Raw genomic sequence first — 254,813 nt, forward strand, 5'->3', positions numbered from 1 at the left:
GCAGGCAGCTAACGGAGGGCAGCGCTAGGCAGCCCTGAAAAGAGCTTTTTGAAGATAGAAGACTTCAAGGGCCACAGCACAGGCACATAGAAGTGCTATATGTCATACTGACATATCGTGCTGCGGCTCCCTCACCTCCCCCAGCGGCGCTGTATACTCCCACGCCCTGGTTGCCGGGTACTTACAGCGGACAGTGGCGTAAGTTCGTCACAGTCGTCCGGAGGCAAGATAAATATTGGTGCCCCCCTATTTCCTATATTAAGATAAATATATGTATGTATGTGTGCGTGTGTGTATATATATATATATATATATATATATATGTGCGTGTGTGTGTGTGTGTGTGTGTGTGTGTGTGTGTGTGTGTGTGTGTGTGTGTGTGTGTGGAACCCATGACCTGTTATACTAACAGCAGACACTTTACTGATGGAGTTATTTGCTCCTGTAGAGGAAGCATGAGAATGCTAACTATATGAAGTTACGTGTAATTGGCAGAGAAGTATATTCATATAGGCCCTCATTCCGAGTTGTTCGCTCGCAAGCTGCTTTTAGCAGCATTGCACACGCTAAGCCGCCGCCTACTGGGAGTGAATCTTAGCTTAGCAAAATTGCGAACGAAAGATTCTCAAAATTGCGAATAGAAATTTCTAACCAGTTTCTGAGTAGCTCGAGACTTACTCTGCCACTGCGATCAGTTCAGTCAGTTTCGTTCCTGGTTTGACGTCACAAACACACCCAGCGTTCGCCCAGACACTCCCCCGTTTCTCCAGCCACTCCCGCGTTTTTCCCAGAAACGGCAGCGTTTTTTCACACACTCCCATAAAACGGCCAGTTTCCGCCCAGAAACATCCACTTCCTGTCAATCACACAACGATCACCAGAACGAAGAAAAAACCTTGTAATGCCGTGAGTAAAATACCAAACTTCTTAGCAAATTTACTTGGCGCAGTCGCAGTGCGAACATTGCGCATGCGCAAATAGCGGAAAATCGCTGCGATGCGAAGAAAATTACTGAGCGAACAACTCGGAATGAGGGCCATAGTTAGAATTCTCATATTTCCTATACAGGAGCAAACAGCTTCATCAGTAAGGCATCTGCTTCCAGTGTATTAGGTTGTGGTTTCTAATCCTGGGTGTGACACTTGTAAAATGTGTATATTCAGTATAATAAAGTGGGTGTGATTTGTAAGGTGCAGGGACCAGTGAGGAAGTCGGCCACAGAAAAGACAGCGGCAGCTATCAATTTACTTAATTCAATGGTGTCACAGAATGGGAGGAGAGGTGCCCCCCTTCAGAGCAGGAGCCCGGCGGCAGATGACTCCGTTGCCTCCCAGAGTTCTGCCTCTGACAGCGGAGGACTGCGGTCACTTCAAGGCACACACTCGCCGCTGCTCTCCTGGATCGCGTGGCCGTATCTTCGGAGGAGGTAAGAGGGTCCCCCAGGTGGGACCCACTGAAATCGCGATCTGGTCCGGTCTCCGGAGATGGACCGCGCACGCTGGGACCCCACTAGACCACCAGGGCAAGGGGCACAGGTCGGATTTCTTAAAATCCGTTTCAAATAGGCCCTGCAGTACCCGGTGGTGAAGTCCAGCAAGGGGATAAGGCTCTGACCTGTAGCCCGTCCCCCAGCCCCAGGCGCCATTTACTGCAAATGTTCCCACCCTGGAGCTGCATCTCTCTCTCCCTCACTCCCTGTTTGGGCGCCATTACACACAAGCTGAGCTGATTCTGGGACTGCTGGGCAATGTCTCCTCTGTAAAGCTGCCTGCTTCTTCAGCGCTGTGTATTAACAGGACACTTAAGTATTCTACATGTCATTTAGACAGTATTAGTTAAGAACAAGTGCATAACTTCAGGGATATTTAGTACATGTACTCTGTGATATACATCCAGTCTATACTGTGCATTGTTATATCTGTATATATACATAGCTTTACTTCAGTGATGTGCGGTGAGGTCACTGGCTGTCGGGACAATGGCAGCAAACACCCCCCACCCACCCACACACCTCCCGCCAGGGCGGAAAAAAAACAAGTGTAGCCCCCCACACATCACTAAAGCCAGCACCAGGCAGAACCAGCCAGGGCAGGTAATGCCATTGCAGGGGAGACACTCAGTGTGGGGTCCCCCCTGCCAAATCATTGGGGGTAATTCCAAGTTGATCGCAGCAGGATTTTTGATAGCAATTGGGCAAAACCATGTGCACTGCAGAGGAGGCAGATATAACATGTGCAGAAAGAGTTAGATTTGGGTGGGTTATTTTAATTCTGTGCAGGGTAAATACTGGCTGCTTTATTTTTACACTGCAAATTAGATTGCAGATTGAACTCCCCACACCCAAATCTAACTCTCTCTGCACATGTTATATCTGCCTCCCCTGCAGTGCACATGGTTTTGCCCAACTGCTAAAAAAATTCCTGCTGCGATCAACTTGGAATTACCCCCATTAATCACCCCCCCCAAGCCAGTCAGCCCAGGACTGGAATTCCTCGGAAAGTGGGGACCCCAAAAAATAAAAATGGGCTCCCCCCTCCTGAGCAACAACCAGCACTGGGCTGATAGCCCAGTGCTATGCCCCGCACCCCTGGTGGCGGTGGGTGCGGGGTTCATTGTATGTTAATATTGTTCTTTACAGATGGCCTACAGGTCCCAGCAAACCTGCCCCAAGCTGCCCTAAGCTCTTTTGCAAGCCGCCGCCCATCCAGGACTTCCGCAGTCTTCTTTCTTCAGGAGCTCTTCACAGCTCCTCCTCCGCCGTCCGACTGATGCGCCGCTGTCAGTGCCGGCCTCCTTCCCCCGCAGAAATGCAAAAGCATCGCACAGCAGCGATGCTTTTGCATTTGAGGAGTAACTCCCACCAGCGTAGCTCCTGCGGCTGGCCGGGAGAACCTCTTCGCTGCCCAGGTCGCAGCAGCTGTGTGTGACGTCACGCAGCCGCCGCGGCCCGCCTCCCCCAACGGTTCGGCCACACCTGCGTTGGCCAGACCGCGCCCCCTAAACAGCAGCTTAACGCCGCCGTCCAGCCCCCTCCCGCCCAGCGACCACCTCTGCCTGTCAATCAGGCAGAGGCGATCGCTAGGCAATAATGGCCTTCAGCCATCTGGCATGCACCGGTGCATTGCGGCGCATGCACAGTTCCGAACCGATCACTGCGCTGCAATAAACTGCAGCGAGCGATCGGGTCGGAATGACCCCCTCTATTCCCTGTATCTCACACATATTGCTATCCATATATTCTGTACCCTGAAGGGGGCTAAGTGCATCAGGGTTCTCATATGATATAGTGTCTCACAGGATATACTACTTTGGTATTTTTCTCTGTGTGTTTCAGTCACCATATACCTCTTAAATTCTTTGTTTGTGCTCTGCTTTGCAGTCACAATAAACAGGTTTTTTTGTCAGGTACTTTGTCTGCTTTCATTGTACTATTATGCCCTAGGGTTACGCTTACAAATTATGTCTGCTAAACAGGGCGGTAGGTCCATGGGTGATCCTGCACCATGCAGTGCTGACGCCACGGATTGCTCGGAAGACCACCTTGCAGCTGAGGGTCAGTCAGTCTGCAGCACCGGGGGCACACCAAGACCCACCTTGGCTGCCTTTTCTAATTTACTGACTACGCTAGTAACTAGACTTGTGCCCCCTGTGGGACCTCCTGTGTCATTACAGCCACATATTGTCCCTGCAGTTAATCCGCCATGGGCTCATAATCTGTCCACTCAGTTACAGCAATTAAAACAGTCTTTGGCTAAACAAAAACCTAACCAAGGGGTCCTCTAAGTGGGCCATTACCTCCTCACAATCGACGCATGTTTCGGATACTTCATCCGATGAAGATGGCGCATATACTGACCCATCAGACACTGATGCAGATGCTTCTGATGGGGAATCTATTACACAGGTGGATGTTCCTGACCTCCTGGAGGCTATCAGACTGATTCTTCAAATTGATGATGAGGCAGAACCTCCAGATACCTCTAAGAAACCTGATAAGTTCAAGCATCAGAAGATTACTAAATTAGTTTTACCCCATTCTGACCATTTGGTTGACATACGTCAGGAATCCTGGGAAGAAATTATCCCTGTCTAAGAAGATGTTAGCTCGTTATCCCCTCGCTGCAGAGTTAAGTAAAAATTGGGAAACACCTCCGCTGGTGGACTCATAGGTCGCACGCCTGGTGGTGTCATCTGCTCTGCCCGTCACTACCGTCACCTCTCTAAAGGAACCGATGGATAAGCGCATGGAGGGTTGCTTGATGTCTATTTACACTCTTGCAGGAGCTGTGCATAGGCCCACTATTGCGGTTTCTTGGGCTGCAAAAGCTATTGAAGCATGAGTTCAGAAAGTTGAAGCGGAACTACCATCTGATTTTCCTGATAATGCCAGACAGTGTCTTTCATATATTATTACAGTTTCTCATTATATTCAGGAGGCGGCATCTGATGCTGGTGGCCTGGTGGCCAAAGCGTCTACTACGTCCATTCTGGCTCGCAAGATTCTCTGGTTGTGGTCCTGGTCTGTAGATCTGGACTCTAAAAAGACCTTGGAGGTGATCTCCTTTAAGGGAAACATCCTTTTTGGGGAAGATCTCAACAAGATTGTTGCTGACTTAGCATCCGCTAAGACTGCCTGTCTGCCTAGTACTACTCATTCGGCTCCGAAGGCTAAAGGTACTTTGTTTGCTCCTTTGGACCTCCAAGTAAAGCAAAGGGTCAGGCGTACCCGAAACAAGCTCGCAATTCCAAATCCACTAAGCCCAAACCTAAATGTTCCTGGGCTACCCATCAGCCTGCTTCCAAAACAGACAAGCCTGCTGCATGATGGGGCGGGCCTCCACCTGGGGGACCCCAGGGCGGGAGGCCGACTTCTGCGGTTTGCTCAGGTATGGTTACAGACCACTTCAGATGCCTGGGTAAAGGAAGTCATCACTCACGGATACGCCATCTATTTCAAGAAACATCCCCCTCGCCAGTTTTGCTCAACAAACATCCCTTTGGATCCGGTAAAAGCAAAAACTCTCCATCTGGTGGTACAATCCTTCCTGAACTCAGAGAGACAGGGGGTACTATTCAACTTTGTTCCTAGTTCTGATACCGAATGGGTCTTCACGGCCCATTCTCAACCTCAAGTCTTTGAACAAATTTGTGAAGGTATCTGAATTCCGTATGGAAACTCTTCGCTCTGTTGTTCTGGTCTTGGAGCCCATGGATTATAAGGTATCCCTGGACATACAGGATGCTTACCTGCATATACCTATTGCCATGTCGCATCAGCAATACCTGCGGTTTGCTATTGGCAACCTACATTTTCAATTCCAGGCATTACCTTTTGGTCTGACCATGGCTCCGAGAATCTTCACCAAGGTCATGACGCTCATGACAGCTATGCTCCGCCGTCAGGGTATCAGGATCCTGCGGTATCTGGACAACTTATTCATCCTGGTGAACCCTCTGGAGGTTCTCCTCCGTCATCTGGAAGTGACGGTCCAATTCCTGCAAGCCCATGGGTAGCTCATCAACTGGAAGAAATCCTCACTGGTACCTGCTCAGATCAGCGCATGGTGCACCGGGGGCATTATTGCCAATGGTTGTTCTTGTCTCCAGAGAAAGTCCTGAAACTTCAGGACAAGATAAGATGCTTCCTATCTCGCCCATGTGTGTTGATACATTCGGCAATGCAAGTACTAGGGCTCATGGTGTTGGCTTTCGACATGGTGGAGTGTGCTCAATTTCATTCCTACCCTTTGCAGAGGTTAATCCTTTCCAAATGGGACGGCCTGCCTCACCGGATCAGGACTCACATGATCTCCTTGACTCCGGAGGTTCGCCTGTCACTGACCTGATGGCTACAGGACCAGCAATTGAGCAGGGGTCATCCCTTCTGGATCTCCAACTGGGTCCTTCTAACGACAGACGCAAGTCTGAGGGGTTGGTGCGCGGTGTTCAAGCAACACTCTCTTCAGGGTTGATGGACTAGGGAGGAATCTCTTCTCCCGATAAACATTCTGGAGTTGCAGGCAGTGTTCAATGCTCTGAAACTGGCCCTGCCTCTGGTACAGAACAGGCCTGTTCAAGTACAGTCGGACAACGCAACCATGGTGGCGTACATAAATCATCAAGGTGGCACTCGAAGCCACATGGCAGTGATGGAAGTGTCAAAGATTTTTCTATGGGCGGAACGCCATCTGCCAGCCATATCGGCAGTGTTCATTCTGGGGTCCTCAACTGGGAAGCGGACTTCCTCAGTCATCAGGACGTACACGCCAGAGAGTGGAGCCTTCATCCAGAAGTATTTCAACTCCTAGTGGACAAGTGGGGACTACCAGATGTAGACCTGATGGCGTCTCGATACAATCACAATGTTCCGGTCTTCGGAGCAAGGGATCCTCAAGCATCGTTTTGTGGACGCCCTGGCAATTCCATGGAGCTTTCGGATGCCATACGTGTTCCCTCCAGTGTCACTCCTGCCCAGGGTAATAAGGAAGTTCAAGCAGGAAGGAGGATTACTACTTCTAATCGCTCCAGCGTGGCCCAGATGGCATTGGTTCTCAGACCTGCAGGGTCTCTCAATAGAGCGTCCTCTTCTACTTCCACAACGCCCAGACCTCCTCGTTCAGGGCCCTTGTGTCTAACAGGATCTGGCTTGACTGGCTTTGATGGCGTGGCTCTTGAAGCTTCAGTTCTGAGGGCCAAGGGATTTTCTGAGGTGGTCATTCAAATGATGTTGAAAGCCCATAAACCGGCTTCGGCTCGGATTTATTATAGGATCTGGAATTCTTACTTCACCTGGTGTGCGGCTAAGAATTAGGATGCATACAAGTTCAGTACTGCCAAACTTTTGGTTTTTCTGCAACAGGGCCTGGACTTAGGCCTTCGTCTGGCCTAATTAGATTTATTCAGAGCGCTGCTGTCCCAAATGAAATTAACACCAATAATGCTTAAAAAACTTTATATAAAATATTTATTATACATTACATTACACACGGCCGGTGTTGCACAATACACTAATACATCAGTAAAATCTTTCATGCAGTCAATGACCAAAAATAAACAATTCCACTGATTCATTCAATACTTCTTGAGTGAGAAAGTTACACAGCATTGTGACTAGTGCAATCGGGTCACTACATTTATTTCATCCATAACTTATTGACTTTTTGTTGGATAAGCATTGGAAATTAAGTCTGAACATTCAGCGTGTGGATACACGATTTTAATCACCTGTGTAGAAGGAGGATTGATACTTTCTTTCACTATTGCAGTGTCTCTGGAATATTGACACATTTATTTTGAATATGGAGACAGCAACAAGTGTTGCAAAAATAGAAGTATTGAATGAATCAGTGGAATTGTTTATTTTTGGTCATTGACTGCATGAAAGATTTTACTGATGTATTAGTGTATTGTGCAACACCGGCCGTGTGTAATGTAATGTATAATAAATATTTTATATAAAGTTTTTTAAGCATTATTGGTGTTAATTTCATTTGGGACAGCAGCGCTCTGAATAAATCTAGTTAGTTTTGCATCTCTTTAAGGGGTTGAGTGGCCCCTGGTCGGAGCAGCAACTGTCCCGGAGTGAAATTACAAAGTGTCTCACCGAGAGATTAAGTCAGCGCCTGGATCAGTTTTTCCTATCACTTTGTGATAGGTCAAACATAATTATATATTTTTTCTTCATCTGGCCTCCCTCAAGGTTCATATTTCGGCCTTGTCGGTATGGTTTCAGAGAAAAATTGCATCTCTGCCTGACGTTCATACTTTCACTCAGGGTGTTTTATGGATTCAACCTCCCTATGTTCCTCCTGTGGCTCCTTGGGATTTGTCGGTTGTTCTGGATGCCCTACAAGAGTCACCATTTGAACCTCTTGAGTGTGTGGACCTTAAGTGGCTTACTCTTAAGGTATTGTTTTTGCTGGCTATTGCCTCTGCTAGACGGATTTCAGACTTGGGTACTTATCCTGTCGGTCACCTTTTATGATTTTTCACTGCGACCGGGCGGTTCTTAGAACCCACCCTGGTTATCTGCCTAAGGTGGTGTCAGCTTTCCACCTTAACAAAGAGATTGTGGTTCTGGCCTTTACCTCTCCTGGTTTATCCTCCAAAGAGCGGTCTTTGGATGTGGTACGGGCTCTACATATTTATGTGAAGAGAACAGCTTCATTTAGGAGATCTGATTCTCTTTGTTCTTTTTGTTTTTTACAAATGCGGCTGGCCTGCTAATAAGCAGACCTTGGCCAGATGGATTAGAATGGTGATTGCACATGCTTATGTATAGGCTGGACTTCCAGCTCCTGCTACCATCAAAGCCTATTCTACTCTGTCTGTTGGACCTTCTTGAGCGGCCCGCCGTGGTGCGACCCTTGAACAATTGTGCAAGGCAGCTACGTGGTCCTCAGTGAACACGTTCATAAGGTTCTATGCCTTCGATACTTCCGCCTCCTTTGGATGCCGGGTTCTTGTGCCCGCTACAGTGCAACCCCTCCAGTGAGGAACTGCTTTAGGACATCCCCGATGTAATTCCCTGTGGAATCACAGTGTACCTGGCTGCAGAAAAGGTGATTTATGGTAAGAACTTACCTTTGTTAAATCTCTTTCTGCGAGGTACACTGGATTCCACAGGGCGCCCACCCTGACGCACTTAGCTTCTTTGGGTTTGTATGGCATTAGCCGCTGGTACCTTCTCCTGACGTGAGAATGTAAGTGTATGTAGCTACTAACTGTTGTCGTCTCTCTTATCTGCTACTGCATTGGACTGGTTAACAAAACTGAGCTCCAGTGCCTGGAGGCGGGGATATAGAGGATGCGGCGCTATGCATCCTGGGAACAGTCAAAGCTTTTAGCCTGTTGGTGCCTCGAATCAAGATCCAACTCAACACCCCAATGTAATTCTTTGCCGAGTCCAGTGTACCTCGCAGAAAGAGATTTAACAAAGGTAAGTTCTTACCATAAATTTCCTTTTAACAATTGGTGGCCAGATCAAGCTTTCTGCTCAAAGTGGGTGTTTGGTAGGTATTGCAGTATATCTTGCACTGAATGCTACACCATTCAAATATTTGTAAATACATTTATTGGCATATGCAGGGAGGGATGTGTGGGTCAGGGGGCAAGGGTCTTTGGGCAGGGATGGAGGGGGCCGGCAAAGATATCAGTGTACAGGGCTCCAAGATTTCTGTTGCCGGCCCTGCATATCATACCGTGTATACATAGCTTACGATGCAGATGCGCGGTCCAGAGGGATCGGCATCGCAAGAAAAAATAGACTGTGCAGGCAGCTCAACATTGACTATATTGGCTGGGCCGGGCTTCGGCCCCCATCCAATAGTCAATGTCGGGCTGTACACCGCATCGCGCCGTGTGTACACAGCCTTAGGCTTACAAATAAGGAATGTTGTTGCAGAGTTGGACTTTTTGAAAGAATTTTAAATAACTTGTATCTCTTGAACTCTGAATTCTGATTTATGAGTGATTAATGTAACTTTGTTTATTAACCCCTTCAGGCACAAATGTTTAATGTTAGAGATATATAATTGAAATATTTTTTTAATATAGATTTTATTGAAAAAAATTTAAGTTAACAAAAAAGCTGTTTTATATATTGACCAATTTAGTTATGAATATATATTCAAACTTCAAAAAGTTTTGCAATTAAAAATAAGTGTTATGTAAACGTACAAATATGTGCCAGTGTAATTATTGCATGATTACTCATGATTTTAAGGTTCTAAAAGTCTTACAGATGTTGATGTTGGTTATACTGGCTTCATTTGCCAAGCTTCGGACAGGGTACAGTTCTCAAGCGTGGATGGTAAAATATGAAAAAGTTCTAAAAATGAAAAGCTCGTGTTGACCATATGCTGTGTCGATCATTGTCATGTCGATCTTTTGACCATGTCAACCTAATGCATGTGGATCATCAGTGGTCAACCTATTGACTGTCGCCCTCTTTATTGTCAACCTAAAGACCAGATACACTAGGATATACTATATGCTTTTGTTCATTCTATTTATAATAATGTTAATTAAACATGCATAAACAGTGTGATAAAAATATTGATCCAAAACTTGGCTATGAGAAATAATCAACCTACTATAACAATCAAATTGATGTAGAGTGTTTGTCATTTGTTTAATCTATTTATTATTGTAGTAAACAAATAGAGAACTTACTCAATTGAAGACAAAACATTACAGAAAAACATCTAGCATACAAGGAACAAAATACATATTACTGGCTGTACAGCAAAATTAAGCAGAACATTCGCAATGACGATGGGGCATATGTGTCAAAGCTTGGAGAGAGATACAGAGATTAACTATTTAACTGTAATTTTTCAAACAACTTTACAGCCTGTTAAGTGACAGAAGCTGATTGGTTGGTACTTTATCTCTCTCCAAACTTGTAAACATATTGTGAAGAGTGAAGCGTAGAGCTATGGCGCATGGTATTGGTGCCAATGATGGTGTGGTTTGCAAGGTACCACCAGATATCCCCTGCCAATTGGACACCAAAAGCTCTCAGAAGAAGGTCGCCGGATTTTCTGTTAGGATATTTAATCCATGGGACCCAGAAAGCCAGGGCGTCTAGAGCTACTAGTTAGCGCTTTTTCAAGGCTGGTGTACAGTACATAGTTTAGTAGGAGGCATATTTATAGTGGTTTCCTCAATTGTGTGCATTGCCATGACTTCTAGTAAGCTCTGGACTTCCGATTGGCGCCCATTTGGAATTTGACAGCCATGTGCATCAAATCGGACGGATGGGTCCTGGACCGGAAGTGGATGTCCATAAGGTGCCAGACCAAGGGAGTTGTTCTTAACATCCTGTGTCTAACAGTAAAGTTCCTTTCCTGTTTATGATAGATAATTTCTTGTGGTGCGGACTTTCCTCATGGCAAGGCATATAAAAAAATAAAACAATGAATTATCAGAAAATATACTTTAATCCAGTAAAAAATTAAATTAATGTTTACATATACATTTATAGTATAAGAAATATGGATAATACATCAAAGGAAAACATTTTTTTTTTCCTTTGAGTAATGTCTGAAAGCGTGAAGAAAAATCTCTAAATATACAATTAATATATTTGTAAGCAAAAATGTTTTTATATGTAGGCAACATCTGGTTTCAGGTAATATATGTAAAAAGAGATGGCATATCAGGGGCTTCATCTACATGAAATAGCATAACAGAGTTCTCCTAGGAGAAACTCACAGTATTCCAGGCAAAGGTCAGTTGTATTGGGTAAACCAGGGCTCCCATATCGCATGGCACTTTGCAACTGTATCATGGAGGTGGGCGGTTAATGTACTCCATGGAAGCAATGTAAATTTTGTTAACTAAAATTCTGACTTAAAGTATTCGTAGACTACAGTTTATGTCTGGACTAAAATTAGAGATGAGCAGGTTCGGTTCACAGAGAACTGATCCCCCCCCCCCCCCCCCCCGAACATCCCGTTCCGAGCCCAAGGTCCGAGTCTGGCTCGGGTCTTCTCACCAGACTTGAAGACAAAAACCAGGCAAAATGTCATCATCCCGCTGTCGGATTCTTGCGGGTTTTGGATTCCATATAAACAGCTGTGCTTCTCCGCCATTTTCGCTCTGGACTTGGAGAGTGAGGGAGACAGACCTCTGTCTCTCTGTGGGTGGTGGCGTCGGGTGAGGTTGGTATGTAGGGGTGCTGCTAGAGTCACTGTGGTGTCCCTGTGCTGTTAGGGGTGCTGTCCTGTCTGACTGGTGTTTCTGTTTCATGTGCTGTTATGGGTGCTGCAGCTGTACATGGGTGTAGCTGTCCTACTGTATGCTGTAAAATATAGTGGTGCTGCTGTTAAAATAACATTATAATGGCCCTGTATGCTGTTAAAAGTCAGGGGTGCAGTTGTTGAAAATTTAAAACACACTGTTCCTGTATGCTGTAAAATATAGTGATGCTGCTATGAAAATAACATTATACTGGCCCTGTATGCTGTAAAAATTCAGGGAGCAGTTGTTAAAAATTAAAAGCACACTGCTCCTGTATGTTGTAAAAAAATATAGGGGTGCTGCTGTTAAAATAACATTACACTGGCCCTGTATGCTGTAAAAATTCAGGGGTGTAGTTGTTAAAAATTAAAAGCACACTGCTCCTGTATGCTGTAAAATATAGGGATGCTACTGTTAATATAACATTACAGTGGCCCTGTATGCTGTAAAAATTCAGGGGTGCAGTGAAAATAAATGTACACTGGCCCTGTCTTGTATGCTGTAATAATTCTAAGGTGCAGTGAAAATCAGTGTACACTGATCCTGTCTTGTATACTATAATAATTCTATGGTGCAGTGAAAATAAATGTACACTGGCACTGTCTTCTATGCTGTAATAATTCTAGGGTGCAGTGAAAATCAGTGTACACTGGCCCTGTCTTGTATGTTGTAATTATTCTAGGGTGCAGTGAAAATCAATGTACACTGGCCCTGTCTTGTATGCTGTAATTATTCTAGGTTGCAGTGAAAATCAATATACACTGGTCCTGTCTTGTATGCTGTAAAAATTCAGGGGTGCAGTGAAAATATATGTACACTGGCCCTGTATGCTGTAAAAATTCAGGGGTGCTGTTGTCAGTATTCTGAAATGCAGATATGCAAATATGTTGGAAAGTACCTTTGTGGCCACATTATTTACAGCAAAAATCAGAAGACACTGGGTATATAGAATGTTTTTACTTGTGAATAAATCTTATATGCATTTTAATTGAGATTAGTGTTAATGGAAGCCTTAGCTGATGAATGAGAGACCACTACTCGTCCATCCAGACAGATCCTGTGCTTAACGTTTTTATACAACATCTGAATGATGTTCCATATGCTTCATATATACTGATATTTGTTGTAAGTGTAGCGCTGGTTATAGTGCATTTGACACTTCCCACCTCTTCTTACATCTCCCCCATGGAGTCCAGTGCCTAAGCTCAGAAAGAGGTGCTGGCTTTGCGATTGAGAACCTAAGCAGGCTCTTATGAAGCTGAGGAGTAAGGCCAGGATGTGGGCCATACTGCCACTAGTCCCTAGGTGTATATCTGGTCTAACCTTTGTTCTGGGTACTACAGATAAAGCAATGTAGGGTCCCTCTATGTTATAGGTTGAAGAACTCGTACATGGGGGAGGAGGTGTTTGGAGATTTCCATTTATGCAATGCTGTACTCTTGGGTTCAGGGACAGCATTAGCAAAGGCAGCCTTATTCTACACACTAGTCACTGCTGAGGTGTCCAAAAGACAGAAGTGGTGCTTCTTTCACCTCTGCAACACAGGAAATAGTGATAGGGTCAACAGGAAAATTGCCAGTTTATCTAATTCCTGTGGCTCCTGCACCACTAGGCACATAAGCAAAGGCAGATAATGCCTCACAGCTGAGAGAAAAAGGCTAACATCCTAGAGAAGCCTCCTATTCTTTGCCCACCACCCGCAACGTCAACAAAAAGGACTAAGGTATGAAATGTAATAATTTCAAGGGAGTTCAGTATGATTTGCCAATGGACGGGATTCCGGCAGTCGGTATACTGACAGAGGCATCTCATCCATTAGAATCCCAACAGACACCCATTAATCTCCCTAACCCTCTCCTTTTCCCTACCCTAACCCTCCCTTGTGGCTGCCTAACCCTCCCCGGTGGTGCCTAACTCTACCTCTCCCCGCTTGGTGCAGAACCCTAACCCTCCTTTCCTCTCAGACTAAACCTAGGTCTTCCTGCTTGATGCCTAACCCTAACCTCCACCTCCAAGTGCCTAACCCTCCCTCCCCAGTCCTTATCCCCAACCTTCCCTTCCCCCTAACCCCCCTTTCTCCTGCCTAAACCTAGCCCCCCCCCCTCTCCCCCGCAGCAGGATGCCAGGGATGCCAGCTGTCGGTAATGTGATGCCGGCATCCTGAGCAACGTTGGTATGGAGATGCCGACATTGCGTCCTCCCTCATGATTCCAGCGTTGGTGTATTGACCGCCGGGAACCCATCCGTTGAGAAGCTAACTGCTTCCCTTTCAAGGGATACAAAGGCACAATTTAATTTTGCCTATCAGGCTAAACTTTAGCTATGCCAGTTCTTTATCCTGTAGTGCTACTGCTTCCTTCTAAACAGGGCTACGTCTAGATGGAGCAACAACAGAAAGGGAGGTTTATGGAGGCAAAACCTCCTTAAGGCTGCAGAACCTCATGCCTAAATGAGACTCAGTACTTGGAGCTGCAATAAGCAACTTAGTTTACAGTAGCTCCAAACATCATAAAAAATAGCTGGTAGCACTAGCACAGATGTTATTCACTCTGCAAATTCTATAAGAGATAATTCTGTGGAAATCAAAATTTACTCTCAATGTAAACCAATTACCAGAACTCGTTATTTAAAGATTTGCGGACAATTATATATACACTGCTTATATATATATATATATATATATATATATATATATATATATAAAAAAAACAAATAGATGCGGGGGCGCACGGGTAACGTTCAGTGGGCACTAAGAGTGCACGTGAATCTGTGATTTTAAAAGAATAAATATATATATAACGTAAAAAATATATATAACTAACCCAATTAATGGGTGGCCGCAACCTTAAACAATGTGATATGTGCTTGGATGGCACATAAAGGATAAGTATGAAACTAGTGAAGATAAGGGCGCCTATTTAGTGTTTCTTTAAAGATTTGATATGAAGTGAATCAAGTGATAATGTATGGACATCATTTATCTGGTATATACACTTTCTTCGGTCTCATGACCAGTGCACATATGTAAAAAGAAATAAAACAGAAATATCATAGCGCGTACAGTTTTAAAGCATATTTCACCATACAAAATAGAAGTAGTTGTATCTAAAAAACCTCCTAATGATAAGCAAATCCTCAATGTTAAAAATCCACCAGCGGGGATTATTGGGGTTTTTCACAAAATTTTAATACAACATATAACATAGAAGGTATAAAATAGTAAAAATGCAAGCGTACAGAAGATAACAAGATTCGAGCTTATCAATCTGTATGTACAATCAGGTACATCCTGTTTTCCATAAAAATCCAATATTGGTAAAAATGCAAACGTACAGGAAATCTGAGTTAAAAAAGCTTATCTGTCCATAAGGAGGTCTCAGGTACAGCAGTCCCAACGCGTTTCGTCAGCAGTATGACTTCATCATGGGGATATAGTCAGTAGTGAACAGGTATCCTATTTATACCTGTGAGCAGTGTGAGGATCTGTCACATGGTCCAACAAGTAGTGACCTCACTTCCTGTCAAGGATAGTGAGAATATTCCAAGAGATTTGCAAGAAGGATATATAAATGAAATAAAAACAGTCTTGAAACATTTATATTCATTCATGAGACTTTTAAACTGTTTTAATAATAGGTAATGTTTGTCAGGGAAATAAGAGTCGTAAAAGACGGCGTGGAACGCACGCTGGAACGCACGCTGGAACGCAAAGGCGCTTCCGGGTCCGGAAAAGGAAGTTAAAACGTAACTTCCGGTAACGGGAATCACTTATATTAAATGTGGATTTAGGCTTAACAAAGTGCCCGCTGCGATCAGCCGCCGTAGGTACTGGGCGCGCTGATCGCTGATGGGCTAGCAAGAGGCCGTGCTGTATAGCACTGGAGTGACGGGCATGGTGATGCGGCGGTCGATGATGTCATTTCGTTGGTCACGTGATGCGTCATCGGACTGGTGGAACGCACACGTGACTGCTTATCTGGACCGCATCTGCATCAATTAGATGCAGTTAATGCCTCACTATCAAAACAGTTTATAAAAGAAACATGATTCAAAACAGAACACATTCATATAGCATATGTCATTCAAGTATTCTTATTAGACAAAGGATTTAATCAAAAATAAACATATTTGATGTAAAAAGAAGGTTTTCGTAGGACAGTTTCTGGCTCTTTCATGGATATGCAAAATCTTCAAACATGATAATTTCATAAATAAATTTGTAATCTTCAAAATAGTGATCTTCAAAAATGATGAACTGGACTGATGATGAGGTAAAGGGCAGGTTTTTTGTATAGAGCGGAAAAATAGTCATTATAGGGCAAGATAAATTCTTCTTCCCTGAGAATCATAGAAAAAAACAGCGTCCTTAAAAGAATTTTATTTAGCTGTATAGAAAATACGTGATAGCAAAGTGACTTTGTGTGGCATGCATAATGTGAAAAGTTCCTTAACCAGTGTAAAATGTTGCGCAGTTTAAAAAACATGAGTATGGGGCGGAAAGTTTTTATAAAAAAGGTGCTATTTCAAAAGTCTCATTGAATCCGAGGGGTGACATAGTTTGAAGTTCATAAATCCAGTACATTTCTCTTCTGGAAAGTCTATTTAGTATGTCACCACCTCTTTCTCCTGGTTTTAGGAGTTCAATAGCCTTGAAGGTTAAATCTTCTGGATTCGAGTTGTGTTTTTCCTTAAAATGTCTTGAGACTGCATGGTTTTCTACCTTATTTTTTATTATGTTGCGGACATGTTCCTGTAGGCGGATCTTGAGAACTCGTTTGGTTTTGCCCACATATTTTAGGCCGCAACTACATTCCAAAAGATAAATAACCATAGAGGAGTTACAGTTCATAAAATCTTTAATAGTATATTCTTTAGTGTTGTTGTGGTTAGAAAAAACTCTTCTGATGGGGTGTACATATCTACACATGTTGCAATTTCCGCACTTGTAGTTGCCTTTACATTTCGGTATTGAATTTCTATTTTCTAACTGTTCTTTTTTGAGAAGACTCGGTGCCAGGATATCTTTCAAACTTCTGGTTTTTCTGAAGACGATTTTTGGTTGAGGTGGGATAATGTCTTTGAGGACGGGATCAAGTAGGAGGAGATTCCAATGTTTCTTTATGGAGTTCCTGATAGTTTGTTCTTGACAGTTGTATGTGGTGATGAAGGGGACAAAGTTCAGAGAATCCTCTGTGTTTTTGTTGTTAGGAATTAGTTCGGTAGTTCCACGTGTTTTCTCCAGAGCTTTTCTGATGGTACTTTCTGGGTATTCTCGGTCTTTAAATCTTCCCGCATACAAATCAAGTTGTCTATCTTGTTCTTCTTGATTGCTGCAATTGCGTTTGATGCGATGAAACTGCGAGTATGGAATGTTGCGTTTCCAGTTCTTCGCATGGCAGCTTTTATAGTGTAAGTAGCTGTTGGTATCTACATCTTTAATGAAATTGCAGGTACTGATTTGTTGATTGGTACTTGAGAGGGTTAAATCCAGGAAATCAATTTTCATTTTGTCAAGGTGATATGTGAATTTAAGATTGTAATCATTGTTGGAGATCTGATTGAAGAACACCAAAAACTCTTCCTCTTTTCCTTCCCAGATAATGAGGATGTCATCTATGTATCTTTTGAAGAGTATCAATTGTTCTGTATACATGTTGTTAGAATAGATGTGTTCCTCTTCCCAGCTTCCCATCAACAAATTCGCGAAGCTGGGCGCGAAGATCGTCCCCATTGCTGTCCCGCACGTCTGTATATAGAAGTTGTCCTGAAATTTGAAGTAATTATGGCGAAGAATGAAATTGATGAACTCACAGATGGCCTCCTTGTGTAGTGGGGATATGTTGGCATCTCTGTCCAGATATTTCCGACAGGCTTCTATGCCTTTTTCATGTACGATACAAGTGTATAAACTTTGTACATCTATAGTTATCCAGATGTAAGTTTCTTTCCATTGTATATTGGACGTAATCCTCAACACATCATTAGTGTCTTTCAGATAAGATGGTAACTGTGTCACGTACTTCTGGAGAAATATATCTATGTATTCTGACAAGTGTGCTGTTAATGAATCAATTCCGGCTATAATTGGTCTGCCCGGCGGATTTTCAAGTGATTTATGGATTTTTGGTAAGAAATAGAATATCGGTATCACTGGATTTGATGTCATCAAATATTGAAACTCTTCTTTTTCCAAAGTGTTGTTGTGAAGGTATTGTACGAGTAGAATCCTCAGCTCTTCTATAAAAGGGTTGGTTGGGTCGTTTGGAAGCTTTCTATATGAAGAAGCATCATTCAAAAGGCGAAGAGCCTCCTTCACATAGGCATCCCGATCCATTAACACGAGTCCCCCTCCTTTGTCTGCTTGTTTGATGATTACATCCTTATTATCTTGAAGGAGTTTCAACGCTTCTTTTTCATTGTTCTTGAGATTTGATATTTTTGTCTTCTCGATCTCTCCTTCACAAAGATCTTTTTTCACCAATTCGTAAAATACGTTAATGTAGTTACCCTTTGATTCTAGGGGGTAGAATTTGGATTTCTTTTTTAGACCTGATTTAGATGGTTGAGCCACAAACGTCTCAGTGTTCTTCTTGGCAAAATGTCTTTTCAATGTCAATGATCTTACAAATTTATTGAGATCGATGAATGTTTCAAATTTATTCATATGATTGGAAGGTGCGAATTTGAGTCCTTTACTAAGAAGAGAAATTTCCGCTTTACTTAATTGATGTTTTGATAGGTTAAAAATGCCTCTCTCCTTTGGGTCTATAGAAACCTCTTTTTGGAGGTGTTTTGTCCTGCCGCTGCCTCTGGTTCCTCTTCTTCTTGGTAATTTCTTTTTGTGGAGGGTTGGGCCTTGAACCTCTCTCTGAAAAAAATCCTCCTTGTTGATTGTGAGTTGTCTACAACTGGATCCGGTGACAAAAAATCAGAGTCGCTGTTCGATTCGAGGCGTTGTAGTGCCGAGAATCTATTTCCTAGAGTCACGGTTTTTATATATGGAGAGGCATGGTTGGCCATTGTTTTTTGTCGTCCTGTGTTATTTTTCTTTTGTATGGGGTTGTCTTCCATCTTTTCTTCCTCTGGTCTTGGAACACTGGAATACGGTACGTATTCCTATCTTGAAACCTGCTCCAATTGTTCACTTTGTTTTGTAGGTAGTCTTCTTTGTCCCTAAGGTACTTCTTTTGTTTTCCCTTGATGACCTCCTCCTCTATGCGTTCTATTTTCCTGGTGAGTGTGAGGTCGTTCGCTTTGAATACCTCTTTGTCTTGGTGTCTAGATAATCAAGAATTTCTGAAGAAATGGGATGAAATACTCCACAACTGCTCTATAGATCTGATGCGACTGATAATCTCGGAAAAAAAGGTCACCCTCATTAAGATAGAGGATGACAATAAGAAGAAGGAACAGATACTTGTACAACACCAAGACAAAGAGGTATTCAAAGCGAACGACCTCACACTCACCAGGAAAATAGAACGCATAGAGGAGGAGGTCATCAAGGGAAAACAAAAGAAGTACCTTAGGGACAAAGAAGACTACCTGCAAAATAAAGTGAACAATTGGAGCAGGATTCAAGATAGGAATACGTACCGTATTCCAGTGTTCCAAGACCAGAGGAAGAAAAGATGGAAGACAACCCCATACCAAAAGAAAAATAACACAGGACGACAAAGAACAATGGCCAACCATGCCTCTCCATACATAAAAACCGTGACTCTAGGAAATAGATTCTCGGCACTACAACGCCTCGAATCGAACAGCGATTCTGATTTTTTGTCACCGGATCCAGTTGTAGACAACTCACAATCAACAAGGAGGACTTTTTTCAGAGAGAGGTTCAAGGCCCAACCCTCCACAAAAAGAAATTACCAAGAAGAAGAGGAACCAGAGGCAGCGGCAGGACAAAACACCTCCAAAAAGAGGTTTCTATAGACCCAAAGGAGAGAGGCATTTTTAACCTATCAAAACATCAATTAAGTAAAGCGGAAATTTCTCTTCTTAGTAAAGGACTCAAATTCGCACCTTCCAATCATATGAATAAATTTGAAACATTCATCGATCTCAATAAATTTGTAAGATCATTGACATTGAAAAGACATTTTGCCAAGAAGAACACTGAGACGTTTGTGGCTCAACCATCTAAATCAGGTCTAAAAATGAAATCCAAATTCTACCCCCTAGAATCAAAGGGTAACTACATTAACGTATTTTACGAATTGGTGAAAAAAGATCTTTGTGAAGGAGAGATCGAGAAGACAAAAATATCAAATCTCAAGAACAATGAAAAAGAAGCGTTGAAACTCCTTCAAGATAATAAGGATGTAATCATCAAACAAGCAGACAAAGGAGGGGGACTCGTGTTAATGGATCGGGATGCCTATGTGAAGGAGGCTCTTCGCCTTTTGAATGATGCTTCTTCATATAGAAAGCTTCCAAACGACCCAACCAACCCTTTTATAGAAGAGCTGAGGATTCTACTCGTACAATACCTTCACAACAACACTTTGGAAAAAGAAGAGTTTCAATATTTGATGACATCAAATCCAGTGATACCGATATTCTATTTCTTACCAAAAATCCATAAATCACTTGAAAATCCGCCGGGCAGACCAATTATAGCCGGAAATGATTCATTAACAGCACACTTGTCAGAATACATAGATATATTTCTCCAGAAGTACGTGACACAGTTACCATCTTATCTGAAAGACACTAATGATGTGTTGAGGATTACGTCCAATATACAATGGAAAGAAACTTACATCTGGATAACTATAGATGTACAAAGTTTATACACTTGTATCGTACATGAAAAAGGCATAGAAGCCTGTCGGAAATATCTGGACAGAGATGCCAACATATCCCCAATACACAAGGAGGCCATCTGTGAGTTCATCAATTTCATTCTTCGCCATAATTACTTCAAATTTCAGGACAACTTCTATATACAGACGTGCGGGACAGCAATGGGGACGATCTTCGCGCCCAGCTTCGCGAATTTGTTGATGGGAAGCTGGGAAGAGGAACACATCTATTCTAACAACATGAATACAGAACAATTGATACTCTTCAAAAGATACATAGATGACATCCTCATTATCTGGGAAGGAAAAGAGGAAGAGTTTTTGGTGTTCTTCAATCAGATCTCCAACAATGATTACAATTTTAAATTCACATATCACCTTGACAAAATGAAAATTGATTTCCTGGATTTAACCCTCTCAAGTACCAATCAACAAATCAGTACCTGCAATTTCATTAAAGATGTAGATACCAACAGCTACTTACACTATAAAAGCTGCCATGCGAAGAACTGGAAACGCAACATTCCATACTCGCAGTTTCATCGCATCAAACGCAATTGCAGCAATCAAGAAGAACAAGATAGACAACTTGATTTGTATGCGGGAAGATTTAAAGACCGAGAATACCCAGAAAGTACCATCAGAAAAGCTCTGGAGAAAACACGTGGAACTACCGAACTAATTCCTAACAACAAAAACACAGAGGATTCTCTGAACTTTGTCCCCTTCATCACCACATACAACTGTCAAGAACAAACTATCAGGAACTCCATAAAGAAACATTGGAATCTCCTCCTACTTGATCCCGTCCTCAAAGACATTATCCCACCTCAACCAAAAATCGTCTTCAGTAAAACCAGAAGTTTGAAAGATATCCTGGCACCGAGTCTTCTCAAAAAAGAACAGTTAGAAAATAGAAATTCAATACCGAAATGTAAAGGCAACTACAAGTGCGGAAATTGCAACATGTGTAGATATGTACACCCCATCAGAAGAGTTTTTTCTAACCACAACAACACTAAAGAATATACTATTAAAGATTTTATGAACTGTAACTCCTCTATGGTTATTTATCTTTTGGAATGTAGTTGCGGCCTAAAATATGTGGGCAAAACCAAACGAGTTCTCAAGATCCGCCTACAGGAACATGTCCGCAACATAATAAAAAATAAGGTAGAAAACCATGCAGTCTCAAGACATTTTAAGGAAAAACACAACTCGAATCCAGAAGATTTAACCTTCAAGGCTATTGAACTCTTAAAACCAGGAGAAAGAGGTGGTGACATACTAAATAGACTTTCCAGAAGAGAAATGTACTGGATTTATGAACTTCAAACTATGTCACCCCTCGGATTCAATGAGACTTTTGAAATAGCACCTTTTTTATAAAAACTTTCCGCCCCATACTCATGTTTTTTAAACTGCGCAACATTTTACACTGGTTAAGGAACTTTTCACACTATGCATGCCACACAAAGTCACTTTGCTATCACGTATTTTCTATACAACTAAATAAAATTCTTTTAAGGACGCTGTTTTTTTCTATGATTCTCAGGGAAGAAGAATTTATCTTGCCCTATAATGACTATTTTTCCGCTCTATACAAAAAACCTGCCCTTTACCTCATCATCAGTCCAGTTCATCATTTTTGAAGATCACTATTTTGAAGATTACAAATTTATTTATGAAATTATCATGTTTGAAGATTTTGCATATCCATGAAAGAGCCAGAAACTGTCCTACGAAAACCTTCTTTTTACATCAAATATGTTTATTTTTGATTAAATCCTTTGTCTAATAAGAATACTTGAATGACATATGCTATATGAATGTGTTCTGTTTTGAATCATGTTTCTTTTATAAACTGTTTTGATAGTGAGGCATTAACTGCATCTAATTGATGCAGATGCGGTCCAGATAAGCAGTCACGTGTGCGTTCCACCAGTCCGATGACGCATCACGTGACCAACAAAATGACATCATCGACCGCCGCATCACCATGCCCGTCACTCCAGTGCTATACAGCACGGCCTCTTGCTAGCCCATCAGCGATCAGCGCGCCCAGTACCTACAGCGGCTGATCGCAGCGGGCACTTTGTTAAGCCTAAATCCACATTTAATATAAGTGATTCCCGTTACCGGAAGTTACGTTTTAACTTCCTTTTCCGGACCCGGAAGCGCCTTTGCGTTCCAGCGTGCGTTCCACGCCGTCTTTTACGACTCTTATTTCCCTGACAAACATTACCTATTATTAAAACAGTTTAAAAGTCTCATGAATGAATATAAATGTTTCAAGACTGTTTTTATTTCATTTATATATCCTTCTTGCAAATCTCTTGGAATATTCTCACTATCCTTGACAGGAAGTGAGGTCACTACTTGTTGGACCATGTGACAGATCCTCACACTGCTCACAGGTATAAATAGGATACCTGTTCACTACTGACTATATCCCCATGATGAAGTCATACTGCTGACGAAACGCGTTGGGACTGCTGTACCTGAGACCTCCTTATGGACAGATAAGCTTTTTTAACTCAGATTTCCTGTACGTTTGCATTTTTACCAATATTGGATTTTTATGGAAAACAGGATGTACCTGATTGTACATACAGATTGATAAGCTCGAATCTTGTTATCTTCTGTACGCTTGCATTTTTACTATTTTATACCTTCTATGTTATATGTTGTATTAAAATTTTGTGAAAAACCCCAATAATCCCCGCTGGTGGATTTTTAACATTGAGGATTTGCTTATCCTTAGGAGGTTTTTTAGATACAACTACTTTTATTTTGTATGGTGAAATATGCTTTAAAACTGTACGCGCTATGATATTTCTGTTTTATTTCTTTTTACATATGTGCACTGGTCATGAGACCGAAGAAAGTGTATATACCAGATAAGTGATGTCCATACATTATCACTTGATTCACTTCATGTCAATTCTTTAAAGAAACACTAAATAGGCGCCCTTATCTTCACTAGTTTCATATATATATATATATATATATATATATTGTATACACACACATATATACATACTGTATATACTGAAAATTCCCCCACCTTCACAGTGCAGCAGTTAGTGTGACTAACCATTTTTTAGGGTGTTCCACATAGGACAATTTGGGAAATGTGAAAAATTATAACAGAACAAATAATTGAGACATTCAGGTTAAACACAAATGATTAGGTGGACTTCACAGTGAACACTTAGGGCCCGATTCAATTCGCCATGCTAATTTTTGCAGCTACAGTAATTGAATCCGGCCCTTAAGGCCAAATGTGAAATGCAGCGTATTTTCTGTGGAACAGTTTTGTAATTGTCACTTATCTCTAGTTACAGCACAGTAAAGAGAAAATCCTGTGATGGACTAAACTTTATGAAGACAGTTTCTGGAAAATAAGTGAAACGGTCAAACTAAATTTTGTCCAGTTTGTTGATCCACTGGGGTGTTGGAAGATGTGTCTCTACTTATTTAGGAGTAAAGCTGTAAATTAGACCTTACTTTTAACATAACAAAGGTTTATATAAGATGTGATTTTCCTTTCTAATTAAACCCTTAGCATAGCTGGTGTACAGTCCAGTAACACTGCAAATGATTTACATAATAAACCAAGGCTGAGATAGTTGTGAAATAATAGTATGATGTCTGTTATCAATGCAGTAGTCGTCATCACACTACAATGCTCTAAAAAATAAGATTTTACTCACCGGTAAATCTATTTCTCGTAGTCCGTAGTCAGAGCCGGTTCAAGGGCGCTCTGCGACCCGGGCAGGAAAAGGGGCGTGGCCTAATACAGGGGCGTGGTCAGTTACGCCCCCTGTACATTGCTAGCGCTGCTTGAATGCTGAGCGGTGCGCGATGATGTCATCGTGCACCGCTCAGCAAAGTTACTCTCCACGAAGGGAAACTAGATGCATAGCGTCTAGTTCCATTCACAGGAGGCGGACGGGGACGGCAGCGGGCAGCGGGCAGCGGAGGCGGACGGGGGACACAGCGGGCAGCATTGGCGGATCTTGCCACGGTGCGGTGCCCTTCGGATGGCGCCAGCACCCTCCGGAAGGCGGCGCCCCGGGCAAAAGTCCTGCTTGCCCGTGGCAAGATCCGCTACTGTCCGTAGTGGATGCTGGGACTCCGTAAGGACCATGGGGAATAGCGGCTCCGCAGGAGACTGGGCACAACTAAAGAAAGCTTTAGGACTACCTGGTGTGCACTGGCTCCTCCCACTATGACCCTCCTCCAGACCTCAGTTAGGATACTGTGCCCGGAAGAGCTGACACAATAAGGAAGGATTTTGAATCCCGGGTAAGACTCATACCAGCCACACCAATCACACCATATAACTCGTGATACTATACCCAGTTAACAGTATGAAATATAACTGAGCCTCTCAACAGATGGCTCAACAATAACCCTTTAGTTAAGCAATAACTATAAACAAGTATTGCAGACAATCCGCACTTGGGATGGGCGCCCAGCATCCACTACAGACTACGAGAAATAGATTTATCGGTGAGTAAAATCTTATTTTCTCTGACATCCTAAGTGGATGCTGGGACTCCGTAAGGACCATGGGGATTATACCAAAGCTCCCAAACGGGCGGGAGAGTGCGGATGACTCTGCAGCACCGAATGAGCAAACTCTAGGTCCTCCTCAGCCAGTGTATCAAACTTGTAGACTCTTGCAAAAATGTTTGAACCCGACCAAGTAACAGCTCGGCAAAGTTGTAAAGCCGAGACCCCTCGGGCAGCCGCCCAAGAAGAGCCCACTTTCCTCGTGGAATGGGCTTTTACAGAATTAGGGTGCGGCAGTCCAGCAGCAGCATGTGCAAGTTGAATCGTGCTACAGATCCAGCGAGCAATAGTCTGCTTAGAAGCAGGAGCACCCAGCTTGTTGGGTGCATACAGGATAAATAGCGAGTCAGTTTTCCTGACTCCAGCCGTCCTGGAAACATATACTTTTCAGGGCCCTGACTACGTCCAGTAACTTGGAATCCTCCAAGTCCCAAGTAGCCGCAGGCACCACAATAGGTTGGTTCACATGAAAAACTGATACCACCTTAGGAAGGAATTGGGAACGAGTCCTCAATTCCGCCTTATCCATATAAAATACAGATAAGGGCTTTTGTATGACAAAGCCGCCAATTCTGATACACGCCTGGCCGACGCCAAGGCCCACAGCATGACCACTTTCCACGTGAGGTATTGTAGCTCCACGGATTTAAGTGGCTCAACCCAATGCGACTTCAGGAAATCCAACACCACGTTGAGATCCCACGGTGCCACTTGAGGCACAAACGGGGGCTGACAATGCAGCACTCCCTTAACAAAAGTCTGAACTTCAGGCAGTGAAGCCAGTTCTATTTTGGAAGAAAATCGATAGAGCCGAAATCTGTACCTTAATGGAACCCAATTTTAGGCCCATAGTCACCTCTGACTGTAGGAAGTGCAGAAATCGACCTAGCTGAAATTTCTCCTTTGGGGCCTTCCTGGCCTCACAGCACGCAACATATTTCCGCCATATGCGGTGATAATGGTTTGCGTTCACTTCTGTCCTAGCTTTAAATAGCGTAGGGATAACTTCCTCCGGAATGCCCTTTTCCTTCAGGATCCGGCGTTCAACCGCCAGGCCGTCAAACGCAGCCGCGGTACGTTTCGGAACAGACAGGCCCCCTGCTGCAGCAGGTCCTGTCTGAGCGGCAGAGGCCATGGGTCCTCTGAGATCATTTCTTGGAGTTCTGGGTACCAAGCTCTTCTTGGCCAACCCGGAACAATGAGTATAGTTCTTACTCCTCTCCTTCTTATTATACTCATTACCCTGGGTAAGAGAGGCAGAGAAGGGAACACATACACCGACTGGTACACCCACGGTATTACCAGAGTGTCCACAGCTATCGCCTGAGGGTCCCTTGACCTGGCGCAATATCTTTGTAGCTGGTTGTTGAGGCGGGACGCCATTATGTCCACCTGTGGCCTTTCCCAACGGTGTACAATCACTTGGAAGACTTCTGGATGAAGTCCCCACTCTCCCGGGTGGAGGTCGTGTCTTCTGAGAAAGTCTGCTTCTCAGTTGTCCACTCCGGGAATGAACACTGCTGACAGTGCTAACAAACACATGATTTTCCGCCCATCGGAGAATCCTTGTGGCCTCTGCCATCGCCATCCTGCTTCTTGTGCCGCCCTGTCGGTTTACATGAGCGACCGCCGTGATGTTGTCTTACTGGATCAGCACCGGCCGGTGTTGAAGCAGGGGTCTAGCCTGACTTAGGGCATTGTAAATGGCCCTTAGTTCCAGAATATTTATGTGTAGGGAAGTCTCCTGACTTTTCCATAGCCTTGGAAGTTTCTTCCCTGTGTGACTGCCCCCCAGCCTCGAAGGCTGGCATCCGTGGTCACCAGGACCCAGTCCTGTATGCCGAATCTGCGGCCCCCTAGAAGATGAGCACTCTGCAGCCACCACAACAGCGACACCCTGGCCCTTGGAGACAGGGTTATTCGCCGATGCATCTGAAGATGCGACCCAGACCACTTGTCCCACAGATCCCACTGGAAGATCCTTGCATGGGAACTGGCGAATGGAATTTCTTCGTAAGAAGCTACCATCTTTCCCAGGGCTCGCGTGCATTGATGCACCGACACCTGTATTTGTATTAGGAGGTCTCTGTCTAGAGACGACAACTCCTTGGACTTCTCCTCCGGGAGAAACCCTTTTTATCCTGTTCTGTGTCCAGAACCATACCCAGGAACAGTAGACGCGTCGTAGGAACCAGCTGCGACTTTGGGATATTCAGAAACCAGCCGTGCTGTTGTAGCACTTCCCGAGATAGTGCTACTCCGACGAACAACTGCTCCCTGGACCTCGCCTTTATAAGGAGATCGTCCAAGTACGGAATAATTATTTCGGCCATTACCTTGGTAAATACCTCGGTGCCGGGGACAGACCAACGGCAACGTCTGGAATTGGTAATGACAATCCTGTACCACAATTTTGAGGTACTCCTGGTGAAGAGGGTAAATAGGGACATGCAGGTAAGCATCCTTGATGTCCAGTGATACCATGAAATTCTCCAGGCTTGCAATAATCGCCCTGAGCGATTCCATTTTGAACTTGAACCTTCGTATATAAGTGTTCAAGGATTTCAATTTTATAATGGGTCTCACCGAACCGTCTGGTTTCGGTACCACAACATTTTGGAATAGTAACCCCGGCCTTGTTGAAGGAGGGGTACCTTGATTTCACATGCTGGAAGTACAGCTTGTGAATTGCCGCCAGTACTACCTTTCTCCGAGGGCAGCAGGCAAGGCTGATGTGAGGTAACGGCGAGGGGGAGTCGCCTCGAACTCCAGCCTGTATCCCTGTGATACTACTTGCAGAACCTAGGGATCCACCTGTGGGCAAGCCCACTGGTCCCTGAAGTTCCCGAGACGCGCCCCCACCGCACCTGTCTCCACCTGTGGAGCCCCAGCGTCATGCGGTGGACTCAGAGGAAGCGGGGGAAGATTTTTGATCCTGGGAACTGGCTGTCTGGTGCAGCTTTTTCCTTCTTCCCTTACCTCTGTGCAGAAAGGAAGCGCCTTTGACCCGCTTGCTTTTCTGAAGCCGAAAGGACTGTACCTGAAAATACGGTGCTTTCTTAGGCTGTGAGGAAACCTGAGGTAAAAAAAATTCTTCCCAGCTGTTGCTGTGGATACGAGGTCCCAGAGACCATCCCCAAACAATTACTCACCCTTATAAGGCAGAATCTCCATGTGCCTTTTAAAGGCAGCATCACCTGTCCACTGCCGGGTTTCTAATACCCTCCTGGCAGAATGGACATTGCATTCATTCTGGATGCCAGCCGGCAAATATCCCTCTGTGCATCCTTCATAAATAAGACGACGTCTTTAATATGCTCTATGTTAGCAAAATATTATCCCTGTCTAGGGTATTAATATTATCTGACAGGGTATCAGACCACGCTGCAGCAGCACTATTTATGCTGAGGCAATTGCAGGTCTCAGTATAGAACCTGAGTGTGTATATACAGACTTCAGGATAGCCTCCTGCTTTTTATCAGCAGGCTCCTTCAAGGTGGCCGTATCCTAAGACGGCAGTGCCACCTTTTTTGACAAACGTGTGAGCGCCTTATCCACCCTAGGGGATATCTCCCAACGTTACCTATCCTCTGGCGGGAAAGGGTACGCCATCAGTAACTTTTTAGAAATTACCAGTTTCTTATCGGGGGAACCCACGCTTCTATACACACTTCATTCATTCATCTGATGGGGGAACAAAACACTGGCTGCTTTTTCTCCCCAAAAATAAAACCCCTTTTATGTGGTACTTGGGTTAATGTCAGAAATGTGTAACACATTTTTCATTGCCGAGATCATGTAACGGATGTTCCTAGTGGATTGTGTATATATCTCAACCTCGTCGACACTGGAGTCAGACTCCGTGTCGACATCTGTGTCTGCCATCTGAGGTAACGGGCGTTTTTTGAGCCCCTGATGGCCTTTGAGACGCCTGGGCAGGCGCGGGCTGAGAAGCCGGCTGTCCCACAGCTGTTACGTCATCCAGCCTTTTATGTAAGGAGTTGACATTGTCGGTTAATACCTTCCACCTATCCATCCACTCTGGTGTCGGCCCCACAGGGGGAGACATCCCATTTATCGGCCTCTGCTCCGCCTCCACGTAACCTTCCTCATCCAACATGTCGACACAGCCATACCGACACACCGCACACACACAGGGAATGCTCTGACTGAGGACAGGACCCCACAAAGTCCTTTGGGGAGACAGAGAGAGAGTATGCCAGCACACACCAGAGCGCTATATAATGCAGGGATTAACACTATAACTGAGTGATTTTTCCCCCAATAGCTGCTTGTATACATATATTGCGCCTAAATTTAGTGCCCCCCCTCTCTTTTTAACCCTTTGAGCCTGAAAACTACAGGGGAGAGCCTGGGGAGCTGTCTTCCAGCTGCACTGTAAAGAAAAAATGGCGCCAGTGTGCTGAGGGAGATAGCCCCGCCCCTTTTTTGGCTGACTTTTCTCCCGCTTTTTTATGGATTCTGGCAGGGGTAATTTATCACATATATAGCCCTGGGGCTACATATTGTGATGATTTGCCAGCCAAGGTGTCTTATATTGCCCTCAGGGCGCCCCTCCCCCAGCGCCCTGCACCCATCAGTGACCGGAGTGTGAGGTGTGCATGAGGAGCAATGGCGCACAGCTGCAGTGTTGTGCGCTACCTTGTTGAAGACAGAAGTCTTCTGCCGCCGATTTTCCGGAACACTTCTTGCTTCTGGCTCTGTAAGGGGGCCGGCGGCGCGGCTCCGGGAACGAACACCAAGGTCGGGTCCTGCGGTCGATCCCTCTGGAGCTAATGGTGTCCAGTAGCCTAAGAAGCCCAAACTACCACCTGTTAGGTAGGTTCGCTTCTTCTCCCCTTAGTCCCTCGCTGCAGTGAGTCTGTTGCCAGCAGATCTCACTGTAAAATAAAAAACCTAAATATACTTTCTTTCTAGGAGCTCAGGAGAGCCCCTAGTGTGCATCCAGCTCAGCCGGGCACAAGATTCCAACTGAGGTCTGGAGGAGGGTCATAGTGGGAGGAGCCAGTGCACACCAGGTAGTCCTAAAGCTTTCTTTAGTTGTGCCCAGTCTCCTGCGGAGCCGCTATTCCCCATGGTCCTTACGGAGTCCCAGCATCCACTTAGGACGTCAGAGAAAATGTTGATACTTTATTGTGAATTTACTGGAGGTAGCTTTCTCCGTCTACAGTGACGTTACCTCCATTACTCAAGCTTGATTTAGACCAAAATGATCAAAATATTGATTCATTGGTAAATTTGGAAATCCATGTATCATTTTCCTTTTCTGAACTTGTGATACATTGGCACCTTATGTGTTTTTTGCTATGTAATTGTCTTATAAATATAGTAAATTATTGTTCAATCAACTCCTTTAAAGAAAAGTTTATAATTACCACAGTGAAAAAAATAAGAATTTACTTACCGATAATTCTATTTCTCATAGTCCGTAGTGGATGCTGGGGACTCCGTAAGGACCATGGGGAATAGCGGCTCCGCAGGAGACTGGGCACATCTAAAGAAAGCTTTAGGACTATCTGGTGTGCACTGGCTCCTCCCCCTATGACCCTCCTCCAAGCCTCAGTTAGGATACTGTGCCCGGACGAGCGTACACAATAAGGAAGGATTTTGAATCCCGGGTAAGACTCATACCAGCCACACCAATCACACCGTATAACCTGTGATCTGAACCCAGTTAACAGCATGATAACAGAGGAGCCTCTGAAAGATGGCTCACAACAATAATAACCCGATTTTTGTAACAATAACTATGTACAAGTATTGCAGACAATCCGCACTTGGGATGGGCGCCCAGCATCCACTACGGACTATGAGAAATAGAATTATCGGTAAGTAAATTCTTATTTTCTCTAACGTCCTAAGTGGATGCTGGGGACTCCGTAAGGACCATGGGGATTATACCAAAGCTCCCAAACGGGCGGGAGAGTGCGGATGACTCTGCAGCACCAAATGAGAGAACTCCAGGTCCTCCTCAGCCAGGATATCAATTTTGTAGAATTTTACAAACGTATTTGCTCCTGACCAAGTAGCTGCTCGGCAAAGTTGTAAAGCCGAGACCCCTCGGGCAGCCGCCCAAGATGAGCCCACCTTCCTTGTGGAGTGGGCATTTACAGATTTTTGGCTGTGGCAGGCCTGCCACAGAATGTGCAAGCTGAATTGTACTACAAATCCAACGAGCAATAGTCTGCTTAGAAGCAGGAGCACCCAGCTTGTTGGGTGCATACAGAATAAACAGCGAGTCAGATTTCCTGACTCCAGCCGTCCTGGAAACATATATTTTCAGGGCACTGACAACGTCTAGCAACTTGGAGGCCTCCAAGTCCCTAGTAGCCGCAGGCACCACCAATAGGTTGGTTCAGGTGAAACGCTGAAACCACCTTGGGGAGAAACTGAGGACGAGTCCTCAATTCCGCCCTGTCCGAATGGAAAATCAGATAAGGGCTTTTTCAGGATAAAGCCGCCAATTCTGACACGCGCCTGGCCCAGGCCAGGGCCAACAGCATGACCACTTTTCATGTGAGATATTTTAACTCCACAGATTTAAGTGGTTCAAACCAATGTGACTTTTGGAACCCAAAACTACATTGAGATCCCAAAGTGCCACTGGAGGCACAAAAGGAGGCTGTATATGCAGTACCCCTTTTACAAACGTCTGAACTTCAGGGACTGAAGCTAGTTCTTTTTGGAAGAAAATTGACAGGGCCTAAATTTGAACCTTAATGGACCCCAATTTCAGGCCCATAGACACTCCTGTTTGCAGGAAATGTAGGAATCGACCAAGTTGAATTTCCTCCGTCGGGCCTTACTGGCCTCGCACCACGCAACATATTTTCGCCAATTGCGGTGATAATGTTTTTGCGGTTACATCCTTCCTGGCTTTGATCAGGATAGGGATGACTTCATCCGGAATGCCTTTTTTCCTTCAGGATCCGGCGTTCAACCGCCATGCCGTCAAACGCAGCCGCGGTAAGTCTTGGAACAGACAGGGTCCTTGCTGGAGCAGGTCCCTTCTTAGAGGTAGAGGCCACGGATCCTCCGTGAGCATCTCTTGAAGTTCCGGTTACCAAGTCCTTCTTGGCCAATCCGGAAGCACGAATATAGTGCTTACTCCTCTCCATCTTATCAATCTCAGTACCTTGGGTATGAGAGGCAGAGGAGGGAACACATACCCTGACTGGTACACCCACGGTGTTACCAGAGCGTTTACAGCTTATTGCCTGAGGGTCCCTGGACCTGGCGCAATACCTGTTGAGTTTTTAATCATGTGGAAGACTTCTGGGTGAAGTCCCCACTCTCCCGGGTGGAGGTCGTGCTGAGGAAGTCTGCTTCCCAGTTGTCCACTCCCGGAATGAATACTGCTGACAGTGCTATCACATGATTTTCCGCCCAGCGAAGAATCCTTGCAGCTTCTGCCATTGCCCTCCTGCTTCTTGTGCCACCCTGTCTGTTTACGTGGGTGACTGCCGTGATGTTGTCCGACTGGATCAACACCGGCTGACCTTGAAGCAGAGGTCTTGCTAAGCTTAGAGCATTGTAAATGTCCCTTAGCTTCAGGATATTTATGTGAAGTGATGTCTCCAGGCTTGACCATAAGCCCTTGATATTCCTTCCCTGTGTGACTGCTCCCCAGCCTCGCAGGCTGGCATCCGTGGTCACCCGGACCCAGTCCTGAATGCCTAATCTGCGGCCCTCTAGAAGATGAGCACTCTGCAACCACCACAGGAGGGACACCCTTGTCCTTGGTGACAGGGTTATCCGCTGATGCATCTGAAGATGCGACCCGGACCATTTGTCCAGCAGGTCCCACTGTAAAGTTCTTGCGTGGAATCTGCCGAATGGGATTGCTTCGTAGGAAGCCACCATTTTACCCAGGACCCTTGTGCATTGATGCACTGAGACTTGGCTCGGTTTTAGGAGGTTCCTGACTAGCTCGGATAACTCCCTGTCTTTCTCCTCCGGGAGAAACACCTTTTTCTGGACTGTGTCCAGGATCATCCCTAGGAACAGAAGACACGTCGTCGGAACCAGGTGCGATTTTGGAATATTGAGAATCCAATCGTGCTGCCGCCTCACTACCTGAGATAGTGCTACACTGACCTCCAACTGTTCCCTGGATCTTACCCTTATCAGGGAATTGTCCAAGTAAGGGATAACTAAAATTCACTTCCTTCGAAGGAATATCATCATTTCGGCCATTACCTTGGTAAAGACCCGGGGTGCCGTGTGCCATCCATACGGCAGCGTCTGAACTGATAGTGACAGTTCTGTACCATAAACCTGAGGTACCCTTGGTGAGAAGGGTAAATTTTGACATGAAGGTAAGCATCCTTGATGTCCCGAGACATCATGTAATCCCCTTCTTCCAGGTTCGCAATCACTGCTCTGAGTGACTCAATCTTGAATTTGAACCTCTGTACGTAAGTGTTCAAAGATTTTAGATTTAGAATCGGTCTCACCAGCCGTCCGGCTTCGGTACCACAACAGTGTGGAATAATACCCCGTTCCTTGCAGGAGGGGTATCTTGATTATCACCTGCTGGGAATACAGCTTGTGAATGGCTTCCAAAACTGTCTCCCTGTCAGAAGGAGACATCGGTAAAGCCGACTTTAGGAAACGGCGAGGGGGAGACGTCTCAAATTCTAATTTGTACCCCTGAGATATCACCTGAAGGATCCAGGGGTCTACTTGCGAGTGAGCCCACTGCGCGCTGAAATTCATTGAGACGGGCCCCCCACCGTGCCTGATTCTGCTTGTAAAGCCCCAGCGTATACTGAGGGCTTGGCAGAGGCGGGAGAGGGTTTCTGTTCCTGGGAACTGGCTGATTTCTGCAGCCTTTTTCCTCTCCCTCTGTCACGGGGCAGAAATGAGGAACCTTTTGCCCGCTTGTCCACGAAAAGACTGCGCCTGATAATACGGCGTCTTCTCATGTTGAGAGGCGACCTGGGGTACAAACGTGGAATTCCCAGCTGTTGCCGTGGCCACCAGGTCTGAAAGACCGACCCCAAATAACTCCTCCCTTAATAAAGCAATACTTCCAAATGCCGTTTGGAATACGCATCACCTGACCACTGACGTGTCCATAACCCTCTACTGGTAGAAATGGACAACGCGCTTAGACTTGATGCCAGTCGGCAAATATTCCGCTGTGCATCACGCATATATAGAAATGCATCTTTTAAATGCTCTATAGGCAAAAATATACTGTCCCTATCTAGGGTATCAATATTTTCAGTCAGGGAATCCGACCACGCCAACCCAGCACTGCACATCCAGGCTGAGGCGATTGCTGGTCGCAGTATAACACCAGTATGTGTGTAAATACCTTTTAGGATACCCTCCTGCTTTCTATCAGCAGGATCCTTAAGGGCGGCCATCTCAGGCGAAGGTAGAGCCCTTACAAGCGTGTGAGCGCTTTATCCACCCTAGGGGGTGTTTCCCAACGCACCCTAACCTCTGGCGGGAAAGGATATAATGCCAATAACATTTTAGAAATTATCAGTTGTTATCGGGGGAAACCCACGCATCATCACACACCTCATTTAATTTCTCAGATTCAGGAAAACTACAGGTAGTTTTTCCTCACCGAACATAATACCCCTTTTTTGGTGGTACTCGTATTATCAGAAATGTGTAAAACATTTTTCATTGCCTCAATCATGTAACGTGTGGCCCTACTGGAAGTCACATTCGTCTCTTCACCGTCGACACTGGAGTCAGTATCCGTGTCGGCGTCTATATCTGCCATCTGAGGTAACGGGCGCTTTAGAGCCCCTGACGGCCTAAGAGACGTCTGGACAGGCACAAGCTGAGTAGCCGGCTGTCTCATGTCAACCACTGTCTTTTATACAGAGCTGACACTGTCACGTAATTCCTTCCAACAGTTCATCCACTCAGGTGTCGACCCCCTAGGGGGTGACATCACTATTACAGGCAATCTGCTCCGTCTCCACATCATTTTTCTCCTCATACATGTCGACACAAAAGTACCGACATACAGCACACACACAGGGAATGCTCTGATAGAGGACAGGACCCCACTAGCCCTTTGGGGAGACAGAGGGAGAGTTTGCCAGCACACACCAGAGCGCTATAAAATACAGGGATAACCTTATATAAGTGTTTTTCCCCTTATAGCTGCTGTATAGTTAATACTGCGCCTAATTAGTGCCCCCTCTCTTTTTTAACCCTTTCTGTAGTGTAGTGACTGCAGGGGAGAGCCAGGGAGCTTCCCTCCAACGGAGCTGTGAGGGAAAATGGCGCCAGTGTGCTGAGGAGATAGGCTCCGCCCCTTTTTCACTGACTTTTCTCCTGCTTTTTTATGGATTCTGGCAGGGGTTAAATGCATCCATATAGCCCAGGAGCTATATGTGATGCATTTTTTTTGCCATCCAAGGTGTTTTTATTGCGTCTTAGGGCGCCCCCCCCCAGCGCCCTGCACCCTCAGTGACCGAAGTGTGAAGTGTGCTGAGAGCAATGGCGCACAGCTGCAGTGCTGTGCGCTACCTTGTTGAAGACAGGACGTCTTCTGCCGCCGATTTTCCGGACCTCTTCTGCCTTCTGGCTCTGTAAGGGGGCCGGCGGCGCGGCTCTGGGACCCATCCAAGCTGGGCCTGTGATCGTCCCTCTGGAGCTAATGTCCAGTAGCCTAAGAAGCCCAATCCACTCTGCACGCAGGTGAGTTCGCTTCTTCTCCCCTTAGTCCCTCGATGCAGTGAGCCTGTTGCCAGCAGGTCTCACTGAAAATAAAAAACCTAAACTAAAACTTTCACTAAGAAGCTCAGGAGAGCCCCTAGTGTGCACCCTTCTCGTTCGGGCACAGAGATCTAACTGAGGCTTGGAGGAGGGTCATAGGGGGAGGAGCCAGTGCACACCAGATAGTCCTAAAGCTTTCTTTAGATGTGCCCAGTCTCCTGCGGAGCCGCTATTCCCCATGGTCCTTACGGAGTCCCCAGCATCCACTTAGGACGTTAGAGAAACTTACTATGAACTTACATGTCAATTTAGCCACAACAAAGAGACTGCCATTTTGTGGTCTCAACCACTATTCATGAGATTGCAGCCTATCAACTCACTTCATGAAGAATGCATTCTCAAGAAAAAAAAATCAGCCCTCAAAAAAAATGTCTGCCTCCATTGTGTTTAGATAATAATAGCACAGGAACCATGGTAACAAGGGCAGTTTAAGACAGGAGGAGGACCGTGTGCAGTCTCCTCCATCTGAGCCCTGGGTTGGGTACGTGATCCCGGCGGTCAGAATCCCGGCGGTCAAAATACAGACGCCGGAATCCAGTCCTTTAGAATGCTGGCAGGGGGGCGAGCGGACCAAAGTCCCTTGCGGGCTCACTATGCTCGCCACAGGTTCTATTCCCACTCCATGGGTGTCGTGGACACCCAGGAGTGGGAATAGCTGTGGCTGCGCTGCCGGCATTATGGCGGTCGGGATTCTGGCGTCAGAATTTTGACTGCCGGGATTGCGACCACTGGGGTTCCAACTATATAAATCTTGGTGCTGGAATCGTTGGATTATTTTAGAATATGAATAAAAGAAGGCACTCTGGGACAGTTGCAATAAACTAAGGGGGTAATTCAGACCTGATCGTAGCAGCAAATTTGTTAACAGTTGGGCAAAACCATGGGGGTAATTCAGACCTGATCGCACGCTAGCTTTTTTTAGCTGTGCTGCGATCAGGTCAGAACTGCGCATGCATATGCACCGCAGGCTGAAGTGATTACAGCGGCTAAGTAAGTCCTGGGCTACTCGGAAACTGCAAAAGATCTCTTTGTACTGCTCGGCTGCACATGCATTTGCACACTTGCACAGCTATAATACACTCCCCTGTAGGCAGTGACTATCTGATCGCTGTGCTGCAAAAAACTGCTAGCGAGCGAACAGGTCTGAATTAGGCCCCATGTGCACTGCAAGTGGGGCAGATGTAACATTTGCAGATAGAGTTAGATTTGGGTGGGTTATATTGTTTCTGTTCAGAGTAAATACTGCCTGCTTTATTTTTACACTGCAATTTAGATTTCAGTTTGAACACACGCCACCCAAATCTAACTCTCTGCACATGTTATATCTGCCCCCCTGCTGTGCACATGGTTTTGCCCAACTACTAACAAATTTGCTGCTGCGATCAACTCTGAATTACCCCCTAAGTGTGTTGATTGTGCAAACTAGAAATATTTCAGATGAATAGGATCTTTTTCTAAGCTTGTATATGACATCCCTGATGAAGTTGTTCTGACGAAACACACTGAATGGCCTCCCACGTTGAGTCTGATGTTCTTTGAATTGCATTGCCATCGAGAGGAACTTTTTTGGTAAACAGACAACCACCTACCATCAGCTGGTTCTGCAGTCTATCGGATGAGCAATTATTGTTCTCTTTCATTTAACCAGATGTTTATGATGTCCTCTTTGGAATAAAAAAGTTTTTTAAATGATAATGCACCAGATGTTGTACAAATTGCTTTAAATATCCTGAGGAGGGCAATAGGTATAGTATTTTATAATCACAGATGTATTTCACAAGCAAAACAAAGTTCACTGGAGTTTATGTCTAATGATATAAAAGACACTACATACTTTTCCATACTCTTCATAATGATGCTAATAGCAAGAGCAGAGGTGTATTGTGTAGCCATGGTGACTGGAATATGTGCATGCTACGGTCCTCCCACCACCACCACCACCACCATACATTGTGCCAGGGAGGGAACAGGTTCAGCATGAGGAGCATATTAAAGGAAAATAAAAATAAGCAGAGGTAGTTTCGGAATGGAATATGAAGGGCCCATAAAAAATGTATTTTGTTTATACACCACTGTAGCTCACCAGCGCTGTGCTGCTCATCCTGTTAAACCACTGTTTTCAAACCTCCCACTGCCTGGCGTGCGTAAGCCAAGTAGCAAAATATTTGAAATTAGCAGTTAAGAGGAAGCAGCAGTGCAGCAGGGATAGTGTTGTCTATGTAACTGAAAATAGAAAAAAAGTTTCATTTAAGTTTTAAAAACCTAAATTCAATTTCTGTTATGGGTAGGGGCAGTAGCACAAAAGAGTAGGGCAGATGGAGACAAGTGCACACACAAAATTGGTGATAATGGGATAAAAACAAAGGGGAGGGGGAGACAGTGGGGGACAGGGACAGACAAACTAGGGGGGCAGGGAGCCAGACAGGCATGTAGTGAACGAACTGTGAAAAAGTCAGGTGGGGGCTGGGAAGAAAAAGTTCAAGATAGATGGGACCATGACAGTTATTTAGACTGTTTTTCTAATACTAAAGATGTTAAACATCAATCTCTGACAATGAAAAAGCCCCCTAACAGTGGGGACAACATATGCTTAACAAAGCTGTATGAAAACTAACATCTAACACCTGCATGAATATGAGAACTGGACTTTGTCTGACTTTACTAAACGGCATGCAATGTTAGAAGGATATAACTATAATCTTTACAGCATAGTTGCCTACCCTCCCTCATACTGCAGGAGACTCCCTGAAATAGCAGCAATCTCCCTCACTCCCTGAATAGTCCTGATTACACCTTACCCCCATTATGCAGATATTACATTCTTGGGGGGGAAATAAATCAGAGATACATACATTCAAATGGGATCATCAGTGCCATTTCCCTGCAATGGTTATAAGGCACAATGGGGGTCATTCCGACCCGATTGCTCGCTGCAGTTTCTCGCAGCCCAGCGATCGGGTTGGAACTGCGCATGCAGAGGTGGTCACTGGGCGGGAGGGGAGCATTAAGCCTCTGTTTAGAGGGCCAGACCATTGGGGGGGGCCGCGGCGGCCGCGTGACGTCACACGCAGCCGCTGAGGGCCGGGGAGCGACGAGTAGCTCCCGGCCAGCACGCTAAAGCTGCGCTGGTCGGGAGTTACTCTTGAAGTGCAAAGGCATCGCCGCTGTGCGATGCCTTTGCACTTCTGGGGGGGGGGGGGGGCGGCACTGACATGCGGGGCGGACTACCCCTGTGCTGGGCATCCCCCCGCATGTCAGTGTGAATGATCGTAGCTGTGCTAAATTTATCACAGCTTCGATCAACTCGGAATGACCCCCAATTGATCCTTATGACCACTTACAGTATATGGAACCTCTTGTAAAACTCAATACACGAACAAATATTGCAAAATATCATTGTCTTTTCTTCAAAAAATAGATCTTACTAACTTTGGGGCTCATTTACATTTGGATATAAGTCATTTTCATGACACGCCTCTCCGATGTAGTAGCACGCGCCCGCACTGATAGGTGTTACTTTCACATTCTCCCTGAAATGCGTTTTCAAAAGTAAGGCAAGTATGGGTTACAGTAATCAGTCAGTGTCAATTTTTTTAAATAATTGATCTTTTTATGTGATTTATAATATGATTCTTTTTTGTGTGTAATAAACTGTTTTAAAAAGATTTATTGCAGTGGTTCTTTTCTATGATATACTTTTTGCCTCTCATAACTTGGTACAGAATAAAAGATACAGTCATACTGACTTATGTGAGATAGTGTGCAAATTATCCCAGCCAATAGAAGAAGGCAGAAGAAGACTCATTAAAAGTATAGGCTACACACTGCCCGATCCGTCGGGGACTGACGTCATGAACTGGGCAGGCATTTGCACATGAGTTCAGCTGCTAGTCACTGCCAGCTGCTAACCGCCCGTACACACACACCGATGTGCCAATACTGTATATCTAACAATGTATTGACTTCGGCTGTGCAGCAGCGCTGACGTGATGTCTGTGAACGACGGCGCTCACAGACATATCGCTCATACACACTAGGGCGTCAGACCCGCGTTATATTGGCCGTTCAAAAGAACGCCCGATGTATCAGCCAGTGTGTACGCACCTTGACAGCGGGACTGACCCTGGAGGCCACCCTGCCTCTCGATCCACTCCTGATGGCTAGTTAATGTATGCTGAATGCACTCTCTGCTATGTTCTGCCGAGGATTGGGAAAAGTTTCTAATAGTCAGCAGGGACCTGTTGGGTTAAAAGAAAACAAGAATGCAACCTACAGTATATGGCATCCCGGTCCCTGGTGCATGAGCTTGACCTGCTACATTCCTCAGCCAGAGGAGGAGATTGGATACAGCACCACAATCTACATAGGTTATATATGATGTATTATAGAAGTTCTACATTAATTCGGTTGGCCCCATATGATCGACAGACACAAGATCTAATGCCTAATTATGGCAATTGGTCGACAGACACAAGGTCTAATTGCCTAAGTAAACTGAATTGCTTAATTATGGTAATAGTGTATGGCCAAAGCTGTAGCCTTGTGGATGCCAGGGACTAGCCAAGGAAATGACAGTGGGACTGGCCCGGGAGGCCACCCTGCCTCTTGTCCCATTCCTGATGGCTGGTTAATGTATGCTGAAAGCACTCTCTAATGCAGATGTGTCCACATACACCTTTTCTATTTTCCTCAATTGGCCACGCCATGCATAGCACTGCTAAGCTTTATTCTACAAGTAGCAAGTGGATGAATTTTTACATTTTTGTTTGCTATACTATAATATGTATAAAGTAGCATATTAAAGAAAAACCACAAAGCATGGCTAAATCTTGGAGTATATGGCATGCCAGGCCGTGCCATACATGACATGATATTGGAAAGGTGTATGTGGACACATCTGTATGTTCTGCTGAGGATTGGGAAAAGTTTCCCAATAGTCAGCAGGGACCTCTTGGGTTAAAATAAAAAATGAATGCAACCTACAGTAGATGGCATTCCTGTCTCTGGGACACAAGATTGCCTACTACACTCCTCAGTCAGAGGGAGAACCTGGATACAGCACCAGATCTCTGACTTTCTACACAATCTACAGTATATGGGTTATATTGAATGTGCTATAGAAGCTCTACATTCTTTAGGTTGACCCCATATGGTCGACAGACACAAGGTTGACATGGATAAAAGGACGACATGTAAAAAAGGTTGACATATGAAAGGTTGACACTGGAAAAGGTGGACAAGGACAAACGGTTGACAGGGTCAAAAGGTCAACATGACAATGGTCGACACAAAAAAAGGTCCGACACACTTTTTTTGGGCATTTTGGGGATTTGTGTAGATAGTTTTGTCATCTGGGACCACTATATGTAGCAACACTATTTGTAGCAACAGGTTCCCTCGCAGTTTCACTCGCCACAAGGTTATGATTTGTGACATGGATAGTCAAGGAAGGAACAAGTCCAAAAACATGAAAAAAGACATGTATCGACCATATGTGTATTGACAATTATCATGTCTACCATATGAAGATGTTGACCATTTGAACCTGACAACTTTTTCCAGTGTCGACCTTTCATTTGTCGACCTTTGACCATGTCGACCTTGTGCCTGTCAACCAGGGCCGGTGCTAGGGTGTTCGGTGCCCCCCTGCAAACTAGAAATTTGCGCCCTCTCATGCTTTACAAAAGGACAGCGCACGCCTATGGACCGCACCAAAACAGGTGTGTGGTCTTACAAGGAAGAGGAATGGCCACACAATAGTATCACCATTTAAAATTCTGCCACACAGTGGCACAATCTTATTCACATTACACCACATGTAGTAGTGATGCTTATACATAATGCACCCAGTTGTGGTACCACTTATACACATAAGGCCCGCAGTAGTGGCGCCACTTATAAGTAATGCCCCAGTAGTAACGCCGCTTATACATAATGCTCCCAGTAGTGACACCGCTTATACACATGACGCCTCCTGTAGCAGTGCCACTTATACACACAACGCCCTCTGTCGCAGTGATGCTTACACACACAACGCACCCTGTAGCAGTGACGCTTAAACATGTAACACTCCCTGTAGTAGTGATTGCTTACACATATAATGCTCCTTGTGGCAGTGACGGTTAGACATGTAACGCTCCCTGTAGCAGTGATGCTTAGACATGTAATGCTCCCGTAGCAGTGACGCTGAAACATATAATGCCCCCCTGTAGCAGTGATGCTTAAACATCTAACGCCCCCTTGTAGCAGTGATGCTTAAACATCTAACGCCCCCTTGTAGCAGTGATGCTTAAACATATAACGACCCCCTGTAACAGTGACGCTTAAACATATAACGACCCCCTGTAGCAGTGACGCTTAGACATATAACACCCCCTGTGGCAGCGATGCTTAAACATGTAACGCCCACTGTAGCAGTGACGCTTACATATATAACACCCCCTGTAGCAGTGATGCTTACACATATAATGCCCTGTAGCAGTGATGCTTACACATATAATGCCCCTGTAGCAGTGACGCTTAAACATATAAATGACTCCCTGTAGCAGTGACGCTTACACATATAATGCCCCTGCAGCAGGGATGCTTAGAAATATAACGCCCCCCATAGCAGTGACGCTTAGACATGTAACGCCCCCCTGTAGCGACGCTTAAACATATACCGTCCACTGTAGCAGTGATGCTTACACATATAATGCCCCCCCTGTAGCAGTGACGCTTACACATATAACACCCCTGTAGCAGTGACGCTTACAGATATAACGCTCCCCTGTAGCAGTGATGCTTACACATATAACGCCCCCCTGTAGCCGTGACGCTTACACATATAACGCCCCCAGTAGCAGTGACGCTTACACATGTAACGCCCACCTGTAGCAGTCACGCTTACATGTATAACACCCCCCTGTAGCAGTGACGCTTACACATATAATGCCCCCCTGTAGCAGTGACGCTGACACATATAACGCCCACCTGTAGCAGTGACGCTTACACATATAACACCCCCGCAGCAGTGACACTTTATGCCCACACAGTCAAACGTACACATACAGATAAACACACACATTCACATATATGCACACACACACATGCATACACAGATACTTACTCACAAACTTTCTCTCAGTCACCAACTCTTTCCATCCACGCTTACCTAAGGAAGTCTGTCTGCTGGAACAGCTCATTATCTCCTGTGTTGTAGCAGGCTGCCTGCAGTCTGGTCCCATGTAGCTCCGGCCCTCCATCCCGTGTAGCCCCGCCCCTTTTAGGTCCCGCTGTTCTGCACACTGACTGACTGTCACATGCGGGGAAGAGGGAACTTTAAGCTGCCGGCGCTGCTGCCTGTCCTACAGTGTGACAGTCACAGCAGCCGGCAGCAGCAGGGGGGACAGGCCGGTGCAGCAGCTGGGATGCAAAGCAGGGAGGGTGCTTCTCCTGGCTGGTGCCTACCTTCTTTGCATCACTTTGCTGAGCGGGTAGCGCTGGGCCTGCTGTCAACCATATATGGGGTAGACCTAATGACTGTCAACCTATAGTCTGGATCCCGGTTATATTATGGCCATTTTCATTATAAAGTGCAATATGTCTTCTGTCAGTCACTAAAGGTTCTAGTTAAAAAATACAAAAAATGACATGACCGTTAGCAGTGCCGGCGCAACCTGCTCAGCAAGCTCTGCAAAGCAGGGAGGAGCCGGGCTGGAGAGGTGCTCTTCCTGCTCTTCTACCCTGCTGCTGTTGCTGCTGGCTGCTGCTGCGCCTGTCAAACTGTATGACAGGCAGCAACATTGGCAGCAGAGGGGTGTGTAAGATCTGATGCATTCTGGAGCACTATTCTACTATTCTTAGAGAGCAACATGGGAAGTCTCTGCAATTCACTCACTCATTGTGGTGCCAAGCCACTCCCCCCTAATCTCAGCAAAAGGGTCAGAAGAGCATGTTCTGAGCTTTGATTGGGGGAGCTCAGCACATGCTGATTAGAAGAGCCCCTGATTGAAGGAGATTGTCACACACTCCTCTGACCCCTGTAACCTTGAGTATCTCACAGCATGGCCTTCGTCTGTGAATATTCAGACTGCCTACTCTGTCTACACAGTTCCTGCTCCTGTCTCAACTATCTCTGTCACATTCTCTATGCAGTTTCTGTCTTTCTCTGTCTTATACATGTTTCATTCTGCTTCTCTATATTCTGTGTCCAGCATCTGTCTCCTTTCCTGTCTATGCCGAGCATATATATGGCTGTCCCACCCTATGTCTGCCCAGCATCTGCCCCCTCTACCCATCATCTGTCTCCCCCCCTTTCTTCCCAGCATGTAGTTTTGTTCCCATATCTCTGCCCAGCATCTCACTATCCTACCATTTATCTATACAGCATCTGTCTTCTACCCTCTCTCTCTGCCCAGCATATTGCTGTCTACTTCCTCTATTTGTCTAATTTTATCCCATCTGTCATATCTATACTCCATCCTTCTTCCACCGTTTTCCAACAACATCCACTTTTACCTTCTTCCCCACACAACTCACTGTTCCTCTTACATTTCACCTTCTCCCTGCCTACCCTTTCTTATTCCTCTTCTGCTCTCTTCACACCTTACACACTCCTTACACCACAACTACTGTGGGCATTATGTGTATAAGGGACAATACTACTGTGAACTTTATGTGTAAAGGGCACTACAGTGGGCACTATGTATTTAAGTGGCACTACTGTGGGTGTTATGTATAAGGGGCCCTTCTACTGTGGGCATTATGTGTAAGGAGAACTTCTACTGTGGACATTATGTGTATTAGGAGCACTACTTTTGCTTTGTGTATAATGGGCACTACTATGGGCTTTGTGTATAGGGGCACTACTCTGAGGCGTAACATCTATAAGGGGTACTAGTGTGTAGAATAACATGAATAAGGAGCACTACTGAGTGACGTAACATGAATAAGGGGCACTGCCATGTGTTGTAACGTGAATAAGGGACACTACTATGTGGTGTAATATGTATTAGGAGCATTACATGTGGTGTTATTTGAATAAGGTTGTGCTACTGTGTGGTGTAATTGAATTGGGGGTACTATTGTGTGGCCAAGACCCTTCCTTGTCAGACGACAACCCTTAAATGCGGCACACGCCTTCGGTGCATGCTGTCCCTTTAATAAATATGGGAGGAAAGGTGCAAATTAATAGTTTGCAGAGAGGCTTCGAACACCCTAGCACCAGCCCTGACTGTAAGCTAACTTTCCAAGAGTCACCAGACCTCACTGTTTAACCAATTCCCATATGTTCTCTAAGCTTGGTACTCTATAAAAGAAACAAAGTAAGAAACAAAGTAACATCTTTCCATCTAAGGCCAAAATGTAAGCTCTGTGGACCAGGAACTTCCTATTCTATTTTTTTCTGATGTCTTCATTCTCTCCTATTGTCTGATGCCTCCCCCCACACATTTTGTACTGCTGTGAGTAGTCCGACCCTTTTCAAACACACACATTCATTTTTATCTACAATGAAAAAAATTACACAAAGCCCCTGACAAACAGTATTAGTTTCATTAGATGACTGCACTCCTCTGTTTATGTAGTCTAAATCATGCAGCTTATTTGTATCTTGAACTGCATAATTAGTAAACAAACAGCTGTGCAATGCTTTCAATGATCATAAACTGTTTTTATTTGGCATTTTAAAATTCCATTGTCTTTAGAATATAGCTACCGACATTCTCTGCAGTTTGTCCTTTTATTCAGCTCAGATAGTACTTGTTAGAAGAGATTAGAACATGTTAAAGATTAATTCTTAAAGCATCTTCGAGCTTTCTCTTCCAACAAAGGAAACATCAATTATCGGCTCACTTATAAACTTTGGCCCTTTTCTTGAATACTTTTTGGCCTTTATAAAACTTAGATTTCTTCCCCTTGAGTGTTTGTTCAAAGGAAAGATTTTTCCGCCTCCAGGGGTTGTTAAACTGATTGCAATACCACGTATTTAGAGCAGTTCACTGGGAATTAGACTGTATTGTTGCTGTCAGCCTTAAAAAATAGCTGTCAGATAGTATTAGGACTGAAATACACTTTATAAGAAATAATGACCAGATGCCAATCAATTCTTCACCACCGGCGTTATGGAGAACAAATCAAGTGTGCAATAATTTTCATGTTATAAAACAAAAAAATGGATTTAAAAATTAATCTATTTAGTTTATGTTGTAATTTCATTTTATTTCTATATTGTTATGATTTCTAAAATAGACATCATATTTTTATTGGACATATCATGAAATAATAAACTAGTGGTATATCAAAACAAAGAGAAATTCCAAGGATTTTGCAGAACATTGCTGTAAGTGCTAATATGTCAATTTAAATTTAAAGAGAATAGATGTTTGTTTGACACATTAAATATTACAATATATTTCATTTACTCTATCTATAAAACAGAGAGCATTATTTTCTAGTGTAACTGCAGATGGATATTGATGGTAAAATCTTACTTTTGGTTATATTCTTTGGACATATTGAAAAGAATATGTAATTATACTGTACATCACATTTTTCATCACTTCACCTCAAGAAGCCAGTATAGCCTTGTTGGGTTTGAAAACAAAAGCATGTACCATAGGGAAGAATACAATCATTTGTTTCCTATGCCAAAAGAAAAAAATAATATAGATTCTGTCTGACCTACTACTGTGGCCTCTGGTGTATTGCGTTTGACTTTGCTATAGTATCTCTTTATTCCATTTTTGGAATGGTGAGAACACCTGCAGTGGGAGGGATTTGAATTTAGTATTAGTAGAGATTATTTAACTATCAAGAGACAAGCAGCCTGTATCCAAATTAAATTCAGTAGTCTTGCAATGATTCCTTGAAGGGATCACTGGTCCTGGTAGGTGAAAAAATCGTATCAGGTTCAATACGCCCGTGTAAATACTGTATGTCCTTACTAGAGATGTTTGGTTTTGGTTTTTCCAAAACAGCCCTCAATGTTTTGGTTTTGGTTTCCAGTTTTGGCAAAACCACTCTCACATGTTTTTGTTGTGGTTTTGTATATGGAGTTTTAAAAAAATGCTAAACAGCAAGAAACAGTAAATTTGGGCCTGTTTTTGTCCCTAAAGTATTATTAACATCAATAACATTAATTTTAAGTAATTTCCAGTCAATTTTTAACCACCTCACAGCTCACAATATTGTTGACCAATATGGGCCAAAGGCTGGTTGGCTAACTGAAGCAACAGAGCAGCTGCACAAACATATGGCAGTTACTTTAAGAATATAACACATCTATGAAACATTGCGACACAGCAATGTAATTAAAAAAATTAGAAAATTAAATAAATTTAAAATCACAACAGTCTGTTTTGCAGCAACTTAGAAGAGAAAAGGGCATAAAAGAAAATAAGATTTTACTCACCGGTAAATCTATTTCTCGTAGTCCGTAGTGGATGCTGGGGACTCCGTAAGGACCATGGGGAATAGCGGCTCCGCAGGAGACTGGGCACAGCTAAGAAAGAATTAGGACTACCTGGTGTGCACTGGCTCCTCCCACTATGACCCTCCTCCAGACTTCAGTAAGGATACTGTGCCCGGAAGAGCTGACACAATAAGGAAAGGATTTTGAATCCCGGGTAAGACTCATACCAGCCACACCAATCACACCGTATAACTCGTGATATTATACCCAGTTAACAGTATGAACATAACAGAGCCTCTCAACAGATGGCTCAACCATAACCCTTTTAGTTAACAATAACTATATACAAGTATTGCAGACAGTCCGCACTTGGGACGGGCGCCCAGCATCCACTACGGACTACGAGAAATAGATTTACCGGTGAGTAAAATCTTATTTTCTCTAACGTCCTAGTGGATGCTGGGGACTCCGTAAGGACCATGGGGATTATACCAAAGCTCCCAAACGGGCGGGGGAGTGCGGATGACTCTGCAGCACCGAATGAGAGAACTCAAGGTCCTCCTCAGCCAGGGTATCAATTTTGTAGAATTTTGCAAACGTGTTTGCCCCTGACCAAGTAGCAGCTCGGCAAAGTTGTAAAGCCGAGACCCCTCGGGCAGCCGCCCAAGAAGAGCCCACTTTCCTCGTGGAATGGGCTTTTACAGATTTAGGCTGCGGCAGGCCAGCCACAGAATGCGCAAGCTGAATTGTGCTACAAATCCAGCGAGCAATAGTCTGCTTTGAAGCAGGAGCACCCATCTTGTTTGGTGCATACAGGATAAACAGCGAGTCAGTCTTCCTGACTCCAGCCGTCCTGGAAACATAAATTTTCAAGGCCCTGACTACGTCCAGTAACTTGGAGTCCTCCAAGTCGCTAGTAGCCGCAGGCACCACGATAGGTTGGTTCAAGTAAAAAGCTGATACCACCTTAGGAAGAAACTGGGGACTAGTCCTCAATTCTGCCCTATCCATATGGAAAATCCAATAGGGGCTTTTGCATGACAAAGCCGCCAATTTTGCCACCCGCCTTGCCGAAGCCAAGGCCAAAAGCATGACCACTTTCCACGTGAGATATTTTAAATTCACGGTTTTGAGTGGCTCAAACCAATGTGACTTTTGGAAACCCAACACCACGTTGAGGTCCCACGGTGCCACTGGAGGCACAAAAGGAGGCTGAATATGCAGCACTCCCTTGACAAATGTCTGAACTTCAGGCAGTGAAGCCAGTTCCATTATGGAAGAAAATCGATAGAGCCGAAATCTGGACTTTAATGGAACCCAATTGTAGGCCCATAGCACCTCTGACTGTAGGAAGTGCAGAAATCGACCTAGCTGAAATTTCTCCTTTGGGGCCTTCCTGGCCTCACAGTACGCAACATATTTCCGCCATATGCGGTGATAATGGTTAGCGTTCACTTCTTTCCTAGCTTTAAATAGCGTACGGATAACTTCCTCCGGAATTCCCTTTTCCTTCAGGATACGGCGTTCAACCGCCATGCCGTCAACGCAGCCGCGGAACGTCTTGAAACAGACAGGCACCCTGCTGCAGCAGGTCCTGTCTGAGCGGCAGAGGCCATAGGTCCTCTGAGATCATTTATTGGAGTTCTGGTTACCAAGCTCTTCTTGGCCAACCCGGAACAATGAGTATAGTTCTTACTCCTCTCCTTCTTATTATTCTCATTACCCTGGGTAAGAGAGGCAGAGAAGGGAACACATACACCGACTGGTACACCCACGGTGTTACCAGAGCGTCCACAGCTATCGCCTGAGGGTCCTTGACCTGGCGCAATATCTTTGTAACTTTTAGTTGAGGCGGGACGCCATCATGTCCACCTGTGGCCTTTCCCAACGGTGTACAATCATTTGGAAGACTTCTGGATGAAGTCCCCACTCTCCCGGGTGGAGGTCGTGTCTTCTGAGAAAGTCTGCTTCTCAGTTGTCTACTCCGGGAATGAACACTGCTGACAGTGCTAACACATGATTTTCCGCCCATCGGAGAATCCTTGTGGCTTCTGCCATCGCCATCCTGCTTCTTGTGCCGCCCTGTCGTGTACATGAGCGACCGCCGTGAATTTGTCTGACTGGATCAGCACCGGCCGGTGTTGAAGCAGGGGTCTAGCCTGACTTAGGGCATTGTAAATGGCCCTTAGTTCCAGAATATTTATGTGTAGGGAAGTCTCCTGACTTTTCCATAGCCTTGGAAGTTTCTTCCCTGTGTGACTGCCCCCCAGCCTCGAAGGCTGGCATCCGTGGTCACCAGGACCCAGTCCTGTATGCCGAATCTGCGGCCCCCTAGAAGATGAGCACTCTGCAGCCACCACAACAACGACACCCTGGCCCTTGGAGACAGGGTTATCCGCCGATGCATCTGAAGATGCGACCCGGACCACATGTCCAACAGATCCCACTGGAAAATCCTTGAATGGGACCTGGCGAATGGAATTTCTTCGTAAGAAGCTACCATCCTTCCCAGGGCTCGCGTGCATTGATGCACCGACACCTGTATACGTATTAGGAGGTCTCTGTCTAGAGACGACAACTCCTTGGACTTCTCCTTCGGGAGAAAACCTTTTTATCCTGTTCTGTGTCCAGAACCATACTCAGGAACAGTAGACGCGTCGTAGGAACCAGCTGCGACTTTGAAATATTCAGAATTCCGCCGTGCTGTTGTAGCACTTCCCGAGATAGTGCTACTCCGCCGAACAACTGCTCCCTGGACCTCGCCTTTATAAGGAGATCGTCCAAGTACGGGATAATTATTTCGGCCATTACCTTGGTAAATACCTCGGTGCCGGGGACAGACCAACGGCAACGTCTGGAATTGGTAATGACAATCCTGTACCACAAATTTGAGGTACTCCTGGTGAAAAGGGTAAATAGGGACATGCAGGTAAGCATCCTTGATGTCCAGTGATACCCTCCAGGCTTGCAATAATCGCCCTGAGCGATTCCATTTCGAACTTGAACCTTCGTATATAAGTGTTCAAGGCTTTCAATTTTAGAATGGGTCTCACCGAACCGTCTGGTTTCGGTACCACAACATTTTGGAATAGTAACCCCGGCCTTGTTGAAGGAGGGGTACCTAGATTTCACCTGCTGGAAGTGCAGCTTGTGAATTGCCGCCAGTACTACCTTTCTCCGAGGGCAGCAGGCAAGGCTGAGGTGAGGTAACGGCGAGGGGGAGTCGCCTCGATCTCCAGCCTGTATCCCTGTGATACTATTTGCAGAACCTAGGGATCCACCTGTGGGCAAACCCACTGGTCCATGAAGTTCCCGAGACGCGCCCCTACCGCACCTGTCTCCATGTGCCTTTTATAGGCAGCATCACCTGTCCACTGCCGGGTTTCTAATACCCTCCTGGCAGAATGGACATTGCATTATTTCTGGATGCCAGCCGGCAAATATCCCTCTGTGCATCCTTTATATATAAGACAACGTCTTTAATATGCTCTATGTTAGCAAACTATTTTCCCTGTCTTAGAGTATTAATATTATCTGACAGGGTATCAGACCACGCTGCAGCAGCACTATTTATGCTGAGGCGATTGCAGGTCTCAGTATATAACCTGAGTGTGTATATACAGACTTCAGGATAGTCTCCTGCTTTTTATCAGCAGGCTCCTTCAAGGTGGCCGTACCCTAAGACGGCAGTGCCACCTTTTTTGACAAACGTGTGAGCGCCTTATCCACCCTAAGGGATATCTCCCAACGTGACCTATCCTCTGGCGGGAAAGGGTACGCCATCAGTAACTTTATAGAAATTACCAGTTTCTTATTGGGGGAACCCACGCTACTTTACACACTTCATTCATTCATCTGATGGGGGAACAAAACACTGGCTGTTTTTTCTCCCCAAAAATAAAACCCCTTTTATGTGGTACTTGGGTTCATGTCAGAAATGCGTAACACATTTTTTATTGCCGAGATCATGTAACGGATTTTCCTAGTGGATTGTGTATATGTCTCAATCTTGTCAACACTGGAGTCAGACTCCGTGTCGACATCTGTGTCTGCCATCTGAGGTAACGGGCGCTTTTTTGAGCCCCTGATGGCCTTTGAGACGCCTGGGCAGGCGCGGGCTGAGAAGCTGGCTGTCCCACAGCTGTTTTACGTCATCCAGCCTTGTACGGAGTTGATATTGTCGTTTAATACCTTCCACCTATCCATCCACTCTGGTGTCGGCCCCACAGGGGACGACATCCCATTTATCGGCCTCTGCTCCACCTCCACGTAACCTTCCTCATCCCACATGTCGACACAGCCGTACCGACACACAGCACACACACAGGGAATGCTCTGACTGAGGACAGGACCCCACAAAGTCCTTTGGGGAGACAGAGAGAGAGTATGCCAGCACACACCAGAGCGCTATATAATGCAGGGAATAACACTATAACTGAGTGATTTTTCCCCCAATAGCTGCTTGTATAAACAATATTGCACCTAAATTTAGTGCCCCCCCTCTCTTTTTAACCCTTTGAGCCTGAAAACTACAGGGGAGAGCCTGGGGAGCTGTCTTCCAGCTACACTGTGAAGAGAAAATGGCGCCAGTGTGTTGAGGGAGATAGCTCCGCCCCTTTTTCGCGGACTTTTCTCCCGCTTTTTTATGGATTCTGGCAGGGGTATTTATCACATATATAGCCTCTGGGGCTATATATTGTGATATATTTGCCAGCCAAGGTGTATTTATTGCTTCTCAGGTCGCCCCCCCCCCCAGCGCCCTGCACCCTCAGTGACCGGAGTGTGAAGTGTGTATGAGGAGCAATGGCGCACAGCTGCAGTGCTGTGCGCTACCTTGGTGAAGACTGATGTCTTCTGCCGCCGATGATCCGGATTTCTTCTTGCTTCTGGCTCTGTAAGGGGGCCGGTGGCGCGGCTCCGGGACCGAACACCAATGGCCGGTTCCATGCGGTCGATCCCTCTGGAGCTAATGGTGTCCAGTAGCCTAAGAAGCCCAAGCTACCACCAGTTAGGTAGGTTCGCTTCTTCTCCCCTTAGTCCCTCGCTGCAGTGAGTCTGTTGCCAGCAGATCTCACTGTAAAATAAAAAAACCTAACATATACTTTCTTTCTAGGAGCTCAGGAGAGCCCCTAGTGTGCATCCAGCTCGGCCGGGCACAGGATTCTAACTGAAGTCTGGAGGAGGGTCATAGTGGGAGGAGCCAGTGCACACCAGGTAGTCCTAATTCTTTCTTAGCTGTGCCCAGTCTCCTGCTGAGCCGCTATTCCCCATGGTCCTTACGGAGTCCCCAGCATCCACTAGGACGTTAGAGAAAACAATGTTAATAGCCAAGGATTACTGATAAGGATTTAATTTATTGAATAATTTCATTGATTAATTTAGAATAAAAGAAAATCACATCTGTTTTGCAGCAACTGAGAAGAGAAAAGCCCATAAAATGTACACAGTTAATAGCCAAGGATTAATGACAATGGTTGAAACGGATTAATTTATTAATTTAATTGATTAATTTAGAATAAAATAAAATCACAATCTGTTTCACAGCCACTGAGAAGTAAAAAGCCCATAAAAGATTACAATGTTAACAGCCAAGGATTCCTGATAAGGTTTGAAAGTCCCCTCCTCATTCATAATTGTGTAACACACCCATGTAGTACATTTTATGAGGTGCACCAGAGAGTCTGAGTATGAGGGATAATGCCATATTTTTTTCTCCGAAATCTAGTCCACAAGTGGAGCAAGATGTAATTGTCCGATGGCCCTAATGACCACCCTTATGTTGTATATTAAAAAGGAGATGCAGTTTCACAAACCAAGCACTTTAGTTACAGGGACTGCTTCTTTTGTGGTGAAGTGCTTGGTTTATTTGGGCCCGAACAAAACAATTTGTGAAAGGAATACCTCTGATAATTAATGAGGAGGTTGATGATGATGGTGTTGGCAGTGGAGATTGCATGAGCTGGTCCAAAATGATGGTAGCTGATACTGGACTGCTTGTTATTAGTTTACAGGATTTTATTTACCCCTACACTCACCTCAGGTATTTATGAACACATAGTTTGTTATTAAGCCTTAGTGTTTTTCTGTTTTTTTGGGCACTGATTTGTTTTAAATGTGATACGTCTACTAGACTCAGAGTGAGGTGTTGCATCCTCGTTATCATATTATGTTACACAAGAAGATGCCTGACTGCATTTGGCCACAGATTGCACAATAGGCATTCTACTAGCACATGAAATAGTGATAGCACTAGCAAAATTACCACAAAGGCTGTGACCTGAGCCTTTCCTTGCCAATGCCTGTAGTGTATGGTATGTTGGCAATTTCAATTTTTTTGGCAGTACATTTAGAGGTGATGTTTGCTTTAACATTGTGAAATATTGTTTAGATTTCAGGTGCCCTTTCTTAAACTTTGTGACCATTGGATCACCTTTAGTAGATGTTGAAGTACAATCATGACTGGCAGCATCGGCAGCACTAGTAGTGGGTTACTGCTCCTGCTCTTCTATGGACTGATCTATATTGACTCACAATGCTCCTAGAAATGGCACCCCAATGAAATTATTTTTTAACACAACAGTTTTATTTTATTTTTACAAAGTGCTTGAACACACAATTTTATTATTTTTATTTTGTTTAACACGGTGCTTGAACACATAGAACTGCATTTTTTTTGTGCCTCAGAGCCCACAATCCCACACACTCTCCCTCTGATCACTGCCACTTGTGTGTGATATGTCCTGTCTGTGGGGTTTATGGGGTTATTTTGCAGTGTGATGTGTCCTGTGTGTGGTTCAGAGCCAACAATCCCACACCTTTCTCTCTGGTGTCTTATGAGAAATGGCACCCAAATCACGAGGGAGGGACTTTATGCACACCAAACCTCACCTATCTAGTCTTTACGAGTGGTGCTTTCTACCTTTACACTTAATGGGGGCTTCAATTGCCTAGCTACTGCTGGAGGAACACGGTACACCACAAACTGATAATCTACTTTAAATCACCCTAAACTATGCCACACAGTTATACTCCCATAACATGCCCTTAGGCAGTGCATCTCTGTGAGTCTGAATAGCTACTGCCCAGGACCACCCCAATACATTTCCAACATGTTTCGTGGACTGTGCATTTCAATAGCTACTGCACATCTGTGCGCACACACTGTGGGTTGCATGTGCAGTGTGACTTAGATGAATGCGCAGTTAAAAAATGATTCCACTTTCACAGTGAGCTGAGAATCCGGGCTATTGCTGGTACAAACCTGCCACATAGGTGTTGGCTCGGTGCAAAAGGGTCGACCCGGGTCCGTGACCCGTGTTGCAACCAGTATTATTCCCATATCCATGTCATACATGACCTGGGTTATGCCTGAAAGGCTGTTCTTGGCAGGCTCAGGAGCGCTTGTAGATTACGTCATCTCCAAGTGTCCTGTGTGAACTGTTATGACCCGGGACCATGTGGCAGTGTTAAAGGGGTAACTATAATTGAAGCTCCGACTCCAACCCAAGTTCAGAATCCTGGGTCAGACATGGGTTGAAGCCTGAGCTTCAGTTTGAAAGGGGAATAACATTCCCTGTTTATACAGTATAGAGATTACAGTGTTTATGGAGTGTCTATAATATATATATATGATGAGTGCAGTTTCTGTGATTTATATTTAAACTATGTGGTCACAAACCACATGCACCCCAGATACATACCTAGAGCCGGCTCTAGGCATAGCCAAACTAGGCAAATGCCTAGGGCATCTGCAATGTCTAGGGGCACAAGCAGCTTATGCTGTTTAAAATGATATGCAGCATGCCTATATGCTGTGAGCGACTGCGGCTGTATCTGCATACGAAATGCTATGTTACAGTGTATTCCTGGAAATCTCTGTAACGTAGCATTTCATATGCAGATACAGCCACAGTCGCATACAGAATATAGGCATGCTGCATATCATTTCAAACAGAATAAGCTGCTTGTGCATCCTAGCCACATAGCAACACTAATAAGATGCATTTAAAGCAAAAAAAAAAAAAAAAAGGCCCCTGACATTAGGGGTGATGGTCATGGGAAAGTTAAACCTACAGATGGAGCCATCTTTATCTTGGCCTTTAATAGGATTAATTGAGCCAGGGCAGTCAGATTTAATCCCCTGCTGTAATGACTTAATCCCCTGATGTATTGTTCTCTGTATTGTATTGCAGCTGAGAACAATAGATGAAGGGTTTATGCTAATAAACCATGGTGTGCCTAGGCGCAGCAGAGAAGCCAAGATACACGTGGCTCCATCTGTATTAAAGGCCAAGATAAAGATGGCTCCATCTGTAACACACATAATCAAATAAATACATTACCATCACCAATCAAAACGACCAGCCTCTCCCGCCCGCACACCCAGGACCCGGCCGCCACAACCCCGCCACGGCGACTGCCGGAAACAGAAGTGATGAGGCCCTCCCCAGCCGGCGCCGGGAGATCACCATGGGAACACAGCACCGCTCCCCGTGCACAGCAAAACACATGTAACCAAGGTTACCCACCGTGTAAACAGTATCACGATCAAACGGATTGTCCTGACATAATGTGGGTATATAATATAAGACCCACAGGCTCATAAATTAATACAAAGCTTACACTAAGAACGGTGCTGTCTCCTCACAAACACAATATAATACTGTAACTTACACAAAAATAATACATATACAGGTTGAGTATCCCATATCCAAATATTCAGAAATACGGAATATTCCGAAATACGGAATTTTTTGAGTGAGTGTGAGATAGTGAAACTTTTGTTTTCTGATGGCTCAATGTACACAAACTTTGTTTAATACACACAGTTATTAAAAATATTGTAATATATGACCTTCAGGCTGTGTGTATAAGGTGTATATGAAACATAAATGAATTGTGTGAATGTACACACACTTTGTTTAATGCACAAAGTTGTTAAAAATATTGGCTAAAATTACCTTCAGCCTGTGTGTATAAGGTGTATATGAAACATAAATGCCTTATGTGCTTAGATTTAGGTCCCATCGCCATGATATATCATTATGGTATGCAATTATTCCAAAATATGGAAAAATCTGATATCCAAAATACCTCCGGTCCGAAGTATTTTGGATAAAGGATACTCAACCTGTATTACTAAAACTCATGCTGTATTAGGACTTGACTAAAGGACACTGGATGCATCATCTAATAGCCACAGATTACGAAATCTAGTAGACATACCTAGAGGGATGCATTATAAACTGAAAATCAGAATACCAGATACTGATGTTTAATTATATAACACTTAGTGAAGAAGTAGCTACATCCATGGAACCCAGAATACTAAATACATAACATACTGTAGCTAACACCATCATTACAGGCCATCCAGCATACCACATGCCACAAACTATGACATTAGAACTCATATATTACCTTTAGTACACTTGCTAACAAGTACATAGAATAGAAACACAAAAAGCAGAATCACAAAAAAACAATTAATCCCCATGGATTCATTCAAACCCTTCGGAGCCAAAGTGTCTAGACGGAATATCCAATAGGCCTCCAGCTGTAATAGCCTCCTATGTCTGTTCCCCCTTCTTAACATTAGGGATACATGATCAATGATCTTATAATGAATAGTTGGCCACACCATGTCCCATAGCTGCAAAATATTGAACCACTGGTTGCTCGCTCTGTCCAGTGGAGAGCGCTGACCTAATGGCCATCCTATGCTGCGCCATTCTCTCCTTAAACTGACACGTGGTCTTACCCACGTATTGAAGCCCACAAGGGCAAAATAACACATAAAAAACAAACCTAGACGAGCATGTGAGTTTAAACCTTTTGCCTGATTGGGCATGAGCAATAGTATCCCCCATCTGGAGGTACCCACACATTGTACATCCCAGACAACGATAACATCCATTCTTACGGTCAAAAAATTTTGTTTCCTTATTTGCTCAAACCCAGTGATATCTGTCCTAACAACGATATCCTTAATATTCCTACTCCTGGAATGACCCGCTAATAAACGGGTACCATATAAACTGGTAAGACCCGGATCGGAACCCACCAGAGGCCACCAGGCTTTAACTTGTTTCTTAACCTCATTACTTTGTGTATTATATTCTGTGATCCAAGGAATAGTGTTAAGAGATACCTTTTTGTTTTTATCTGCCAACAAGGACTGTCGTGTATGGGCAAGTGCTTTAGCCTTGGCTTTTTTTAAGATCTCTAAGGGGGTAGCCTTTTTCTAAGAACCTATCGGTCATGATGTCTAATTGTTTTAATGTATCCACAGGGTCACTAGTAGTCCTGCATACCCTTAAAAATTGTGAATATGGCAAACCGCTGACTGTGGACCTGGGATGGAAAGTATTAAATCTCAACAAACTATTCCTGTCCATAGGCTTAGTGTACAAAGTGGTCTGTATTTGATGTTGTACAATTGAAATATTGATATCCAAATAATTAATGTCAGTAGTACTAGTGGTATATGTAAGTTTAATAGGGCTAGAGGATTCATTATGATTATCCACTAGTGCTGTAAACACCTGTATGTCACCATCCCAAAAAAACATGAGGTCATCAATATAATGATAGTACAAAAATATACCATCAGCAATATTGGTGTTCTCAAAAAAGAGGTCCCATACCACCTCCCACATGTAGGCATTGGCGAACAATGGATCAACCGCTGATCCCATGGCACAACCGGTTTTTTTTACGAAGTGTGAACATTAATAACGTAAGAAAAAACTCTATAGCAGGACCTGTATACAATGGGTTATTGACTAATAAATGTCTCACAGCCTCCACCCCTGCCTGATGCAGAATACAGGTGTAGAGGCTGGAGACATCAAGAGTAACCATGGTGACATTTGTGGGTACCCTTTGCAGATCGGCTAGATGTCTGAGTAGTGTAGTGGAATCTTTAAGATAAGAAAATGTGTTTTGAATACATGGTTGTATAAACGTATCCAAATAAATCGACACAGGCTCACACAGAGAATCCTTCACAGACACTATAGGTCTGCCAGGCGGTCGCTGCGGATCCTTGTGGATTTTAGGTATTGTATAAAATACCGGTATCTTAGGAAATTCAGTTTTTAGTTTACTATATACCTCTCTAGAAATCACACCATCTCTAACCGCCTGATCCAAAATACAGTCTAATTCACTCTTATACACATCAGTTGGCTCTTGATCTAATAAACAATATGTATCACCATCATTAAGGAGCTGCAAACACTCATTACAGTAATCATCAGTGTCAACCACAACAATCGAACCCCCCTTATCAGCACCACATATAATGATATCCTGCCTGGTTCCTAATGTTTTCAATGCTAACCACTCTTCCCTAGTCAAATTAGGGTGGCTCTTACTACAAAACACAATAGTACTGAAAGTACTCATACAGCGCTAAAAATGAATGAATCTATGCAGACAGGTGGAAAGGATCAATCAACAATTTAATGAATAAAAATAGGTATCATAGTACCTGAAATGACAATTAATAGGCACTAATGCACATAGAGAACAATTAAAAAGCAATGGTTCATTTAAAAAGCCAAATGGAATCAGCAACAGGACAAGAATTTTTCTAATATCCAGTGGTTGGTGGACCTCAGTTTTCCTTTAACCATGAAAGGTGTACGTCTCTCCACAAATAGTTACCAATCCTGGGGGTACAAATGCAGACTTCCCTGGTGATATCTCAACAAATGAAGATCTCAGCACATCAGTAAAGGGAATGGGTTAGTAATACAAGGTACTGTGCAAAGAAAACGGAGAGCACACACATAAATGTATATTTTGATAATCTTTATAAAAAGTATAATATCCACATACATTCAAGTTTAGGCACCACTCAGCCACAAATAAAACCGTCAGTCCTTCAATCTGTTAGGCCAACCTCTCACACCGGCTCCAGACCCAGCGGGTGATGTCACAATACCCATGTCATCTAGCCACGCCCATGAAGGGCCCACCGAGGTAATAACGTTTTAGGGCACAAACTGTGATGATGGAGGATAGCGCTCTTGCACCGTATGGATGTGGTCAGCCCCCTTAAAGGTTTGGCTAACCCTTACAGAATGCATGGTCTAGGCTCCTTGATAATATATATAGTTAACAATGCACAGTAGAAAATACACCATAGTCCTGTACAGTGTAAGGTAACATTTTTACAATGTAAAGTATAATTAAAGTCCACATTCTGGAACCTGGGTGGGACCCCAGACAGTGGGGCCCACCAATAATTTTCCAGTACAACCCTGTGTATAGTGTTTGTGTATGTATATATATATAAAATTATATATATATATATATATATATATATATATATATATTACTAAATTGCTGCATTGCACTGGTTTTACACATAATGCAAAAAAAATGTACAATGCCCTTTGCAAATCTGATAGACAGAACTTTTGTTTCAATGCCATTTATCGAATGAACAATTTTGCAAAGGCTATATTCATCCGACAAGTGTTTAATAGGAACACAGTTAACATCATGAGAAATGATGCACAAGAGAATATTGTACTGTACATCATAATTGCCATTGTTGGCGAGTCATTGTAACAAGTGGGAGGTAGTCTCTTATATACAAAATTATGATACAGAAATCAACAGGTACCTTCAGCGCTTACACAGGAAAATAAGAACGAGAAAAACAAAATAAAAAAGAGCCCTTTACACCTATCTCTCCCATGTGGTTTCATAAATACTGTGTGGCAGACTCTTGTTCTCTCTGTTAAATTATGTGGTGATGTTTGAAATTAACACCATCCTTGAATGCTATACATTTTTTGTGACATCCTGTGCTACAATTCAATATGTGTTATCTAGGGAGCAAGACTACATCTGTTACCTAAATATGAATACAAATGAAAAATGAATAGTGAACAACTTTTCTCTAAATGAAACCATTTTTAGTAAAATTGCTTACAATGTATTACCAACCCCTTAAGCTATACCTTGATCTATTTATGTGGGAAATGAAATTAAAGTCTGAAAAGTGTGAGCTCCCAGCAGAACCACTTCCCTCTACTTCAGTGTAATGATACGCTTGTCAAAAACAGTCACAATTTGTGTTTTGTGTCCTTGCGGTACAGGTCTCTGAGCATGTCATAATGGTAAATAATACATTGATGCAAAATGGGAAAATCTAGCCTACCTCTTAAATAAGGGAAAATGTTCTAGTTTTTTACTAAGAACTTTTTCTGTTTGTGAGTTCCTTTCAGGGCTGGATTAAGGGAGGAACAACAGGGGCGGTTGTCTCGGGATCCTACACATTAGGAGCCCCCACACACTGATTTTTCTATTGGAGCAGTTTCCCTCTGGTGGCACAGCAGTTCATTAGCAGCGGCTGACGAGAAGCTCCTGCATTTACAGTCAGTCTCGTGGGATGATGAAGTGAAATCCCTTGAGACACTGAGTGTCAGCTGCCTGCGTCTGCTGCTCCATCACGCTGTCCCTGCCCTGGCTGCTGCTTTGTGACGTCCAGGTAATGAAAGTGTATGTGTCACCGCGGGCTAGGGGTGGGGGGTGTTTGGCAGCAATTTTAGTAGTGGGGGCCCCCACATCTTCCTTGTCCCTGGGCCCCCACCAGCCCTGGATCCCTTTACCAGAAGGGAACAAGATAATTTTGCATCCAACGTAAAGACATCAAACTTTGTCCACCGCTCTATATGACTTTTCATGGACACTTAGGAAAGATGTATCAAACCTTTGAGATAGATAAAATGGGGAAGTTGACCATAGCAACCATCAGCTTCTAGCTGTCATTTTGTAGACTGTGCAAGGTAAATAACAGAAGGTGGTTGGTTGTATTTGGTAACTTCTCTATTTTATTTCTCTCCAAGTCTCGATACATCAAACTCATAGAGTAATCACCTGGTTGCTGTTTTAGAATGCATGGAGCCTAGTTGTCAATTCTTCTTAGAAACCAAAAACTAAAAAAGGGGGATGACCAAGCGTTGGATTTTTCCTTTGTATCCAAACCAGTATACACAGGTAAATGGCTACAAAAAGGTCATGAGTTGAGGAAAGATCCTTTATACCTAGGTTCACCTTGACCAGGTGGGATAAAGCTTTGAAAGGTTTATTTATCCTCAGGTGCATATTTCAAGACCTCATATATCATCCAAGCCACTCCAGTAGAGAAATCCTCTAAAATAAGCGAGACAAGAATAGCTTCTCGTAGTCTTTAAAAGTTTCAAAACATTTATTTGTTCCATACACAAGAATGTTATGATTCCAGCACTCTGGTCAGAGGAGATCTTATGGCAAGGACCGGAGCACTGGAACGGAATGCTGGGGAAGGGAGCAGGACAGGAAAATAGCCCCTGGCGCCCTAACTCTGTTGTCTCACCCGTGTTGTCAGAAATCCCCTGCGAGACTATGGTTTCTTGAGCCCTTGGCAGCCGCGTTTGAAGGGCGGATTATGTCTGCCCAACTTCGATGCCCCCCGGTCTTAATGAGAGACAAAGGGAAACCCGAGACAGGGTGATAACAAGAGGCCCTCTAACTAAACAACCAGGCCAGGGGCTAAGCAAACTCAAAACTATAATATGTGCGGAGAAACCGCCAGGGAAAAGGACAACCAAAATATCCACTTGTCCAATTCTCCTACCCGGCACTGCCAAGTACCAGAGAGGACTTGTGGAAGCAGAACCCTCCGCAAATGCTCCAAACACAAAATATAAAAGGTAAAGCGGCTGAGCCGCAACACACGGCAGAGCCGCAACTCACGAACACCACTGGATATAAAACGGTGATCAGTCAGGACTCCAGGGAACCAAACGACCTCTTGGGATGAGATGACAACTCCCGAATACCGGACTTCTGAGGACTGGAATGACCGGATACAGCAGGACTGGAAACAGACTCTCAGCAAACAAAGGCAGCATGCAGGAAGCTATTACCGGCGTCTGTGAGAAGCCCTGGGAGTGTATTTAACAAGGAGTCCTCCAATCAGCTGCTAAAGGCTGATTAGAATAAATGCCGTGCAGCTGCCTTGCTGCACGGCCAGAGAGCAGGTGAATATCTTAATTTCCTAAAGCCTAGCAACGGGGAACGCGGTCCGCCAGTGGCGTCCCCGTTGCTAGGGTCCGTGCGGCTCAGCGCGCCCGGCGTCTAGCGTTGCTAGGGAGCCGGCGGCTGTACGCGCACGGCGTCTCTAGTTGCTAGGCGCCGGGCCGCGCAGACAAGCGGACCCCGGCGCCTAACAGTACCCCCCCCCCTTGAGGAGGGGTCAAGGAACCCCTAAAGCCAGGTTTCTGAGGAAATTCCCGAAAAAATGCCCTCTTGAGCCTCGGGGCATGAAGATCCTTATCCAGGACCCAAGACCTTTCCTCCGGACCATAGCCTTTCCAGTGAACTAGAAAATACAGCCGACCCCGGGACAATTTGGAATCGAGAACCTTCTCTACCAAGAACTCCTGTTGTCCCTTGTCCCTGTACATCCACTGGAGATCTACCCTGAGAGATCTTCCGAGGAAATCTACTGGAAGAAACGTATTGTTTCAACAGGGAACAATGAAACGTATTTCCAATCCTGAGAGATCTTGGTAAACGTAACCGAAAGGCAACTGGGTTGACTCTTTTAATAATAAGAAATGGCCCAATAAATTTGGGTCCCAGTCTGGCCGAGGGTTGTCGAAGCCTGATGTTGCGAGTCGACAACCACACCCTATCTCCCACCTTAAAAGTGCAAGGACGTCGGAGCCTGTCAGAAAATTTCTTCTCTCGAAAGGCCGCTTTTCTGAGAGCAAGGTGCACCTTTTTCCAAATGGCTCTGAGATGGGAGGTTAAGGTTAGCGAGGAGACTGAGGAATGATGAAAAAAAGAATTAGCTCTGGGGTGAAAACCAAAAACTGAAAAGAATGGAGACTCTTTAGTGGAGGAATGACAAGAATTATTGTAAGCAAATTCAGCCAACGGAAGAAACTCGGACCAATCATTCTGGAGTTTGGCTGAATACAAGCGCAAATATTGTTTCAATGATTGGTTAACTCGTTCGGTTTGCCCGTTGGATTGTGGGTGGTAACCGGATGTTAACGACAATTTCATCTTCAATGAGGCACAAAAACATTTCCAGAATTGTGCGATGAATTGTGGACCCCGATCAGAAACAATATCAGTAGGCAACCCATGAAGCCTGAATACATGGCGGAGAAACAAAACTGCCAACCCTTGGGCAGAAGGCAATCGGGGAAGAGCAATAAAATGAGCCATTTTACTAAAACGGTCCACTACCACCCATATGACTCGGAATCCGGCTGAAAGGGGAAGGTCAACCACAAAATCCATGGAAATATGAGACCACAGCCTGAGAGGAACATTTAAGGGCATAAGTTGCCCGATGGGCAAGGAACGGGGAACCTTATGCTGTGCACAAACCTGACATGAATAAACAAATTCCTTGACGTCTTTAGAAAGACCAGGCCACCATACTGAGCGAGAGACTAACTCCAATGTCTTAGAGACTCCTGGATGCCCTGAAACTTTGTTATCATGGAATTCCGTTAAAACAGTAGCTCTCAAAAACTCAGGGACGTAAAGACGACCAGCAGGAGTAATTCTAGGAGCTTGGTGTTGAAGCTGTTTTAACTGGGTAAATAAATCTTGTGTGAGGCCCGCCCAGATGACCGAAGATGGAAGTATGGGGGTAACAGGATTGTTATTGTGAACCGGAAGAAAGCTACGTGACAGGGCATCAGCCTTAGTATTCTTGGAACCAGGCCTGAAAGTGATTATAAATTTGAAACGCGTAAAAAATAATGCCCAACGTGCCTGCCGGGCATTAAGCCGCTTAGCCGATTCAATGTATTGCAGGTTCTTATGGTCAGTCAATACCGAAACAGTATGTTTTGCTCCCTCCAGCCAATGCCTCCACTCCCCGAAAGCCCACTTTACCGCCAGTAACTCCCGATTACCAACGTCATAGTTGGATTCAGCGGAGGAGAATTTCCTGGACATAAAGGCACAAGGATGTAACTCCAGAGACTCCGGATCCTTTTGAGAAAGGATAGCCCCCACTCCAACCTCCGAGGCATCAACCTCCACCACAAAGGGCAATTCCGGATTAGGATGTCTGAGGACTGGAGCCGAGACAAAGGCTTGTTTCAAGGCCCGGAAGGACAACTCAGCTTCACGCGACCAGTTGGTAGGATCCGCTCCTTTCTTTGTCAGAGCTACAATGGGAGCAACCAGGTCAGAAAAAGAATGAATGAACCTCCTATAATAATTCGCAAACCCTAAAAAGCGCTGAATTGCTTTTAAATTGGTGGGTTGCGCCCAACTAAGGATGGCCTGGAGTTTCTTTGGTTCCATGGAAAATCCCTGAGGGGAAATTATGTACCCTAAAAAATATACTTCCGTGACATGAAACTCACACTTCTCCAGCTTGGCATATAAATGATTCTCACGTAACTTTTGAAGAACCAGACGCACCTGGGTAACATGTTGTTCCATTGATTCAGAAAAAATCAGGATGTCGTCTAAGTAAACGACCACGAATTTCCCTAGGAAGTCACGAAGCACATCGTTAATGAGGTCTTGAAAAACTGCCGGAGCATTGGACAGGCCGAACGGCATCACCAGGTATTCGTAGTGACCCGACTGAGTACTGAAGGCCGTTTTCCACTCATCTCCAGATTTAATTCGGATGAGGTTGTACGCTCCTCTAAGGTCAATTTTAGAAAAAATCACAGCAGAACGTAACTGATCAAAGAGTACAGAAATCAACGGCAAAGGATAGGTGTTTTTAACTGAGATCTTATTCAGGGCTCTAAAATCAATGCAAGGTCTAAGCGAGCCATCCTTTTTCTCCACAAAGAAGAAGCCTGCACTTAAAGGAGATTTTGATGGTCTAATAAATCCTTTCTCAAGGCTCTCCTTTACATAATCATTCATAGCCGCAGTTTCTGGCCCGGATAATGCATATAATCTTCCCTTTGGCAATGCGGCACTAGGAATTAACTCAATAGCTCAATCATAAGGCCGATGGGGAGGCAGAATGTCCGCATTGCCTTTGGAGAAAACATTACCAAACTCCTGGTATTCCACCGGAATGAGTTCTGGAATGATAGCTGCTACTCTGACTGGAAACGTGATACATTACTTATCACAAAAAGTACCCCATTGTGAAATCTCCCCCGACCGCCAATCAATGGTGGGATTATGAAAGGCCAGCCAAGGGTGACCCAGAACAACTGGAACTGCTGGGCAATGTGTAAGAAAGAACTCGATTTTCTCGGAATGTAGAGCTCCTACTGTAAGTAGTACAGGGGGTGTACGGAGAGAAATAATCCCATTAGACAGCGGACTCCCATCTAAGCCATGCATGGTGACACACCTACCCAAAGGTAACTGAGGAATGCCTAAGGCCTTAGCCTAAGTTAAATCCATAAAGTTTCCTGCAGCTCCACTGTCAACAAAAGCCGACACCGAAGAACTGAGGCTGCCAAAGGAAACTTTAACTGGGACTAAAAGGGAGTTATTCGAGGAGATAAGCTGCAGACCTAGGTGAACCCCCTCACAATTCACCTGGTCAAAGCGTTTCCCGACTTGTTCGGACAATTACGAGCAAAATGTCCCTTACCCCCACAGTACAGACAAAGACCAGAATTTTGCCTTCTGGCTCTTTCTTCAGGAGACAGCCGGGAGAGACCCATCTGCATGGGCTCCTCTACGTCTTCAGGAATGGAATATACACACGGACTTGACCTTACAGGTGCTCCTTTTTCAGCCCTCCGCTCTCTGAGACGACGATCAATCTTAATAGAAAGCTCCATGAGTTTATCGAGAGTCTCAGGAGCGGGGTACTGAAGGAGACTGTCTTTTATAGACTCTGATAAGCCGAGGCGAAACTGACTGCGCAGGGCTGGGTCATTCCAGCCACAGTCGTTCGACCAACGGCGAAACTCCGTACAATAAACCTCCGCAGGATTTCTACCCTGTCTGAGAGCGCGCAACTGACTTTCAGCGGACGCCTCTCTATCAGGGTCATCATACAAGAGCCCTAAAGACTCAAAAAAAGCGTCAACTGACAACAATGCCGGATCCTCTGCTCTTAAACCAAATGCCCAGGTCTGAGGACCCCCCTGGAGCAAAGAAATAATAATCCCGACCCGCTGAGATTCAGTACCCGCGGAAGTCGGTCTTAAACGAAAATAAAGTTTACAGGATTCTTTAAAATTAAAAAACTCTTTTCTATCACCAGAAAAACGGTCAGGCAAATGCATCTTTGGTTCAGGGACTACCCTTGGGGAAGCTCGCAAAAGATCTTCCTGCGACTTCACCCGAAGAGAAAGATCCTGAACCATCTGAGTAAGTTCTTGAATCTGGCTGACTAAGAGCTGACCAGGATTTGGCCCTAAACCTGTTGGATTCATGAGGCCGATAAACTCTCACAAAACTGAATGAGAAAAAATTAAACCCCGTTTAATTTTAAGTTTTGGTATGGCCGGTAATAATGTTATGATTCCAGCACTCTGGTCAGAGGAGATCTTATGGCAAGGACCGGAGCACTGGAACGGAATGCTGGGGAAGGGAGCAGGACAGGAAAATCGCCCCTGGCGCCCTAACTCTGTTGTCTCACCCGTGTTGTCAGAAATCCCCTGCGAGACTATGGTTTCTTGAGCCCTTGGCAGCCGCGTTTGAAGGGCGGATTATGTCTGCCCAACTTCGATGCCCCCCGGTCTTAATGAGAGACAAAGGGAAACCCAAGACAGGGTGATAACAAGAGGCCCTCTAACTAAACAACCAGGCCAGGGGCTAAGCAAACTCAAAACTATAATATGTGCGGAGAAACCGCCAGGGAAAAGGACAACCAAAATATCCACTTGTCCAATTCTCCTACCCGGCACCGCCGAGTACCAGAGAGGACTTGTGGAAGCGGAGCCCTCCGCAAATGCTCCAAACACAAAATATAAAAGGTAAAGCGGCTGAGCCGCAACACACGGCAGAGCCGCAACTCACGAACACCACTGGATATAAAACGGTGATCAGTCAGGACTCCAGGGAACCAAACGACCTCTTGGGATGAGATGACAACTCCCGAATACCGGACTTCTGAGGACTGGAATGACCGGATACAGCAGGACTGGAAACAGACTCTCAGCAAACAAAGGCAGCATGCAGGAAGCTATTACCGGCGTCTGTGAGAAGCCCTGGGAGTGTATTTAACAAGGAGTCCTCCAATCAGCTGCTAAAGGCTGATTAGAATAAATGCCGTGCAGCTGCCTTGCTGCACGGCCAGAGAGCAGGTGAATATCTTAATTTCCTAAAGCATAGCAACGGGGAACGCGGTCCGCCAGTGGCGTCCCCATTGCTAGGGTCCGTGCGGCTCAGCGCGCCCGGCGTCTAGCGTTGCTAGGGAGCCGGCGGCTGTACGCGCACGGCGTCTCTAGTTGCTAGGCGCCGGGCCGCGCAGACAAGCGGACCCCGGCGCCTAACAAAGTATGCACATATAACAGTATATAATTAAAAGTATAGCATAGAATGGTATAGATTACTGCGTACTGCATGTGACCTTTTGAGAAAGGCACACTTTAAGGCATGAGGGTGATAGATGCAAATTCCTAGGTATGTCTCCTCCTCCTTCTAGTGTGTAACCTCTTAGGTATCCTGGGGTAGCAGCAGGCTGACTCCTCCACCAATGATTAATGTAGAAGTCTTTCTGCTGCTGGCACGGTCTACTTCCGGGGTATTTGAAACGCAAACGAAAGTGCAATTTGTAACGCACTTCCCGCATCCATCTTTGGCCGTCCGGAAACAGGAAGTTGTCATTGGAACGCATGCCTCCGGATCTCATGCATTCCACCACAATTTTTGGCGTATTATAAAGATGGAAAATGCGAAGAAGAAAAAATTATATATATATATATATATATATATATATATATATAAAACAAAAGTATCTACAGGGGCGCCTACAGTTACTATCACTTTTGTTACAAACTGATTATCCTTAGTATAAACAATTTCTTAGTACAACCAAAGTAACCATTCATTGAATTTATTTTGAACAAATGTCTTAAAGGCATTACAACTTTAAAATTGTTAGATTTTCTAATCCATACAGTACATTAACACATTGCTTTATTTTAAGCAAAGAATATGCGTGATATGCAAGTTGCTATATCTGAAGTTAACAGAAACCTTTGGCCTTAATAAGGCATACTGTCAACTAAAAAAAAGCAATGTGTGCATTTCATATATGGTGCGCATTTTCTCTCTTGCCAAGTCCCCATACAAATAATTGCTTCTCCATTTTGGTGGTCACAGCTTTAATTTCACAGAAAGACATCAGGTCTTTCATATTGCAACTATGTATCTTTGTTACGTTCACTGTACTTGGTACTCCAGAGTCAGGGTGGATGAGCCCCAAGTACAGGAACGTGATGCTGTAATAAGGGCAAAGTTCAGCAGCAACCCCTAGGAACCCTGACTCCGTTGTCTCACCCGCGTGGTCAGTCTATGCCTGCGAGACTGTTTGCTTGGGCCCACGGCAGCCGCGTTTGAAGGGCGGATTATGTCTGCCCAACTCCGATGCTCTCTGGTCTTAGTTGGAGACAAGGCATAAATTGAGACGGGGCGAGAACAAGGGGAACCTCTAACTAAACAGAACACCGAGTAGGGGCTACTACAGAACTCTAACAAAAAGTATGTGCGGCGCGGCCGCCAAGACAAAAGGCAACAAAAGGCAATGCTGTCCACACGCCTACACGACACCATCGTATACCAGCGAGGACAGCTAACACGGAGACCTCCGCAGAAAACACCAGAGCCAATACAAAGAGAATGATACGGCCAAGACCGTAAGGCACGGCAAAGCCACTACTCACAACACTGGTGTAGATACACAGAGGTGGATGGGAACCCAGAGGCCGCAGGCACTGGCTCACAGGACTGGAAAGCTGGAAGAATACCAATAACCGGCTTCCGGACACCAGGACTCAGGACCACTGGATAAAAGGTTGACAGGATCTCAGGATACCAGACAGGAATACTCCAGAGCAGGAAGCAGCTCACAAGAAGCTGACAGGTTCTCACTGAAGGTAGGAATGCAGGTGGAGAGTAGTAAACTCCAGATTTTGCCAGAACTGAGTATGCAGGATTCCACTATCAAACAGGGCCTGGACACCGATACAATATTGGACATGAAAATAACCAGGAACATACAGGGATCTTAACAAACGTCTATCACCAGCACTAGACTGCAGAGGTAGCTGGGTAATAAGGGAACACGCCCAAATCAGGATGGCTGGAAGCCAGGCACAAGGTAATTGCACAAATACCTGCAGGTGAGTCTAAACACATAGAAAACAGGCTGCAGTTACACAGACTCACCACCGGCGGCCAACAAAAGTCTTCTTAAACAAAACAAAAGGAAATCCTGTCATGCGAACAGAACTATAATACAAAACACATAAACAGAAAGCAAACAGAAATGAACCACTGCTTGTGGTTCATAACAATCTTTTTAAAATGCAGGGAGACATTATGAGTATCAAGACCTTTTAAAATATTCCTTTGGTGTTCTGCTAATCTAACTTTGAGCAAATAGCTGGTTTTCCCTACATATTGCTACCCGCAGGAGCACTCTAACAGGTACAGTAAATACAGTTTTTGGTGTGGCAGGTAACAAAAGCTCTAACAGGAAATCTTTTTCCTGTAATGTTGGATTTATATGTAACCCTTTATTAGTGACACTTTTTTCTGATTTGCACAAACTACATGAACCACATCTTAGAGACTATTGTCTTAGAAGGATATGGATCTGAATGGACACTCTGAACTAGCTTATTCTCTGCCAGTCATTATACAAAAAATGGTTGGTCCCTGACCAGATATTTTATGTCAGGATATTGGAGTAGGACACTCCAGTGCTTTTTCAGAATATTATCTATTTGTTTAAAATGACTATTGTATTTAGTAATGAATCTGATGCCCTGGGTTTTTTCTTTATGTTCTTTATCAACTTTTTTTATTAAAGAAAGTATTTCTCTCTGTCTCTTTAATGTTATACCCATACATCTTCCACTTTCTTTTCTACATATCCTTTTCTATATATTCTACTGTTTCTTTACAATATCTGACTGTATGTCATAACGTACAACATTGGTACAATTCCACCTGATGCACTGGAATTGGCCCATAGAGATGCTTCTCAACCACTTGATATGGTAAATTTACTCTCATAATTTATATATGAATTACAGTCTGTGGGCTTCATAAAGTTTTTAGTTTAAATCTTCCTCTCCTTTATGAAGATGGTCAGATCCAATAAATTGACAGCTGAATCACTGATATTAAATGTAAGGGTTATATTATGTGTATTGCTATTAAGGTATGTGCAGAAAGAATCCAAAGTTTCTCTATTGCCTCTCCAGATGAAAAAAATATCATCTATATAATGGACCCAGGATACCAGACCGTCCCCGAGCAAAAGCCCCACCCACACCAAAGTGGCCTCCCAATGGGTCATGAAGAATTTGGCATAGCTCAGGGCTAGTCTGGTACCCATAGCAGTTCTTTTTGGTGGTAATGGTTCATGCAGACCTAACATTCCCTTTCTTCAGCTTCCCTGCCTAGTGAGAGATGAAGAGCTGTGGGATCTGTGACACAAGTCACCTATGTATGTGTAAGCTATTTTTATGCTATATCCTAGACAAATGTATTCTATTATTAACCATAATATTATTCCATACCTACTACCAATGTGTGTGAGAAGAGCCTCAGTGCTATCATCACAGGGTTGATTTTTTCAAGGGTGGTGCTGACAGGGGTCTCATTTTTATGTCCTGCATTGCTATGTGCATATTAGGGGGCACTACTATAGTAAGTATATGATAAAGTAACATAATGATTTAGTGTTAGTAATATTAGGGGCCAGGGTTCACCTTGATGTGGTGGCTGGGCTCAAGTTTGGCCAAATATGTACTAAGAACCTCAGATACTCCATGTTATTTTCAGAGTTTATAATACTTGTTTTGACTATCAGTGTTCTTAGTGCTTAGAGTATGCACCAGCATATTTTTTTGCATGGAAATGCAAGTCTCAGCATGACAGCACCCCTTATTATGTGTAGAAGTATGGTGTGCAGTCCTAGCCCCCCATTTACCCTGCATTTGTGTATATAATGTACACTTGAAAATTGAGACTCATTCTGATTGATACCATCACCTCTCCCATCTGCCTTTAAATGTTTTTAATCAGCAAAGGTTAGGGTTACCAACTTTTTATTTTCCAATTTCCATAGCAGGGGACATGACCAGAGGAAGTGTCTAAAACCACAATAATATCACAACCATATTATCTGTCAGATTTGAGGCAATTATCTGAAAATTCCAGTAAAGCCCCCATTGTGCCCCTTTATATGCCTCAAAGCTCCCTCTTGTCCCTATTTTCCAGCCCAAAGTCCCCTCATGTTCCTTTCCATGATATGCCTCAGAGTCACCCACATGGAGAAAATAGCTATTTTATTTTATTTTAATACTATTGATATTTTAAGAACATTAAGGCTGGCTACTCTAGTGCTGGTTAGACTTTTTTTTTGAGGGGGGAGCATTTTTTATGATATATATTGTATCTACTTTAAAAATCATGGCCTACTACATACAGTAACTTTTTGATCATCAACACAGAAAAAAAATCAATGACTTATGGCGAGGTGTTTTTTTTCAGTTAGCGGGTTTCTGTTATTGTTTTATCAATTCATATTTTATTACATTCGATAATTTGAAAATCATCTGGAAAATCACCGAAAATCGTTAGTTTTCTATTACATTCCTCCACTAATCATAGAGAGGAGAACCTAGTATTGTCATAACTAGGTTCACTGTTTTTTTACTAGACTTAGTAAAAAAAAATATAGGGTAAACATAGAAACATAGATTTTAATGGCAGATAAGAACTACTTGGCCCATCCAGTCTGCCCTAAGCACATGCACATGTACACACTTACACACTACGGTTAATTTTTTATTTTATTTTTGTCAGGAGCCAATTAACCTGCCAGTATATTTTTGGATTGTGGGAGGAAACCGGAATATCTGGAGGAAACCCTCGCAAGCATCGGGAAAATAAACTCCACACAATTAGCGCCATGGTGGCAAGCGAACCCATGACCTCAGTGCTGTGAAGTAGTAATGCTAACCATTACACCATCCATACTAAAACTAGAGATGTGCGGTTCAGTTTTTAAGATAGCCAACTCACAGGAATTTAGGAGCTCCGAGTCGAACAGAGTCCTGATTCTGAGCTTTTCTCAATTCTGAACTTGAATTTAAAATCCAAATCTCGGGTTTTGGATTGCTTATAAGTCTCTTCCTCATATTTTTCAGGTGCCAATTCACATTGGAGAGTGTAGTCAATGTTGTCAGAAAAGACTGGAAATTAATGTTATTTTTGTTAATACTGTAGGAATAGATATATGTCCAAATTACATATTAGCTGTATTTATGAATTTTCAATTTTCAAGAAATCCAAAACCAAATCCGAGTCTGTACCAAAACACTTGAGAGTGGTTTTGTAAAAACTGAAAAACAGAACCCAAATACTGAGGGTGGTTTTGGTAGAAATTGTAGAAATAATCTGCAAACTGCAACCAACCCTAGCACTAAAAATTGCAAATGAATAGCAGAAATGGAATCAGTTAAAATACCACCGTACAGGATCCTGACGATCACAACATCGGCACCGGAATACCGGCGAGGTAGGTGATTCTCCCTCTATGGGTGCTTGTACAGTACATCGATTTGCATAATAATACAGTATAATGCATTACTACTGTATGTGACTGATTGCTATACTTTTTTTGTTGTATATATTTTGCTGAAATTATATGGTATATCACTAATATCCTATGTTTGATTATGTGATGTTTATATTCTACAATAGATAGTATTTATAGCCAACATGATACCAGTGTACCAAATAAAAATGAAATGGACAGCATGTGCTTCTCTGCCATGGTTTTGGGACAAGAAAAAAACTCTTCAGTTCTGAACTAATTGCTTTTAATAGATTGGGGGTAAATAAAAGAGATTGACCTACCCTAATATTTACAGCCAACCAAACTACCAAAACAGTACCAAACATTACTTTTTCAATATCCTGTTTCATTGACTGCAAAAGGTTACAACTATGCAACTTCTCTAGGGTCCGTATAGATCCTGATGCCCACTACACACAGCTACACAGCTGGGCTTGCGTCCCTGACTTTGGGCTTACCCACAACATGAGCTTTCCCCATTAAATTATGCTAGCACAAGAAGGGTTTCGCCATATTTTGCGGACAATCACAACGTCGAGAGTCGGCATGTACATGTCGTCATGTAGTTGACCCGTTCAGAAAATTTGACAGTGAAAATGTCAACTGGTACATAATGTCGACACTCAAATTTCAGCCTAACCCTGACCTCAAGCCTAAACTTTCTATTGTCAATATTTTGACTGTACCAACATTTCATATTCAGCATTTGAATTTTGTCGATATTTCATGTGACGACATTTTGATAGTGAAGTTATTTTGCTGGTGTCATGTTGAGTGTTTTTATTGAATTCACACAACAATGACAGACAATAAAGAACAGTCCAAAATAGTTCTACAGACAGTAAGTAAAATTGGTTACAGAATATCAGTAAATATCCAAATATGATGAAACACATGTGCAAACAACACCTTTTCTTATATTCTCTAAAGATTATGGATATCAAAAATTTCAGATTAGATTGCATCAATAAAAAAAAAACATATGACAATGAAAGAGGTTGTATCACTTGTAATTTCCAAATAAGATAAAGAAATCAAAACCATATAGATGAATTTGTTGTTTGTTTATTTTTTAAATTAACATAAGGGGAGGTAGAGGAAAAAAGGTTACAGAGGAAAAGAGGATGTGGGGAGGAAAGGGGGGCGGTGAGTAGGAAATTGCCATATAGATCTGTTTTCTAATTTGCCATGTAATATTATAATATGCCGTAAGTGAACTAGGTAATTAGGAATTAGGTAATAAGGACCGGGTGGTATTGTTGAGCACCTTCATAACACGAGTGGCAGTCAGTATCCGGACTGTAGATCTAAAAAGGTCTACAGTCAATAGGTCTAGATGCACTTGGTTGACAGTGTCAAATGATCGACAGGGACAAAAAGTCAACAAGTAAAAGGTTGACAGTTCAACAGGTCGACAGGGTCAAAAGGTCAACAGGGTCAAAAGGTTGACTTGACAATAAATGACACACATATAGTAGACACGAGTTTTTTAAAACTTTTTTTAAATTTTTCAACTTTTTCATACTTTACCATTCACGTGGACTACGATTGGGATTAGTAATCTGTGCCGAGCGCAGCGAAGCACGGCAAGTGAAGCATGCGATGGGATGCAGTACACTAATGGGGCTTGTTTGTGGCAGAAAAGTAACAAAACACCCCCAAAAAATAAAAAAATTGTGTCTACCTTTTTTGTGTTGACCATTTCCATGTCGACCTTTTGACACTGTCAACATTTTGACCCTGTTGACCTTTCGTACTGTCTACCTATTCTATGTCAACCTTTTGACCCTGTTGACCTAATGCATGTCTACCTTTAGTGGTAGACCTGTTGACTGTAGACCTTTTTAGTGTAAATCTAATAATCTAAACCCTGGCAGTCTCAGCTAGAAGGTATTCCAAGTTTATTTCCCATTTTGCATGAAATTTGCTAACCCCTTTTTCAATATTAAACAATTCAGTGCGCCTATCAAAATAGAGGAAAATAAGTAATTCTAGCATCAGTTATTTCAGTGATGGTGGAATTTTTGAATTCCATTTGTATTGGATCAATTTTCTGGCCAAAGTAGTCATTACTGTCAAAAAGGGTAACACATTAGTAGGGATAATAGAGGTGGCAGAGGGCCAATACTCTGCAGTGGATGACAGAGGGAGAGAAAGGCAGGTAGGATACCAAGCACAACACTGTCTCATCTATCTGAATCATCATCACATTCAGGTGGGACAGAAAAGCCCCAGCATTAGGCACTCCCAGAATTTCCACAGGAAGTACTGCAGTGACCAGTGGTAAACACTATTGCTGGCCGCCACAGTTAGTAAGTGGATGGAGCCTAGAGTGGCCTCTCTGTACTACAGTGTTCTGTCAGCTGTCAATTAACTGTACACTGACAGGACAAAGCAGCGAGATACAGGTCTGTGAGCTCATGCTGCTGCAAGGTTGGGGCTGTGGGACTGGCAGTGGGGATCCCGGAGGTCAGCATACTAACCCCGGGATCCTGACTGCAGAATGTTGGTGGGGGGGGGGGGGGGAAGCGAGCGCAACAGTGCCCCTTTTGGGCTTGCTGCACTCGCCACAAAGCGGGCTCGGTGGCTCACTGCGCTCGCCACAGGAATAGTCCCTGTTAGTCGGCATGCCTACTATCCTGCATTTGATCGTTCAGGCTCCCGGCAACGGCATGGTGACTGCCGGGATCCCGAGTGGGGGTCACATGACCGCATCCCCTGCTGCATCCTTGCTAACAGTTTCCACAGCACATGCTGCTCCTATAGGTTACAATATTACAGTTTTACACTGAAATATTACAAAATTGGTAATACAGTTCAACATACAATCTTCACCCATACAAAGTCTAATGGACATTTTTCCTGACAGTCCTTAGTTTTAAGCATCTACATTTTCAGTGGCTACATTTCCAATTAAAAGATATTCTACCGTTTATATCTAAAACAAATTGTAGTACACATTCCACTCAATATTTTTTAAAGGTAAATGCAATTTCCATGCACATTATTATTATTATTATTATTATTATTATTATTATTATTATTATTATTATCATTTAGTATATTAGAAAGTTTATGATTTATGACTTTGTTCACCAGCTACTGCATAACCTTTTTTGGTGTCCAGTGGAAGACAGGGCTGGGTCAGAGTGCTACTTCTCACAGCTGCTCCCACAGCTCAATGTGTGAGGAAGCAGTCAGTGCTGTGTGAGTGACTGTAAAGAGCAGCCGCCGACCCCTTTCTCCACTAGGATGCCAAAGCATACTTACTGACTTTGGAAAGCTTAGCTCCAGAGGGTATGTATGTGAGAGGTACCTGTAGAAGGTCCAGGTGCATGGATGGGAGGAATGGTGCTGCTAATGACATCATAGTTCCACTGCCTCTTTGATATAAAGTAGGGGGGTGCGCCGGGCCATTTTCGGGATTTGTGTTTTGGTTTTGGATCTGTATCTCCTTTGTGTTTTGGATATGTATTGGTTTTGCCAAAACCGTCATTGCGAGTTTTGGTTTTAGTTTGAATCTGTTTTGGTTTTTTTAAATCATAAAAACGGCTGAAATAACATGGGGGGTAATTCAGATCTGATCATAAATGTGCTAAATTTAGAACATCTACGATCAGTTACTCTGACATGTGGGGGGGGACTCCCAGCACAGGGCTAGTCCACCCCGCATGTCAGGCACTACCCCCCTGCACAGGTGCAAAAGCATCGCACGGCAGCGATGCCTTTGCACCTGATGAGTAGCTCCCTGCCAGTGCAGCTCGTGCAAGCTGGCAGGCCGCTAGTAGCCGCATCCTGGGTTGCAGCGGCTAAACACATGCCTGCATTGTCCGGACCGCGGCCCACCAACTGCATTCTAATGCCATTTCCACACCCCCTCCCACCCCGCGACCGCCTCTGCCTGTCAATCAGGCAGAGGCGTCGCAGCCCTGAGATGCTTTTAGCATCTCACTGGGCTCCCGAGGTGTACACGCGCAGTGCGCCTGCTGCGCGAGCGCACTCCACAAAAGGATTCAGACTGCAATCGCTGCCACTGAAGCAATTCAGTCTGAATTAGCCCATAATTTGGGGGTGTTTTTGTTCCTGCATTATTTTTAAGCTCAATAACATTCATTTCGACTCATTTCCAGTCTATTTTGAATGCCTCACAGCTCACAGTATTATTTTCATCCAGTTTAGACCAAAAGGTTGCAACGATGTAGCCGGATGAATAAGCTAAACGACAGAAGTTAGCGGCACAAACACCTGGCCCATCTAAGAGTGGTGTACAAAGAAAAAAGAAAGACTCTATGTTGGGGCACAATTGATGGATATGAAATATGTTAAAACGTAACTTTTATTATGGTTAATCATAAAAGAAGAATGGACACAGACTTACATACAAAAAACAGTCACCTTAGATGCCCCATGTTGACACCAAGCAAATTGCTAAGTGTACATAACCAATTCCAATAGGCCTCTGGGGAAAAATATTAAAATCAAAGATATGTATAATATCTTCATATATCAGGAGTGTAATATCGTTATGGAGGAAAATTATTTTCAATGATGGTAGATATATTCCTTGATAATGGCTCCCTTGGTATTTGTAATGGTTGTGCTATTGAAGCTTCTTTCTCTGGTAGGTGGTCTTGCAAAATTGTAGTTCTAATTGGTAGAATGGGTATAGAGGTAAGGCCAATGTTTTCTTCACCACTTCTGCTGTTTGTTGATGATTGGAGCTACTGCACATGATATTCCAAGATAGTCTCCTGACCTTGTACTGATCAGGCCTGTCACTGTATGCTTCCAAGATCAGACGCATTTGGGCATAGCCAGTGAAGTACGGCAGTAGTAATATGATTCAAACAAATGAGAGAGCATGTGGTTTCAGCATTTATACCAAGTTGAGAACTTCTGCTGTCCCGCTGATCTGCCCCAAGCCCCTGTTACAGTTGCATTGCAGGGAACTTCATATCTGGCAGTGGATGAGAGGGTTCTTGAAACAAAAGAAAGTGGAGAGAGAGAGTGTACCTCAACTTCTGCTGTTCACCATCATATAGAATTGTAGTGGACGGTGAATGAGAGAGAGGGCGTACAGTGGGGAAAAGGAGGTGGTGAGCTGAGACTCCCCAAAATTACCATGAATAAATGTCTATCATTGACAGTATTAGACCTCTGCTCTCCCAAGTCATTGTGAAAACCGATAAATAACCTTTCATAGTGAGTGATGGTTTGTCAAGTAATTTTGGATATGTAAAAGATTGCAAGAAGGTTATGAATTTGTTTCATTCATTGGCGGTACATGCGATACATTCGTTGATAATCCACATGGAAAAGGTACAGTACCACTTAATTTCCTGCAATGTTTGTGCAATAAACATGGTCGGAAAGAGAGGGAGGTTTTGAGTGAAATTCAAACATGGTCAGAAGTTGTAATCAAACCTTCAGACAAGGGAGGTAATAAAGTCTTACAGCCAACAAACATGTACATTGCCGAAGCAATGCATCAACTGGATGATATATTTTGTTATAAATGCATAATATTTAATCCCACGGACAATTTCAGGATTGCATTTAGCAGAATCCTAGACCAAGCACATGCCATGGGTACAATATCAAAACAAGAATTGGAGTACCTATCAACAGCGAAACCCAGAGCCCCAACACTATACCTACTTCCCAAAGTACACAAAAACATTAACCCACCACCAGGCCACCCCATTGTATTTGGAAAGGGGGGACTTTTGGAAAAACCCAGCACTTTTCCTGATTTACATCTTTGCCACCATGTCCTAACCCTGCCCTCATACCTCCAAGACACCACAGATGTCCTTCAGAAATTACATGATATAAGACTCAATGAAGACCATCTGTTAGTCACCTTAGATGTGAAGTCATTATACACCAGCATCAACCATCAAACTGGTATCCAAGCGGTAAAATATTTTTTGGACATGGAGGGCAACAATGATTTCCACAATCTACTGATCGAACTTCTTGAATTTGTCCTGACACGCAACTACTTCACCTTTAATGACCGCTTCTATCTACAAACCTGTGGTACTGCAATGGGGGCAGCATGTGCCCCAACCTATGCCAACATGTATCTTGGTTGGTGGGAGCAAGAAATAGTGATGAGCCCCACCAACGAGAAATATTCCCAACATGTTGTGGCATGGTGGCGCTATATAGATGACATCATCCTGATATGGGAAGGAGATCAAAAACTGTTACTAGCATTTATTGAAGAACTTAAATGACATTAACTTGAAGCTCACGCATCACATCAGTAACACCTCCGTCTCCTTTCTGGACCTCATCATCTACAAGACACCTGATGGATCAATACCGACAGATTTGTATCGCAAAGAAACAGCGACTAATTTCCCCCCACAGTGGAGAATATCCCAAAGGAGAATTCTTATGGCTCAAAATAAATTGTTCAGATCCCACAACCTTCCAATAGAAAAACACAGAATTGACTACAAGATTAAGGGAAAGAGGATATAGCCACCGCTCCACAAAAAAGCAAAATGGCACACCTCCCGAACTCCAAGAGAAACCTTAATTTTCCCACATAATAACAATCAACAATCAGCAAGAAGGGATAGAGAAGATACGAATACAGTGAGATTTATCGGCACCTTCTGCAGGGAGTGGAGAGAAATACAGCATTCCATCCAAAGACACTGGCCAGTTCTTCTCCTTGATAAAGATCTAGCTGATGAATTGGGTGAAAAGGTGTCCATAAACTGGAGACGTTCAAAGAATCCTAGGGATAAACTAACCCGCAGTCACTTCACTGCTAATCCAAAGAAAAAACAGACAAGAGGATCTTTTTTCCTGTGGGTCCTGCAAAGCGTGTCAACATGTGACAAAAACATACAAATTATCAGATCGATACGGTGAAGAAAGGATAATTGAACAATTCATCAATTGTAATGCTATTGGGGTAGTCTATTGTTTCTCCTGCAGTTGTAACATGAAGTATGTTGGAATTACCATGAGAGCCTTAAAACAACGTATCTTAGAACACATGGGATCAGTGAGAAATGCCTCAGCAGACTTAAAAAAATAAGGAAACTTACATCTGTGGCACGCCACTTTCATAGGCACCATCAGAGCAACCCATTGGAACTACAATCCTTCGGTCTGGAAAAAATTAATTTGCGTATCAGAGGTGGTGACCTAATGCAAGAATTCCTCAAACGCGAATCCGAATGTACTTTCAGACTGGATTGCCTTGCACTAAGAGGGATGAATGAGCACATCAATTATGGAGTGTTCATCTAGCCCATCCAGTCCTCAAACAGAGGACATGCAATCATAACATAACTCCTCCCAATGTAGATTTAAACAACAGACCCTTACAAATGAGACCTTAAGTTAATCTCTTTCTAATTTATAAATTATCAACTATCTTATTTAACTATTCACTTACCTGGTTGCATTATGCTGATCCTTTTAACTCACCTACATGTTAAACAACTTACCCTCACATTTACCCCATATTGACCATTATCTCAACACCCCCCCCCCCCGCTTCTGCAATCACACATCACACCCCCACACTATATCCACATCACATCACGACCCGTTTACTCCAATTGCACAACATTAAACAATCGCCAGTTCCTACCTCATACACTACATACCTCACATTGCCCCATCCCACATAATGCAATTAGTTACCCAACTTAGATCCACACTATTGCACTTTGCATCAATTGATTTTAGTCACACCACTTTATGTGTCACATTTTTCCTGCTCATATATCCAATAAGGGCTTGCAACTTATCACAATTACACAGAGTCACATCACTCTGATACCTAATAATATTCAATATTTATACATTGCATGTTTTTTTGTTTCAACCTTTAACATAGCACACCTCATTTTGCCACAACTTTATTAATAATAGTATATTTTACTTTATTAATATTAGTACATTATTAATAAAGTTTATTCTAAACAACTAGAGTAAGCTGTAAGTCTGCTAAACTCAGTGCTATGTTAATCACTTACATTACTGTACAAACAACCAGTAGCTACCAAGGGACCGGTGCATAGCGTTGAGATCAACGAGGCCCCGGTTGCCGAGCAACCAAACACATCCCCCTACACGATGAAGCAACCACATCAATGACGCGGAGATTCACTTGACCCTCATCACTTAGCAATGGGGAGACACATCTGGCAACCAGTGCAAGGAGGCGCACTTGGCTACCCCGCAATATGGCATATTTCAGAGCTCTGTGACGCGCTCTGACCAGACAGAAGTTGCTGCCCGGCAACGGAGGATACATCCGGTAACCAGCGCACTGTGACACGCTGGTTACTCAGAAACATGATGCATCTCAGAGTGCTATGATGCACTCGGACACAGGAAGTGCACATAAATGTGCAAACGAGCCACCTGTCCTCTTCAATTACAGGTAATTGCCATCGCCCCTCCCACCCATACTGGCTATAAATAAGGGAACCAGTCTCAGAATCAGTACACAGTGAACAAGCCACACAGTGGTGAAACTGCCCATCTGTGAACTAGTGGAGCCAGACAGTGCACGGTCTGGTCCACACCTGCTCTCTTGGTATCGTATAGCCCATTGTGGCTTTCTTTATTATAGAAACCTCTCATATACTGGCTTACTACTCTATTTTAGCAATATATTCCTTTGGTGTAAATTTCTTCAGCCTACATGGAACCTATATTTACCATTAATGTGCCTCATGCCTAACTGCACTATGTGGTATACAATTAGATGTTTTCCTTTTTCATGTGGGTTACTAATGAATGTATTATACTTATAACCTAACTAGTACTCAGATTAATGTGTTGCAAATTGTATTGCACAACCTTTGCAGGAAATTAAGCGGTACCTTTTCCATGTGGGTTATCAATGAATGTATCGCATATTGTACCGCCAATGAATGAAACATATTCATAACCTTCTTGCAATCTTTTACATATCCAAAATTACTTGATAAACCAGCACTCACTATGAAAGGTTACTTATTGGTTTTCACAATTTCTTTGAGAGCAGAGGTCTAATACTGTCAATGATAGACATTTATTCATAGTAATTTTGGGGAGTCTCAGCTCACCACCTCCTTTCCCCTCTGTACCCCCTCTCTATCATTCACCGTCCACTATAATCCTATATGACGGTGAACAGCAGAAGTTGGGGTACACTCTCTCTCTCTCTACTTTCTTTTGTTTCGTGAACCCTCTCATCCACTGTCAGATATCAAGTTCCCTGCAATGCAACCGTAATAGGGGGCTTGGGGCAGATCAGCGGGACAGCAGAAGTTCCCAACTTGGTATAAATGCTGAAACCACATGCTCTCTCATTTGTTTGAATCATATTACTACTGCCATTCTTCACTGGCTATGCCCAAATCCGTCTGATCTTGGAAGCAAAGCAGAGACAGGCCTGATCAGTACAAGGTCAGGTGACTATCTTGGAATATCAGGTGCAGTAGCTCCAATCATCAACAAACAGCAGAAGTGGTGAAGAAAACATTGGCCTTACCTCTATACCCATTCTACCAATTAGAACTACAATCTTTGCAAGACCACCTACCAGAGAAAGAAGCTTCAATAGCACAACCATTACAAATACAAAGGGAGCCATTATCAAGGAGTATATCTACCATCATTGAAAATAATTTTCCTCCATAACGATATTACACTCCTGATATACTAAGATATTATATATATCTTTGATTTTAATATTTTTCACCAGAGGTGTATGTATACTTAGCAATTTGCTTGGTGTTAACATGGGGAATGACAATCCCTTATACTAATACCATTCAACCCCACCTAAGGTGACCATTCTTCTTTTATGATTAACCATAATAAAAGTTTAGTTTTAACATATTTCATATCCATCAAGTGTGCCCCAACATAGAGTCTTTCTTTTTTCTTTGTACACTATAATTGATACCACTGACTCTGGGAGCACCACCAACTTTTACATCAAGAACCCCTATCAGGAATCCTTCTACTGTTACACAATGTTGGTCCACTCGCGAGGGTATATATACAACTCCTTGCGATTTTAAATCCAGTGCGGTGCTGACCCCTAACTAGTCTTCATCTAAGAGTGGCACTGCAGTGGCAGACAGGATAACTATGCAAAAAAAATGCTCCAAAGAGCACATAAAGCAAAGAAATAAGGTGCAAGATGGAATTGTCTTTGGGCCCTTCCACCCTCCCTAATGTTGTATATTAAACAGGACATTCAAAGTTTAACAAACCAATCATTTCAGCGACAGGGACTGTCACTTGTGGCTAAAATTATTGGTTTGTTTGGACCCCCACAAAACAAGCTGGCAATGGGCAGTGCACAAACTGGCTTTAGTACTTTAAATAGGAATGATGTCATCATCAGCATCCGATTCCTCACCCCCATCAGTGTGTACATCCTCTTCTTCACAGACTATTAATTCATCCCCGCTGGAATCCACCATCACAGGTCCCTCTGTACTTTTTGGAGGTAAGTGTAGGTAAAGGTGTTTCTCGTTGAATTTGTAATTCATTTTTATGACCATCATCTTTTCCACATTTTGGGGAAGTGACCTCCTATGCCGATCGCTGACAAGGTTCCCGGCTGTGCTAAAAACTCTTTCTGAGTACACACTGGAGGGTGGGCAACTTAAGTAAAACAAAGCCAGTGTGTGCAAGGGCCTCCAAATTGCCTCTTTATCCTGCCAGTATTGAAAGGGACTGTCTGACATGCCTATTTGGATGCAACCACTGAAATAGTCATCAACCATTCTTTCAATGCTGACAGCATCATATGCAGTGACAATAAACATGTCAGTAATTGTAGATAGCTCCTCCAGTCCGGACCAGATGTCAAAACTTGTTCCTGACTGATCTGCATCACCGCCAGTGGGTCTTTTAGGAAAATATAGTTTTTTCCTCAAAGCCGCAGTTGACAGAGAAAATGAAGGAGGAGATGTTGCCATGTCGCGTTCCGCTTGAGCTTTTCTCATCAACAGCTCTTTGCATCTCTGCAGATTTGTGTCCACTGGAAAGATAGACACAACGTATGACTTAAACCTAGGATCAAGTACGATCGCCAAAATATAGTAATCTGATTTCAAGAGATTGACTACCCTTGAATCCTGGCAAAATGAATGAAGGGCTTCATCTACAAGTCTGACATGCTTAGCGGAATCGCTCCGTTTCAGCTCCTCCTTCACTTTCTCCAGCCACTTTTGCAAAAGCCTATTGAGGGGAATGACCTGACTCAAGCTGGCAGTGTACAAAATAACCTTGCACAATACAGAAATTATCACCCACTGCGCTTGACACAGGTGCATTCCTGCTCCTTTCCCTTTGTCATAGGTGGACGTGTAGGCTTGAATGGCCTTTTGATGCTCCTTCATCCGCTGAAGCATACAAAGGTTAGAATTCCATCTTGTTACTACTTGCATCAGATGACCGCAGGGCTAATGCTGGTGCTCCAGTCTTCGACATGCAGTTGCTGAATCTCAAAAATGTCCAAAAAATTTTCGGGCCTCCGACAGCATCTCCTGAACACACCTGTCATTTAAAAAAAAAAATCTGCATCACCAAATTAATTGTGTGAGAAAACATGTGACGTGTTGGATTTTGCACAGATGTAATGCTTTCACAATATTGGTGAAATTGGGGCTAATTCAGACCTGATCATTTTCACACAGCAGCGATCAGGTCTGAACTGCGCATGCACCGGTGCCGCAGTGCACCGGCGCATGCCAGACAGCCGACAGCTGTCTTAGCCCTGCAATCGCCTCTGCCTGATTGACAGGCAGTGCACTAATGGCAGATACTGGATGAACATCTAACACAAGCATAGTTGTTATGGCCTCAGTAATCTGCTTTGCAACTGGGTGACTGCTGTCATACTTCATCTTCCTTGCAAAGGATTGTTGAACAGTTAATTGTTTTGTTAAACTACAAGTAGTCTTCCTGGTCCCCTTCTGGGATGAAGATCGACTCCCAGCAGCAACAGAAGCAGCAGTAGGCATAGCACTCAGGGATCCTCTGGAGGAATTGGATACAGGACTTCTTCCGATCCTGATTAAGGAGGAAATTGACGATGATGGTGTTGGTGGTAGGGATTGCAGGTGCTTGGATCCAACAGAGAAAAGAGAGCTATGTGTTGATGGACTGTTATGTTCTTAGCCGAAGTTTCTGAATGTGTAAACAATTTGTGATGTATGCGTTGAAAGTGGCGTAACAGAGAGGAGGTTCCTAGGTGGCTATGGTCCCTACCTCTACTTACAACTGCTTTACAAAGGCTACAGATGGCTAGACAGTAATTGTTCTGGTGTGGGGAGAAATAATACCACACAGAAGAGGTGGATTTTTATTGTCTTCTGCCCAGGCATGTCAATGTGCTTTTTCATACCATGGGCAACAACTGCCTCCACTGGAGTCTTATTTAAATAAACCACATCCCCATCATCAATATCCTCATCGTCAACATTCTCATTAGTGCCAACTACACCAATATCCTCCTCATCCTGGTGTACTTCTACAGTGACATACTCAATCTCAATGTCAGCACATTGACTGGCGCTGCTCCTCCCAATACTTGCAGAGGGTGTGCAAATGGATGAAGGAGCCTACTGTTCCCGTACAGTATTGGAAAGGTCAGGCTTATACATCGCAACCGCAGATACACTTCGACTCTCCTTAACTCTTCTACAGGGAGGAGGGCTTACATGATCACTGTGAGATACAGAACCCCCAGTCATAAACATAGGCCAAGGTCTTAGCTTTTCCTTGACACTTTGTGTAGTGAATGGCATAATGCCATTTTTACATTTCTCATCAGCTAACTTTACTTTATTAATTTATCACTGTAAAATATTGCTTCTTTGATTTTACATGCCCTCTACATCATTGGGCATTGGTCTTAGCAGATGACGTTGACAGACTTGCATTGTCAATGTCATGACTAGTGGCAGCAGCTTCAACACTATTAGTAGGAAGTGGTTCCTGATCTTTCAATTGTTTGTCCTCCATTTCTATCAACACGAAGGTGGGTACAGCAACAATGTTGCACAAATGAGTCAGAAATATATATAATTAATTACACACTGCAGTTGACTTCACCGACAGCGTCGCACAAATGAGTCAGAAATATTTAGAAGTATTTTTTATATTACACACTGACGGCTACAGTGTCACACAAATGAGTCAGGAATATATATAATAATTACACACTGCGGTTGACTTCACCAACAACGTTGCACAAAAGAGTCCGAAATATGTAGAAGTATTTTTTATATCACACACCGGCGGTTACAGTGTTGCACAAATGAATCAGAAATATATATAATAATTACACACTGCAGTTGACTTCGCCAGCAGCATCGCACAATGGGGGTCATTCTGACCTGATTGCATTCTGCAGTTTATCGCAGCGTCGCGATCAGGTCAGAAGTGCGCATGCGCCGGCGCATGCCCGACGGCCAAAGGCAGTTGCTGCGCTATGATTGCCTCTGCCTTATTGACAGGCAGAGGCGGTCGCTGAGGGGGTGTGTGGAATGGTGTCATTTGGCTGCCGTTTCGTGGGCGTGGTCCGGCCAACGCAGGCGTGGCCAGACCTTGTGGGGAGCGGGCCGCAGCAGCTGCGTTACATCACATGCATCCGCTGCAGGCCGGGGAGCGATGAGTAGCTCCCGGCCAGCACACTAAAGCTGCGCTGGCCGGGAGCTACCCCTAAAGTGCAAAAGCATCACCGCTGTGCGATGCTTTTGCACTACTGCGGGGGAAGGCCGGCACTGACATACGGGGCGAGATAGCCCTGTGCCGGGTGTCCCCCCGTATGTCTATGGATATGATCGTAGCCCTGCAAAATTTTGCAGGGCTACGATCAACTTCGAATGACCCCCAATACGTGTATGAGTAGGAAATAATATACTGCAGTCTGACCAGCAGTGTCACAGTACTTATGAAAACAAAATAAAAATTGTATAGTACATTGAGGTTCAGCACAAACAACAAAAATATATATATACTATAATTATAATTTTAGGCTTTTTGTTTTTAGGTTTTATTATTTTAATTTTACACTGGGCCACAGCCCCTGGATGGATGGACAGATCACCCCTTTCAGATACAGCAGGCAGAGAGAGCACCCCTTTTTCAGATACAGCAGACAGAAAGAGCACCCCTTTCAGATACAGCAGGCAGAGAACACCCCTTTCAGATACAGAAGATGGAGCACCCCTTTTTCAGATACAGCAGACAGAAAGAGCACACCTTTCTGATACAGCAGGCAGAGAACACCCATTTTTCAGATACAGAAGATGGAGCACCCCTATTTCAGATACAGCAGACAGACAGAGCACCCCTTTAAGATACAGCAGGCAGAGAGAGCACCTCATTTTCAGATACAGCAGAGAGTGCACCCCTTTCTTAGATACAGCAAAGAGAGCACACCTTTTTTCAGATACAGCAGAAAGAGATAGCATCCCTTTTTCAGATACAGTAGACAGAGAGAACACCCCTCTTTCAGATACAGCAGACAGTGAGAGCACCCCTTTCAGATACAGCAGACAGAGCACCTCTTTCAGATACAGTTGACAGACAGAGCACCCCTTTCAGATACAACAGACAGGGCACCCCTTTCAGATACAACAGACAGAGCACCCGCCCTACGCCATGCCAACACAGTACTGGAGACAGATACAGTACGTCCGTCCAGTACACTCTCTACAGCTGGAGTGAAGATGGCGCTGATGGACGGGACTTATATAGAATCCAAAACCTGCGGGAATCTAACAGCGTGAAGATGACGTTCGGCCTCTCTTTGGGATCCGAGTCCAGCTCAGATCGCAATGTTCGGTGGGTTCAGTTCCTGGGGAACCGAACCCGTTCATCCCTAATATAAATATAAAAGGGACACATTTTGTGACATAGATAGGGTTTGTGATGCACAATGTGTTACATATGTATTTTGGGCACTAGAATGCATAGCACAGAGGTCACAAGAATGTCCTCTGTATTGTATATAGGTCAGAAGACTGCTAGCTGCATTGTATATCCGTGACTAGGCTGCTCTCTGTATTGTATATTAGTCACTTGAATGGGCTCTGTATTGAATATCAGTCAGATGCTCTCTGTATTGAATATAAGTAATTGAGATGTTCTCTGTATTGTATCACTAGATTTTCTCTGTAGTGTTTTGAGGTCAATGCACAGTGTTTTGAGGTCACAATTATTTTTCTGTATTGTATAAAGGTCACAGTTTTTAATGCATAGCAGGTACTCGAACGGACTCTGTAGATGAAACAGGGTAATGACAACACCTGTAGCAAAGTTAGGGGCGGTTCCCACAATGCCATTGTTATCTGAGTTTGTCATTATAATAATGTGATCCTTGTGTGCATCAGCATGTTTTGCCCCTTTATAAATGTCCTTTTCTAGGTTTGGGGTTTGAAAACAGGCCACAAACCTAGGCAACAAAATCCAGACTGTGTCAAAACTATAGCAGCCAATATTGACCACATCACATGGATATTTTTTGTCATAAGTCAATTACCCTACCAATATGATTTTTTTTTATTGTGGGAGGAAACCCACACAAGCATGGAGAAAATCATACAAACTCCACATAGTGTCTGGTTGGTATTGAACCCATGGACCATGCTTCCAAAAGTCTCTTGAGTGTAGGGAAGCCAATACCGCCCCATTTTTGTAAACCCAGTACTCGAAATTGAAAAAATCTCAATACTGTGATTGTCGGGATGAAATACCCCTCCTGCCCTCTCTGCTATCCATCTCTCCTCCTATCTTCTATGCTATCCATCTCCCCCTATCCTATATGCTATCCTTCCCCCCTGTGTGATGCCTGACATCCTTCCAACCCCCCACTTTCCTATTCTCACATTCCTACACCCTGGCATCCCTCTTTCCCCCTCCACTTTCACTTACTTTAGTCCCTTAGCAATGGTCAGACGGAACTTCTCTTGTCAGCGGATGTGTTGTCCGGTCCTCTAGCAGGCTCAGCTGCAGTAGAAGAGCTGGAATCCTGTGATGAGTCTGCTTTCAGTCACTGATTGGCTGTGAGCGTGCCGTACAGTGATGATGTCACTGCACAATTCGCTCCCAGCCACAGAGGCAGTGCCGTAACTAGGTGTGTGCTCAGTGTGCCTGGCACACAGCACACTTGCTGTGGGAGTGTAGAGATGTGCCCGGTGGGCACATCAGAGGTGCTGTCCCTGGCTGTGGACAGCGCTGGGGCAGCTTGCCTGTCCCCAGCGCTGGGTGTGCGGCGGCGGGTGTCTGGTGCAGGGATCGGATGTTTCCCTGCACCAGGCTGTCGGCGGCGGCGGGTAGCGGCACGGCGGCGGCGCTTTAAACTTGGCGTCGTTCTGGCCGCCAATCAGAAGCGCCGCCCGCGGCTTTTCGAATCCGGCGCCGTCCGCGAGCCAATCGCGGCTCGCGGGGCGCCGGCCAATCAGAAGCGGGCGCGGCGAGCCAATCGGCGCTCACCGCGTCACAGGCCCCGCCCCCGGCGTCTGACGTCAGATGCCGGGCGTGGGCCGAAGGAGAAGACCGCGCGCGGGAGCGCGGAGCAAGCAGAGGACGCCGGGCGGGAGCCGAGGACGGAGGGCGCGTGGAAGAGCGCTGAAGAGCTCCGGTGGGCGCGGAAGAGGCCAGAAGACTCCAGGCTCTGGGAAGAAGATGTCCAGCGGCGGCTGGACGCGGCGAGGCGACGGCGGCGCCGCTGGCCAGGACATAAGAGTGAAGGGGAGCGCCGGAGAGGCCACCAGGGGTGGGAAGGAAGAGAGCTGACGAAGCTCCCCCCTGGTGCCTCTTCCACCGGGTCAGGTAGGCCCTAATCAGGTGCCCCTGTACCCTCTCTCTCCTCCCTAGGCCACCAGGGTGTCGAGCATTAGGCCCGTGGGCAGAGTCAGGCCCTCCCGGCCTGTGGGCAATCAGTCGGGCCCTCCCGGCCCGTGGGCACAATCAGGCCCTTCCTGCCTGCGGGCACCTTTAGTCGGGCCCTCCAGGTCCGTGGCCACGCGCAGTCGGGGTTTCACCCGGCCCGTGGCCCTGCTAAAGGTTTGGGGGGGTCACCATCAGGTTGGTGGTTTGGGCGTTAGGCCCAAGCCACCCAAATGGCGCAGTAGGCGGGCATTAGGCCCGAGCAGCAATCCAGGCAATAGGCCTGTGGGGGCATTAGAGGGCATTAGGCCCTAGTCCAGTTGGCGGCCACTAGGAACATAAGGTGACCCTGGGCACTAGGTCCAGGTCACCCAACGGGCAACAAGTTAGGCGGACGCTAGGCCCGTGGGTGAAGTCAGGCCTCCGGCCTGTGCGCAGTCAGGGGCGCTAGGCCCAGTGAGTAAGTGCCCCCAAGGTGAATAAAGGTGGCACTTGGCACTAGGCCCGGGCCACCCTATGGTGTTTAGGTGGGCAGGCTGTGTGGCGCCCACCCCCTTCCAGCGGTAGGTAGGGATTTAAAGGGACAGCACCGTGGGATCTTGTAATCCGATATTGTGATGTATGTTGTTACCGTGCAGGGCAAAGTGTCTGTTTGTTTTAAGTTTGTGCATAGTTGTGTTGCACCACCCACACGAGCTAGTTTGAGGGCTCTGTTTATGTAGCTAGTGTAGCGGACGCACACTAGGGTAGTTCTTGGCCCTGCACGGCTGTTTTCTCTTTACCTCCTTACAGGGACCTGTAAGTGGAGAAGATCGGAGTGTAAGACTTGTAACGGTGAGTAGCATCTGTGTGCGTTTGTCCCTTGTCTGTCTCCGAGCACTGGAATCGTGATTACTCACGGACGTGAGAATCCCCTTCATCACACTACGCGCGAGAGTGCGAGTTTGTGAAATCTGGGTGGCTGAGGCTTTGTGCCAGTGATGACCTTTCACCCAACCGGTGAAGGTCGCTGTCACCCCTGGGGTATCCCCTTTTCCGGTGGAAGAAGGGTTGATACCCCCCTTAAGGTAAACTATTTTCTCCTCAGCTCGGTCATCGGTCAGCTCCGAGAGGGAATCGTCGTGTCCGGATCCGACTGAAGATTGCCAGGTCCGTTGAAGGTTCCGGTACCTGAAGGTGAGAGACAGCGGCGCCTGGTGAGTACCGAAGCTACACCTGCATGGCAGCAGGCACCACCACACGCACCGCCGCACCTCTTACATTTTGGCGTAGTCGGCAGGATCAAGGATACAGGATCACGGACACGATGTGGAACGCCACCAAGAAGACCTCCCTGCGGACGGCTCTGGAACAGACTCACCCCCGGACGTGTGCGGACCAGAGCGACTGGGTGACGGTGTCTGGGGCAGACCTCCTGAAGATGGTGCAGAGGTCGGTCCAGCGTGAAAAGGAAGAGCGCCGGGAGAAGGGGCGCAAGAAGGCCGCTGTGACGCCCTGCAAGAAATGTCGGCAAACGGGGCACTTTGCCGACGAGTGTACTTGGCGAGAGATGTCCCCAAAGAAGGTGGTCCAGGAAGCGGACCGAAGACGTCAGAAGGGCCAAGCGAAGAAGGAGTCTTGGTGTTTGCTCTGCGGAAACTACGGGCATGAGCATATCCGTTGTCCCTGGGATGAAGAGTGGAGTCAAGACGAGGTTGATTTCCAGTGTGAAAGCTGTGGAGATCCCCGACATGGACTCCCGGAGTGTCCATGGCCTGAAGACAGGGCGGACTACAAGGCCACAGTGAAGCAGATGACGGAGTCTCGTCAGCAACTTCGGAACCGGGTGGCTGCAGAGCCTGTGTGTGCGCTCTGCGAGGCGAGAGGACATGCGCTTCCCGATTGTCCGTGGAATGAAGACCAGATGATTGCGGATGGTCGTGCCCAGAGATGGGAGGAGGAAACCAGGGAAATGGAGCGGAAGACCCTGCTTGAAGTTAGTTCGCAGGTGCCCATTTCCTCTGAGCCGGAACCAACGGGTGAAGATTCCCCAGTGAAGGAGGTGGACAAGGAACCCGTCTTGGAGGAGGTGGCAGTGGCCCTCCCTTGTTGGAAGTGTCGGCGACCAGGACATGCGGCCAGTGAGTGCCCCTGGGAAGATGCCGCGGACCTACTCTGTCCCAAGAAAGTGACCCCAGTACGGCAGAATCCTTTCCCGCATAAAGCGGAGGTGGACGACTGGGAGGTGAAGAGACCACGCTGCGAAGAAAAGCGTGAGGACCCACTGACGGAGACGTCCGGAATCTCCCCGCGATGGAACCGTCCAGGACGTGCGGAACAGGTGTGTCCTGGGTACATAGAGATGCCAGCGGAAGAGGAGTACGCTGAGGAAGTAAAGATGCCAGCGGAAGCGAAGGAGTACGCTGAGGAAGTAAAGATGCCAGCGGAAGCGAAGGAGTATGCTGAGGAAGCAGAGGTGCCAGCGGAAGAGACTAAGTACGCTGAGGAGTAAAATAATACCCCAGTCCAGATATCGGAGGAGGACTCGGACTATGGTGAGCTGTCCGCCGACGAATCCCTCCAAGAACAGATGGAGGACGACTCTGGCATCGGAAGCGCCGACGAGAGTGACTGGCAGGATCGGGTGGAGTCGTGCTCCCAGTTGAATGCCCTCCGTGAAGAGGAGGAGGTAGTCCTGGAGCAAGAATACCTGCCGGAAGTGCCGAAATGGACGGACGTACGGGGAGAGGATCGTGATGCCGTGGGAGGACCCGTTCCAGAGGAAGACAAAGGACCTTTGGAGATGCCCCACGAGGAGATGCGACAGATGGTGGTTGTTGCCCGGGAGGAAACGGATGCCCCGGAGGATTCCGCTGTTGGGTGGTGGTCGGTACCACACCCTGAAGACAGGGACGATGCCACAGACGACATGGGAGGTCAAGAGTGGGTGACTGTTGTCCCCGTGGAGGAAGATTCCCCTTGGTGGCCAACGTCGAGCGACCGTGAGGAGATGCCACTCCCCCAGAGGATCCGCCGATGGAGGTCAGGAGATAAAAAGAGGAACCCGGAGCAGCAGGTGGAAGGATGTGGGTTCACGGTCTGTCCGGGCTGGACCCTCGCACACAACCTCGCCGGAGGGACCTCGGAATTCCCTGACCCGCGGACGAGGGACATCGTGAGGAACTTTGTAGGGACTACAAAGGAAAAAGGGGGGGAAATGTAAAGATGTGCCCGGTGGGCACATCAGAGGTGCTGTCCCTGGCTGTGGACAGCGTTGGGGCAGCTTGTCTGTCCCCAGCGCTGGGTGTGCGGCGGCGGGTGTCTGGTGCAGGGATCGGATGTTTCCCTGCACCAGGCTGTCGGCGGCGGCGGGTAGCGGCGTAGCGGCGCGGCCGTGCTTTAAACTTGGCGTCGTTCTGGCCGCCAATCAGAAGCGCCGCCCGTGGCTTTTCGAATCCGGCGCCGTCCGCGAGCCACCGGCCAATCAGAAGCGGGCGCGGCGAGCAAATCGGCGCTCACCGCGTCACAGGCCCCGCCGTCTGTCGTCAGATGCCGGGCGGGGGCCGAAGGAGAAGACCGCGCGCGGGAGCGCGGAGCAAGCAGAGGACGCCGGGCGGGAGCCGAGGACGGAGGGCGCGTGGAAGAGCGCTGAAGAGCTCCGGTGGCCGCGGAAGAGGCCAGAAGACTCCAGGCTCTGGGAAGAAGATGTCCAGCGGCGGCTGGACGCGGCGAGGCGACGGCGGCGCCGCTGGCCAGGACATAAGAGTGAAGGGGAGCGCCGGAGAGGCCACCAGGGGTGGGAAGGAAGAGAGCTGACAAAGCTCCCCCCTGGTGCCTCTTCCACCGGGTCAGGTAGGCCCTAATCAGGTGCCCCTGTACCCTCTCTCTCCTCCCTAGGCCACCAGGGTGTCGAGCATTAGGCCCGTGGGCAGAGTCAGGCCCTCCCGGCCTGTGGGCAATCAGTCGGGCCCTCCCGGCCCGTGGGCACAATCAGGCCCTTCCGGCCTGCGGGCACCTTTAGTCGGGCCCTCCAGGTCCGTGGCCACGCGCAGTCGGGGTTCCACCCGGCCCGTGGCCCTGCTAAAGGTTTGGGGGGGTCACCATCAGGTTGGTGGTTTGGGCGTTAGGCCCAAGCCACCCAAATGGCGCAGTAGGCGGGCATTAGGCCCGAGCAGCAATCCAGGCAATAGGCCTGTGGGGGCATTAGAGGGCATTAGGCCCTAGTCCAGTTGGCGGCCACTAGGAACATAAGGTGACCCTGGGCACTAGGCCCAGGTCACCCAACGGGCAACAAGTTAGGCGGGCGCTAGGCCCGTGGGTGAAGTCAGGCCTCCGGCCTGTGCGCAGTCAGGGGCGCTAGGCCCAGTGAGTAAGTGCCCCCAAGGTGAATAAAGGTGGCACTTGGCACTAGGCCCGGGCCACCCTGAGGTGTTTAGGTGGGCAGGCTGTGTGGCGCCCACCCCCTTCCAGCGGTAGGTAGGGATTTAAAGGGACAGCACCGTGGGATCTTGTAATCCGATATTGTGATGTATGTTGTTACCGTGCAGGGCAAAGTGTCTGTTTGTTTTAAGTTTGTGCATAGTTGTGTTGCACCACCCACACGAGCTAGTTTGAGGGCTCTGTTTATGTAGCTAGTGTAGCGGACGCACACTAGGGTAGTTCTTGGCCCTGCACGGCTGTTTTCTCTTTACCTCCTTACAGGGACCTGTAAGTGGAGAAGATCAGAGTGTAAGACTTGTAACGGTGAGTAGCATCTGTGTGCGTTTGTCCCTTGTCTGTCTCCGAGCACCGGAATCGTGATTACTCACGGACGTGAGAATCCCCTTCATCACACTACGCGCGAGAGTGCGAGTTTGTGAAATCTGGGTGGCTGAGGCTTTGTGCCAGTGATGACCTTTCACCCAACCGGTGAAGGTCGCTGTCACCCCTGGGGTATCCCCTTTTCCGGTGGAAGAAGGGTTGATACCCCCCTTAAGGTAAACTATTTTCTCCTCAGCTCGGTCGTCGGTCAGCTCCGAGAGGGAATCGTCGTGTCCGGATCCGACTGAAGATTGCCAGGTCCGTTGAAGGTTCCGGTACCTGAAGGTGAGAGAGAGCGGCGCCTGGTGAGTACCGAAGCTACACCTGCATGGCAGCAGGCACCACCACACGCACCGCCGCACCTCTTACATTTTGGCGTAGTCGGCAGGATCAAGGATACAGGATCACGGACACGATGTGGAACGCCACCAAGAAGACCTCCCTGCGGACGGCTCTGGAACAGACTCACCCCCGGACGTGTGCGGACCAGAGCGACTGGGTGACGGTGTCTGGGGCAGACCTCCTGAAGATGGTGCAGAGGTCGGTCCAGCGTGAAAAGGAAGAGCGCCGGGAGAAGGGGCGCAAGAAGGCCGCTGTGACGCCCTGCAAGAAATGTCGGCAAACGGGGCACTTTGCCGACGAGTGTACTTGGCGAGAGATGTCCCCAAATAAGGTGGTCCAGGAAGCGGACCGAAGACGTCAGAAGGGCCAAGCGAAGAAGGAGTCTTGGTGTTTGCTCTGCGGAAACTACGGGCATGAGCATAACCGTTGTCCCTGGGATGAACAGTGGAGTCAAGACGAGGTTGATTTCCAGTGTGAAAGCTGTGGAGATCCCCGACATGGACTCCCGGAGTGTCCATGGACTGAAGACAGGGCGGACTACAAGGCCACAGTGAAGCAGATGACGGAGTCTCGTCAGCAACTTCGGAACCGGGTGGCTGCAGAGCCTGTGTGTGCACTCTACGAGGCGAGAGGACATGCGCTTCCCGATTGTCCGTGGAATGAAGACCGGATGATTGCGGATGGTCGTGCCCAGAGATGGGAGGAGGAAACCAGGGAAATGGAGCGGAAGACCCTGCTTGAAGTTAGTTCGCAGGTGCCCATTTCCTCTGAGCCGGAACCAACGGGTGAAGATTCCCCAGTGAAGGAGGTGGACAAGGAAACCGTCTTGGAGGAGGTGGCAGTGGCCCTCCCTTGTTGGAAGTGTCGGCGACCAGGACATGCGGCCAGTGAGTGCCCCTGGGAAGATGCCGCGGACCTACTCTATCCCAAGAAAGTGACCCCAGTACGGCAGAATCCTTTCCCGCATAAAGCGGAGGTGGACGACTGGGAGGTGAAGAGACCACGCTGCGAAGAAAAGCGTGAGGACCCACTGACGGAGACGTCCGGAATCTCCCCGCGATGGAACCGTCCAGGACGTGCGGAACAGGTGTGTCCTGGGTACATAGAGATGCCAGCGGAAGAGGAGTACGCTGAGGAAGTAAAGATGCCAGCGGAAGCGAAGGAGTACGCTGAGGAAGTAAAGATGCCAGCGGAAGCGAAGGAGTATGCTGAAGAAACAGAGGTGCCAGCGGAAGAGACTAAGTACGCTGAGGAGTAAAATAATACCCCAGTCCAGATATCGGAGGAGGACTCGGACTATGGTGAGCTGTCCGCCGACGAATCCCTCCAAGAACAGATGGAGGACGACTCTGGCATCGGAAGCGCCGACGAGAGTGACTGGCAGGATCGGGTGGAGTCGTGCTCCCAGTTGAATGCCCTCCGTGAAGAGGAGGAGGTAGTCCTGGAGCAAGAATACCTGCCGGAAGTGCCGAAATGGACGGACGTACGGGGAGAGGATCGTGATGCCGTGGGAGGACCCGTTCCAGAGGAAGACATGGGACCTTTGGAGATGCCCCACGAGGAGATGCGACAGATGGTGGTTGTTGCCCGGGATGAAACGGATGCCCCGGAGGATTCCGTTGTTGGGTGGTGGTCGGTACCACACCCTGAAGACAGGGACGATGCCACAGACGACATGGGAGGTCAAGAGTGGGTGACTGTTGTCCCCGTGGAGGAAGATTCCCCTTGGTGGCCAACGTCGAGCGACCGTGAGGAGATGCCACTCCCCCAGAGGATCCGCCGATGGAGGTCAGGAGATAAAAAGAGGAACCCGGAGCAGCAGGTGGAAGGATGTGGGTTCACGGTCTGTCCGGGCTGGACCCTCGCACACAACCTCGCCGGAGGGACCTCGGAATTCCCTGACCCGCGGACGAGGGACATCGTGAGGAACTTTGTAGGGACTACAAAGGAAAAAGGGGGGGGGGAATGTAGAGATGTGCCCGGTGGGCACATCAGAGGTGCTGTCCCTGGCTGTGGACAGCGCTGGGGCAGCTTGTCTGTCCCCAGCGCTGGGTGTGCGGCGGCGGGTGTCTGGTGCAGGGATCGGATGTTTCCCTGCACCAGGCTGTCGGCGGCGGCGGGTAGCGGCGTAGCAGCGCGGCGGCGCTTTAAACTTGGCGTCGTTCTGGCCACCAATCAGAAGCGCCGCCCGCGGCTTTTCGAATCCGGCGCCGTCCGCGAGCCACCGGCCAATCAGAAGTGGGCGCGGCGAGCCAATCGGCGCTCGCCGCGTCACAGGCCCCCGCCGTCTGTCATCAGATGCCGGGCGGGGGCCGAAGGAGAAGACCGCACGCGGGAGCGCGGAGCAAGCAGAGGACGCCGGGCGGGAGCCGAGGACGGAGGGCGCGTGGAAGAGCGCTGAAGAGCTCCGGTGGGCGCGGAAGAGGCCAGAAGACTCCAGGCTCTGGGAAGAAGATGTCCAGCGGCGGCTGGAAGCGGCGAGGCGACGGCGGCGCCGCTGGCCAGGACGGGCCAGCGGCCGAAGAGTGAAGGGGAGCGCCGGAGAGGCCACCAGGGGTGGGAAGGAAGAGAGCTGACGAAGCTCCCCCCTGGTGCCTCTCCCACCGGGTCAGGTAGGCCCTAATCAGGTGCCCCTGTACCCTCTCTCTCCTCCCTAGGCCACCAGGGTGTCGGGCATTAGGCCCGTGGGCAGAGTCAGGCCCTCCCGGCCTGTGGGCAATCAGTCGGGCCCTCCCGGCCCGTGGGCACAATCAGGCCCTTCCGGCCTGCGGGCACCTTTAGTCGGGCCCTCCAGGTCCGTGGCCACGCGCAGTCGGGTTTCCACCCGGCCCGTGGCCCTGCTAAAGGTTTGGGGGGGTCACCATCAGGTTGGTGGTTTGGGCGTTAGGCCCAAGCCACCCAAATGGCGCAGTAGGCGGGCATTAGGCCCGAGCAGCAATCCAGGCAATAGGCATTAGAGGGCATTAGGCCCTAGTCCAGTTGGCGGCCACTAGGAACATAAGGTGACCCTGGGCACTAGGTCCAGGTCACCCAACGGGCAACAAGTTAGGCGGGCGCTAGGCCCGTGGGTGAAGTCAGGCCTCCGGCCTGTGCGCAGTCAGGGGCGCTAGGCCCAGTGAGTAAGTGCCCCCAAGGTGCTAGTGCTGGCAGCGGTGGTGAGGGGAGGGAGAGACGCTGCGCTCTCCTCCCCTCACATTTAGGGTTGACGGGGGCGAGTGGGGCATGATGCCCTGGACGCCGGCGGCGCCCCCCTCTCCTGGGCCTGCCAAGGCGCCCAGGGCACGTGCCCCACTCGCCCTACCCTAGATACGCCTCTGTTCACTAGCTCACCACAGGTGATGGCAATCATACATTACCAGGAAAGTCCAGGAACAGAGCATTTTCTCCCCCATGGAGAGGGTCAGGTAGGCAAGTATGCTATAGAGGACAGGGTGTGTGTGTGTGTGTGTGTGTGTGTGTGTGTGTGTGTGTGTGTGTGTGTGTGTGTGTGTGTGTGTGTGGTAACAGGCTGTGTGTGTGTAGTCAGTGACTGGGGGGAAGGGGGTAACAGGGTGTGTGTGTGTGTGTGTGTGTGTGTGTGTGTGTGTGTGTGTGTGTGTGTGTGTGTGTGTGTGTGTGTGTGTGTGTGTGTGTCCGTGTGTGTGTGTGTGTGTGTGTGTGGTGCCTGGGGGTAACAAGCTGTGTGTGTGTGTGTGTGTGTGTGTGTGTGTGTGTGTGTGTGGTGACTGGGGCGGTAACAGGCTGTGTGAGTGTGTGTGTGTGTGTGTGTGGTGACTGTAAGGGACAGGCTATGTGTGTGTGTGTGTGTGTGTGTGCATGGTGACTGGGGGGGTAACAGGCTGTGTCTATGTGGTGACTGAGGGGTAACAGGGTGTGTGTGTGTGTGTGTGTGTGTGTGTGTGTGTGTGTGTGTGTGTGTGTGTGTGTGTGTGTGTGTGTGTGTGGTGATTGGAGACGCCAGGCTGTGTGTGTATGTTTTTAATGAGGGGAACAGGCTGTGTGTGTGTGTGTGGTGACTGGAGGCACACGGGAACGTCGTTTCTGCCACTTTTTTTTTTCTTTAAACAGGGACCTGCGGTATCCGTTCACATGGTCGACCATGTTATGGTCGACAGTCATTAGGTCGACCACTATTGGTCGACATTGACATGGTCGACATGGACACATGGTCGACACCTGAAAATGGTCGACACATGAAAGGTCGACATATGAAAAAGTCGACATGATTTTTTTTTACTTTTTTTCTTCTGGGGAACTTTTCCATACTTTACGATCCACATGGATTACGATTGGAACGGTAAAGTGTGCCGAGCGAAGCGGTAGCGGAGCGAAGGCACCATGACCGAAGCATGGCGAGCGAAGCGAGCCATGCGAGGGGACGCGGTGCACTAATTGGGGTTCCCAGTCACTTTACGCAAAAAACAACACCAAAAAAAGTTAAAAAACTCATGTCGACCTTTTCATATGTCGACCTTTCATGTGTCGACCATTTTCATGTGTCGACCATGTGTCCATGTCGACCATGTCAATGTCGACCAATAGTGATCGACCTAATGACTGTCGACCATTACATGGTCGACCATTCATACCGGAACCGGACCTGCGGCAGTGTGGTGTAATGAAGGGGCATGCAGCAGCACTGTCAGCGCAGTACTAGCAGGAGGAGGCGGTCCTGCCAATCCAGCCCCTTCTCTTACCTTTTCTTCCTCTCTCCACAGCTGTTGCCCAACGTCATGATCCCACAAAAATCAGAAGAGCAGACCTGCTGCTGCCGGCGCTGAAAGGAGGACCCGTTGCTACTGACACTGATGAGAAGGGGGACCCGCCGCTGCCCGAGGTACACAGTGCCGCTTGTACTTAAGGGGACAACGACACACAGTGACACATATCGGGGGTAGGGGGACAGAGCGAGGTATACAGTGCCACATGTATCCCCCCTCTCACTCTACCCTGACACCCTCTCTCTCTCTCTCTCTCTCCTCCTTTCTCTCTAGTGGTCTCTCTCTCCCCTCAGCCCCCTCTCTCTCTCACCCCCACACTGTCTCCCCGCTCTTTCTCTTGCCCCCCTTTTCCTCTTTCAACCCTCACCCCCTCTCACTGAACCTTATCTCTCATTCTCCCTGTCTCACCTCTCTTTTTCTCTCTCTCTCCCTGCCTCTCTCTCTCTCTCTCTCTCTCTCAACTCTCTAACTCTGTCTCACTTCTCTTTCTTTATTTCTCTCTCTCGAACCCTTTCTCCCCATCTCTCTTTCTTTCTTTTGCACTCTCTTCTTCATTCTCTTTCCCTCTATTATCTCCCTCACTCTCTCTCATCTCCCTCACTCTGCTCCCCCACTTTATCAACCCTCTCTTTCACTACCCCTCTCTTTCTTTTTTCTCTCTCTCCTCCTCTCTATCTTTCTCTCCCTCCCTCATGCCTCTCTCTCTCTACTCTCACACTGCTTTCTCTTCCCTGCTGTCTATCTCACTCTCTCTCCCCCCTTTCTCTCTCTCCTCTCTCTTTCACTCTCACCCCCACTCTGTCTCACCTCTTTCTTTTTTGCCCCTCCCTCTCTCAAACTCCCTGCCCACCGTATCTCTCTCTTAACCCTCTCACCCCCTTCTTTCTTTCTTTCTTTCTTTCTTTCTTTCTTTCTTCTCTCTTTCTCCCCTGTTCTCCCTCTCTCTTCCACCTGACCCCTTTCTCAGACCCCCGCCTGTCTCACCTCTTTCTTTCTTTCTTTCTTTCTTTCTTTCTTTCTTTCTTTCTTTCTTTCTTTCTTTCTTTCTTTCCTCTGTCTCCCCCGCCTATCTCCCCCAGCTCCCTCTCTCTCACCCCCTCTCACCTCTTTCTTCCTCCCCTTCTTTTGCTCTTTCTTTCATGCTTTCTCTTTCTCTCACGCCTTATCTCTCTCTGCCCTGCTCTCTCTTCCCCCACCCCCTCTCCCTCTTTCAACCCTTTCTCTCGCCCCGTCTCACCTTTTTCTCTCTTTCTTTCTCTCTCTCTTTCCCTGCTCCCCCTATACCCTCTCTCTCAACCCTCTCTCACTCCCCCTCTTTCGATCTCTCACCTCCTCTCTCTCCCTCTTTCCTCTCTCTCACCCTGCTTTCTCTACTCTGCTGTCTGTCTCTCTCTCTCTTTCTACCCCCTCTCTTTCTCTCCCCCCACTCTCTTTCTCACTCTTTCACCCTGCTGTTTCTCTATCACTCTCTACCCCTTTCCGAGAGGTAATGGGTGTTGCTGGCTGCTGCTGTGATCTGTATTGCTGGGTGAAGGGTGCCAGGTCAGATGCAGAACTAGCGTCGATGCACCAGCCAAAATCTTGCCTAGGGCATCAAACTGGTTAGTGCTGGCTCTGTTTGGGTGAGAGCAGCCGTCTTCGCTCTGCGGTAATGGCACACTGACAGTAGTAGATATTGGTGCTTTTCCATCACCTGAACACACACACACATACATTTATGCTGTCTAAGTCTACACCACACACACTCTCACACTGTGTCTAAGGCTACACCACACACACTGTGTCTAAGACTACACCACACCAGGGTCATAACTACGTGTGTGCAAAGTGTGCTTTGCACATAGCGCACTTTAGCTGAGGGTGCATAGTGCACATTGACCCCAATTGGCAGCCCTATTTGTGTTGCAGCGCTGTTTGCTGAAGACAGCGCTGCAGAGATCGTAGGTGGAAGAAGAAGTGGTGCCAGGACCGTGCGAAGGTCGTGCTCACCTCAAGAGGATCAGAGCATCCATGGAGCTGCCGTCCCCAACTGCCATCCAAGCAGAAAGGAACCACCAGCAGTGGGAGTTTGGGAGCCAGTGAGTGGAGTCTGCACTTTCCAGAATACAGCCGGCGCGTTGGAGTGGCAGCAGCGTTGAGGACCCAGGAGCTAACTGCATCTAAGCTGGAGAAGACCCCATATCTGCTTCCGGAGTTACTCTGGAGTGCCTGAGCGGGAGAAAGTCATACAGGAGGAGACCGCGGGAAGGATCAAGCCGCTCAGGAGCCGTGGCAGAGGGGTACAAAATAGTGGAGGAGTCCCCCTTTTTCTTGTGGCCACAGAAGACCTGGCAGTGGAGACCAAGGGCGTGCAGGCACCACAAAAGACAACCCCCACCGGCTTCAAGACCCGTGAGGACCCGCGGAAGAACCCCAACAGTGAGTACTCGGTCTGAAGAACCCCTTACAGAGGACCCTGTAGAGAGGGCGACAGGAGCACTCCGGTGGGAGTCGGAACCGGAGGAGTCGAGCCAGCTGCCAGATAGGAACTGCAAGGACCCTCTGCAAGCCAGGATCAACGCGGTGCAGTGTTATACATCCCGGGCCTGCTCAGGAATTCGGAGGTGGCAGAAGAGCCGCAATGCAGAGTGTCGAGAAACGTTGTTTTTTGTTTTCTGATGCCCTTCCACTGCATACTCTGTCCTGTAAGGCTAGGCCAACCCAGGGGATGGGGAGGGGGGGGGGGGCGCCGATGCTGTTTCTTGCACACAGCGCTGAAATGTCTAGTTACGGCACTGCACAGAGGTAAGTATTATGCCATTGCTCTGAATCAACAGTGTTTTTCAGCTTGAATTGCATCATCCCTCCGATACTTTCCCTCAATAAGCAGGCAATTGTGGGTTAGAGTGGGGGGTGCCGGAGGGTGACAGCAAGAATCAAGAGATTTGCCCACTTTTCCAGGTGGCCAGAAGTGCCACCTGCTTTTAAGGAGCCTCCCGGCCACTGTCTCCTTGCACCCAGTCCCTGGAACCCTTCCTTGTCCCTATTTTTTACATCTATCGGCTTGAGACATTTCTCCTTGTTTCCTAGTATATAGTGATCCTATCACTATTTACTAAATTGTATGGAGTTTGCTGGCTCTTTATTGTATATTGCTTTCATTAACACTGAAACAATAACAATGTTGTGGTATGTGAAAAAGATACAAAAACAAGGAATAATAAACATCACATTCCAAAACAAATAATATTTATATATATTTAATTATAGTTATGACATCACCATGCGCTGTATTACATTGTGGATTTGCAAACAAATTTTAAATATGGTCTTACGACGATAACCCATACAGATGAATAAAAGGAAATGCTGCAGTAAGGAAAACATGGGTTGTTGCTGCCCTCTGCTGGACTTTTTTAGTTATGAATGTGAGATTTTGGGTCTGATTCTGAGTTGGGAGCAAAACAAACAAGTAACTTTGCACTTGCTGCAGGGTTAGGGCTGGGCTAAGGCTAAGGGTACAAATACACTTTTGTGACATGAGCTATTACTTTTTAAAACCATGGGATACTTTGTTACATTTAACACAACAATTTTCCATCATCTGAAGCCTGGCATCACTGGCATCACTACTCTACTGTGATATTCTGTTCTTTCCAATATCTAAAGCTCAGTTGATCGCAGCAGGATTTTTTTTAGCAGTTGGGCAAAACCATGTGCACTGCAGGGGAGGCAGATATAACATGTGCAGAGAGAGTTAGATTTGGGTGTGGTGTGTTCAATCTGCAATCTAATTTGCAGTGTAAAAATAAAGCAGCCAGTATTTACCCTGCACGGAAATGAAATAACCCACCCAAATCTAACTCTCTCTGCACATTATATCTGCCTCCCCTGCAGTGCACATGGTTTTGCCCAACTGCTAAAAAAAAATCCTGCTGCGATCAACTTGGAATTACCCCCCATGTGTCTCCCTGCTTGCCTCCATTCCCCTCTTTACATAACACTGCCCATGTCAGATGCAGTCATGCCCTCACTAATAATCACAAGATTGGACGGTCTGCGCAAGATCAACTTACTTGTTAGTTTTTCTAAATGTAACACATCATATTGGTTACATAGTGTAGTAACTAGCCACATACAGTATTATACTGGTTACATAGGGGTATATTCAATTAGCAGCGATAACGGACTTTTCGCGTGAAAAGTAGAGATGAGCGCCGGAAATTTTTCGGGTTTTGTGTTTTGGTTTTGGGTTCGGTTCCGCGGCCGTGTTTTGGGTTCGACCGCGTTTTGGCAAAACCTCACCGAATTTTTTTTGTCGGATTCGGGTGTGTTTTGGATTCGGGTGTTTTTTTCCAAAAAACCAAAAAAACAGCTTAAATCATAGAATTTGGCGGTCATTTTGATCCCAAAGTATTATTAACCTCAAAAACCATAATTTCCACTCATTTTCAGTCTATTCTGAATACCTCACACCTCACAATATTATTTTTAGTCCTAAAATTTGCACCGAGGTCGCTGTGTGAGTAAGATAAGCGACCCTAGTGGCCGACACAAACACCGGGCCCATCTAGGAGTGGCACTGCAGTGTCACGCAGGATGGCCCTTCCAAAAAACCCTCCCCAAACAGCACATGACGCAAAGAAAAAAAGAGGCGCAATGAGGTAGCTGTGTGAGTAAGATTAGCGACCCTAGTGGCCGACACAAACACCGGGCCCATCTAGGAGTGGCACTGCAGTGTCACGCAGGATGTCCCTTCCAAAAAACCCTCCCCAAACAGCACATGACGCAAAGAAAAAAAGAGGCGCAATGAGGTAGCTGTGTGAGTAAGATAAGCGACCCTAGTGGCCAACACAAACACCAGGCCCATCTAGGAGTGTCACTGCAGTGTCACGCAGGATGTCCCTTCCAAAAAACCCTCCCCAAACAGCACATGACGCAAAGAAAAAAAGAGGCGCAATGAGGTAGCTGTGTGAGTAAGATAAGCGACCCTAGTGGCCGACACAAACACCGGGCCCATCTAGGAGTGGCACTGCAGTGTCACGCAGGATGTCCCTTCCAAAAAACCCTCCCCAAACAGCACATGACGCAAAGAAAAAGAAAAGAAAAAAGAGGTGCAAGATGGAATTGTCCTTGGGCCCTCCCACCCACCCTTATGTTGTATAAACAAAACAGGACATGCACACTTTAACCAACCCATCATTTCAGTGACAGGGTCTGCCACACGACTGTGACTGATATGACGGGTTGGTTTGGACCCCCCCCAAAAAAGAAGCAATTAATCTCTCCTTGCACAAACTGGCTCTACAGAGGCAAGATGTCCACCTCATCATCACCCTCCGATATATCACCGTGTACATCCCCCTCCTCACAGATTATCAATTCGTCCCCACTGGAATCCACCATCTCAGCTCCCTGTGTACTTTGTGGAGGCAATTGCTGCTGGTCAATGTCTCCGCGGAGGAATTGATTATAATTCATTTTAATGAACATCATCTTCTCCACATTTTCTGGATGTAACCTCGTACGCCGATTGCTGACAAGGTGAGCGGCGGCACTAAACACTCTTTCGGAGTACACACTTGTGGGAGGGCAACTTAGGTAGAATAAAGCCAGTTTGTGCAAGGGCCTCCAAATTGCCTTTTTCCTGCCAGTATAAGTACGGACTGTGTGACGTGCCTACTTGGATGCGGTCACTCATATAATCCTCCACCATTCTATCAATGTTGAGAGAATCATATGCAGTGACAGTAGACGACATGTCCGTAATCGTTGTCAGGTCCTTCAGTCCGGACCAGATGTCAGCATCAGCAGTCGCTCCAGACTGCCCTGCATCACCGCCAGCGGGTGGGCTCGGAATTCTGAGCCTTTTCCTCGCACCCCCAGTTGCGGGAGAATGTGAAGGAGGAGATGTTGACAGGTCGCGTTCCGCTTGACTTGACAATTTTGTCACCAGCAGGTCTTTCAACCCCAGCAGACTTGTGTCTGCCGGAAAGAGAGATCCAAGGTAGGCTTTAAATCTAGGATCGAGCACGGTGGCCAAAATGTAGTGCTCTGATTTCAACAGATTGACCACCCGTGAATCCTTGTTAAGCGAATTAAGGGCTCCATCCACAAGTCCCACATGCCTAGCGGAATCGCTCCGTGTTAGCTCCTCCTTCAATGTCTCCAGCTTCTTCTGCAAAAGCCTGATGAGGGGAATGACCTGACTCAGGCTGGCAGTGTCTGAACTGACTTCACGTGTGGCAAGTTCAAAGGGCATCAGAACCTTGCACAACGTTGAAATCATTCTCCACTGCGCTTGAGACAGGTGCATTCCACCTACTATATCGTGCTCAATTGTATAGGCTTGAATGGCCTTTTGCTGCTCCTCCAACCTCTGAAGCATATAGAGGGTTGAATTCCACCTCGTTACCACTTCTTGCTTCAGATGATGGCAGGGCAGGTTCAGTAGTTTTTGGTGGTGCTCCAGTCTTCTGTACGTGGTGCCTGTACGCCGAAAGTGTCCCGCAATTCTTCTGGCCACCGACAGCATCTCTTGCACGCCCCTGTCGTTTTTTAAAAAATTCTGCACCACCAAATTCAAGGTATGTGCAAAACATGGGACGTGCTGGAATTTGCCCATATTTAATGCACACACAATATTGCTGGCGTTGTCCGATGCCACAAATCCACAGGAGAGTCCAATTGGGGTAAGCCATTCCGCGATGATCTTCCTCAGTTGCCGTAAGAGGTTTTCAGCTGTGTGCGTATTCTGGAAAGCGGTGATACAAAGCGTAGCCTGCCTAGGAAAGAGTTGGCGTTTGCGAGATGCTGCTACAGGTGCCGCCGCTGCTGTTCTTGCGGCGGGAGTCCATACATCTACCCAGTGGGCTGTCACAGTCATATAGTCCTGACCCTGCCCTGCTCCACTTGTCCACATGTCCGTGGTTAAGTGGACATTGGGTACAACTGCATTTTTTAGGACACTGGTGAGTCTTTTTCTGACGTCCGTGTACATTCTCGGTATCGCCTGCCTAGAGAAGTGGAACCTAGATGGTATTTGGTAACGGGGGCACACTGCCTCAATAAATTGTCTAGTTCCCTGTGAACTAACGGCGGATACCGGACGCACGTCTAACACCAACATAGTTGTCAAGGCCTCAGTTATCCGCTTTGCAGCAGGATGACTGCTGTGATATTTCATCTTCCTCGCAAAGGACTGTTGAACAGTCAATTGCTTACTGGAAGTAGTACAAGTGGGCTTACGACTTCCCCTCTGGGATGACCATCGACTCCCAGCAGCAACAACAGCAGCGCCAGCAGCAGTAGGCGTTACACGCAAGGATGCATCGGAGGAATCCCAGGCAGGAGAGGACTCGTCAGAATTGCCAGTGACATTGCCTGCAGGACTATTGGCATTCCTGGGGAAGGAGGAAATTGACACTGAGGGAGTTGGTGGGGTGGTTTGCGTGAGCTTGGTTACAAGAGGAAGGGATTTACTGGTCAGTGGACTGCTTCCGCTGTCACCCAAAGTTTTTGAACTTGTCACTGACTTATTATGAATGCGCTGCAGGTGACGTATAAGGGAGGATGTTCCGAGGTGGTTAACGTCCTTACCCCTACTTATTACAGCTTGACAAAGGGAACACACGGCTTGACACCTGTTGTCCGCATTTCTGGTGAAATACTTCCACACCGAAGAGCTGATTTTTTTGGTATTTTCACCAGGCATGTCAACGGCCATATTCCTACCACGGACAACAGGTGTCTCCCCGGGTGCCTGACTTAAACAAACCACCTCACCATCAGAATCCTCCTGGTCAATTTCCTCCCCAGCGCCAGCAACACCCATATCCTCCTCATCCTGGTGTACTTCAACACTGACATCTTCAATCTGACTATCAGGAACTGGACTGCGGGTGCTCCTTCCATCACTTGCAGGGGGCGTGCAAATGGTGGAAGGCGCATGCTCTTCACGTCCAGTGTTGGGAAGGTCAGGCATCGCAACCGACACAATTGGAGTCGGACTCTCCTTGTGGATTTGGGATTTCGAAGAACGCACAGTTCTTTGCGGTGCTACTGCTTTTGCCAGCTTTAGTCTTTTCATTTTTCTAGCGAGAGGCTGAGTGCTTCCATCCTCATGTGAAGCTGAACCACTAGCCATGAACATAGGCCAGGGCCTCAGCCGTTCCTTGCCACTCCGTGTGGTAAATGGCATATTGGCAAGTTTACGCTTCTCCTCCGACAATTTTATTTTAGGTTTTGGAGTCCTTTTTTTACTGATATTTGGTGTTTTGGATTTGACATGCTCTGTACTATGACATTGGGCATCGGCCTTGGCAGACGACGTTGCTGGCATTTCATCGTCTCGGCCATGACTAGTGGCAGCAGCTTCAGCACGAGGTGGAAGTGGATCTTGATCTTTCCCTAATTTTGGAACCTCAACATTTTTGTTCTCCATATTTTAATAGGCACAACTAAAAGGCACCTCAGGTAAACAATGGAGATGGATGGATTGGATACTAGTATACAATTATGGACGGGCTGCCGAGTGCCGACACAGAGGTAGCCACAGCCGTGAACTACCGCACTGTACTGTGTCTGCTGCTAATATATAGACTGGTTGATAAAGAGATAGTATACTCGTAACTAGTATGTATGTATAAAGAAAGAAAAAAAAACCACGGTTAGGTGGTATATACAATTATGGACGGGCTGCCGAGTGCCGACACAGAGGTAGCCACAGCCGTGAACTACCGCACTGTACTGTGTCTGCTGCTAATATATAGACTGGTTGATAAAGAGATAGTATACTCGTAACTAGTATGTATGTTTAAAGAAAGAAAAAAAAACAACGGTTAGGTGGTATATACAATTATGGACGGGCTGCCGAGTGCCGACACAGAGGTAGCCACAGCCGTGAACTACCGCACTGTACTGTGTCTGCTGCTAATATAGACTGGTTGATAAAGAGATAGTATACTCGTAACTAGTATGTATGTATAAAGAAAGAAAGAAAAACCACGGTTAGGTGGTATATACAATTATGGACGGGCTGCCGAGTGCCGACACAGAGGTAGCCACAGCCGTGAACTACCGCACTGTACTGTGTCTGCTGCTAATATATAGACTGGTTGATAAAGAGATAGTATACTCGTAACTAGTATGTATGTATAAAGAAAGAAAAAAAAACCACGGTTAGGTGGTATATACAATTATGGACGGGCTGCCGAGTGCCGACACAGAGGTAGCCACAGCCGTGAACTACCGCACTGTACTGTGTCTGCTGCTAATATAGACTGGTTGATAAAGAGATAGTATACTCGTAACTAGTATGACTATAAAGAAAGAAAAAAAAACCACGGTTAGGTGGTATATACAATTATGGACGGGCTGCCGAGTGCCGACACAGAGGTAGCCACAGCCGTGAACTACCGCACTGTACTGTGTCTGCTGCTAATATATAGACTGGTTGATAAAGAGATAGTATACTCGTAACTAGTATGTATGTATAAAGAAAGAAAAAAAAACCACGGTTAGGTGGTATATACAATTATGGACGGGCTGCCGAGTGCCGACACAGAGGTAGCCACAGCCGTGAACTACCGCACTGTACTGTGTCTGCTGCTAATATAGACTGGTTGATAAAGAGATAGTATACTCGTAACTAGTATGACTATAAAGAAAGAAAAAAAAACCACGGTTAGGTGGTATATACAATTATGGACGGGCTGCCGAGTGCCGACACAGAGGTAGCCACAGCCGTGAACTACCGCACTGTACTGTGTCTGCTGCTAATATATAGACTGGTTGATAAAGAGATAGTATACTCGTAACTAGTATGTATGTATAAAGAAAGAAAAAAAACCACGGTTAGGTGGTATATACAATTATGGACGGGCTGCCGAGTGCCGACACAGAGGTAGCCACAGCCGTGAACTACCGCACTGTACTGTGTCTGCTGCTAATATAGACTGGTTGATAAAGAGATAGTATACTCGTAACTAGTATGTATGTATAAAGAAAGAAAAAAAAACCACGGTTAGGTGGTATATACAATTATGGACGGGCTGCCGAGTGCCGACACAGAGGTAGCCACAGCCGTGAACTACCGCACTGTACTGTGTCTGCTGCTAATATATAGACTGGTTGATAAAGAGATAGTATACTCGTAACTAGTATGTATGTATAAAGAAAGAAAAAAAAACCACGGTTAGGTGGTATATACAATTATGGACGGGCTGCCGAGTGCCGACACAGAGGTAGCCACAGCCGTGAACTACCGCACTGTACTGTGTCTGCTGCTAATATATAGACTGGTTGATAAAGAGATAGTATACTCGTAACTAGTATGTATGTATAAAGAAAGAAAGAAAAACCACGGTTAGGTGGTATATACAATTATGGACGGGCTGCCGAGTGCCGACACAGAGGTAGCCACAGCCGTGAACTACCGCACTGTACTGTGTCTGCTGCTAATATAGACTGGTTGATAAAGAGATAGTATACTCGTAACTAGTATGTATGTATAAAGAAAGAAAAAAAAACCACGGTTAGGTGGTATATACAATTATGGACGGGCTGCCGAGTGCCGACACAGAGGTAGCCACAGCCGTGAACTACCGCACTGTACTGTGTCTGCTGCTAATATAGACTGGTTGATAAAGAGATAGTATACTCGTAACTAGTATGACTATAAAGAAAGAAAGAAAAACCACGGTTAGGTGGTATATACAATTATGGACGGGCTGCCGAGTGCCGACACAGAGGTAGCCACAGCCGTGAACTACCGCACTGTACTGTGTCTGCTGCTAATATAGACTGGTTGATAAAGAGATAGTATACTACTAATATTATATATACTGGTGGTCAGGTCACTGGTCACTAGTCACACTGGCAGTGGCACTCCTGCAGCAAAAGTGTGCACTGTTTAATTTTAATATAATATTATGTACTCCTGGCTCCTGCTATAACCTATAACTGGCACTGCAGTGCTCCCCAGTCTCCCCCACAATTATAAGCTGTGTGAGCTGAGCACAGTCAGATATATATATACATTGATGCAGCACACTGGGCTGAGCAGTGCACACAGATATGGTATGTGACTGAGTCACTGTGTGTATCGTTTTTTTCAGGCAGAGAACGGATATATTAAATAAAACAAACAACTGCACTGTCTGGTGGTCACTGTGGTCGTCAGTCACTAAACTCTGCACTCTCTTCTACAGTATCACAGCCTCAGGTCAATCTCTCTCTCTCTCTCTCAACCCTAATCTAAATGGAGAGGACGCCAGCCACGTCCTCTCCCTATCAATCTCAATGCACGTGTGAAAATGGCGGCGACGCGCGGCTCCTTATATAGAATCCGAGTCTCGCGAGAATCCGACAGCGTCATGATGACGTTCGGGCGCGCTCGGGTTAACCGAGCAAGGCGGGAGGATCCGAGTCTGCTCGGACCCGTGAAAAAAACATGAAGTTCGTGCGGGTTCGGATTCAGAGAAACCGAACCCGCTCATCTCTAGTGAAAAGTCCGGTTTTCGCGCGAAAAACCGGACTTTTTCCGCGAAATGCAATTACAGCCTATTTCCTGGAAAATTTATCGGTGATCATTTTTTCACTAATTTCACTTCACCTACTCTGAAGCAGGTGAAAAGTTGGGAAAAGTCACTATTTTAAGGTAAAAATGTTTGGATATGGTACAGAACTCCTGGGACACCCCCCTTAATGTCTAATTAGGCACGTTGAGGTTTTTAATTATTTTTAATTGGCCAATAATGACATGTCATTTTTGGGGTGAAAAAGTACAAAGTGATGGAAATTGGGGTTCAAAGTATGGGACAGGTATATTGGGGTGCTTTATGAGTGGGACAGGTGTTTTTAGGCTTGCAGATGGGAGTAATCGGTCTGTTTCCCCTTTTTTTTTTAAAGTACCCTAAAATGACCCAAATATATACTTATACCCATTTTCATGTACCCCAAATTTAATGAGAGCATTTATTTTGCTCAAAGAAATTGCTTTCTATCATTTTTTTGCATTTTTTTTTTAAATGCATATAACAGCCATTTCACACAATTTAAGTCCCCAAAAACTCTCTAATGTGATCTCTAATACACTTTTCTTCTGTTTTCCTATGTTAGTTTAGCATTTTTTGGGGTACAGGCTGATTTCCCCATTTTCACCTGCACTTTTCACTGCAAGAATTTTCAGGTGAAACCCGTTTGGAATTAAATAGGTAGAAAAATGGAGCGTTTTCGCAGCAATTTTTGCCCGATTGTCGCGTAAAATTTTCGGGTGAAAAATTGCAGCGAATTTGCGGATAATTGAATACCCTAGATAGTGTAGTAACTGGCCACATACAGTATTATGCTGGATACATAGTGTAGTAACTGGCCACATACAGTATTATACTGGTTACATAGTGTAGTAACTGGACAAACATAATACTGGTTACATAGTGTAGCAACTAGAGATGGGCACTTTTTGTGTTTTGGTTTTGGCTGTAATTCCCCGCTCGTGTTTTGGTTTTGGCTTGGTTTTGTCAAAACTACCCTTTTGTGTTTTGGTTTTGGATCTGGATGATTTTTTGAAAAAAACATAAAAACAGCTAAAATCACAGAATTTGCTCCTACAGTATTATTAACCCCTATAACATTAATTTTCACTCATTTCCAGTCTATTCTGAACACCTCACACCTCACAATATTGTTTTTAGGCCAAAAGGTTGCACCGAGGTGGCTGGATGACTAAGCTAAGCGACACAAGTGTGCGGCACAAACACCTGGCCCATCTAGGAGTGGCCCTTCAGTGTCAGAAAGGATGGCACTTTAAAAAACTAGGCCCCAAACAGCACATCATGCAAAGAAGAAAAAGAGGTGCAATGAGGTAGCTGTATGACTAAGATAAGCGACACAAGTGTGTGGCACAAACAACATGGGATGTGCTGGAATTTGTCCAGATGTAATACATGCACAATATTGGTGGCACAGGATAGCATACCCCTAAACCAAACACACACACACACACACACACACACACTTTTATTTGAAGCTATTATAATAATATTCAGCACAGGCGAGCGAACCCCTACACCTCACAGGGCAAACCCTGTCAAAATTATTTGGATTAAATATTAATAATCCCTTTATTTAAAGTAAATAATATACAGCACAGGACAGCACCACTGAATTTATACGGCAGCACCACTGGACTGGATTTATACGGAATTATATGGATTTATATGGAATTATGCAGCAGGATCACTGGAATTATACAGCAGGATTACTGGAATTATACGGCAGGATCACTGTAATTATATGGCAGGATTACTGTAATTATATGGCAGGATCACTGTAATTATACGGCAGGATTACTGGAATTATATGGGAGGATTACTGGAATTATACGGCAGGATCACTGGAATTATACGGCAGGATTACTGGAATTATATGGCAGGATCACTGAAATTATATGGCAGGATTACTGGAATTATACGTCAGGATTACTGGAATTATATGGTAGGATCACTGCAATTATACAGCAGGATTACTGGAATTATACGGCAGGATTACTGGAATTATACAGCAGGATTACTGGAATTATACGGCAGGATTACTGGAATTATACGGCAGGATCACTGGATTTATACAGCAGTAACGCTGGACATATACGGCAGGATCACTGGATTTATACGGCAGTACCGCTGGACATATATGGCATTACCGCTGGACATATACGGCAGTACCACTGGACATATACAGCAGCACAGGGACACCGCCACTGAACTGATGCAGGACAACACAGCACCACTGCAATGGACTGGAATTATACAGCAGCACTGGACATATGGCAGCAGAGGACACCACCACTGTGACTGGACTGATGCAGCACAAGACACCACCACTGGACTGATGCAGGACAACACAGCACCACTGCAATGACTGGATTTATATAGCAGCACTGGACATATGGCAGCAGAGGACACCACCACTGTGACTGGTCACTGGACTGACTGATGCACAGGACACTACCACTAGTCTGATGCAGGACAACACAGCAACACTGTAAGGGACTTATTATACAGCAGCACTGGACATATGGCAGCAGAGGACACCACTGTGACTGGTCACTGGACTGACTGATGCACAGGACACTACCACTGGTCTGATGCAGGACAACACAGCAACACTGTAAGGGACTGGATTTATACAGCAGCACTGGACATATGGCAGCAGAGGACACCACTGTGACTGGTCACTGGACTGACTGATGCACAGGACACTACCACTGGTCTGATGCAGGACAACACAGCAACACTGTAAGGCACTTATTATACTGCAGCACTGGACATATGGCAACAGAGGACACCACCACTGTGACTGAACTGATGCAGCACAACACACCACCACTGAACTGATGCAGCACAACACACCACCACTGGACAGCACTGGACATATGGCAGCAGAGGACACAACCACAGTGGCTGGACAGAGGCAGCATAAGACACAGACACTGAGGACACTGAAAGAACGGAGACACGTCCTCTCTCTACACTCTCCAATGCTGGAGTGAAAATGGCAGCAACGCGCGGGTCCTTATAAGGAATCCAAACCCAGTAAGAATCAGACAGTGGTATGATGACGTTTTGCCTCGTTCTGGTTTCCGAGTCAGGCGGGAAAACCTGAGCCTGACTCGGTTCCGGGCTCATGTAGTTGTAGTAACTGGCCACACATCATGCTGGTTACATAGTGTAGTAACTGGCCACATATCATACTGGTTACATAGTGTAGTAACTGGCCACATATCATACTGGTTACATAGTGTAGTAACTGGCCACACATCATACTGGTTACATAGTGTAGTAACTGGCCACATATCATACTGGTTACATAGTGTAGTAACTGGCCACACATCATACTGGTTACATAGTGTAGTAACTGGCCACATATCATACTGGTTACATAGTGTAGTAACTGGCCACATATCATACTGGTTACATAGTGTAGTAACTGGCCACACATCATACTGGTTACATAGTGTAGTAACTGGCCACATATCATACTGGTTACATAGTGTAGTAACTGGCCACATATCATACTGGTTACATAGTGTAGTAACTGGCCACATATCATACTGGTTACATAGTGTAGTAACTGGCCACGCATCATATTGGTTACATAGTGTAATAACTGGCCACATATCATACTGGTTACATAGTGTAGTAACTGGCCACACATCATACTGGTTACATAGTGTAGTAACTGGCCACATATCATACTGGTTACATAGTGTAGTAACTGGCCACACATCATACTGGTTACATAGTGTAGTAACTGGCCACACATCATACTGGTTACAGTGGGGGTCATTCCGAGTTGTTCGCTCGCAAGCGGATTTTAGCAGATTTGCTCAAGCTAAGGCGCCGCCTACTGGGAGTGAATCTTAGCATCTTAAAATTGCGAACGACGTATTCACAATATTGCGATTACACACCTCGTAGCAGTTTCTGAGTAGCTTCAGACTTACTCGGCATCTGCGATCATTTCACTGCTTATCGTTCCTGGTTTGACGTCACAAACACACCCAGCGTTCGCCCAGACACTCCCCCGTTTCTCCAGCCACTCCTGCGTTTTTTCCGGAAACGGTAGCGTTTTTTCCCACACGCCCATAAAACGGCCTGTTTCCGCCCAGTAACACCCATTTCCTGTCAATCACATTACGATCGCCAGAACGATGAAAAAGCCGTGAGTAAAAATCCTAACTGCATAGCAAATTTACTTGGCGCAGTCGCAGTGCGGACATTGCGCATGCGCATTAAGCGGAAAATCGCTGCGATGCGAAGATTTTTACCGAGCGAACAACTCGGAATGACCCCCATAGTGTAGTAACTGGCCACGCATCATACTGGTTACATAGTGTAGTAACTGGCCACCTATCATACTGGTTACATAGTGTAGTAACTGGCCACACATCATACTGGTTACATAGTGTAGTAACTGGCCACGCATCATACTGGTTACATAGTGTAGTAACTGGCCACATATCATACTGGTTACATAGTGTAGTAACTGGCCACATATCATACTGGTTACATAGTGTAGTAACTGGCCACATATCATACTGGTTACATAGTGTAGTAACTGGCCACGCATCATACTGGTTACATAGTGTAGTAACTGGCCACATATCATACTGGTTACATAGTGTAGTAACTGGCCACATATCATACTGGTTACATAGTGTAGTAACTGGCCACATATCATACTGGTTACATAGTGTAGTAACTGGCCACACATCATACTGGTTACATAGTGTAGTAACTGGCCACGCATCATACTGGTTACATAGTGTAGTAACTGGCCACACATCATACTGGTTACATAGTGTAGTAACTGGCCACGCATCATACTGGTTACATAGTGTAGTAACTGGCCACATATCATACTGGTTACATAGGCCCTCATTCCGAGTTGTTCGCTCGGTAAATTTCATCGCATCGCAGCGATTTTCCGCTTAATGCGCATGCGCAATGTCCGCACTGCGACTGCGCCAAGTAAATTTGCTATGCAGTTAGGATTTTTACTCACGGCTTTTTCATCGTTCTGGCGATCGTAATGTGATTGACAGGAAATGGGTGTTACTGGGCGGAAACAGGCCGTTTTATGGGCGTGTGGGAAAAAACGCTACCGTTTCCGGAAAAAACGCAGGAGTGGCTGGAGAAACGTGGGAGTGTCTGGGCGAACGCTGGGTGTGTTTGTGACGTCAAACCAGGAACGACAAGCACTGAACTGATCGCAGATGCCGAGTAGGTCTGAAGCTACTCTGAAACTGCTAAGAAGTTTGTAATCGCAAAATTGCGAATACGTCGTTCGCAATTTTAAGATGCTAAGATTCACTCCCAGTAGGCGGCGGCTTAGCGTGAGCAACTCTGCTAAAATCGCCTTGCGAGCGAACAACTCGGAATGAGGGCCATAGTGTAGTAACTGGCCACGCATCATACTGGTTACATAGTGTAGTAACTGGCCACCTATCATACTGGTTACATAGTGTAGTAACTGGCCACCTATCATACTGGTTACATAGTGTAGTAACTGGCCACATATCATACTGGTTACATAGTGTAGTAACTGGCCACCTATCATACTGGTTACATAGTGTAGTAACTGGCCACGCATCATACTGGTTACATAGTGTAGTAACTGGCCACGCATCATATTGGTTACATAGTGTAATAACTGGCCACACATCATACTGGTTACATGGTGTAGTAACTGGCCACGCATCATACTGGTTACATAGTGTAATAACTGGCCACACATCATACTGGTTACATAGTGTAGTAACTGGCCACATATCATACTGGTTACATAGTGTAGTAACTGGCCACATATCATACAGGATTATATAGTGTAATAACTGGCCAAACACAATACTGGTTACATTGGGGGTCATTCCGAGTTGTTCGCTCGCAAGCGGATTTTAGCAGATTTGCTCATGCTAAGCCGCCGCCTACTGGGAGTGAATCTTAGCATCTTAAAATTGAGAACGATGTATTCGCAATATTGCGATTACACACCTCGTAGCAGTTTCTGAGTAGCTCCAGACTTACTCGGCTTCTGCAATCAGTTCAGTGCTTGTCGTTCCTGGTTTGACGTCACAAACACACCCAGCGTTCGCCCAGACACTCCCCCGTTTCTCCGGCCACTCCTGCGTTTTTTCCGGAAACGGTAGCGTTTTTTCCCACACGCCCATAAAACGGCCTGTTTCCGCCCAGTAACACCCATTTCCTGTCAATCACATTACGATCGCCAGAACGATGAAAATGCCGTGAGTAAAATTCCTAAGTGCATAGCAAATTTACTTGGCGCAGTCGCAGTGCGGACATTGCGCATGCGCATTAAGCGGAAAATCGCTGCGATGCGAAGATTTTTACCGAGCGAACAACTCGGAATGACCCCCATAGTGTAGTAACTGGCCACACATCATACTGGTTACATAGTGTAGTAACTGGCCACATATCATACTGCTTACATAGTGTAGTAACTGGCCAAACACAATACTGGTTAGATAGTGTAGTGACTGGCCAAACACAATACTGGTTACATAGTGTAATAACTGCCCACACATTATACTGGTTACATAGTGTAGTAACTGGCCACATATTATACTGGTTATGTAGTGTAGTAACTGGCCACATATCATACTGGTTACATAGTATAGTAACTGAACACACATTACACTAGTTACATAGTATAGTAAGTGGCAGGGCCGTTATTAACGCTCCAGGGGACCTAGGTTACTTAAGTCAAGGGGGCCTCCAGACACACATGTATATATATATATATATATATATATATTTTTTTTTTTTTTTTAATACATCCCCACACACAGCAAATGTATGCACAACACACACACTCAGCATACATATATACTCAGCATACATATATATATATATATATACAAACACACAACACAGTCACACACAGCATTACCTACACACACAGCATACATACGTATACACAACACACGTCATACATACAGTCACACACAGCATACCTTAACACACACAGCATGCATACACACACACAGCAAACATACCATCACACCCAGCATACCTACAAACACACACAGCATACATACACACAACATACACACAGTAGCCCACAGCTTTAGTACAAACACACACATAGCATGCATACATACACTCAACATACCTACACACATTCACTCACACACTCAGGCCCTCATTCCGAGTTGTTCGCTCGGTATTTTTCATCGCATCGCAGTGAAAATCCGCTTAGTACGCATGCGCAATGTTCGCACTGCGACTGCGCCAAGTAACTTTACTATGAAGAAAGTATTTTTACTCACGGCTTTTTCTTCGCTCCGGCGATCGTAATGTGATTGACAGGAAATGGGTGTTACTGGGCGGATACACGGCGTTTCAGGGGCGTGTGGCTGAAAACGCTACCGTTTCCGGAAAAAACGCAGGAGTGGCCGGGGAAACGGTGGGAGTGCCTGGGCGAACGCTGGGTGTGTTTGTGACGTCAACCAGGAACGACAAGCACTGAAATGATCGCACAGGCAGAGTAAGTCTGGAGCTACTCTGAAACTGCTAACTCGTTTGTAATCGCAATATTGCGCGTACGTCGGTCGCAATTTTAAGAAGCTAAGATTCACTCCCAGTAGGCGGCGGCTTAGCGTGTGTAACTCTGCTACATTCGCCTTGCGAGCGAACAACTCGGAATGAGGGCCTCACTCCATACACAAACACATATAGTATACGCACACACAATGAAGCACTAACCAAGAGAGGAGAGGAGGAGGAGGAGGAGGAGGAGGAGATCCATGTGAGTCGAGAAGCTGCTGCTGCTGCTGCACCTGGTAAGCAGCTCCCTCGGCTGTGTGTGACTTTGCAACAATGTTTCCAAAGCAGAGAGCTCTGGTGATCAGAGCTCTCTGTGAGGAGAGCAGCCGCTAGCCGGGCATCTGCTTCAGTCATGCCTGCGATGCAGAGATGGAGACAAGGCTGTCTCCATCTCTGAAAAACTAATTTTGGTCTTGCAAGGGGGGCCCCTGAGATTTGGGGGGCCCAGTGTAATGTACCACCTGGGCCTCCCCCTTAATCCGGCTCTGGCAACTGGCCACACATCATTCTGGTTAAAAAGGGCCTAATTCAGAGTTGATCGCTTACTAGCTGTTTTTTGCAGTCCTGTGTTCGCATAGTCGCCGCCCACCAAGGAGTTTATTTTAGCTGTGCAAGTGTGCGATCGCATGTGCAGCCAAGCGATACAAAAAGATTTTGTGCAGTTTCTGAGTAGCCCAGGACTCACTGAGCCGCTGCGATCACTTCAGCCTTTCCGGGATCGGAATTGACGTCAGACACCCGCCCTGCAAATGCTTGGGAACGCCTGCATTTTTCCAAACACTCCCAGAAAACAGTCAGTTGCCACCCACAAATGCCTTCTTCCTGTCGATCACCTTGCGATCGCCTACGCAAATGGATTCTTCGCACAGAACTGGAACACCCACGGAGTTACCAGGGCATCCACCGCCACTGCTTGTGGGTCACTTGACCTGGAACAGTACCTCCGAAGCTTCTTGTTGAGGTGAGAGGCTGCCATGCCTTTCTGAGGTAAATCCCATCGGCTTGTGACCTCTATGAATACCTCCAGATGGAGGCCCCATACTCCTGAAAGGAGATTGTGTATGCTGAGGAAGTCCGCTTCCCAGTTGTCCACTCCCGGAATGAAGATTGCTAACAGCGCCACCGCACAATTTTCTGCCCAGAGGAGAATTCTTGTTACCTCTGACATTGCAGCTCTGCTCTTCGTTCCACCCTATCGGTTTATGTAGGACACCGCCGTTACATTATCCGACTGTACCTGAATGGCCTGATTCCAGACTTGACCACTTTCCTTAGAAGTATTCCCCTTGGGTGACCGCACCCCAACCTTTGAGACTTGCATCCGTGGTTAGAAAGATCCAATTCTGAATCCCAAACCTGCAGACCTCGAGAAGGTGAAAAGTTCACAGCCACCAGAGGAATGAAATCCTGGCTTTCAGCGACAGGTGTATTCGCTGGTGCATGTGAAGATGAGATCCCGACCATTTGATCAGGAGATCCAGTTGTAAAGACCGTGCAAGGAATCTTCCTTACTGTCGAGCCTCGTAGGAGGCAACCATCTTCCCCAGAAGTTGAATGCACTGATGAACCGATAACTGGGCTGGCTTCAGGACATCCCGGACCATTGATTGGATCACCAACGCTTTCTCCACTGGTAGAAACGCCCTCTGCACTCCCGTGCCAAGAATCATCCCCAGGAAGGAGCTCCTCCTTGTCGGCTCCAAATGTGAAATTGGAAGCTTCAGAATCCACCCAAGATCCCGGGACATTTGAGAGAGAAACACTCTGTAACAACATTTCCCTGGAGGATGTTAAGGTCATCCAGATATGGAATTATGCTTGTGGAGCAGGAGCAGAATTGCTGTCATGGCCTTGATGAACACCCCCAGTGTTGCATAGAGGCCAAGTGCAGTGTTTGGAACTGGAAGTGAGATAGTTGTAGTGTAACCTTAGATAGGTCTAGAGAGGCAGACAGATTGAAATGTGAAGGTACGCACCCCTGATATCCTGGGATACCAGGAATTCCCCTATATCTCGACCAGAGATCACTGCTCACAGACTTACTCCTGAATTGCACACCCACCAGTAGGGGTCCAATGACCTTATGTTTGAATAGTAACCCCTGTTATGTAAATGAGGTGGAACCGGAATAATGACCTGTTAGAATAGCTTCCAGCAGTATTGTACTTTCAGCCTGAGACGCTAGTAAGCCTGATTTGAACAATCTGTGAGGCGGGAGTACTAGAAACTCCAGTCTGTACCCCTGGGCAGACTAACGTTTCCCAGGGGAGTAGGCAGGATATCGCCTAGATGTTTTACTGAAATCTTTTTTGTCTCTCTCTCCCACCTGCTGGATCCCCAGGCAGGGAGGTCCACCGTCAAAATGAAGGTTTTGAGAATACCGAAACCAAAATCCGTTCTTATGAACCTGGAGATGCAAGTTTTCTGGAATTTCCCCAACGTCCTAAAAAGGAAGTGGAGGAACCCTTGGAAGGGATTGCAGTATAGGTGTAGGATCTAATTTCTTGGTCTATGCAACTGCGGAAGGAAGATATGGCAACTTACCCGCAGGTGGCTTGGATATTCACGTATCCCGAGCATCCGATTCCCAACAGGGCCTCACCTGTGAAGGGCTGACTCACCATACCTTTCTTGGATTCTGGTGTAGCCACCGTCCCCTGCGTATCAAAACTGCCAGAGCAGTGGCCCTGCAGGCCAATCTTCTTCATGGCGTCCAGCCGTGAAGCCTGTAGAATCCTGTATGTGACATAGAAACAAGTACGTCCCTCCTACATATAGAATCTAAATCATCAAGTAAAGAGCCTAACCACGTTACAATATCTCCAGAGATCTACGCAATAGTGGGTCTCTGAGTCACACCTGCAGCAGTTTATAGTATTAGAGAGTAGTCTCAATCTGCGATCAGCCTTTATGGAGGTTGTACCAGGTACAGGTAACCCAACCTTTGATAATTTAGACACTCTTTAGGGATGTGGATAATAACTCAGGGTGTACTCAGGTTTTCCCAAAGAAGTAGTTTAACGCCCTAAACGGTGGGAAGGCATTTATTACATATATATATATATATATATATATATATATAAAATATTCCTCATCCCTAATAGCCTCAAACATATGTTGCCCCCCTCATATGTCATGCAGTATATGGGCAAGTGTACGCTTGTTAGGGTACGTATATGAGGCGCGAGGCACATCTGTGGGATTTTAATCCCCAGACTACTCAAAAACTGAGGCTTCTTCCCAATATGGCATACCTCCCAACTGTCCCGATTTTCGCGGGACAGTCCCGTTTTTTGGGGACTGTCCCGCTGTCCCACCCGCGGGCCACAGTGTCCCGCGGTGGGGGGGTCAGTTGGGAGGCTCTGTCAATCGCTGCTCTGCTTAGCAGAGCAGCGGTGAATAGACGCTGTGCGCATGCGCACAGCGTCTATTCAGTGGAGTCAGAGGGAGAGGGAGCATGCCAGCGGCTCACAGAGCGCTGGGCATGCCCCCTCAGTGACGAAAACGGGGGCGTGGCTCGCGATCGCGGGTCCTCCCGTGAAGCCACGCCCCCTTTTCACAGGCCACACCCCTTTTTCGGGAGCGCGCGGCTTCGCCGCGCAAGTGTCCCGCTCCACAGTACAGTAAAGTTGGGAGGTATGATATGGGATATATTTAAAATAATATAAATCAAAGTACACCTTATGGAGGCCACCCCAGGGGAACTGCCACAGAAGTCTGAGAATCTGTACAATTTTGAGCATGGTATAGACTTCCCAGGAGAAGATATACATTCTGCAGTACAGGACAAAGTCCCTTAAATATGGTAAATTGGTTTATACACACACAGGAAAATGTCCCCACAGAATACCTTCAGAGAGTCACAGAGAATAAGGAACCAGCCACACAGCGCCCCAGTAGGCAGTTAATATGACAAAACGTCCGGCGCTGACTGTGTAACATTAACAGGATAAACAGTTCATAAATTTACACTTCCACCCTGTCTATAACCCTGGTACCTCAGAGGATAGCTGGAGTTATGTGGAGGGCAACGCTCCCTGTCAGCGTTCTGAGGCTTTTGCAGGGAGAAAATGGCGCTGGTGAGTGCTGGATCCACTCTGAGGAGAAGTCCCGCCCCCTGTAATGGCGCGTCTTCCCACACTTAGAGATTATACTGGCCTGAGGTAATTTCTGCAGCAAACAGTGTGTTAGACCTTGTAAGCGATACATGACTAGTGTAGGGTATTGCGCTGGCCCAGGGCGCCCCTCACAGCGCCGCACTACAAGTATCACTGAGCCCTCCAGAGCGCAGCCTGTCAGAGCTGCACTCCTACCCTTGTGCCGCCATTTCCCGACGGTGACCCGCTTACCGGGACACTGGCGTCATACTCATCACTAGAGATGAGCGGGTTCGGTTTCTCTGAATCCGAACCCGCCCGAACTTCATGTTTTTTTTCACGGGTCCGAGCGACTCGGATCTTCCCGCCTTGCTCGGTTAACCCGAGCGCGCCCGAACGTCATCATGACGCTGTCGGATTCTCGCGAGGCTCGGATTCTATCGCGAGACTCGGATTCTATATAAGGAGCCGCGCGTCGCCGCCATTTTCACACGTGCATTGAGATTGATAGGGAGAGGACGTGGCTGGCGTCCTCTCCATTTAGATTATAAGAGACTGAGAGAGATTTACTGGAGCTGACTAGGAGGAGTACTGTTACTGTAGAAGTGTAGAGACTGAGTGGAGAGAGTTTACTAGTGAGGACAGTGCAGTTTACTTTATAATCCGTTCTCTGCCTGAAAAAAGCGATACACAGCACACAGTGACTCAGTCACATACCATATCTGTGTGCACTGCTCAGGCTCAGGCCAGTGTGCTGCATCATCTATTATCTATATATAATATTATATATATCTGTCTGACTGCTCAGCTCACACAGCTTATAATTGTGGGGGAGACTGGGGAGCACTACTGCAGTGCCAGTTATAGGTTATAGCAGGAGCCAGGAGTACATAATATATTATATAGTGAGTGACCACCAGACACACAGTGCAGTTTATTTAATATATCCGTTCTCTGCCTGAAAAAAGCGATACACACAGTGACTCAGTCAGTCACATACCATATCTGTGTGCACTGCTCAGGCTCAGGCCAGTGTGCTGCATCATCTATATATATTATATATCTGTCTGACTGCTCAGCTCACACAGCTTATAATTGTGGGGGAGACTGGGGAGCACTACTGCAGTGCCAGTTATAGGTTATAGCAGGAGCCAGGAGTACATAATATTATATTAAAATTAAACAGTGCACACTTTTGCTGCAGGAGTGCCACTGCCAGTGTGACTAGTGACCAGTGACCTGACCACCAGTATATATAATATTAGTAGTATACTATCTCTTTATCAACCAGTCTATATTAGCAGCAGACACAGTACAGTGCGGTAGTTCACGGCTGTGGCTACCTCTGTGTCGGCACTCGGCAGCCCGTCCATAATTGTATATACCACCTAACCGTGGTTTTTTTTTCTTTCTTTATACATACATACTAGTTACGAGTATACTATCTCTTTATCAACCAGTCTATATATTAGCAGCAGACACAGTACAGTGCGGTAGTTCACGGCTGTGGCTACCTCTGTGTCGGCACTCGGCAGCCCGTCCATAATTGTATATACCACCTAACCGTGGTTTTTCTTTCTTTCTTTATACATACATACTAGTTACGAGTATACTATCTCTTTATCAACCAGTCTATATATTAGCAGCAGACACAGTACAGTGCGGTAGTTCACGGCTGTGGCTACCTCTGTGTCGGCACTCGGCAGCCCGTCCATAATTGTATATACCACCTAACCGTGGTTTTTTTTTCTTTCTTTATACATACATACTAGTTACGAGTATACTATCTCTTTATCAACCAGTCTATATATTAGCAGCAGACACAGTACAGTGCGGTAGTTCACGGCTGTGGCTACCTCTGTGTCGGCACTCGGCAGCCCGTCCATAATTGTATATACCACCTAACCGTGGTTTTTTTTTCTTTCTTTATACATACATACTAGTTACGAGTATACTATCTCTTTATCAACCAGTCTATATATTAGCAGCAGACACAGTACAGTGCGGTAGTTCACGGCTGTGGCTACCTCTGTGTCGGCACTCGGCAGCCCGTCCATAATTGTATACTAGTATCCAATCCATCCATCTCCATTGTTTACCTGAGGTGCCTTTTAGTTGTGCCTATTAAAATATGGAGAACAAAAATGTTGAGGTTCCAAAATTAGGGAAAGATCAAGATCCACTTCCACCTCGTGCTGAAGCTGCTGCCACTAGTCATGGCCGAGACGATGAAATGCCAGCAACGTCGTCTGCCAAGGCCGATGCCCAATGTCATAGTACAGAGCATGTCAAATCCAAAACACCAAATATCAGTAAAAAAAGGACTCCAAAACCTAAAATAAAATTGTCGGAGGAGAAGCGTAAACTTGCCAATATGCCATTTACCACACGGAGTGGCAAGGAACGGCTGAGGCCCTGGCCTATGTTCATGGCTAGTGGTTCAGCTTCACATGAGGATGGAAGCACTCAGCCTCTCGCTAGAAAAATGAAAAGACTCAAGCTGGCAAAAGCAGCACAGCAAAGAACTGTGCATTCTTCGAAATCCCAAATCCACAAGGAGAGTCCAATTGTGTCGGTTGCGATGCCTGACCTTCCCAACACTGGACGTGAAGAGCATGCGCCTTCCACCATTTGCACGCCCCCTGCAAGTGCTGGAAGGAGCACCCGCAGTCCAGTTCCTGATAGTCAGATTGAAGATGTCAGTGTTGAAGTACACCAGGATGAGGAGGATATGGGTGTTGCTGGCGCTGGGGAGGAAATTGACCAGGAGGATTCTGATGGTGAGGTGGTTTGTTTAAGTCAGGCACCCGGGGAGACACCTGTTGTCCGTGGGAGGAATATGGCCGTTGACATGCCAGGTGAAAATACCAAAAAAATCAGCTCTTCGGTGTGGAAGTATTTCACCAGAAATGCGGACAACAGGTGTCAAGCCGTGTGTTCCCTTTGTCAAGCTGTAATAAGTAGGGGTAAGGACGTTAACCACCTCGGAACATCCTCCCTTATACGTCACCTGCAGCGCATTCATAATAAGTCAGTGACAAGTTCAAAAACTTTGGGTGACAGCGGAAGCAGTCCACTGACCAGTAAATCCCTTCCTCTTGTAACCAAGCTCACGCAAACCACCCCACCAACTCCCTCAGTGTCAATTTCCTCCTTCCCCAGGAATGCCAATAGTCCTGCAGGCCATGTCACTGGCAATTCTGACGAGTCCTCTCCTGCCTGGGATTCCTCCGATGCATCCTTGCGTGTAACGCCTACTGCTGCTGGCGCTGCTGTTGTTGCCGCTGGGAGTCGATGGTCATCCCAGAGGGGAAGTCGTAAGCCCACTTGTACTACTTCCAGTAAGCAATTGACTGTTCAACAGTCCTTTGCGAGGAAGATGAAATATCACAGCAGTCATCCTACTGCAAAGCGGATAACTGAGGCCTTGACAACTATGTTGGTGTTAGACGTGCGTCCGGTATCCGCCGTTAGTTCACAGGGAACTAGACAATTTATTGAGGCAGTGTGCCCCCGTTACCAAATACCATCTAGGTTCCACTTCTCTAGGCAGGCGATACCGAGAATGTACACGGACGTCAGAAAAAGACTCACCAGTGTCCTAAAAAATGCAGTTGTACCCAATGTCCACTTAACCACGGACATGTGGACAAGTGGAGCAGGGCAGGGTCAGGACTATATGACTGTGACAGCCCACTGGGTAGATGTATGGACTCCCGCCGCAAGAACAGCAGCGGCGGCACCAGTAGCAGCATCTCGCAAACGCCAACTCTTTCCTAGGCAGGCTACGCTTTGTATCACCGGTTTCCAGAATACGCACACAGCTGAAAACCTCTTACGGCAACTGAGGAAGATCATCGCGGAATGGCTTACCCCAATTGGACTCTCCTGTGGATTTGTGGCATCGGACAACGCCAGCAATATTGTGTGTGCATTAAATATGGGCAAATTCCAGCACGTCCCATGTTTTGCACATACCTTGAATTTGGTGGTGCAGAATTTTTTAAAAAACGACAGGGGCGTGCAAGAGATGCTGTCGGTGGCCAGAAAAATTGCGGGACACTTTCGGCGTACAGGCACCACGTACAGAAGACTGGAGCACCACCAAAAACTACTGAACCTGCCCTGCCATCATCTGAAGCAAGAAGTGGTAACGAGGTGGAATTCAACCCTCTATATGCTTCAGAGGTTGGAGGAGCAGCAAAAGGCCATTCAAGCCTATACAATTGAGCACGATATAGGAGGTGGAATGCACCTGTCTCAAGTGCAGTGGAGAATGATTTCAACGTTGTGCAAGGTTCTGATGCCCTTTGAACTTGCCACACGTGAAGTCAGTTCAGACACTGCCAGCCTGAGTCAGGTCATTCCCCTCATCAGGCTTTTGCAGAAGAAGCTGGAGGCATTGAAGAAGGAGCTAAAAGGGAGCGATTCCGCTAGGCATGTGGGACTTGTGGATGCAGCCCTTAATTCGCTTAACAAGGATTCACGGGTGGTCAATCTGTTGAAATCAGAGCACTACATTTTGGCCACCGTGCTCGATCCTAGATTTAAAGCCTACCTTGGATCTCTCTTTCCGGCAGACACAGGTCTGCTGGGGTTGAAAGACCTGCTGGTGACAAAATTGTCAAGTCAAGCGGAACGCGACCTGTCAACATCTCCTCCTTCACATTCTCCCGCAACTGGGGGTGCGAGGAAAAGGCTCAGAATTCCGAGCCCACCCGCTGGCGGTGATGCAGGGCAGTCTGGAGCGACTGCTGATGCTGACATCTGGTCCGGACTGAAGGACCTGACAACGATTACGGACATGTCGTCTACTGTCACTGCATATGATTCTCTCAACATTGATAGAATGGTGGAGGATTATATGAGTGACCGCATCCAAGTAGGCACGTCACACAGTCCGTACTTATACTGGCAGGAAAAAGAGGCAATTTGGAGGCCCTTGCACAAACTGGCTTTATTCTACCTAAGTTGCCCTCCCACAAGTGTGTACTCCGAAAGAGTGTTTAGTGCCGCCGCTCACCTTGTCAGCAATCGGCGTACGAGGTTACATCCAGAAAATGTGGAGAAGATGATGTTCATTAAAATGAATTATAATCAATTCCTCCGCGGAGACATTGACCAGCAGCAATTGCCTCCACAAAGTACACAGGGAGCTGAGATGGTGGATTCCAGTGGGGACGAATTGATAATCTGTGAGGAGGGGGATGTACACGGTGATATATCGGAGGGTGAAGATGAGGTGGACATCTTGCCTCTGTAGAGCCAGTTTGTGCAAGGAGAGATTAATTGCTTCTTTTTTGGGGGGGGTCCAAACCAACCCGTCATATCAGTCACAGTCGTGTGGCAGACCCTGTCACTGAAATGATGGGTTCGTTAAAGTGTGCATGTCCTGTTTTGTTTATACAACATAAGGGTGGGTGGGAGGGCCCAAGGACAATTCCATCTTGCACCTCTTTTTTCTTTTCTTTTTCTTTGCATCATGTGCTGATTGGGGAGGGTTTTTTGGAAGGGACATCCTGCGTGACACTGCAGTGCCACTCCTAGATGGGCCCGGTGTTTGTGTCGGCCACTAGGGTCGCTAATCTTACTCACACAGTCAGCTACCTCATTGCGCCTCTTTTTTTCTTTGCGTCATGTGCTGTTTGGGGAGGGTTTTTTGGAAGGGACATCCTGCGTGACACTGCAGTGCCACTCCTAGATGGGCCCGGTGTTTGTGTCGGCCACTAGGGTCGCTAATCTTACTCACACAGCTACCTCATTGCGCCTCTTTTTTTCTTTGCGTCATGTGCTGTTTGGGGAGGGTTTTTTGGAAGGGACATCCTGCGTGACACTGCAGTGCCACTCCTAGATGGGCCCGGTGTTTGTGTCGGCCACTAGGGTCGCTAATCTTACTCACACAGCTACCTCATTGCGCCTCTTTTTTTCTTTGCGTCATGTGCTGTTTGGGGAGGGTTTTTTGGAAGGGCCATCCTGCGTGACACTGCAGTGCCACTCCTAGATGGGCCCGGTGTTTGTGTCGGCCACTAGGGTCGCTAATCTTACTCACACAGCTACCTCATTGCGCCTCTTTTTTTCTTTGCGTCATGTGCTGTTTGGGGAGGGTTTTTTGGAAGGGACATCCTGCGTGACACTGCAGTGCCACTCCTAGATGGGCCCGGTGTTTGTGTCGGCCACTAGGGTCGCTAATCTTACTCACACAGCTACCTCATTGCGCCTCTTTTTTTCTTTGCGTCATGTGCTGTTTGGGGAGGGTTTTTTGGAAGGGCCATCCTGCGTGACACTGCTGTGCCACTCCTAGATGGGCCCGGTGTTTGTGTCGGCCACTAGGGTCGCTAATCTTACTCACACAGCTACCTCATTGCGCCTCTTTTTTTCTTTGCGTCATGTGCTGTTTGGGGAGGGTTTTTTGGAAGGGACATCCTGCGTGACACTGCAGTGCCACTCCTAGATGGGCCCGGTGTTTGTGTCGGCCACTAGGGTCGCTTATCTTACTCACACAGCGACCTCGGTGCAAATTTTAGGACTAAAAATAATATTGTGAGGTGTGAGGTATTCAGAATAGACTGAAAATGAGTGTAAATTATGGTTTTTGAGGTTAATAATACTTTGGGATCAAAATGACCCCCAAATTCTATGATTTAAGCTGTTTTTTAGTGTTTTTTGAAAAAAACACCCGAATCCAAAACACACCCGAATCCGACAAAAAAAATTCGGTGAGGTTTTGCCAAAATGCGTTCGAACCCAAAACACGGCCGCGGAACCGAACCCAAAACCAAAACACAAAACCCGAAAAATTTCAGGCGCTCATCTCTACTCATCACTCCATCTTCTGGCTCTGTTAGGGGGTGGCGGCCGTACTGCAGGAGTGAGCGGTCGCCTCGTGGGCTTGCGATCAGCACCCTCAGGAGCTCAGTGTATTGTCAGCGGAGATAGAGAACCATTAACCTCTAGGGTTGGTTCCTACTCCTCTCCTAAGTCCCATGAAGCAGGGAGGCTGTTGCCAGCAGCCTCCCTGTACCTAACTCTTTTAAAAAAAATAACAAAACTAGAAAAACTACTAGGAGCTCCCCTAGCTGTGACCGGCTCCACCGGACACATTTTCTAAACTGAGTCTGGTAGGAGGGGCATAGAAGGAGGAGCCAGCCCACACTATTAAACTCTTAAAGTGCCCATGGCTCCCAAGGGACCTGTCTATACCCCATGGTACTAAATGGAACCCCAGCATCCTCTAGGACGTAAGAGAAATTAGCAGCCAATCGATCAGATCTGAATTACCCCCATAGTGTAGTAACTGGCCACACATCATACTGGTTACATGGGGGGTCATTCCGAGTTGATCGCTCGCTAGCTAGTTTAAGCAGCCGTGCAAATGCTATGCCGCCGCCCATTGGGGAGTGTATTTTAGCTTAGCAGAAATGCGAACGCATGTGCAGCCGAGCTCTGCAAAAAAAAAGTTTGTTCAGTTCCAGAGTAGCTCTAAAATTACACAGCGCTTGCGATCACTTCAGCCTATTCGTGTCCGGTTTTGACGTCATACACCCACCCAGCGAACGCCCAGCCACACTTGCGTTTTTTCAGACACGCCTGCGTTTTTGCAAACCCTCCCTGAAAACGGTCAGTTGACACCCAGTAACGCCCCCTTCCCGTCAATCTTCTTGCGGCCGTCAGTGCGAAGGAAAACTTTGCTAGAACCTGAGCACAACCACAAAGAGCTTTGTACCCGTACGTCGGGCGCGCGCATTGCAGGCCATACGCATGAGCACAAATGCAGTTTTTTCACCTGATCACTGCGCTGCGAAAATTGGCAGCGAGCGATCAACTCGGAATGACCCACATAGTCTTCTCCAAAGTCTACTAGCATAACTATCATCAGAACACTTTTATAGAAAAAAACTGAACTATTTTGATTATTTAAGGATTTGTACTATAGCAACAGTGACATCTACAGGTTCTAAGAATGTAGCCTTCATTTGTTTCTGTTTAACTATACATGCACTGCAAAATTCAGTTACATTACATAAATGTTTTGTGTATATGGACAATTTTCTATGTATTTATTTTTTAAGGTAAGTTATTCAACAATTTTATAAACCTGACAATATAGGTCAATATATGCAAAACAGAATATGACTTTTTGGTGCTCGTACGATTAACTAGACGCCGCCTATGGGGGATTGTATTTTAGCATAGCAGGGCTGCGATCGCTTGTGCTGCCCTGCTATGCTAAAAAAGTTTGCTGCAAAACAAGACCAGGGTCAGACTTACTTACCCTGTGTGACGGATCCAGCGACGAAGGTCCCGGGATTGACATCAGACATCCGTCCTCCAAACGCCTGGACATGCCTGCATTCACCTCACCACACCTGGAAAACGGTGAGTTGACGCCCTGGAATGCCACCCGCCTGTCATTCTTCTTGCGATCGCCGCTGCGATCACTTTTTCCGCTGTCGGCGCCGCTGCCTGGCGACAGCCGCAACGACGTGCGTGCGCAATGCGTCTGCCGCGCATGCACATTTCTGACCCATTCACACCACAGCGATGAACCGCTGCGTGCAAACGGGTCGGAATGACCCCCTTTATTTGTTTTAAGGAGTGACATATTTTGCAAATAGAACATCCACCACATTTGTACTTACATTAAAGAATTCGATGGCCAAATAGGCCTGAGAATAAATAAGCGTCCTGGGTTTTTTAAAAGAAGGAAGCCTGGGACAGGGGATGGGAGAAAGGGGGAGGGGAGGGGGAGGGGGGGGGATAGAACAGGTAGCATAGCAGCAGCCTATAGGAAAAAGGGGAGGAGAGTTACCTGGGAGGTACAAAAGACCAGGAATGCCAGGCAGGCTCCCTCTTTCATGCTGATCAAGGATCCAAGAAGGCACCCACCCTCACAGCTCCTGGAATCAAGGAAAGGAATAAGTACATTTTCATTATTAAGCCTCCCCGCGCTCCCCCTCTCCTACGCTGCAGGTATAGCCACACTGCAAGCGTACACCACAACCCACATTCAAATACCCCCCTCCATACGCTGCAGCGTTCATACTAAGCTATATTTAACACTGCCCCAAACGCAGCACCATCAGCCAGCCTGCGCAGGCCCAGGAGGAATGCCCCCCCCCCCCCCCCCCGGCGTCTCATCCAGGCAGACGCTACCACGGGCACTCCAGCACGCGGCGCTGCTCACCCCCGAGGGCCCCGACCGGGGTCGGCGGGACCGCCGCCCGCTTCACCCCTCCATTCGTGGCTGGCGCGCGGCGGGCCCGAAGCAGGCTCCGGCGCACCAGCCCACAGCCAGGCACAGGACACACACCCCCCCTTCCGGCGCCGAGCGATCGCGTCACGCTCGGCGCCGCCCAGCCGCAGCAGCAGCCGGATGTCCCAGCTCCGGTGGAACAGGCCCCACCGCCGGAGCCCACACGCACACACCCCGCGTCACGGCACATTAGCAGCACGTACCCGCACATGATGGGACGTGCCCAGCCACAGCAGCAGCAGCATATCTCGGCTCCGGCGGGACAGACCCCACCGCCGGAGCCCGTGCGCACACCCCCCGCGTCGCTGCACATGAGCAGCACGTACCCACACATGATGGGACATGCCCAGCAGCAGCAGCAGCAGCATGTCATGGCTCCGGTAGGACAGACCCCACTGCCGGAGCCCGTGCGCACACCCCCCGAGGCGCTACATATGAGCCACCCGTACCCACCAATGTTGGTTCGGGGCACCCTCACACCGCCCGCGCAGGCAGAGCAAGCTGCATTCAGCCAGCCGCAATACGCAGCGGCGCAACAGCTGGGGTGGGGGCAGCAGCCCGCAGCGCTCCCCCCCCCCCCATGGTGGCAGGCAGGGCTGCACCTTCCCCCGGCCCATTACTCACAATGGGCGAGCTACTGGCCCACCAGTGCCCAACCCCCATGGTACCCACCCCCGTCGCAGCCCGCAGCAGCAAGCCAGTACTCACACCCGGGAGGAACCCGCCACAGCGCAACCCCCCACCAGCCATGCGGGCTACCCCTCCCCTTAGAGAGCGGGCCGCAGCAGCAGCAGGGTCAAGCAATGGGGGCGGGGGCCAGCGGAAGTTTGGGGCATGGGGCACAGGCCCTCCAGCCGCTAGAGGGGCAGCAGCAGCGGCACCCGGCGGAGCAGCCTCAGTCGCAACCAGCGGATACGTTACACATGTCCTCTGTGAGTTTACAGGTTCCAGCCTCCGTAGAAGGTAGACAACCGACAGCCGGGTCATCATCGGATAAAGTCGCGGCGGGCGCGCTGCGCGACGAGGGACAGAGCGGAGCGGCAGAGAAGGTCAAACAGACAACCTCGGCTTCAGGAACAGGTGAGCAAAAGTCTTCTTCAAGCGGTAGCGACTCATACACTGACTCTAGCGACTCAGCTAGCTCCGCCGAAAGGCGGCGACAGTTCAGGAAATATTTTAAACGCAAAAGGAGTAGCAAGAAGCACAGCAAGGAAGCGGGGAAGAGGGGGGACGCGGGGCCAGATTCGCAAGAGAGCATGGTGCACTGCGCCAATACAGCAATATTGAGGGGGATTAGGCCAAAGATAAAGGATGGTATACGTAAGGGGAAGTTCGTGGATGTTTTCGCAATGACGGAGGAAGCGAAGCGCAGTCTAGATGCGGCTAAGGCAGCGGGCGCAAGGGAGGAGGAGGCGCGGAGAGATTACGCGCATTGGACGGAGGGTATGTATGTTTTCGCAGCATGCTACATTGAATCAAGGCCGGCCGAGGCCTTGAACATCCTCCGTTACATGCACATGATACATAGCATGTACATGACGGCCACAGCATGGGTTTGGAGGCAATATGACGAGAAATTTAGAAAAAAGCAAGAAGGGTTGAAGGTCATTAGCTTTGGGGTGAAAGACGTGGAAGTTTGGCTGGAAGTCACAAATCAGGCGGCGCAAGCGGCAGAGCGCAGGCAGCCCTTTCTGCCAAAAGCAGGCGGTAGCCCCGCGGCAAAAGAAAAATGCTATGCGTTTAATTTCGCCCTATGCAGCAGGGGAGCGGATTGCCGTTACAAACACACATGCATGCGCTGCAACGCAAATCACCCAGCCAAAGACTGCAGTCGCGCCCAAGGTAAAGGGGGGGATAAGCAAGGCGTCCTCCCCAATAAATACTGAACCGCTACAGCGTTGGCTAGGCCGCTACCCGCTAAGAGGGGAGGCGGCCTTTTTGGAAAAGGGGTTCATGGAGGGTTTCAAGTTGCCACTAGAGAGGCCAGTGTCAGCAGTAGCGAAGAGGAATTTAAAGTCCGCAAGAGATTTCCCGGAGGTGGTCAGGGCCAAAATAGACGGGGAAATTCAGTTGGGGCGCATGGCTGGACCATTCCCCTCGCCGCCCCTAGAAGGGCTGTGCATTTCACCGCTAGGGGTCGTTCCTAAGAAGGAGGCAGGGAAGTTCCGGTTGATTCAGCACCTATCTTTTCCAGAAGGCGAATCAATAAACGATGCCCTAGACCCCCAGGCTTGTAGCGTATCATACCAATCGTTCGAGCAGGCGCTAGCAATGGTACAGGGATGCGGCGAAGGGGCGTTGCTAGCGAAAGTGGATATCGAGTCCGCATTTCGCCTGCTACCACTCCACCCAGATTCCTTCAAGTACATGGGTTTTAAGCTAGGGGAGCAATACTACATAGACAAATGCTTACCAATGGGTTGCTCTATTTCCTGCGCTTTCTTCGAGCGGTTCAGCTCATTCCTAGAATGGTGCGTAAGGGCAGGGACAGGCGCGAGCGGGGTAACACATTACTTAGACGACTTCCTGCTAATGGGCCCTAAGGGCAGTCAGGAGTGCAAGGAGCTATTATTCTCGACACAGGCGCTTTTCAGACAGCTAGGGGTCCCGATAGCAGCAGAGAAGACGGAGGGGCCCACAGCAAGGCTAACGTTTCTGGGCATAGAGATCGACACGGAGCTTGGCCTGTGCCGCCTACCGGTAGAGAAGATAGAAAAGCTGAAGGGCAGGCTGCAGGAATGCGCAGGGGCGGAAAAAGTCACGCTTAAACAGATGCAGTCGCTGTTAGGATTGTTGAATTTTGCATGCAGGGTCATTCCCATGGGCAAAGTGTTTTGTCGCAGGTTAGAGAAGGCGACCTGCGGGGTCAAGAAAGCGCGATATAAGATACGCATATCAAGCGAGCTGAGGCAGGACATGCAGGTATGGTTGGAATTCCTAAAGGGGTTCAATGGGGTCCGAATATGGCTGCCCGAGCCGGTACACAGCACAGGGCTACAATTGTACACCGACGCCTCTGGGGCAGTCGGCTTTGGGGCTTACTTGGGGGGGGAATGGTGTGCACAGCCCTGGCCGGAGGCATGGCGAGCGGCCGGGTGGACCAAGAATATGTTGCTGCTGGAGCTCTTCCCGATAATAGTGGCGGTGGAGTTATGGGCAGACAGGTTGGCAAACAAAAGCATAGTATTCTGGTGCGATAACTTAGGGGTGGTACAGGCGATAAGCAACCAGAAAGCAGAATCACCACAAGCGCTTAGGCTACTGAGGCACCTAGTGCTGCGCTGCTTGCAAAAGAACATAGACTTCATAGCGCGTCACGTCCCGGGGGGTGGAAAATGAGATTGCGGATGCGCTTTCCAGGTTCCAGTGGGGTAGATTCAGGACGCTCGCACCACAAGCCAGGTCAGAGGGTTTACACTGTCCTGATTATATCTGGCAGATTATCAAGCCGGGCTAACAAGGCTAGCAAGAAAGGCAGTGGCACCGCGGACGCTGAGGACGTACGAGGCGGCTTTCAGCGAATGGCAGGCGTTCAGGATAGAAAAAGGAGAGGCGGGTAAGAACGCTCGCGAGGAACTGTTGGAGTACGTGTGGCAGGGGTATAGCGAGGGGAGATCTAAGGCGGCAATGTCCGCAACACTGGCAGGGATAGCATACGTCTCAAAGCTTAGAGGGGAGGAGGACCCTACAAAGTCATTTTTGTTGGCAAAAGCCCTAAAAGGGTGGGCAAGAGAGCAAGCAACGCCAGGCGACGTACGCAGGCCCATAGGACGCCCCATGCTTAAGAACTTAATAGAAGTAGTCAGTCGCATCGCAGCGGACGAGTACGAAACAGGGCTATTCAACCTGGCTTTTTCCCTCGCCTTCTTTGGAGCCTTCAGGGTAGGGGAGCTGGTAGCGAGCTCCAAGAGTTCAAAGGATTCGGACCTACTGTCAGGCAACGTAGCGGTGGAAAAAGATAGGGTGCTCTACAAGATACACAAGTCGAAAACAGATCAGTTAGGCCGGGGCGCTGGGTAGCGATAGGCAGACAGGAAGAGGGAAGCACATGCGCAGTGACACTAGCAGGTGATTACGAGCGGAAACGCCCGCAAGGGCCCTGGCCGCAGTGGCTAGTGCATGATAGCGGAGCACCCCTGACTAAATTTCAGTTCCAAAGCATATTCAAGAAAGGCCTGCGGGCCTTGCAGCTTCCCGTGGGGCAGTACGGTACCCATTCCTTTAGGATAGGAGCGGCAACTTGTGCGGAGGCCGAGGGGTTGTCAGCAGGCGAGATCAAAAAGCTGGGCAGGTGGAAATCAGGAGCGTACAAGGTATACTTACGCGCGGAAAAGCAAGACTAGAAGGCAGCGCAGCGTTTTTCGCGAAACCCAAGGCCTTAAGCTGCCCGCCATAAATGGGGGAATGAAGGACTTTTTCCAATTTTGCCCTCAAACAAAAAGAGGTTTTGTGGTTTTCACCTTCATATGGGTCGCGCGAAAGTTCGCACCATAGGTCCGCATACAACAGGGGGTAACGAATATGTGTAATTCTACTTTTCAGGAGGGCAAAAGAAGGACAGGAGAGTCTGGATGGTCGGCCACTCGTATATTTACTGGGCCAGCAGACACAAATCAGCTGGGAGCTTAGCACAAAAGTGGGGGGCAAAGGTAGAATGGATAGGCATCAGGGGTTTGAGGTGGAACGGGCTACGGGACATGTTGCTAAGGAAAGAGGGTTGTAATACACCTAGGGGGCAACGATCTAGGGCCCGGGGTTAGAAAGGGTCAGAAGAAAGGTGAACAAGGCGGTAGCCCGTCTCTTAACGGGAGAAGGCGATACGATCGCCAGGCACCCGTGGTTGAAGTACGGAGAGGAAGGGCTGTTCAGGCAAGACGGGGTACACCTGACAGAGAAGGGTTTAGCGTTATTCTTGGGCGACATAGCAGAAAGCGTCAGTGGGAGGCAGGAGGTAGCAGCGGGTGGCGGGCCTGGGTTCTAGGAACCAGGCTATGGCGGCAAGCAGTGCTCCTCGGCAGTCTGTAGTAGCGCAACGTCGGATGGCCGGCACTTCCCCCAGATACTCGGCGAGTTTGTCGTGGCCTCAAGGGCCGACACGGTCGTCATCTTAAGGGTGGACCGGTGCTATGCCAATGGTGGGAAGTGGTACCGCTCAGCTAACTTGCGCAAGGGCGGGACTTAGGTTCCGCCCCGTTGTTTAATTTAAGAGAAATTAATATGTAGGCTGTAGCCGGGGGTACGCACTGCTTTCTCGCCACCCACTTATAGAGTACCAATTCTAATTCGATCAATAAATTTGGCTGTGACTTTTTAAATCGCAATTCAGTTGTCCGAGTGTTTATTGGGGAGAAAAGGGGGTAGGGGGTGAACGGCGAGAGCGTTAATAAAATCAATGGACGGCTTAAAGAATTCGATGGCCAAATTGGCCTGAGAATAAATAAGCGTCCTGGGTTTTTTAAAAGAAGGAAGCCTGGGACAGGGGATGGGAGAAAGGGGGAGGTGAGGGGGAGGGGGGGGGGGATAGAACAGGTAGCATAGCAGCAGCCTATAGGAAAAAGGGGAGGAGAGTAGAGATGAGCGCCGGAAATTTTTCGGGTTTTGTGTTTTGGTTTTGGGTTCGGTTCCGCGGCCGTGTTTTGGGTTCGACCGCGTTTTGGCAAAACCTCACCGAATTTTTTTTGTCGGATTCGGGTGTGTTTTGGATTCGGGTGTTTTTTTCAAAAAACACTAAAAAACAGCTTAAATCATAGAATTTGGGGGTCATTTTGATCCCAAAGTATTATTAACCTCAAAAACCATAATTTACACTCATTTTCAGTCTATTCTGAATACCTCACACCTCACAATATTATTTTTAGTCCTAAAATTTGCACCTAGGTCGCTGGATGACTAAGCTAAGCGACCCTAGTGGCCGACACAAACACCGGGCCCATCTAGGAGTGTCACTGCAGTGTCACGCAGGATGTCCCTTCCAAAAAACCCTCCCCAAACAGCACATGACGCAAAGAAAAAAAGAGGCGCAATGAGGTAGCTGTGTGAGTAAGATAAGCGACCCTAGTGGCCGACACAAACACCGGGCCCATCTAGGAGTGTCACTGCAGTGTCACGCAGGATGTCCCTTCCAAAAAACCCTCCCCAAACAGCACATGACGCAAAGAAAAAAAGAGGCGCAATGAGGTAGCTGTGTGAGTAAGATAAGCGACCCTAGTGGCCGACACAAACACCGGGCCCATCTAGGAGTGTCACTGCAGTGTCACGCAGGATGTCCCTTCCAAAAAACCCTCCCCAAACAGCACATGACGCAAAGAAAAAAAGAGGCGCAATGAGGTAGCTGTGTGAGTAAGATAAGCATCCCTAGTGGCCGACACAAACACCGGGCCCATCTAGGAGTGTCACTGCAGTGTCACGCAGGATGTCCCTTCCAAAAAACCCTCCCCAAACAGCACATGACGCAAAGAAAAAAAGAGGCGCAATGAGGTAGCTGTGTGAGTAAGATAAGCGACCCTAGTGGCCGACACAAACACCGGGCCCATCTAGGAGTGTCACTGCAGTGTCACGCAGGATGTCCCTTCCAAAAAACCCTCCCCAAACAGCACATGACGCAAAGAAAAAAAGAGGCGCAATGAGGTAGCTGTGTGAGTAAGATAAGCGACCCTAGTGGCCGACACAAACACCGGGCCCATCTAGGAGTGTCACTGCAGTGTCACACAGGATGTCCCTTCCAAAAAACCCTCCCCAAACAGCACATGACGCAAAGAAAAAAAGAGGCGCAATGAGGTAGCTGTGTGAGTAAGATAAGCGACCCTAGTGGCCGACACAAACACCGGGCCCATCTAGGAGTGTCACTGCAGTGTCACGCAGGATGTCCCTTCCAAAAAAACCCTCCCCAAACAGCACATGACGCAAAGAAAAAAAGAGGCGCAATGAGGTAGCTGTGTGAGTAAGATAAGCGACCCTAGTGGCCGACACAAACACCGGGCCCATCTAGGAGTGGCACTGCAGTGTCACGCAGGATGTCCCTTCCAAAAAACCCTCCCCAAACAGCACATGACGCAAAGAAAAATTAAAGAAAAAAGAGGTGCAAGATGGAATTGTCCTTGGGCCCTCCCACCCACCCTTATGTTGTATAAACAGGACATGCACACTTTAACCAACCCATCATTTCAGTGACAGGGTCTGCCACACGACTGTGACTGAAATGACGGGTTGGTTTGGACCCCCACCAAAAAAGAAGCAATTAATCTCTCCTTGCACAAACTGGCTCTACAGAGGCAAGATGTCCACCTCATCATCATCCTCCGATATATCACCGTGTACATCCCCCTCCTCACAGATTATCAATTCATCCCCACTGGAATCCACCATCTCAGCTCCCTGTGTACTTTGTGGAGGCAATTGCTGCTGGTCAGTGTCTCCACGGAGGAATTGATTATAATTCATTTTAATGAACATCATCTCCACATTTTCTGGATGTAACCTCGTACGCCGATTGCTGACAAGGTGAGCGGCGGCACTAAACACTCTTTCGGAGTACACACTTGTGGGAGGGCAACTTAGGTAGAATAAAGCCAGTTTGTGCAAGAGCCTCCAAATTGCCTCTTTTTCCTGCCAGTGTAAGTACGGACTGTGTGACGTGCCTACTTGGATGCGGTCACTCATATAATCCTCCACCATTCTTTCAATGGTGAGAGAATCATATGCAGTGACAGTAGACGACATGTCCGTAATCATTGTCAGGTCCTTCAGTCCGGACCAGATGTCAGCATCAGCAGTCGCTCCAGACTGCCCTGCATCACCGCCAGCGGGTGGGCTCGGAATTCTGAGCCTTTTCCTCGCACCCCCAGTTGCGGGAGAATGTGAAGGAGGAGATGTTGACAGGTCGCGTTCCGCTTGACTTGACAATTTTCTCACCAGCAGGTCTTTCAACCCCAGCAGACTTGTGTCTGCCGGAAAGAGAGATCCAAGGTAGGCTTTAAATCTAGGATCGAGCACGGTGGCCAAAATGTAGTGCTCTGATTTCAACAGATTGACCACCCGTGAATCCTTGTTAAGCGAATTAAGGGCTCCATCCACAAGTCCCACATGCCTAGCGGAATTGCTCCGTGTTAGCTCCTCCTTCAATGTCTCCAGCTTCTTCTGCAAAAGCCTGATGAGGGGAATGACCTGACTCAGGCTGGCAGTGTCTGAACTGACTTCACGTGTGGCAAGTTCAAAGGGCATCAGAACCTTGCACAACGTTGAAATCATTCTCCACTGCACTTGAGACAGGTGCATTCCACCTCCTATATCGTGCTCAATTGTATAGGCTTGAATGGCCTTTTGCTGCTCCTCCAACCTCTGAAGCATATAGAGGGTTGAATTCCACCTCGTTACCACTTCTTGCTTCAGATGATGGCAGGGCAGGTTCAGTAGTTTTTGGTGGTGCTCCAGTCTTCTGTACGTGGTGCCTGTACGCCGAAAGTGTCACGCAATTCTTCTGGCCACCGACAGCATCTCTTGCACGCCCCTGTCGTTTTTTTAAAAATTCTGCACCACCAAATTCAAGGTATGTGCAAAACATGGGACGTGCTGGAATTTGCCCATATTTAATGCACACACAATATTGCTGGCGTTGTCCGATGCCACAAATCCACAGGAGAGTCCAATTGGGGTAAGCCATTCCGCGATGATCTTCCTCAGTTGCCGTAAGAGGTTTTCAGCTGTGTGCGTATTCTGGAAACCGGTGATACAAAGCGTAGCCTGCCTAGGAAAGAGTTGGCGTTTGCGAGATGCTGCTACTGGTGCCGCCGCTGCTGTTCTTGCGGCGGGAGTCCATACATCTACCCAGTGGGCTGTCACAGTCATATAGTCCTGACCCTGCCCTGCTCCACTTGTCCACATGTCCGTGGTTAAGTGGACATTGGGTACAGCTGCATTTTTTAGGACACTGGTGACTCTTTTTCTGAGGTCTGTGTACATTTTCGGTATCGCCTGCCTAGAGAAATGGAACCTAGATGGTATTTGGTACCGGGGACACAGTACCTCCAACAAGTCTCTAGTTGGCTCTGCAGTAATGATGGATACCGGAACCACGTTTCTCACCACCCAGGATGCCAAGGCCTCAGTTATCCGCTTTGCAGCAGGATGACTGCTGTGATATTTCATCTTCCTCGCAAAGGACTGTTGGACAGTCAATTGCTTGGTGGAAGTAGTAAAAGTGGGCTTACGAGTACGACTTCCCCTCTGGGATGACCATCGACTCCCAGCAGCAACAACAGCAGCGCCAGCAGCAGTAGGCGTTACACGCAAGGATGCATCGGAGGAATCCCAGGCAGGAGAGGAATCGTCAGAATTGCCAGTGACATGGCCTGCAGGACTATTGGCATTCCTGGGGAAGGAGGAAATTGACACTGAGGGAGTTGGTGGGGTGGTTTGCGTGAGCTTGGTTACAAGAGGAAGGGATTTACTGGTCAGTGGACTGCTTCCGCTGTCGCCCAAAGTTTTTGAACTTGTCACTGACTTATTATGAATGCGCTGCAGGTGACGTATAAGGGAGGATGTTCCGAGGTGGTTAACGTCCTTACCCCTACTTATTACAGCTTGACAAAGGCAACACACGGCTTGACACCTGTTGTCCGCTTTTCTGTTGAAATACCTCCACACTGAAGAGCTGATTTTTTTGGTATTTTCACCAGGCATGTCAACGGCCATATTCCTCCCACGGACAACAGGTGTCTCCCCGGGTGCCTGACTTAAACAAACCACCTCACCATCAGAATCCTCCTGGTCAATTTCCTCCCCAGCGCCAGCAACACCCATATCCTCCTCATCCTGGTGTACTTCAACACTGACATCTTCAATCTGACTATCAGGAACTGGACTGCGGGTGCTCCTTCCAGCACTTGCAGGGGGCGTGCAAATGGTGGAAGGCGCATGCTCTTCACGTCCAGTGTTGGGAAGGTCAGGCATCGCAACCGACACAATTGGACTCTCCTTGTGGATTTGGGATTTCGAAGAACGCACAGTTCTTTGCGGTGCTTTTGCCAGCTTGAGTCTTTTCAGTTTTCTAGCGAGAGGCTGAGTGCTTCCATCCTCATGTGAAGCTGAACCACTAGCCATGAACATAGGCCAGGGCCTCAGCCGTTCCTTGCCACTCCGTGTGGTAAATGGCATATTGGCAAGTTTACGCTTCTCCTCCGACAATTTTATTTTAGGTTTTGGAGTCCTTTTTTTACTGATATTTGGTGTTTTGGATTTGACATGCTCTGTACTATGACATTGGGCATCGGCCTTGGCAGACGACGTTGCTGGCATTTCATCATCTCGGCCATGACTAGTGGCAGCAGCTTCAGCACGAGGTGAAAGTGGATCTTGATCTTTCCCTAATTTTGGAACCTCAACATTTTTGTTCTCCATATTTTAATAGGCACAACTAAAAGGCACCTCAGGTAAACAATGGAGATGGATGGATACTAGTATACTTATGGATGGACTGCCGAGTGCCGACACAGAGGTAGCTACAGCCGTGGACTAACGTACTGTGTCTGCTGCTAATATAGACTGGATGATTGATAATGAGATGAAATCAATATATATATGTATGTATATATAATATCACTAGTACTGCAGCCGGACAGGTAGATAATATATTTATTAGGTAATGATGACTGATGACGGACCTGCTGGACACTGTCAGCTCAGCAGCACCGCAGACAGCTACAGTAAGCTACTATACTATAGTAGTATGTACAAAGAAGAAAGAAAAAAAAAAAACACGGGTAGGTGGTATACAATTATGGATGGACTGCCGAGTGCCGACACAGAGGTAGCTACAGCCATGGACTAACGTACTGTGTCTGCTGCTAATATAGACTGGATGATTGATAATGAGATGAAATCAATATATATATGTATGTATATATAATATCACTAGTACTGCAGCCGGACAGGTAGATAATATATTTATTAGGTAATGATGACTGATGACGGACCTGCTGGACACTGTCAGCTCAGCAGCACCGCAGACTGCTACAGTAAGCTACTATACTATAGTAGTATGTACAAAGAAGAAAGAAAAGAAAAAAACCACGGGTAGGTGGTATACAATTATGGATGGACTGCCGAGTGCCGACACAGAGGTAGCTACAGCCGTGGACTAACGTACTGTGTCTGCTGCTAATATAGACTGGATGATTGATAATGAGATGAAATCAATATATATATGTATGTATATATAATATCACTAGTACTGCAGCCGGACAGGTAGATAATATATTTATTAGGTAATGATGACTGTTGACGGACCTGCTGGACACTGTCAGCTCAGCAGCACCGCAGACTGCTACAGTAAGCTACTATACTATAGTAGTATGTACAAAGAAGAAAGAAAAAGAAAAAACCACGGGTAGGTGGTATACAATTATGGATGGACTGCCGAGTGCCGACACAGAGGTAGCTACAGCCGTGGACTAACGTACTGTGTCTGCTGCTAATATAGACTGGATGATTGATAATGAGATGAAATCAATATATATATGTATGTATATATAATATCACTAGTACTGCAGCCGGACAGGTAGATAATATATTTATTAGGTAATGATGACTGATGACGGACCTGCTGGACACTGTCAGCTCAGCAGCACCGCAGACTGCTACAGTAAGCTACTATACTATAGTAGTATGTACAAAGAAGAAAGAAAAAAAAAACCACGGGTAGGTGGTATACAATTATGGATGGACTGCTGAGTGCCGACACAGAGGTAGCTACAGCCGTGGACTAACATACTGTGTCTGCTGCTAATATAGACTGGATGATTGATAATGAGATGAAATCAATATCTATATGTATGTATATATAATATCACTAGTACTGCAGCCGGACAGGTAGATAATATATTTATTAGGTAATGATGACTGATGACGGACCTGCTGGACACTGTCAGCTCAGCAGCACCGCAGACTGCTACAGTAAGCTACTATACTATAGTAGTATGTACAAAAAAGAAAGAAAAAAAAAACCACGGGTAGGTGGTATACAATTATGGATGGACTGCTGAGTGCCGACACAGAGGTAGCTACAGCCTTGGACTAACGTACTGTGTCTGCTGCTAATATAGACTGGATGATTGATAATGAGATGAAATCAATATATATATGTATGTATATATAATATCACTAGTACTGCAGCCGGACAGGTAGATAATATATTTATTAGGTAATGATGACTGATGACGGACCTGCTGGACACTGTCAGCTCAGCAGCACCGCAGACTGCTACAGTAAGCTACTATACTCTATAGTAGTATGTACAAAGAAGAAAGAAAAAAAAAACCACGGGTAGGTGGTATACAATTATGGATGGACTGCCGAGTGCCGACACAGAGGTAGCTACAGCCGTGGACTAACGTACTGTGTCTGCTGCTAATATAGACTGGATGATTGATAATGAGATGAAATCAATATATATATGTATGTATATATAATATCACTAGTACTGCAGCCGGACAGGTAGATAATATATTTATTAGGTAATGATGACTGATGACGGACCTGCTGGACACTGTCAGCTCAGCAGCACCGCAGACTGCTACAGTAAGCTACTATACTATAGTAGTACAGGTTGAGTCTCCCTTATCCAAAATGCTTGGGACCAGAGGTATTTTGGATATGGGATTTTTCCGTATTTTGGAATAATTGCATACCATAATGAGATATCATGGTGATGGGACCTAAATCTAAGCACAGAATGCATTTATGTTACATATACACCTTATACACACAGCCGGAAGGTAATTTTAGCCAATATTTTTTATAATTTTGTGCATTAAACAAAGTGTGTGTACATTCACACAATTCATTTATGTTTCATATACACCTTATACACACAGCCTGAAGGTCATTTAATACAATATTTTTAATAACTTTGTGTATTAAACAAAGTTTGTGTACATTGAGCCATCAAAAAACAAAGGTTTCACAATCTCACTCTCGCTCAAAAAAGTCCGTATTTCGGAATATTCCGTATTTCGGAATATTTGGATATGGGATACTCAACCTGTATGTACAAAGAAGAACGAAAAAAAAAAAACCACGGGTAGGTGGTATACAATTATGGATGGACTGCTGAGTGCCGACACAGAGGTAGCTACAGCCGTGGACTAACGTACTGTGTCTGCTGCTAATATAGACTGGATGATTGATAATGAGATGAAATCAATATATATATGTATGTATATATAATATCACTAGTACTGCAGCCGGACAGGTAGATAATATATTTATTAGGTAATGATGACTGATGACGGACCTGCTGGACACTGTCAGCTCAGCAGCACCGCAGACTGCTACAGTAAGCTACTATATTCTATAGTAGTATGTACAAAGAAGAAAGAAAAAAAAAAACCACGGGTAGGTGGTATACAATTATGGATGGACTGCCGAGTGCCGACACAGAGGTAGCTACAGCCGTGGACTAACGTACTGTGTCTGCTGCTAATATAGAGTCTAGACTGGATGATAAATTATTGATAATGAGATGAAATCAATATAATATCACTAGTACTGCAGCCGGACAGGTACTATATATATTTATTATGTAATGACTGATGACGGACCTGCTGGACACTGTCAGGTCAGCACAGCACCGCAGACTGCTACAGTAAGCTACTATAGTAGTATGTATAAAGAAGAATGAAAAAAAAAAACCACGGGTAGGTGGTATACAATATTATATATATATATATATATATATATATTATATACAATTATATATATATATATATATATATATATATTAAACTGGTGGTGATTGATTATTAAACTGGTGGTCACTTCAGGACAGGTCACGTTGCAACTTGCAGTTGCAACTAGTACTCCGAGGCCTAAGCAGACAATCACAAAATATATTATTATACTGGTGGTCAGTGTGGTCACAACAATGGCAGTGTGGCACTGACTCTGGCAGCAAAAGTGTGCACTGTACGTTATATGTACTCCTGAGTCCTGCTCTCAGACTCTAACTGCTCCCCACTGTCAGTGTCTCCCCCACAAGTCAGATAATACACTTACAGTCACACTATCTAATCTATAAATATCACTTCAGCAAGTAGTATAGTAGTATACAGTAGTACTCCTCCTAATAATGCTCCCCGAAAATACTGTGTCTCTCTCTTCTCTAAACGGAGAGGACGCCAGCCACGTCCTCTCCCTATGACTCTCAATGCACGTGTGAAAATGGCGGCGACGCGCGACTCCTTATATAGAATCCGAGTATCGCGATAGAATCCGAGCCTCGCGAGAATCCGACAGCGTGATGATGACGTTCGGGCGCGCTCGGGTTAGCCGAGCAAGGCGGGAAGATCCGAGCCTGCTCGGACCCGTGTAAAAAACCTGAAGTTCGGGCGGGTTCGGATTCAGAGGAACCGAACCCGCTCATCTCTAGAGGAGAGTTACCTGGGAGGTACAAAAGACCAGGAATGCCAGGCAGGCTCCCTCTTTCATGCTGATCAAGGATCCAAGAAGGCACCCACCCTCCCGCCCAGTTGGTAGGGCAATTGGCCCTGGTAATTAGGAATTGAATTGTTTGTTATTTTCGGTGGTGGCACCGGTAGGCCAGTCCAGAATTTTCATTATCACCAGGGCAAAGGTGAGGTAACTGGAATTTGAAATTAAGTTTACGTCCGGTGGAGGCACCGTCAGGCCAATTCGGTCTTTAATTATGGTCTGGCAAAAGAGGTCCAGCAGGCGCGGCAAGCAGTGCTCCTCGGCAGTCTGTAGTAGCTCAACGTCGGTTGGCCGGCACTTCCCCCAGATACTCGGCGAGTTTGTCGTGGCCTCAAGGGCCGACACGGTCGTCATCTTAAGGGTGGACCGGCGCTATGCCAATGGTGGGAAGTGGTACCGCTCAGCTAACTTGCGCAAGGGCGGGACTTAGGTTCCGCCCCGTTGTTTAATTTAAGAGAAATTAATATGTAGGCTGTAGCCGGGGGTACGCACTGCTTTCTCGCCACCCACTTATAGAGTACCAATTCTAATTATAAATAAATTTGGCTGTGACCTTTTAAATCGCAATTCAGTTGTCCGAGTGTTTATTGGGGAGAAAAGGGGGTAGGGGGTGAACGGCGAGAGCGTTAATAAAATCAATGGACGGCTTAATGTACTTACATCACATGTGGGTTTTATTGTTTAGTGCCTACAGTTAAGCACTGTGGGAGTCAGGATGGAGACACCATGATTTGGAAGAGGGGACCCCATGTTTAAAATGAATGTTCTCCTGTTTAATTGAGATTTGGAAAGATCTGGCATCCTCCCTCCAGCAATTGCTGCACTACATGACATTGAAAACCCACAAGTCACAGTGGGAAGACATCAGTGGGTTTTATTGTAAGCTCTTGACTACAGGGATAGTGGGTCTCATCCAGAGCCGGCGCAAAGCGCTCAGCGAGGTCCGCAATGCAGGGAGGCGCCGAACTACCGAGGTGCTCTCCCCACTCAGATGTTGTGCTACAGCATCCGCTTCTGCTGCGCCTGTCAAACTGACAGGCAGCAGCAGAGCAACAGCATCAAGGCGCCTCAGCGCCGATCCCCTAGTGCTGTTGCTGCTGCTGTAGATAGGAGGTGTTTTCCTGCTACAGCAGACGCAGACTATCCGTCGAGTAGTCTAAGCTCCGCCCCTTCCCGCAAGCCCTGCCCCGCGGCTCCCCGTGGATAGGGTAAGTTGAGGAAAGCTGCTTCTTTAATATCCCCTTTTCCGATCTCTGCGCTTTCTTCTCTTTGCTTAACCCCTTTATGATCCACTGCTTCCCACCAGTTTCCTCTGTGCACCAAATCTTCCACTCCTTTCTCCACTGTCAGCTCCACACTGCAGTTTTCTGTTCCTGTCTCCTTAATTCTCATATTGTAGTTATTATGTGTATGGTTATGATGTGTATGGTTATTATGTGTGTAAGGGGCACTACTATTGCACTATGGGAGTCATTCCGACCCGTTCGCACGCAGCGGTTTGTCGCTGCGGTGCAAACGGGTCTGGAATACCGCACTGCGCACGCGCGTCGTTGCGGGTTACGTCGCGGAGAACGAAGAAAGCGGTCGCAGAGGAGACCGCAAGAAGATTGACAGAAAGAAGGCGTTCCTGGGCGTCTCCATGCCGTTTTCGGGGAGTGGTAAGGAAAACGCAGGCGTGTCCAGGAGAACGGAAAGCGGATGTCTGACGTCAAAGCTGGCTCCAGCATCGCAGATCGTCGCACAGGGTAAGTATGTCTAGGGCTAGTCTTGTTCTGCTCTAAATTTTTTAAGCTTAGCAGGGCTGTACAAGCGATCGCAGCCCTACTAAGCTAAAATACACTCCCCCATGGGCGTGTACTAGTTGATCGCAGCAGCAGCAAAAAGTTGCTGGCTGCGATCAACGCGGAATGACCACCTATGGGCCTTATTCAGAGTTGGACGCAGCTGTTGCGTTTTGCACGCACAGCCACGTCCAAAAGGTCTGCGCACACACCGCGACTGTAGTGTGCGTGCGCAACCCTTCACTATGCGATTGCATCCCGGATGGATGCAATTGTGTAGTGATTGACAGGCGACAAGCGTCCAGGGACAGCAACAGGGGAGGACAGCAGGAAACGCAGGCGTGTCGTGGCCTTTTCGGGGCAGGTTGATGCATCACGAAAACCTCAAATAGAGTTTGACCTCTGCCTATGCAGCATGGCTGCGTACGCAGGGGTACCGCCGTCATGTTTCCACTCATCAGCAGGCCCTGAAAATGGCAATGAGATGCCTGAGTTTCCTGCGAGTGGAAACATGGTGGCGGTACTCTATTTGAGATTTTCATGAAGTGATCGCATCACGGGGTGGCGCCATACATGCTGCGTGGCTTTGCCCTGTTCTAGGCAGCCCCCAGCATGTGAGAAGTAATTTTGCTTAAACTGAGATCAACTCTGAATTAGCCCCTATGTGCATAAGAGGCACTACTACTGTGGGCATTGTGTGTGTGTGTGTGTGTGTGTGTGTGTGTGTGTGTGTGTGTGTGTGTGTGTGTGTGTGTGTGTGTGTGTGTGTGTGTGTACACCGCACTACTACTGTGGGCATTGTGCGCCGCACTACTACTGTGGGCATTGTGTGTGTGTGTGTGTGTGTGTGTGTGTGTGTGTGTGTGTGTGTGTGTGTGTGTGTCTGTGTACACCGCACTACTATTGTCGGCATTGTGCGTGTGTAAGCTGCACTACTACTGTGGGGATTGTGTGTGTGTGTGTGTGTGTACACCGCACTACTACTGTGGGCATTGTGCGCCGCACTACTGCTGTGGGCATTGTGTGTGTGTGTACACCGCACTACTACTGTCGGCATTGTGCGTGTGTAAGCGGCACTACTACTGTAGGTATTATGTGTGTGTAAGCTGCACTACTACTGTGGGCATTATGTGTGACTTGTGTGTCATAACGTGAAAAAATGAGGCACTACTGTGTGGTGTAATGTGAATCAGGGACACTATGTGCGGTGTTATGTAAATAAGATTGAGCTATGTGATGTAATCTGAATTGGGGGTACTATTGTGTGGCCACTCCCCTTCCTTGAGATACCACACCCCTTTTGTGTGGCGGAGGGAGGGCGCAAATTTATAGTTAGCAGGGGGGCGCCGAACACCCTAGCACCGGCCCTGGTCTCATCTTCTGTAGCTCTGAGCTGCATGTAAAGTCCAACTCACCATTAGCAGCAAAGGCATGTGACGACCGAAGGTCCCCCTAGCTCATTACTAGCCCTACAGATCAGCTCATCCCAGGGTAGTAACCCAGATAGTTTACCTTTTACAGCCTGTTATTCTCAATGTATTAGCGCTCGGAGAACGTAGCTGCATGACCAATAAATATCCTTACTGACGTTTATAGGGAAACTGTGGGGTACTATGTGGGCAGTGTAATAATATATGTAATGATGTTGCAATGTTTGGTACTAGGTATTGCCTGAGGTTCTAAATGGAGCAGAGCCCTCACTTGTACTGTAAAATATTATTATTATTATTATTATTATTATTATTATTATTAATTAATTATTTATTTATTTATTTGTAAAGGGTAAAACCAGGGGCAAACACAGGATTTGTGAAGGGGAATTTCCAAAGGGGATGGAGCCAAGCATGTGGGGGGGAGGACTGAGGTGTTATACACTCTAACATGCAGCGGTGCCTTCCAACAGTAATGTAAAATGCAGTATATGTATATATATAATATATATATATATATATATATATATATATGTGTGTGCGTATATATACATACACACACACACACACATTTATGGTTTCCTGATGCTTATGTGACGGTTTGTGCGAAACCATTGGCGGTTTGACCATTTCTAAATGCTACACAGCAACAGTTGCTTGAGAAGCACCCTCCAACCGCAGAATCTTATATCCAGAGGTTTGGAGGCCAAACCCACTGGTGATGTGAAGCAGCTAAAATCTGCCACACAAACCAGCCTTTAGTAAATATCTCCCCAAGAGACCTCTCTTGCCTGCTAGCACATCGATCCATGAACGCGTGATTTATATTGCACCCCGTGTAGAATTTCATACACTACAAAATGGTCCTGTCACTTTTTACCGTATCTCTCTCTCTCTCACTCACTGACTGACTGACTGACTCATCACTAATTCTATTACTTCCCGATATGTTAGGAAGTTGAAATTAAAAATAGGTATTCTTCATGTAGGAAATAGGAAAACCATGTCATTAGAATGTTAATTGACCTCCCCTAAGGGGATTAAAAGGGGGTTGACATAGTGACATCATCACCGATGCGTGGCTTGCGTTGCATGAGCGATAACGCCCAATCAGCAAATCGGATCAAAATTTGGATTGCACCTCCAGTGTGTAGAATTTCATTAACTACAAAAATGGTGCTGTTACTTTTTACCGTATCTGCTACGGGTGCTCGTCAGGTAACACCAAGAACCATGAATTAATATTTACTTACATTAAGACATCTCAAATTGACATCTCTATAGATTTACCAAATTTTTAACACTCATTTATATTTACAACCATGAAAATCAGAAACTCCTGTGCAAAAAACAGGTAGAACAATTAGTGCCCAATAAAATAAAATAAAATAAAAAAAATGGCTTATACCTAAAAACAAAAACAAGCTTGATGATGGGGGGGGGGGGGGGGTTATGGGGTCTGGGGCCGGACATGAGTTTCCTTTCTTTTTTGCAACTATTTATTTTCTTTATTTTTGCAACTATTTTGCTTATCTAGAGAAATTGATAAAAGTCTTGTTTTTTAGCATCAATAAATTTAATGCAAACTAAAGGGGGGTACTCACGGAGCGATATTCTAAGCAATCTGACTAGATTGCTTAGAATATCGGCAGGATCGCTCCGTGTGTAGCCCCCTCGGCGATAGCGATGCGCGGCCCCGCACATCGCTATCGCCGCTGCTAGATTGGCCTGCATGCAGGCCAATCTAGCGGGTCGCTCACTTCACCCGCTGGGTGAAGTGAGCGGCCCCCCCGTCTCCCCCCGCACGCTCAGCACAGATCGCGCTGTGCTGAGCGGCAGGAGAGATGTGTGCTGAGCGGTTCGCTCAGCACGCATCTCTCCTTGATCGGCCCGTGGGTACTGGGCTTAAGTCTAGTAGTCACTAAAGTAGCAGTTACTATTTAGTTGCTAGCATGGGTCTCTTAGTAATCACTTGCATGTGATAGCTGGACAGTCAAGGATCCAGGGAATTACAGTAGCTTCATGGATTAAGGGGGTCATTCCAAGTTGATCGCTCACTAGCTACTTTTTGCAGCGCAGCGATCAGATAGTCACCGCCTATAGGGGAGTGTATTTCCGCTTTGCAAGTGTGCAGTTTCTGAGTAGGTCTGAACTTACTCAGCCCTTGCGATCACTTCAGCCTGTCTGGTCCCGGAATTGACGTCAGACATCAGCCCTGCAAAATCTTGGACACGCCTGCGTTTTCCAGGGGCGTTTTAAGAGAGGAGGAGGCCCGTGTTCAGCCTCCTCCGTTCAGGCCCCCTCTTCTCTGCCCGGAGGGCTCAGACTCTACTGCGCATGCGCAGATCTCCGGGACAATGGCGCGGCAGCCATTTTCCCTGAGAATTCTCTACTGCGCATGCGCAGAACTCCGTGAAAATGGCCGCTGAGCCATTTTCACTGTGTTCTAACAGCACTGCGGATGCCGGCGCTGGACTTCAGAGGGGTGAGTATTTTAAAAATGGGTGCAGTGTGTGCGGTGGGGGCCCCCTCTGGACACAGGGGCCCGTGTGCACTGCACACACTGCACCCATTATAGAAACGCCAGTGGCGTTTTCCCAAACACTCCCAGAAAACGGTCAGTTGACACCCATAAACTCCTTCCTGTCAATCTCCTTGCGATCGGCTGTGCGAATGGATTCTTCGTTAAATCCATCACTCAGCAACGATCCGCTTTGTACCTATACGACGCGCCTGTGCATTGCGGTGCATACGCATGCACAATAGTGAGCTGATCGCTGCACTGAGAAAAAAGGCAGCGTGCGAACAGGTCGGAATGACCCCCATTGTGATTTTAAGGTTAAGCACTCACAAAAACCCATAAACTTTGAACAACATGGGGCAATGCAAAGTTGAACACAAGTCTGTGGCAACTGCTCTCCCACTGCGTTACATGGTACTAATGGGTCTATTTACTAAGCCTGTGATATGGCATTTAGGTGTTGATTGGCTAGTACTTTATCTCCAGCGACTTTATCTCCATCCAAGGCTTAGTAAATAGACCCCTATGTATGCATACTTCCCTGTGCTTGGTTTGATGCCAACATACAGTAGTCATTAGTGTGCATTTGTACCAGCCCCGTCCTTGTTGCAGAATAACCATCTGAAAACAGACATACAGTACTTACACTTCTGAAAACAGACATACAGTACTTACACTTCTGAAAACAGACATACAGTACTTACACTTCTGAAAACAGGCATACAGTACTTACACTTCTGAAAACAGACATACAGTACTTACACTTCTGAAAACAGACATACAGTACTTACACTTCTGAAAACAGACATACAGTACTTACACTTCTGAAAACAGACATACAGTACTTACACTTCTGAAAACAGACATACAGTACTTACACTTCTGAAAACAGACATACAGTACTTACACTTCTGAAAACAGACATACAGTACTTACACTTCTGAAAACAGGCATACAGTACTTACACTTCTGAAAACAGGCATACAGTACTTACACTTCTGAAAACAGGCATACAGTACTTACACTTCTGAAAACAGACATACAGTACTTACACTTCTGAAAACAGGCATACAGTACTTACACTTCTGAAAACAGGCATACAGTACTTACACTTCTGAAAACAGACATACAGTACTTACACTTCTGAAAACAGACATACAGTACTTACACTTCTGAAAACAGACATACAGTACTTACACTTCTGAAAACAGACATACAGTACTTACACTTCTGAAAACAGACATACAGTACTTACACTTCTGAAAACAGGCATACAGTACTTACACTTCTGAAAACAGACATACAGTACTTACACTTCTGAAAACAGGCATACAGTACTTACACTTCTGAAAACAGACATACAGTACTTACACTTCTGAAAACAGGCATACAGTACTTACACTGAAAACAGGCATACAGTACTTACACTTCTGAAAACAGGCATACAGTACTTACACTTCTGAAAACAGACATACAGTACTTACACTTCTGAAAACAGGCATACAGTACTTACACTTCTGAAAACAGACATACAGTCAGACATACAGTACTTACACTTCTGAAAACAGACATACAGTACTTACACTTCTGAAAACAGGCATACAGTACTTACACTTCTGAAAACAGGCATACAGTACTTACACTTCTGAAAACAGGCATACAGTACTTACACTTCTGAAAACAGACATACAGTACTTACACTTCTGAAAACAGGCATACAGTACTTACACTTCTGAAAACAGACATACAGTACTTACACTTCTGAAAACAGACATACAGTACTTACACTTCTGAAAACAGGCATACAGTACTTACACTTCTGAAAACAGGCATACAGTACTTACACTTCTGAAAACAGACATACAGTACTTACACTTCTGAAAACAGGCATACAGTACTTACACTTCTGAAAACAGGCATACAGTACTTACACTTCTGAAAACAGACATACAGTACTTACACTTCTGAAAACAGGCATACAGTACTTACACTTCTGAAAACAGGCATACAGTACTTACACTTCTGAAAACAGGCATACAGTACTTACACTTCTGAAAACAGACATACAGTACTTACACTTCTGAAAACAGGCATACAGTACTTACATTGAAAACAGGCATACAGTACTTACACTTCTGAAAACAGGCATACAGTACTTACACTTCTGAAAACAGACATACAGTACTTACACTTCTGAAAACAGACATACAGTACTTACACTTCTGAAAACAGGCATACAGTACTTACACTTCTGAAAACAGACATACAGTACTTACACTTCTGAAAACAGACATACAGTACTTACACTTCTGAAAACAGACATACAGTACTTACACTTCTGAAAACAGGCATACAGTACTTACACTTCTGAAAACAGGCATACAGTACTTACACTTCTGAAAACAGGCATACAGTACTTACACTTCTGAAAACAGACATACAGTACTTACACTTCTGAAAACAGGCATACAGTACTTACACTTCTGAAAACAGGCATACAGTACTTACACTTCTGAAAACAGACATACAGTACTTACACTTCTGAAAACAGGCATACAGTACTTACACTTCTGAAAACAGGCATACAGTACTTACACTTCTGAAAACAGACATACAGTACTTACACTTCTGAAAACAGACATACAGTACTTACACTTCTGAAAACAGGCATACAGTACTTACACTTCTGTAAACAGACATACAGTACTTACACTTCTGAAAACAGGCATACAGTACTTACACTTCTGAAAACAGGCATACAGTACTTACACTTCTGAAAACAGACATACAGTACTTACACTTCTGAAAACAGACATACAGTACTTACACTTCTGAAAACAGGCATACAGTACTTACACTTCTGAAAACAGACATACAGTACTTACACTTCTGAAAACAGTACTTACACTTCTGAAAACAGGCATACAGTACTTACACTTCTGAAAACAGACATACAGTACTTACACTTCTGAAAACAGGCATACAGTACTTACACTTCTGAAAACAGGCATACAGTACTTACACTTCTGAAAACAGGCATACAGTACTTACACTTCTGAAAACAGACATACAGTACTTACACTTCTGAAAACAGGCATACAGTACTTACACTTCTGAAAACAGACATACAGTACTTACACTTCTGAAAACAGACATACAGTACTTACACTTCTGAAAACAGGCATACAGTACTTACACTTCTGGTCAGCTCTGCTTAGTCCCAACTGTCAATACACCCTCCCTGAACTTAGCCAACGTGACAATACCCCATCACAGCCCACTTACTCACCTGCAGTTGCAAGTGGAGATGTGACTGAATTGCCTAATAATCAGTATCGCCCATTGTTGCTTGGTTCCGGAGCATGCACAGTGAGAGAGCATACAAACAGACTTCAACTCTGCATCAGATCCTATGTGCACAGTTTAAGGAGACAAATGAAAAATGAACTAGGCCTATCGCATAACCTGCAAGTTAGCCTAGATTGTGGGATGAGGAATCATATAGAAACTATGAGGCCCCACCCATATCACTCTGCATTTATAAACATTAATATGCAGTGTGGCACAGACTGATATGGCAATTATAAATATAACAATACCACTAGGGGGTTTAAGGTAAACACCTAACTAAAATGCCTTACATACAAGACTACGGGGCAGTGGCCTATCTATAACGGTTACAATGTGTACGGTGCACACGGGCTCCTGAGTCCAGAGGGGCCCACACAGCACACCCTGCACCCATTTTGTCAATCCTTACCTCTCCAGTGGCCCGTGGCAGTGACAGTGACTCTGAGCACAATGTGGTGCGCAGATCTCCAGGAAAATGGCGCGACGGACACTTTCTCATCATTTTGCGCATGCACAGTAGGAAAAATTGCTGGGAAAATAGACACCGCCATTTTCCCGGAGAACTGCACACCAGCTAGTGCTCAGATTCACTGCTACTGCCTACTAGAGAGGGGCGGCCCGGATGGAGACTACACGTGGAACCCCTCCTCTCTTAATACTATGGGGTATATTAATACTGTAAGTATATTTGTGAAATATACCCCGAAAACACTTTTTTCAAGGGCTAGCCATAAAAATAAAGCTGCAGTCCCTCCATTTCCAACCACAAAGCAATCCCCATATATTTTTTTGAAGCAGCTATGTTGCAAGATGTACCATACATTGGAAAGCGAATCATTATGGAGCTTGGCCCTGGCCCTAACGGCATCTGAACATGGCATTAACCTATAGCAGCCTATTGTGTACTGTAGCGCACTTTTTCCCGTCTGTCCCTCATGATGCACGTGCAAGCCAACAGAAGTGCATGCGCTGTACACTCACAGACACTGGGTCCATATACCGACAAGATCTTCCTAAATTTCACTTGAGAATTTTCATTTTGCTAGAACTTAAAATATTTGACATTTTTGTTGAATTTCACCAATGTCTGATGTAGAAAGCCCAAATGACTGTTTTATTTAATACACTTGGGTGTTTATCAAACAGCACTTACTGTGAACAAACTGCAGATTTTCAGGGTTTTGCAGTCGGATTTAAAACAGAATTTTGTTTTATTGGGCTCAATAATAACCGCCCCTACGCCCCCCCCCCCCCCCCCCCCCCCACACACACACACACACACCCCACCCCCTCCACCTTTTGAAAAAAAAAATCACTGCTTTAAATCTCATGGCACATAATCACAGATATAGCTCTATGCTCTGTTCCCTAAACTCAGGAAGTCTGATGCCCATAGGGGGAAATATATCCCCAATTTTGTCTTGAAACCTTCACTTCTGATAAGCTCTTAAGCTGTTATATATTGTGCATATTTGTAATAAGTAAACTTGCTAAACTTGTAATTTTGATTCAGTGGTCCTTTAATCCAAAGATGCTGAATAGAGAGGTTTGGGGTTTTTGGTTTTGCATTTGTAAATAAAATTTATAAAACTACTAAAGCTACTTTTCGAGTGACTGCCGAAGAAACAGTAAGCAGACACTTTGCTTCTTCAAACTACTCAAATTTATCATGGTTTGCGGGCGTATGGCTAGACCATATGTTCAATGTTAGGGAATGTTTGCAATTGCAGATCAGGGACCTCATTGTCATATCCCAGATGTTTCATGAAGCAGGAAGAGAGAGAGAAATTTACGACAATTGCAAAAGCAGAGAAGAACATACCCAGTATCGGTACAACTGGGACTCTGCTGACTTTAAATCTGCGCGCATAATACAGCAGGAAAATGCAGACAATAATGTCATGGGAACGCTATAAAGGCAATAGGACATCTTGGAGAAATCTCTATAGGATAAATGTAACAGTTATTAAAGAAGTGTACCCTGTTATTGTAGGCACTGAACTCCACATCACAAGTAAAGATGTAAGGAATTTTCAGGAAGACATCTGTCATTTAACAAGGACAGTAACCTTACAACTGACAATTCAAATCCCTGATGGTGAAATTAATTAACCTGTGGACACAAACAGTTCCTACACTGTTTCGATGCCTTCTTTGTGGCTCCTGCACCAATATAAAATTAGAAACTCAGTGATGGAGTACCATTCATTCATATCCCATAGCTATCTTCAGTTTTCTTATCAATGTCTTCAAGGAACGGTAGTGTCATTCTAATTACTCATATTATAATTGTGTAACACACAAGTGACATATATATGTGATAAATGCCTGTAACATATATCCTTATATTTGCAGAGCAGTGATATCATCACTTATAGAAGAGTAGATATATTACTCCAGTAACACTCAGGGGCCAACCAGCTCCTAATTGTCATTTTTCAACCAAAGCCTGTAACATGGCAGTGAGGAGCTGATTGGCTGGTACTTTATATCCGTCCTCTCTCTTCAAGGCTTAGTACATAGACCCCTCAGACTTATATTGGTGACCACTGACCAGTGTTCCCTTATGCACCAGTTTATCTACCAAGGATGTCACTCATGTCACATGACTTGTTTTGAAAACGCTTACAAATGGAAAGTTTGACAGTCAGTAAAAGCAAAATAATAACCCCAAAAGTCCTACATTTTGTTAATCTTTCCCAGTTCCCAGCAAATGCCAGAAGAGCCAATGGCCTGTTGGGCCAGCCCAGCTACACAGAGACATGGGCTGCCGAACAGCGCTGCCTCCCAGGAGCCATGACTGCGCCCCCTTTTGGTAGTGCAGCATTATGCCAGGGATCCTAGTGTGTGCATGTACGTGTGGTAGCGAACATAAGGACAGATGTATTAACCTGTAGAAGGCATAAGGAAGTGATAAACCAGTGATATGTGCAAGGTGATAAAGGCACCAGCCAATCAGCTCCAATATGTAAATTAACAGTTAGGATCTGATTGGCTGGTGCCTTTATCACCTTGCACATATCACTGTTTTATCACTTCCTTATGCCTTCTCCAGGTTAATACATCTGCCCCATAGATTGTAAACTCCACTGGGGCAGGGACTGATGTTAATGGGCAAATATTCTCTGTAAAGTGCTGCGGAATATGTGGGCGCTATATAAATAACTGGTAATAATAAATAAATAATAATAAGGTACTTATACTTATGGGTCTTAGTGCCTGGCAGCTGTTGGCCAGCATGGACAGTGCCAGTGGGGTGACTGTGGCTGCGACCCCCTTCTCCTGACACAATGCAAAAGGCAAAGGACCTACTTGTCCATCCCTTGAACTGCCTCTGAATATAGTGCAGAAATATTTTGCATTACAATATTGTGTAGCACAGAATGGTGCTAAACCCAGCGCCAGTGCAACCTGTGCCATTTCTCAGGACCCAGGGCTACCTCAATGGCACAACACTGTTTCTCTTACGTCCTAGGGGATACTGGGAATCCATTTAGTACTATGGGGTATAGATGGTTCCACTAGGAGCCATGGGCACTATAGAAGTTTGATTAGGTGTGCTGGCTCCTCCCTCTATGCCCCTCCTACCAGACTCAGTTTAGAAAATGGGCCTGGAAGAGCCGGTCACATCTCTGGAAGCTCCTGAAGAGTTTTCTGCATTTATTTTAAAAGTTTGTTATTTCCAGGCAGGGCTGGATGGCACCAGCCTGCCTGCTTCGTGGTACTTGGGGGGGGAACGGCCCAACCCCACTAAGGGTTAACGGTCCCGTTCCCCATTGACAGGATGCTAGCTCCTGAGGGAACTATTCGCAAGCCCCACCACGGCGAGCATACATTCTCGCAGCACGCCGCCACCCCTAACAGAGCAAGAAGAATGAAGAGTGGTGAATACTAAGCCGGCGTCCCGATTAGTGGGTTGCCGGCCATTATGGCGGCATGAGGGTACTGAGACACACGGCTTCTAAACGGGCGGACTGAGTCTCCTGACTAAGTACACTATAGTGTACACAGTACCCAGACTGGCACTACAGCCATAAAAGGGGGCTTACTCCATTTTATGCACATAGACACATAAAGCCAGTATAAAGAAGAGCGTGAAGACCGCGTGCCATTGAAGAGTCAGGGTTTCACTATGAGCAGATCCAGCAGCTCACAAGTGTAATTTTCCCTACTGCAGCTGACACAGACGCTGACTGACAGGGACGCGCAGCTCCTCCGGAATGCCTCCAGTTTACTTCAGCGGTACCAGGGGGTCATAGCAGGGGGGAGCTATATACTAGCGTACTAAGTCCCTAATCTAGATACTCAGTCTACGACCCAGCTAAGCTTGGCATTAGCAATAAAGGCGCCGTGTGTTGGTTCCAAACTCTCTCTGTGTCTCTCTGGAAGGGCTCTTTGTGGGTTAATTGCGCTTTTAACCTTTTCTGTGTGTGTGCTGTCACTGCTGCAGTATGTCAGGCAAAGAGTGTAATTAATGTAAGGCACAGTGTTCCTCTTCTCCAGGTGGTTCACTAGTGTGTACTCAGTGTAGTATCCATTCCCAGGCTAGTGGGGCGGAACCAGCAAATGCTGGACTCCATTAGGGGAATGATTTCCACCATTTCTACAAAATTATCTCGTAATAAGACTGAGATGCAATACTTAAGGCAGTCTATGGCTGAATTTATGAAAAAGGACTCAGTACCCAGACTAGTGTCTCAGTCCTCTACTATTTGTCCGCAAAAAAGTACCTTGGCCATATCCTGCATTCTGACTCTGATAATGAGGGGTCAGAAATGGAGGAAGGTGAGGTGGACATAGAGGTAGGGGAGGGTACTCTGTCACAGGGTGTAGAGACTCTAATAGATGCTATCAGAGAAATTCTAAATATCTCTGATAAGGTGACAGAGGAGAGGGAGGAATCTTACTTTACTATAAAGAAAAAATCCTCATCCACTTTTCCTGTGTCAAAGGAACTAAATACCCTGTTTGAAGAACCGTGGGTTAATCCAGATAAGAAATTTCAAATTCCTAGACAGTTGTTATCATCATCTTTTCCTTTTCCTCCTGAGAAAACATACCTTTGTTAAAACTCTTTCTGCGAGGTACACTGGGCTCCACAAGGAAAGACATAGGGGTGTAGAGTAGGATCTTGATCCGAGGCACCAACAGGCTGAAAAGTTTTGACTGTTCCCAGAATGCATAGCGCCACCTCCTCTATAACCCCGCCTCCCTGCACAGGAGCTCAGTTTTTAGTTAACCAGCCCAATGCAGTAGCAGGAAAAGAGACGACAACGGTTAGTAGCCACATACACCACACTCTCACAACAGGAGAAGTGTCAGCGGCTAATGCCATACCAACCCAAAGAAACTAAGTGCGTCAGGGTGGGCGCCTTGTGGAGCCCAGTGTACCTCGCAGAAAGAGTTTTAACAAAGGTAAGTTCTTACCATAAAACTCGTTTTCTGCTGCGGGGTACACTGGGCTCCACAAGGAAAGACATAGGGGATGTCCTAAAGCAGTTCCTTATGGGAGGGGACGCACTGTAGCGGGCACAAGAACCCGGCGTCCAAAGGAAGCATCCTGGGAAGCTGCAGTATTGAAGGCATAGAACCTTATGAACGTGTTCACTGATGACCACGTAGCCGCCTTGCACAATTGTTCAAGGGTCGCACCACGGCGGGCCGCCCAAGAAGGTCAAACAGACCGAGTAGAATGGGCCGTAATGTGAGCAGGAGCTGATAAACCAGCCCTCACATAAGCATGTGCAATCACCATTCTAATCCATCTGGCCAAAGTTTGCTTGTAAGCAGGCCAGCCCCGTTTGTGAAATCCAAACAGCACAAAGAGAGAATCAGACTTCCTAATAGAAGCAGTACTCTTCACATAGATACGGAGAGCCCGTACCACATCCAAAGACCGCTCTTTGGGAGACAAGTCAGGAGAGACCAGGGCCGGAACCACAATCTCCTGGTTAAGGTGGAACGAAGAAACCACCTTAGGTAAATATCCGGGACGAGTCCTAAGAACCGCCCCGTCACGGTGAAATATCAGATATGGGGAACTACAAGACAAGGCACCCAAATCCGACACTCTTCTAGCTGAAGCAATAGCCAGCAGAAACACCACCTTAAGGGAAAGCCACTTAAGATCAGCTGAACCAAGAGGTTCAAACGGAGACTCTTGTAATGCCTCCAAAACCACCGACAAGTCCCAAGGAGCCACAGGCGGGACATAGGGAGGTTGGATAAGCAACACGCCCTGAGTAAAGGTATGCACATCAGGTAAGGTCGCAATCTTTCTCTGAAACCACACCGACAAGGCAGTTATTTGAACCTTGAGGGAGGCCAGACGCAGGCCTTAGTCCAGGCCCTGCTGAAGAAAGGCCAACAGCTTGGCTATACTAAATTTAGAAGCATCACAATGGTTAGATGCGCACCAAGCAATGTAAGAATGCCAGACCCTATAGTAAATCCGAGCAGAAGCCGGTTTCCGGGCGCGCAACATAGTTTGAATGACCGCCTCAGAAAACCCTTTAGCCCTCAAGACGGAAGCTTCAAGAGCCACGCCATCAAAGACAGCCGGGCTAGGTCCTGGTAGACACAGGGGCCCTGAACGAGGAGGTCTGGGCGTTGTGGAAGTAGAATTGGACGCTCTGACGATAGGCCCTGCAGGTCTGAGAACCAGTGCCGTCTGGGCCACGCTGGAGCTATGAGAAGCAGAATTCCTCTTTGAACTTCCGAATTACCCTGGGCAGGAGTGACACCGGAGGGAACACGTACGGCAGCCGAAACCTCCACAGCACCGCCAGCGCATCCATGAATGCTGCTTGAGGATCCCTTGTCCTTGCTCCGAAGACCGGAACCTTGTGATTGTGTCGAGACGCCATCAGATCCACGTCTGGAAGGCCCCACTTTTCCACTAGTAGTTGAAACACTTCTGGATGGAGGCCCCACTTGCCTGCATGCACGTCCTGACGACTGAGAAAATCCGCTTCCCAATTCAGGACTCCCGGAATGAATATTGCCGATATTGCCGCTAGATGGCGTTCCGCCCAATGTAGAATCCGTGAGACTTCCTTCATTGCCAAGCGGCTTCGAGTGCCGCCTTGATGAGTTATGTAAGTCACTGTGGTGGCGTTGTCCGACTGTACCTGAACAGGACGGTTCTGAATTAAATGCTGGGCCAGGTTCAACGCATTGAAGACCGCCCGCAATTCCAGAATGTTGATCGAGAGGAGAGATTCCTGAAGGGAGTGTTGCTCCAGTACTACGCCCCAACCTCTTTGACTGGCATCTGTCGTCAACAGGACCCAGTTGGATATCCAGAATGGACGGCCCCTGCACAATTGTCGGTCACGGAGCCACCATAGCAGTGACAGACGGACCTCCGGAGTCAATGAGATCATGTGAGACCTGATCCGGTGAGGCAGGCCGTCCCACTTGGCTAGAATCAGCTTCTGGAGGGGGCGAGAATGGAATTGAGCATACTCCACCATTTCGAATGCTGACACCATGAGGCCCAGCACCTGCATCGCCGAATGTATCAACACTTGCGGATGAGAAAGGAAGTAACGAATTCTGTCCTGAAGCTTCAGGACTTTCTCCTGAGACAAGAACAACCTCTGGTTGTGAGTGTCCAATAGCGCTCCCAGGTGCACCATGCTCTGAGCAGGGACCAGGGAGGACTTCTTCCAGTTGATGAGCCACCCGTGGGCATGTAGAAACTGGACAGTCATATCCAGATAACGTAGGAGAAGTTCTGGGGAATCTGCCAGGATTAAAAAGTCGTCCAGATACGGCAGTATCCTGACCCCTTGACGGCGGAGTACCACCGTCATGACCGCCATAACTTTGGTGAAGACTCGCGGAGCCGTAGTTAAACCAAAAGGTAACGCCCGAAACTGGTAATGGAGGTTGCCAATCGCAAACCTCAGGTATTGCTGATGTGACGCTGCTATAGGAATATGCAGGTAAGCATCCTGTATGTCCAGGAAGACCATGTAGTCCCCAGGTTCCAAGGCCAAAACTATAGAGTGAAGGGTTTCCATACGGAACTTGGAAACCTTCACAAACCTGTTCAATGCCTTGAGGTTGAGAATGGGCCGGGAGGACCCATTCGGTTTCGGGACTAGAAACAGCTGAGAATAGTACCCCCGGCCCCTCTGCGCAAGAGGCACCTGTACTACGACTCCTGTATCCAGGAGGGTCTGTACCACCGAATGTAGAGTGTTTGCCTTTGTCTGGCCCAACGGGACGTCTGTCCGGCAAAATCGATAAGGGGGTCGGTTTTTGAAGGCTACGGCATAACCTTGAGTGACGATTTCCCGTACCCAGGCATCTGAAGTGGTCTTCAACCATTCCTGGGTATACCCTAGAAGCCGGCCTCCCACCCTGGGATCCCCCAGGGGGAGGCCCGCCCCGTCATGCGGCAGGCTTATCAGTCTTGGAAGCTGGCTGACGGGCCGCCCAGGCTCTTTTGGGCTTTGGCTTACCAGGTTTGGAAGTGAGTGCCTGCTTGTTGTACGCCTGACCTTTTGCTTTACCTGGAGGACGAAAGAGGCGAAAGGAAGTACCTTTAGCCTTCGAGACAGAAGGAGCGGTACTTGGCAGACAGGCGGTTTTGGCCCTAGCCAAATCAGCCACAATCTTATTTAAGTCCTCCCCAAACAGAATATCTCCCTTGAAAGGGAGTACCTCCAGGGTTTTTCTAGAGTCCAGATCCACAGACCAGGATCTCAGCCACAAAATCCGGCGAGCCAGGACTGATGTAGTAGAGGCCTTGGCTGCTAGGATACCGGCATCAGAAGCTGCCTCTTTAACATAGCGAGAAGCTGTGACAATATATGACAAGCATTGTCTAGCATGGTCAGAAGAGATTTCAGCTTCCAACTCCAAGACCCATGCTTCAATAGCCTCTGCAGCCCATGTTGCTGCAATAGTGGGCCTTTGTGCAGCACCCGTGAGGGTGTAAATCGCTTTTAGACAACCCTCCACACGTTTATCCGTAGGCTCTTTTAGAGACGTGACGGTAGTGACAGGTAGAGCTGAGGAAACCACCATCCTAGCCACATGTGAGTCTACTGGAGGAGGTGTTTCCCAATTTTTAGACAGCTCTGGCGCAAGGGGATAGCGAGCCAGCATCTTCTTTTGAGGCAAAAACTTCTTACCCGGGTTTTCCCAGGGTTCCTGACGTATATCCACTAGGTGGTCAGAGTGAGGTAAAACTTGTTTAACCACCTTCTGACGCTTGAACCTATCTGGTTTCTTAGGAGGAACGGATGGCTCGGGATCATCTGTAATCTGTAAAATCAACTTAATAGCCTCCAAAAGATCAGGAACATCCACATGTGAACTACCCTCCCCATTAGCAGTATCTGAGTCAGAATCTGTGGGGTCAGTGTAAGTGCCATCTTCATCAGACGAGGTGTCAGTGACAGCAGTGGATTGTGAGGAGATAAGAGCTCGCTTAGAGGACCCCTTGGACTTAGGCGAGCGAGGGTAAGACTTTTTAGTAGTCAGGAACTGGTTCAACTTCTTCAACTGAGCAGATAAATTGTCCGCCAACGGCGGATTAGCTACAGGGACCACATACGGTTGTACCGGCATAGGGGGTCCCATAGGGGGTGTTAATTTATTAACTAGCATATGCAGAAGCGTGGAAAAAGCAGCTCACGGTGGGTCATTATGGACCTCCGTTGCTACAGTTCAACTGGGGAGCAAGGAGCCCCCAGAACCAGAACCCACAGCTGCTATATTCTCCTCATATGGATCTGTGGCTTCAGCAACACCAGCAGTGTGTTCCGCCGCAGAACCGTTACCATAAGAAGCAGACATGATATAACTTGCAGTATCAGGTAACACAGTACAATTGGCAGCAGCACAATACCTCTTACCCATACCCCTGCGCAGTGTAGTCAACACAAGCAGAGATACAGGAGAGATATGGTGATTAAATTCACAGAGAAAAATACATATTAGAGTATACCTTGTGAATATCCTATATTATTATAAGACCTGACGCACCAAGCCCCCTCAGGTTATAGAATATAGGGATAGCAAGTTGAGTGAGAGACACGAAATGGAAACCACTCAGCAAGCTAATGCACACACATATAATCACAGTTACACAATGCAGAGGTTATTACCAACAATAATACTGCACTGGACCAGCTGATATAGCTATGTAGTCAATAAATATAACACTGCACAGTAAGAACTGGATGTATATCACAGGGTAATTGTACAAGAAAACCCTGACTAAATGCACTCTTTCTTAACTAACACTGTCTAATAGGCAGGTAGAATACTTAAGTGTCATGTAAAGTCACAGCGCTGACAACCAGGCGGCTTTACACAGGAGGATTTGCCCAAGCAGTCACAGGAACAGTGTAGCTGAGAGAAATGGCGCCCAGACACTGACAGGGAGTGAGGAAAAGACAGATATGTAGCTCCAGGGCGGGAACATTTGCGGAAAATGGCGCCCTGGGGCTGGGGGAGGGGCTCCAGGTCTAAGCCTTATCCCCCTGCTGGCAAAACCACCAGGTACTGTGGACTACTATTAAAATGGCTTTAAGAGAAAACCTGACCTGCACCCATGCCCTGGTGATCTAGTGGGATCGCCTGTACTGCCACAGTGTCCACCGCCAGCGCGTGCGGCCCGCCTTTCCTCTGACCGCGCTGGATTGCGATAAAGTACGGGTCCCGCAAGCGGGACCCACTCACCACCTCCCGAAGCGCGGCCACGCGATCCAGGAGAGCCCCCGTCGTGTGTGCCTGACCATGGAAGAAAACCGGAGCCTCCTGCTGTAGTTACCCGGCAGCCAGGGCTCGGGAGTGTACAGGGAGAGATGGAGCTGTAGCAGTGAATGTCAAAAGACATATACACACTGCTGCTGCCCTTGAAGTCTTCACTTTTCTTCTAAAAAGCTCTTCTCAGGGCTGCCCAGCGCATCCCCTCTGTTATGTGCCTGCTATCTGCGGCACCAACTACAAAACTGAGCTCCTGTGCAGGGAGGCGGGGTTATAGAGGAGGCGGCGCTATGCATTCTGGGAACAGTCAAAGCTTTTTAGCCTGTTGGTGCCTCGGATCAAGATCCTAATCTACACCCCTATGTCTTTCCTTGTGGAGCCCAGTGTATCCCGCAGCAGAAAATGGGAAAATCCACTGGTAGTGGATGCGTCAGTCTCCAGGCTCTCACGTAAAATTGTATTGCCTGTCCCTGGTGCAGGCTGCCTAAAAGATGCGGCTGATCGCAAGATTGAGGCTACACTCAAATACTGGTACACTGCTGCTGGGGTGGCCCAGAGACCCACATTGCTAAATGGTCGGCTAGTTTAATTGAGGGGTTAGACACCTTACCTCAAGATGAAAATTGTTTTGCTCCTACAATATATATAAGACTGCACATTTTATGGTGGAAACCATAAAGTAGATAGGTGTGCTTAATGCGCGCACTACAGCTATGGCTGTGTCGGCACGCAGGGGACTATGGCTATGTCAGTGGACTGCTGACATGGAATCCAGGAAAAGCGTGGAAGGCATGCCTTTCATAGGTGAGGCCTTATTTGGAGATGAACTCGACAAATGGATCTCGCGAGCTACTGCAGGTAAGTCCACTTACCTACCTTCTGCAGCTCTGACAGCTAGGAAGACCTACTCAGGACCCAATTTACAGTCCTTTTAGACTGTCAAGTTTAGGGGCAGAGCCAGAGGTTCTTCTACCACCACCAGAGGTGCTAGAGGTAAACCACGCAAACCAGCAACTGCTGGTTCACAGGAACAGGGCTCAGGCTCTGCTTCCTCAAGATCTTCCGCATGATGGTGGACCGCAATGCCTGGAAGACAGGCAGGTGGGAGCCCGGCTAAAATGCTTCAGTCAAATCTGGACAAGATCGTGCCAGGATCCCTGGGTCATAGACCTTATATCCCATGGCTACAGACTGGAGTTCCAGGAGTTCCCACCTCACAGATTCTTCAAATCAGGCTTACCAGTTTCACAAGAGGCAAGAATAGCCTTACAGGACGCCATTCAAAAAACTGTTACAGACCCAGGTCATTGTTCCAGTTCCACCTCATCTACAAAACAAGGGTTACTTACTATTCCAGCTTGTTTGTAGTACCGAAACCGGACAGTTTGGTAAGACCAATTCTGAACCTCACATCGTTGAACCTGTACTTACGAGTGTTCAAGTTCAAGATGGAGTCTCTGAGAGCGGTGATCTCAGGTCTGGAGGAGGGGGAATTCCTAGTGTCTCTGGATATCAAGGATGCGTACCTTCATATTCCGATCTGGCCACCTCATCAGGCTTACCTACGGTTTGCACTGCAGGCAGTGTCGGACTAGGGCATGTAGGGCCCACCGGGGAATGCAGTGGTAGGGGGCCATGTTTAGGGGTGTGGCCAGTCTCTAGAGGGGGTATTCGAGCTGCCACAATGGTTTGCCTAACCATTTTGCATGGGTTGGTCCCCTAGATAAATACAGTATATACAGTAAATACTGTAGTGCATGCATGATAATGTACTAGATTAGTAACAGCACAGTCTGGAACCTGATTCCTAGAGGAGGTGGTTAGCCTCCAGCCAGTAGGGCCCACTGGTGTTTTCCCCTGTACCCCTGTGGGCCAGTACGACCCTGACTGCAGGACTGTCACTACCAGTTCCAGGCCCTGCCATTTGGTCTCTCCACTGTACTGAGGGTGTTCACCAAAGTGATGGCAGAGATGATGATTCTGCTCAGCAAACAAGGAGTGAACATGATTCCGTACCTGGACGATCTTCTGATAAAGGCACCATCCAGGGAGCAGTTGTTGGAGAACATTGGTCTCTCAACCAGACTTCTTCTGATGATGGCTGCACGCTGAGAGGACATGCAGATGACCAGGAACCGGAAGTGATGGGAGCCGGTTGCCGGGCGCCGGGAGCATGAGCAGGATGTGCTTGTGCAGGTCAGAGGGGCATCAGCGCTAAGAGATGGTCAGAAGGGGACTGGCGCTGAACCCAGGTGGTACTGTGGGAGCTTAGGTTTGTGTGCGGGTGTGTGAGCCAAGCAAAGCAGGCCAAGCAGAGCGGGCCAAGCAGAACAGGCGGCAAGAGATTGTGCTGCTGCTCTGTGTGTTTGTGCCTGTGTGTATGAGCCAGGGACAAACAGGAGCAGGAGAGTGTGCTGCTCTGAATGTGTGTGTGAGCCGAGGACTGAGCGGAACAGGCTGCAGGTGAGGGTGAGAGTGTGATACAAGTTAGGGTGCAGCTACTGCTGTCCCATGTGTATGTGAGTGCTTGAAAATAAAAATAAAACCTATTGTGCAGTGCTGCTACAAGGAAGGTGATCACCAAAGTAGAAGAACATCACTGAGGGCAGGCCAGACGCAGGCCGGACACGCAAGTATCACATCTCTTAAACACTTTTTTTTTTTTTTATTCTTTCCCTCTCCTTGATTGTATTATCAGTTACTGTCTGTTGTATTGCATAAATTGTATTCGTATTGCATAAATTGTGTCATATATTGAACTTACATATATATTGTCCCTCTCTTTTTTATTTTCTGGAGGTAACAGGGAGTTAGCACTTATTAAAAATGGGTGGGGCCGCGACTGAGAATCTCACTCAGTGCATATTCTGCATGATGTATGTGCACCTGGAACAACAGTCCGAGTGTGGGTACATCTGTGCGAGATGTGAGCAAAAGGCTGCCCTGGAAGCCCAGGTAACTGATCTAGAGCGGACCGTTACACGACTGAGAAGCATTCACAATCTCAAGCAAAGTTTAGGTAGAACGGTGGAGGAGTTGCAGGGGGGAACACTGATAGACGAGGACGATCAGGTAGACAGCTGGGTCATAGTTAGAAGAAAGAAGTAAAGGGGGAGAGGGAGACAGGACATCTCCGATCTGCTAAATCTTAATAAATTCGCCCGAATGGACGAAGATTCTGAGGATGGCAGTGAAGAAATGACAGAACTGGAGGAGACTGTTCCCTCTAGCAACCAGAGGAGCGGTCCCCCCAGTACAGATCGGGAAAAAGATAGTGAGGTACCTAGTCATATTGTGGTGGTAGGGGACTCTATTATTAGGAGGACAGACAGGGCAATCTGCTACCGAGACCATGATCGCCATAGAGACTGTTGTCTTCCGGGTGCTCGGGTATGGCACATCGCGGACCGGGTAGATAGATTGTTGGGAGGGACTGGTAAAGACCCGGCAGTCTTGGTGTATGTTGGCACCAATGACAAAGTTAGTGGTAGGTGGGATGTCCTTAAGAAAGACTATAGGGAATTAGGCAAGAAACTTAAGGCAAGGACATCTAGGGTAATATTCTCAGAAATATTGCCAGTGCCACGCGCTAGCCCAGGGAGGCAGAGGGAGATTAGGGAGGTAAATGTGTGGCTTGGAGACTGGTGTAGGAAGGAGGGGTTTGTGTTCTTGGAACACTGGGCCGACTTCTAGTCAGACACTATCTTTTTTGTCGTGATGGATTGCACCTGAATGAGGAGAGGGCTGCGGTGCTGGGGAGCAAGATGTTTAGAAGGTTGGAGGAGCTTTTAAACAAGAAGCCTGGAAGGAGGGTTTAGCTAAAAGCTACGGGTCAAACAGAGAGAACAGTAAGGATGGGGGTAGTGAACAATTTGGGAGTGGAGAAAGGGGGAGCGAACGTTCAGCCAGCAAGGGCAAGGGTATTTGCATTGGTATTAACACCAGAATTACTGACACAGGTATTGCCCAAGATTTTCCCAATTTATTACCTACTTATGATTATGGCTCAACAATACGGTACATAGAAAATGATGTCCATAGCATAAGGGAAGATACTTACATCGGGGAGGGGGGGTATAGAAAGTCTTAATAGGTCGTATAGAGATAGTAGTGAGGGAGGATGTATTAAGTATGATGGAATGGAAAGAGTGGGAAAAGAAAAACAGTTGGTAAGGGTAAGTCTAGAAAGATACTTGTAAATATAGATAAGATACCATTAAAATAAACGGGCAAGGGAAATATTAAGCTAAAATGAATCCTTGTGAACGAAAGAAGCCTATCAGGTAAAATGGGGGAATTGGAATGGCTTGTATCAAAGTCTCAGTATGATATTATAGGTATTACGGAAACATGGTGGGTCGACTCTTACAACTGGGTTGCGAATTTGGAGGGATACTCTCTTTTCAGGGGAGATAGGGCTACTAAAAGGGGAGGAGGGGTATGTCTCTTTGTTAAACCATCTCTAAAACCATACTTAATAGATGTTATTTACGAGAGGACTGGAGATAATGTGGAGTCACTATGGGTTGAGATCACTAGTGGGGGCACTGAAGCAAAGAAACTAATTATTGGTACATGCTACAAGCAACCGGATATTACCATACATGAGGAGGAACAACTCTTACAGCAAATTGAAAAAGCTGCAGGAATGGGGACCATCCTAGTGTTAGAGGATTTTAACTATCCTGATATAAATTGGAGTAACGATTCATGTGTAAAAACTAGGAGAAGCAGGTTCTTAAATACATTAAAGGATCAATACTTGACTCAATTAGTCGAGGATTCAACTAGAGGTAAAACTATTCTGGACCTAGTTATTACCAATAATGTGGACATTATATCAAACACTAAAGTTGGGGAGACCTTTGGAAACAGTGATCACTATATGATCACATTCAACATCAGTTTCAAGAAACACAGCTATAAGGGATCAACAAAAACATTTAACTTTTTAGAAAAGCTAACTTCAATATGATGAGACAGACACTAAATGACATTGATTCACAAAGAAAATTTTACACCAAAAAGAAATTGCGCTATCGAGCTGCAGGTCAGTGGACACTCAGAGGTGGGATGTTACCCTCATCCCTAGAAAGAATACCTGAAACTGTTGAAATTTCTGAGCGTCCTCTATCCCGCGCTCCCCTTAATTTATGAAAAACATACAAAGGAGGTGGATCTCTACTTATCTTAGATCAGGTGTTTTTCTCTCAAAGATATCTTTTTAATAGTTCAAAAAAGTTCAAAAAGATGATCAAACCGGAAGTTCCTTTTCGGCCATCTTTCTAGTTCCAAAACATATTGGTTCAGTGCCAGAGTAGATAAAGCAATTCCTGAACAAATTTATAGTATGATAAGATTATGTACATGATTGAATAATAATGCAAAATCACCACAAATGTTAACAAGTATTAAAAACATGATAAAAAATATGATATTACAGATAATAAAAATGATTCTGTGCATATTTCACATTTGTATCTCATATCAATCTATAAGGGTATAAATAGCTGGGAAGAAGAGCCAGAAGGACATGCCTTGAAAAAGATCCACGGATCGAAACGCGTTGGCTGACTTGTGACATTCCGGTGGCTGATTACCTGGACGAGGAGAGGACGAGGTGCCCATTGCTTGGAGCTGACCGTTCCCGGGGACGTTGGAAACATCAATACAGCGACAAATTTTGGTGCACTTATGAAACCCCAAATCTGGTAGGAAGCCACCCTCATATTTTGCTTGGATATGAGAATCTTGTTCTATGTGATGAAGATTTTATGCCTGGATTTTATCGTTTGATCATCTTTTTGAACTTTTTTGAACTATTAAAAAGATAAACTTTTATCATAAATATTTCCTGTCATTATAATCCACAATTTCTGGCAAGGGATTGTGGTTTAAACTGTTAAAAGGTTAATACACTAGAGTGTTTTCTCTGACCTCTCTCTTACATGTATTACCTCTGAATGAACATACACCCCGTTTGACAGCACAAGGGGGTATGAAGAAGGTATATCTTTGAGAGAAAAACACCTGATCTAAGATAAGTAGAGATCCACCTCCTTTGTTTGTTTTTCATAAATTAAGGGGAGCGCGGGATAGAGGACGCTCAGAAATTTCAACAGTTTCAACTAAATGACATTGACAGGAACATTTTGTTTCATGGTAAAAACACAACAGAAATGTGGGATGCTTTAAAAGGGTTGCTTGATAGCAATATTTACAAATTCATTTCCATGAGCAGTAAACGCAGGAGTACTAAACACAAACCAATGTGGCTTAATAAGGAGGTCAAAGAAGCAATGGCTAATGGAGGGGAGGAGTCATTCCAGTATTGTAAGGAATGCAATAAAAGATGCAAAAAAGTAATAAGAGCAGCTAAAATTGTAAATGAAAAGCAAATCGCTATAGAGAGTAAAACCAATCCTAATTTTTTTTTTAAATACATAAACAGTAAAAGGATAAAGAAGTAGAATGTAGGCCCTTTAAAAGATGCATTGGGAGCTTTGATAAATGATGACAAAATAAAAGCAGAAATACTGAACAATTTTTTTCCTCAGTATTCACCAGGGAGGATCAGACGGTGAGATAGTGAAGGTAATGACTCTTGAGTTGATGCTTGTTTAAGTGAAGAAGTAGACCTGGAGAGGCTAAGTAACATAAAGATTAATATATTACCAGGCCCAGATGGTTTTCATCCGAGGGTTATTATGGAGCTTAGGTCACAGCTAGCAAAACCGCTATACTTGATTTTCCATAGTTCAATTAGATTAGGCATGGTACCAAAGGATTGGCGCACAGCTGAAGTAGTGTCTTTATTTAAAAAGGGAACTAAAAATAATCCTGGTAACTATAGACCAGTTAGTTTAATCTCTATAGTGGGTAAAATATTGGAAGGCATTTTGAGGGATAGCATAGACGATTATCTGCGGGATACTAAGTTTATTAGCAAAAGACTGCATGGGTTTGTAAGGGACAGATCATGTCAAACTAACTTAATTAGCTTCTACGAGGAAGTGAGCAAGAATCTTGACCAGGGAAAAGCAGTGGATGTGGTGTATTTAGATTTTGCAAAAGCCTTCGATACAGTGCCTCACAGGAGGCTGATCATCAAATTAAGGAAACTTGGCCTAGGATATACTATTTGCACATGGATAAGTAATTGGCTGGATAATAGAGTACAATGAGTAGTGGTCAATGGGATGTTCTCCAGCAGGGCACCAGTAGTCAGCAGAATACCGCAAGGGTCTGTACTTGGCCCGCTACTGTTCAATATATTTATCAATGATCTAGGAATAGGCCTGGAAAGCACAGTGTCAATCTTTGTGAAAGGTAATTAATTCAGAAAGCAATGTCGAGTCTCTACAGAATTACTTATTTAAACTTGAAACCTGGGCATCTAAATGGAGAATGAGGTTCAATATAGAAAAATTCAAAGTTATGCATTTTGGGACAAAAACACACTTGCATCCTATACTCTAAATGGGGAAAATATAGGGGTAACTGTGGTGGAAAAATATTTGGGGGTGCTCATAGATAATAGGCTTAATAACAGTACACAATGTCAAAATGCAGCAAAGAAGCCAAGTAAAGTGTATTAAACGGGGCATTGAGACAAGGGACAAGGATGTAATCCTGCATCTGTACAAATTATTGGTATGTCCGCACCTGGAATATTGTGTTCAGTTTTGGGCACCGTATTATAAAAAAGATATCGGGAAACTAGAAAGACTTCAAAGGCGAGCTACTAAATTGATTAATGGGTTAGAGACATTGGAGTACGAGGAAAGGCTTACTAGGTTAAATATGTATACTCTAGAAAAGAGGCGTCTAAGAGGAGACATTATTAATATTTTCAAATGTATAAAGGGTCATTACAAGGAGTAAGCAGGGGATTTGTTTATTAAAATAACTCTGTATAGGACAAGTGGGCACTTGCTGAGGCTAGAGGAGAGAAAATTCCGTACACGGGCTAATTCAGGTTGGATCGCAAATCGCGATCCGGACTGAATTTTTGCATGGGTGCTGTGGGCGCGTGCGCAGCGAGCCGTACTGCGCATGTGTCCGCATTTTCTGTGGGGGGCCGCAGAAAATGCAGTTGCCTCTGCCTGTCAATCAGGCAGAGACTGTCACGGGGCGGGAGGGGGGCGGCAACGCTTCATTTTCAGGGATGAAACGGAGCATTGCGGGGACGGAAAACCTGAACGGTGGGCTGTGCGGCATGAATGGGGGCATGTCGGGGGCACTGTCGCAGCGGCTGCATGACGTCACACGCAGCCGCAGTGACAGGTAAGATGGCGTCGGGACTCCTGCGGCCGCAGTTAAGCTGCGCCGGCATGAGTCAACCTTAGTTTCTGCTGACAAGCTGAAATTGCGAGGAGATCGCAATATCTGCTTGTTGCAGGGGGGAGGCGCCGGTCAGCATGCTGGGCGGCCTTGCCCAGCGCTGGGCGGTCCCTAGCATGCGTGCAAAAGGATAGCAGATTCTGCTGATTAGCAGAATTTGCTATCCTTACTGAATTGGCCCCACAACGTAGGAAAGGGTTCTTCACAATAAGGGCAATAAAGATTTGGAACTCCCTGCCGGAGAAGGTAATAATGGCAGACTCTGTAAATGCATTTAAAAACGGATTAGACAAATTTCTAACTGGAAAATGTATCCAGGTCTATAGCATTTAACATATTGACATTAAATATCTGGGAGTGGTAAGAATCATAGTTGTCAATTGGTACTAAACCATTACTTCAGCAGGCGTATTGTAATATGATACAGCTGATGTACAGCTTAACACAATACAGGTTGAACCCAATGGGCTTTTTGCCTCTTTTCAACCTCACTAACTGTGTAACTATATATACTATGGATCATGGGTGGATTCTGAACCTACCAAAATCTCACCTAGAACTAACGCAGAGGCTGGGAATGATACTGGACACAGAGTCTCAGAAAATGTTCCTTTCCTTGAAAAAGGCAATACTAATCCAGTCGATGGTCCGGGCCATCTTGAAGCCGACCTGGATCTCTGTGCATTTTTGCATACGCCTTCTGGGGAAAATGGTGGCTTCTTACGAATCAATTCAGTACAGAAGGTTTCATGCGAGGCTCTTCCAGCTGGATCTGTTGGACAAATGGTCCGGATTGCATCTTCACATGCACCAGAGGATTCGTCTGTCGCCAAAAGCCAGGATCTCCCTTCTGTGGTTGCTACAGACTTCTCACCTAGTCGAGGGTTGGAGGTTCGGGATTCAGAATTGGATTCTGCTAACCACAGACGTAAGCCTCAGATGTTAGGGTGCGGTCACCCAGGGGGTACAGTTTCAGGGAAGATGGTCAAGTCAGGAAGTTGTCCTTCCAATAAACATCCTGGAACTCAGGGCTATCTACAATGCCCTTCTGCAGGCCTCATTTCTTCTTCAGAATCAGGCCATTCAGGTCCAGTCGGACAATGTGATGGTGGTAACGTACATAAACTGACAGGGCAGAACGAAAAGCAGAGCCGCAATGTCATTGGTGTCAAGAATTCTCCTCTGGGTGGAAAAACACGCCGTGGCATTGTCGGCGATCTTCATTCCGGGTGTAGACAACTGGGAAGCAGACTTCCTCAGCAGACACGACCTGCACCCGGGAGAGGTGTCCCGGTGGTTAACATGTCGGTGGGGGTATCCACAAATTGACATGATGGCCTCTCGACTCAACAAGAAGCTCAAGCTGTATTTTTTCAGGTCAAGGGACCCACATGCAGTAGCGGTAGATGCCCTGGCAACTCCGTGGGTCTATACCAGCTGGTGTACTTGTTTCCTCCCATTAATCTGATCCCAAGAATTCTAAAGATAATTTCTCTGACGTCCTAGTGGATGCTGGGAACTCCGTAAGGACCATGGGGAATAGCGGCTCCGCAGGAGACTGGGCACAACTAAAAGAAAGCTTTTAGACTACCTGGTGTGCACTGGCTCCTCCCCCTATGACCCTCCTCCAAGCCTCAGTTAGATTTCTGTGCCCGGCCGAGCTGGATGCACACTAGGGGCTCTCCTGAGCTCCTAGAAAGAAAGTTTATTTTAGGTTTTTTATTTTACAGTGAGACCTGCTGGCAACAGGCTCACTGCATCGAGGGACTAAGGGGAGAAGAAGCGAACCTACCTGCTTGCAGCTAGCTTGGGCTTCTTAGGCTACTGGACACCATTAGCTCCAGAGGGATCGACCGCATGGAACTGGCCTTGGTGTTCGTTCCCGGAGCCGAGCCGCCGTCCCCCTTACAGAGCCAGAAGCAAGAAGAGGTCCGGAAAATCGGCGGCAGAAGACATCAGTCTTCACCAAGGTAGCGCACAGCACTGCAGCTGTGCGCCATTGCTCCTCATGCACACTTCACACTCCGGTCACTGAGGGTGCAGGGCGCTGGGGGGGGGGGGCGCCCTGAGCAGCAATAAAAACACCTTGGCTGGCAAATTTATCACAATATATAGCCCCAGAGGCTATATATGTGATAAATACCCCTGCCAGAATCCATAAAAAAGCGTGAGAAAAGTCCGCGAAAAAGGGGCGGAGCTATCTCTCTCAGCACACTGGCGCCATTTTCTCTTCACAGTACAGCTGGAAGACAGCTCCCCAGGCTCTCCCCTGTAGTTTGCAGGCTCAAAGGGTTAAAAAGAGAGGGGGGGCACTAAGTTTAGGCGCAATATTGTATATACAAGCAGCTATTGGGAAAAATTCACTCAATATAGTGTTAATCCCTAAATTATATAGCGCTCTGGTGTGTGCTGGCATACTCTCTCTCTGTCTCCCCAAAGGGCTGTGTGGGGTCCTGTCCTCAGTCAGAGCATTCCCTGTGTGTGTGCGGTGTGTTGGTACGGCTGTGTCGACACGTTTGATGAGGAGGCTTATGTGATGGCAGAGCAGATGCCGATAAATGTGATGTCGCCCCCTGTGGGGCCGACACCAGAGTGGATGGATAGGTGGAAGGTATAAACCGACAGTGTCAACTCCTTACATAAAAGGCTGGATGACGTAACAGCTATGGGACAGCCGGCTTCTCAGCCCGCGCCTGCCCAGGCGTCTCAAAGGCCATCAGGGGCTCAAAAACGCCCGCTCCCTCAGATGGCAGATACAGATGTCGACACGGAGTCTGACTCCAGTGTCGACGAGGTTGAGACATATACACAATCCACTAGGAACATCCGTTACATGATCCCGGCAATAAAAAATGTGTTACACATTTCTGACATTAACCCAAGTACCAGTAAAAAAGGGTTTTATGTTTGGGGAGAAAAAGCAGGCAGTGTTTTGTTCCCCCATCAAATGAGTGAATGAAGTGTGAAAAAGCGTGGGTTCCCCCGATAAGAAACTGGTAATTTCTAAAAAGTTACTGATGGCGTACCCTTTCCCGCCAGAGGATAAGTTACGCTGGGAGATATCCCCTAGGGTGGATAAGGCGCTCACACGTTTGTCAAAAAAGGTGGCACTGCCATCTTAGGATACGGCCACTTTGAAGGTACCTGCTGATAAAAAGCAGGAGGCTATCCTGAAGTCTGTATTTACACACTTAGGTACTAGACTGAGACCTGCAGATAGTGCTGCTGCAGCGTGGTCTGTAACCCTGTCAAACAGGGATACTACTTTGCGAACATAAGACGTCGTCTTATATATGAGGGATGCACAGAGGGATATTTTGCCGGCTGGCATCCAGAATTAATGCAATGTCCATTCTGTCAGGAGGGTATTAGAGACCCGACACTGGACAGGTGATGCTGACTTTAAAAGGCACATAGAGCCTTATAAGGGTGAGGAATTGTTTGGGGATGGTCTCTGGGACCTCTTATCCACAGCAACAGCTGGGAAGAAAAATTTTTACCTCAGGTTTCCTCACAGCCTAAGAAAGCACTGTATTATCAAAGGCGCTTTCTTTCTGCACAGAGACGAGGGAAGAGGGAAAAAGCTGCACCAGTCAGCCAGTTCCCAGAATCAAAATTCTTCCCCCGCTTCCTCTGAGTCCACCGCATGACGCGGGGGCTCCACAGGCGGAGCCAGGTACGGTGGGGGGCCACCTCAAAAATGTCATCGATCAGTGGGATCGCTCACAGGTGGATCCCTGGATCCTTCAAGTAGTAACTCAGGGGTACAAGCTGGAATTCGAGGTGTCTCCCCCCCGCCGTTTCTCAAATCTGCCTTGCCGACAACTCCCTCAGGCAGGGAGGCTGTGCTAGAGGCAATTCACAAGCTGTATTCCCAGCAGGTGATAGTCAAGGTGCCCCTACTTCAACAAGGACGGGGTTACTATTCCACACTGTTTGTGGTACCGAAACCGAACGGTTCGGTGAGACCCATTTTAAATTTGAAATCCTTGAACACATACATAAAAAAATTCAAGTTCAAGATGGAATCGCTCAGGGCGATTATTGCAAGCCTGGAGGAGGGGGATTACATGGTATCCCTGGACATCAAGGATGCTTACCTACATGTCCCCATTTACCATCCTCACCAGGAGTACCTCAGATTTGGGGTACAGGATTGCCATTACCAATTCCAAACACTGCCGTTTGGACTGTCCACGGCACCGAGGGTCTTTACCAAGGTAATGGCAGAAATTATGATACTCCTTCGAAAAAAGGGAGTTTTAATTATCCCGTACTTGAACGATCTCCTTATAAAGGCAAGGTCCAAGGAGCAGTTGTTGGTCGGAGTAGCACTATCTCGGGAAGTGCTACAACAGCACGGATCGATTCTATACATTCCAAAGTCACAGCTGGTTCCTACCACACGCCTACTGTTCCTGGGAATGGTTCTGGACACAGAACAGAAAAAAGTGTTTCTCCCGCAGGAGAAAGCCAAGGAGCTGTCATCTCTAGTCAGAGACCTCCTGAAACCAAAACAGGTATCGGTGCATCACTGCACACGAGTCCTGGGAAAAATGGTAGCTTCTTACGAAGCAAAATTCCATTCGGCAGGTTCCATGCAAGCACCTTTCAGTGGGACCTCTTGGACAAGTGGTCGGGATCGCATCCTCAGATGCATCGGCTGATAACCCTGTCTCCAAGGACCAGGGTATCTCTACTGTGGTGGCTGCAGAGTGCTCATCTTCAAGAGGGCCGCAGATTCGGCATACAGGACTGGGTCCTGGTAACCACGGATGCCAGCCTTCGAGGCTGGGGGGCAGTCACACAGGGAAGAAATTTCCAAGGACTTTGGTCAAGTCAGGAGTCGTCCCTACACATAAATATTCTGGAACTGAGGGCCATTTACAATGCCCTAAGTCTGGCAAGGCCTCTGCTTCAAAACCAGCCGGTACTGATCCAATCAGACAACATCACGGCAGTCGCCCTTATAAACCGACAGGGCGGCACAAGAAGCAAGATGGCGATGGCAGAAGCCACAAGGATTCTCCGATGGGCGGAGAATCACGTCTTAGCACTGTCAGCAGTGTTCATTCCGGGAGTGGACAACTGGGAAGCAGACTTCCTCAGCAGACACGACCTACACCCGGGAGAGTGGGGACTTCATCCAGAAGTCTTCCAACTGTTGGTAAACCGTTGGGAAAGGCCACAGGTGGACATGATGGCGTCCCGCCTAAACAAAAAACTAGATATTGCGCCAGGTCAAGGGACCCTCAGGCAATAGCTGTGGACGCTCTAGTGACACCGTGGATGTGCCAGTCGGTTTATGTATTCCCTCCTCTGCCTCTCATACCAAAGGTACTGAGAATAATAAGAAAACGAGGAGTAAGAATGATACTCGTGGTTCCGGATGGGCCAAGAAGAGCTTGGTACCCAGAACTTCAAGAAATGATATCAGAGGACCCATGGCCTCTACCGCTCAGACAGGATCTGCTACAGCAGGGGCCCTGTCTGTTCCAAGACTTACCGCGGCTGCGTTTGACGGCATGGCGGTTGAATTCCGGATCCTAAAGGGAAAAGGCATTCCGGAGGAAGTCATTCCTACGCTGATAAAAGCCAGGAAAGAAGTGACCGCAAACCATTATCACCGTATTTGGCGAAAATATGTTGCGTGGTGTGAGGCCAGGAAGGCCCCAACAGAGGAATTTCAGCTGGGTCGTTTTCTGCACTTCCTACAGTCGGGAGTGACTATGGGCCTAAACTTGGGTTCCATTAAGGTCCAGATTTCGGCTCTGTCGATTTTCTTCCAGAAAGAACTGGCTTCACTGCCTGGAGTTCAGACATTTGTAAAGGGAGTGCTACATATTCAGCCCCCCTTTTGGGCCTCCTGTGGCACCTTCGGATCTCAAACGTGGTGTTGAGTTTCCTAAAATCACATTGGTTTGAGCCACTTAAAACTGTGGATTTGAAATATCTCACGTGGAAAGTGGTCATGTTATTGGCCTTGGCTTCGGCCAGGCGTGTGTCAGAATTGGCGGCTTTGTCATGTAAAAGCCCTTATCTGATTTTCCATATGGATAGGGCAGAATTGAGGACTCGTCCCCAGTTTCTCCCTAAGGTGGTATCAGCTTTTCACTTAAACCAACCTATTGTAGTGCCTGCGGCTACTAGGGACTTGGAAGATTCCACGTTACTGGACGTAGTCAGGGCCTTAAAAATTTATATTTCCAGGACGGCTGGAGTCAGGAAAACTGACTCGCTTTTTATCCTGTAGGCACCCAACAAAATAGGTGCTCCTGCTTCTAAGCAGACTATTGCTCGCTGAATTTGTAGCACAATTCAGCTGGAGCATTCTGCGGCTGGATTGCCGCATCCTAAATCAGTAAAAGCCCATTCCACGAGGAAAGTGGGCTCATCTTGGGCGGCTGCCCGAGGGGTCTCGGCTTTATAACTTTGCCGAGCTGCAACTTGGTCAGGGGCAAACACGTTTGCAAAATTCTACAAATTTGATACCCTGGCTGAGGAGGACCTTGAGTTCTCTCATTCGGTGCTGCAGAGTCATCCGCACTCTCCCGCCCGTTTGGGAGCTTTGGTATAATCCCCATGGTCCTTACGGAGTTCCCAGCATCCACTAGGACGTCAGAGAAAATAAGATTTTACTCACCGGTAAATCTATTTCTCGTAGTCCGTAGTGGATGCTGGGCGCCCATCCCAAGTGCGGATTGTCTGCAATACTTGTATGTAGTTATCGCTATGCTTGGCACACTAATTTATTCTCCCTCTATGGGTGTTGTGGACACCCACGGAGGGAGAATATGTCGGGATTGTGTCGATCGGGATTCCGGTGTCAGTATTTCGACCACCGGGATTCCGTCTGGCGGGATCTTGACTGCATCCCATTTAATCCCCTTGGCGCAAGTGTACCTAATTTGTTAATCCACTTAGATTCACATTTTAAGAGTTTTAGTGATCTATCTCCCCCCCTCCTAACCGGAGGGATGTGAACAATAATAGGACGCACAAGGACACAACTACGTACAGGAAACGGAGGTATACAAGGAGAGGGGGCCAGAAGCAGAGGACAGTAAGCAGGAAGGCCACCATTGTCACAGAGGAAATTATAGTATTCAACCTTTCTTCCCATGTACTTACTGAGACTGAAATTAAAGTACTGAGGAATGGTCTCTCATTACCTACGGCACACTTTGGTGATTTTCAATGGAAGGTGGAGAAGTATTGCTTGACCCGACAACTTAGACTACAAGAACATTTCAGAGGATCGCTGAGGGAAGACCATCATGCGACACTTGGAACTATGATTCCAAAGAAAATTCGGAAATTACAACACAAATCAAACTTTGAACATTTCGAATAACACATCCATAAAACCTTTTTCATGTATGTTAGAACCGAAAGTTTCCAAACAGGTGATTTTGAAAAAGGATAAACCGGTGACGCATAATAATTGTCGGATGAAGAATTTAAAGCACTTAAATGTCTGGCTTCATATTTTGATATCACTATTCGCCCTGCCGACAAGGGCGGATCTGCCTGTAATTTTTCATATGTCTTATGGTCAGATAGTTGATTATCCAGTTCAGTCATAAAGTCCTTGAAATTCTGAATTACTATTGCCCGCCCTTATCTGTGGGGCGTACAATGATATCTGTGTAACCAGACAAATCTCTCAATGCTGATTGGTTCTTTGGTGACAGATTGTGGTACATTTTTGGCTGAGTGGTATTCTGTTGCTTTGTGACCTTATCCGCCATTAGACGTGTGAAAGTTTTTATGGATGCATTTGTTGAAAATGGATCAAATGTGGAGACATTTCTATAAAATGAAATCACTACAAAACAACAGAATACCACTCAGCCAAATGTGTACCACAATCTGTCACCAAAGAACCAATCAGCATTGAGAGCATTTGTACACAAATGCAATTGCGATTTTCTAGCTACGGAACTGCTACTGTTAGCAAATGCTGGAGAAAAGCAAGGGGTGTTTTTTGGAGGGCACACTGGTTTAGACCTTCAAATATAGTGAAACAATGTGATGTAGAGACCGACATGTCCTATAGTGATATATTTGTATTGACATAATGCAAATTATATTTTTGAAAGAGAAAATAATTATTAATAAGAGTCATAGAAAAAAGCAAGAGGGAAGAGCGTATTCCAAGTGCTGCTGTTGCCCAGAAATTAAATGAAAAGAGACGCCCACCAGAGCCATTGCAAACTTATTCTACATTGCATACACATTTGCAATGTATACAAAAAAAATAGATTAAGGGTTGCCCTATGGCTACGCAGACTGAACATGACAGATACAGCAGATGGCAGATACACAACCCGAAAAACGACCATGACACACCTGCATGTTTCCAACCACTCCCTGTTAATACCTCCAAATGGTCACTTCTTCTCAATCACTTCTCAACGAAATCCTCATTTCGTCCGAGGTCGCATTGCGATTGTAGCACATGCACAGTCTGCTGATAATCGCTCCATTGTGTGAATCAGCCCTTGTATGCAAACATGAATTAGGCCCTTTATGCCACATTACATTGCCCCAGTTTATATTATGCCACATTACAGTGCTCCATTTCCTATTGTGCCACACTACAGTGCCCCCCGGTCATATTGGGCCACACTACAGTGCCTCCACTTCACATTGTGCCACACTACAGTGCCTCCACTTCACATTGTGCCACACTACAGTGCTTCCACTTCACATTGTGCCACACTAAAGTGCCTCCACTTCACATTGTGCCACACTACAGTGCCTCCACTTCACATTGTGCCACACTACAGTGGCTCCACTTCACAATGTGCCATACTACAGTGCCTCCACTTCACATTGTGCCACACTACAGTGCCTCCACTTCACATCATGCCACACTACAGTGCTGAAAATATCTACGTTCTCTGCCTGAAAAACACTCCATATCTGTGCTGCATTGTAGTATATAGTTGGAGGACAGTGCAGAATTTTGCTGACCAGTGACCACCAGTATTATATCAGTACGGTACAGTAGTCCACTGCTCTACTATACCTCTGTGTCGTCAAGTATACTATCCATCCATACCTGTGGTGCATTTTAGTTGTTGTGCGCAGTAGTAGAAGGACAGTGCATAATTTTGCTGACCACCAGTATATAATATATAGCAGTACGGTACAGTAGTCCACTGCTCTACCTGCCTCTGTGTCGTCAAGTATACCATCCATCCATACCTGTGGTGCATTTTAGTTGTTGTGCGCAGTAGTAGGAGGACAGTGCATAATTTTGCTGACCACCAGTATCTAATATATAGCAGTACGGTACAGTAGTCCACTGCTCTACCTACCTCTGTGTCGTCAAGTATACTATCCATCCGTACCTGTGGTGCATTTTAGTTGTTGTGCGCAGTAGTAGGAGGACAGTGCATAATTTTGCTGACCACCAGTATATAATATATAGCAGTACGGTACAGTAGTCCACTGCTCTACCTACCTCTGTGTCGTCAAATATACTATCCATCCATACCTGTGGTGCATTTTAGTTGTTGTGCGCAGTAGTAGGACAGTGCATAATTTTGCTGAACAGCCGTATATAATATATAGCAGTACGGTACAGTAGTCCACTGCTCTACCTACCTCTGTGTCGTCAAGTATACTATCCATCCATATCTGTGCTGCATTGTAGTTGTGTGCAGTATATAGTAGGAGGACAGTGCAGAATTTTGCTGACCACCAGTATATATATAGAAGTACGGTACAGTAGTCCATTGCTCTACCTCTGTGTCGTCAAGTATACTATCCATCCATATCTGTGCTGCATTGTAGTTGTGCGCAGTATATAGTAGGAGGACAGTGCAGAATTTTGCTGACCACCAGTATATAATATATAGCAGTACGGTACAGTAGGCCATTGCTATTGATATATTACTGGCATATAATTCCACACATTAAAAAATGGAGAACAAAAATGTGGAGGGTAAAATAGGGAAAGATCAAGATCCACTTCCACCTCGTGCTGAAGCTGCTGCCACTAGTCATGGCTGAGACGTTGAAATGCCAGGTGTTTGTGTCGCCCACTTGGGTCGCTTAGCTTAGTCATTCAGCGAACTCGGTGCAAATTTTAGGACTAAAAATTCAATATTGTGAGGTGTGAGGTGTTCAGAATAGACTGGAAATGAGTGGAAATTATGGTTATTGAGGTTAATAATACTATGGGATCAAAATTACCCCCAAATTCTATGATTTAAGCTGTTTTTGAGGGTTTTTTGTAAAAGAAAACACCCGAATCCAAAACACACCCAAATCCGACCAAAAAATTTCAGGGAGGTTTTGCCAAAACGCGTCCGAATCCAAAACACGGCCGCGGAACCAAAACCAAAACACAAAACCCGAAAAATGTCCGGTGCACATCACTACTTCAGACCATTCAGTTCCTGATTTGACGTCACAAACTCACCCTGCGTTCGCCCAGCCACTCCTGCATTTTTTGTGCCACGCCTGCGTTTTTCCGAACACTCCCTGAAAACGGTCAGTTGACACCCAGAAACGCCCACTTCATGTCAATCACTCTGCGGCAGCCAGTGCGACTGAAAAGCATCGCTGGACCCTGTGTGAAACTACATTGTTCGTTGTAATAGTACGTCGCGCGTGCGCATTGCGCCGCATGCGCATGCGCAGAAATGCAATTTTTTTTGCCTCATCGCTGCACAGCGAACGAACTACAACACTGATTCTAACAGTTTCTCTTATATATGAGCAATGCAGTGATACAGATCAACGATGTGCAATTTGATACATTGGGGTCATTCCAAGTTGTTTGCTCGTTGCCGATTTTCGCAACGGAGCGATTAAGGCGAAAATGCGCATGGTACGCAGTGCACATGCGCTAAGTATTTTAGCTCAAAACTTAGTAGATTTACTCACGTCCGAACAAAGAATTTTCATAGTTGAAGTGATCGGAGTGTGATTGACTGGGTGTTTCTGGGCGGAAACTCGCCGTTTTCTGGGAGTGTGCAGAAAAACGCAGGCGTGCCAGGATAAAACGCGGGAGTGTCTGGAGAAACGGGGGAGTGGCTGGCCAAACGCAGGGCATGTTTGTGACGTCAAACCAGGAACGAAACGGACTGAACTGATCGCAGTGTAGCAGTAAGTCTCGAGCTACTCAGAAACTGCAGGGAATTTTCTATTCGCAATTCTGCTTATCTTTCGTTCGCAATTCTGCTAAGCTAAGATACACTCCCAGAGGGCGGCGGCCTAGCGTGTGCAACGCTGCTAAAATCTGCTAGCGAGCGAACAACTCGGAATGACCACCATTGTTCAGACGTGTTTACATAAGTTACAAATAAGCAAGCTGAAAGGAAACTGTTGCTAAATTTGCTGCACCTGTTGCCAGATTGATATTCTGCCACACTGAATGATTTTAATGATTGTTTATGCTGTGAAGGTGTAAACCTGCCGGTGGTTGTGATTCATTGATATTTTTAATATATATTGTCCATATATGTTTTAATAAATTGTTTGTACCCAATTCCTGTGCACTGTAATATTACTCTTTCTTTTTAGTTAATCTATTTGCCTCAACTGAGCATTATGGTGTATTAATGGTGGGTAAGTGTAGGTTCATTGAGGAAGGCTGAGCACTATTCATTAGAGATGAGCGGGTTCGGTTTCTTTGAATCCGAACCCGCACGAACTTCACTTTTTTTTTCACGGGTCCGAGCGACTCGGATCTTCCCGCCTTGCTCGGTTAACCCGAGCGCGCCCGAACGTCATCATGACGCTGTCGGATTCTCGCGAGACTCGGATTCTATATAAGGAGCCGCGCGTCGCCGCCATTTTCACACGTGCATTGAGATTGATAGGGAGAGGACGTGGCTGGCGTCCTCTCCATTAGAATAGATTAGAAGAGAGAGAGAGAGAGAGAGATTGTGCAGACAGAGTTTACCACAGTGACCAGTGCAGTTGTTGTTAAGTTAACTTTTATTTAATATATCCGTTCTCTGCTATATCCGTTCTCTGCCTGAAAAAAACGATACACAGCAGTCACACAGTGTGACTCAGTCTGTGTGCACTCAGCTCAGCCCAGTGTGCTGCACATCAATGTATAAAAGCTTATAATAATTGTGGGGGAGACTGGGGAGCACTGCAGGTTGTTATAGCAGGAGCCAGGAGTACATAATATTATATTAATTTAAAATTAAACAGTGCACACTTTTGCTGCAGGAGTGCCACTGCCAGTGTGACTAGTGGTGACCAGTGCCTGACCACCAGTATAGTAGTATATTGTTGTATACTATCTCTTTATCAACCAGTCTATATTAGCAGCAGACACAGTACAGTGCGGTAGTTCACGGCTGTGGCTACCTCTGTGTCGGCAGTCGGCACTCGGCAGGCAGTCCGTCCATCCATAATTGTATAATTATATACCACCTAACCGTGGTATTTTTTTTTCTTTCTTTATACCGTCGTCATAGTCATACTAGTTGTTACGAGTATACTACTATCTCTTTATCAACCAGTGTACAGTGCGGTAGTTCACGGCTGTGGCTACCTCTGTGTCGGCAGTCGGCAGGCAGTCCGTCCATCCATAATTGTATTATTATAATATATACCACCTAACCGTGGTTTTTTTTTCATTCTTTATACCGTCATAGTGTCATACTAGTTGTTACGAGTATACTACTATCTCTTTATCAACCAGTGTACAGTGCGGTAGTTCACGGCTGTGGCTACCTCTGTGTCGGCAGTCGGCAGGCAGTCCGTCCATCCATAATTGTATTATAATATATACCACCTAACCGTGGTTTTTTTTTCATTCTTTATACCGTCATAGTGTCATACTAGTTGTTACGAGTATACTACTATCTCTTTATCAACCAGTGTACAGTGCGGTAGTTCACGGCTGTGGCTACCTCTGTGTCGGCAGTCGGCAGGCAGTCCGTCCATCCATAATTGTATTATAATATATACCACCTAACCGTGGTTTTTTTTTCATTCTTTATACCGTCATAGTCAGTCATACTAGTTGTTACGAGTATACTACTATCTCTTTATCAACCAGTGTACAGTGCGGTAGTTCACGGCTGTGGCTACCTCTGTGTCGGCACTCGGCAGGCAGTCCGTCCATCCATAATTGTATTATAATATATACCACCTAACCGTGGTTTTTTTTTCATTCTTTATACCGTCATAGTCAGTCATACTAGTTGTTACGAGTATACTACTATCTCTTTATCAACCAGTGTACAGTGCGGTAGTTCACGGCTGTGGCTACCTCTGTGTCGGCACTCGGCAGCCCGTCCATAATTGTATATACCAGTGACCTAACCGTGGTTTTTTTTTCTTTCTTTATACATACATACTAGTTACGAGTATACTATCTCTTTATCAACCAGTCTATATATTAGCAGCAGACACAGTACAGTGCGGTAGTTCACGGCTGTGGCTACCTCTGTGTCGGCACTCGGCAGCCCGTCCATAATTGTATATACCACCTAACCGTGGTTTTTTTTTCTTTCTTTATACATACATACTAGTTACGAGTATACTATCTCTTTATCAACCAGTCTATATATTAGCAGCAGACACAGTACAGTGCGGTAGTTCACGGCTGTGGCTACCTCTGTGTCGGCACTCGGCAGCCCGTCCATAATTGTATATACCAGTGACCTAACCGTGGTTTTTTTTTCTTTCTTTATACATACATACTAGTTACGAGTATACTATCTCTTTATCAACCAGTCTATATATTAGCAGCAGACACAGTACAGTGCGGTAGTTCACGGCTGTGGCTACCTCTGTGTCGGCACTCGGCAGCCCGTCCATAATTGTATATACCAGTGACCTAACCGTGGTTTTTTTTTCTTTCTTTATACATACATACTAGTTACGAGTATACTATCTCTTTATCAACCAGTCTATATATTAGCAGCAGACACAGTACAGTGCGGTAGTTCACGGCTGTGGCTACCTCTGTGTCGGCACTCGGCAGCCCGTCCATAATTGTATATGCCACCTAACCGTGGTTTTTTTTTCTTTCTTTATACATACATACTAGTTACGAGTATACTATCTCTTTATCAACCAGTCTATATATTAGCAGCAGACACAGTACAGTGCGGTAGTTCACGGCTGTGGCTACCTCTGTGTCGGCACTCGGCAGCCCGTCCATAATTGTATACTAGTATCCAATCCATCCATCTCCATTGTTTACCTGAGGTGCCTTTTAGTTGTGCCTATTAAAATATGGAGAACAAAAATGCCACTCCTAGATGGGCCCGGTGTTTGTGTCGGCCACTAGGGTCGCTAATCTTACTCACACAGCTACCTCATTGCGCCTCTTTTTTTCTTTGCGTCATGTGCTGTTTGGGGAGGGTTTTTTGGAAGGGACATCCTGCGTGACACTGCAGTGCCACTCCTAGATGGGCCCGGTGTTTGTGTCGGCCACTAGGGTCGCTTATCTTACTCACACAGCGACCTCGGTGCAAATTTTAGGACTAAAAATAATATTGTGAGGTGTGAGGTATTCAGAATAGACTGAAAATGAGTGTAAATTATGGTTTTTGAGGTTAATAATACTTTGGGATCAAAATGACCCCCAAATTCTATGATTTAAGCTGTTTTTTAGTGTTTTTGGAAAAAAACACCCGAATCCAAAACACACCCGAATCCGACAAAAATAATTCGGTGAGGTTTTGCCAAAACGCGTTCGAACCCAAAACACGGCCGCGGAACCGAACCCAAAACCAAAACACAAAACCCGAAAAATTTCAGGCGCTCATCTCTACTATTCATCCATAATACATGAAAGTGGCTTGCAGGTGCTCACACAGTATTGGCCAGTTACAGTGATTAGCCACTTTATGCAGAGATTTTCTTATCATCAAAATGTTCTTCTCACTCACATTTATCTAACGTTTGGTGGTATTTTCTATCTTCAAAAACATCTCTCTTTCCTGCATGAACTTCATTTACTATTTCTTGAGCAGAGAAATCGTGGACATTTTGTTTTTCATCATAGATTAGTAAATGGACCCGGCATATGCTGTGTCACCTCAGAAGCCAGCACTCTGTCCCCATCACACCACTGCTGTACCCCTCCCCACTGTACTTAGCTCCTGTTGCTGGCATCCCTGTCACAACTCTCAGATTGATAGTTTGGATGCTGACCGTACACTTGGAGTTGGCGTAGACCCAGAACAGAAGCACAGAGTCTAATGTATTGGTGGCCTTCACCAGGGATCCCCGGAAGGAGGTATGGGCTTCACTGCACCTGATACGCAGGTCAAGGCCCTCTGACAATGTTCCAGTATATGGGCTGCTGGGTGTGAAGGAACTGAGGATAGGCCATGAGACTGGACGCTGTGATGCATTTTGGAGAGTAGTGAAAGAAACGGGTCAGAACCAGGTGAGAAGAATAGGCAAGGTCAGAACTGAGAAGTGTTCATACGTTGACAGTGTCCTTTAGTTGGTATTTTCAACATGGAACAGTCCCATTAATTGTGCTCGTAGAAATGAGTTTAGGTGTGTACCAAGTAGGTAAATCGAACCACTATATCAGTTGTAAATGGTCCTTTTGTACATGGAGAAAATCTCCAAACAGCACGGAGAGGATAAATGTCACCTGGGGTTTGGTGCACAGCAAGCACCTATATGAAACTCCCGGTTACCACTGTCCGTGTATGGTGTACTCCGTCTTCTGCTGTGTCAGGTTATCACACACACACACCTTACTTCGCATTAGGGGATGGAGGTCGTATCCGGCTCCCGGAGCTTTGCGCACTGCAGGCGCTGATTAGATGATTCCGCTCCCGTCTTCAAGCCGCCGCATATAGCGTCCTCCCGTCTCCCGCTTATCGGTCTCAGGCAGTATTGTACATCAATAGGACCTACTGTCAATTGTCCGTTAGGTCACACAGGGCTCCTTCTCTGACGCGTTTCGCTTCTAATTGAAGCTTCCTCTATGAGGAAGCTTCAATTAGAAGCGAAACGCGTCAGAGAAGGAGCCCTGTGTGACCTAACGGACAATTGACAGTAGGTCCTATTGATGTACAATACTGCCTGAGACCGATAAGCGGGAGACGGGAGGACGCTATATGCGGCGGCTTGAAGACGGGAGCGGAATCATCTAATCAGCGCCTGCAGTGCGCAAAGCTCCGGGAGCCGGATACGACCTCCATCCCCTAATGCGAAGTAAGGTGTGTGTGTGTGATAACCTGACACAGCAGAAGACGGAGTACACCATACACGGACAGTGGTAACCGGGAGTTTCATATAGGTGCTTGCTGTGCACCAAACCCCAGGTGACATTTATCCTCTCCGTGCTGTTTGGAGATTTTCTCCATGTACAAAAGGACCATTTACAACTGATATAGTGGTTCGATTTACCTACTTGGTACACACCTAAACTCATTTCTACGAGCACAATTAATGGGACTGTTCCATGTTGAAAATACCAACTAAAGGACACTGTCAACGTATGAATACTGATTAGTCATATATGGTCACAATTAATTATATGATCCACCTCTTATGCTCAGTAGTAAAGTTTAGTATTTATCTTTTTATGTGTATGCGCATACTTAACTATTCATTTTTATGTTTATAATTTATTTTATGGATATTAAATCTATTTCAATCATTAATTAAGTGTCTTCAAGTCATGTTACCTTTAATTCAATAGCGCAAGAGGTTAACTAGAATTATTTTTGCTACACCTGGTTTCAATCAGGTGTGATTGTGTTGGCCATTTCCACAGGCCATTTCACCTTGTTTGCGGCTATTTAAATTGTATGAGCTGTAAGAGAATTATCTATTTATTTATACACTATTTATAACTGTTGATAGCGCCTGACATCAGTACTAGTATTCAGAACTGAGAAGTCACTAGGAACAGTACCAAAGAAGCAGCCGAAGAGAACCGACAGACTGAATCAGATCAGAACACAGGTAATCGCACTACGAGCTCAAACAGCCAGACACTGGAGTGCAGATATGGAGCTTAATATTCTGGCACTGGATAGTGCCATAGACCTCCTTAAATAGGGAGTAGCTCAAATACAGTGCTAATGTGACATCATGTTTTTGGCGCACCTACCCCTCTGAATCTAACACTAAGCAGCGCTTGTGACCCTAAAGGAATATACATAGAGGTGACCTGCACATGGTGGGCGGGCACATATCTTTGGCCAAATATATGCAAATAAACTTCTTATGATATTTAATAATAGTAGATATTTCAATTTATAGTAATGATTGAATAGTGCATCTGCACTCATTTCCTCTATGTGTAGTACTATTAATCTCAGCAGATAGCACATCTCATTACATGCAACTAGGGTGTGCAGTCTAGAGCCACTCCTCTTGAAGACCCTATAGGAACGCCTGCTGCTGCCGGGAAGGAGTCAGAGTCACCTGTACAGCAGCCTGGGAGAGAGGAGACACCAGCAGTGGGGGGAAAGGGAAGAGAAACTGCAGCAGATGGGGAGAGGGACAGCTAGCTGGCAAGGAGAACAAGTGCCACCACAACCAGCAGTAGGGACTGGGCTCAGGCATGCTGTGACAGTCGCCCCTGCCTCATGGTCTATCCCTGCTCTATCCCAGCTCCTGTCCCTAAACCTAACCCGCCACGGCTGGTCCTATGGTCAGGAAGCCGACTGTCGGGATTCCGGCGTCTGTCTCCTGCCCCTTTCGGAGTTCTGACATCGGGATTGTAACGGGTGTCAGGATTCCGGCACAGGTAATTCGACTTCCGGGATCCCGACAGTCGGCATATTGACCGCTTCCCCTAGCTCCCAATGTGCTTGATGGAGATTGGACAGACCACCACTGATTTATATATATATATATATATATATATATATATTCGTAGAAACCTTACTTTCATTTGATCTGGATCTACCAAAGATTTATTATAGGTTTACAATTATGTTTATGACTATAGCTGTAGTTTTCGTGATACTACTTTATAAGGAAGATGGATGTTTAATACAAATGTTCATCTATAAAGAAAAATAATTATTGGAAAATCTGTATTCAGGGCAGTTAGTTGTCAGCTCAGGAGTAGATTTCATGGAATCCCAGTGGGATAGCCTTTGAGATTGCAACCTACAGATAGAGCCATCTTTATCTTGGCCTTTAATAGGATTAACTGAGCCAGGGCAGTCAGACTTAAGGGGGGTACTCACGGGAGAGATGTGTGCTGAGCGATCTTAACACAGACCGCTCAGCACACATCTCTCACCCCGCTCAGCACAGCGCGATGTGCTGAGCGAGGGGGAAAGCCGACGGGGGGCCGCTCACTTCACACAACGGTGAAGTGAGCGACCCGCTAGATTGAGCCTGCATGCAGCTCAATCTAGCATCGGCGATAGCGATGCGCGGGGCCGCGCATCGCTATCGCTGGAGGGTATACACACGGCAGATCCGTGCTTAAAATCTAAGCAATCTAGCAAGATTGCTTAGATTTTAAGCACGGATCTCTCCGTGTGTACCCCCCTTTAGTCCCCTGCTGTAATGACTTAGGGGGTCATTCCGAGTTGATCGCTCGCTAGCAGTTTTTAGCAGCCATGCAAACGCTATGCCTCCGCCCACTGGGAGTGTATTTTAGCTTAGTAGAAGGGCGAACGGATGTATCGCAGAGTGGGGGTCATTCCGAGTTGTTCGCTCGTTGCCGATTTTCGCAATGGAGCGATTAAGGCAAAAATGCGCATGCGTAGTATTTTAGCACAAAACTTAGTAGATTTACTCACGTCCAAACGAAGAATTTTCATCGTTGAAGTGATCAGAGTGTGATTGACAGGAAGTGGGTGTTTCTGGGCGGAAACTGACCGTTTTCTGGGAGTGTGCGGAAAAACGCAAGCGTGCCAGGATAAAACGCGGGAGTGTCTGGAGAAACGGGGGAGTGGCTGACCGAACGCAGGGCGTGTTTGTGACGTCAAACCAGGAACGAAACGGGCTGAGCTGATCGCAATGTAGGAGTAAGTCTCGAGCTACTCAGAAACTGCTAAGAAATTTCTATTTGCAATTCTGCTAATCTTTCGTTCGCAATTCTGCTAAGCTAAGATACAGTACACTAGCAGAGGGCGGCGGCTTAGCGTGTGCAATGCTGCTAAAATCTGCTAGCGAGCGAACAACTCGGAATGACCCCCAGTGCCTGCAAATTTTTGTGTAGTTTGAGAGTAACTCAAAACCTACTCAGCGCTTGCGATCACTTCAGACTATTCAGTTCCGGATTTGACATCACAGACCCGCCCAGCGTTTGCCCAGCCACGCCTACGTTTTCCCTGGCACGCCTGCGTTTTTCCGAACACTCCCTGAAAACGGTCAGTTGCCACCCAGAAACGCCCACTTCATGTCAATCACTCTGCGGTAACCAGTGCGACTGAAATGCATCGCTAGACCCTGTGCAAAACTGCATCATTCGTTGTGTCCATTGTGCCGCATACGCAGAACTGCCATTTTTTTAGCCTGATCGCTGCGCTGCGAACAAATGCAGCTAGCGATCAATTTAGAATGACCACCTTATTCCCCTGCTGTATTGTTCTCTCATTGTATTGCAGCTTAGAACAATAGATGAAAGGCTTATGCTAATAAAGCGTGGTGTGCCTAGGTGCAGCATAGAAGCCAAGATAATCGTGGCTCCATCTGTATAAGACTTCTCTGAATTCTACACAAATATGATCTTAAAAGTGTTCACCTTGAGGGTGGTTCAATAAGTAAGGTAACAAGACATCTCACATGTGTAGTATTCTCTATTTCATTCTATTTTCCTGCCAATTAAGAGCCGGTAGACCATTGCCTACCATCACTGGCATTAGACTCATATCAGCCATAGGTGGAAATTTACTAAGGTCTCGATTCCATTCGAGTTTTTATTTTTTTTTAACTGTCATCTCGGGAATTTACTAAACTCAAATCTCAGCAGTGTTGGGGCTATTTGTATTGAGATCAGTGCCGTAACTAGACATTTTAGCGCTGTGTGCAAGAAATGGCATTGGCGCCCCCCCCCTTATTCAAAATAGGGACAGTGCGTAGCGTAAGCGCACGCCAAAAATATAGGGGCGTGGCACAGTAGTCTCCATTATTCCAATTACGCTGCCCAGTAGCGCCACTACACCAGGTAGAGCCTCTTTTTACACATTACAGCAGGCAGAGCCCTCTTTTTACACATTACAGCAGGCAGAGCCCTCTTTTTACACATTACAGCAGGCAAAGCCCTCTTTTTACACATTAGAGCAGGCAGAACCCTCTTTACACATTACAGCAGGCAGAGCCCTCTTTTTACACATTACAGCAGGCAGAGTCCCCCTTTTTACACATTACGGCAGGCAGAATCCTCCTTTTACACATTACGACAGGCATATGCGTAACTAGACATTTTGGTGCCCTGTGCCAGATTGAGAATTGGTGCTCCCTCTTCCCCCATATTTAAAATAGGAATGGCATGTGCCCAAAATATAGGGGTGTGGCTTTATGGGGAAGTTATGGGGCCACAGAATGGTACCAATTCACATTACACCGCACAGTAGTATCCATTAGTCACATTATACCACACAGTAGCGTCCATTAGTTACAGAACAGTAGCATCCGTAAATCCCATTATATCACACAGTAGCATCTGTTAGTCCCATTACAACACACAGTAGCATCTGCTAGTCCCATTACACCGCACAGTAGCATTCATTAGTCCCATTATACCGCATAGTAGCATCCGTTAGTCACGTTACACCACACAGTAGTATCCGTCAGACCCATTACACTGCACAGTAGCGTCCAATACTCACAATACACCACACAGTAGTACCCCTTATACACGTTACACCACAGTAGAGCCCCTTATAAATTTTACGCCACAGTAGAGCAGAGTCCTGGTGAGATGCCATCTGCACTAATGGCCAGGTGGAAGCAGGTGTCAGAGGCAAAAGAGACATAGGGAAAGACACACATGGGAAAAGAAAGAGAGACAGACATATGAGGAAAGAGAGAGAGAGACACACACACAGAGACACAGAGACAGGAGAGAGAGGCAGAAATAACACACACAGGAGAGAGATAGGAGAGACAGAGGCACGCACAGGAGACAAAAGAGACATGGGGAAAGAGTGAGTGAGACATGGGGAAAGAGTAAGAGAGACATGAGGAAAGAGAGACACGGGGAAGAGAGAGAGAGAGAGAGAGAGAGGGACATGGGTAGAGAGAGACATGGTGGAGAGAGAGAGACATGGGGAAAGAGGGCTGGATACACTCGGAAGGCGAAATACATTCCACCACACACCGCATCTGCACCACTGTGGTACTAATCACATATGTACTAACGTATACGATTAGTTCCGCAAAGGACATCTCTTCCTATAAGCGCTGCCCTTTTCGATGAGCGCCGGTTACTGGACTTTCGGGTATCGGCCCCGGGAGTCTGTTTGCATATGCGCAGAGGGACACAGCAGACGCGAGGGATTCTAGGAGGGATACGAATGGATCCCTCTCACAGCACAATGCAGAAAGAAGCCCATAGGCTTCTATAAGGTTTTGCCAGCTTTCGCTGATGCTACCCTCTGGACCAAAGCCTGGGGATAGAGGGCCTTAGTGTGGCATACTGGAATGTTAGGAGACAAGAGATATTGGAAAGTTCCAAAAGCCATTTAATTCTTATCAGTGAGTGGGGGAGTTTTATGGCCCCAAACCAGTTCTGGCAGACCCTGCCACATCTAGGGGGTTAGGACAGGAAGTGCAGGGGGATTTTAGCAAAAAGGAACAAAGCACAGGACAGTTCAGTGTGAGCTGAGGACTGAGATGGAGGGCACAGGCTAGTGTCCAGGAGAAACGCAGTCTTGGGACTGTGGAACAAGCATCTATAACTCCACAGTCCCTGGCATTATGGAACAGCATGTAGGTGCTGCTAGGAAGAGCAAGAGATATCCAGATTTGCAGTGTGAGAGAAGTTACAGCATGAACAATCAGTGGAAGAAATAAATGGTATCTTCACCTTCAGGGGTACCCCAGAAGCAGGATGGGAGGTGTGAGTCTGCGGGACAGGACGAGCTGGGTGAGTGATAGGAAATCACGTGTGGCGGAAGGCCCCCAGTAACGTGTCCATGAGAGATCCCGTTTAGATAGAGCCCCTAGCGAATGGGGGAGAGCACACTGAAATGAATCTCAGTTTGCGGAAGCCGCACTACTGATTCTCAGAGACTGCGCTGGTATGTACTGTACTGTAATGCTGCCACATCACTGTAAATGCTGTTATTGCCAGGGAAGCAAATGAAAGGAGATGTAACCTGATGTAACCCATATGAATATTGTGCTGGAGTGAAGAAAAAGAAGTTAAATGTTACTGTCGTGATAACCCTGTCTGAACTGTGAATAAACTGCTTGCTTATGTGATGAAACGGCCTGGTGGTCAATGCTTTTTAATATGACTGATGGACCGGCCGCTGAAGGCGAAATACATTCCACCACACACCGCATCTGCACCACTGTGGTACTAATCACATATGTACTAACGTATACGATTAGTTCCGCAAAGGACATCTTTTCCTATAAGCGCTGCCCTTTTCGATGAGCGCCGGTTACTGGACTTTCGGGTATCAGCCCCGGGAGTCTGTTTGCATATGCGCAGAGGGACACAGCAGCAGCTTTTACTGCATGTTTCCCCTTAGTGTATCATGTCCAGAGAGAGAAAGAGAGAGACTTGGGGAAAGAGACCCACACAGACACGCATGAGACACAGGAGAGAGACAGGAGACATACACACAGGACAGAGAGGCAGAGGCGGGAGAGAGACAGAAGCACACACAAAAGACGAGAGAGGGACAGAGGCAGGATAAACACACACACATAGGAGACAAGAGAGAGAGACAGATGAGAATATATATATATATATATATATATATATATATATATATATATAGACCCGGCACTCACCCTTTATATAATTGTGTATATGCTCTGGTGCCCTCCCGCGGTATGGCGGCAGCTCACATAGAAGAAAATTGAGGCGCCACTCATGAGACTTTCTGCAAACTTTAATATTTAATACATCCTACAAATATTTCGGGCACATGCCCGTCGTCAGGGGATCCCTGACAATGGGCATGTGCTCGAAACAACATATGTAGGACGTATTAAATCCTAAATTTTGCAGCAAGTCTCATGAGTGGCGCCACAATTTTAATATAAATAGACATATATGTATATATATATATATATATACATACACACATACAATATATATATATATATATATATATACATTTTTAAGAGGATAGGTGGATGGGATAAAATAGAGATGCAAACAGCCCCCTCCTCAATGACATCAGCAGCAGCCAAAAACACATACCAATGGTCATAAATACCCTCTTCCTCCTCCCCAATACTCATAAGTAGCGGCAGGCACCCTCCCAATACTCGTCAGAGTCAAGAGCTCTCTCCCCCCCAGTACACAGCTTCCTCATCCCACCTCTGCCCAGTGCATAGCAAACACCTGGCCCCTGAGCCCCCCCCCCCCCCCCCCCCCTTGTGCCCCCTCAGCAGCACATACATACAGTAGCAGCTGCGTCTCCTACTCCGTGGCAGATCAGAACCGCGGCTATGTCCCCTTACCCGATCCCACAACTCAATGCACCTCCCGCTTCAGCCGCAGCCAGTAAGCCAGTTCTGGGATCCTTACCTGAGCCTCCGGCTGTTCCGCCAGTCATACTGAGCTGGAGAAACGTGTGCCGAAAACACTGCTGTGTGGGGGTCCTGCGCGGGGAGAGATGTATCCGCCGGGCCGGCTCCTGTACCCGGAAGTCTCCTTCTCACATAACAGAAGAGGACAGGGAAGAGGGGCGGAGCACACTGGGGGGGGGACGCTCTTGTCACTATCTGCCAAGCGCTGCGGCTGTTATAGTAATATGTACTGGACAAATAACACGGGTGGCCAAATGGTGTCATTGCGGACAGTGCGCCCCCACAGCAAATGCGCTGTGTGCGAGGCCCCGTCCGCACAGCCCTAGTTACGGCGCTGATTGAGATACACTGCTGCTCACACAAATACGAATTAATAGACCATCGGTAAAATGCGGCTATTATTTTATACAACACAGGAATTTACTAAGAATTTGTATTCTCAATCACTGGCAACAATAGTCAAACTCTGCCAGGAAAGCATGGAATTCGTACAGAAATGGAGCTTTCAAATAGACCTGCTGTTTGTTGTCATGTTTTCATAGTCATGCACGGATCAGTGAGATCCGTGCATGCTTCTCTATGCAAATGTTTGTGAAAGAGTTAAAAATAAAAACAAAAATTGTGTGGGGTCCCCCCTCCTAAGCATAACCAGCCTCGGGCTCTTTGAGCCGGTCCTGGTTGTTAAAATACCGGGGGGAAATTGCACAGGGGTTCCCCAGTATTTATACAACCAGCACCGGGCTCTTGTTCCAGTCCTGGTTCCAAAAATACGGGGGATAAAAAACGTAGGGGTTCCCCATATTTTTAAAACCAGCACCGGGCTCCACTAGCCAGGGAGATAATGCCACAGCCGGGGGACACATTTATGTAGGTCCCTGCGACCGTGGTATTACTCCCCAACTAGTCACCCCTGGCCGGGGGTTCCCTGGGGGAGTGGGAACCCCTTAAATCAAGCCCCCTACAGGCACCCAAGGGCCAGAGGTGAATCCCGGGGGCGGTGGATGGAGGGCTGATAGCCTTTAAAAGTGTAACAAATAGAATATTGTCTTTTGCTGTGGAACTACAAGTCCCAGCAAGCCTCCCCGCATACTGGTTCTTGGAGAACCACAAGTACCAGCATGCAGGGAATTAACAGGCCCGCTGGGTACCTGTAGTTCCACAAAAAAGAAATACCCCAAAAAAAAACACAACAAACACACCGTGAAAGTACAAGTTTATTTACACATACATGCACACTTACACACAGATACTTACCTAGTGTCCCACGGAGCCCATCGGTCCCCTTGTCTGGTAGAGTCCATTGGGGTACCTTTAATAATAAACCCAAAATACTCACCTAGTATCCTGTTTTGATCACTCCTCTTCTGTCCCTGTAGGCATCCATGGGTTTAAAAAAACTAAACGAAAATACCGAACCAACGAACTAAAGGGGATCCATGTTGGATCCCCTTTCCCCCGAATGTCAGGCTTCATTGTGTTAAGTTCGGCAATGTTTTACTATTCTCTCCCATAAAACACTGCCGGCAATACGAATTACACTGACATCGATGAACTCGAATTGAAAAATATGGTAGTTTAGTAAATTACCGTGTTTTTTCTCAAAAAGTTGCAATCTCACACTGCTGATGTCAGCAGAGATTGATCTTGGCTGAAATCAGCAGAAATACGATTGTTAGTAAATATACCCCATACTGTCCCAACATCACTTGTAAGATGGCGGGGATGGCGGAAACATGGTCAAACAGTGGGGTGCGTAGTGTGATTAGATTTCTGTGTCTACAATACACATCAGTAGGTGAGATTCATTGCCAACCTGTCGGGTGCACGGTGGTAATGTCACGTCACAGAAACAGAATTGGGTTTGGTGCAGTAAGTGCATGAGTTGTTATGGCGCTACCATTGGGAGGCAATAATCCCTGCAGCCCTGATCTGGCACTGAATGATTTCTATCTCTGGACCATTGGAGAAGCACCTAGGTGGCCGGTGATTCTCAACTGATGGTGAAGTTTACCAAGCCGTCATGTTCTGGCTTCAAGCGCTTGACACTGATATATACTATGCCGGGATAGATGTCTTGTTGTACCATTGAAACAAATACTTTGATAAGTATGGGGACTTTGTGGAAAAATTATCTGTACCAAGGCCATACTATGATTATACATATATAAATAAATTTACACAATAAAAGGTCTTGTTATCATCTTTTTATAATACCAGTACCACCCTCGTAGAGCGAGAACACAATAAATCAAATAACATACAAAACACACGCAATAACATACACAACTCACGCAGTAACATATACAACACAGGAGGTTCATAGTCGGACGCAAAGGGGCTACATTGTGTGCTGTATTATAGATGCTGATATCTCCCCGTATTCAGAGTCGGCGGCATCAATGTGGCCGTACCACCCCCATACATGCGCGTGTCATCACTATTAGCTGTCATCATTATTAGCATGCATTTAGACAGGCCCCATACTTGGTACAATGGTTCCATCTGAAATTAGTTGCATCTCTGCAAATGGTCACCTCTGGATAGCCCACAATTCCATCCACAGAACACTTACCCTATGCGCAAATTCCCCATTGCCATCCAGTGAGCCCTATGTAGCTGAAAGAGGAGATGTAGCTCAGTTGTGTGCAACTCTGATCTGCCCACAGTTCCATAGAGATGCATATGTCCGACTCAGAAACATGTGCAGGATGACACATTTGTACTACATCTGCTTCAGGCCATTTGCGGTTATTAAAAAAAATTCTGTTAAGCTGACTTGGTAAAACTATATGTTTTTAAACACACATATAATCAGGGGTTAAAGTGGGCCCGAACAGGGAGGAACTGCGTTCCGGCACTTCAAGTTGGAGGTGGAACCAGTTCCGCCTCCTCCCGCCCACCTTAACGAATGAGTATAAACACAATCACACGCAGCGCCACTAAACTAAAGGAGGATTTAACATTCTTCTCGGAGTCTCAGGGGCTGTCAGGCTGAGGCAGCAGGCTTCAAGCGCAGGGCTCGGGGCTGCTGGAAAGTATTTGACAATACAGAGCTGAGGCTGGCTGCAAGTTACGGGCTTCCCATGCACCGCCCACCAGAGCTGTGGCCGATGTGGTGGTGGGTGGGCGGCGCTATAGAGGGAATGATTGATAGCCCAGCCCGCTCCGTCTTCTCTAGACCCTCTGCCAGCGGAGGGAAAATTGCATCATTGCAGCTACAGCAGGGAGCAGAGGAGCCGCCCTGACTGTGAGTACCCAGCCAGGCGGACAGAGATGCAGAGATGCTCACAGTGTAAGAATATTTATTATTTATGTCACATGAAAGTAAAATGATATAGTACATACCAGTGGTCGAAGTGGGCCGGTATGCAACAGTATGGCATACCGTCACTTCACCACTGACCTAGAAGTTTTTTATTTTTTTTACATCTAATAGCAGTGTGCAGACCATAGGCGTGCGCAACCCCCCACTCACGCTTGCCGCTGATTAATGCCCCCACCCCCAGGCGCCCGGTCAGGATGACAGGTGCTGTGTTGATGGGACTGAGGAGCGGGACACGGCGGAAGCTCTAGTCACACTTGCTCCGGCTATCTGTCTTAGCGCCGCGGCTCCTGTGTGACAGCCTCACACAGGAGCCGCTCCTCAGTCCCATCAACACAGCAGCTCTCCTCCTGCCACCGTCCATGGAGGGAGCAACGGCGGCTGGGAGCTATGGGGAGCAGTGTCCATGGAGAGATTGACGGCGGCCGGGACCTGGGAGATACGGGGAGCAGGTGAGATTCTTGTTTAACTTAGCGAGGGAGTACCTTTCACTACCTTCCTGCTCCCCCTACTCCGCACTACTGCTCACATTCTCCTCCCCAAGCCCCGCACTACTGCTCCCATCATGCCCCCCCCTGCTTCGCACCACTGCTCCCATCCTGCCCCTTCCTGATTGGCTGCCGGTCAGTGGCAGATTTGAAATAGCGCCACGGTCATAGGAGCCGCAGTGCCACTGACCACAGCCTCCTCCTCCTTGTACCGCCGCCGCCCTCTGCCTCCTCCTCTGATACACTGCCACCACTGTATTGGGTGGGGGGTTTTAGGAATCTGCACTGGTCCAGATTGTAATAGTTAGTGTTCAATTGGTATATATCATATGTAACCAAATGTGTTTAAACCAACATAAAGCTACCAACTGCGCCTAATGAGGCTTTTGAGGTAGAACAAGGTTGGTGGTGCTCCCAGACATCAGTTCAAAAACAAACTGTAGAAGGGTTGTTTAGCAAAGAGGCAAAAAAAGGGGGACTCTAGATAATGTCTCTCAGGGGCACACTTATTTCTATATATTAAAGAGATGGAGGGTTAGATCGGATATCATAATTGGTAGGTGAGGTAAGATAAAACTTAACTTTTAATCACAGACGAAAAGATGATAAAATTACTGCTGTGCATCAGCAATAAATATTAAAACAAGTATTAAACAACAAAATGATGTTGACGATATAGTAATATGTAACTCACTTATATTAAGAGGGTGACAGAAAGTTTATCTGAAAACCCACTGATTTGTAAGCGAGTATTGATGTTTGACGTTTGTCAGAAGCGAAAATATATAAATGTTCCTATTATCTCTATGAAATTATGATGTTAAGTAGATTGATGTGTTCATAGAAGAGATAATGGAAAACTGGCTTGTGTAAGTATGGACTCCTAAAGAGTGGGTCAGCTGCAATAATGGATTGCAAGATTGAACTGAAATTAAATTTGCTGATCAGCGGAAGGTATATTTCTTGGTGCTACAGTACCCGGTATTCCCAGAGGGTCACCCTTTCTGGTACTGACCTGGCCCAATGCTGCTTGGCTTCCAAGATCAGGCGAGATCGGGCATGTCCAGCATGGTATGACTGTAGAAAGTCGAAAGAATACCTGTCAGCATAGGCAATGGCCACTGATGAGGCAAATTCAAAGAAAGTAATATAATGACTAATGTTGGTCTATAACATGCTGATTGCCCCCAAAATGACGTAAATGGATGGGGGGATCTGAAAAGAACTGGAGAGATGAATTTATCTCCCCTCACAAGCTTTATTTATACACACTCAAAATGATGTGTTTAGTGGATGGATGGATCTGTAACACACGGGGAGGTTAATTGCTCTCCCCTAAGGGATGTCTCAAAAATGAGATAATAGTGAGAGCACGTGTGAATTGTATCACAAATAGTCCATAATGAGTTCTTTCCAAAAAATGAAATAAGGACTATAGTGAGAACACCTGCTCCAAAGCATCACAATTAATCCATAAATATGCAACCTGAAATGTTGGTGTGAAAATTACAGAGAGATATGGTGACAATAATACGCCTGTGCTGTATAATGCAGAGCGTATGGACTCACAAGTTTACAGCCCACAGGTTGCCTGGATGGTTAATGATAAATAAACGGTTAACCAAGAAATACTGACAGGCAAAAAAGATCCCAAACTTGACCTAGCATCCAGTACGAAAATTAATGAAAGTTCATAGAGGCTGCAGCACAAAAGTTGCAAGAGCAGCTATCCGTCTGTTCTGCAACTTCACACATAATACAATACAATAGTTGATAAGAATCACAGGTTGCCTGGATGGTTAAAGATAAAGATAAATAAACGGTTAACCAAGAAATACTGACAGGCAATACATACACTAATTTGCAAGAACAGCTGTACATTTATACCAAGAAGACATAATGATATTGCACCAATAGTCTTATGACTAATTATTTGAAAAAACTTATAAAAAATCTGTGCTGACCCATGTGATGGTATTGACAATGTTTAAATAAGTAAATATAGAATCCAGCAAAAAATGATTAAATTATTATATATGGCAGCTGTGACTATCTCATGTAAGAGAGAGAACAAAACTGTCTGTGCAGGTAACAATAACAGTGGTGTTACTTTGCAAAGCTCCCCTGCAGTCAAGATACAAATAATAACATAATTACCACAGTAATTGTAGAGATAATATGCGGCTAGTGAGTACTTCCCTACATAGGTAAATATCATAAATAGATTTGGTATGTATATATTAGAGATGAGCGGGTTCGGTTTCTCTGAATCCGAACCCGCACGAACTTCATGTTTTTTTTCACGGGTCCGAGCGACTCGGATCTTCCCGCCTTGCTCGGTTAACCCGAGCGCGCCCCGAACGTCATCATGACGCTGTCGGATTCTCGCGAGACTCGGATTCTATATAAGGAGCCGCGCGTCGCCGCCATTTTCACACGTGCATTGAGATTGATAGGGAGAGGACGTGGCTGGCGTCCTCTCCATTTAGATTAGGAGAGAGAGAGAGAGATTGACCTGAGGCTGATACTGTAGAAGAGAGTGCAGAGTTTAGTGACTGACCACAGTGACCACCAGCAGTGCAGTTGTTTTATTTAATATATCCGTTCTCTGCCTGAAAAAAATGGTACACACAGTGACTCAGTCACATACCATATCTGTGTGCACTGCTCAGCCCAGTGTGCTGCATGCCTGCATCATCTATGTATATATTATATATCTGACTGTGCTCAGCTCACACAGCTTATAATTGTGGGGGAGACTGGGGAGCACTGCAGTGCCAGTTATAGGTTATAGCAGGAGCCAGGAGTACAAGACAGTCACATACCATATCTGTGTGCACTGCTCAGCCCAGTGTGCTGCATCATCTATGTATATATTATATATCTGACTGTGCTCAGCTCACACAGCTTATAATTGTGGGGGAGACTGGGGAGCACTGCAGTGCCAGTTATAGGTTATAGCAGGAGCCAGGAGTACATATTATATTAAAATTAAACAGTGCACACTTTTGCTGCAGGAGTGCCACTGCCAGTGTGACTGACCAGTGACCTGACCACACTGACCACCAGTATAGTTAGTAGTATACTATATTGTGATTGCCTGAAAAAGTTAAACACTCGTCGTGTGACTTCACTTGTGTGGTGTTTTTTTTTTTATTCTATAAAAAACTCATTCTGCTGACAGACAGTGTCCAGCAGGTCCGTCATTATATAATATATATACCTGTCCGGCTGCAGTAGTGATATATATATATTTTTTATATCATTATTTATCATCCAGTCGCAGCAGACACAGTACGGTAGTTCACGGCTGTAGCTACCTCTGTGTCGGCACTCGGCAGTCCATCCATAATTGTATACCACCTACCCGTGGTTTTTTTTTCTTTCTTCTTTATACATACATACTACTACATCTCTTTATCAACCAGTCTATATTAGCAGCAGACACAGTACAGTACGGTAGCTCACGGCTGTGGCTACCTCTGTGTCGGCACTCGGCAGTCCGTCCATAATTGTATACCACCTAACCGTGGTTTTTTTTTCTTTCTTCTTTATACATACATACTACGACATCTCTTTATCAACCAGTCTATATTAGCAGCAGACACAGTACAGTACGGTAGTTCACGGCTGTGGCTACCTCTGTGTCGGCACTCGGCAGTCCGTCCATAATTGTATACCACCTAACCGTGGTTTTTTTTTCTTTCTTCTTCATACATACATACTACGACATCTCTTTATCAACCAGTCTATATTAGCAGCAGACACAGTACAGTACGGTAGTTCACGGCTGTGGCTACCTCTGTGTCGGCACTCGGCAGTCCGTCCATAATTGTATACCACCTAACCGTGGTTTTTTTTTCTTTCTTCTTTATACATACATACTACGACATCTCTTTATCAACCAGTCTATATTAGCAGCAGACACAGTACAGTACGGTAGTTCACGGCTGTGGCTACCTCTGTGTCGGCACTCGGCAGTCCGTCCATAATTGTATACCACCTAACCGTGGTTTTTTTTTCTTTCTTCTTCATACATACATACTACGACATCTCTTTATCAACCAGTCTATATTAGCAGCAGACACAGTACAGTACGGTAGTTCACGGCTGTGGCTACCTCTGTGTCGGCACTCGGCAGTCCGTCCATAATTGTATACCACCTACCCGTGGTTTTTTTTTCTTTCTTCTTTATACATACATACTACTACATCTCTTTATCAACCAGTCTATATTAGCAGCAGACACAGTACAGTACGGTAGTTCACGGCTGTGGCTACCTCTGTGTCGGCACTCGGCAGTCCGTCCATAATTGTATACCACCTACCCGTGGTTTTTTTTTCTTTCTTCTTCATACATACATACTACGACATCTCTTTATCAACCAGTCTATATTAGCAGCAGACACAGTACAGTACGGTAGTTCACGGCTGTGGCTACCTCTGTGTCGGCACTCGGCAGTCCGTCCATAATTGTATACCACCTAACCGTGGTTTTTTTTTCTTTCTTCTTCATACATACATACTACGACATCTCTTTATCAACCAGTCTATATTAGCAGCAGACACAGTACGGTAGTTCACGGCTGTAGCTACCTCTGTGTCGGCACTCGGCAGTCCGTCCATAATTGTATACTAGTATCCATCCATCTCCATTGTTTACCTGAGGTGCCTTTTAGTTGTGCCTATTAAAATATGGAGAACAAAAATGTTGAGGTTCCAAAATTAGGGAAAGATCAAGATCCACTTCCACCTCGTGCTGAAGCTGCTGCCACTAGTCATGGCCGAGACGATGAAATGCCAGCAACGTCGTCTGCCAAGGCCGATGCCCAATGTCATAGTACAGAGCATGTCAAATCCAAAACACCAAATATCAGTAAAAAAAGGACTCCAAAACCTAAAATAAAATTGTCGGAGGAGAAGCGTAAACTTGCCAATATGCCATTTACCACACGGAGTGGCAAGGAACGGCTGAGGCCCTGGCCTATGTTCATGGCTAGTGGTTCAGCTTCACATGAGGATGGAGGCACTCTCGCTAGAAAAATGAAAAGACTCAAGCTGGCAAAAGCAGTAGCACCGCAAAGAACTGTGCGTTCTTCGAAATCCCAAATCCACAAGGAGAGTCCAATTGTGTCGGTTGCGATGCCTGACCTTCCCAACACTGGACGTGAAGAGCATGCGCCTTCCACCATTTGCACGCCCCCTGCAAGTGCTGGAAGGAGCACCCGCAGTCCAGTTCCTGATAGTCAGATTGAAGATGTCAGTGTTGAAGTACACCAGGATGAGGAGGATATGGGTGTTGCTGGCGCTGGGGAGGAAATTGACCAGGAGGATTCTGATGGTGAGGTGGTTTGTTTAAGTCAGGCACCCGGGGAGACACCTGTTGTCCGTGGGAGGAATATGGCCGTTGACATGCCTGGTGAAAATACCAAAAAAATCAGCTCTTCGGTGTGGAACTATTTCAACAGAAATGCGGACAACAGGTGTCAAGCCGTGTGTTCCCTTTGTCAAGCTGTAATAAGTAGGGGTAAGGACGTTAACCACCTCGGAACATCCTCCCTTATACGTCACCTGCAGCGCATTCATAATAAGTCAGTGACAAGTTCAAAAACTTTGGGTGACAGCGGAAGCAGTCCACTGACCAGTAAATCCCTTCCTCTTGTAACCAAGCTCACGCAAACCACCCCACCAACTCCCTCAGTGTCAATTTCCTCCTTCCCCAGGAATGCCAATAGTCCTGCAGGCAATGTCACTGGCAATTCTGACGAGTCCTCTCCTGCCTGGGATTCCTCCGATGCATCCTTGCGTGTAACGCCTACTGCTGCTGGCGCTGCTGTTGTTGCTGCTGGGAGTCGATGGTCATCCCAGAGGGGAAGTCGTAAGACCACTTTTACTACTTCCACCAAGCAGTTGACTGTCCAACAGTCCTTTGCGAGGAAGATGAAATATCACAGCAGTCATCCTACTGCAAAGCGGATAACTGAGGCCTTGGCATCCTGGGTGGTGAGAACCGTGGTTCCGGTATCCATCATTACTGCAGAGCCAACTAGAGACTTGTTGGAGGTACTGTGTCCCCGGTACCAAATACCATCTAGGTTCCATTTCTCTAGGCAGGCGATACCGAAAATTTACACAGACCTCAGAAAAAGAGTCACCAGTGTCCTAAAAAATGCAGCTGTACCCAATGTCCACTTAACCACGGACATGTGGACAAGTGGAGCAGGGCAGGGTCAGGACTATATGACTGTGACAGCCCACTGGGTAGATGTATGGACTCCCGCCGCAAGAACAGCAGCGGCGGCACCAGTAGCAGCATCTCGCAAACGCCAACTCTTTCCTAGGCAGGCTACGCTTTGTATCACCGGTTTCCAGAATACGCACACAGCTGAAAACCTCTCACGGCAACTGAGGAAGATCATCGCGGAATGGCTTACCCCAATTGGACTCTCCTGTGGATTTGTGGCATCGGACAACGCCAGCAATATTGTGTGTGCATTAAATATGGGCAAATTCCAGCACGTCCCATGTTTTGCACATACCTTGAATTTGGTGGTGCAGAATTATTTAAAAAACGACAGGGGCGTGCAAGAGATGCTGTCGGTGGCCAGAAAAATTGCGGGACACTTTCGGCGTACAGGCACCACGTACAGAAGACTGGAGCACCACCAAAAACTACTGAACCTGCCCTGCCATCATCTGAAGCAAGAAGTGGTAACGAGGTGGAATTCAACCCTCTATATGCTTCAGAGGTTGGAGGAGCAGCAAAAGGCCATTCAAGCCTATACAATTGAGCACGATATAGGAGGTGGAATGCACCTGTCTCAAGCGCAGTGGAGAATGATTTCAACGTTGTGCAAGGTTCTGATGCCCTTTGAACTTGCCACACGTGAAGTCAGTTCAGACACTGCCAGCCTGAGTCAGGTCATTCCCCTCATCAGGCTTTTGCAGAAGAAGCTGGAGACATTGAAGGAGGAGCTAACACGGAGCGATTCCGCTAGGCATGTGGGACTTGTGGATGGAGCCCTTAATTCGCTTAACAAGGATTCACGGGTGGTCAATCTGTTGAAATCAGAGCACTACATTTTGGCCACCGTGCTCGATCCTAGATTTAAAGCCTACCTTGGATCTCTCTTTCCGGCAGACACAAGTCTGCTGGGGTTGAAAGACCTGCTGGTGAGAAAATTGTCAAGTCAAGCGGAACGCGACCTGTCAACATCTCCTCCTTCACATTCTCCCGCAACTGGGGGTGCGAGGAAAAGGCTCAGAATTCCGAGCCCACCCGCTGGCGGTGATGCAGGGCAGTCTGGAGCGACTGCTGATGCTGACATCTGGTCCGGACTGAAGGACCTGACAACGATTACGGACATGTCGTCTACTGTCACTGCATATGATTCTCTCACCATTGAAAGAATGGTGGAGGATTATATGAGTGACCGCATCCAAGTAGGCACGTCACACAGTCCATACTTATACTGGCAGGAAAAAGAGGCAATTTGGAGGCCATTGCACAAACTGGCTTTATTCTACCTAAGTTGCCCTCCCACAAGTGTGTACTCCGAAAGAGTGTTTAGTGCCGCCGCTCACCTTGTCAGCAATCGGCGTACGAGGTTACATCCAGAAAATGTGGAGAAGATGATGTTCATTAAAATGAATTATAATCAATTCCTCCGCGGAGACATTGACCAGCAGCAATTGCCTCCACAAAGTACACAGGGAGCTGAGATGGTGGATTCCAGTGGGGACGAATTGATAATCTGTGAGGAGGGGGATGTACACGGTGATATATCGGAGGGTGATGATGAGGTGGACATCTTGCCTCTGTAGAGCCAGTTTGTGCAAGGAGAGATTAATTGCTTCTTTTTTGGGGGGGGTCCAAACCAACCCGTCATATCAGTCACAGTCGTGTGGCAGACCCTGTCACTGAAATGATGGGTTGGTTAAAGTGTGCATGTCCTGTTTTGTTTATACAACATAAGGGTGGGTGGGAGGGCCCAAGGACAATTCCATCTTGCACCTCTTTTTTCTTTTATTTTTCTTTGCGTCATGTGCTGTTTGGGGAGGGTTTTTTGGAAGCGACATCCTGCGTGACACTGCAGTGCCACTCCTAAATGGGCCCGGTGTTTGTGTCGGCCACTAGGGTCGCTAATCTTACTCACACAGTCAGCTACCTCATTGCGCCTCTTTTTTTCTTTGCGTCATGTGCTGATTGGGGAGGGTTTTTTGGAAGGGACATCCTGCGTGACACTGCAGTGCCACTCCTAAATGGGCCCGGTGTTTGTGTCGGCCACTAGGGTCGCTAATCTTACTCACACAGTCAGCTACCTCATTGCGCCTCTTTTTTTCTTTGCGTCATGTGCTGATTGGGGAGGGTTTTTTGGAAGGGACATCCTGCGTGACACTGCAGTGCCACTCCTAAATGGGCCCGGTGTTTGTGTCGGCCACTAGGGTCGCTAATCTTACTCACACAGTCAGCTACCTCATTGCGCCTCTTTTTTTCTTTGCGTCATGTGCTGATTGGGGAGGGTTTTTTGGAAGGGACATCCTGCGTGACACTGCAGTGCCACTCCTAAATGGGCCCGGTGTTTGTGTCGGCCACTAGGGTCGCTTATCTTACTCACACAGTCAGCTACCTCATTGCGCCTCTTTTTTTCTTTGCATCATGTGCTGATTGGGGAGGGTTTTTTGGAAGGGACATCCTGCGTGACACTGCAGTGCCACTCCTAGATGGGCCAGGTGTTTGTGTCGGCCACTAGTGTCGCTTAGCTTAGTCATCCAGCGACCTTGGTGCAAATTTTAGGACTAAAAATAATATTGTGAGGTGTGAGGTATTCAGAATAGACTGAAAATGAGTGGAAATTATGGTTTTTGAGGTTAATAATAATATGGGATCAAAATGACCCCCAAATTCTATGATTTAAGCTGTTTTTTAGTGTTTTTTTAAAAAAAACACCCGAATCCAAAACACACCCGAATCCGACAAAAAAAATTCGGTGAGGTTTTGCCAAAACGCGGTCGAACCCAAAACACGGCCGCGGAACCGAACCCAAAACCAAAACACAAAACCCGAAAAATTTCAGGCGCTCATCTCTAGTATATATGGAATTTTAGTGCAGTTCATGAGTGGTTTCCATGTACTAAGTAACTGCTGTGTGTGTATGCTGTTACCATGGAAACCTCTGACACTGCACCGTCGTTGCCGGGGAAACAATACCCTTCTTGTGCCGCTTAAATGAAACAGAAGGCTTCCTTCTGATCCCGTGCTGAGTGCACAGGAGGGTGATCTGAGCAGGGGGCTGAGTCCACCGCATAAAGCGGTGGTATACTTGCTGCGATGCTGGATTGAGGAGTCCGCCCGCCGGAGCCCCGTCGCGGAGGTCCCGGAAGTCGAGTGCCGGACCGGAAGTGACGCGCGTTTCGCTGGGAGGAGCTTGTTCACATGATCGTTATAAACCGTTTATTTATCTTTATCTTTAACCATCCAGGCAACCTGTGATTCTTATCAACTATTGTATTGTATTATGTGTGAAGTTGCAGAACAGACGGATAGCTGCTCTTGCAACTTTTGTGCTGCAGCCTCTATGAACTTTCATTAATTTTCGTACTGGATGCTAGGTCAAGTTTGGGATCTTTTTTGCCTGTCAGTATTTCTTGGTTAACCGTTTATTTATCATTAACCATCCAGGCAACCTGTGGGCTGTAAACTTGTGAGTCCATACGCTCTGCATTATACAGCACAGGCGTATTATTGTCACCATATCTCTCTAATTTTCACACCAACATTTCAGGTTGCATATTTATGGATTAATTGTGATGCTTTGGAGCAGGTGTTCTCACTATAGTCCTTATTTCATTTTTTGGAAAGAACTCATTATGGACTATTTGTGATACAATTCACACGTGCTCTCACTATTATCTCATTTTTGAGACATCCCTTAGGGGAGAGCAATTAACCTCCCCGTGTGTTACAGATCCATCCATCCACTAAACACATCATTTTGAGTGTGTATAAATAAAGCTTGTGAGGGGAGATAAATTCAACTCTCCAGTTCTTTTCAGATCCCCCCATCCATTTACGTCATTTTGGGGGCAATCAGCATGTTATAGACCAACATTAGTCATTATATTACTTTCTTTGAATTTGCCTCATCAGTGGCCATTGCCTATGCTGACAGGTATTCTTTCGACTTTCTACAGTCATACCATGCTGGACATGCCCGATCTCGCCTGATCTTGGAAGCCAAGCAGCATTGGGCCAGGTCAGTACCAGAAAGGGTGACCCTCTGGGAATACCGGGTACTGTAGCACCAAGAAATATACCTTCCGCTGATCAGCAAATTTAATTTCAGTTCAATCTTGCAATCCATTATTGCAGCTGACCCACTCTTTAGGAGTCCATACTTACACAAGCTGGTTTTCCATTATCTCTTCTATGAACACATCAATCTACTTAACATCATAATTTCATAGAGATAATAGGAACATTTATATATTTTCGCTTCTGACAAACGTCAAACATCAATACTCGCTTACAAATCAGTGGGTTTTCAGATAAACTTTCTGTCACCCTCTTAATATAAGTGAGTTACATATTACTATATCGTCAACATCATTTTGTTGTTTAATACTTGTTTTAATATTTATTGCTGATGCACAGCAGTAATTTTATCATCTTTTCGTCTGTGATTAAAAGTTAAGTTTTATCTTACCTCACCTACCAATTATGATATCCGATCTAACCCTCCATCTCTTTAATATATAGAAATAAGTGTGCCCCTGAGAGACATTATCTAGAGTCCCCCTTTTTTTGCCTCTTTGCTAAACAACCCTTCTACACTGCCACCACTCTCAGCCACGTCGCCGCCGCCCTCAGTCATACTCTGCACCTCCGCACCATGCCGGCCACAGCCTCCTCATCCACTGCACCGCAGACCACAGCGTCCTCAGCACCGCCGCTGCTAAATAGGTAATCTTACCCTGCTGCCTTTCTCTCTCCCTAGTGCCCTTGCTGTCCCGCTCTTTGTCACTCTCCCTGTCCTAATGTCCCTGCTGTCACTTTCCCTGTCCCTATGTCCCTGCTGTCACTTTTCCTGCCCCTCTTTCACTCTCCCTGTCCCTATGTCTCTGCAGTCACTCTCCCTGAATTTTGGCTCATTCTGTGTGCTATAATGTGAATTTCGGCTCATTCTATGTGCTAAATTGTGAATTTTAGCTTATTCTTTGTGCTATAATGTAAATTTTGGCTCATTCTATGTGCTAAAATGTAAATTTTGGCTCATTCTATGTGCTATAATGTAAATTTTGGCTCATTCTGTGGCTATAATGTGAATTTCGGCTCATACCATGTGCTATAATGTGAATTTTGGCTCATGCTGTATGGTATAATGTGAAAGGGGCACCAGTACTAGATAGTATAAGGGGTCTTACTATTGTGGTGCATAATGGCCCTCATTCCGAGTTGTTCGCTCGTTAGTGGTTTTCGCAACAGAGCGATTTGTCGCAAACTGCGCATTCGCAATGTTCGCAGTGCGTCTGCGCCAAGTAAATTTGCCAAAAAGTTAGGTATTTTACTCACGGCTTAATGAAGAAATTTCTTCGTTCTGTTGATCGGAGTGTGATTGACCTGAAGTGGGTGTTTCTGGGCGGAAACTGGCCGTTTTATGGGTGTGTGCGGAAAAACGCTGCCGTTTCTGGGAAAAACGCGGGAGTGGCTGGAGAAACGGGGGGAGTGTCTGGGCGAACGCTGGGTGTGTTTGTGACGTCAAACCAGGAACGAAACTGACTGAACTGATCGCAGTGGCAGAGTAAGTCCCGAGCTACTCAGAAACTGCAAAGAAATTTCTATTCGCAATTATGCGAATCTTTCGTTCGCAATTCTGCAAAGCTAAGATTCACTCCCAGTAGGCGGCGGCTTAGCGTGTGCAAAGCTGCTAAAAGCAGCTAGCGAGTGAACAACTCGGAATGAGGGCCCATGTGTATAAAGGGGAATATGATGTGGTAAACTACACTTAAGGACATGCCCCCTTTTGAGTGACCATGCCACTTTTTCCGGTGCGCACATATTTGTAACCTTCACTTTTCCATACCCCAACTTCAAAATTTCCACTTCGACCACTGGTACATACAATATGAAACATACAGTTATTTGGTGATACAGGCTAAAGCAGAGAACAGTCCTGAGCTTTAACCTGTATCACCACATACAGTATGCTCCATATTGTATGTATTATATATATATCAGTTTACATTCACGTAACTTTTTAAAAATAATCTTACACTGGGAGCATCTTGTTGCGTCCTATGTTATTTATTTTTGACCATTTAACTATTGGAAAACATGATCAAAAAGTTTCCTACTTTACCTGAGGATGCACAGACTAATTTACAGACTACTTCACATTTATATATCCAAACTTGGGGCCCGATTCAGACCTGATCGCTGCAGTGCATTTTCGCACAGCGGGCGATTTTCAAACTACTGCGTAATCGTATGCGTATGCACTGCAATGCACAGGCGCATCACCAAACAGCAACAAAATTTAGATTGCATGGCTGTTCGCAAAGTAATTGACAGGAAGAGGCCATTTGTGGGTGGTAACTGGCTGTTTTCTGGGAGTGTCAGGAAAAATGCAGGCGTTCCCAAGCGTTTTCAGGGAGGGTGTGTGACGTCAGCTCAGGCCCCGATCAGCCTGATTTCTTCGCACTGGAGGAGTAGGTAGGACTGCACACACTGCACAGAATGGGAAAAACATTAGATGGTGAGTGTGATGCGAACGGTTTTGCAGCTGTCCGCTGACTGAGGGGAATTTTCGCACACTTGCACGGGACGAATTTTCACTCCCCCTGGGCGGTGACTATCTGATTGCAGGACAGTGTAATTTGCAGCACAGCGATCAGCTCTGAATTAAGCCCTCTATTAGTGAGCGCAGAACACAATTACCCAATTACATTTAATGGCAGACCTAGTTTTTCATACAATCTGCTTTACACATAGTAGTGTTTGGCTGCCGGGAGGGGGGGGGTTAGGTTTAGGCACCACTGGGGAGGGTTAGGGTTAGGCTGGGGGGGGGATTTAGGGTCAGGCTGCAGGGGGGAGAGTTAGGGTCAGACTGCGGGAAGGGAGAGGTAGGGGGGTAGAAGGGGAGGGTTAGGATGCTTACCTACTAAGCATCAGGATCCTGCACGTCAGGATGCCACTGTCAGTATTCTGACTGCCGGCATCCCAAGCAACAGGATCCTCATACCATCCCCTTGAAAGTACTGGGGAGGGGCTAGGGGTGTGTCATCTGCCAGGTGGGAGGGGTTAGGGATGTGGCATCTACCATGTGGAAGTGGCTAGGAGTGTGGCACCCACAGGGGGGGTGAGTTCCACCACCTCACTAGGACCACTTTAAGCTTTGCATATAATACTGTTACACAGTGGTGGATTTTACCTATGGGCTGCAGGGAGGCAGCCCACCAGTAAAGTCCTCCATATCAGTGGGCCAGTTGCAGTCCATGACTGCACTGGCTTCACTGTGACTGGCAGTGACTCTCCCATTGGAAGTGCTACCTGTCAGTCACACATATATCAGGCAGCCCCAGGAGGAGGTGATTTCTCTGTCTATGACTGCCATACCAGTAGGAAGTCACTCCCTGTCTTATTGGGCCTAATTCAGAGTTGATCACAGCAGAAAATGTATGCACTGCAGGGGGGGCAGATATAACATGTGCAGAGAGAATTAGATTTGGGTGGGGTGTGTTAAAACTGAAATCTAAATTGCAGTGTAAAAATAAAGCAGCCAGTATTTACCCTGCACAGAAACAAAATAACCCACCCAAATCTAACTCTCTCTGCAAATGTTATATCTGCCACACCTGCAGTGCACATGATTTTGCCCAACTGCTAACAAATTTGCTGCAGCGATCAACTCTGAATTACCCCCATTGTCAGCACCTACCCAGCTACTATGGGCTGCAGCTGATGCATTCCATAGAAGTCTGTGTTTTGTGCATGCTCAGTCCCGCCACCTCTTGTGCCGGCACTTGCCAGATCCATTACACAGGTGCCGGGACTGGGATGCTGTCTCCTCTCCGGATGCGGGTAGTGGTAGACCCCCTCCTACAAGAAGGTAGAAACCGCCGCTGGTGTTAGATATCAGTAAAGTCACTTTGCACTCTGGGTGTTTAAACAGACTCACTATATGAACATTACTGCGATGTGTGAGAGTGTAACTAACAATAGGTTTCCCAAACATGCATAAGTGCCAGGTGGCCACCTGCAGCTGCCACATCCACTTGCATTGTATTTCTACTAAGGCAGTGGTTCCCAAACTTTTCTGAATCACGGCAACCTAGAGTATCAGATTTTTTTTCACAGCACACCAAGGCCAAAAGTTTCTTATTGAGAAATTTAGAAAGAGATATTAAATTAAGTAAATTGTGTTTATATGTCATCTTTAGGCTCTCCAATGGCAGCGATTGCAGCCTGAATCCTTATGTGGTGTGCGCACGTGCAGTAAGCCTCTCACTGGTGCGGTTATCTCTGCCTGAGTGACAGGCAGAGGCGGTTGCAGTCGTGTCAGTGGTGTTGGGGTGGGCCGTGGCGGCTGCATGACATAACACGTAGCCGCTGCAACCCAAAACATGGCGGGTAGCCACCTGCCTCCACAGCTAGGCTGCGTAGGCAGGCAGCTACTCACCGGGTGCGAAAGCATTGCTGCCATGCGATGCTGTCGCACCTCTGCTGGAGAGGTAGGGCTTGACATGTGGGATGGACTAGTCCTGTGCTGGGCGCCCCCCTCCCATGTCAGAGATTGTGATCGTAGATGTGCTATTTTTAGCACATCTATGATCAGCTCTGAATCACCTCCTAATAAAATTATATTAACAGAAAGACTCAGACACAGTGATTTGGCATTAAAACAGTCATCTACTTATTTATTTGTTATAAAAATCAATTAAGGAACTATATGGCGGCAAAGAAAGGACAGCCATAAACCTTTAATCATCTAAGGGGTGTTCTATGTTCACACCATACAATTAACACATTCATAAGTAAACTATAATATAAATAAAGACTTGGAGACATGTATTTGGCAGAATAAACAGGATTTTGATACCTACCGGTAAATCCTTTTCTCCTAGTCCGTAGAGGATGCTGGGGTCCACTTCATGACCATAGGGTATAGACGGTTCCGCAGGAGCCATGGGCACTCTAAGACTTTTCAATGGGTGTGAACTGGCTCCTCCCTCTATGCCCCTCCTCCAGACCTCAGTTATAGGAACTGTGCCCAGGGAGACAGACATTTTGAGGAAAGGATTTACTTTAAACTAGTGGTGAGATACATACCAGCTCACACCTCAAGCATGCCGCACAACATGGCATTCAACACAACACACGCCAACAGGCATGAACCAATTACAGCAACATGCTGAAACTAATATAACACAACATGTGTAACTCTAATGAACTAAACTGCGGGTAAAGTACGCACTAGGACGGGCGCCCAGCATCCTCTACGGACTAGGAGAAAAGGATTTACCGGTAGGTATCAAAATCCTGTTTTCTCATACATCCTAGAGGATGCTGGGGTCCAATTCATGACCATGGGGTTTATACCAAAACTCCAGTACAGGCGGGAGAGTGCAGATGACCCTGCAGCACCGATTGACCGAACTTGAGGTCTTCATCGGCCAAGGTGTCAAACTTGTAGAATTTAGCAAATGTGTTTGACCCCGACCAAGTAGCTGCTCGGCAAAGTTGCAATGCCGAGACCCCCCGGGCAGCCGCCCAGGATGAGCCCACCTTCCTAGTGGAATGGGCCTTCACCGACGTCGGTAACGGCAATCCAGCCGTAGTATGAGCGTGCTGAATCATACTTCTGATCCAACGCGGAATAGTCTGCTTGGAAGCAGGACACCCAATCTTGTTGGGAGCATACAGGACAAACAAAGACTCTGTTTTCCGTATTCGAGCTGTTCTAGCGACATAAATCTTCAAAGCCCTAACCACATCTAGAGACTTTGACTCAGTGAACGTGTCAGTAACTACTGGCACCACAATAGGTTGGTTTATGTGGAAAGATGAAACCACCTTCAGAAGAAAATGTTGACGAGTCCTCAACTCTGCCCTATCTTCATGGAAGATCAGGTAAGGGCTCTTGTGAGACAAGGCCCCCAATTCAGACACCCGCCACGCGGATGCCAATGCCAAAAGCATCACCACTTTCCAAGTGAGAAACTTCAACTCTATCTCTTGCAGAGGCTCAAACCAATCTGATTGAAGGAACTGCAACACCACGTTAAGGTCCCATGGTGCCACTGGAGGCACAAATGGAGGCTGGATGTGCAGAATCCCTTTCACGAAGGTCTGAACCTCTGGAAGAGAGGCCAATTGTTTTTGGAAGAACACTGACAAGGCCGAAATCTGGACCTTGATTGATCCCAATCGTAGGCCCGCCTCCACATCAGCCTGCAGAAAATGGAGAAAACGTCCCAACTCAAACTCTTCCGTAGGAGCCTTCTTGGATTCACACCAAGACACATATTTTCTCCAAATACGGTGGTAATGTTTCGACGTTACTCTTTTCCTGGCCTGAATAAGGGTGGGGATGACTTCCTTGGGAATACCCTTTCGGGCTAGGATCCGGCGCTCAACAACCATGCCGTCAAACGTAGCTGCGGTAAGTCTTGATACACGCACCGCCCCTGCTGCAGCAGGTCCTCGCGAAGAGGCAGAGGCCGAGGATCTTCTATGAGCAACTCCTGAAGATCTGGGTACCAAGCCCTCCTTGGCCCGTCTGGGGCAATGATGATTGCTCGAACTCTTGTTCTTCTTATGATCCTGAGCACTTTTGGGATCAGCGGAAGTGGAGGGAAGACACACACCGACCGGAACACCCACTGGGCCACCAGCGCATCCACTGCTATTGCTTGAGGGTCTCTCGACCTGGACCAATATTTCTGAAGCTTCTTGTTGAGATGAGATGCCATCATGTCTACTTGAGGAACTCCCCAAAGACTTGTCACCTCTGTGAAGACTTCTTGGTGTAGGCCCCACTCTCCTGGATGGAGATCGTGTCTGCTGAGGAAGTCTGCTTCCCAGTTGTCTACTCCCGGAATGAAAATTGCCGACAGAGTCTTTACATGTCTTTCTGCCCAGAGGAGGATCTTCGTCACCTCTGCGATTGCCGCTCTGCTTTTCATTCCACCCTGCCTGTTTATGTATGCGACTGCTGTTACATTGTCCGACTGGATCTGCACGGGATGATCTTGAAGAAGATGTACCGCTTGTTGAAGACCATTGTAAATGGCTCTCAATTCCAGCACGTTTATGTGAAGGCATGCTTTCTGACTTGACCATTTTCCCTGGAAGCTTTCTCCCTGAGTGACAGCTCCCCAGCCTCAGAGACTTGCCTCTGTGGTTCCCAGGAGCCAGTCCTGAATCCCGAACCTGCGTCCCTCTAATAGGTGAGAACAGGAGCGAAATCCTGGCTTTTGACGACAGGATTATCTTCCGCTGCATGTGTAGGTGGGATCCCGACCACTTGTCCAACAGGTCCCACTAGAATACCCTGGCATGGAACCTGCCAAACTGTATGGCCTCTTAGGCGCCACCATCTTCCCCAACAACCGAATGCACTGATGGATCGACACACTCAATGGTTTCAATATCTGTTATACCATTTTCTGGATTTCCAGAGCCTTTTCCACCGGAAGAAATACTCTCTGAACTTCTGTGTCCAGAATCATCCCGAGAAAAGACAATCTTGTCGTCGGTTCCAACTGTGACTTTGGATAATTTATGATCCAATCGTGTTGTTGGAGTATTGACAGGGAGAGTGTGATGTTTTGTAACAACTGCTACCTGGATCTCGCCTTTATCAGGAGATCGTCTAGATAAGGAATTATATTAACTCCTTTTTGACGCAGGAGAACCATCATCTCCGCCATCACCTTGGTGAATACCCTCGGCACTGTGGAGAGACCAAAAGGTAACATCTGGAATTGGTAATGGCAATCCTGAACCGCGAATCTCAGATAAGCCTGGTGAGGAGGATAAATGGGAACATGCAGGCAAGCATCTTTTATGTCTACAGACACCATGTAGTCCCCCTCCTCCAGACTGGAAATCACTGCCCTCAGTGATTCCATTTTGAACTTGAATCGTTTCAAGTAGAGATTCAGATTTTTCAGGTTTAGGATTGGTCTGACCGAGCCATCCGGCTTCGGAACTACAAAAAGGCTTGAATAAAACCACTCCCCTTGTTGTGACAAAGGTACCAGGACTATGACCTGATCCTGACATAATTTTTGGATTGCCGCTGTTACTGCTTCCCTTTCTGGAAGAGAAGCTGGCAAGGTCGATTTGAAAAATCGGCATGGAGCAACGTCTTGAAACTCCAGCTTGTATCCCTGGGACACTATTTGCAACACCCAGGGATCCAGGCCAGACAAAATACAACCTTGGCTGAACAGTTTGAGACGTGCCCCCACCCGAGCGGCCTCACGCAAAGGAGCCCCAGCGCCATGCTGAAGATTTGGCAGAAGTAGGGCTAGACTTCTGCTCCTGGGAACCTGAAGCTGCTGTGGACTTCTTTCCCTTTCCCCTTCCCCTACCCGCAAAGAAGGGGGAACCTCTCGCTTTTTTGTATTTATTGGGCCGAAAGGACTGCATGTGCGGGTGATATGTCTTTTTCGCCGGTGCAGGTGCAGAGGGCAAAAATGTTGACTTACCTGCGGTAGCCGCCGAGACTAACGCATCCAGTCCATTGCCAAATAAGGCCTCACCTTTATATGGGAGAGCCTCCATATTTCTTTTGGAATCTGCATCCGCATTCCACTGTCGAATCCACAACTCCCGCTGAGCCGATACTGCCATGGTAGTGGCTTGTGGATTCAAGAGTCCAATATCTTTCATTGCTTCTAGCATGTATGCGGCAGCGTCCTTGATATTCCCTAACTTAAGGAGTATCTTATCTTTATCAATCATGTCAATTTCTGATGACTCGCTTTCTGACCATTTTTCAATAGCGCGACTCAAACACGCGCAAGCAATTGTGGGCCTGAGTAGCGTACCATTGGCAACATAAATGGATTTCAATGTAGTTTCCATCTTTCAGTCTGCCGGCTCTTTTAGTGAAGCCGTGCCAGGTGCAGGGAGAATTACCTTCTTTGTCAACCTGGACAGTGAACTGTCTAACACAGGGGGTGACACCCATTTTTTCCTGTCCTCCACCGGGAAAGTATAAGCTATCTGAATTCTCTTGGGAATACGAAATTTATTTTCGGGATTCACCCACATCCCTTCAAAGAGTGTATTAAGCTCGTGGGAAGGAGGGAAAGTGACCTTAGATTTCTTTTCTTTATAGAAATAAGCCTTCTCCTGAGGTACAGGAGTGGCTTCCGTAACTTCCAGAACTTCCCTTATAGCCACAATCATATATTGTATATTTTTTGCCAATTTATGATCTATTTCTCTGGAGTCACTATCGTCGACACAAGAATCAGTGTCCGTGTCGGTATCAGTATTCACAATATTCGCAAATGGTCTCTTATGTGACCCAGGGGGTTCGCCTGCGGATGGAAGAACAGAGCCCTGAAAAATCACATCCTCCACACATTTTCTTCAGCACTCAGCATGAGATTCAGACTTATCTAATCTCCTATTGATATGATGCATACTATCACGTATTTCACCCATGCAGGCTCTTGGTGTGCCGGCAGCACCACCACATTACACTTCTGTGTCCTTAAAATGGTTTCCTCCGGGGAGGAACTCCCTGCCTCTGACATGTCTTACACACGTGTACAACACACACACAGACACACTGGGACTTATAGGGGACAGACCCACAGTAAAATCTGTCAGAGGTACACAGTTTAGGAGCAGCCAGTTCACAACCCCAGCGCCAGTATCTAATGCCTGTGAACACAGAATGCCCACTGACATGCAGCGCTTTTTACACAGTAAAACACACTTGTAAAGCACCAAATTTGCTTGTGCCCCCCCTGTTTTGCATCATGATACTTGTAGTCAGAAGTGAAGGAGTACCAGCGATCAGGGCCGGCTCTAGGCATGTTCGAATAGAGCGGCCGCGCAGGGCTCCACCCTTAATGGGCGCCGCGCGCTGGCGCCGCCATATTCGAAGCTGGAGCCGGCCCTGTGTGTGCAGCGTTGTCCCGTCCGTGTGTGCGCTATGCGCGCTGCGCGGCGCCGGTGTCTAACGTCAGACGCTGGCGCCGCGCATAGCGCACACAAGTGGCCGCCCGCCCACCCGCACCCGGACCCTCACTCGGACCCTCACTCTCCCGCCCGCCAGCACTCCCGCCAGCACTCCTCCTCCCCCTCTCAGCGCCTCAGGTATTTGGTGGGGGGGTCGCACATTTATGGATCGCACTGTGGGGGGCATTTCTGGCACACTGGGGGCATATCTGGCACACTGGGGGCATATCTGGCACACTGGGGGCATATCTTGCACACTGGGGGCATATCTGGCTCTGTGGGGGCATATCTGGCTCTGTGGGGGCATTTCTGGCACTGTGGGGGGCATATCTGGCTCACTGGGGGCATATCTGGCTCACTGGGGGCATATCTGGCTCTGTGGAGGCATATCTGGCACTGTGGGGGCATTTATCTGGCACTGTGGGGGCATTTCTGGCAATGTGGGGGAATTTCTGGCAATGTGGGGGCATTTCTGGCACAGTGTGGGCATTTCTGGCACCGTGGGGGCATATCTGGCACTGTGGGGGGCATATCTGGCACTGTGGGGGGCATATCTGGCACTGTGGGGGCATATCTGGCACACTGGGGGCATTTCTGGCACTGTCGGGGGCATATCTGGCACTGTCGGGGCATTTATCTGGCACTGTGGGGGCATTTATCTGGCACTGTGGGGGCATTTATCTGGCACTGTGGGGGGCATTTATCTGGCACTGTGGGGGGCATTCATTTATCTGGCACTGTGGGGGGCATTCATTTATCTGGCACTGCGGGGGGGGGGGGGACATTTATCTGTGCACTGTGAGGGGGCATTAATGTATCTGGCACTGTGGGGGCATTTCTGGCACTGTGGGGGCATATCTGCGCTGTGGGGGCATTTATGTATCTGCACTGTGGGGGCATGTATGTATCTGGCACTGTGGGGGCATTTCTGTATCTGGCACTGGGGGGCATATCGGCACTGTGGGGTTATTTATGTATCTGGCACTGTGGGGGCACTTATTTATCTGGCACCGGGGGCATTTTATTTATCTGGCACTGTGGGGGGCATTTATTTATCTGGCACTGTGGGGGCATATCTGGCACTGGGGGCATTAATGTATCTGGCACTGTGGGGGCATATCTGGCACTGGGGGCATTAATGTATCTGACACTGTGGGGGGCAATAATGCATCTGGCACTGTGTGGGCACTTATGCATCTGGCACTGGGGGCATTTATGCATCTGGCAATGTGTGGGCATTTATGTATCTGGCACTGGGGGCATTTATGTATCTGGCCCTGTGGGGGCATATCTGGCACTGTGGGGGCAATTTTATATATGGCACTGTGGGGACATATCTGGCACTGTGTGGGCATTTTTATATCTGGCACTGTGGGGGCACTTATGTATCTGGCACTGTGTGGGCACTTATGTATCTGGCACTGTGGGGGCATTTATGTATCTGGCACTGTGGGGGGCATATCTGCACTGTGGAGGCATTTATGTATCTGGCACTTTGGGGGCATTTATGTATCTGAACTGTGGGTGCATATCTGGCACTGTGTGGCCATTTATGTAGCTGGCACTGCTGGGGGGCATGTCACGTGTAGCTGGCACTGCTGGGGGGGGCATGTCGCGTGTAGCTGGCACTGCTGGGGAGCATGTCGCGTGTAGCTGGCACTGCTGGGGGGCATGTCGCGTGTAGCTGGCACTGCAGGGGGGCATGTCACGTGTAGCTGGCACTGCTGGGGGGCATGTCACGTGTAGCTGGCACTGCTGGGGGGCATGTCACGTGTAGCTGGCACTGCTGGGGAGCATGTCATGTAGTGTTCCCGCTAGGCGTCTGTGGCTAGGCAATGTGTCTCAGTGCTCTCCCTGGTGCAATGCGTCTCAGTGCTGTGCCTGGCGCAAAGTGTATAGGAGGTTCTACCTGGTGCAGTGTGTATTAGCTGCACTACTGTGTGGTGTAATGCAAATTGCCACTATTATGTGGCCACGTACCTTCCCCACGAAGTAACTCCCCTTAATTTTTGCTGCGCGCCTTCGGCGCGCACTGTCCATTCTTTACCATATAGGTATGGGAACAACAAGCAGTATGTACATCATTTTGCCCTCCTAACTTAAAAATGTGCCCTCCCTGTGATCAGCACCATGCCCTAAAAAGTGAACACTATCTTGTGTAGCTGGCATTGCTGGGGGGCATGTCATGTGGGCATGTCATGTGTAGCTGGCTAGCTGGCACTGCTGCGGAGCATGTCATGTGTAGCTGGCACTGCTGCGAGGCATGTCATGTGTAGCTGGCACTGCTGCGGGGCATGTCATGTGTAGCTGGCACTGCTGCGGGGCATGTCATGTGTAGCTGGCACTGCTGGGGGGCATGTCATGTCTATCTGGCACTGCACATTATGTGTATCTGGCACTATACTGGAGACATTGTGTGTAAGGAACACTACTGTGGCTATGTGTAAGGCTGCTAATTGTGTGAAAATATGTTTATAGTTTGATGATATGAAGTTATGAGGCCACGCCCACTTTTCCAGAGACCACACCCACTTTTGCCATTTTATAGAGGTGTTTTTGCTGCCAGGGCGCCCCCCCCCCCCCCCCCCCGCCCTGCACCCTGCACCCTGCAGTGCCTCTGTGTGTGGGCAGCAATGGCGCGCTGCGCTCCCGCCAGCCTGCTGTACCTCAGCCGTCACTTTTCTTGATAGAAGATCTGTCTTCCTCTACTCACCTGTCTTCTGACTGCTGGCTCTGTGAGGGGGGGTGACGGCGTGCTGTGGGAGTGAGCATCTAGATACGGTAGGCATTCAGTACCCTTCAGGAGCTAATGGTGTCCTGTCAGCCAGAAGCAGAGCCTTGAAACTCTTCAGGAAGTTGGTTCCTACTTTTGCCCCTTCAGCATACTTACCTACATTTGATTTCAGGAGACGCTGTACGTGTCTTCGGGGGGGGGTGTCGGAATGTGACATCACTAAGCCCCGCCCCCCGCATCGGGAAATGCCGCGCTTCGCGGGTCCGCGGGACGCGATTTGCGTCATTTTAACCCCTTCTCCACCCGACGGACCCGCGGAAGCGGGAGGTAATCTCTCCATCCTGCTCGCATCACTAGGGTGCGAGCAGGATGCGGGAGACCTGCCCACTCTTCCGGGGGTGCGGGGGGCTACCCCAAAAAACGGGAGCCTCCCGCAGCTTCCGGGAGAGTAGGTAAGTATGCCCCTCAGTCCCATGAAGCAGGGAGTCTGTTGCCAGCAGTTCTCCCTGAAAATAAAAAACCTAACATAAGTCTTTTCAGAGAAACTCAGTAGAGCTCCTCAGAGTGCATCCAGTCTGCCTGGGCACATTTCTAAAACTGAGGTCTGGAGGGGGGGGGCATAGAGGGAGGAGCCAGTTCACACCCATTGAAAAGTCTTAAGAGTGCCCATGGCTCCTGCGGAACCGTCTATACCCCATGGTCATGAAGTGGAGCCCAGCATCCTCTAGGACTTAGGAGAAAAATGTGTTAGCTATTTATTTAAAACGCACTAAGAATAATCAAATATGCTTAAATGAAATAAAGTATGGTGCCAAAGAAAGGACGGACAGAATCACCCTACTCCAACAATGGGGTCATTCCGAGTTGTTCGCTCGTTATTTTTTTTCGCAACGGAGCGATTAGTCGCTAATGCGCATGCGCAATGTCCGCAGTGCGACTGCGCCAAGTAAATTTGCTATGCAGTTAGGTATTTTACTCACGGCATTACAAGGTTTTTTCTTCGTTCTGGTGATCGTAGTGTGGTTAACAGGAAGTGGGTGTTTCTGGGCGGAAACTGGCCGTTTTATGGGTGTGTGCGAAAAACGCTACCGTTTTTGGGAAAAACGCGGGAGTGGCTGGAGAAACGGAGGAGTGTCTTGGCGAACGCTGGGTGTGTTTGTGACGTCAAACCAGGAACGACAAGCACTGAACTGATCGCACTGGCAGAGTAAGTCTCGAGCTACTCAGAAACTGCACAGAGAAGTCTTTTCGCAATATTGCGAATCTTTCGTTCGCAATTTTGATAAGCTAAGATTCACTCCCAGTAGGCGGCGGCTTAGCGTGTGCAATGCTGCTAAAAGCAGCTAGCGAGCGAACAACTCGGAATGACCCCCAATGCTCTACACAGCTAACAACATGCATCACCAAAGGTGCACACAAACCAAAAGATCAACACCTGCCAACAATAGGTATCCTCTCAACCATCTAATATGACTACCCACCCAGTAGGGTGATGAAGCGAATAACAAGTCAATGAAGGTGAGAGCGCCCAAAGACTATAATAACTGAACAATTCAAACAAATTAGCACCTGAAAATTTCCTGCTGTATAAACAGCTAATGACACATGAGTGTAAACCAGGAATGAGGTGGGAAGAGAAAAATATGAGGGGGGAGAGATGGAAGGAGGTTGAGGGGAGAGCAAGGATAACACAAGTAAAACTTGGCAAGAGGTGAAAGCAAAAACCTGCTGAGGGACTGGGTAATTATAATTATCATTGACAATTAGCCGAATTAGCTAGTCCCCGAGTAGGGTAGACAAGGGGAAACAGGGCAGCAAGGACATGACTAACAAACCTAATAACTATAACACAATAGTTACAACAATCGCTATCTTCATGCTTACTTGGCTTGTCGAGGTGGTAATGGTCTCTGCAGAGTAGGTATGGAAGACGGGCAATAATGGCTCTACTGATGCTGTCCAGTATAATGAGTTCTAAGCCCCGTGCAATGATTGCATACTGGCTGGCACTCAGTCCATTTGCTGCTCCTACTAATGTTGGTCCTGCTGCTGTTGGTACTCCTGATGTTGGTTGTGCTGGCATTGGTCCTTTTGATTTTGATCCGGTTGCTGTTGTGCCATCTGAAGATGATCCTCCTGCAGTTTGTGGAGGCGTCCCGATCTCAGCCATGTGATGTTCTGATCTGATCGAAAAATATATTTAATATAGTGTAGATATAATAAATATCCATACGCAACAAGTAAAGATCAAATTTTGTTGCTATACAATATGAGTTACAGCAATAATATGATTTATATATTTTCTTAAGATATTTACAACTTAAAAAATCGCTGCAAAAGTGTATAGATGCAGGTCCCAAAGGTTTAGCTGTTCCTGGTCAGTAACTGATGAACAGCATGGAAGGTTCCACCCAGTAACCAATATCATAATCCCTCCCACTTCAAAGGACAGCTGCTAAAAATGGAGAAACTTGTCTTAGATTTAATTAACTGAATAAACGTTTTACCTTCATTTCCAAGTAGCTGGGTTAATTCCCTCCGGCTCATTGTAGCTGATGATCTAGTGCAAAAATAAAGTGAAAGGTGCTAAAACTAGAGATGAGCAGGTTCGGATTTAATGGCAGAATAAACGCCAGTTCGGTTTTATCCGGATTTTTTCTATTGGTTATACAAAACATGTGACATCCGTGAGCCAATAAGATGGCATTTTAAGAACCGAGTAAATCCGAGTAAAACCGAATAAAACTGAACCCACTCATCTCTAGCTAAAACAAAAAACCCTGAAAGCACAGACGTGATTGTGCACTGATCTCCGGTCACTGGTGAATCACTGGTAGAAAACACTGGTGTACAGACTTGTTCTCTCTCTGGAGGCCTTTTCTCTAGTGTCAGCAACTGCTTCTACTCAAGAAATGCCAGTGAAATTGCCGTGCAGTGGGGTGTTATACCCGGCCCATATGGCAGTTGGTCGTGGCAGTTGGTCATGGCTGAGCTTCACATCAGCTCCCTGCCCCATACCCCACATCATCTTCCCACTGATATTACACAGTTACACATGTGGGAAATCAGTGGAAATTGACATATTAGTGCCAGGGGCGTAGCCAGAACTTTATCGGCCCTATAGCAACATTTTGAAGGGGCCCCTGTCCCAATGCTTCTAGAGAGACACCTCTATACAGCAGTTGTTCATTTTATGCCCCATAATAGTGCCTTTATTTTCTGAACTCTTGTAGTGTCTTAGTTAATGTTATACCCCATAGTAGTGCCCTAGTTTATTTTATTGACCATAGTAGAGCCCTAGTTCACAGGGCTGCCAGTACACATTATGCAGCACAGTACCACCAATTCACATTGGGGCAGATGTATTAACCTGGAGAAGGCATAAGGAAGTGTTAAACCAGTGATAAGTGCAAGTTGATAAACGCACCAGCCAATAAGCTCCGATATGCAAATTGACAGGAGCTGACTGGCTGGTGAGTTTATCACTTCCTAATGTTGTCTCCAGGTTAATACATCTGCCCTATTATTACATACAGTATCCCCAGTTCATATTATGCCCTATTACAGTGCCCAAGTTCATATATGTAATAATGCCTTCCAGTTAATTTTATACCACATTACAATGAGCAGGTCCAGGGGCATGCCTAGATATTTTGCAAGACCCAATGGTGAAAAATGTGTATAACATATGTAACTTTGACCGGGAAGGTGGGCTCCTCTCAGCTTTGGGCTCCACAGCAGCTGCACTCCCTGCACCTATGGTAGCTACGCCACTGGCTTATCTATAATGGGTGCAGTGAAAATGGCCGCTGCATCACAGCGCTGCTGACATCGGTGGGGGATTACGAAGGAGTAAATATTCCAAAAAATTGGTGCAGCGTGTGTGGTAGGTGCCCCCTCTAGACACACTGCACCCATTTTTTTGATCATTTACCCCCTCCAAAATCCCCCGCCGCTGTGGCGCAGCGGGCATTTTCATGGTGTTCTGCGCATGCAGTATTCACTGAGAAAATGGCAGCCACAACATTTTCACGGTGATATGCGCATGCACAGTAGAGTCTGAGCCCTCTGTCGCTCAGACTCTCCAGCGCTGCCGGCAGAGAGGAGGGGGCCGAACGTGCCCCTGAGCTACGTCCTTGATGATGGCCATTATGTATTGAATAAGGTAGAAAAACATAATAATTACCTGACACTGGCAATATACATTAACAGAACAATACTAGTTATAAATTATATAATGTTGTCAATATTAAATGAGTAGTAATAGGGACAATAAAAATGTATTTGTGATGGGGAACATAATAATTATTTAATGATTTGAGCACCATTTATAGTTTCTGCATCAGTGACCTGGATTACAGGTTGCAGAGGTGCAAATTTATGTTTTTGCTGGTGGGTGCGTTGGGCAAGCCGCCAGCTCCTTCACATCCCCTGTCAGCTTCTCACAGTACAGGGGCGGCCAGGGGTGTACACGACTGCCGCAGTGCCGCATTACGTAATTGCATCACGCCGCAGCCGCACACACAAGAGACCAGGAGGAAGGTGTGTGACTGTGAGGTGGAGCCATAGGCCGAAGAAACACCGGCAGCGGGAGGCGGCAGCGGAAATGATTGGGCGTCCATGGCAGTGACTATTTACCAGGCAGGCGGCTGCCTATGGTCCCGTGGGTGCTCATCATTTTCCGTTGGTGCTCGGGCCCTGGCGCACCCATGGAATCGACGCCTATGACAGGTTGGAACATAAGTTGGGGGTTAGACATCATTCACTTGTATCCTAAGGGTCACTAAAGTCAGTAAACTATTGTCCGATTGCAGCATCACTTGCGAGACTTTCTTGCTTATAAACATAGAATGGACCTAGTCTAATGGAAGTTTGTGCACAAGCTTTTTGCCAATGCAATTAATAGGTGATCATAGACCCAGGGTGCTCCTACTGCATACCTCCCAACTGTCCTGATTTTCGTGGGACAGTCCCATTTTTTGGGGACTGTCCGCTGTCCCACCCGTGGGCCACATGCGCCTAGCGCCTCTTCACAGGAGACAGAGGGAGAGGGGCATGCCAGCAGCTCACAGAGCGCTGGGCATGCCCCATCAGTGACATAAATCCTTTCCCATAGGCCACGCCCCTTTCTGAGTTTGGGCGCGACTTTGCCGCACAACTGTCCCTCTTCACATTTCTTCAATGTTGGGAGGTATGCCACTGTATCAGTTTAAAGAGCTTGTTTTACCGGGGCGTGGCCTGGAGTAACTGGGAGAAGGATCCATCTTTCTGGCTCTCCCGCTAATATCCTTCATTTATCCTGATTCACGCAGTCGTTGTTGTACTGAGTGGGCTCATCTATAGGGGAACTGGTTCCTGGTTGACAGGAGTCCTGAGGTGGAATCATGGTGTGGTGTTTTCCTGAGTATTCCCCAGTATCTACAGTGGCCGGGTCTCTCCTCAGTGCGGCCTGGTGTCCTGGCTCCCAGCTCCCTCTGCTGCATTACAGCTCCTTACTTACCTGCAAGCTCCCTCCTTTTGCCTGGCTGACTTTTCTGGAGCGCTGTGGAGGACTCTTGCTGTCTGGCTGTGTTCCGGCTCCCGTTCATTTGATGTGGCGTCTGCGGCGTGCTGACCGTGAACCGCCACCATCTTGTTGTGGTGGTCTCCTCTGGCTGCTGTACAGATCATCCTGCATCTTTCTGCACTCCGTGAGAAGTGAATAGAATCTTCTTGCCGCATATATCTCTGAGCTACAGCGGCTGTATAAAAGTGCTGTCTCCTGTCTCAGCAGTCCTCTGGTGTTTTTTCCCCCGAGTATACTTGTGCACAGACTGCCTGATATCGCCTGCTCTGCTGGTAAGCACAAGTGGTGTGCTAGCCACCGCCATCTTGCCGTTGGTCATTATTTTGGCTGGTGTTCAAATCTCCTGTTTTGATACCTGCACGTTTTCAAGATGGTCAGCTCTCTGCAGTATATAATTCAAGCAATTGCTGCTTTCACTCAGAGGCTTCTCACTAAGCTGGAAGACATGATGGATATATCTCCTAGTTCTCTGGCTACTGTTCATGTGTTCCCTATGATAGAATTCCCCTCCACTGTATCCTGTTCAGAGGCAGCGGATACTATTGAACTAGACTTTACCACGATTTCTGGAGGTTCTGACTTTTTAGAGGAGTATCAGAAGATTTGATTAACATCTCTACCGGTTGGATTATGGTTCAGGGATTTGCCTTTCAAGCGCTTTGTCTATACTTTTGTGTGTCCTCAGATGGATGGAGGAGTCCAGGGTTATTTATCTCAGCCATCCATGCACTCATATGCAGGTTTTTGGATATATGGAACTGGGACTAGTTTTGTAACTACATCGGAGGTTGAGACTTGGCCTGATTAATATGTTGCTTTAACATGTCACCTTATACTAATGTTCGGTCACCCTATATGCTTTTTTCACCCTTATATTTTTAATTTTCATTATTTTTATCCTGTCCTTTTGTTTATTTCTATCTGTGCCATATGCATATCACTACAATATCTGATGTTAACTGAGAACTACATTATTCTTAAACCGTGGAAGAGCTGGGCTTCACCTAGCCGTATATTCTGTGTCTTCTTGAGCTATATCTATTGCTTGTATTCTATAATCTGCCATGTATATCTGCATTTATTGTTTCCAGTTTTTCTGTTTTTTTGTTTGCTTGTTTTTTGTTCATTTGTACTTCTGCACAATGTAAAAGCTCAAGAAAAATTATAGAATTTAAAAAAAAAAAAGTTTCTTTTACCCTTGGATGCTAATGCTTCACTTGTGTTGTTGTAATATGTATGAAGTTCATTGTGCAACTAACATTATGATTACAGTTTTAAAACAAATGTGAAGATTTCTTAATGTACTGTATATCCAGGATCATTCAGTTTTTATTTCTGTCTGCAGAGCTGTAGTTTTTCAAATACTTATATACCCATATGCTGATGCGGATGCATTGCTTACACAATGGTTTTTAAAACTTACCTCACATACACTTTTACCCATGTTTTACATCATTTGTTTGCTGGCAAAAATACATATTCGATATTAGACTTCAAAAAAAGTAAAAAAAAACATCTCTAATGTAGCAGAAAGAGCTGTCCCATCTTGTGTACAGAAAAACCTTTTTCTGTTTTTGCTAAAATATGCACACTTGAGCACTTATCAACACCAACAATACATTCAGGCAATCAGAAACGGTTTCTGTCTATTCACCAGTTAGTAAAGTACACTATTTCGAGCTGCTTTATCAGCTATTAAGTGTTGCTCTGCTACCCTCTGGTGGTAAATTACTACGTTAACATCCTTTGTCTACTAGATGCAAGTCATTCAACCAACTTCATATGCCACGGCTTTGCCGCTAGTTATATGCCTTTGTGTTTTGTTTTTTTATTCCATTTTTGTCTTTGACAATAGTGATACAGCAGAAGCTCCAGACTATGGAGGTAATTCCAAGTTGATCGCAGCAGGAAATTTTTTAGCAGTTGGGCAAAACCATGTGCACTGCAGGGGAGGCAGATATAACATGTGCAGAGAGAGTTAGATTTGGGTGGATTATTTTGTTTCTGTGCAGGGTAAATACTGGCTGCTTTATTTTTACACTGCAATTTAGATTGCAGATTGAACACACCACACCCAAATCTAACTCTCTCTGCACATGTTATATCTGCCTCCCCTGCAGTGAACATGGGCCCTCATTCCGAGTTGATCGGTCGCAAGGCGAATTTAGCAGAGTTACACACGCTAAGCCGCCGCCTACTGGGAGTGAATCTTAGCTTCTTAAAATTGCTACCGATGTATTCGCAATATTGCGATTACTAACTACTTAGCAGTTTCAGAGTAGCTCCAGACTTACTCTGCCTGTGCGTTCAGTTCAGTGCTTGTCGTTCCTGGTTGACGTCACAAACACACCCAGCGTTCGCCCAGGACTCCCACCGTTTCTCCGGCCACTCCTGCGTTTTTTCCGGAAACTGTAGCGTTTTCAGCCACACGCCCCTGAAACGCCGTGTTTCCGCCCAGTAACACCCATTTCCTGTCAATCACATTACGATCGCCGGAGCGAAGAAAAAGCCGTGAGTAAAAATACTTTCTTCATAGTAAAGTTACTTGGCGCAGTCGCAGTGCGAACATTGCGCATGCGTACTAAGCGGATTTTCACTGCGATGCGATGAAAAATACCGAGCGAACAACTCGGAATGAGGGCCATGGTTTTGCCCAACTGCTAAAAAATTCCCTGCTGCGATCAACTTGGAATTTACCCCCTATGGGCCTAATTCAAGGTTGAACGCAAATGTATTAGCAAAAACAAAGTTGCTATCAATTGCAAAGTGAACACAAATCTGCACGCACAAAAAAACACACTCACGGTGCAAACTAACAAAAAAAAAAAATACACAAAATAGAAGTCACCCTAAAAGCTATGCAAACTAGCGTTAGAAGCAATTATACTCAAGTTTGTTTGCAAATTAGCGTTCATTTGTACTAAGAGAACCTCTGCCTTAGTGTTTCCAGTAAATTAAACTACAAACACAAGGTTATGTGTATATGTTACTACTGTCCTAAACTGTAATGCATTAACAGTTTGTATGGTGCTTTTACTAACATAGGGCTATATGCAATTCCGGGCGAATTGCGTCACTTTTTTGCCTGTTTTTAAATTCGACGCAATTCGACATATTCAATAAAAAAACGAATTTGACAGTCCCGGTGTCGAAAAACGGCCGTTTTGACGGATTTTGATTAGATTTTTAAAAATGTTTAAAAAACCCGAATAAAAATTGCGTGGGGTCCCCCCTCCTAAGCATAACCAGCCTCGGGCTCTTTGAGCTGGTCCTGGTTGCCAAAATACGGGGGGGAAAATGACAGGGGTTCCCCCGTATTTTAACAACCAGCACCGGGCTCTGCGCCTGGTCCTGGTGCAAAAAATACGGGGGACAAAAAGAGTAGGGGTCCCCCGTATTTTTTGGACCAGCACCGAGCTCCACTAGCAGGACAGATAATGCCACAGCCGGGGGTCACTTTTATACAGCGCCCTGCGGCCGTGGCATTAAATACCCAACTAGTCCCTGGAGGAGTGGGGACCCCTTCAATCAAGTGGGGACCCCTTCAATCAAGGGGTCCCCCCCCCAGCCACCCAAGGGCCAGGGGTGAAGCCCGAGGCTGTCCCCCCCCATCCAAGGGCTGCGGATGGGGGGCTGATAGCCATGTGTAAAAATTAAAGAATATTGTTTTTTTCAGAAGAACTACAAGTCCCAGCAAGCCTCCACCGCAAGCCAGTACTTGGAGAACCACAAGTACCAGCATGTGGGGGAAACGGGCCCGCTGGTACCTGTAGCTCTACTGCAAAAAAAATACCCAAATAAAAACAGGACACAGACACCGTGAAAGTATAACTTTATTACATACATGCCAACACACATACTTACCTATGTTGACACGCCGACTCTGCCCACGTCTCCAATGTCGACGTCCGGGGTACCTGAAAATAAAATTATACCCACCTGATCCAGTGTCCGGTTCTTTTATTGTAATCCACGTACTTGGCAAAACAAAAATACGCATTTACCCGAACCAGACGGACTGAAAGGGGTCCCATGTTTACACATGGGACCCCTTTCCCCGAATGCAGAGACCCCCCGTGACTCCTGTCACAGAAAGGTCCCTTCAGCCAATCAGGAAGCGCCACTTCGTGGCACTCTCCTGATTGGCTGTATGCGCGTCGGAGCTGTCAGACGCGCATCGCACAGCCCCCCCCATTATGTTCAATGGTGGGAACTTTGCGGTCAGCGGTGGGGTCATCCGCGGTCAGCGGCTGACCGCGGGTAACCCCACCGCTGACCGCAAAGTTCTTACCATTGAAACTAATGGAGGGAGCTGTGCGATGCGCTGTCTGCCAGCTCAGACGCGCAAAGCCAATCAGGAGAGTGCCACGAAGTGGCGCTTCCTGATTGGCTGAAGGGACCTTTCTGTGACAGGAGTCACGGGGGGTCTCTGCATTCGGGGAAAGGGGTCCCATGTGTAAACATGGGACCCCTTTCAGTCCGTCTGGTTCGGGTTAATGCGTTTTTTTGTTTTGCCAAGTACGTGGATTACAATAAAAGAACCGGACACTGGATCAGGTGAGTATAATTTTATTTTCAGGTACCCCGGACGTCGACATTGGAGACGTGGGCAGAGTCGGCGTGTCAACATAGGTAAGTATGTGTGTCGGCATGTATGTAATAAAGTTATACTTTCACAGTGTCTGTGTCCTGTTTTTATTTGGGTATTTTTTTTGCAGTAGAACTACAGGTACCAGCGGGCCCGTTTCCCCCCTGCATGCTGGTACTTGTGGTTCTCCAAGTACCGGCTTGCGGTGGAGGCTTGCTGGGACTTGTAGTTCTTCTGCAAAAAACAATATTCTTTAATTTTTACACATGGCTATCAGCCCCCCATCCGCAGCCCTTGGATGGGGGGGGACAGCCTCGGGCTTCACCCCTGGCCCTTGGGTGGCTGGGGGGGACCCCTTAATTGAAGGGGTCCCCACTCCTCCAGGGTACCCTGGCCAGGGGTGACTAGTTGGGTATTTAATGCCACGGCCGCAGGGCGCTGTATAAAAGTGACCCCCGGCTGTGGCATTATCTGTCCAGCTAGTGGAGCCTGGTGCTGGTCCAAAAAATACGAGGGACCCCTACTCTTTTTGTCCCCCGTATTTTTTGCACCAGGATCAGGCGCAGAGCCCGGTGCTGGTTGTTAAAATACGGGGGATCCCCTGTCATTTTTTCCCCGTATTTTGGCAACCAGGACGGCTCAAAGAGCCCGAGGCTGGTTATGCTTAGGAGGGGGGACCCCACACTTTTTTCGGGTTTTTTACCATTTTTCCATTAAAAAAAAAATATATATATATATATATTTAAAAATATATAAATAATACTTGTGCCTCCTAAATAGACAAACCAAGTACCTAATCCCTTCTAATATAAATAGATATGCTATTACCAATAAAAAAAAACACTAAAAAAAACTTTTTAATTTTTTTGTTATTAGATTCCGCCAGCAAAGTGTGGCAGATTGAAAATGACAAATTTACTGTCTAAAAGCACTGTTGTCGAATTTACAATCTTTAATTGAATATACTTTTGTCGAAATGCCGCATTTGTACCATTGCAGAAATGTCGAATTTGACAAATGTCGAATTTCAAAAAGTCGAATTTGGAATGGCCGTTTTTTTGACGAAAAGTACTGTATTGCATTGTCTAATTATTTTTTTGGGCGAAAATGTCCCGTTTTTCGACATTTTCGGGAATTCGACCGCAATTGCATATACCCCATAAGCTAAACAAAGGAATAAACCTGAAATTCAGAATGCATAAGGGTCAAAAACCTGCAGCTAAAATGGTGAGGCAGCGCACAAGCTGTGTGTGATTTTACTAAACAACATCAGCTGTGTGTGCGATTATTCGCTAATTGTGCAGCCATCGCATCAATCATCGATGTTACTGATGCCATTATAGTGACTTGCAGAGTGTGCGTAGCTCTATACCTGCCCAGAATCTGCATTGACTTTTTCTGTACTTTAAGGTTGCCTATCTGCAGATATGCGTGTGCACTGCCCTGGACCCAGGTACATACTCCCACTACACGTCCATTACACGCCCAGATTTGTAACCTTGCGGAGACTACCCACAGACACTCCTTTACCACGCCTTTTTAACACTGTTTAGTTGAGGGGTTGGTTTTATGTCCAAGTCTGCTGAATAATTTAACGGAGGTGACTTTTACACTCTTCTGTATGCAAATATAGAGGTGGACATGCGCTGTGTGATTTTTGTGCATGCGCAATGTATTGATTATCGTCAACTGCAAATGCGTTTGCATTTGCGTTCAACCTTGAATTAGGCCCAATATCACAGCTGGCATTCTCTCACCTTTCATGAACTTTTCTGCAATTGTGTGAGGTTTGACTCCAAATCCACCACCACAACTTCAGATCATCTGCCTTTTCAGGATCACGCGTGCCTCTAACAGTATGGATCAACAGATGCAGTAACTGTCTGTATTCATGTGTGATATTATATGCTCAACCAACGTTGAGCCTACATCCCCTAAAGATCTGGACTTGACACTTTCCTCACATTGAAAACTCTGTATCAAATGTTTAGTGCATGAAAGATTCAGTTGGAGACTGAATAATGAAATCACAAGATTGAAGAACGACATTGATCATCTTGAAACAAAGAGGAACTGATTTCCTTGCAAACTGACATAATAAAAAGCTCATGACACCGTGACAATGCAGGGCTTGGCTGACCTAGCAAATCACACTCACTTGATAAACAGAAAATTACAGGTCATTCCTGTTTCATGGGCTTTTGTTTAGAGATAGATTGTATATGTATAGACACTTTTAAAAGTGAGAGACTAGCTATTCTGAACTGAGCTGGGTGGCCCCTTCAGAGCCGCAACTAGGGGGGGGGGGCTAGGGGGGCACGCGACCTGGGCCCGGAAAAGGAGAGGGCGCCGGCACGAGGCAGTAAGCGGGAACTACCACTGGTAGTGCATGACGGCGCAGGGTTGAAGAGGCGCCGTCCCGCTCAGCTGCGCTAGGACGCTTCCCGGCGTAGAGGCTAGAGCAGCTTCACGGAAAGTAACAAAGCCGTCGCCTCTGCCAGCGCTGTGTGTGTGACTGACAGCACACTTCGGAAATGGAGAGGATGGGGCCCTGATGGACACAGCAGATCAGCACTAAAAGTAGGTAGGGAGAGGCGGGCAGCTATATATGCACAATATGTGTGTGTGCAGTGTACTTTAACCTAATGTGTGTAAGCAGTGCAGTGTAACCCTGAGTGTGAGTGTGTGTGTGTGTGTGTGTGTGTGTGTGTGTGTGTGTGTGTGTGTGTGTGTGTGTGTGTGTGTGTGTGTGTGTGTTGAAGCAGTGCAGTGTAACCATGTGTGTATGTGTTCTTGATCAGTTCAGTGTAACCCTGTGTGTATGTGTGTTGGAGCAGTGCAGTGTAACCCTGTGTGTGTGTATGTGTGTTGGAGCAGTGCCCCAGGTGACAGAGACCCTAGTTTCGGCCCTGGCCCCTTTCTTCCAGGGGTGGGACAGGGAACATTTGGCTCTTTCGCACTGCTGGGTGTTTTGTTGAGCTTTTATTTTGGATTGCTTTTTAAAGATTTAAAGGATTAATCCAGTGATTCCGAAACTGGGTGCCATGGCCTAATCATTACAACTGCTCAGTGAGGGCCGCACACGGCAGTCACTACCACACATACAAGACTGACAGCCAGACAACAGGTGGTAGTGCTCTGTAGTGTCTCCCATTGTGTTCATTGCACCATCAGCGTGACTGGGAAGTGAGCAGCATTCTCTGCCTGTTGCCCAGCTATCAGTCACATCCATGCCGCTTGTGTCCTTCCAAGTCTACTCTGCTGCACTGGTTCCTTCCTGAGTCTGAACTGGCTGCCTGCGCTGCAGAATCAAATGCCTAAGTAATCCCTCTCTGCCTCAGAACCTGAGTCTCTGATCCCTCCTGATCTTCCCTATCTGTCACTCTGTAGAGACCCTATTATTCTACTAGATCTATTCCCTTCTGTCCTTGGCCAAGACACCGCTCCCCAACCCTGAGTCCATGCCCAGTATTCTACCTTGTTTGAACATTTCTAATCTACTTTCTCTTGTCCCTGGCCAAGACCCCATCCCCTCAACCAAATCTCTGATTCTTCTCCAGTCTATCCTGTTTCCTGTCTCTGCATTCTTTTCCTGTACCCTGGAGCTCTGCAGGGACAACACTAAGCCTCCTTCTGGACAGAAAAGTGCAAGTGGAGGGGGATGCAGTCGAAATCCTGGCAGCCAGGATCCTGACAGTCAGAAGACCGACACCGGGATCCCAGAACTCCCCCAAATAGATTAAATACACCCCTTTGCATACGTATACCACCTGCCTACATAACTTTAAACATTTTCACACCTCTACTGGATTGGGTACGAAATGCCGGTAGTCAGGAACCCATCAGTCAAAAGACCGACAGCGTGATCTCGACGGACAGAATTCTGGGATCCCGCTGTCAGTCTTCTGACTAATGGGTTCCCGACTACCAGCATTTTGTTCCTAATCCAGTAGAGGTGTGATATGAAAATGTTTAAAGTTATGTAGGCGGGTGGTATACTTATGTGAAGGAGAGGGGTGTATTTAATCTTTTTTGGGGGGGGTATTTTAAGAGTGAGGGTACTGGGAATAGTGTATTAATGTGTGTGGGGAGGGTATTATAATTGTGTGTTGGAGGGTGTATTCATATTATCTTTGTTATATGAGGGTAACTAATTGTCTCTGCATTATCTGGCAGTCACTGAGATGCTCTCTGCATTATCCTGTGGCTATTGTTATGATCTTCGCATTATATGACAAACACAAACACTGCAATGTTCTCTGTGTTATAAGATGGTTACTGCAAAGCTCTCTGCATTATCAGGTTGTTGTTATGATATTCTCTGCATTATATATTGGTCACTGCGAAGTTCTCTGCTTTGCTTTGTTTTGTGGTCACTGCAATGTTCTCTGCATTATCTTGAAGTTATTGTTATGATCTCTGAATTATAGGGTGGTAACCGTAGTTTTCTCTGCATTATGGTGGTCATTCCGAGTTGTTCGCTCGCAAGGTGCTTTTAGCAGCTTTGCACACGCTAAGCCGCCGCCTACTGGGAGTGAATCTTAGCTTATCAAAATTGCAAACGAAAGATTAGCAAAATTGCGAAAAGACACTTCTTAGCAGTTTCTGAGTAGCTTCAAACTTACTTTCACACACTCCCATAAAACGGCCTGTTTCCGCCCAGAAACACCCACTTCCTGTCAATCACACTACGATCACCAGAACGAAGAAAAAACCTCGTAATGCCGTGAGTAAAATACCTAACTGCATAGCAAATTTACTTGGCGCAGTCGCAGTGCGAACATTGCGCATGCGCAGTTAGCGGAAAATCGCTGCGATGCGAAGAAAAATACAGAGTGAACAACTCGGAATGACCACCTATATGGCTGTCTCTGCAATGTTCCCACCAGTATTAAAAAAACTCCCATAAAAAAACTATTAAAGGTACAGTTAGTGGTTATGTTTTATCGCTGTAGTCCCGTATATGCAACCACCACAGGTCACAACAATTGTGCATGTTCTATGGTGCTCAGTAGAATGGTTTCTGCATTGTAAATCCATCACTAAAGTGCTGTGTGCATTGTGTAGCATCACTAGAATGGTTTGCTTTGTCAGATGGAACTTGAAGTTATATTTGTTTATAGCGCTTTGACATAAAGTGTAAGTATGGGCTGTCATTTTTATTTTCCGTAGACATCATTGGAAATATTGATGTTAGCTCGTTAGTTGCCTTGATCTTTAGCATGTGAACACTCAGTAATATTGGCTGTTTTCACATAATGGTGGGCAGGGGCAGATTGGGATGAAAAACCAGCTCAGGAAATTTATGGAAGCAGCCCTTATGGGGGTGCGGTCTGATGAGGGGGTGGGGTCTGTTGAGTGGGCGGGATCCCTCCTCATAGGGCCTGATTGCATGAAATTGTGGCCTTCTTTGCGTCTTTTACTGCAGTTGTGTCTGAGACCAGGGGCGGATTGGAAACTAAAAATGGCCCTGTAAACTTTTGCAGAAGTGGCCCAACATGGGCAGCACAAGAGGTATAACATGCCGTGTATCCATGGCAGCTTCACTGGATGGCAGAATTACTGTACTGCAGATATGTAATGACAGAATGAATGGGGACAATCAGGGGCGTCGGAATGGGGGGGCAAGGGGGCAGCTCACTCCCCCCAAACATGAGGCGCCATCCACCCGGATCCGAAATCCCCTGATTGTGCATGCCGCCCCCGTCACCAGCTGCAGTGGAGATCGCTGTGTCAAGTAACTGCTGCTAATACAGTGCAGGCAAATGTGGCATATGGACTCCTTAGGGGCATCCCAAGCTTGGGGTCCACCTGTCATCCCCGGCAGTATAGTGTTCTCAGTTCTGACAAACGGGAACCAGGCGGGCGCCGCTGCGCGCACAGGGAGGGTAGGAAGTGCCACCGATCCCCACATGGTGATCACTGATCATTGGCATATATATGTGGGAGCGGAACGGGGAGCCGCGAGTGCTGACACACAGAGAGTGAAGGCGGGCTCTAGCAGTGTGCAGTGCTGCCTGTCCTCTCTCTCCTTAAAGATGCTGGTCAACGGGGGGCGTGGCTATGCGGGACATGGAGTAGCAGCTCTTTCTGGGCACTCTCCACCTCACCACTCCGTTACAAATATCCTGAGGTACCCCCCGAGCCTAAACTTGCTTAACTGGTGGGGGAAGGTACCTGGACACCGGGTGTTAAGTGATGCCTGTCTGCTGTGCGGGGTTCGCTGGCTCTGGTGTGCTCCCTCTCCCGTGGACGTGTACCCTAGGATGGCGCCGAACTTCCGGTCCCAGCTCTGATGCCCTTCGTTGCGGCTTGCCGAGTCCTGCCTGCTGTTCCCCCTATCCGCTGCTGGGACTCTGGTTGCGGCCGCTCCTGAGGACGTGGACGTGCCCACTGAGTACCGCCGATCCTCGCCGCCGCCCGGCGTCTGTGAGCCTGGACGCGGCTGCTGTCTCTCCACGTGGTCTCCCTCCCGCTGGTGTCCGCTAAGACGCTGGCCGCGGCCGTCTTTTCTGTGCTGGGGCTGAGTTGCTGTGTGCCGCCAGACATCACCACAACCTGGGCCGGTGAATTACCCGCCTCTAGCAGGCTGTGCACGCTGGGGCTGAGGATCTTCTGTGCAGTGCTGCAGGGGGCGGGGGGCGGCCATTATACCCGTGCTCTCCCCTCTCTCCCAGTATCAGCTCTGTTGCTGCCGCCACATACACTGTCTCTGCAGTCAACCACATACACTGTCACTGCGGTTTCCTATATATATTCGTTTGACTGACTTCTATGCTACCGTCTCGGCTCTGCTGTTGGAGCCAAACACGTTATTATATTAGCTGTTTACAGCCATTTTACTGACCACTCTGCTATAGTATTGGCTCTGCTGCTGGAGCCACGTTTATTGTTACTACAGCTTTCTACAGCCGTTTTGCCTTCCACTCTGTCACAGTGTCGGCTCTGCTGCTGGAGCCGCGGGTATTGACAACACAGCTTTCCATACCCCGTATCTCTGGTTCTGATTCACTAATAGACCGGCTTCAACAGTGTTTTCCCCTATGCTGCTATTGTGAGATTGCTGCGTTTAATACATTACTTTGTCCCAGTATTTAATTTCGCTATGGTGCGTAACCACCACAAATCTGCCGCAGCCAAGCTTGCTCGGTTTCAACATACTTCGGTGAGGAATGCGGCGACACCAGACAGGGATGGGGATACCCCTCCGCCGGCATCCCCCAGCCAATCTTGCTCTTCCACCGAGGCTACTGATGATGTTTTACAAAAAGTCCTGGAGGCCCTGGCGGCCAGTGAGTCACGTCTCTCTGACAAAATTGGTCAGGTTCAAGCTGACTTGACCATAATACATCACGATATCCAGAAAGTCAGGGAGCGTGTGGGTGAGGTTGAGACCCGGACTCCTACTCTGGAGGATAAAATCTCACCGATGGCTTCACGTCTCAATTCCATGGACGGTCAGCTCTCTGACATCAAAGGCAAGATGCTGGACATGGAGGGGAGGCTTCGGAGAAACAACATTCGCTTTGTGGGGTTGCCGGAGAAGGAAGAGGGTGCCGACCTGGAGAAATTCCTTGAGACCTGGTTGACCAAATCGTTTGGAGCTGATTCCTTTACCTCCTTTTTTACTGTTGAACGGGCCCACAGGATTCCCTTCCGACCTCTTCCCCCAGGTGCGCCACCGCGTACTCTCATTGCAAAGTTTCTTCATTACCGTGACCGGGATGCTGTGTTGTCCTTAGTACGCACGAAAGGCCCCTTAATGTGGAACGGTTCCAAAATCTCTACGTTCCCAGACTTTGCACTGGAAGTGCAAAAGGACCGTGCGCAATTCATCCCAATTAAGAGGCGACTAAGGGAACTTAATCTACAATATGCGATGCTCTTTCCATCTAGGCTCCGGGTGGTAGCTGACGGGGAGACAAAATTCTTCACCACGCCTCGGGAGGCTGCCACGTGGCTGGACCGCTGGGCCCCAGCTAGGCGGGCTCTGGCGGCTGATCCTTGATGATTGCTATTAGTCATGCTAATTGTATATTTCTCTGACGTCCTAGTGGATGCTGGGAACTCCGTAAGGACCATGGGGAATAGCGGCTCCGCAGGAGACTGGGCACAACTAAAGAAAGCTTTAGGTCACCTGGTGTGCACTGGCTCCTCCCACTATGACCCTCCTCCAAGCCTCAGTTAGATTTTGTGCCCGGCCGAGGTTGGATGCACACTAGGGGCTCTCCTGAGCTTCTAGAAAGAAAGTATAGAATTAGGTTTTTTATTTTCAGTGAGACCTGCTGGCAACAGGCTCACTGCAGCGAGGGACTAAGGGGAGAAGAAGCGAACCTGCCTGCTTGCAGCCAGCTTGGGCTTCTTAGGCTACTGGACACCATTAGCTCCAGAGGGATCGACCGCAGGCCCAGCCTTGGTGTTCGGTCCCGGAGCCGCGCCGCCGTCCCCCTTACAGAGCCAGAAGCAAGAAGAGGTCCGGAAAATCGGCCGCAGAAGACATCAGTCTTCACCAAGGTAGCGCACAGCACTGCAGCTGTGCGCCATTGCTCCTCATACACACTTCACACTCCGGTCACTGAGGGTGCAGGGCGCTTGGGGGGGGCGCCCTGAGCAGCAATAAAAACACCTTGGCTGGCAAAAATACCACAATATATAGCCCCAGAGGCTATATATGTGGTAAATACCCCTGCCAGAATCCAGAAAAAAGCGGGAGAAAAGTCCGCGAAAAAGGGGCGGAGCTATCTCCCTCAGATACACTGGCGCCATTTTCTCTTCACAGTGCAGCTGGAAGAAAGCTCCCCAGGCTCTCCCCTGTAGTTTTCAGGCTCAAAGGGTTAAAAAGAGAGGGGGGGCACTAAATTTAGGCGCAATATTATATATACAAGCAGCTATTGGGGAAATTTCACTCAGTTATAGTGTTAATCCCCACATTATATAGCGCTCTGGTGTGTGCTGGCATACTCTCTCTCTGTCTCCCCAAAGGGCTTTGTGGGGTCCTGTCCTCAGTCAGAGCATTCCCTGTGTGTGTGCGGTGTGTCGGTACAGCTGTGTCGACATGTTTAATGAGGAGGCTTATATGGTGACGGAGCAGATGCCGATAAATGTGATGTCGCCCCCTGTGGGGCCGACACCAGAGTGGATGGTTAGGTGAAAGGTATTAACCGACAGTGTCAACTCCTTACATAAAAGGGTGGATGACGTAACAGCTGTGGGACAGCCGGCTTCTCAGTCCGCGCCTGCCCAGGCGTCTCAAAGGCCATCAGGGGCTCAAAAACGCCCGCTCACTCAGATGGCAGACACAGATGTCGTCACGGAGTCTGACTCCAGTGTCGACAAGGTTGAGACATATACACAATCCACTAGGAACATCCGTGACTTGATCCCGGCAATAAAAAATGTGTTACACATTTCTGACATTAACCCAAGTACCACTAAAAAAAGGGTTTTATGTTTGGGGAGAAAAAGCAGGCAGTGTTTTGTTCCCCCATCAGATAAATGAATGAAGTGTGTGAAAAGCGTGGGTTCCCCCCGATAAGAAACTGGTAATTTCTAAAAAGTTACTGATGGCGTACCCTTTCCCGCCAGAGGATAAGTTACGCTGGGAGATATCCCCTAGGGTGGATAAGGCGCTCACACGGTTGTCAAAAAAGGTGGCACTGCCGTTTTAGGAACGGCCACTTTGAAGGTACCTGTTGATAAAAAGCAGGGGCTATCCTGAAGTCTGTATTTACACACTCAGGTACTAGACTGAGACCTGCAGATCGTGCTGCTGCAGCGTGGTCGGTGACCCTGTCAAACATGAGAACATATTAAAGACGTCGTCTTATATATGAGGGATGCACAGAGGGATATTTTGCCGGCTGGCATCCAAAATGAATGTAATGTCCATTCTGTCAGGAGGGTATTAGAGACCTGTCACTGGACAGGTGATGCTGACTTTAAAAGGCACATAGAGACTCTGCCTTATAAGGGTGAGGAATTATTTGGGGATGGTCTCTGGGACCTCGTATCCATTACCTCAGGTTTCCTCACAGACTAAGAAAGCACTGTATTATCAGGTACAGTCCTTTCGGCTTCAGAAAAGCAAGCGGGTCAAAGGCGCTTCCTTTCGGTACAGAGACATGGGAAGAGGGAAAAAGCTGCACCAGTCAGCCTGTTCCCAGAATCAAAATTCTTCTCTCGCTTCCTCTGAGTCCACAGCATGACGCAGGGGCTCCACAGGTGTAGCCAGGTACGGTGGGGGGCCGTCTCAAAAATTTCAGCGATCAGTGGGCTCGCTCACAGGTGGATCCCTGTTTCATTCAAGTAGTATTTCAGGGGTACAAGCTGGAATTCGAGATGTCTCCCCCCCCCTGCCGTTTCCTCAAATATGCCTTACCGACAACTCCCTCAGGCAGGGAGGCTGCGCTAGAGGCAATTAATAAGCTGTATTCCCAGCAGGTAATACTCAAGGTGCCCCTACTTCAACAAGGACGGGGTTACTATTCCACACGGTTTGGGGTACCGAAACCGCATGGTTCGGTGTGACCCAATTTATATTTAAAATCCTTGAACACATACATAAAAAAATTCAAGTTCAAGATGGAATCGCTCAGGGCGGTTATTGCAAGCCTGGACGAGGGGGATTACATGGGATCCCGGGACATCAAGGATGCTTACCTGCATGTCCCCATTTACCATCCTCGCCAGGAATACCTCAGATTTGTGGTACAGGATTACCATTACCAAGTCCAGACACTGCCGTTTGGACTGTACATGGCACCGAGGGTGCTTACCAAGGTAATGGCCGAAATGATGATACTCCTTCGAAAAAAGGGAGTTTTAATTATCCCGTACTTGGACAATCTCCTTATAAGGGCAAGGTCCAAGGAGCAGTTGCTAGTCGGGGTAGCACTATTTTGGAAAGTGCTACAACAGCACGGTTGGATTCTAAACAGTCCAAAGTCACAGCTGGTTCCTACGACACGTCTACTGTTCCTGGGGATGGTTCTGGACACAGAACAGAAATAAGTGTTTCTCCCGGAGGAGAAAGCCAGGGAGCTGTCATCTCTAGTCAGAGACCTCCTGAAGCCAAAACAGGTATCGGTGCATCATTGCATGCGAGTCCTGGGAAAAAATGGTAGCTTCCTACGAAGCAATCCCATTCGGCAGGTTCCATGCAAGAACTTTTCAGTGGGACCTGTTGGACAAGTGGTCCGGATCACAGCTTCAGATGCATCGGCTGATAACCCTGTCTTCAAGGACCAGGGTATCTCTACTGTGGTGGCTGCAGAGTGCCCATCTTCAAGAGGGCCACAGGTTCGGCATACAGGACTAGGTCCTAGTGACCATGGATGCCAGCCTTTGAGGCTGGGGGGCAGTCACACAGGGAAAAAACTTCCAGGGACTTGGTCAAGTCATTACAATGCCCTGAGTCAGGCAAGGCCTCTGCTTCAAAACCAGCCGGTATTGATCCAATCAGACAACATCACGGCAGTCGCCCATGTAAACCAACGGGGCGGCACAAGAAGCAGGATGGCGATGGCAGAAGCCACAAGGATTCTCCGATGGGCGGAAAATCATGTGTTAACACTGTCAGCAGTGTTCATTCCCGGAGTGGACGACTGGGAAGCAGATCTTCTCAGCGGACACGACCTCCACCCGGGAGAGTGGGGATTTCATCCAGAAGTCTTCCAAAGGATTGTACACCATTGGGAAAGGCCACAGGTGGACATGATGGCGTCCCGCCTCAACAAAAAGCTCTAAAAGATATTGCGCCAGGTCAAAGGACTCTCAGGCGATAGCTGTGGACGCTCTGGTAACACCGTGGGTGTTCCAGTCGGTTTATGTGTTCCCCCCTCTGCCTCTCATACAAAAGGTACTGAGAATAATAGGAAGGCGAGGAGTAAGAACGATACTCGTGGTTCCGGATTGGCCAAGAAGAGATTGGTACCCAGAACTTCAAGAAATTATATCAGAGGACCCATGGCCTCTGCCGCTCAGACAGGACCTGCGGCAGCAGGGGCCCTGTCTGTTCCAAGACTTACCGCGGCTACGTTTTGACGGCATGGCGGTTGAACGCCGGATCCTAAAGGAAAAGGGCATTCCGGAAGAAGTCATTCCTACGCTGATTCAAGCCAGGAAAGATGTAACTGCAAAACATTATCACCGCATATGGCGAAAATATGTTGCTTGGTGTGAGGCCAAAAAAGGCCCCAACAGAGGAATTTCAACTAGGTCGATTTCTGCATTTCCTACCAGCAGGAGTGTCTATGGGCCTAAAATTAGGCTCCATTAAGGTACAGATCTCGGCTCTGTCGATTTTCTTCCAGAAAGAACTAGCTTCAGTACCTGAAGTTCAGACATTGTAAAAGGAGTGCTGCATATTCAGCCCCCGGTTGTGCCTCCAGTGGCACCTTGGGTTCTCAACGTGGTGTTGAGTTTCTGTTAGGGTCTCCTACCCTGTGCTGCCACGTCGTCATGGCAACCGGGAGACAAGTGCTAGCGGAGTAACCTGAGCGCAGCTGATACTCCGGTTCGGGTCTTTTGCTGTGCAGTGGTTATAGGCTCTGTGCACGGCAGGGGATCCGGTGCTGGTTTTTGTGCTCACAGTCTGTGAGGTCTGAGTGGGGCGTGGACAGCACCTGCTTTATAAGGCCTCTTCTCAGGGTAAGCAGATGCTGCTGAATCTTTGTTGGTTAGTCAGTTCCTGAAAGTTAGCCAGTACTGTGTAGCTTTGTATTTGTTTGTTGCTTACTGCAAATAGGCCTGGGGATTTGGTATTACACTCTGCCAATCCAGACCTAGCAGTAAGACTGGAGTCAGTCGTTTAGCTTGCTGGGGTTCTGTTACTACTCTGTGAACTTAGCAAGTTTGCGGCTGTATTCTAAGACTTGCCTGTCTAATCCTGTCTCACTGTGCTAGGTGTCAGGGGTCAGTTTAGTGGCAGTAAGCTGAACCTGTGCACTGCAAGTGAGAATTAGGATTGTGGAGACTCTCCTTGTGTCTATCATTCCATCTCTGACCAAGGAGTTTACTGCCACACCCGTTGGTAACCTTTTAGGGTTTTGCTGTTGCCCTTAGCAACAGCATTTCGGGTTCTCTACGTATTAAAACACAACATCTTGCTTTTACCATCTGAGCATTTCTAATACAAGGGAGATACCCAGTTCCTTAGCCTCTGGGCTTCTCTGTTCACTTTGTGTGTATTTTGTTACCCTATCACCTTCTGTGTACGTTATGTCATATTCCCTAGTCTGTCTGTAAATCCATTTGTTTTGCATAACAGTTCAAACACCAGTACATTCCTGCAGGCACTGGAGTGCATAACAGTTCTGACACCAGTACTTTCCTGCAGGCACTGGTGTGCATAACAGTTTCTTAAAATCACATTGGTGTGAGCCACTAAAAACCGTGGATCTAAAATATCTCACGCGGAAAGTGGTCATGTTATTGGCCTTGGCTTCGGCCAGGCGTGTATCAGAATTGTCGGCTTTGTCATATAAAAGTCCTTATCTGATTTTCCATATGGATAGGGCAGAAGTGAGGACTCGTCCCCAGTTTCTCCCTAAGGTGATATCAGCTTTTCACTTGAACCAACCTATTGTAGTGCCTGCGGCTACTAGGGACTTGGAGGATTCCAAGTTACTGGACGTAGTCAGGGCCTTGAAAAATTATGTTTCCAGGACGGCTAGAGTCAGGAGAACTGACTCGCTGTTTATCCTGTATGCACCAAGCAAACTGGGTGCTCCTGCTTCTAAGCAGACTATTGCTCGCTGGATTTGTAGCACAATTCAGCTGGCGCATTCTGCGGCTGGACTACCGCAGCCAAAATCTGTAAAAGCTCATTCCACAAGGAAGGTGGGCTCATCTTGGGCAGCTGCCCGAGGGGTCTCGGCTTTCCAACTTTGCCGAGCTGCAACTTGGTCAGGGGCAAACACGTTTGCTAAATTCTACAAAATTGATACCCTGGCTGAGGAGGACCTGGAGTTCTCTCATTCGGTGCTGCAGAGTCATCCGCACTCTCCCGCCCGTTTGGGAGCTTTGGTATAATCCCCATGGTCCTTACGGAGTTCCCAGCATCCACTAGGACGTCAGAGAAAATAAGATTTTACTCACCGGTAAATCTATTTCTCGTAGTCCGTAGTGGATGCTGGGCGCCCATCCCAAGTGCGGATTGTCTGCAATACTTGTATATAGTTATTGCCTAACTAAAGGGTTATTGTTGAGCCATCTGTTGAGAGGCTCAGTTATATTCATACTGTTAACTGGGTATAGTATCACGAGTTATACGGTGTGATTGGTGTGACTGGTATGAGTCTTACCCGGGATTCAAAATCCTTCCTTATTATGTCAGCTCGTCCGGGCACAGTGTCCTAACTGAGGCTTGGAGGAGGGTCATAGTGGGAGGAGCCAGTGCACACCAGGTGACCTAAAGCTTTCTTTAGTTGTGCCCAGTCTCCTGCGGAGCCGCTATTCCCCATGGTCCTTAATGAGTTCCCAGCATCCACTACGGACTACGAGAAATAGATTTACCGGTGAGTAAAATCTTATTTTTGATAGTTTGAGTGCCGCAGTTTTACAGTGCCCAATATGTATGCTGCATCTAATGCTTTTGGTCACTTCCTTCAGTTAATGTTGTGCTGAAGGGCTCGGGGTGGGGTCCTCTTATTACTTTTGTTAGATGGTGGGAGGCCTGACCTTGTCCTTTGGTCATAATATTTATTGCTTCTTTATGTTAAATTTTTACTAATTTGTTTGGGGAACATGTTTTTGGGAATAGGTATGCCACAGTTTGGTCAGGTATATGGGGTGGGGGGCTGGGGGGGAGGGGTGTTTGTGTGATGTTTTTTTGTTTTGTTTTGTTGTTTTTTTCTCAGTTATTTATGGTGTGAGCTACTTGAGAGTTATTGATGCTAATGTTGATAATGTTTGTGGGGTGCTCGGGATTAGTCTTCTCTGCTATGTCCCACTGATCTATGGCCTCTAATCACCTTAAAATTTTGTCCTGGAATGTCCGGGGGTTAAATGATAAAATTAAAAGATCCCTGTACTTAGGCATTTTAAACAATATAATGCGGATATAGTCTGTCTTCCGGAGACGCACCTGGTCGGGGCAAAGGTTATGTCTCTTAAAAAGCCTTGGGTGGGGTGGGCTTACCATTCTACTCATACTGCTCACTCCTGGGGGGTATCGGTGATGGTGCGTAGATCAATCCCGTTCACCCTTGACCAGGTGCAGATTGATCAATGGGGCAGATATGTCTTTTTAAAATGTCAAGTGTATTCCATGTCTTTGCTATTGTTTGCCGTCTACATCTCACCGCCATTTTCTTCAGATGTCCTTAAAAAAGCGGCGGATTTTATGGCTATGTATCCTCATGTCCCTATTGTCTGTCTTGGGGATTTCAATAATGTTGTTGACCCCTCCCTAGATAGATTTAGAACAACATCTTTCACCCCTGGCACCCGACGCAGTAATTTTGCATTGTTGTTGGGGGATTTAGGTCTGGTGGATGTCTGGAGAGTTTGCTCTCCGGGCGCCCGTCAGTACTCATGCTTTTCCACCACATACTCATCCTTTTCCAGGATAGATTTGGCCCTAATGACTAAATGTTTGCTGCCAAGGGTGTTGAACGTCTGGTACGCCACCAGGGGTATTTCGGACCATTCGCCTTTGATACTGTGTCTGGATATGGGGGATAGCAGAGGCCAATTGTTTTGGAAATTTAACCCGTTTTGGCTAGCACAACTGGGCGCTGGGGCGGAGTTGGAGGGGATGTGGGAAGACTTCCTGGCGCTTAACGAGGGCTCGGTGTCTACTCCTGTACTTTGGGATGCTTTTAAGGCATATATGCGTGGCACATTAATTAAAGCAGTGGCAACCCTAAAAACTGAATATGCACGAGAGGAGCAGGTCCTAGAAACGACATGTAGAACGTTGGAACTACAGTTCCTTACTGATGGTGTAACTACTACTAGGGAGAGGTGGCTGCACGCCCAGGCTGACTGGCGTACTTGTCTGACAGATAAAGCTAGGTATCGTTTGCTATATACCCAACATTCATATTATGCAACGGGCGACAGGCCTGGAAGTTTCATGGCAAAACTGGCAGGCACTGACAGGGCCTCTAATACAGTAACTACTATTCGTAATCCCAATGAGATACTCCATACCAAGACCCCTGATATAGTAGAGGACTTTGTACAATACTATAAAACATTGTATGACTCCAAGATAGTGTACAGTACTTCGGAGATCCTGCCCTACTTGAATAGAGTCTCCTTACCTGTATTGTCCCCTGATGCGGTTTCCTTTCTGGATTCTCCTTTGACTCTTTCAGAACTGGAAACTGCAATTAAATCATTTCCTGGTGGGAAAACCCCCGGGTTGGATGGGATCCCAGTGGAACTATATAAAAAACATTTTGACTTCTATGGCCCCAAGCTTCTTATGTTATTTAATGAATTGTTTAAATTGGGTACGCTGCCTGCTTCTATGGCGGAGGCCCTGATTATTGTCCTTCTTAAACCTGATAAGGACCCAGAGAAGGTGGAATCTTTCCGCCCGATCTCCTTGTTAACGACTGATGTGAAGATTCTGGCCAAAATACTGGCTACTAGGCTGAGCTCAGTGGTCTTGCAGGTGATTCATGAGGATCAGTCGGGGTTCATGCCGGGGCGGTCCACGCTATCCAATTTACGTCGATTTATATACCTATATCCAGTCCCCTTGCGAGGACTGCTCCTCAGTTATTGCTTCTCTTGATGCTGCAAAGGCGTTTGACTCGGTGGAGTGGGGGTTCTTGTGGGGGGTGCTGGATTGGTTCGGTATTGGTCCTAGCTTCATAAAATGGGTCAAGTTGCTTTATTCTGCCCCCACAGCTAGGGTCTCGGTAAATGGCTATATCTCCCCGAGCTTTTCTCTACAAAGAGGTACGAGACAGGGTTGCCCTCTGTCTCCACTCCTCTTCGCCCTTGCCATAGAACCTTTGGCCAACATTATTAGATCCTCTGCGCGGGTGGCTGGCCTCCGGCTGGGGGACAGGGCAGATAAAATTTCTCTTTATGCAGATGATATTCTGTTATATATATCTGACTTTTCCACATCTATGCCTTCGGTTTTGGATATTATTAATACTTTTGGGGGATTCTCCGGTTTAACTATAAACTGGGATAAATCCTGTATCCTTCCTCTTAGTGGGCTCTGTCCTGCCCACCCACCTGGGGGCCTGCCGCTTCGCTGGGTAGATTCCTTTAAATAGCTGGGTATTTGGATAACTAATCAACGTTCACAATTTACTGCTCTGAATTTAAATCCGCAGATGGATTATTTGCGTTCCCGTATTAGAGTATGGGGGAAATTACCGCTTACGGTCACGGGTATGATTAATTTGATTAAAATGGTCGTACTGCCCAAATTGCTCTATATTCTACAACACTCCCCAGTATATCTACCTCGGAAAATATTTAGTACCATTGATAGTCTTTTATCCTCCCTAGTCTGGGCTAATCGCAGAGCTAGAATTAAGTTAGATACTCTCACTCGGTCTCGGGACTCAGACGGATCCACTTTAATATCCCAACTGCTTCTTCATACCCGGACTGTTCTCTCACCAAAACAATTATTATTGAGTGACAATGTAACTATTCTCCCTCTCCCACTGGTTAAACAAGCTATTTTAATCTGGAGACAGGCGCATCAAATGTTGCAGGGGGTTGGGTGGGATCCCGACACCCCTCTGGCTCACACCCGTTCTTTTTGCGAATTTGTTTCCCTGCAGATGGAATTGGTGTGGGGTAGCAGGAATATTCGATCCATAGGTCACTTATATGTGTCGGGTGCTTTTAAAACATTTGACCAATTGTCTATTGATTATAAGCTACCTGCCTCACATCTCTACCGATACCTTCAACTCCGTCATGCTTGCTCGTCTCATTTTGGCGCTGCACCACCTCTCCTTCAGACATCACCTGCTCATATGCTCCTAACATCCATTGGAGATCCCGGGAATGTTTCTGCTCTCTACTCCGCTCTGCTCGGTGCCCATCATGCTAGTCCCCTCTCTGATCTTAAGCTTAAATGGGAGGCTGACCTGGGACCCCTCTCGTCATCTGTTTGGGATATGGCCCTGGGGGCTTCTCGCTTAGCTACTACCTCGGCTCGCTTTCAACAAATTCACCTGTATATATTGCATCGCATTTATTTTACTCCTTCTAGATTGTTTAAAATGGGACGGCGCGGTGACTCCAGGTGCCCGAAGTGTACCTCCTTGGATGGCTCCTTTTGGCACCTGTTGTGGACCTGCCCGGTGGTGGATGCTTTTTGGAAGGCTGTTATAAGGATTATAATCTCTACTGGTGTACCGTCTGATGTCCTTACCCCCTGTGATACGAGTGTGATATGAAAGGGTGAGAGTGGGGTTTTCTGACTGACTTCCATTTTGTGCCGCAGTAACTATGCCACATAATGACAAGAGAATAGCAAGGGTGTTTGTCTTATGAAAGGGTGTTTGTCTCATGCTAGAAGAAGGATTCTTAGAATAGACAAGGACTCGTGTTGTTATTTTCAGTTTGTTATAGACAAGGACTCGTGTTGTTATTTTCAGTTTGATAAGATGTTTCAGAACCCCCGGAATGTACCCACATATGGATAGATTGTGTTTTTAGTTTTGTATAAAGGACGGGGAATGTTAGGGGAATTTCGGAATCCACCTGAGACGCTAGCAGACGTGCTGCGTGTGAATACCGAATTTCCCCTTGAGACGATCGTCCTGAGATTCCCCGATCCAGAGTGCTCAAGTGATGCTACAATATTCGGTAAGATATTGATGTAGTTTCTTGATATTATACCTATATTTATGATTATGTATTAATAACTGACGAAAATACTATAAGAACTAATAAATTATTTAATACTCGCTCTTGGATGGTGAGAACGGGTCCCACGGTCACTGATTGGATACCTCTGGTGGCCTCAACTGTTTCTCATGAAAAATTTGTATATATATCTAGGAAGGCCCCCGATAAATTTTACAATACTTGGGATAAATGGCTCTCTTCTCCATACAATCAGCCCCTTAACATTTCTCCATCTTGAGGTTGTCTGCTCAATGTGTTCTACTGAATACTACTATATGCATACTTCAGCGTCAGTGGTAATCCTTTTTTATTTTTTTTCTTATACATTTCCGAGTGCTCACATAAGGTATTGCTTATTAAAAAGGTGCTCACACCAAGTTAATGTTATGTATTTTATTTTTATTGTTTCGTTATGCATACATGATATTACTGGTATATTCTGTATACATCTTGCATACTAGTATTATTTCTGTTTAAGTTGTATGTTTGTCACAAGGAAAAAACAAATAAAAAAGATTGA

At 46.5% G+C, this 254,813-nt stretch overlaps 1 long non-coding RNA gene and 2 pseudogenes across 2 annotated transcripts; 1 reads left to right on the forward strand and 2 right to left on the reverse strand.

The window, feature by feature from the left end:
• Positions 1-12,576: 12,576 nt before the first annotated feature.
• Positions 12,577-228,196, reverse strand: LOC134956846 (uncharacterized). Of its 2 annotated transcripts, none has more exons than XR_010186229.1 (3): positions 227,807-228,196; positions 227,184-227,482; positions 12,577-12,608 (listed from the first exon to the last, which is right to left on the reverse strand). It is a non-coding gene; the product is annotated as an uncharacterized LOC134956846 (long non-coding RNA). The 2 variants fall into 2 exon arrangements; XR_010186228.1 differs by lacking the exon at positions 12,577-12,608 and adding an exon at positions 171,823-171,897.
• LOC134960479 (5S ribosomal RNA) lies at positions 203,330-203,448 on the reverse strand (annotated as a pseudogene).
• Positions 212,549-212,667, forward strand: LOC134960480 (5S ribosomal RNA; annotated as a pseudogene).
• Positions 228,197-254,813: the final 26,617 nt, after the last annotated feature.

Source organism: Pseudophryne corroboree, chromosome 9 (genome assembly GCF_028390025.1).
Source record: "Pseudophryne corroboree isolate aPseCor3 chromosome 9, aPseCor3.hap2, whole genome shotgun sequence".
In the NCBI taxonomy this organism is placed as follows: domain Eukaryota; kingdom Metazoa; phylum Chordata; class Amphibia; order Anura; family Myobatrachidae; genus Pseudophryne; species Pseudophryne corroboree.